Below are 241,256 nucleotides of genomic sequence, written 5' to 3' on the forward strand. Positions count from 1 at the left end.
GTGGCAGTTTTTTGTTAAGATACCAGAGGAGCCGAGCATGCGTATATGTAGAATCTGCGGACAGAAAGTGAAGCGTGGCCAGGGAGCTAATGTTGGCACCACAGTCCTGCATCAACACATGCAGCGTCACCATCCAATGACCTGGGAGAAATGTGGTACAGTTTCAGCAGCAACAGCAAAAGTAGCAACACCTAGTGGCACACATGCCATTTCAGCCAGTCAAGGCTCTAGCTCCTCTGCTGAAGGGAGCTGTTTGTCTTTGACATCAGCTCCTGGTCCAGATGCTCCTGCTCCTCGCTACGCATGATGCCAGCAGTTGCTGAGAGAGGCGATTGCAAATAGACAACTGTATGCGTCCAGCCATCCTAAGGTGCAGAAGCTGACTGTGCTCTTGTCCAAGTTGTTGGCACTACACCCTTCAGGGAACTGGTTGTGCCGAACTGAGGTGGAGAGTTCCAAGCTGCAATTTTTTTTCTGTAAAGGCACTGCCAGCCCTTCACAAATATCAGTTTCTTCCAAGGTGCACGGCATCACGGATGTGTGAAGCTGTAACTATGGTCAGGGCCTGTACATGTCCTTTACGGCCCACTGGATGAATGTGCTACCAGCCCAACCACACCAACAACTTGAACAAGAGATGTCACTTTCTCCTCCACGTTGTCAAACTGCTACTCCTGCGCCAATGTCTGCCTCCTCCTTCTCCACCATGACCTCAGCCTCCACAAGCCTAAGTGCTGCTCCATCATACCACATGTGCAGGGCACAGCGGTGTCACACAGTTCTACACCTGGTTTGCCTGGGCGAACAAAGTCACACAGGGGAGGAAGTGCTCCGCGTTATGCAACAAGAAATCAATCTGTGGCTTTCTCTGCGACAACTGAAAATCGGAACCATGGTGACAGACAATGGGAGGAACATTGCAGTGCAGTGTCCTTGCTGCACAAAGGAGGGATGACCCATGCACCCTGCATGGCGCTTGTGTTCAATCTGGTTGTCAAAAGGTTCCTCAAGTCTTCAACCCATCTGCAAGACATTCTAAGAATGGCCAAGAAACTGTGCATGCACTTCAGCCATTCTTAAAAAGCCAAGCACACCCTCCTCAAGTTGCAGCATCAGAACGGCCTCCCCCAACATAGTCTGATATGCGATGTTTCCACCTGTTGGAATTTCAGCCTCCATATGTTAGACCGCCTGTATGGACAGAGAAAAGCCATTAATGATTTTTTTTGATGATGCAAGCGGATCGGAATACTCCCCTGTGTAACTTTGATGTCAGCCACTGGCAGCTCATGCGTGACATCTGCCATTTACTCAGGCCCTTTGAAGAGGGCACGTTATTTGCCAGTGGCCAGGACTGTGGGATGAATAACATCATTACAATGCTTCATGTCCTGGAACTCATGTTGCAAAATCTGTCTGGCCAGGGCACTGGAGAAGTGGAGACTACATCTCATGGCCACATTAGTCCAGTGGGAGCTGAACGGGAGGAGGAGGACATTGGAACACAAGCAGAGTCTGGTGAAATTAGTGGATTTTTCACTTAGTTTACAAGAGAGGTGCAGGAGCATCCGGAGGAGGCATAAGATGAGGTAGATGACCCAGAAGCACCGTGGCAGCATACAGGGGAGGTGGAGGTCGGGAGTCCCTCAGAGTCGCTTGCTCAGATGGCCCGCAGCATCTGCCTAGCTAATGACAGCCGAATAGTCAACATCCGGCATAGGGAAGAATTTTGGCTCTCCACCCTCTTGGATCCTTGCTACTGGTCAAAAATAGGTGACATTTTTCCAGCTGCCGAGAGGGAGGAACAACTGGCGTACTATAGAGAAATACTGAAAGGACAGTTGGCTGCTGCCTTTGTGCATCATTGTCCATCCTCTGTCAGGTCCGACCAAGGGATTTCTGGCAGTGATCGCTCACGTACTACTGCCACGGCTGCCAAGGGGAGATGGGGGGGGAGTTAGGAGCAGTAGTAGCTCCATCAGCAGCAGCTTAAGTATCATAGTATATAAGGCTGGAAAAAGACGCAAGTCCATCAAGTCCAACCTTTAAGAATTAAATAAATGTTTTATCCCCATAACCCATGATATTTTTTCTCTCCAGAAAGGCATCCAGGCCTCTCTTGAACATGTACATAGAGTCTGCCATAACAACCTCCTGCGGCAGAGAGTTCCATAGTCTCACTGCTCTTACAGTACAGAACCTTTGTCTATGTTGATGGTAGAATCGATATAAAAAGATCTTTGGAGAGATCCTTGTACTGTCCGTTCAGGTATTTGTACATTATAATGAGGTCTCCCCTCAGTCGTCTTTTTTCTAAACTGAACAATCCCAAATTTTGTAATCTGTCATAGTATTCTAATCCCCCCATTCCCCTAATAATCTTGGTTGCTCTCCTCTGCACTTGTTCCAGCTCTACTATATCCTTTTTATACACTGGTGCCCAAAACTGTACACAATATTCCATGTGTGGTCTGACCAGGGATTTGTATAAGGGCAAAACTATGTCTTTATCATGAGAATCTATGCCTCTCTTGATACATCCCATAATTTTATTTGCTTTGGCAGCAGCCACCTGCCTCTGGTCACTAAAATTAAGTTTATCATCAACCAATACCCCAAGTCCTTTTCAGCTCCAGTTTTACCAAGTAATTGACTGTTTAGAACATAATTATACTTTTTGTTTCCATGGCCCAAGTGCATAACTTTACATTTATCTACATTAAACCTCATCAACCATTTCTCTGCCCACTCTTCAAGCTTCCACAAATCCCTCTGTAATGCTAAACTATCAGCCTCAGTATTTATTACTTTACACAGCTTAGTATCATCTGCAAATATTGAAACTTGACTGTGTAAACCCACTACAATGTCATTAATAAAAATATTAAAAAGAAGTGGCCCCAATACTGACCCCTGTGGGACTCCACTGGTAAGTCTGGAGTCCTTAATGAGCAACTTCCTACTCCCGCCTAGTGAGGAGGGTAACCGCCACCATCAGCAGCAGGAAATGGAGCAGACCCTGGACCAGCAGGTGGTGGCCTATTTGGACAGCATTTTACCACCCCAGGTAGAGGATCCCCTGGACTACTGGGCAGCCAAACTTGATGCAGGCCACAACTTGCGGAGTTTGCAGTAGAGAAGCTGACCTGCCCAGCCAGTAGTTTGGCATCAGAGCAGGTGTTAGGACCATCGTTAGCCCAAGGAGAACCCGCTTGTCCACCCATAATGTGGAGAGACTGACCTTTGTCAAGATTAATCAGGCGTTGATTGGCCCGGATTTCAACTCACCAATGCCCTAAGCATCAGATTAGATCAGCCATGACATCTGCCAAAAATGTTGAGAAATTAGTCTGGGTTCTAACCACCTGCCTAAGCCACTATTCTAATGCTGCCACCCGCCTGATGCCACACATCTGCTGCCAATTGCTCCATCTGCCTCCTACCATCTTTACCAGGGACTGGAATTGTCCGCCACCTCCACACTATATAATTGTGCCACTCTGTGGGCTCCTGCTGCTGCTGCCGCCAACTCCAGGCAGTATCATCGTGCCACTCTGTGGGCTCCTGCTGCTGCCTCCTCCATGCTGTATCATTGTGCCACTCTGTGGGCTCCTGCTGCTGATGCCACCTCCACACTGTATCAGTGTGCCACTCTGTGGCCTACCCGGTTGCTACCCCCTCCACACGTTGACATTGTGCCATTCTATGGGCTCCTGCTGCTGATGCCACCTCTACACTTTATTATTGTGCCACTCTGGGGGCTCCTGCTACTGCCACCTTCACGCTGTATTATTGTGCCACTCTGTGGGCTCCTGGTGCTGCTGACGCCACCTCCACACTGTATCATTGTGCCACTCTGTGGGCTCCTGCTGCTGCTGCTGACGCCACCTCCACACTGCATCATTGTGCCACTCTGTGGGCTCCTGCTGCTGCTGACGCCACCATCCACACTGTATCATTGTGCCACTCTGTGGGCTCCTGCTGCTGACGCCACCTCCACACTGTATCATTAGCCAAAAGCAGGAGTGGATACAGAACACAGAGGACATGCAAATATCCCATTTACTGGTCATCTCTGTTTTGGATCCACTCCTGTTTGTTTTTGGTTTTAGCAATACTGATGATGGATTATTGACCGAATTGAAAGCAGACACTGACAGATGAAATGAAGGGCTTAGATCAGTGACGTCAATGGAAAATTACTGCCGACACCCTCTGCACCTCTTTTGGGGGGTTTCTACATGTATCCGCGTTTAACCGAACAAGTTGTGTCGTAATCTATGGAATCATCTGATGTCAGTGTAAAAAGAGTGCACTCTTTGATGTTATAGTGGCATCTTGGCTCTCAGCTCAGTCCTTTTGAGCTGGCACAGACATTACCTTGTCAGGCTGCGTTCCCTCGTTGCTTATTTGGGGAAGTTGGCCTCTGTAAGTGCCCATGGATTTGAAAAGTGAAGCGATTCTAAGAGCGGCGGCTGTCATGTGCATGTCATACTAAAACACACCATTGTTTGAAGACCAAACCAAGGTCCCTATGCATATTTAAGCATGGTACAACGTTCTACAACACCCTACAGGCTCTCTGCAGCCAGGAAATACATGTTTTTTAACGCGATTCGTCATGATTCTATTTGGACCGAATCATTTTTTTTTTTTTTTAACAAATTCCCCCATCTCTAGTGTCTGCAATGAAGATTTCTTGTTAATCCTGGTTCTTATGACAATCCAACATGAAAATCCAATTGTCACAGAGTCAAAATAAAATTCTGGCTGGGGTTACAATTATAAAATATAAAGTTCCGACTTACATACAAATTCAACTTAAGAACAAACCTACATAACCTTGCTTGTACATAATCGGGGGACATCAGTGCTTTAAATACCATTGAATTATGCTGGTATTGCAAAATCATTTTCACCATAATTTTTGGCAAAATTGTTATAAAAAGTCAGCTTGAAAATATAGACCTTCTTTAACCGTGAAATGTTCCTAAGGGCAAAGTCGGGGTCAGAATCTGTCTTGTTATCAAGTTTTATAATACATTTAGTAAAAAAAGATGTGATTTCATGTCACCTCTCATTTCAAAAGAATTATATTACAATTTTTACACATAAGGCAGCACTGTCAATTCTGCTGATGTCCCAAAGTGACAATAATACAGGAAAAAAACCTTTATCATAAGTGACATGCCATAAAGTGTAGTCTAAATGGTAACAATGGAGAAAACCTACAGAAGAACATAAAAAAACTCCAAAACTATTTCTTCCTAAGGTTTTATATAAAATTGTGCTAAATCCCGTAGTAGAGGAAGGCGGTGACGCACCGAAAATGCGTATAGCCTTATGTGGCAAAATAAAGGCTTTAATGTTATACTGTTGCGACGCGTTTCAGCCCCGTACCGGGACTTTCATCAGGCATAAAGTTATAGGGTGGACATTCCAAATATATATACACATGCAAAGGGTACCGGGACCGGATGCTATGATGACATCACGACCAGGTGACCGGGGGGTCAAAGTTCATCTCTCCGGTAAACTGTGATGGTTAAAAACAATCTATAAAAATAAGGATGTATGTTAAATAATTTCATCAGCATATACAATGTTAAAATCGCGGGTAAAATAAAAGTATATACATAGATACACATTACATAAATTCTTATATATATATAAGTAGCTGGTGAGTATAATAAAATAGCTATATGTATTTAAACGTATATAAGAGTGAATAAAAAAATGTATATGTGTAACCCCGTTGTCGTGGTTTATTGTGGGGCCATCAAGAATAGGGTGCGCTCACATTCAAGAGACAAGGCTGTCAGAGGATGAGTCGCCGGGCAATAATGGGTCTACGGAAAGCGGGAAGGATCAAATGCAGAAAATCGAAGCGGCCCTAGCCGAGCGGACTGGATGCGATGGTGCGGACGCTGCGGGTGTTACAGCCCTTAGTGGGAGACAGCAAGCGGTGGGTGTTTAATGCATCATAGAAATGAGTATATTTTCTATATTTAGCCTATATGGTAGAGTGTACTTAGGTGGTTTCCCAATTTGTGATTATTTGGGCTGTGTCATTTATGGGTATAATATGGGATGTATCTGCTGCAAAGTTGTTAACTGTGACTAGTGGGACAGATAAGAGATAAATTCAGACTGATTCAATCACTTCATTCAAGCCGTTTGGGGACAATGGGGCAGATTTACTTACCCAGTCCGTTCGTGATCCAGCGGCGCGTTCTCTGCGCTGGATTCGGGTCCGGCCGGGATTCATCAAGGCAGTTCCTCCGACCTCCACCAGGTGGCGCTGCTGCGCTGAAGTTCCCTGAAATGCACTGAAGTTCACGATCCTATCCTGGATGAAGGTGAGTGCAAGCTCCGCGACACAATTTCCTTTTTTAAATGCATCGGTTTTTCCGAATCCGTCGGGTTTTCGTTCGGCCACGCCCCCGATTTCCGTCGCGTGCATGCCAGCGCTGATGCGCCACAATCCGATCGCGTGCGCCAAAATCCCGGGGTAATTCAGGTACAATCGACGCAAATCGTGAAATATTCGGGTAACACGTCGGGAAAACGCGAATCGGGCCCTTAGTAAATGACCCCCAATGTGTTTAATTTGTAGATCCAGTATGATTCCCTTCGATTCAAAGAACCCACTCTAACAGATGACTCTTTCTGAATTTGTTCTATAGGGGTGACTTTAATCGCATCAAAGTCACCACTATGATCCACTGTGAGAAGTTTTGAGAGGCTTTGCTTCAAGAAGCCGATTTTGGTTTTGAAGCGATGGCCATTAAACCTCATTTTTAATGTCTGGATGGTGCGACCTACATATTGTTGACCACACACACAATCCACCAGATATACCACAAAATCAGAGGAGCATGATAATTTGTTTCAAATTTTGAAGGTTTCTCTGGTGGTCCTGGAAATGAAGGTCTTAGCTCCATGGTTGATTATTGTACAACAGAGGCATCATTTGTGATAACATTTGGATACCCCTGAGACTGTATTAACGGGACCTATAAGGCTAGCAGCTTTCAATTTACTGGGAGCTATCATATTCTTGATTGTTGTTGATTTTCTATATGTTATTGCCGGTTGCTTTGGTAGTAGATTCTGGAGGAGAGAATCCTACATGAGGATATTCCAGTGTTTCGAAAGGATAGCTCTGATGTTATTGCTACCCCTATCGTAAGTAGGTAGTCATGAAGTTGAGTGATCTATCTCTAGATTCTTTTAGCTCCGATGGTTCTTTTTTCGGCTGCAAGCAGTCAAGCGGGGATGTCTGTAAATATTTTCTGTGGGCTTGCTCTATTAATTTGCCAGGGTATTTTTTCTCCTTGAACCTCTCTTTAAGGATGACAGATTGAAGTGCATAGTCTTCAGTAGTGGTACAATTCTTACGAACCCGATGGAATTGGCTGAAAGGTACATTTTTAAGCCATTTGGGATAGTGTTTTACAATAATAAATAAAGATATTTTGGTGGTAAAAAAAAGGATACTTAAATGGGTTGTCCTCTTTTAGCACATTACAGCAAATTATTTTATAATTAATAGTTTTTTGAGTAACAAAAATGTATTCATTTTTCCAATATAATTTTTGCATCAATTCTCACAGTTTTCAAGATCTCTGCTTGCTGTCTTTTTGCTATCATGCAATAAGAAGCTTCACTGTAGAATACTTCCTCTAGATCAGTGGTTCTCAACCTGTGGGTCGGGACCCCAGCGGGGGTCGAACAACCAAAACCGGGGGTCGCCTAAAGCCATCGGAGCCGCAATTTTACTGTGTTTTTACTGCGAGTTGCATTGTTTGGGGTCACCACAGCATGAGGAACTGTATTGCGGGGTCACAGCATTAGAAAGGTTGAGAACCACTGCTCTAGATAAACCCCGCCCTGTGGTCATGTGATGTCATACAGGTGGACATCTTGTTAGTATCACTCAGATTTGATTACACTGTGTGTTACAACAAGTCGCACACCTGTGTGATATCACATAACCATGGACCAGTGTTTATCCGCAGGAAGTAAACATTAAATCTTCTAATTGCATGACAGCAAGCAGAGATCTAGAAAACCACTAAGAATTGATACAGAAAGTATATTGAAAAATGTTATAACTTTTCTTTACTGCAAATAATTGATATAGTTTGTATAATGTGCTTGAAGTGGATAATTCCTTAAGTCAGGAAGTAAGACAATATATCTCTACAGTAGATAACTTCTAAACATTGGCTATTAGATAATAGGAGAACATTGATGCATCTTTTCTTAGAGATGGGCATCGCGATCCCGCGGTGCGTTGTCCGACGAGGGTTCGGGTCCGGCGCGATTCACTAGCATCGTGCGTCCGAGTTTCTGCATGTGTGGCTGCTGTGCCGAGGTCCACCGGAGTTCATCTGCTTCTTCCCGGTGCATGTGAGTGCCTGATCTTGCAACACAAATCCTTTTTTAAATTCCGTGGTTTGTCCGTATCCGTCAGGTTGTCCTACAGCCACGCCCCCGATTTCTGTCGAGTGAAAGGCCCCGCCAATGCGGCAAAATCTCATCACGTGGGCCAAAATCCCGGGGCAATTCGGCACTAAATGGAAATATTCGGAAAACCAACGAAAGTGCGGTGTTCGGACCCTTAGTAAATGAGCCCCACTGTCTGTTCTGATACACACACCTCAGCCCACGGACTGTCGGCTTCCCAGTATCCCAGTATAGGCTGCAGCTGACCTGTTCTGCTATCACTTGTGAAGCAGCTGCGGGTCACTGCCTCCCTCTTTGCTCCCTCCTCCTCACTGAACTTTAGCCCCGGAAGACAGAAGACGGCAGCCAGGAGTGCACAGCAGCAAGCTGACTGCTGATGAAGATAAGGGAATGTAGTCGCTCACAACAGGGAGGGGAAGCCAGGTACTCCATTGACTGCTCTCTGTGTAAGCAGGCAGCAGATAAAGTGTTAAATAATTGACTTTAGTGTTTTGTGCCCTACACCCCACAACACCCACTCTGCTCCAGTGAGATCTTGCTAAATAGGTTTCCCCATTCCCCTCAGTGCCCGCTAGTTTGTTTTTATTTTACTTGGACCTCATTTAGTCACCTATCTTGGCACATTCAGTCCCTGCCCCCGTTTCCCTCTCCCAGCGCTCACCCACAGTGCTGCTTTCACCTTCTAAATTTTAATATATTAAGGTCCCTTTCACACTTGCGAGTGTGATGCGCTGAACTTGCATGCGCTAGATTGACGGGGCCGTACGCTGCAAACCATAACTGAACGGACATGCTGAATTCAGTTCCAGTTTGCAGCGTTTGGACCTGCCGATCCAGGCAGCACATGCTGCGAGTTCAGCGCATCACACTCACAAGTGTGAAAGGGGCCTTAAACCTCAATTTTTGTAATTGAGATGATCACCACATGTTTGGCTTGTAATCAATGGAAAACTTGTGGTGCGAGTTCACGGATGCGATGGTGCAGTCAGACATCCGCATTGGTTAAGTTTAGAAACAGAATCAAAGTGCATGGGGCTAACCATGGCTCGATTTATATATGTGTTTCTATAGAATGCAATCTTGTTGAATGCAAGACACTGGGTGCTAGTTGGCGATCTAATGCACTTGCATAGAAATGCGTATATGATCGGACCCCCCCATTCTCTTTTAATGCTCTTTCTAAACAGAATGAAAGTGGCACATCTGATCGCACCCTCATTCAATCACAGTATGTGAACATGGCCTGAACTTCTGTTTTAATTGTATGTTACCTTTTTAGTTTGTTCACTAAATAACAGTCTTCCTCTTCAGTGAGAGTGGGAGTATAAGGCTGTGTTCACATAATGGGGCTCATTTACTTACCTGGTCCTGTCGCGATCCAGCAGCGCGTTCTCAGACGAGGATTCGGGTCTTCCGGCGATTCACTAAGGTCATGTGCCCTATGTCCACCAGGTGTCGCTGCTGCGCCGCGGTCCGCCGGAGTTCAACATTCCTGGTGCATGGAAGTGTGTGTCAAGCGACACTTTTTTTTTTTTTAAATAGCACGATTTTTCCGAATCTGTCGGGTTTTCCGACAGTCACATTCCCCCGTTTTCAACGCGTGCAAGCTGGCTTGCGATGCGACACAATCCGATCTCGTGCGCCAAAAACCCGGGGCGATTCGGCGCAAAGCGGTAAAATTCGGAAAACCCGGCGGAAAAACGCAATTCGGATCCTTAGTAAATGTGCCCCAATGAGTGTTGATAAGCATTATTAATGTTAAGAGCTGAAACAGGCTGCTGTAAAATTCTATGTTTGATGTTTTTCGCCCAGTGCATTTACAATGTATATCAAAATGAAATGCAAATGCATCATGTGCGTGTAGCCTTAGGATGTGGTCACACAGCGAGTTTTGGATCCGTTCTTGGTGCTCTTTTAAAACGCACTGAAAAAGCTGCCATTTTTACATGTTTCCCATGAGTTTTTCTGGTTTTAATCTGTTTTTCTTCATTAATGGAACTGTAAGCAGCTGTGTTAACGTTTTCAAAGATGCTTACACTTCCAGAAATGAAGAAAAATGGATTCAAACCAGCCAAAGGCCTGGTAAACGGGCAAAAATACATGTATTTAAAAACGCAACAAAAACGGAAGAGAAATGGAAAGAGCAATAAATATTAGAGGGGGCATAAAAACTCATTGGAAAAAGAAGAGGACTAATCCTAAGAGGAAGCAAGAAAGGGGATGCTAAAACTGGTGTAGCAGTAGCATTGGTGTCCTTTTTATATGATGCTGTATCTTCACTGTATGGTTATAAGTATTACTATATGGCGCCAATGTTCATCACTGGCATTAAAAGCAATTACTGTATGGCGGTAATGTTGGGCATGATGCCATTTATGTTGTTGTAATAGTGATGCTCATCATGTGGTAGTATTATTTGGCCTTTAAATACTGTTATTGTGGGTAATATTGGTAACATTTGCATTTACAAAACGCATTGTAAACGCAATGTCAACACATGCATTAACAACATGTTAACACATGTGTTTTGTTAACACATGTGTTAACATTGAGTTAACAACAGTAAACGGTAATGTAATTAGGCAAATCACCTCTCATCAGCTGTTGTAATGCATTTCAAACGCAATGAAAACGCGACCAGAACGCAATGTGTGAACGCACCCTTAGAATCGCTTCACTCTTCAATTCCATGGGCACTTACAGGGCCAACTTTGCCAAATAAGCAAAGCGGGAACACAGCCTGAAAAGGTAACGTCTGTGCCAGCTCGAAAGGACTGAGCTGAGGGCCAAGATCCCACTATAACATCAAAGAGTGCACTCTTTTTACATAGACATCAAATGATTCCATAGATTATAACAGAACCTATTCTGTTAAACACTGATACATGTAGAAACCCCCAAAAGAGTGGAGAGGGTGTCGGCAGTAATTTTGCATTGACGTCACTGATCATTTTGCCCTTCTTTTCATCCGTCAGTGGCACAATGATATAGTCTGGAGGTGGGTGACAATTCCAGTCCCTGGTAAAGATGGTGGGAATCAGATGGAGCAACTGGCAGCAGATGAGTGGCATCAGGTGGGTGGCAGCATCAGAATAGTGGCTGAGGCAGGTAGTTAGAACCCAGACTCATTTCTGAATGTGTGGGGGAGGCGTCATGGCTGATCTAATCTGATCCATAAGCCATTGGTGTGTTGAAATCCTGGCCGATCCAAGCCTCATTCATCTTGGCAAAGGTCAGTCTCTCCAAATTGCGGGTGGACAGGTGGGTTCTCCTTGGGGTAACGATGGCCCCTGCCATACTGAACACCCGCTCTGATGCCACACTACTGGCCGGGTAGGACAGCTTCTCTACTGCAAACTCTGCAAGTTGCGGCCACACATCAGGTTTGGCTGCCCAGTAGTCCATGGGATCCTCTACCTGGGGTGGTAAAGTGCTGTTTAAGTAGGCCACCACCTGCTAGTGCAGGGTCTGCTCCATTGGCTGCTGCTGCTGAAGGAAGCAGCTCATTAAGGTCTCCAGACTTAAGCTGCTGCTTATGGAGCTGCTACTGCTCCTAGCCCCCCATCTCCCCACAGAAGCGGTGGCAGTAGTACGTGAGCGATGACTTTCAGGAATCCCCCAGTCAGACCTGACGGAGGATGGACAATGTCGCACATAGGCAGCGGCCAACTGTGTGCACCGTATTTCTCTATAGTACGCCAGTTGTTACTCCCTCTAGACACCTGGAAAAATGTCACCCATTTTTGACCGGCAGTGAGGGTCCAAGCGGGTGGAGGATGTTGACTATTCGGCTGTCGCTAGTTAGGCAAAGCAGCATGCTGTGGGCCATCTGTACAAGTGACTCCGAGGGACTCCCGGCCTCCATCTCCACTGTATACTGCCACGGTGCTTCTGGGTCGTCTGCCTCGTCTTCTACCTCCTCCGGATGCTCCTGCTCCTCCCCTCTTGTCACCTGAGTGGAAAAACCACTGATTTCACCTGACTCTGCTTGTGCTCCAATGTCATCCTCCTCCTCCAGTTCAGCCCCCACCGGACTCATATGGCCCTGATTTGTATAAGGGCAAAACTATGTCCTTATCATGAGAATCTATTCCTCTCTTGATACATCTTAAACTCACAGGTCTGTAGTTTCCAGGATCACTTTTTGATCCTTTGTTTGTATATTGGCAACCAAATTTGCTGTGTGCCAGTTTTGCGGAACAAAACCCACACAGTGATGTAAAAATACAAGGATCATAAACACAGTGATGTCACAGCATTTGCATAATGACAAAGTGATGTTCGAATACATGGTTAATACAGTGATGTCACAGTGCAATGAAAATAAGCACAGTGCAGTCATAGTACAGGGATTATGCACATAGTGATGTCACACAAAAGGGATACCACAGTGATGTTGCAGGTTAATAAACTTTTACAGTACAGAGTATGTGACAGAGATGTCACCATGTTGCCATATATATTACCATATAATAGTAATAGTAAAAAGACAGTACCCATAGCATAGATTAGAAATAATGCAGAAAAATATTGTTGCTGCAGTGGACAGTTGATTCATACACACAGTTGTGTAGTAAAAGCTAAGTAAAATTTAGCATGACCTTTTCATTACTAACTGCTGTCTGTATCTGAGTTGTTATGGGCCTGCTAGGTTGATGGGCCCTATTGTGGCTTCTATGCCTACTACCCAGGTAGCTAGTAGTGTAGATTTGTACCGTGTTAGCCATGGAGAGCAGAAGAAGAGTGAAGAAATCAGGCGATACCTTTTTGAGGCTAACTGAGTATATTTGATGGTGAGCTTTCGAGAAGACTAGTTCTCTTCGTCAGACATGATGTTATGCATGAAACAGAAAATTCACAGCATTTTATACACACTAAACAGTGATCATCAAAGGATATTAAAAAAACCTCTAAAACAACAGATTAATAAAAACAGGGACATCTTATTTACAACAGGATGGCAATAAAAACATTAAAAACCTATGAGGCGAGACACAAGAGCCCTGGCTCTTATCTGCTTGTGGCCTCCAGGTCAGAGGTAGGAGGTCATGAAGCTGGCATGAATGTTAAGACCACTTTGCAAGGTGTTGAATCTCCTCATTAATTTATACTCCCATTCTTTCCTTTCCCTCTGTGTCTTAAAATGTCCCATTAAAATAGTAATCTGCAAATCCTCCATAGTGTGGTCCTCTCTGGAGAAATGTGCAGCCACTGGGAGATCTTTTCTTTCATTTTTAATGTCAGATCTGTGTGAATTCATACGTTGATGGAGTCTCTGACCTGTTTCCCCAACATAAAGGCCTGTGGTTGGACACTGCTGACACATGATAAGGTAGACCACATTAGAGGACCTGCAGGAAAAGGTCCCCTTGATCTGATGTACCTGCTGTGATTGAGGTACAGGTACCTGGTGACCCGTGTGAATGTGCTGGCACGTTTTACACCTGCTTTGCAGGCAGGGTGAGGTACCATTTTCTGATGGAGGTCTCAGGGCACTCCGGACAACCAGTTGTTTCAGGTTTGGTGGTTGCCGGAAGGACAGGAGAGGAGGGACTGGAAATATTTCTTTTAATCTTGTGTCTTTATGTAGAATCGGTTGGAGTTCCTTGGCAATGTGACGCAGGATCTCCAGTTGTGGGCTATAAGTGACTACTAGGGGTACTCTGGCCTCCTGTTGGGTCTCCTTATATTTGAGTAAATCATCTCTGTTGATGGCTGCTGCTTTACCTATTTGGTTCAGGAGCTCCAGAATATTATGGCCCCTACAAGTCTGGAATCACTTCCTACATCTGGTACTACAGCTCCAGGAGGTCAGGTCTGAATTTCTCCAGTTGGGCTACATGCCAAAAGTGACTGATAACCAAATAGGTAAAGCAGCAGCCATCAACAGAGATGATTTACTCAAATATAAGGAGACCCAACAGGAGGCCAGAGTACCCCTAGTAGTCACTTATAGCCCACAACTGGAGATCCTGCGTCACATTGCCAAGGAACTCCAACCGATTCTACATAAAGACACAAGATTAAAAGAAATATTTCCAGTCCCTCCTCTCCTGTCCTTCCGGCAACCACCAAACCTGAAACAACTGGTTGTCCGGAGTGCCCTGAGACCTCCATCAGAAAATGGTACCTCACCCTGCCTGCAAAGCAGGTGTAAAACGTGCCAGCACATTCACACGGGTCACCAGGTACCTGTACCTCAATCACAGCAGGTACATCAGATCAAGGGGACCTTTTCCTGCAGGTCCTCTAATGTGGTCTACCTTATCATGTGTCAGCAGTGTCCAACCACAGGCCTTTATGTTGGGGAAACAGGTCAGAGACTCCATCAACGTATGAATTCACACAGATCTGACATTAAAAATGAAAGAAAAGATCTCCCAGTGGCTGCACATTTCTCCAGAGAGGACCACACTATGGAGGATTTGCAGATTACTATTTTAATGGGACATTTTAAGACACAGAGGGAAAGGAAAGAATGGGAGTATAAATTAATGAGGAGATTCAACACCTTGCAAAGTGGTCTTAACATTCATGCCAGCTTCATGACCTCCTACCTCTGACCTGGAGGCCACAAGCAGATAAGAGCCAGGGCTCATGTGTCTCGCCTCATAGGTTTTTAATGTTTTTATTGCCATCCTGTTGTAAATAAGATGTCCCTGTTTTTATTAATCTGTTGTTTTAGAGGTTTTTTTAATATCCTTTGATGATCACTGTTTAGTGTGTATAAAATGCTGTGAATTTTCTGTTTCATGCATAACATCATGTCTGACGAAGAGAACTAGTCTTCTCGAAAGCTCACCATCAAATATACTCAGTTAGCCTCAAAAAGGTATCGCCTGATTTCTTCACTCTTCTTCTACTACCCAGGTAGTTACACCAATGTCTACTTCATAAACAAGAAGTCACAGCAGCAAAGGCTTTATAAAAGTAACAGAGCACATAGAACTGTCCCTTTATTGTATTTTGTTGCAATAAACCACAAAAGGTTCGCAAAAAGCACAACTTAAATGCATTTCTTTCAACCTTTTCAAAGTGTTTGATGAGAAGGTCAAACACTTATTGCTTTCAGCAATTGTTATTTTTCTCGCACAAATATTTCATACTTACTGGATTACTTTTAGTACATCTGTTGTGATTATGAGGTCTCACGCAGATGAAGAAAGGCTTTGCCGTCTTGTTTCAAACAGTGTAGTTAATGAAACACAGCTGTAATAAAGGGGCAGGATGCTTAACCCCTTAAGGACGGAGGGTTTTTCGGCTCATTTCTCGCTCTCTAACTTCAAAAATCCATAACTTTTTCATTTTTCCGTGTACAGACCTGTGTGAGGGCTTATTTTGTGCGTAACAAATTTTACTTTCCCGTAATGTTATTTATTTTAACATGCCGTGTACTGTGAAGCTGAAAAAAAATTCCAAATGTGGAAAAATTGAAAAAAACTACTTTATTCTTTGGTTCGGTGCGATTGCGGTGATACCAAATTTATACAGGTTTTATTTTGTTTTAATACATTTTCAAAAATTAAACGAATGTGTACAAAAAAGAAAAAAAATTTTTTGCCATTTTCTGACGCTAATAACTTTTTCATACTTTTGTGCACGGAGATGCGTGAGGGGTCATTTTTTGTGAAATGAGGCGACATTTTCATTGCTACCATTTTGAGGTCTGTGCGACATTTTGATCATTTTTAATTAAATTTTTTATGTTATGTAAAAAGGTGTAAAAGTCGCATTTCGGACATTTCGCGCCATTTCCCGCCTCGGAGGTCACCGCCGGCCGTAACCGTTTTTATATTTTGATAGATCGGGCATTTTGGGACGCTGCGATACCTAATATGTTTGTGATTTTTACTGTTTATTATGTTTTATATCAGTTCTAGGGAAAGGGGGGTGATTTGAATTTTTAATATTTCATTAATTTTTTTTATTTTTTTTAACTTTTTTTTTATATTTTTTTTCACTATTTTTTAGACCATTAACCATTAGGGTAAGGGTACGTCTTGCTGCGCTATGGGGTTAAATCAGGTAAATCATGTGAGAAAATAGCCAAACCAGTAGCCAGACTTTTCTAAAAGGAATAAACTCCCAACTGCAGACTGAACTGTTTCAATGTTGTTATATCTCATCAGTACAGTATAGTGAACTGGTTTGGCAAGGTGAGAGTCCACGGATGTATCCATTCTTCCTATGGATATTACCTTTGTATGCATGAAAAGGTGGCCTCCAAGGTCCATAAGTAGAGCGAATTCCTTCCTTACCCGTATAAGGCAAGTAATTCTAACTTCTCACAAGGTACTTCATACTGTTTTTTTTAAATTAAATAATTTCCTAATATTCAAGTCTAACTCTGATGATCATGCTTTTCTCCACCCTTAGCTTCTCTGAGTTACTTAGCTTATTACAATCCATGTGTGGGAAGTATTGGAATTAGCTAACAGTGAATTCCCATGTACTATCGGGTCATAATGTATAGCAGAAAAGATGTTCCTGGGGTGTAGCATATGTGTACCTATTCCTAAAAGAGCCTAGTAGGAAATGTTGATATGCAATACTATTACCATATTATTAGATCCTAATCAAAAACACTGCAGGTTTACTCATTTTGACTTGCATTAGGCTTTGGATGGTTCTTTTACCCCCTTGGTGTTATGAGCACAAATAGTTTTTGTTCTTTCTTTACACAATTGTGACACTGCCTTGATATTTTAATATCATTAGCTTGCTGATTCAATGGTTATGGCAGGTAAAGTGGTGCGCAGTATTGCCTCAGCAAATGTCACATTACTTTCAGTTTGCTTAATGAACCTTTAAATATCTCTCGTCTCCTGCAGTCCTCAGTAGTTCAATAAAATCCCTAGGAAAAAAAAAATCCGATAACACGCCAGTGCACTTCTTTTATTTGTTAGAAAGTTTATGTTACTATTTCTGAATTTAAAACCAATACAACAAGAACTTAGCGAATCTCTGGGGACTTGCTACTGTTTTCTTTTCTTTTTTTTATTTAACTGTTTATTTATTGAAAAATGTTAAAACATGTAACGGGCCTAATACATCAGGCTATTATCATCATACAGGGAGAGTACAAAGCCAATCATGGATTATGAGCTGAACATTACGTTTTGATACGCTGTTAGCCATGTGTTGCAATAGTCAACAATACAATAAAAAGTCATAGTAACTAATAACCTTACTCATAACAGTGACAGATGTCTGCAATCGAAGGCCTATTTACTTTAATGGGAGTAAACATAAACACGTAGGACAAACACACAAGGATTTTTCCCTACAGGATGAGTCCCACGGAGCCCACACCTTAGTAAAGAGATCTATTTAGTTGTTCATTGACGCTGTCAGTGATTCCGTGCTTCTAACCTTCCGCAGTCTTGCCAACAGAGATGCTCGGGAGGGCGGCACAGACCTCTTCCTATATTGTGCTATTAGGTATCTAGGCGCTGTGAGGATATGTAAGATTAATTTTGTGGTTCCCTTAGAAAGGGGTTGTGGTGACACATTGGGGCACATTTACTTACCCGTCCCGTCGCGATACGCGAGGTGCATTGTATGACGAGGATTTGGAGCTGCCGCGATTCACTAAGATTGTGCATCCAATTTCATGCATGTGTCGCTTACCCGCTGAGGTCCGCCGGAGTTCACCTTCTTCTTCCTGGTGTATGTGAGTGCATGTCTTGCGACACAATTTCGAATGTTAAATCCCGCACTTAGTCCGTATCAGTTGGGTAGTCCGATGCCCACGCCCACGATTTTGTGTTGCATGAAAGCCGGCGCCATTGTGCCAAAATCTGATTGCAAAATTCGACAAAAATGTAGTCCAGGGACCCAGGTAGCATTGAGGGTCTAGCGAGATAGACAATGCGATCAAATCCTTGAGCAAGTCCCTCACTACCTCCCAAAATAATTGCACAAGTGCACACAACCAAAAAATATGTTGAACTGTGCCCCCTGATTCTCCGCATCCCCAACAAACATCTGGCACATTTGGGAACAACTGGTGCTATTGGGCCAGCGTATGGCACCAGTGATACAGTAATATATATTGATTTTCCTTATAGGTTGTACATATCAATGTTTTGGCTGCATACTTCCATATACACTCACCGGCCACTTTATTAGGTACACCTGTCCAACTGCTCGTTAACACTTAATTTCTAATCAGCCAATCACATGGCGGCAACTCAGTGCATTTAGGCATGTAGACAAGGTCAAGACAATCTCCTGCAGTTCAAACCGAGCATCAGTATGGGGAAGAAAGGTGATTTGAGTGCCTTTGAACGTGGCATGGTTGTTGGTGCCAGAAGGGCTGGTCTGAGTATTTCAGAAACTGCTGATCTACTGGGATTTTAACGCACAACCATCTCTAGGGTTTACAGAGAATGGTCCAAAAAAGAAAAAACATCCAGTGAGTGGCAGTTCTGTGGGCGGAAATGCCTTGTTGATGCCAGAGGTCAGAGGAAAATGGGCAGACTGGTTCGAGCTGATAGAAAGGCAACAGTGACTCAAATCACCACCCATTACAACCAAGGTAGGCAGAAGAGCATCTCTGAACGCACAGTACGTCGAACTTTGAGGCAGATGGGCTACAGCAGCAGAAGACCACACCGGGTGCCACTCCTTTCAGCGAAGAACAAGAAACTGAGGCTACAATTTGCACAAGCTCCTCGAAATTGGACAGTAGAAGATTGGAAAAACGTTGCCTGGTCTGATGAGTCTCGATTTCTGCTGCGACATTTGGATGGTAGGGTCAGAATTTGGCGTCAACAACATGAAAGCATGGATCCATCCTGCCTTGTATCAACGGTTCAGGCTGGTGGTGGTGGTGTCATGGTGTGGGGAATATTTTCTTGGCCCTCTTTGGGCCCCTTGGTACCAATTGAGCATCGTTGCAACACCACAGCCTACCTGAGTATTGTTGCTGACCATGTCCATCCCTTTATGACCACAATGTACCCAACATCTGATGGCTACTTTCAGCATGATAATGCGCCATGTCATAAAGCTGGAATCATCTCAGACTGGTTTCTTGAACATGACAATGAGTTCACTGTACTCAAATGGCCTCCACAGTCACCAGATCTCAATCCAATAGAGCATCTTTGGGATGTGGTGGAACGGGAGATTCGCATCATGGATGTGCAGCCGACAAATCTGCGGCAACTGTGTGATGCCATCATGTCAATATGGACCAAAATCTCTGAGGAATGCTTCCAGCACCTTGTTGAATCTATGCCACGAAGAATTGAGGCAGTTCTGAAGGCAAAAGGGGGTCCAACCCGTTACTAGCATGGTGTACCTAATAAAGTGGCCGGTGAGTGTATGACCCCATGTCTCTTGAGATATGGGAAGACCTACAATGCCCTTCCATTCGGCCATATAGGAATGGCAGACCTGGGCTTTTGGATCTGGGTGCAGCAAAATGAAGGTAGATTTCAGAGATAAGGCCAGATGTGTGTGTGCTACAGAGGTATTCGAAGGGTGAAAGTTTATATGCTGTATCTCAGTTCCCCAAGGTTTGCCGGAGATGTCTGATCTGCAGGTAGTGATAGATAGAGGATTTCTGGATACCAAATTTTTCCTGTAGCCCCTGGAATGGCAGTACAGCTCGGGACACATGGTCCACTATGTCTGCATATCTCAATAGGCACTTGAAGTGCCAAAGTTTAATGGGTGTCCCCGTTAATGTGTGGGGCACATATGGTGTGTATAGGAACGATTGTACAGGGGAGTGCTGGGAGACCAGCAATAGGGCCCTGGGGTCCACAGAAAGGAATTGGGGTGATATGGCACCAACCATAGCTTTTCTCTTTCCATCCCTCTCAGATAAGCCCAGAAATTCGAATAAGAAGGTATATGTCTAAGGTGTGCAGCCCTTCAATATTTAATAAAGTCTGGCACCAATAATCCCCCCTTAGATTTATGGGAGAGCAGTATTGACTCTGCTATTCTATTTCTACTGTGGGCCGACACAAAGTGGAGAACAGTGCTTTGAAGCTAGCGTAAAGCCCTTAACCCCTTCCCGACGCGCGCCATACATAGCCGGTAAGTGTTTGCTGCATATCCCAGCAAAGGCTTACCGGTAACACCCGCGATCGGTGCTTTCACGCATGGGCGCCGCCATCTTGCCGCGGATCGTTGCTCCCCGATGACGTCACGGGGAGCAGCGATCCGTTGCCATGACAGCTTCGGGTCTCACGAAGGCCCGAAGCTGTTTCGTTTTAACCCATTCATTACAATGTGCTATCAGCACATTGTAATGAATGAGGAGTAAAACCCCCATATACTGCCATATTGCAGTATGGCATCATATGGTAGGATCGATCAGACAACCTAGGGTTAAATTACCCTAGGGAGTCTGAAAAATAGTGAAAGTAAAATTAAAAAAAAGTTAAAAAAAAATTATGATAAAAAAAACGAAAAATTCAAAACACCCCCCTTTCCCTAGAACTGATATTAATATTAATAAACAGTAAAAATCATAAACACATTAGGTATTGCCGCATCCGAAAATGCCCGATCTATCAAAATATAAAAACGGTTTTTCACTGCCACTAACCCTGTAACAGAAAATAGAGTCCAAAGTCGAAAATGACATTTTTTTGCCATTTTAAAAAATATTTAAAAATTAATAAAAAGTGATTACAAGGTTGCATAGTTCTAAAAATTATAGCAATGAAAACACCATCAAAAGTCGCCAATAATGACATCACACACAGCTCCGTACACCAAAGTATGAAAAGTTATTGGCGCCAGAAAATAGCAAAATCCCCCCAAAAATTTTTTGTACAGGAGGTTTTAATTTTTTTAAATGTATGAAACCATTATAAAACCTATACAAATTTGGTATCCACGCAATCGTAGCGACCCAAAGAATAAAGTAGATCTGTCATTTTGCACAGTGAAAGCTGTAAAATCCAAGCCCACAAGAATACGTCGCAAATGTGTTTTTTTCGCCATTTTCACTGCATTTGGAATTTTTTTCCTGCTTCCCAGTACACGACATGGAATATTAAATACTGTCACTACGAAGTGCAATTTGTTATGCAGAAAATAAGCCATCACACAGCTCTTTATGTGGAAACATAAAAAAACATAAAAAAGTTATAGATTTTTGAATGTGGTGAGTGAAAAATGGAAGTGAAAAAACTAAAAATGGCCAAGTCGTTAAGGAGTTAAAGGGCCAGGAATCGGCTGTTTCTAAAAAGATATATAAGTTTCGGAAGTATCGTCATTTTTCAGGAGGATAGCGGTTATAAAAATTATATTGGCCTAACGTTCCTTTTTTCCAGTAGGGATGCTGTTTTCTTTTCTACTTGCTACTATAATAACAACTTAAAGGGGATGACTTTACCTCATGTTTTTGTAATGTGTATGTATGTATGGGGGGTAGATAATTGGTCATTTACCAATATACATCTATTAAAATATCTGCTTAACCCTTTATGTGGACTAATCTTTGGTGGCTTCGGTGGTAAGGCCCTTTCTAATAAAATAATGATGAATTATGCGAGAGCTTAGTGGTATCACCTTATTACTGCAGGTACAACTGGGTCTTGAGTTATGGGGCCTACATGGTATTGTATAACACTTATTTTAAGCAATTTAAGCATCAGAAATCAAACCTATTATGTACACTGTGTCCTTTGGTGACTATTGACATTATAATGTCAAAAGTAGCTGTTGGTAAGCTTATAGTTTAATGACATGCTACAGAGAAATATGCAGCCACAATGGTTGAAATGTTTTATTCAATTTTCACTTAATTCAGGGAAGATATAAATAAATTTAACTGGAGCGTAATTACTTCTTACTACTAGAGATGAGCGAGATAGCTTTTTATGTTTGGTTTCAGGGATTGGGAACGTCTCGTGTGACCGAGACATATTGGCGGATTGGCAGCTGTGAAGCCAATCCGGAAAATTGATGCCCCTACGTTCTAGCCATGACTATGACTGGCCAGGGGATGCACCAGAACCTTAGACCAGAATCTAATGTTCGGGTCCACTGTTTCCTAAATCTCACCATTTATGACTGCTACAGATACAGTATTTTAGAGGCTTATACCTTACATTCAGTTGAGCTGCTGTGTCTAAGCCGCCCTGTTAAAAATGATATATTATTGATACCCTGCTGCCAAAATAGATTTTTGTAGGGGGTAAGGGAGAAAAGATAACTCTTGGCCTTTTCCCTAATATGTAGGACATTAACAATAATCCCACCAGTGGGTCCTATGAGCTGCTGAAAGGCAGTATTAGATGGAGGAAAAGGGCCCCAAATTGCACTTTTGCCCTATGACCCTTGAGTCTTTAGTTTCTCACCTACTTAGGAAATGCCATTCATTTTAAAGTCCCATAGAGAAATTTTTAAGATTTTCTTTTTTTTTAATTCTTAAATTGCATTCTTATTAAAGAAAATTTAACAAAGTGTGATCTAGTAAAAGCAATGTATATTGCATGTCGGTAGCTTGCTTCCTAATTAGTACTGTAAAATAAAAAAACTAAGCTACTAAATCATGTGGGAGTTACCGCTGATCAGAGAATGCTGGCTCTATAAGTTGTATGAGACGTAACCGAATAATCATAGGAAGTTGAAGTGTCTACGCACTTCACTGCTGGAGAGGAGCTGGTGTGGGGACCACAGCTATTACGATGATTAGCAGTATATTAGTATGCAAACACATCAGGGGGTTCCCTGCTGATGACACCGTAGTTCATTTTCAAAGTTTTAGTCTCTGGGTGAAATCTCATCCGGCACTCTGGTTCCATACATCACAGTCACTAGTAAGCCAACTACAACTGACAGCCTGCATAGGTTGCCTATTGAAATTCAATGGCAGTTGAACATTCCGTATACAGAAAATTCCAATAAACCTGTCTCAAGGCTTATAAGAAAATTTTGTTTCATATACAACCGTTTTGGCCTAAAAAAATATTTTGCTATACAGGTATAGTCAGATATGCACAGGCCACTTCTTTCCTGAAATCTTCTGTACACCATATTGTTGCCAACGCACCCTAATCCTTGTTTAGATCAGTCCATACATTTATTTCCACCTATATCTGTCTTGGATGCCCCATTTTTCTTAAATGTAGGGCACTACAGTAGACAAAGTAGGACACCTATGTCAGTATTGTGGACAGGGGCAACCTGTTTGGAATAAAAAGGGAACAATGTTCAAACCTTAATGGGGTTGTCCACTTTCAGCAAATAATTGATATTGTATGTGTAATGAAAAGTTTTATATAAATTTCCAACATACTTTCTGTATCAATTCCTCGTGGTTTTCTAGATCTCTGCTTGCTTCCCTTCTATAGAAGCTAGTATGTTTACTGTGCCTTGTCTTGTGATGGACAGGCAGGTGCACAAGTCATTATTATTTTCACAGGGAGTTGTATGGGCATGGAAGCTCCGCTGAGTCCAGCTTTTGGCCGGCAAAGATGGCAAGCCACGTCCACCAGCCCCCATTTCTTAGCTCATGATACAGGGCTCACCAAAGCTAAGTGTTTGGGACTTCAGGAGACACATAAAAGTTGAGCAACCTTGTCATTATGCTTCATACCCTTGTGGAAGTCTTATCAAGCAACGATACACAAGGGGAGTCTCCCACCCTGACCGAGGAATAGTGTTAGGTTTTGTATCGGTGCTTTTGTGTTACCCTGCTGCTGATTTAGGTGTTGCACAGTGCACGAACCTCAGCAGTTTCTGAGGTTCTTATTTAGGGACCGAAGTGACAGATATTATTCATAACTGGGTATTGACCCATGTATGTGTTGTCAACTCAACGTTTTTTCGCTATTGGTCAAGGGTGGTGGATAGAGTGGAGCCACCATTCCTACTCTGTCCTTTGTTTTTTGTACTTGTGTAATTTTTAATTGATTTTAAACATCATGTGTATTTCTATGTATTAATAAAGAGTATTTGTGATATTTTGGTCTTTTTCTAAGCAATTGTCACTGGTATATTTTAGTGTGTGGACCTGCTGTACATTTATGTACATAATATGGTTGTGCACTCCTCACAGTCTATACATTGGTGGTACAGTGCTGGGAATTTTGTTGGGTGGGCGTGCCCGACCACCTTGGCCACCTGGAAGCAGAACTTAGCATTTGCTTACATAGGCATGGAATGGAGATACAGCAGCATGGGACACTGGAAGGGACCTCAGAGGTAACTAAATGTTTATGTTTTTTCATGCAGCCCCTCCCGGCCACATATAATTTTTTAAATGTCTCTGACAACCCCCTTTATATTTTTTCTTCTCTCATCTGCCTTTGTGGTTTTCAGTCGTTGCACAATATTCTATGCTGTATAACATACCGTATTTTTTGGACTATAAGACTCACTTTATAGGAAGAAAAAAATCTTGCCAAAAAGTGCCTGTGTCTTATAGACCGAAGGTCAGGAGGATCCAGCACTGCCAGACCCTCCTGACCGCTGACATAGCGCTTCATCCGATCTCCCAGAGAGGAGAGACTCCGTACTGCTCTCTCCCTCTCCCCAGTGTCCCGACATAGCTATGCACTGCCTACAGGACCTGCAGTGATGCCAGAATCATGTGATTGATCACATGATTCTTACATCACAACAGGTCCGGATACTGCCAAGAATGGAGACATGCTGAGCTGGGACAGGGTAAGAAGCAGAAGGGGAGGAGAGATATGACTTCTTTGTACAGATGTTTAGTTAAGCTGCCATGTGTTAGACCCCCGCTATTCTGATATTATTGATCGTTTCCTCAAAGCTAGCCTAAAGGTAGCCCCTTAACATCAAGCATGACTTCTTCAAGAATTATCATGGCATGATGTGGGATTATAGCCAAACCAATATATCTAATAATAATGCACCAAGCAGATAACTCTACATCAGCCATGAAAAGCAGGTCAATAGACACGTTAGAGACCAGAAGCCATGACTAGTAGAATACTTCTTTTCAACCAGGGAATGTAATGAAGAAGCTCCAAATATCATTCAGAACACTGGAACAAGATAATAATAAATAATAAATCCGTGCCAATGCCATTTAGTTGTTTCATAAATAGAACTTCTGCTCATGTGCCTAATTAAATCATAGATAGGATATAGAGGGAGTTCCTCCATTTGGGACCCAACTTTTAGTAATTCAGCTAATTTAGTAATTAAGGAAAATGCAAAGTCTAGTACTTCCATTCATTAGATAGATAGTCATAATAATAACAATTCTTTATTTATATAGCGCAACCAGATTACGCAGCGCTGCACAGAGCTTGCCAAATCAGTCCTTGTCCCCAATGGGGCTCACAATTTAATCAACCTATGTTTTGGAGTGTGGGAGGAAACCGGAGCACCCGCAGGAAACCCATGCAAACATGTAGAGAATATACAAACTCTTTGCAGATGATGAAAGCAGTTGAAAGTTTGTTTACCTGGCTACAAAGTTAGAGTAAAAATACATTTTTAAATAGCTGAAATAAGGGGAATAATGAAATTAATCGAAAGAAACCAGAAGTCTAGAGAAACACATTTGAAACTTTAATGGAAATCTACCATCAAAATTAACATGGATAAACGAGGGATACTTCCTCATAGATCCAGGCACCGTTACTGTAGTAATCGTATATTCTTCTAAAATAAAGTATGCTAATGAGTCTTAGGAGCTCTGGTGTGTGTTTCCAGAGCCTCTCAGTACTGCAGCGTCACTGGTTACTCATTGTAACAACCTGTGAAAATACATCACTGGGGGACTCCCGAAACACCCACCAGAGCCCTTAGGCATATTAGCATACTTTTAAAAGTTTATTTTAGAACTAAGGAGGCTATAAATAACGAATGTAAGAAGATTACACCGGTCAGGGTGCATGGTTCTATGAGTAAGTGTCCCTGGTTTATCATGATGGATTTTGATGGTAGATTTTGTTTAACATAATTAACTCTTAAGGTCGTTGGGGCTATGGTCTATCATGGTTTACCTGCCTTTCCACAATGTACAGATATGTTTTTCATTACCTTTCAATTTTCCCAGACATTTAGAACATTCCTATTCTATGCGTTTCATTGTTTGGAGACAAAATGGGCCACATTTACTAAGAGCGCATTTTTTCCGGGTCTCCCGACGATTTCCATTTTGCGCCGCATTTAACGGGATTTTGGCACATGCAATCGGATTTTGGCGCATCTGCGCCAGCTTGAATGCGACACAGATCGGGGTGCAGGCCGTTGGACAAGCCAACAGATTCGGACTACATGCGGGATTTAACTTATCAAATTGTGTCGCAAGACACGCACTTACAAGCACCGGGAAGAAGAAGGTGAACTCCGGCGGACCTTGGCATGGAAGCGACGGATGCAGGAACTCGGGCACACTAGCTTCATGAATCGCGCCGGACTTCATCCTCGGCGGACAGTCCGGATCGGGGATCGCGACAGGACCGGGTAAGTAAATTTGCCCCATTGGATGTGTAGTACATTGTGGACTGCCAAGGTATTTAATAGTTATTTCCATATTATATATTTGGCTTCACAATAAATTCAACATAAAGACACATCTATAGACGTTCCGTTTTTCCTATAGCAGGTGATCAGAAGGAAATACCCAGCAGTTCCTTATACAGAATTTGTGCGTATTTCAAATGAATTTTAGACCTTATATTATATTCAGTTCTTAAACTCTTTGTTTTCACAAATCACATAAGTAATTCTGTAGCGTTTTGAAGGCAGGGGCAGCCAATCAAATCTGCATCTACTGTGAAAATTGCTCAGACACCTAGGGGAAATAAGGTCCATTGTATTGTCTGCTAAGAATCCAGCAGGCTTAGGCTTTATACTAGTGCTCTGAATGGAAATTTAAGTGCATTTTCTTTGGAGAAATTAAAAAAATTACACTACTAGTATTTTTAAAGCTATTTTAGAAGGGACAGGTAAAGGTCTAGTGTATATTTGAGACATTGCAGGATTATTTTAGTATTTTATAATCTTGTTTAATCCCTTAGCCAAGTAGTTTTGCTAAAAAAAATTGTATTAAATTCAGGACCCTGGGAAAGCTGGGTTGCATACAGCCTGAGCTTCCCAAACTGTCCAGACAGGACATATCAACCTGAGTTAGATGAAATATATAGCAGCTGGGTTATGGTGCAGCAATTGATTACTTCTGCCTGTCAGGTTCAACACAGTGAATACAGAGTTCTCTGAAGCAGTGAATAATTAGGGAAAGAAGAGAAGCGTGGAGCGACAGAGCCTCATTATCATAATTTTATAATTGTTTTTTTCAGCAAAACCACTCACTTCAGGAATAAGACAAGATATGTTTCTCAACATTCTCAAGGTATTTTGGTTCCCAATATGGGACGTAGTACTACGTCATGGGCGGCAAGGACTTGCTGCATCGTGACATAGTACTGCATCCAGCTTCTGGCACCAGAGCATCTCTTGTTCAAGCCAAGCTGTAAAATTTTTTTAAAAAGTTGAAAACACTTTATAAAACATTTTTTATAAAAAATAATTCATTAAATAAAGTGAAAATCCCCTAAACACAAACATTCCCTTTACATACCTAATAAATGACAAAAAACACAAAATCATGAAAAAAACCCCACATATTTGGTATTGCCACATCTGTAACAATTTGTACAATAAATCTCTAGCATTATTTGACCCGCTCGGTGAAAAAAACCAAAAAATTTACAAAATGTAAATTTTTCATAAAATCCATTCACAAAAATGTACCAAAAAGTGATCAAAAAAAGTTATGTGCTCCCAACTGGTATCACTGAAAAGGACAACTCAACATGTAAAAAAATAAGCCCTATACCAGCTCTGAAAACATGGCAATAAGAAAATAAGTCAGATATTCTCAATATTAGGTTTTCTTCAGTAAAATTGTAAAAACGTTTAAAAACTATAAAAATGAGGTATCACCGTAATTGTAGGGATCCATAGAATAAAGATGTTATTTTTATGGTACAGTGTATGGCCCCCAAAAAATACAAGAAGAAAGAAAAACTGAATTTACGATTTTCTTTCCCTACATACACTTAAGAGTTTATAAAATCTCATCAATAAGCCAATGACCAACTAAAATAAAGTATTTGTAAAGTGCATCTCATGTCGCTGAAAAAAAAGCCATTATTTGTCCAAATTGCCAAAAAAATAAAGATTTGTATAGCCAATAAAGAGTGACAATGCAAATCTGCTCTGTATGGCGCAGCTTCCCTTCAATGCCCTGGCGTGTGCCCATACAGCAGTCACCACCACATATGGGGTATTGTTAGACTCAGGAGGAATTGGGTATCAAATAGAGATGAGCGAACACTAAAATGCTCGGGTGCTCGTTATTCGAGACGAACTTTTCCCGATGCTCGAGTGCTCGTCTCGAATAACGAACCCCATTGAAGTCAATGGGAGACTCGAGCATTTTTCAAGGGGACCAAGGCTCTGCACAGGGAAGCTTGGCCAAACACCTGGAAACCTCAGAAAAGGATGGAAACACCACGGAAATGGACAGGAAACAGCAGGGGCAGCATGCATGGATGCCTCTGAGGCTGCTTAATCGCACCATTATGCCAAAATTATGGGCAACAGCATGGCCATGACAGAGTGACAGAATGAAGCTAGATAGCATCTAAAACATCCAATAATTGACCCTGACACTATAGGGGACGGCATGCAGAGGCAGCGGCAGCAGGCTAGAGAGTGGCATGGCGACATACCCTAATTGGACTCGGGCTTCAAACCAATGGGTGGCAGAGAGGAACCAAAGGAGGTGAGCAAGAAGCGCTCAAATAATATCGGTACATGATAAAAGTTTGCCAGTATATTTTGTGGATTACACAGCAGGGTGGCGACAAAGTTAACATGGAAGCCATGAAAACAACCCAAAATTCTGCCTGACACAGCTCGTTTGATAAGGGGACCATGTATGGAGGCAGTGAACTAGTAGTAGATTAAAGGTGCTGCAGTTAAAACTATGTTAGTTGGATCTTGGCATGGAGCTGGCGCTCCGCTGCCAGGCGAGCTTTCGCCAATCCAAGCCCCTGTCTCTAGGCTACTCCCCAAACAGCACTTCTAAGAACCTTTTGTATAAGATCAAGTGTAGTAGCGTTCTTATAAGTTTAGGATATGCCGGGTGAGGGGAATGTAAACAGCTGCGCAAGAAGCGCTGAAATAATATCCCTAAATGGTAAAAGTTTGCCAGTATATTTTGTGGATAACACAGCAGGGTGGCGACAAAGTTAACAACTTTGATGTGGAATCCATGAAAACAACCCAAATTTCTGCCTGACACACCTCGTTTGATAAAGGGACGATGTATGGAGGCAGCTATATGGACGACTTTTGGAGGTAGCAATGGAGACAACGTGTGGAGGCTGCTATGGAGACAATTTAATTTGGATAGTGCCTGTATGTGGCAGTCCCAAACATTTTTCAAACCAGAGGAGCAGGTAGGTGGCCCTCCAGTAAAATGGAATAGATTGAGTGCCTGTATGTGGCAGTCCCAAAAATGTTTCAAACCAGAGGAGCAGGTAGGTGGCCCTGCAGTAAAATGGAATAGATTGAGTGCCTGTATGTGGCAGTCCCAAACATTTTTCAAACCAGAGGAGCAGGTAGGTGGCCCTCCAGTAAAATGGAATAGATTGAGTGCCTGTATGTGGCAGTCCCACAAATTGTTCAAACCAGAGGAGCAGGTAGGTGGCCCTCCAGTAAAATGGAATAGATTGAGTGCCTGTATGTGGCAGTCCCAAAAATTGTTCAAACCAGAGGAGCAGGTAGGTGGCCCTCCAGTAAAATGGAATAGATTGAGTGCCTGTATGTGGCAGTCCCAAAAATGTTTCAAACCAGAGGAGCAGGTAGGTGGCCCTGCAGTAAAATGGAATAGATTGAGTGCCTGTATGTGGCAGTCCCAAACATTTTTCAAACCAGAGGAGCAGGTAGGTGGCCCTCCAGTAAAATGGAATAGATTGAGTGCCTGTATGTGGCAGTCCCACAAATTGTTCAAACCAGAGGAGCAGGTAGGTGGCCCTCCAGTAAAATGGAATAGATTGAGTGCCTGTATGTGGCAGTCCCAAAAATTGTTCAAACCAGAGGAGCAGGTAGGTGGCCCTCCAGTAAAATGGAATAGATTGAGTGCCTGTATGTGGCAGTCCCAAAAATGTTTCAAACCAGAGGAGCAGGTAGGTGGCCCTCCAGTAAAATGGAATAGATTGAGTGCCTGTATGTGGCAGTCCCAAACATTTTTCAAACCAGAGGAGCAGGTAGGTGGCCCTCCAGTAAAATGGAATAGATTGAGTGCCTGTATGTGGCAGTCCCAAAAATTGTTCAAACCAGAGGAGCAGGTAGGTGGCCCTCCAGTAAAATGGAATAGATTGAGTGCCTGTATGTGGCAGTCCCAAAAATGTTTCAAACCAGAGGAGCAGGTAGGTGGCCCTGCAGTAAAATGGAATAGATTGAGTGCCTGTATGTGGCAGTCCCAAACATTTTTCAAACCAGAGGAGCAGGTAGGTGGCCCTCCAGTAAAATGGAATAGATTGAGTGCCTGTATGTGGCAGTCCCACAAATTGTTCAAACCAGAGGAGCAGGTAGGTGGCCCTCCAGTAAAATGGAATAGATTGAGTGCCTGTATGTGGCAGTCCCAAAAATTGTTCAAACCAGAGGAGCAGGTAGGTGGCCCTCCAGTAAAATGGAATAGATTGAGTGCCTGTATGTGGCAGTCCCAAAAATGTTTCAAACCAGAGGAGCAGGTAGGTGGCCCTCCAGTAAAATGGAATAGATTGAGTGCCTGTATGTGGCAGTCCCAAACATTTTTCAAACCAGAGGAGCAGGTAGGTGGCCCTCCAGTAAAATGGAATAGATTGAGTGCCTGTATGTGGCAGTCCCAAAAATTGTTCAAACCAGAGGAGCAGGTAGGTGGCCCTGCAGTAAAATGGAATAGATTGAGTGCCTGTATGTGGCAGTCCCAAAAATTGTTCAAACCAGAGGAGCAGGTAGGTGGCCCTCCAGTAAAATGGAATAGATTGAGTGCCTGTATGTGGCAGTCCCAAAAAATTTTTAAAACAGAGGACCGGGTAGGTGGCCCTCCAGAAAAATGGAATAGATTGAGTGCCTGTATGTGGCACTCACAAAAATTGTTTCAAACAGAGGACCGGGTAGGTGGCCCTCCAGAAAAATTAAATGCATGAAGTACTATAGCAAGAGCCAGTGGGCCCTGTCAAAAAATAGCCATTTTCCTCTGCTTTACTGTACAAAGAGGAGGAGAAGGAGGAAAATGAGGAGGAGGAGGAGGAGTGGATCAATTATTCAGGTTGAGCTTCCTTCACCTGGTGGAGATTGGAAATTCTGAGAAATCCAGCCTTTATTCATTTTAATAAGCGTCAGCCTGTCAGCGCTGTCAGTCGACAGGCGTGTATGCTTATCGGTGATGATGCCACCAGCTGCACTGAAAACCCGCTCGGACAAGACGCTAGCGGCAGGGCAGGCAAGAACCTCCAAGGCGTACAGCGCCAGTTCGTGCCACATGTCCAGCTTTGAAACCCAGTAGTTGTAGGGAGCTGTGTGATCATTTAGGACGATGGTATGGTCAGCTACGTACTCCCTCACCATCTTTCTGTAAAGATCAGCCCTACTCTGCCGAGACTGGGGACAGGTGACAGTGTCTTGCTGGGGTGACATAAAGCTGGCAAAAGCCTTGTAAAGCGTACCCTTGCCAGTGCTGGACAAGCTGCCTGCTCGCCTACTCTCCCTCGCTACTTGTCCCGCAGAACTACGCACTCTGCCGCTAGCGCTGTCAGAAGGGAAATACTGTTTCAGCTTGTGCACCAGGGCCTGCTGGTATTCATGCATTCTCACACTCCTTTCCTCTGCAGGGATGAGAGTGGGAAGATTTTGCTTGTACCGTGGGTCCAGGAGAGTGAACACCCAGTAATCGGTGCTGGAATAAATTCTTTGAACGCGAGGGTCACGGGATAGGCAGCCTAGCATGAAATCTGCCATATGCGCCAGAGTACCAACGCGTAAGAATTCACTCCCCTCACTGGCCTGACTGTCCATTTCCTCCTCCTCCAACTCCTCTTCTTCTGCCCATACACGCTGAACAGTGAAGGTCTGAGCAATGCTCCCCTCTTGTGTCTCGCCAACATTCTCCTCCTCTTCCTCCTCATCCTCCTCCACCTCCACCTCCTCCGATATGCGCTGAGAAACAGACCTGAGGGTGCTTTGGCTATCAACAAGGGAATATTCTTCCCCTGTCTCTTGTGACGAGCGCAAAGCTTCCGACTTCATGCTGACCAGAGAGTTTTTCAACAGGCCAAGCAGCGGGATGGTGAGGCTGATGATGGCGGCATCGCCACTGACCATCTGTGTTGACTCCTCAAAGTTACTCAGCACCTGACAGATATCAGACATCCACGTCCACTCCTCATTGTAGACTTGAGGAAGCTGACTGACCTGACTACCAGTTCTGGTGGAAGTTGACATCTGGCAGTCTACAATCGCTCTGCGCTGCTGGTAAACTCTGGATAACATGGTCAGTGTTGAATTCCACCTCGTGGGCACGTCGCACAACAGTCGGTGAGCGGGCAGTTGGAGGCGGCGCTGCGCTGCCCTGAGAGTGGCAGCATCTGGGCTGGACTTCCTGAAATGCGCACAGATGCGGCGCACCTTCGTGAGCAAATCAGAAAGATTGGGGTATGTCTTGAGGAAACGCTGAACTATCAGATTTAACACATGGGCCAGGCATGGCACATGTGTCAGTCTGCCGAGTTGCAGAGCCGCCACCAGATTACGGCCGTTGTCACACACAACCATTCCCGGCTTGAGGTTCAGCGGTGCCAGCCACAGATCAGTCTGCGCCGTGATGCCCTGTAATAGCTCTTGGGCGGTGTGCCTTTTGTCGCCTAGGCTCAGCAGTTTGAGCACCGCCTGCTGTCGCTTAGCGACGGCACTGCTGCTGTGCCTAGAGCTACCGACTGATGGCGCCGTGCCCACGGATGGTAGTTCGGAGGAGGAGGTGGAGGAGGGGTGGGAGGAGGAGGAGGCATAGTAGGCCTGAAACACCTGGACCGAGGTAGGCCCCGCAATCCTCGGCGTCGGCAGTATATGAGCAGCCCCAGGGTCAGACTCGGTCCCAGCCTCCACCAAGTTAACCCAATGTGCCGTCAGCGACATATAGTGGCCCTGCCCGGCAGCACTCGTCCACGTGTCCGTGGTCAGGTGGACCTTGTCAGAAACGGCGTTGGTCAGGGCACGGATGATGTTGTCTGACACGTGCTGGTGCAGGGCTGGGACGGCACATCGGGAAAAGTAGTGGCGGCTGGGGACCGAATACCGAGGGGCGGCCGCCGCCATGAGGTTGCGAAAGGCCTCGGTCTCTACTAGCCTATAGGGCAGCATCTCCAGGCTAAGCAATCTGGAGATGTGCACATTAAGGGCTTGGGCGTGCGGGTGGGTTGCACTATATTTGCGTTTCCGCTCCAGCGTCTGGGGTATGGAGAGCTGAACACTGGTGGATGCTGTGGAGGATCGTGGAGGCGACGATGGGGTTTTTGTGGCAGGGTCCTGGGCAGGGGGCTGACTAGCAGCTGACACAGGGGAAGGAGCAGTGGTGTGCACGGCCGGAGGTGAACGGGCTTGTTGCCACTGAGTGGGGTGCTTAGCATTCATATGCCTGCGCATACTGGTGGTAGTTAAGCTAGTAGTGGTGGAACCCCTGCTGAGCCTGGTTTGGCAAATGTTGCACACCACAGTCCGTCGGTCATCCGGTGTTTCCTTAAAGAACCTCCAGACTTCTGAAGATCTAGCCCTCGCCGCAAGAGCCCTCGCCACGGGAGCTTCACTAGTTGACACATTTGGCGCTGATGCACCAGCTCTGGCCCTGCCTCTCCGTCTGGCCCCACCACTGCCTCTTCCAACCTGTTCTGGTCGAGGACTCTCCTCCGTCTCAGAAGCACTGTGTTCACCCGGCCTCTCAACCCAGCTTGGGTCTGTCACCTCATCATCCTCCGATCCCTCAGTCTGCTCCCCCCTCGGACTTCCTGCCCTGACAACAACTTCCCCACTGTCTGACAACCGTGTCTCCTCATCGTCGGACACCTCTTTACACGCTTCCACTACGTCAAGAAGGTCATCATCACCCACAGACTGTGACTGGTGGAAAACCTGGGCATCGGAAAATTGCTCAGCAGCAACCGGACAAGTGGTTTGTGACTGTGGGAAGGGTCCAGAAAACAGTTCCTCAGAGTATGCCGGTTCAAATGGCAAATTTTCCTGGGAGGGGGCAGACTGGGGGGGAGGAGGCTGAGGTGCAGGAGCTGGAGGAGTGGCGATTTCGGTGACATGGGTGGACTGCGTGGAAGACTGACTGGTGGTGGACAAATTGCTCGAAGCATTGTCAGCAATCCACGACATCACCTGTTCGCACTGTTCTGGCCTCAACAGTGCTCTACCACGAGTCCCAGTAACTTCAGACATGAACCTAGGGAGTGTAGCTCTGCGGCGTTCCCCTGCTCCCTCATCAGCAGGTGGTGTCTCACCCCGCCCAGGACCACGGCCTCTGACCCCTGCAGTAGTTGGACGCCCACGTCCCCGCCCTCGTCCTCTACCCCTAGCCCTCGGGTTAAACATTTTTAAAATGAGAGTTATAACTTTATTTTTTTTTTAACTTTTTTTTGTTTTTTTTTGAGTTTTTAAAACCAAACAATGCTATCCTATTGCTATGGCTATTTTCTAGCCAAGTATCAAAGCACACTACTATGCCAGATGAGATGACACTGAGTTAGTGCCTAATTGAAATCCAACCCCTACTAAATTTTCCCACTTCGGTCTTTGCTATGGATATGTGCGTCACTAAGCGCAGAACACAGCGGTCGCAAGTCTCACTACAAATTGCTCAGAATTGGCTAGTACATGCACTGCAGAAAGTACAGCCACCAGCAGATCAACCAGAAATCAAATATATAGAACGCTACTGTATGCGTAAGTAAGCTCTTTGTATTCTCCTATGGCTATTTTCTAGCCAAGTATCAAAGCACACTACTATGCCAGATGAGATGACACTGAGTTAGTGCCTAATTGAAATCCAACCCCTACTAAATTTTCCCACTTCGGTCTTTGCTATGGATATGTGCGTCACTAAGCGCAGAACACAGCGGTCGCAAGTCTCACTACAAATTGCTCAGAATTGGCTAGTACATGCACTGCAGAAAGTACAGCCACCAGCAGATCAACCAGAAATCAAATATATAGAACGCTACTGTACGCGTAAGTAAGCTCTTTGTATTCTCCTATGGCTATTTTCTAGCCAAGTATCAAAGCACACTACTATGCCAGATGAGATGACACTGAGTTAGTGCCTAATTGAAATCCAACCCCTACTAAATTTTCCCACTTCGGTCTTTGCTATGGATATGTGCGTCACTAAGCGCAGAACACAGCGGTCGCAAGTCTCACTACAAATTGCTCAGAATTGGCTAGTACATGCACTGCAGAAAGTACAGCCACCAGCAGATCAACCAGAAATCAAATATATAGAACGCTACTGTACGCGTAAGTAAGCTCTTTGTATTCTCCTATGGCTATTTTCTAGCCAAGTATCAAAGCACACTACTATGCCAGATGAGATGACACTGAGTTAGTGCCTAATTGAAATCCAACCCCTACTGAATTTTCCCACTTCGGTCTTTGCTATGGATATGTGTGCCACTAAGAGCTAAACACAACGGTAGCAAGTCCCCCTGCTAATTCCTCACAAAATGGTACTAGATGCAAATTAAAATAAAAAAAGTAGAACGTTATTGTAGCCCTAAGAAGGGCTGTTGGGTTCTTGGAGAATCACTCCTGCCTAACAGTAAGCTAATAGAACACCCTAACGCTTTCCCTGACCAGCAGCAGCTCTCTCCCTAGCGGCATCCAGACACAGAATGATCCGAGCAGCGCGGGCAGCGGCTAGTCTATCCCAGGGTCACCTGATCTGGCCAGCCAACCACTGCTATCGACGTGTAAGGGTACCACGTCATGCTGGGTGGAGTGCAGAGCCTCCTGGCTTGTGATTGGCTCTGTTTCTGGCCGCCAAAAAGCAAAACGGCGGGAGCTGCCATTTTCTCGAGCGGGCGAAGTATTCGTCCGAGCAACGAGCAGTTTCGAGTACCCTAATGCTCGACCGAGCATCAAGCTCGGACGAGCATGTTCGCTCATCTCTAGTATCAAACTTTGTGGAACATTTTGGTATTTTATCCACTGAAAATTTGTACATTTTTGAAAAACACATTCATTTAGCCAAAAAAAAGAAAATTTCAATATTGCACACAATTTTGTTTTATCCCCTGTAAAACAATTAAAGGGTTAAAAAAAACTTCATGAAAGTTGTTTTATACATACTATTGGCTTTAGTTTCTATAAAGGAGTAATTTATGGGGTTTCACTTTTATTTAAGCCTCTTAAAGTGACTTAAAATCTGAGCTGGTCCCTCAATAGCGCTATTTTGTGTTTTTTATGAAAATTTGAAAAATCGCACCTAAAGTTTAAAGCCCCATAACATCTTCCAAAAATGAGAGAAACCAAAAAAAAGCATGTGAATATAAACCAGACATTCTATTACTGTTAGTTATCAAGTTTTTGTTGCTGTTATGTATGTATTTATGTATGGAAAAAGTAGAACATTTTGAATTTCGAAAATCGAGAATTTTTCCAAATTTTCACCAAATATCCATTTTTTTCAGAAATAAACGCAAAACATACCACCAAACTAACTAAACGTTTTCAACTGACATGAACTACAAAGTGTCACAAGAAAAAAAAATTTAAATCACTTGGATATGTTAAAGCATTCCGAAGTTATAACCACTCATAGTGACACAGGGCAGATTTCAAAAGGTGGGCCGTGTCAGGAAGGGGAAAAGTGGCTTCAACGTTAAAAGGTTAAAGTTCAACTGTAAAGTATAAAAACATTTACCTAACTCTGCACTAACAAAAATAAGCAATTCTATAATTAACTATAATTAGCTTTCTGCAGGTATTTGACTGCTAGCAGAGGTTTTACCTTGCCCCTAGGCTAATCTCCATTTGCCATACTGTGGGACTGTAGCACTGTAAGACCTGTAGTGATGTCACAAGCATGTGCTTCATCACATGCTTCAGAACAGCCAACAAGATGGCCTGCATCATTTGAAAGTAATAACAATCTCCAAAAACAATTGAAGCAGAGGTAAAATGGTACCCCAAAATCCTCTCGGTTAAAATTTACAAGAAAACTAGAGATGAGCGAACATGCTCGTCCGAGCTTGATGCTCGGTCGAGCATTAGCGTACTCGAAACTGCTCGTTGCTCGGACGAATACTTCGCCCGCTCGAGAAAATGGCAGCTCCCGCCGTTTTGCTTTTTGGCGGCCAGAAATAGAGCCAATCACAAGCCAGGAGACTCTGCACTCCACCCAGCATGACGTGGTACCCTTACACGTCGATAGCAGTGGTTGGCTGGCCAGATCAGGTGACCCTGGGATAGACTAGCCGCTGCCCGCGCTGCTCGGATCATTCTGTGTCTGGATGCCGCTAGGGAGAGAGCTGCTGCTGGTCAGGGAAAGCGTTAGGGTGTTCTATTAGCTTACTGTTAGGCAGGAGTGATTCTCCAAGAACCCAACAGCCCTTCTTAGGGCTACAATAACGTTCTACTTTTTTTTTTTTTATTTGCATCTAGTACCATTTTGTGAGGAATTAGCAGGGGGACTTGCTACCGTTGTGTTTAGCTCTTAGTGGCACACATATTGTAGGGGTTGGATTTCAATTAGGCACTAACTCAGTGTCATCTCATCTGGCATAGTAGTGTGCTTTGATACTTGGCTAGAAAATAGCCATAGGAGAATACAAACAGCTTACTTACGCCTACAGTAGCGTTCTATATATTTGATTTCTGGTTGATCTGCTGGTGGCTGTACTTGCTGCAGTGCATGTACTAGCCAATTCTGAGCAATTTGTAGTGAGACTTGCGACCGCTGTGTTTTGCGCTTAGTGACGCACATATCCATAGCAAAGACCGAAGTGGGAAAATTTAGTAGGGGTTGGATTTCAATTAGGCACTAACTCAGTGTCATCTCATCTGGCATAGTAGTGTGCTTTGATACTTGGCTAGAAAATAGCCATAGGAGAATACAAACAGCTTACTTACGCCTACAGTAGCGTTCTATATATTTGATTTCTGGTTGATCTGCTGGTGGCTGTACTTGCTGCAGTGCATGTACTAGCCAATTCTGAGCAATTTGTAGTGAGACTTGCGACCGCTGTGTTTTGCGCTTAGTGACGCACATATCCATAGCAAAGACCGAAGTGGGAAAATTTAGTAGGGGTTGGATTTCAATTAGGCACTAACTCAGTGTCATCTCATCTGGCATAGTAGTGTGCTTTGATACTTGGCTAGAAAATAGCCATAGGAGAATCCAAACAGCTTACTTACGCCTACAGTAGCGTTCTATATATTTTGATTTCTGGTTGATCTGCTGGTGGCTGTACTTGCTGCAGTGCATGTACTAGCCAATTCTGAGCAATTTGTAGTGAGACTTGCGACCGCTGTGTTTTGCGCTTAGTGACGCACATATCCATAGCAAAGACCGAAGTGGGAAAATTTAGTAGGGGTTGGATTTCAATTAGGCACAGTCTGCCATTTGTCCTTTTTTATTTTACGTTTATTTTGTTTAATAACTCAGTGTCATCTCATCTGGCATAGTAGTGTGCTTTCATACTTGGCTAGAAAATAGCCATAGCAATAGGATAGCATCGTTTGGTTTTAAAAACTCAAAAACACAAAAAAAAAACAAAAAAAACAAAAAAAACAAAAAAACACAAAAAAACACAAAAAAAAACAAAAAAAAGTAAAAAAAAAAAAAAAGTTATAACTCTCATTTTAAAAATGTTTAACCCGAGGGCTAGGGGTAGAGGACGAGGGCGGGGACGTGGGCGTCCAACTACTGCAGGGGTCAGAGGCCGTGGTCCTGGGCGGGGTGAGACACCACCTGCTTATGAGGGAGCAGGGGAACGCCGCAGAGCTACACTCCCTAGGTTCATGTCTGAAGTTACTGGGACTCGTGGTAGAGCACTCTTGAGGCCAGAACAGTGCGAACAGGTGATGTCGTGGATTGCTGACAATGCTTCGAGCAATTTGTCCACCAGTCAGCCTTCCACGCAGTCCACCCATGTCACCGAAATCGCCACTCCTCCAGCTCCTGCACCTCAGCCTCCTCCCCCCCAGTCTGCCCCCTCCCAGGAAAATTTGGCATTTGAACCGGCATACTCTGAGGAACTGTTTTCTGGACCCTTCCCACAGTCACAAACCACTTGTCCGGTTGCTGCTGAGCAATTTTCCGATGCCCAGGTTTTCCACCAGTCGCAGTCTGTGGGTGATGATGACCTTCTTGACGTAGTGGAAGTGTGTAAAGAGGTGTCCGACGATGAGGAGACACGGTTGTCAGACAGTGGGGAAGTTGTTGTCAGGGCAGGAAGTCCGAGGGGGGAGCAGACTGAGGGATCGGAGGATGATGAGGTGACAGACCCAAGCTGGGTTGAGAGGCCGGGTGAACACAGTGCTTCTGAGACGGAGGAGAGTCCTCGACCAGAACAGGTTGGAAGAGGCAGTGGTGGGGCCAGACGGAGAGGCAGGGCCAGAGCTGGTGCATCAGCGCCAAATGTGTCAACTAGTGAAGCTCCCGTGGCGAGGGCTCTTGCGGCGAGGGCTAGATCTTCAGAAGTCTGGAGGTTCTTTAAGGAAACACCGGATGACCGACGGACTGTGGTGTGCAACATTTGCCAAACCAGGCTCAGCAGGGGTTCCACCACTACTAGCTTAACTACCACCAGTATGCGCAGGCATATGAATGCTAAACACCCCACTCAGTGGCAACAAGCCCGTTCACCTCCGGCCGTGCACACCACTGCTCCTTCCCCTGTGTCAGCTGCTAGTCAGCCCCCTGCCCAGGACCCTGCCACAAAAACCCCATCGTCGCCTCCACGATCCTCCACAGCATCCACCAGCGTTCAGCTCTCCATACCCCAGACGCTGGAGCGGAAACGCAAATATAGTGCAACCCACCCGCACGCCCAAGCCCTTAATGTGCACATCTCCAGATTGCTTAGCCTGGAGATGCTGCCCTATAGGCTAGTAGAGACCGAGGCCTTTCGCAACCTCATGGCGGCAGCCGCCCCTCGGTATTCGGTCCCCAGCCGCCACTACTTTTCCCGATGTGCCGTCCCAGCCCTGCACCAGCATGTGTCAGACAACATCACCCGTGCCCTGACCAACGCCGTTTCTGACAAGGTCCACCTGACCACGGACACGTGGACGAGTGCTGCCGGGCAGGGCCACTATATATCGCTGACGGCACATTGGGTTAACTTGGTGGAGGCTGGGACCGAGTCTGACCCTGGGGCTGGTCATATACTGCCGACGCCGAGGATTGCGGGGCCTACCTCGGTCCAGGTGTTTCAGGCCTACTATGCCTCCTCCTCCTCCCACCCCTCCTCCACCTCCTCCTCCGAACTACCATCCGTGGGCACGGCGCCATCAGTCGGTAGCTCTAGGCACAGCAGCAGTGCCGTCGCTAAGCGACAGCAGGCGGTGCTCAAACTGCTGAGCCTAGGCGACAAAAGGCACACCGCCCAAGAGCTATTACAGGGCATCACGGCGCAGACTGATCTGTGGCTGGCACCGCTGAACCTGAAGCCAGGCATGGTTGTGTGTGACAACGGCCGTAACCTGGTGGCGGCTCTGCAACTCGGCAGACTGACACATGTGCCATGCCTGGCCCATGTGTTAAATCTGATAGTTCAGCGTTTCCTCAAGACATACCCCAATCTGTCTGATTTGCTCACGAAGGTGCGCCGCATCTGTGCGCATTTCAGGAAGTCCAGCCCAGATGCTGCCACTCTCAGGGCAGCGCAGCGCCGCCTCCAACTGCCCGCTCACCGACTGTTGTGCGACGTGCCCACGAGGTGGAATTCAACACTGACCATGTTATCCAGAGTTTACCAGCAGCGCAGAGCGATTGTAGACTGCCAGATGTCAACTTCCACCAGAAGTGGTAGTCAGGTCAGTCAGCTTCCTCAAGTCTACAATGAGGAGTGGACGTGGATGTCTGATATCTGTCAGGTGCTGAGTAACTTTGAGGAGTCAACACAGATGGTCAGTGGCGATGCCGCCATCATCAGCCTCACCATCCCGCTGCTTGGCCTGTTGAAAAACTCTCTGATCAGCATGAAGTCGGAAGCTTTGCGCTCGTCACAAGAGACGGGGGAAGAAGATTCTCTTGTTGATAGCCAAAGCACCCTCAGGTCTGTTTCTCAGCGCATATCGGAGGAGGTGGAGGTGGAGGAGGATGAGGAGGAGGAGAATGTTGGCGAGACACAAGAGGGGACCATTGTTGAGTCCTTCACTGTTCAGCGTGTATGGGCAGAAGAAGAGGAGTTGGAGGAGGAGGAAATGGACAGTCAGGCCAGTGAGGGGAGTGAATTCTTACGCGTTGGTACTCTGGCGCATATGGCAGATTTCATGCTAGGCTGCCTATCCCGTGTCCCTCGCGTTCAAAGAATTTATTCCAGCACCGATTACTGGGTGTTCACTCTCCTGGACCCACGGTACAAGCAAAATCTTTCCACTCTCATCCCTGCAGAGGAAAGGAGTGTGAGAATGCATGAATACCAGCAGGCCCTGGTGCACAAGCTGAAACAGTATTTCCCTTCTGACAGCGCTAGCGGCAGAGTGCGTAGTTCTGCGGGACAAGTAGCGAGGGAGAGTAGGCGAGCAGGCAGCTTGTCCAGCACTGGCAAGGGTACGCTTTACAAGGCTTTTGCCAGCTTTATGTCACCCCAGCAAGACACTGTCACCTGTCCCCAGTCTCGGCAGAGTAGGGCTGATCTTTACAGAAAGATGGTGAGGGAGTACGTAGCTGACCATACCATCGTCCTAAATGATCACACAGCTCCCTACAACTACTGGGTTTCAAAGCTGGACATGTGGCACGAACTGGCGCTGTACGCCTTGGAGGTTCTTGCCTGCCCTGCCGCTAGCGTCTTGTCCGAGCGGGTTTTCAGTGCAGCTGGTGGCATCATCACCGATAAGCGTACACGCCTGTCGACTGACAGCGCTGACAGGCTGACGCTTATTAAGATGAATAAAGGCTGGATTTCTCAGAATTTCCAATCTCCACCAGGTGAAGGAAGCTCAACCTGAATAATTGATCCACTCCTCCTCCTCCTCATTTTCCTCCTTCTCCTCCTCTTTGTACAGTAAAGCAGAGGAAACTGGCTATTTTTTGACAGGGCCCACTGGCTCTTGCTATAGTACTTTATGCATTTAATTTTTCTGGAGGGCCACCTACCCGGTCCTCTGTTTTAAACAATTTTTGGGAGTGCCACATACAGGCACTCAATGTATTCCATTTTTCTGGAGGGCCACCTACCCGGTCCTCTGTTTTAAACAATTTTTGGGAGTGCCACATACAGGCACTCAATCTATTCCATTTTACTGGAGGGCCACCTACCTGCTCCTCTGGTTTGAAAATTTTTTGGGACTGCCACATACAGGCACTCAATCTATTCCATATTACTGGAGGGCCACCTACCTGCTCCTCTGGTTTGAAAACTTTTTGGGACTGCCACATACAGGCACTCAATCTATTCCATTTTTCTGGAGGGCCACCTACCTGCTCCTCTGGTTTGAAAAATTTTTGGGACTGCCACATACAGGCACTATCCAAATTAAATTGTCTCCATAGCAGCCTCCACACGTTGTCTCCATTGCTACCTCCAAAAGTCGTCCATATAGCTGCCTCCATACATCGTCCCTTTATCAAACGAGGTGTGTCAGGCACAAATTTGGGTTGTTTTCATGGATTCCACATCAAAGTTGTTAACTTTGTCGCCACCCTGCTGTGTAATCCACAAAATATACTGGCAAACTTTTATCATGTACCGATATTATTTGAGCGCTTCTTGCTCACCTCCTTTGGTTCCTCTCTGCCACCCATTGGTTTGAAGCCTGAGTCCATTTAGGGTATGTCGCCATGCCACTCTCTAGCCTGCTGCCGCTGCCTCTGCATGCCGTCCCCTATAGTGTCAGGGTCAATTATTGCATGTTTTAGATGCTATCTAGCTTCATTCTGTCACTCTGTCATGGCCATGCTGTTGCCCATAATTTTGGCATAATGGTGCGATTATGCAGCCTCAGAGGCATCCATGCATGCTGCCCCTGCTGTTTCCTGTCCATTTCCGTGGTGTTTCCATCCTTTTCTGAGGTTCCCAGGTGTTTGGCCAAGCTTCCCTGTGCAGAGCCTTGGTCCCCTTGAAAAATGCTCGAGTCTCCCATTGACTTCAATGGGGTTCGTTATTCGAGACGAGCACTGGGAAAAGTTCGTCTCGAATAACGAGTACCCGAGCATTTTAGTGTTCGCTCATCTCTAAAGAAAACCTGTTACTGGTACTGAAATGTACAAAACCTACTCAAAGAAAACCAGATTTGCACAGAAACTTATTGCTGTTAAGCATGAGAAAAACTTTATTGAGTGTATAAAAAATTCATGCACGGGATAAAATACACAGAACAGACATTTGCACATTGGGAGGAAGCTAGTTAGTGCTGGAAAGGAGGTCTAAAAACAACAAGGAGGCATGGACAATAACAAGGCATTTCATAGGTAGATAAGGTCAGTCTAAAGTGCCAGTGAAAACAGTAGTAAGGTAAAAGTACTAGTGGATGGTAGAATCCTGTATATTAATTACCTAGGCACCAGAGTTATGTGGCCTCCAAGGTAGATGAACACCCTTAGTTCGATGCAAAGGACCTCTAGTGATGTCACAGGCATGTGACTCATCACACGCTTCAGATCCGCCAATTGCAAACACGCTCCTCTTCTGGCTTCAGCTGTGAGCTGATGTCACAACCAGGAAGTGCCCACCCACATCAGAATTAGCTGAATCTGAATCCAATTTTATATATACCAGATATATCTCAAGCTAGGAAGAATGATGACGGTATTGATACAGGTATTGTTGGAAATTTTATCAAAGGCTCTCTCCAACTGTGCCAACACTATTTTTGTTCGTTACGTTACAGTTACGCTTTAAGAAAAGCTTGTTGTCAGTGTCCCACTTATAGATCAAATGATTTTCTTTAGTATAGAGCAAACAGTTGCTTATGTGACAAGAGACATTATGGTTTCTTAAGACTGCCTCTTAGATGTCTCTGACCACCAGATTTTCTAAAAGAATTGCAGCAATATATAGTCATTTTTTTCTGTATCTCCTAGTGTGCAATTGTTTGTGACCTATTTTATATAATATTATTTCGTGTTTGTCCTTGAGTGTTAACTTTTTTTGCAGAATTTTATTAAAGGTACTAAATTCCAAATGTTCACAAAATCTAGAGTATCTATCAGAGGGCTGTTTTGCATCTCAACAGAAAGATTTTTTATGAAGTTCAAGTTATTCTGTGTTGTGAACATGAAAGGTTACTAGAACATAGGAAATAAAAGGTACATAAAAAATTACTTGAAGGGTATATTTAACTTTTAACAGAATTTAACAATTTATAGGTACATTCTCAGCAGTGAAATCATAACACTTAGAAAGGAAAGTCATGGAATCCTGCGAAAAACACAAGACCCATAGATATGTTGTGATGTGCAAATTATGAAAAAATTTTAACATTCTAAATACTAAAACTTAAACTTCAGGATTGATAGCCAAAAGCAGGAGTGTATACAGAACACACAGGACATGCAAGTATCCCATTTACTGGTTATCTCTGTTTTGGATCCACTCCTGTTTGTTTTTGGCTTTAGCAATACTGATGATGGATTATTGACCGATTGAAAGCAGACACTGATGGATGAAATGAAGGGCAAAATGATCAGTGACGTCAATGCAGAATTACTGCTGACACCCTCTCCACTCTTTTGGGGGGTTTCTACATGTATCCGCATTTAACAGAACAGGTTCCGTCGTAATCTATGGAATCATCTGATGTCAGTGTAAAAAGAGTGCACTCTTTGATGTTATAGTGCAGTGGTGGCGAACCTATGGCACGGGTGCCAGAGGTGGCACTCGGAGCCCTGTCTATGGGCACCCTTACCATCACCCAAGTGCAGAGCTCAGCAGACAGGACTCAAGGCTTCTTGCAGTCCCAGGCAGCCCAGGACCCTAAAAGGAAGCTACAATGATAAGCCAAAATTCCTCTCATTCTTTCTAGTGCATTGGTGTCTTCAGGTGCCATTACAACTTAAACCTGTGAAAGATCAGGGAGTAATAAGTTACTGCTTAAATTGTTGCATTGGCACTTTGCAAAAAATACGTGGATTTTGGTTGTAGCTTGGGCACTCAGTGTCTAAAAGGTTTGCCATCACTGTTATAGTGGGATCTTGGCCCTCAGCTCGGTCCTTTTGAGCTGGCACAGACGTTACCTTGTCAGGCTGTGTTCCTGCTTTGCTTATTTGGTGAAGTTGGCCTCTGTAACTGCACATGGAAGTGAAGAGTGAAGCGATTCTAAGAGCGGCGGCTGTCTTGTGCGTGTCATACTAAAAGACAGCATTGTTTGAAGACCAAACCACGGTCCCTATGTATATTTAAGCATGGCACAACGTTCTACATCACCCTACAGGCTCTCTGCAGCCAGGAAATACATGTTTTTTACCATGATTTGATTCGGGTCAAATCGAACTTTGTCGGAAAATTCGGCGAACTTGGCAAATCAAATATTTGAAAAATTCACCCATCTTTAGTTATATGTATAACATTCTGACTAATGGGCATTTAAAACTCATCATCAAACAGGGGTTCCTTTTTCCTGATTGATGAAGCAGTTGGTAAATCATAATTTCAATTGCTCTATTTAGTAATGAAATAGTAATGAGGAAGTACAGCACTGGAGATAAATAATGCAGCATCACATTTTTGGCTACATCAATTAGGGAGAACAAACCCCTGTTCTCATGATCTTGGGGGTCTCAGATGATTTTGGAAACTGCTTTATCATAACTCAACAAATAACCCAACAAATAAGAAATAGGTTTGCGTGTGAACTTCTAAAATACTTAACACTCACCTCAATCAAATAGTCCATAAGATTAAAAACTAAAATAATAGCCGGTGAAAAACAGTTCCTTTTATTACATTATGCGGCTTCAGACTATGATGTACTGGAAGCTTCTATCATGTTGGTACAGTAAGAGTAGAATAAAGGACGCTAACTCTTATCTTCATGCAGTTATGATTACTTCTGGGCAGCATTTCACAATAAAAGTGGTCTTTGTCATACAATGGCTAAAATTATGCTGCTTCTATATCTTGTTTTAGCTGTGATAATATATATAATTTACTGCAAAAGTTAAAAGTGGTAGTTGTTCCATGAGTTTTATATCACCTGTTCCTTTTATCTGCAGTATATTATTTATCGTACAAAAGCTGTAGAAGGATAAAGCAGTGCAAACTAGCTTGCCAAAAAGGAATACTTTATCTTGAACCTGGGACACTTTGTGTATCAACCCCAATGTAACTTTGCCCTTCTTTCTCATAGGTGCATAGTGATCATAAACAATAAACACTTATATCCAGTTAAACGTTTAGCTATTGTTCATATCTCCAAATACGTTTTTATATATTATTGTTATTATTATACTAGGGTGCATTGTGGCTATTTAGGAAGACAAGAAATAATCATTATAATAGCTGACTAAAGCTTAACCTTCCAGTTGTAGCCATTTTGTAACTTATAGGGGTTGTCCACTTTCAGCAAATAATTGATATGGTTTGTGTAAGGAAAAGTTATACAGTTTTCCAATATAGTTTCTGTATCAATTCCTCACTGTTTTTGAGAGCTTTGCTTGCTTACTTGCTATTGAAAACTTCTATGTTTACTTCCAGTGGATCGAAATCTGTCCATGGTCACACAGGTGCACGGCTCGGATAGGATAACAGAGAGTAACCACAGCTGTGTGATATAACGAGCCGTGCACTTGTGTGGCCATGGAGAGATTTCTTCATTTTAGTGGTAAATTTTGGCCAATAAGTTTTGCATTTATTTATTAAATAAATGAAAACTAATAAATTTGTCCAAATATTTGCGATTTTCAAAATTCAAAATTGTCTAGTTTTTAGCCAGATAGTTTCACCGCCTAAATTAGTTGCTGTATAATATTTCCCATATGTTTGCTTTACATTTTCATAATTTTTGAAATGTCTTGATAAAAATAATTTTGATGTCACAGGGCTTACAAATGGAACATCGGTTTTCCGTATTACTTAGAAATTCAACTTAAGAACAAACCGGGTAAGTAAATGTGCGCCATGGTTTGAGAACCCTTTTTTAACCTGACAAGTGTATATTTTATGTTTGCACTGTACTTTTTGGTATATTAAATTTTACAACTTAGTAAGTCTCTTTCTGAAGAGTTTTACCTTACCATATTTCTTGTAGAATATCATATTTAATTATTACATGTTTTTGTGTGCGTTGTCTATGTGAATGAGGTGCCTACAGTCTTCTTAGTATAAATAAATTGTGGGTGGTGAGAGTGAGGGTGCTGAGAGTGCAAGGGGTAGATTTGGAGCAAATATGCCATTGGATAGACTGATGGGATTTGTGTTGTAAATTGGGCGGCCCCTTAGTATAATTGTAGCCTGTGATGGAATTCAAGAGTGGGGATTCATCACAATGATTATTACATATGCAAAAATATATAGACTATGTAGGAATTATAGACCATTTTCTTGTTTTTTCTTCTGCAAATAATACAAGAAACTAACGATTACAGGAAAAACAAGTACACAGTCTTTATAACTTTTGTTTCCAGTTATTTAAAGCTCAGAACACTGTAAAATGCATAGAATGTACAATAAATCTAAATTTCCACCAGAAATATTTATTTCATGTTGATGTGATTGATGCATAATGTTTCCACTTTCAGATGGATATAGTGAGCTTTAGCTCAGTAACAGCACTGACTTGATATATATTATTAAAAATTAGATTTGAAGCGAGGCATCCATCTCTAGAAGAATGTTCATCTCCGTACCCTATAAAAAGTGATCACTCCATAAAAGTTTACAAGATCTATGTAAATTGAGACATCTCAGTTGTCAAGTAGCTCTTTTTCTACTTTCAAAACCATAATTGCAAGCAAGGTAGCTTCAGCCATTTTGTCAAAAACATATTCCCTCTAAGTGAACAGCTTAAAAATGGATTAAAAAATAAAAAAGTCAAAAGTATATTTTGCATTCCAGTATTTTGTGCGCATAGAAAAGCACTTTTAAAAGTTCCAGAGCAAATGCAAAGTTTGTAACATTTATCAAGACTTAGAAAGTGACTGAATCTTTCCAAAAACAGCAGTGTGTTGCCCTATGTGTCCCTAAATGTCAGAACACTTGATATTTATTTTAATGAAACCTCAATCCTGAACTCTCATATACATGGGAGAAAAGATCCAAAAGCTAGGCACAAGTACAGAATAACTACAAAAGTTGTGTGAAACCATAATCAATATCACAGAGGGACTAAAGCATTGCCCTGGCTATGCCTTTTTACCTGCCATTTTGGTCATAAAATTGGCAGTCGTAACTGTTGTCTAGATTTATTCTGCACAGGATCTATGAGGGTGGTTCAATAAGTACCCATGTTAGAAATGAAGTCACCATTTAAAAAAAAAAAGGTTTATTTTTCAACACACAAAAGATACACTTCTCCCAAAGTTCCAGCCATTTTTTTTAACCCCTCCAAAAAATAGGATTTGTTGAACTCTCCAAAATACGCCTCTGTCTCAGTGATGACTTCCTTGTTTGAGGTAAAAAAAAATTTCCCGCAAGCCATTTCTTCATGTTAGGGAACAAGAAAAAGTTGCAGGGAGCCAGATCGGGTGAATACAGGGGATGGGGCATCAATTCATACAATAAATGCAGTTTGGCGGTGACAACTTTGGCTGAATGTGCTGGTATACCTTCTTTTTCGTCAAAAGCGTCCGCGTCTCCTTCAATTTTTTGTTGAAGGGGTCCAATAACTCACTGTATTATTGTCCAGTGATCATTTTTCTTTTGTCTAAAAAATCCATGAGGATGACACCGTTTGCATTCCAAAAAAACTTTGCCATGACCTTTCCGGCCGATGGAACTGTCCTCGCCTCCTTTGGAGCAGATTCCCTAGGAGAAATCATTATTTTGATTGTTGCTTATCAACGGTGACAACTCAACGCAAAAACTCCTTCAGATCTCACTTAAGTTGCTCCAAACACTGCTTTAAAATTAACAACATTATCCATTTGTTGTCCACCGTGACCAAACGCGACACCCATCAGGCCGACAATTTTTTCCTCACCAACTTATCATGTACAATTTTAATTGCCGTTACGGTCGACACACCTACGGTAGAACTTTTAGTAGATGTATATTGGTAAATGACCTAATATCCTTCCTCCTTATTAGACGCATATTACATATATATCACACAAACATTTGAATGCACACATAACATAAAACTTATCATAATCAATATAAGCCCTTAAACACAAAACATGGAGTAATGCCTATTACATACAGTTATCTCTTCTACATAGCTTTCACATTCTATCAAGAGAGTAGCCATGGTGAGCAAAGCTCATAGCTAACCTGACCTTAGGTTATACGCTGTAGTAATATGATTCAAGCAGCTTGGTTGGACAAAGGAGGGAAGGCTATGTGTCAAAAACAGGAATGAAATGCAAGCCTTAAACTTCCCCCAACCTCAATCCCTGCCTATTTGTAAGCCTACACTAAATCACAGGCAACATATTGGTGATGGTCCCTATCCTGGGTTCATGCACAGAACAGTTAGACAGAGAAATGGAGACACACAGATAGCAAGGTCAAGCAATTTCAGTAAAAACCGAGATGGCAGCAAGTAATGAAATCATAAGGCAGAAGAATAGTGAAAGGTGCAAGCAAAGGATCAGAAACATAGCAAAAGGACAGTAGTGTATACTGATAATCAGAGCCAAAAGACTTGTCTAACAGACACCTGCATATGGGTGAATACGGAATTTATGCTATGACTGGACTTGTCTCAGTAGCTGAATGGTGAAACTCATGGACCTGACCATTTTAAGGATAATTACTGTCCCCTTAATAAGTCATAGCAATCAGCTCCATGACACGCAGGAACCTCTCAGACTATTCCAAGTTGGACTTGTCACAACCTCTATAATGCCCTGCCAGAATAGACAGTAGTTTTGCAGTGTACTGTGTGAATGATCAGACTCCCTAAGGTTCAAACACTCAAAATTGTTGAAAAATAATATAGTTATTCCCCTTTTTCTGCAACAAAAATAAAATATTCACAAAAATAATCCTGAACACATTAATCATCCATCATTATGGAATTCTAACTCTACAATATAATTAAATTATTAAAATAATGGTGAATGATGCAACCGAAAAAAATGTCCCATAGACATTTTTCACCATTCTGTCACTCTGTGGAAGAATTTGCAGCCTTTTGATCACCTTTTATTCAAATTGCATTAGTGATCATGAAAGCTCATCCAACATAAATGCCACTTTTTATAGCTCCATACACAAGTATGTAAAGTGTCAGGATTATTGTTGAGCAGATCCTAACTGCACAGTTTCGGTCCGTACCAAATTTGGCTTTTCAGGACCCACAATCCCAGCGAATAAGCACTGCTGTTTGAGATCTCGGTCAGTGTTTGAAAAAAAGGGCCAAGCTGCTTGATTGACCACTGAAGCAGCCAATCAATCAGCTTAGTAACTTTATAAGTAGTAGATAGAGCTATTGCCCTTTTTATGGCACTTAGGTGTATAGAGGAGACTGTTGTTATTAAGGGCAAGTGCTCCTGCAACACAGGTTCTGGGTAGCAGGCACCACGTCTGGTACCACGCTGTAGCAAGTCTAACACATTCAGTGGCGAGCCCTGGTGATTACCGGGTACCATTTAGACTCTTCTCCCAGGTGCCGGCTTACATCATCGCCCACGGTGGTACAGTGGGTCCACTACCCCTGAATCAGTGGCGTAACTACCGCCGTAGCGGTTGCTACGGGGCCCGTGAGGTTCAGGGGCCCGGGGATGCACGGTCCCGCTCCCTGCAGACTAGTGCTTTGCCACGGCAGAGGGGGCTGCACTGCCGGGTGCCTGCCGTATCGTGCCCCCGGGCCCCTCCCACTGTATCCCGGCCACCACCCACATCTTTCCTGGATCTCCTGCCTCTCATCTCCCTGGCACGCCCGCTCATCTTAATAACCCGCCCGCTCATCTCAATGACCCGCCCGCTACCTCTCTGACCCGCCCGTTAATCTCCCTGCAGGGAAGCACTGCTTACACTCCGCCATATCTGGCTGCAAATTTGCTGCCGGATATACTTCTCCCATAAGCTTCTATACCGCCTGGGCTCGGTACGGTGAGCACAACGAGTACTCACTGTTTCGAGTAAAAGAGATAGAGCCTGCTCAATCTTTGGCTGTAAGAACGGCCATGCTGCTCTATTCTCTATGGAGAGGGGAGGGGTGAGCCGCGACCACCTCTTCTCCTCTCCAGTGCGCCAGACGTGTGCCTGCTATATATATATATATATATATATATATATATATATATATATATATATATATATATATATATATATATGGAAGGGGGGCCCCATGCAGAAATCTGCTATGGGGCCCAGCCTATCCTAGTTACGCCCCTGCCCTGAATCCTGACACTCTGCATTCGGCAACTTATAGGCGGCTATAGTACTGGGATATTTTTATTTATTTTGGAGGATTATACAACAATACGTGAAAAGACTAGATAGATATGTTATCATTTGTTGCATCATGCATTGGTCTGGGAGTCTCGATGCGGCTAGTGAAGCTGGAGTAGTACATCCTGGCTTCACTGCAAATGGTATGTAGCATATACTATGAAGCCATGGTGTTATTCCAGCTTCATTGAAGTAATGAGAGAGGAGACGCTGAGAGCTCAAGATGTGAGTCTGATGTTGCTTCATTGTCAGTGGCATAACTTGATTCCCCTTAAGGCCCCTTAAGCCTCATGGACCTGGTTGTGACCACACCCTGTATACCTCCTTAAGTTACACCACCTGTTCATTCTACTCATATCTAGCTAACTATAAACACCCCATAAGAACCTGTGAGTGGTTTATTGTCTCAAATCCACCTGACGTATTCTCTTTATCAAATCCAAGATGGAGCTGGTAGAAGTTAGAGGGAACAGGACATGTGTATGAGTACAGTGATGTCTATTTTAAGTCACTACGTTATATCATGTGATTATTAATAAGGACAACCAATATCTACCACCATATGTGGCAGGCCTTAAACAGTGGGGCAGATTTACTTACCCGGTCCTGTCGCATTCCCGCAGTGCGTTATCTGACGAGGATTCGGGTCTGCCGCGATTCACGGTTGCGTGTCCAATTTCCTGCATGTTTCGCTTCCGCACTGAGATCCGCCGGAGTTTACCTTCTTCTTCCTGGTGCATGTAAGTGCTTGATCTTGCGACACAATTTCGTTTTTAAATTCCGCGGTTTGTCTGAATCTGTCGGGTTGTCCGACGTCCACACCCCCGATTTCTGTAACATGCAAGCCAGCGCCGATCGTGTGCGCCAAAAACCCGATCGTGTGCGCCAAAAACCCAGGGCAATTTGGTGCAAAAAGGAAATATTCGGGAAACCTGACGGAATCGCGGTCCGTGGACCCTTACTAAATGAGCCCCTATATGGCCCACATTTTTTAAAGTGTTTTGCGCCAGTTTTCTGTCTGACTTTGCTTTGAAAAGAACGTGTATTTTTATTATGTCCGCGCCAGTATTGTATCACCTCTGTATTGTGTCAGACAAAACAGAAAAAAGTTGGAGTTTGCGCCACAGTTATCACTGATGTGAACCACAATTTCGAGTGCACCAAATTAATGAAGACTGTGCACTAGTTTTGATTAATCTGGTGCATTCTGCTCACTCCTCAGGCAGACAACACATTGGGGCACATTTACTAAGGGCCTGCACCAGTTTTCCGTCGGACTTTGCACATTCTTTTTAGTGCTTGCACATGTATTTAAGAAGTGCTTGCTCCACAATTGTGTCAAACTCGACCCTTTTGTGGTGCAGTTGCCACATAGGGGACGTTGCGGTGTTCGGCCAGACCGTGCGCCAGATTTATCATGCAAAGTCTGACAGAAGTGTGTCACATGCCCTGTATTAAAGGTGCACCAAAAAAAGTGATGCACTCTGTCGGGGCAGTGCAGGGGGCACCAGATTCATGAAGAACGGGTGCCAGAAATCCTGAATTTGGCACCCTCTGCACATTACAGAGGCAAAGATTTAGGGCAGTTTGCACTGTTGTTAGTAAATGTGCCCATTGGGGGTCATTCACTAAGGGCCCGATTCGCGTTTTCCCGACGTGTTACCCGAATATTTCCGATTTGTGGCCATTGTACCTGAATTGCCCCAGGATTTTGGCGCACGCGATCGGATTGTGGCGCATCGGCACCGACATGCACGCGATGGAAATCGGGGGGCGTGGCCGAACAAAAACCCGACGGATTCGGAAAAACCGCCGCATTTAAAAAAGGAAATTGTGTCCGGAGCTTGCACTCACCTTCATCCAGAATAGGATCGTGAACTTCAGTGCATTTCAGGGAACTTCAGCGCAGCAGCCCCACCTGGTGGACGTCGGAGGAACTACCTTGATGAATCCCGGCTGGACCCGAATCCAGCGCAGAGAACGCGCAGCTGGATCGCGAACGGACCGGGTAAGTAAATCTTCCCCATTGTGTTGATAAATTTGTGTGTGGCCCACTCTTACACTCCATAAAATATAAAAAGACTGGTATCCATAGGTATGGGTATGAGCTCATACATTTAAATGGGGATGTGTGTTAGCCACTGAACCATGTTAGCCATGTTTGCACACTTCCCCATTACAGTACAGGCGGCCCCCTACTTAAGGACACCCGACTTAGAGACAACCCATAGTTACAGACAAACCCCTCTGACCTCCGGTGAAGCTCTCTGGATGCTTTACTATAGTCCCAGATTGCAATGATCAGCTGTAAGGTGTCTGTAATGAAGCTTTATTTATAATCCTTGGTCCCATTACAGCAAAAAATGTTTAAACTCCAATTGTCATTGGGGCCAATTTTTTTTTTGTCTGGATCTACAATTATAAAATATACAGTTTCGGCTTGCATACAAATTCAACTTAAAAACAAATCTCCGGACTCTATCTTGTACGTAACCCGGGGACTGCCTGTATTGTACATTCCAGAGCATGAGTCCTCAGCATGGGATTATATGCCCTGATGATCAGGCCATCATCTGTGTTTGTTGATTCACTATTATATCTAGTTATTTATTTATTTTTCATTCAATTTTTCCGGTTTAGTTTTGGCTGAAGTAAAAGAATCCACAACAAGAAAGTTCAGAATAAAAGCCCATAACGAGCAGTTTCTCTGTGAATTTATTGAATTTGCTTAATTTAAATTCTTATTGGAAAGTGAGAGCACAAATTAAGTAATCAATCTGTGGTTAATCCCTCTACAGATAAACATGTGACCAACCTCACTCAACAGCCGATCCGGACTAAAATATCAAAGCTTATCTACCAGCAGGAGGTGTGATTAGCAAGTAATTGAGAGTTTAATGGTTTTCCTATTTAGTTTACCATTGATAAAAGTTATATTAAATGCATATGAATATATCTGGGTTCCCTAATGGATTACCAATTACATATTTCATTAGTTACTGTATAAATATTGAAACCGACTACAGATGTGTCGTTGAATCTAGTTCTAATTAATCAACGGTTTTCAAGTTCTGTTTTTGTGTGTGGTTTGGATTACTTTCAAAAACTTTTGTATGGCTGCTGAAAATATGACCAAAAATCTAAACATCTCAGAAATAGAGGCCTATGCTTCTGTGACAATTCCAGTTGTGTTCATAATATGAAAAAAAACTACATGGATATTCAAACCAATGAAATATGGGTATACAGGCAGTTCCCGATTTACATACAAGATAGGCTCTGAAGGTTTGTTCTTAAGTTGAATCTGTATGTAAATCGGAACTGTATACTTTATCATTGTAGACCAGGACTAAAGCATCCGCCAACTCCTGGGAGTCAACTCCTTCACAGGCTATGCAGGAGTTGGCAGATGCTTTAGTCTAGGCTTGGGAGGAGACTCTTAGGAGACCATCCGCAGCTTCATCACGAGCATGCCGAGGAAGTTGGATCTGTATGTAGTGTGTTTTTCCACTTTCATTTTGTATGTGACTCCAAATCCAGGCCTCCATTGGTTAATAAATTAGATTTTTAACTTTTTAATTTTTCCATTTAAAGAGCTATGCGAGGGCTTGTTTTTCACTTCATAGGGATGGTATTTAATATTCCATGCTGTGTACTGGGAAGCGGGAAAAAAATTTCAAATGCAGTGATTTGTGCCATTTTTATTTTGGCCTTGGATTTTTTTTATGGCTTTCACTGTGTTCCCCTTTTGACATGTCTCCTTTATTCTTTGGGTCTGTATGATCACAGGGATACCAAATTTATATAGGTTTTATAATGTTTTCATACTTTTACAAAAATTAAAACCTCCTGTACAAAAATAATCTTCATTTTGCCATCTTGTGCTAATAATTTTTTCATACTTCAGTGTACAGATTGGTGTGTGGTGTCATTTCTTCTTAGCTATGGTGATGCTTTCAATGCTTTTTTTATGCTGCAAAATGGCAAATACATTTCGACTTACTACAGTATGGCAATATATAGGGATTTTATTGATCATAAATTACAAGGTGCCACTGGAACATTATAACAAATGATAAACTCCCATACAGCCTCAGGTCTTACAAAGATCTGAGGCTGTCATAGCAACATATTGTTGCTTCCCGATGACATAAAGCGGAAAGACAATGGAAGCCAAGACCCAGATGGCGTTATTGTCTGTGTTACTGATCGTCTAGTGGCTGTTAGCATGTGTGGTGTCACAGAGGGCCAGTTAGTAATTTTAAGTAGGACTTGTCACCCTTAAAAAAGCACTAGGATCTGCTTACTAAAGTAGCTTACTAAAGTAATACTCATTCACTCAATCACTCACACTCCTCGTCTGTCTTTCTTCATGCATTTCAAATGCATTACAACAGCTAAGAAGACAAGATTTGCCTAATTACATTGCTATAAACATTTGTAAAAGCTGTGATCGGTTGCTTATTGCCACAGCGGACAATGGCTCCTGTATGTGGTGGTTATCATATTACTTCATATTACCTCACATATTACTTTATATCTTTCCTCACACCTAAGCTGTATATACTCTACTATTTGCCTATAGTAACCTGTTAAAGCTCAGAGCTCATATTAACGACCTGTGGCACAACAGCAGTTAATCACGGCTCAGCTTCCAACTACAACAGCAGGAGCGGACAATGGCTCCTGTATATGGTGGTTAATAAGTGCATTTCGGAAAGTGCAGGGTGAACATTTTGGTTCAATACCAAGTCTATGACGTTCCCTGAGTCACATAGTGCGGCTGTGCAAAATTTGGTGACTGTAAGTGTGACATACATACATACATACATACATACATACACCCATACACACACACTGTTTTATTAATTAGATTTTTATTTAAAAACAATTTTTTTCAAACTTTTTTATTACTTTCACCATGGAACATAAACAAGCAATCCTCTAATTGCTTGTTCATGATAATAGCCTTCAATACTGATGGCAGTGGATTTACCTTTAGAACATTGCAGTTAAAGGAAGATCAGTGTAAAGCATTGTTCACCCGACAGTTATTCACTTATTGGGTATAACATGAACAGTAATAAAGGCAGCCATTTGTGACAATTTTCCATTATATTGTTCCAACAATAGCATATATACTATAAAGGAAATATCCTTCTTAAATGTCTATTAAGAAATGAATCCAACTGGTAGGAGAAGGTTGAATAAATGTCTACAGTACGTATGTTCCTGTAATTTAGAGTAATAACAAGTAAAGGTCTTTGCAGCATCTTTGGGACTTTTCAACTGCTGCTTAGCATGATCTTCCACATACTTAGTTCTAGATTTGGCTGTACTTTATCTACTATTCTATAATACTTTATATTACATTTCTCTAAATTCTTTTCATTCCTATAAAGCAGTAGAGATCTTTGTACAAGATAGGTTCCATAGGTTTGTTCTTAAGTTGAATTTATATGTAATTCGAAACTGTATGTTTTATAATTGTGGATCCAGCCCAAAAAATTTGTTTTGCCCCAGTGGCAATTGTAATTTTAAAATTTTTTGCTGTAACTCCTTGTCACAGTGGGCAGAGGGGTCCGTCTTTAACTAGGGGTCATCTGTAAGTTGGGTGTCCTTAAGTAGGGGACCGCCTGTATTGTTCTCAGTTGGGGCACATATGGTGATACTTGGTACTACCGGTATGAATTTTTCAGAATTTTTCTTTCAGAGTGGGGAAGCGAAAGATGCAGGAAATTGGGCGAACGCTCTTTGTGAACTCTGTCGGCCGGGTAAGGAAATGTGCCCCATGGTTTTAGAGCCCTTTTTTAACCTGACAAGTGTATATTTTATGTTTGCACTGTACCTTTTGGTATATTAAATTTTACAAATTAGTAAGTCTCTTTCTGAAGAGTTTTACCTTACCATATTTCTTGTAGAATATCATATTTCATTATCACATGTTTTTGTGTGCATTGTCTGTGGGAATGAGGTGCCTACGGTCTTCTTAGTATAAGTAAATTGTGGGTGGTGGCAGCTTTTGTGAGGGTGCTGAGAGATTTAGAGCAAATATGCCATTGGATAGATGGATGGGATTTATGTTGTAAATTGGGTGGCACCCTAGTTTAATTGTACTCCGTGATGGAATTCAAGAGTGGGGGTTCATCGCAATGATTATTACATATGCAAAAATATGTATACTATGTAGGAATTATAGACCATTTTCTTGTTTTTTCTTCTGCAAATAATACAAGAAACTAACGATTACAGGAAAAACAAGTACACAGTCTTTATAACTTTTGTTTCCAGTTATTTAAAGCTCAGAACACTGTAAAATGCATAGAATGTACAATAAATCTAAATTTCCACCAGAAATATTTATTTCATGTTGATGTGATTGATGCATAATGTTTCCACTTTCAGATGGATATAGTGAGCTTTAGTTCAGTAACAGCACTGACTTGATATATATTATTAAAAATTTGATTTGAAGCTAGGCATCCATCTCTAGAAGAATGTTCATCTCCCTACCCTATAAAAAGTGATCACTCCATAAAAGTTTACAAGATCTATGTAAATTGAGACATCTCAGTTGTCAAGTAGCTCCTTTTCTACTTTCAAAACCATAATTGCAAGCAAGGGAGCTTCAGCCATTTTGACAAAAACATATTCCCTCTAAGTGAACAGCTTAAAAATGGATTAAAATATAAAAAAGTCAAAAGTACATTGCATTCCAGTATTTGGTGCGCATAGAAAAGCACTTTTAAAAGTTCCAGAACAAATGCAAAGTTTGTAACATTTATCAAGACTTAGAAAGGGACTGAATCTTTCCAAAAACAGCAGTGTGTTGCCCTATGTGTCCCTAAATGTCAGAACACTTGATATTTATTTTAATGAAACCTCAATCCTGAGCTCTCATATACATGGGAGAAAAGTTGCAAAAGCTAGGCACAAGTACAGAATAACTACAAAAGTTGTGTGAAACCATAATCAATATCACAGAGGGACTAAAGCATTGCCCTGGCTATGCCTTTTTACCTGCCATGTTTGGTCATAAAATTGGCAGTCGTAATTGTTGTCTAGATTTATTCTGCACAGGATCTATGAGGGTGTCGTAATTGTTGTCTAGATTTATTCTGCACAGGATCTATGAGGGTGGTTCAATAAGTACCCATGTTAGAAATGAAGTCACCATTTAAAAAAAAAAAAGGTTTTTTTCAACACACAAAAGATACACTTCTCCCAAAGTTCCAGCCATTTTTTTTTAAACCCTCCAAAAAATAGGATTTGTTGAACTCTCCAAAATACGCCTCTGTCTCAGTGATGACTTCCTTAATTGAGGTAAAAAAAAAATTTCCCGCCAGCCATTTCTTCATGTTCTTCAAGAAAAAGTTGCAGGGAGCCAGATCGGGTGAATACAGGGGATGGGGCATCAATTCATACAATAAATGCAGTTTGGCGGTGACAACTTTGGCTGAATGTGCTGGTATACCTTCTTTTTCGTCAAAAGCGTCCGCGTCTCCTTCAATTTTTTGTTGAAGGGGTCCAATAACTCACTGTAGTATTGTCCAGTGATCATTTTTCCTTTGTCTAAAAAATCCATGAGGATGACACCGTTTGCATTCCAAAAAAACTTTGCCATGACCTTTCCGGCCGATGGAACTGTCCTCGCCTCCTTTGGAGCAGATTCCCTGGGAGAAATCATTGTTTTGATTGTTGCTTATCAACGGTGACAACTCCTTCAGATCTCACTTAAATTGCTCCAAACACTGCTTTAAAATTAACAACATTATCCATTTGTTGTCCACTGTGACCAAACGCGACACCCATCAGGCCGACAATTTTTTCCTCACCAACTTATCATGTACAATTTTAATTGCCGTTACGGTCGACACACCTACGGTAGAACTTTTAGTAGATGTATATTGGTAAATGACCTAATATCCTTCCTCCTTATTAGACGCATATTACATATATATCACACAAACATTTGAATGCACACATAACATAAAACTTATCATAATCAATATAAGCCCTTAAACACAAAACATGGAGTAATGCCTATTACATACAGTTATCTCTTCTACATAGCTTTCACATTCTATCAAGAGAGTAGCCATGGTGAGCAAAGCTCATAGCTAACCTGACCTTAGGTTATACGCTGTAGTAATATGATTCAAGCAGCTTGGTTGGACAAAGGAGGGAAGGCTATGTGTCAAAAACAGGAATGAAATGCAAGCCTTAAACTTCCCCCAACCTCAATCCCTACCTATTTGTAAGCCTACACTAAATCACAGGCAACATATTGGTGATGGTCCCTATCCTGGGTTCATGCACAGAACAGTTAGACAGAGAAATGGAGACACACAGATAGCAAGGTCAAGCAATTTCAGTAAAAACCGAGATGGCAGCAAGTAATGAAATCATAAGGCAGAAGAATAGTGAAAGGTGCAAGCAAAGGATCAGAAACATAGCAAAAGGATAGTAGTGTATACTGATAATCAGAGCCAAAAGACTTGTCTAACAGACACCTGCATATGGGTGAATACGGAATTTATGCTATGACTGGACTTGTCTCAGTAGCTGAATGGTGAAACTCATGGACCTGACCATTTTAAGGATAATTACTGCCCCCTTAATATGTCATAGCAATCAGCTCCATGACACGCAGGAACCTCTCAGACTATTCCTAGTTGGACTTGTCACAACCTCTATAATGCCCTGCCAGAATAGACAGTAGTTTTGCAGTGTACTGTGTGAATGATCAGACTCCCTAGGGTTCAAACACTCAAAATTGTTGAAAAATAATATAGTTATTCCCCTTTTTCTGCAACAAAAATAAAATATTCACAAAAATAATCCTGAACACATTAATCATCCATCATTATGGAATTCTAACTCTACAATATAATTAAATTATTAAAATAATGGTGAATGATGCAACCGAAAAAAATGTCCCATAGACATTTTTCACCATTCTGTCACTCTGTGGAAGAATTTGCTGCCTTTTGATCACCTTTTATTCAAATTGCATTAGTGATCATGTAAGATCATCCAACATAAATGCCACTTTTTATAGCTCCATACACAAGTATGTAAAGTGTCAGGATTATTGTTGAGCAGATCCTAACTGCACAGTTTCGGTCCGTACCAAATTTGGCTTTTCAGGACCCACAATCCCAGCGAATAAGCACTGCTGTTTGAGATCTCGGTCAGTGTTTGAAAAAAAGGGCCAAGCTGCTTGATTGACCACTGAAGCAGCCAATCAATCAGCTTAGTAACTTTATAAGTAGTAGATAGAGCTATTGCCCTTTTTATGGCACTTAGGTGTATAGAGGAGACTGTTGTTATTAAGGACAGGTGAAAATCTGGGCAAGTGCTCCTGCAACACAGGTTCTGGGTAGCAGGCACCACGTCTGGTACCACGCTGTAGCAAGTCTAACACATTCAGTGGCGAGCCCTGGTGATTACCGGGTACCATTTAGACTCTTCTCCCAGGTGCCGGCTTACATCATTGCCCACGGTGGTACAGTGGGTCCACTACCCCTGAATCCTGACACTCTGCGTTCGGCAACTCATAGGCGGCTATAGTACTGGGATATTTTTATTTATTTTGGAGGATTATACAACAATACGTGGAAAGACTAGATAGATATGTTATCATTTGTTGCATCATGCATTGGTCTGGGAGTCTCGATGCGGCTAGTGAAGCTGGAGTAGTACATCCTGGCTTCACTGCAAATGGTATGTAGCATATACTATGAAGCCATGGTGTTATTCCAGCTTCATTGAAGTAATGAGAGAGGAGACGCTGAGAGCTCAAGATGTGAGTCTGATGTTGCTTCATTGGCAGTGGCATAACTTGATGCCCCTTAAGGCCCCTTAAGCCTCATGGACCTGGTTGTGACCACACCCTGTATACCTCCTTAAGTTACACCACCTGTTCATTCTACTCATATCTAGCTAACTATAAACACCCCATAAGAACCTGTGAGTGGTTTATTGTCTCAAATCCACCTGACGTATTCTCTTTATCAAGTCCAAGATGGAGCTGGTAGAAGTTAGAGGGAACAGGACATGTGTATGAGTACAATGATGTCTATTTTAAGTCACTACGTTATGTCATGTGATTATTAATAAGGACAACCAATATCTACCACCATATGTGGCAGGCCTTAAACAGTGGGGCAGATTTACTTACCCGGTCCTGTCGCATTCCCGCAGTGCGTTATCTGACGAGGATTCGGGTCTGCCACGATTCACGGTTGCGTGTCCAATTTCCTGCATGTTTCGCTTCTGCACTGAGATCCGCTCAGGCCGATGGAACTGTCCTCGCCTCCTTTGGAGCAGATTCCCTGGGAGAAATCATTGTTTTGATTGTTGCTTATCAACGGTGACAACTCCTTCAGATCTCACTTAAATTGCTCCAAACACTGCTTTAAAATTAACAACATTATCCATTTGTTGTCCACTGTGACCAAACGCGACACCCATCAGGCCGACAATTTTTTCTTCACCAACTTATCATGTACAATTTTAATTGCCGTTACGGTCGACACACCTACGGTAGAACTTTTAGTAGATGTATATTGGTAAATGACCTAATATCCTTCCTCCTTATTAGACGCATATTACATATATATCACACAAACATTTGAATGCACACATAACATAAAACTTATCATAATCAATATAAGCCCTTAAACACAAAACATGGAGTAATGCCTATTACATACAGTTATCTCTTCTACATAGCTTTCACATTCTATCAAGAGAGTAGCCATGGTGAGCAAAGCTCATAGTTCACCTGACCTTAGGTTATACGCTGTAGTAATATGATTCAAGCAGCTTGGTTGGACAAAGGAGGGAAGGCTATGTGTCAAAAACAGGAATGAAATGCAAGCCTTAAACTTCCCCCAACCTCAATCCCTACCTATTTGTAAGCCTACACTAAATCACAGGCAACATATTGGTGATGGTCCCTATCCTAGGTTCATGCACAGAACAGTTAGACAGAGAAATGGAGACACACAGATAGCAAGGTCAAGCAATTTCAGTAAAAACCGAGATGGCAGCAAGTAATGAAATCATAAGGCAGAAGAATAGTGAAAGGTGCAAGCAAAGGATCAGAAACATAGCAAAAGGATAGTAGTGTATACTGATAATCAGAGCCAAAAGACTTGTCTAACAGACACCTGCATATGGGTGAATACGGAATTTATGCTATGACTGGACTTGTCTCAGTAGCTGAATGGTGAAACTCATGGACCTGACCATTTTAAGGATAATTACTGCCCCCTTAATATGTCATAGCAATCAGCTCCATGACACGCAGGAACCTCTCAGACTATTCCTAGTTGGACTTGTCACAACCTCTATAATGCCCTGCCAGAATAGACAGTAGTTTTGCATTGTACTGTGTGAATGATCAGACTCCCTAGGGTTCAAACACTCAAAATTGTTGAAAAATAATATAGTTATTCCCCTTTTTCTGCAACAAAAATAAAATATTCACAAAAATAATCCTGAACACATTAATCATCCATCATTATGGAATTCTAACTCTACAATATAATTAAATTATTAAAATAATGGTGAATGATGCAACCGAAAAAAATGTCCCATAGACATTTTTCACCATTCTGTCACTCTGTGGAAGAATTTGCTGCCTTTTGATCACCTTTTATTCAAATTGCATTAGTGATCATGTAAGATCATCCAACATAAATGCCACTTTTTATAGCTCCATACACAAGTATGTAAAGTGTCAGGATTATTGTTGAGCAGATCCTAACTGCACAGTTTCGGTCCGTACCAAATTTGGCTTTTCAGGACCCACAATCCCAGCGAATAAGCACTGCTGTTTGAGATCTCGGTCAGTGTTTGAAAAAAAGGGCCAAGCTGCTTGATTGACCACTGAAGCAGCCAATCAATCAGCTTAGTAACTTTATAAGTAGTAGATAGAGCTATTGCCCTTTTTATGGCACTTAGGTGTATAGAGGAGACTGTTGTTATTAAGGACAGGTGAAAATCTGGGCAAGTGCTCCTGCAACACAGGTTCTGGGTAGCAGGCACCACGTCTGGTACCACGCTGTAGCAAGTCTAACACATTCAGTGGCGAGCCCTGGTGATTACCGGGTACCATTTAGACTCTTCTCCCAGGTGCCGGCTTACATCATTGCCCACGGTGGTACAGTGGGTCCACTACCCCTGAATCCTGACACTCTGCGTTCGGCAACTCATAGGCGGCTATAGTACTGGGATATTTTTATTTATTTTGGAGGATTATACAACAATACGTGGAAAGACTAGATAGATATGTTATCATTTGTTGCATCATGCATTGGTCTGGGAGTCTCGATGCGGCTAGTGAAGCTGGAGTAGTACATCCTGGCTTCACTGCAAATGGTATGTAGCATATACTATGAAGCCATGGTGTTATTCCAGCTTCATTGAAGTAATGAGAGAGGAGACGCTGAGAGCTCAAGATGTGAGTCTGATGTTGCTTCATTGGCAGTGGCATAACTTGATGCCCCTTAAGGCCCCTTAAGCCTCATGGACCTGGTTGTGACCACACCCTGTATACCTCCTTAAGTTACACCACCTGTTCATTCTACTCATATCTAGCTAACTATAAACACCCCATAAGAACCTGTGAGTGGTTTATTGTCTCAAATCCACCTGACGTATTCTCTTTATCAAGTCCAAGATGGAGCTGGTAGAAGTTAGAGGGAACAGGACATGTGTATGAGTACAATGATGTCTATTTTAAGTCACTACGTTATGTCATGTGATTATTAATAAGGACAACCAATATCTACCACCATATGTGGCAGGCCTTAAACAGTGGGGCAGATTTACTTACCCGGTCCTGTCGCATTCCCGCAGTGCGTTATCTGACGAGGATTCGGGTCTGCCACGATTCACGGTTGCGTGTCCAATTTCCTGCATGTTTCGCTTCTGCACTGAGATCCGCCGGAGTTTACCTTCTTCTTCCTGGTGCATGTAAGTGCTTGATCTTGCGACACAATTTCGTTTTTAAATTCTGCGGTTTGTCTGAATCTGTCGGGTTGTCCGACGTCCACACCCCCGATTTCTGTAACATGCAAGCCAGCGCCGATCGTGTGCGCCAAAAACCCGATCGTGTGCGCCAAAAACCCAGGGCAATTTGGTGCAAAAAGGAAATATTCGGGAAACCTGACGGAATCGCGGTCCGTGGACCCTTACTAAATGAGCCCCTATATGGCCCACATTTTTTAAAGTGTTTTGCGCCAGTTTTCTGTCTGACTTTGCTTTGAAAAGAACGTGTATTTTTATTATGTCCGCGCCAGTATTGTATCACCTCTGTATTGTGTCAGACAAAACAGAAAAAAGTTGGAGTTTGCGCCACAGTTATCACTGATGTGAACCACAATTTCGAGTGCACCAAATTAATGAAGACTGTGCACTAGTTTTGATTAATCTGGTGCATTCTGCTCACTCCTCAGGCAGACAACACATTGGGGCACATATTCTAAGGGCCTGCACCAGTTTTCCGTCGGACTTTGCACATTCTTTTTAGTGCTTGCACATGTATTTAAGAAGTGCTTGCTCCACAATTGTGTCAAACTCGACCCTTTTGTGGTGCAGTTGCCACATAGGGGACGTTGCGGTGTTCAGCCAGACCGTGCGCCAGATTTATCATGCAAAGTCTGACAGAAGTGTGTCACATGCCCTGTATTAAAGGTGCACCAAAAAAAGTGATGCACTCTGTCGGGGCAGTGCAGGGGGCACCAGATTCATGAAGAACGGGTGCCAGAAATCCTGAATTTGGCACCCTCTGCACATTACAGAGGCAAAGATTTAGGGCAGTTTGCACTGTTGTTAGTAAATGTGCCCATTGGGGGTCATTCACTAAGGGCCCGATTCGCGTTTTCCCGACGTGTTACCCGAATATTTCCGATTTGTGGCCATTGTACCTGAATTGCCCCAGGATTTTGGCACACGCGATCGGATTGTGGCGCATCGGCACCGACATGCACGCGATGGAAATCGGGGGGCGTGGCCGAACAAAAACCCGACGGATTCGGAAAAACCGCCGCATTTAAAAAAGGAAATTGTGTCCGGAGCTTGCACTCACCTTCATCCAGAATAGGATCGTGAACTTCAGTGCATTTCAGGGAACTTCAGCGCAGCAGCCCCACCTGGTGGACGTCGGAGGAACTACCTTGATGAATCCCGGCTGGACCCGAATCCAGCGCAGAGAACGCGCAGCTGGATCGCAAACGGACCGGGTAAGTAAATCTTCCCCATTGTGTTGATAAATTTGTGTGTGGCCCACTCTTACACTCCATAAAATATAAAAAGACTGGTATCCATAGGTATGGGTATGAGCTCATACATTTAAATGGGGATGTGTGTTAGCCACTGAACCATGTTAGCCATGTTTGCACACTTCCCCATTACAGTACAGGCGGCCCCCTACTTAAGGACACCCGACTTAGAGACAACCCATAGTTACAGACAAACCCCTCTGACCTCCGGTGAAGCTCTCTGGATGCTTTACTATAGTCCCAGACTGCAATGATCAGCTGTAAGGTGTCTGTAATGAAGCTTTATTGATAATCCTTGATCCCATTACAGCAAAAAAATGTTTAAACTCCAATTGTCACTGGGGCCAAATTTTTTTTTGTCTACAATTATAAAATATACAGTTTCGTCTTGCATACAAATTCAACTTAAAAACAAATCTCCGGACTCTATCTTGTACGTAACCCGGGGACTGCCTGTATTGTACATTCCAGAGCATGAGTCCTCAGCATGGGATTACATGGGATGATCAGGCCATCATCTGTGTTTGTTGCTTCACTATTATATCTAGTTATTTATTTATTTTTCATTCAATTTTTCCGGTTTTTTGGCTGAAGTAAAAGAATCCACAACAAGAAAGTTCAGAATAAAAGCCCATAACGAGCAGTTTCTCTGTGAATTTATTGAATTTGCTTCATTTAAATTCTTATTGGAAAGTGAGAGCACAAATTAAGTAATCAATCTGTGGTTAATCCCTCTACAGATAAACATGTGACCAACCTCACTCAACAGCCGATCCGGACTAAAATATCAAAGCTTATCTACCAGCAGGACGTGTGATTAGCAAGTAATTGAGAGTTTAATGGTTTTCCTATTTAGTTTACCATTGATAAAAGTTATATTAAATGCATATGAATATATCTGGGTTCCCTAATGGATTACCCATTACATATTTCATTAGTTACTGTATAAATATTGAAACCGACTACAGATGTGTCGTTGAATCTAGTTCTAATTAATCAACGGTTTTCAAGTTCTGTTTTTGTGTGTGGTTTGGATTACTTTCAAAAACTTTTGTATGGCTGCTGAAAATATGACCAAAAATCTAAACATCTCAGAAATAGAGGCCTATGCTTCTGTGACAATTCCAGTTGTGTTCATAATATGAAAAAAAACTACATGGATATTCAAACCAATGAAATATGGGTATACAGGCAGTTCCCGGGTTACATACAAGATAGGCTCTGAAGGTTTGTTCTTAAGTTGAATCTGTATGTAAATCGGAACTGTATACTTTATCATTGTAGCCCAGGACCAGGACTAAAGCATCCGCCAACTCCTGGGAGTCAACTCCTTCACAGGCTGTGCAGGAGTTGGCAGATGCTTTAGTCTAGGCTTGGGAGGAGACTCTTAGGAGATCATCCGCAGCTTCATCACGAGCATGCCGAGGAAGTTGGATCTGTATGTAGTGTGTTTTTCCACTTTAATTTTGTATGTGACTCCAAATCCAGGCCTCCATTGGTTAATAAATTAGATTTTTAACTTTTTCATTTTTCCATTTAAAGAGCTATGCGAGGGCTTGTTTTTCACTTCATAGGGACGGTATTTAATATTCCATGCTGTGTACTGGGAAGCGGGAAAAAAATTTCAAATGCAGTGATTTGTGCCATTTTATTTTGGCCTTGAATTTTTTTTATGGCTTTCACTTTGTTCCCCTTTTGACATGTCTCCTTTATTCTTTGGGTCTGTATGATCACAGGGATACCAAATTTATATAGGTTTTATAATGTTTTCATACTTTTACAAAAATTAAAACCTCCTGTACAAAAATAATCTTCATTTTGCCATCTTGTGCTAATAATTTTTTCATACTTCAGTGTACAGATTGGTGTGTGGTGTCATTTCTTCTTAGCTATGGTGATGCTTTCAATGCTTTTTTTATGCTGCAAAATGGCAAATACATTTCGACTTACTACAGTATGGCAATATATAGGGATTTTATTGATCATAAATTACAAGGTGCCACTGGAACATTATAACATATGATAAACTCACATACAGCCTCAGGTCTTACAAAGATCTGAGGCTGTCATAGCAACATATTGTTGCTTCCCGATGACATAAAGCGGAAAGACAATGGAAGCCAAGACCCGAGGCTATCATAGAAACAGATTGTTGCTCCCCAATAACGTTATGGGGAAAGATTCAATGCCAAGATGGTGTATGTTACCGGTGGGTGTTTGCTGCAATATGAAGCAAACACTCACCGGGTATAGAGAGGGTACAGCCGATGTGTGACCTATCTATAAGAGTTAAGGGGATAACTAAGAGAGTGGAACACTTTTAAATAACGTGGCGCAACTTGCACAAAGCAAGTGCTAAAAAATCTAAAGCACAATGCCCCAGTTTTTATATATATGGGTCATTACTAGAGATGAGCGAACATGCTCGTCCGAGCTTGATGCTCGGTCGAGCATTAGGGTACTCGAAACTGCTCGTTACTCGGACGAATACTTCGCCCGCTCGAGAAAATGGCAGCTCCCGCCGTTTTGCTTTTTGGCGGCCAGAAACAGAGCCAATCACAAGCCAGGAGACTCTGCACTCCACCCAGCATGACGTGGTACCCTTACACGTCGATAGCAGTGGTTGGCTGGCCAGATCAGGTGACCCTGGGATAGACTAGCCGCTGGCCGCGCTGCTCGGATCATTCTGTCTCTGGATGCCGCTAGGGAGAGAGCTGCTGCTGGTCAGGGAAAGCGTTAGGGTGTTCTATTAGCTTACTGTTAGGCAGGAGTGATTCTCAAAGAACCCAACAGCCCTTCTTAGGGCTACAATAACGTTCTACTTTTTTTATTTTAATTTGCATCTATTACCATTTTGTGAGGAATTAGCAGGGGGACTTGCTACCGTTGTGTTTAGCTCTTAGTGGCACACATATCCATAGCAAAGACCGAAGTGGGAAAATTCAGTAGGGGTTGGATTTCTATTAGGCAATAACTCAGTGTCATCTCATCTGGCATAGTAGTGTGCTTCCTTTGATACTTGGCTAGAAAATAGCCATAGGAGAATACAAACAGCTTCTTGAAGCCTACAGTAGCGTTCTATATATTTGATTTCTGGTTGATCTGCTGGTGGCTGTAGTTTCTGCAGTGCATGTACTTGCCAATTCTGAGCAATTTGTAGTGAGACTTGCGACCGCTGTGTTCTGCGCTTAGTGGCGCACATATCCATAGCAAAGGCCGAAGTGGCAAAATTCAGTAGGGGTTGGATTTCTATTAGGCAATAACTCAGTGTCATCTCATCTGGCATAGTAGTGTGCTTCCTTTGATACTTGGCTAGAAAATAGCCATAGGAGAATACAAACAGCTTCTTGAAGCCTACAGTAGCGTTCTATATATTTGATTTCTGGTTGATCTGCTGGTGGCTGTAGTTTCTGCAGTGCATGTACTTGCCAATTCTGAGCAATTTGTAGTGAGACTTGCGACCGCTGTGTTCTGCGCTTAGTGGCGCACATATCCATAGCAAAGGCCGAAGTGGCAAAATTCAGTAGGGGTTGGATTTCTATTAGGCAATAACTCAGTGTCATCTCATCTGGCATAGTAGTGTGCTTCCTTTGATACTTGGCTAGAAAATAGCCATAGGAGAATACAAACAGCTTCTTGAAGCCTACAGTAGCGTTCTATATATTTGATTTCTGGTTGATCTGCTGGTGGCTGTAGTTTCTGCAGTGCATGTACTTGCCAATTCTGAGCAATTTGTAGTGAGACTTGCGACCGCTGTGTTCTGCGCTTAGTGGCGCACATATCCATAGCAAAGGCCGAAGTGGGAAAATTCAGTAGGGGTTGGATTTCTATTAGGCAATAACTCAGCGTCATCTCATCTGGCATAGTAGTGTGCTTCCTTTGATACTTGGCTAGAAAATAGCCATAGGAGAATACAAACAGCTTCTTGAAGCCTACAGTAGCGTTCTATATATTTGATTTCTGGTTGATCTGCTGGTGGCTGTAGTTTCTGCAGTGCATGTACTTGCCAATTCTGAGCAATTTGTAGTGAGACTTGCGACCGCTGTGTTCTGCGCTTAGTGGCGCACATATCCATAGCAAAGGCCGAAGTGGGAAAATTCAGTAGGGGTTGGATTTCTATTAGGCAATAACTCAGTGTCATCTCATCTGGCATAGTAGTGTGCTTCCTTTGATACTTGGCTAGAAAATAGCCATAGGAGAATACAAACAGCTTCTTGAAGCCTACAGTAGCGTTCTATATATTTGATTTCTGGTTGATCTGCTGGTGGCTGTAGTTTCTGCAGTGCATGTACTTGCCAATTCTGAGCAATTTGTAGTGAGACTTGCGACCGCTGTGTTCTGCGCTTAGTGGCGCACATATCCATAGCAAAGGCCGAAGTGGGAAAATTCAGTAGGGGTTGGATTTCTATTAGGCAATAACTCAGTGTCATCTCATCTGGCATAGTAGTGTGCTTCCTTTGATACTTGGCTAGAAAATAGCCATAGGAGAATACAAACAGCTTCTTAAAGCCTACAGTAGCGTTCTATATATTTGATTTCTGGTTGATCTGCTGGTGGCTGTAGTTTCTGCAGTGCATGTACTTGCCAATTCTGAGCAATTTGTAGTGAGACTTGCGACCGCTGTGTTCTGCGCTTAGTGGCGCACATATCCATAGCAAAGGCCGAAGTGGGAAAATTCAGTAGGGGTTGGATTTCTATTAGGCAATAACTCAGTGTCATCTCATCTGGCATAGTAGTGTGCTTCCTTTGATACTTGGCTAGAAAATAGCCATAGGAGAATACAAACAGCTTCTTGAAGCCTACAGTAGCGTTCTATATATTTGATTTCTGGTTGATCTGCTGGTGGCTGTAGTTTCTGCAGTGCATGTACTTGCCAATTCTGAGCAATTTGTAGTGAGACTTGCGACCGCTGTGTTCTGCGCTTAGTGGCGCACATATCCATAGCAAAGGCCGAAGTGGCAAAATTCAGTAGGGGTTGGATTTCTATTAGGCACTAACTCAGTGTCATCTCATCTGGCATAGTAGTGTGCTTCCTTTGATACTTGGCTAGAAAATAGCCATAGCAATAGGATAGGATTGTTTGGTTTTAAAAACTCAAAAAAAAAACAAAAAACACAAAAAAAAAAAAAAAAACACAAAAAAACACAAAAAAAAACAAAAAGAAGTAAAAAAAAAAAAAAAGTTATAACTCTCATTTTAAAAATGTTTAACCCGAGGGCTAGGGGTAGAGGACGAGGGCGGGGACGTGGGCGTCCAACTACTGCAGGGGTCAGAGGCCGTGGTCCTGGGCGGGGTGAGACACCACCTGCTGATGAGGGAGCAGGGGAACGCCGCAGAGCTACACTCCCTAGGTTCATGTCTGAAGTTACTGGGACTCGTGGTAGAGCACTGTTGAGGCCAGAACAGTGCGAACAGGTGATGTCGTGGATTGCTGACAATGCTTCGAGCAATTTGTCCACCACCAGTCAGTCTTCCACGCAGTCCACCCATGTCACCGAAATCCCCACTCCTCCAGCTCCTGCACCTCAGCCTCCTCCCCCCCAGTCTGCCCCCTCCCAGGAAAATTTGCCATTTGAACCGGCATACTCTGAGGAACTGTTTTCTGGACCCTTCCCACAGTCACAAACCACTTGTCCGGTTGCTGCTGAGCAATTTTCCGATGCCCAGGTTTTCCACCAGTCACAGTCTGTGGGTGATGATGACCTTCTTGACGTAGTGGAAGTGTGTAAAGAGGTGTCCGACGATGAGGAGACAGTGGGGAAGTTGTTGTCAGGGCAGGAAGTCCGAGGGGGGAGCAGACTGAGGGATCGGAGGATGATGAGGTGACAGACCCAAGCTGGGTTGAGAGGCCGGGTGAACACAGTGCTTCTGAGACGGAGGAGAGTCCTCGACCTGAACAGGTTGGAAGAGGCAGTGGTGGGGCCAGACGGAGAGGCAGGGCCAGAGCTGGTGCATCAGCGCCACTGTCAACTAGTGAAGCTCCCGTGGTGAGGGCTCTTGCGGCGAGGGCTAGATCTTCAGAAGTGTGGAGGTTCTTTAAGGAAACACCGGATGACCGACGGACTGTGGTGTGCAACATTTGCCAAACCAGGCTCAGCAGGGGTTCCACCACTACTAGCTTAACTACCACCAGTATGCGCAGGCATATGAATGCTAAGCACCCCACTCAGTGGCAACAAGCCCGTTCACCTCCGGCCGTGCACACCACTGCTCCTTCCCCTGTGTCAGCTGCTAGTCAGCCCCCTGCCCAGGACCCTGGCACAAAAACCCCATCGTCGCCTCCACGATCCTCCACAGCATCCACCAGCGTTCAGCTCTCCATACCCCAGACGCTGGAGCGGAAACGCAAATATAGTGCAACCCACCCGCACGCCCAAGCCCTTAATGTGCACATCTCCAGATTGCTTAGCCTGGAGATGCTGCCCTATAGGCTAGTAGAGACCGAGGCCTTTCGCAACCTCATGGCGGCGGCCGCCCCTCGGTATTCGGTCCCCAGCCGCCACTACTTTTCCCGATGTGCCGTCCCAGCCCTGCACCAGCACGTGTCAGACAACATCATCCGTGCCCTGACCAACGCCGTTTCTGACAAGGTCCACCTGACCACGGACACGTGGACGAGTGCTGCCGGGCAGGGCCACTATATATCGCTGACGGCACATTGGGTTAACTTGGTGGAGGCTGGGACCGAGTCTGACCCTGGGGCTGCTCATATACTGCCGACGCCGAGGATTGCGGGGCCTACCTCGGTCCAGGTGTTTCAGGCCTACTATGCCTCCTCCTCCTCCCACCCCTCCTCCACCTCCTCCTCCGAACTACCATCCGTGGGCACGGCGCCATCAGTCGGTAGCTCTAGGCACAGCAGCAGTGCCGTCGCTAAGCGACAGCAGGCGGTGCTCAAACTGCTGAGCCTAGGCGACAAAAGGCACACCGCCCAAGAGCTATTACAGGGCATCACGGCGCAGACTGATCTGTGGCTGGCACCGCTGAACCTCAAGCCGGGAATGGTTGTGTGTGACAACGGCCGTAACCTGGTGGCGGCTCTGCAACTCGGCAGACTGACACATGTGCCATGCCTGGCCCATGTGTTAAATCTGATAGTGCAGCGTTTCCTCAAGACATACCCCAATCTGTCTGATTTGCTCACGAAGGTGCGCCGCATCTGTGCGCATTTCAGGAAGTCCAGCCCAGATGCTGCCACTCTCAGGGCAGCGCAGCGCCGCCTCCAACTGCCCGCTCACCGACTGTTGTGCGACGTGCCCACGAGGTGGAATTCAACACTGACCATGTTATCCAGAGTTTACCAGCAGCGCAGAGCGATTGTAGACTGCCAGATGTCAACTTCCACCAGAACTGGTAGTCAGGTCAGTCAGCTTCCTCAAGTCTACAATGAGGAGTGGACGTGGATGTCTGATATCTGTCAGGTGCTGAGTAACTTTGAGGAGTCAACACAGATGGTCAGTGGCGATGCCGCCATCATCAGCCTCACCATCCCGCTGCTTGGCCTGTTGAAAAACTCTCTGGTCAGCATGAAGTCGGAAGCTTTGCGCTCGTCACAAGAGACGGGGGAAGAATATTCCCTTGTTGATAGCCAAAGCACCCTGAGGTCTGTTTCTCAGCGCATATCGGAGGAGGTGGAGGTGGAGGAGGATGAGGAGGAAGAGGAGGAGAATGTTGGCGAGACACAAGAGGGGACCATTGTTGAGTCCTTCACTGTTCAGCGTGTATGGGCAGAAGAAGAGGAGTTGGAGGAGTTGGAGGAGGAGGAAATGGACAGTCAGGCCAGTGAGGGGAGTGAATTCTTACGCGTTGGTACTCTGGCGCATATGGCAGATTTCATGCTAGGCTGCCTATCCCGTGACCCTCGCGTTCAAAGAATTTATTCCAGCACCGATTACTGGGTGTTCACTCTCCTGGACCCACGGTACAAGCAAAATCTTTCCACTCTCATCCCTGCAGAGGAAAGGAGTGTGAGAATGCATGAATACCAGCAGGCCCTGGTGCACAAGCTGAAACAGTATTTCCCTTCTGACAGCGCTAGCGGCAGAGTGCGTAGTTCTGCGGGACAAGTAGCGAGGGAGAGTAGGCGAGCAGGCAGCTTGTCCAGCACTGGCAAGGGTACGCTTTACAAGGCTTTTGCCAGCTTTATGTCACCCCAGCAAGACACTGTCACCTGTCCCCAGTCTCGGCAGAGTAGGGCTGATCTTTACAGAAAGATGGTGAGGGAGTACGTAGCTGACCATACCATCGTCCTAAATGATCACACAGCTCCCTACAACTACTGGGTTTCAAAGCTGGACATGTGGCACGAACTGGCGCTGTACGCCTTGGAGGTTCTTGCCTGCCCTGCCGCTAGCGTCTTGTCCGAGCGGGTTTTCAGTGCAGCTGGTGGCATCATCACCGATAAGCGTACACGCCTGTCGACTGACAGCGCTGACAGGCTGACGCTTATTAAAATGAATAAAGGCTGGATTTCTCAGAATTTCCAATCTCCACCAGGTGAAGGAAGCTCAACCTGAATAATTGATCCACTCCTCCTCCTCCTCCTCATTTTCCTCCTTCTCCTCCTCTTTGTACAGTAAAGCAGAGGAAAATGGCTATTTTTTGACAGGGCCCACTGGCTCTTGCTATAGTACTTCATGCATTTAATTTTTCTGGAGGGCCACCTACCCGGTCCTCTGTTTGAAACAATTTTTGTGAGTGCCACATACAGGCACTCAATCTATTCCATTTTTCTGGAGGGCCACCTACCCGGTCCTCTGTTTTAAAAAATTTTTGGGACTGCCACATACAGGCACTCAATCTATTCCATTTTACTGGAGGGCCACCTACCTGCTCCTCTGGTTTGAAACATTTTTGGGACTGCCACATACAGGCACTCAATCTATTCCATTTTACTGCAGGGCCACCTACCTGCTCCTCTGGTTTGAACAATTTTTGGGACTGCCACATACAGGCACTCAATCTATTCCATTTTACTGGAGGGCCACCTACCTGCTCCTCTGGTTTGAAGAATTTTTGGGACTGCCACATACAGGCACTCAATCTATTCCATTTTACTGGAGGGCCACCTACCTGCTCCTCTGGTTTGAAACATTTTTGGGACTGCCACATACAGGCACTCAATCTATTCCATTTTACTGGAGGGCCACCTACCTGCTCCTCTGGTTTGAAAAATGTTTGGGACTGCCACATACAGGCACTATCCAAATTAAATTGTCTCCATAGCAGCCTCCACACGTTGTCTCCATTGCTACCTCCAAAAGTCGTCCATATAGCTGCCTCCATACATCGTCCCTTTATCAAACGAGGTGTGTCAGGCAGAAATTTGGGTTGTTTTCATGGATTCCACATCAAAGTTGTTAACTTTGTCGCCACCCTGCTGTGTTATCCACAAAATATACTGGCAAACTTTTACCATTTAGGGATATTATTTCAGCGCTTCTTGCGCATCTGTTTACATTCCCCTCACCCGGCATATCCTAAACTTATAAGAACGCTACTACACTTGATCTTATACAAAAGGTTCTTAGAAGTGCTGTTTGGGGAGTAGCCTAGAAACAGGGGCTTGGATTGGCGAAAGCTCGCCTGGCTGCAGAGCGCCAGCTCCATCACAAGATCCAACTAACATAGTTGCAGCACCTTTAATCTACTACTAGTTCACTGCCTCCATAATAATAATAATCTTTATTTATATAGCGTCATCATATTCTGCAGCGCTTTACAAATCATAGGAAACAAATACAAATGTAATGTAACAGAGCACAACATTTGTATGGAACAACAGGAGTGAGGTCCCTGCTCGCCAGAGCTTACGGTTTATGAAGATGATGGGGTAACACGAGGTAAAAGAATATTTAATGGTCAAGCCATTCTTCTTAGGGAATAGAAAAAAATATAATAAATGGAATTGCTGTCGCTTGAAACACTCAGCCGTCATCTTATATACCAGGTCCAGGGTGAATGGGACTGCAGAGAAGTCTGGTGCCTGTTGGTTGCTGGATAACAGATGGGAGGACGACACAGGACGGGTTAGTAGAAGAGTTAAAACTTCATGCAGTTAATGAGTGTTATAGGCTTGCCTAAAGAAATGGGTTTTAAGAGCACGTTTGAAACTTTGGAGGTTAGGTATTAGTCTGATAGTCCGGGGCAGAGCATTCCATAGAATTGGTGCAGCTCTAGAGAAGTCTTGGAGACGCGAGTGGGAGGTCCGCACTAGGGTAGAGGTTAATCTAAGATCACTGGCGGATCTAAGAGCACGGGTTGGGCGATAGACTGAGATAAGAGAGGAGAGGTAGGGGGGTGCAGCATTATACAGAGCTTTATGGATGAGGGTTATTATTATTTTAAACTATTCGAAAGGAGACTGGCAGCAAGTGCAGCGACTGGCATGAACTGTAAGCATACATGGTCCCCTTATCAAACGAGCTGTGTCAGGCAGAATTTGGGGTTGTTTTCATGGCTTCCATGTTAACTTTGTCGCCACCCTGCTGTGTAATCCACAAAATATACTGGCAAACTTTTATCATGTAGCGATATTATTTGAGCGCTTCTTGCTCACCTCCTTTGGTTCCTCTCTGCCACCCATTGGTTTGAAGCCTGAGTCCATTTAGGGTATGTCGCCATGCCACTCTCTAGCCTGCCGCTGCTGCCGCTGCCTCTGCATGCCGTCCCCTATAGTGTCAGGGTCAATTATTGGATGTTTTAGATGCTATCTAGCTTCATTCTGTCACTCTGTCATGGCCATGCTGTTGCCCATAATTTTGGCATAATGGTGCAATTAGGCAGCCTCAGAGGCATCCATGCATGCTGCCCCTGCTGTTTCCTGTCCATTTCCGTGGTGTTTCCATCCTTTTCTGAGGTTCCCAGGTGTTTGGCCAAGCTTCCCTGTGCAGAGCCTTGGTCCCCTTGAAAAATGCTCGAGTCTCCCATTGACTTCAATGGGGTTCGTTATTCGAGACGAGCACTCGAGCATCGGGAAAAGTTCGTCTCGAATAACGAGTACCCGAGCATTTTAGTGTTCGCTCATCTCTAGTCATTACCTTTTCTCTGTAGTAACTGTTCCTGATTTTTTAGATTACAAATACTGTTGCAAATTATTGACTAAAATACTAACATGGTGGTGGTGTATTTTCTGTATTAGTAAGGTCCTGGAAATCCATAATTTCTATTGGTGGAATGGTTTATGAACTGTGTTTATGAACTGTGGAATTGCAACATACTGAGGATTTTCACTCCTATACCTGACTGATGTGACTGACTGATGTATCTATCAACCCAAACCCTTTGGCCTACTTCATACTCCCTTAGAAGTGATTTACTTGCACTTTAGTTTTCCTTTTATTTCTTTCATGTCATTGCTTTTGATTTTTTTTTCCTGTTTTAAAGAAAGCCTTCTATGGCGAGTTTCAATGACCTTCTTTGAAGGGGCCTGGGTTGCCCTAGTAACTACTTTGTTTACTGAATCTGCATCTTGTTATTTATAAAAACAATTAAGTAAGTCTTAAGTAAAATAAAAATCCAGAATAATATAGGCTTACATGAATGCATGCAACATATTTATTCCGAGTGTCGGAGGTCGTTCGGGAGAGTGTTGAAGCTTGTTCTTAAATTGAGATGCTAAGGGAGCTCCTCTGAAACTATATTTAATATTTCAAAGGCATGACTATTTAAAATTTCCAGATTCACATTTTATGAATGTTAAGCAGCCTCCTAATCTAAAAGCTATCTAAGGTTAGAAGACATCTTGTAACATTTTCCTCTAACCAGTATAAAAACAACGTAAGAACTAAGTATCAGATCTCATTCATGGTCTTAAATGACATCTATGTGGCAGCACACAAATCCAGCGATCCGTATATATTCAGACTTACCGTTTCTCTTTTTACAGATCATGGTTTGTCAAAAACATAGAACAGAAAAAATGAAAAAAAATGTAATCTGTGTATTTGGACAAAATTTACGTATATAAGTACAGTAAATGGGGACATTAAAGGACGGATAGAAAGAGGGGCCACATTTTTCAAAGATATAAACTTCATTGAAAAGTTGCTCAAACTTCATGCTTTAATTTTAGATTTGGTCTATTTGTATGTGGTCATTGTGCCCAATTAGGCCCCTAAATTGATCAGATCAGAATTGGGATAAATTGTAGAATTTCAACTAGTGATGAAAAAAATCATAGATTCTAGTTTTCTAGATATCGCATGAATCGAACCCAAAATCAAATTCAAATGTTTTCAGATTCAGATATATATTTTCAAATGGCAGCTAGCAAATTATGTCATTTCTCCCAGAGCTGAGGGAGATTGAAGGCTGAGAAAAATATTAAAAAATCATAATAAATTAGAATTGTCCCCAAACTTTTTGGGAACAGAGACCAGCTGCATGAAAACATTTTTTTTTCAGGTAGAAGTGCAAGTGAGGGAGTTAAAATTTTGGTTAAAAAGTTTGCTTGCCCCACCCTTACCTCATCCATAACCCTAATCCCTTTTGTGTCCACAAAGTAAACCCCTGGCTTGCTGTCTACACGCTATATATATTTTCATATTTTCGGAAGCTGCTGTTTATAATAGCCACTTTTCTTCAGCAGTTCCCTATTTATTTTGCTCCTTTCCTCTACCTGCTGTCTGCTTATATTACACCCTTTCCTATATTACCACGGTTCCTGCAGAAGCTCCCTCCTGATTATATTGCTCCCTTTACTGCAGCAGTCCTCCGTTCTTATATCACCTCCTTCCCTGCAGTAGCCCTCATGCTCTGGTAATGCCTCCTTTCCTGCAGTAGCCCTCATGCTCTGGTAATGCCTCCTTTCCTGCAGCTGCCCTATTTTCCTTTTAGTCTTGAAAAAAAAATTACTCAATATTTCCCATCCCTGTGTCTTCTCTGCAGAGGTTGTGCATGGCTCTGTATGTATGTGATCACATGATCACACCTGCCGACTTTAGAACAGTGCGCAGACATTGAAGTGGCAAGAAGACAAAGAGAAAAGCTAGAGGGGACCAAGTAAAGTTGAGTATCATTTTTATTTTTACAGAGTTCTGCCACGGCCATGGATACATAGCCCAAGGCCCAGTCATTGCTTATGGCCTAGTGGTTGGGGACTGCTGTTTTAGAGCAAGAGATGGGGTTATTTACCATTTTCTAGGAAATATGGAGCAACATTGGTTAGAACTGATTCCATCGACCCAAACTGGATCTTTTGAAAAATTTTCCTAATTTGGAAATCTTGGAAATTTGCTCATCTCGAAGGCAAACAATTTGGAGTTTATGGCTGAAATTTGTCTTCCCGCTGGTTCTGATATACGTTTGGATCGTTAAAAAAATACTTTGGATTTATTGTACTTTGAATGCATCATCAAATGCTCTTTATTACTCGATGGATTCTTAAAGAGGAACTGGCACAATTCTGAAACCATTTTGCATCTGCTCATTTTCAATAATAATTGGGGATATCTAGTGATAAGTGTGCCATTCTGCAAACGTGGAAGAAAAATATAGATTACGCCTCTGTTGTCTGTGCAGCAGCTGCTTATACGGTTTGATGGCAAGACGCACACTGCTTGATGTGCATTATTCGCTCGAACATAATACAGCCAATTTTCTAAAACACAATGTATTATGGATATATAAAAACACTTTTATGGTAGAATTCAGTCTGTTTTAATTAAATCGAATGGGCTGTCGTTACATACCTCACACTAAGATTAAAAAATTAAATATGAGTTTTAGAGATGAGCGAACATGCTCGTCCGAGCTTGATGCTCGGTCGAGCATTAGGGTACTCGAGACGGCTCGTTGCTCGGACGAGTATTTCCCCTGCTCGAGATCGAGCATTTAATTAAAAAAAACACAGTGAAGAACAATGAAGAATAGAATAAAAACAGTGAACACAGGATCATTTAAGATAAAAACACAGTGCAGAACACAGTGCAGAATAGATTACAGATGTTCGGCACATCTGCTTACTTGTCGGGAGATACGCGCGGAACGGCGCGAACAAAATAGCATGTGAAGAACAATATATATGTGTGAAGAACACATTGCAGATGTATTTAAACATCTGCAATGTGTTCTTCACACACATATATATTGTTCTTCACATGCTATTTTGTTCGCGCCGTTCCGCGCGTATCTCCCGACAAGTAAGCAGATGTGCCGAACATCTGTAATCTATTCTGCACTGTGTTCTGCACTGTGTTTTTATCTTAAATGATCCTGTGTTCACTGTGTTCACTGTGTTCACTGTTTTTATTCTATTCTTCACTGTTCTTCACATCTGCTAACTTGTCGGGAGATAATATACGCGCGGAACAGTGAAGAATAGATCGCAGATGTTTGCAAATTATCAGAAGACATTATTTTTCAATTAAATAACACATTTTATTCCTGAACCATGGTCCCTTTGAAAAATGCTCGGGTCTCCCATTGACTTCAATGGGGCTCGTTACTCGAAACGAGCACTCGAGCATCTGGAAATGTTCGGCTCGAGTAACGAGCACCCGAGCATTTTAGTGCTCGCTCATCTCTAATGAGTTTGTTTGTCCTCTCTACGTAGCATGTGGGTCGGTGTGGATGCTAAAACGTTTCAATCGCCTTTTGTTACAAAGAAGGTATTGAATATACATATGGCAAGAAATTTTAATGAGACAGAAGACCATCTATGGGCAGATTTTATTATACTCTTTTGTGCAGCATCTTTAAAAGTCTATAATTAGATTTGATCATTAAGAAGCTGAAAATACTATGCCAACCTTTTTACATCCATTTCATGAAGTGTGTTGTTTCAATAGCCTCATAGGTCCCATATAAAGAGTTTTTATGACCTAGTGTCTCTTACAGTATAATATATGACCTAGAGCTTTATTATGTTCATATTTGTAACTGAGCTACACATTCTATATCATGCACTGAGAATGCTGCTATCTAACCTGTCTCGGGACTAACAGCTAAATCCCAACTGCATGTCTAGAATAAGAAATATTTGATATTCAAGGTATAATGCTCTTTATAGTGTCATTGCACAGATAAAAGTATAAAAATACTACAGGTAGATAATAAAGTTGGGGAAGCTATGCTTAGCATTGCAGAGAGGTATCATAGAACAAAACTATATGATCATATGGTGGCACCTGTAGCTACTAATGTTTAGATGTTCCAAGCTTCCCATGCACATGATTTAGTAGGTCCAAGTGGAGATCATTGCTGCTCAATAACAGAAGATGTGAGACAAGATTTGAAACTTGATGATTAGGTAGACGACACTGTTAATGTAATTGTCTGCAAAGTGAGGTAATTGGATTTGCACTCCATATTTAAAGGAAACCCACCACTTCCGATGGTGGTTATAAGCTGCAAATGCCGTGCACCAGCTCAGGGTGAGCTGGTGCCGGCATTTATTTCGTTATGTTTTTAAACCGATATAAAGCATCTAAATGCTTTATTAATCTTCATATAGGAAGTGGCTGCACCGCACTTAGTGCGCCTGAATAGGAAGTGGTCGCGTGCACGGTGCGCCGAGTGCGTACGAGGGTGCGGTGAAGGTACTTGTATATAAAGATTAATAAAGCGTTTAAATGCTTTATATCAGTTTAAAAACATAACAAAATAAGTGCCGGCACCAGCTCACCCTGAACTGGTGCACAGCATTTGCTGTTTATAACCACCATCGGAAGTGGTGGGTTTCCTTTAATATGAATTTGGTAAAAGCTGTAATATTGCATTGAAAGCCAGGTGTAGTATCCATGGGATATGTCATATATAGATGATAGATGTGGGTCCCACTCCTTGTATTTCGGAAACGGAGGTCCATTGATCAGGCTGAATTGAGAGAGTTGTATTCAGTTCAATGGGAGCCCCAAATGTAGACACTCAGCTATTGTGCAGCTCCCATGGAGTTGAATGGAGAAAGGTTGTGCATGCTCAGCACTGTCTCCATTCAACCAGGTTGCAGGAAGGTCAGTAGACCTCCTTCCCTAGATAGTTGTGGGCCCCAGAAACATGTATAATCTGTCTATGGCATATCCTAAGGATACAACTCATAAATATTTCATATATATATATATATATATATATATATATATTCCCATTTCGGCATTTAAATGTTATTGTTTGCACAATGAAAAGTTATACAGTCTTCCAAAATACTACATGTATCAATTCCTCATGGTTTTTTTTTGCATATACAGTACTTAAAGAGGACCTGTCAGCCCCCAAAAAGACCCCCACCAAATATGCCCCTTATAATCCTCTCCCCAGTCCTTACTATATCTACCAATTATTTTTTAAATTTATGTTTGGAAAGGTGGTTTTAACCGATCCAACCTCTTACCAAATAAGAGGTCGGATCCTCGTATCCTCTGCAGTTGAAGTCGACCTTATTCATGAAGGGGCCGGTCGAAACCCCCTCCAGCACGTCCCTGACAGCTAGGACCTATAGGAGACCGTGATGCCGCCGCGCCGCACTGTCAGTGGCTGTGGCCACGGGACCCTTTATACACAGCACAACCACGCCACACTGTCAGAGGCTGTGGTCGCAGAATTAATTTTACACAGCGAAACCGCGCTGCACTGAGAGTCCTCGTTCCCAGCGATAAATATATACAACATTCGGCCGGCACTGTGAATGAAGACCCCCGCGGCCACAGCCACTGACAGTGCAGCGCAGCGGCATCACGGTCTCCTATAGGTCCTAGCTGTCAGGGGCATGCTGGGGGGTGTGTCAGCCGGCCCTTTCATGAATAAGGCCTACTTCAACTGCAGAGGATATGAGGATAAGACCTCTTATTTGGTAAGAGGTCGGATCGGTTAAAACCACCTTTCCAAACATAAATTTAAAAAATAATTGGTAGATACAGTAAGGGCTGGGGATAGGATTATAAGGGGCATATTTGGTGGGGGTCCTTTTGGGGGCTGACAGGTCCTCTTTAAAGGCTTTAAAAAATTATACAAATGAGCCTTAGGGGCTCCAGGCTCCATTAACACCTATTGAGCCCATTAATTAAAATGAGGCATAACAAGCTAAGAGAAGATCAGAATCTGCCACAGGGGGCACACACCGGTATGTGAGTGTGCATGGCTTACAATCCTTGATCCTGTTGGTAGATGTCCTTTAAAGGGAAATCTACCATCAAAATCAAGCATGGATAAATCAGGCATACTTACGCATAGGTCCATGACTGTGGTAATCTTATATTTGTTATCCATGGCCTCCTTCCTTCTAAAATTAATGTTTTACGTGATGCTCAAAAGCCTGAAAGGTTTATCGGGGCAGTTCTTAGAGCCCCTCTGTGATTCAGATTAAACAGCATTTAAATTGTACAAGGAGAAGTTACATTAGGCAGAGGGAGTGCCAAGTAGGAGCAGAGGGGTAGGGGAGACAGTCTAACAACCTGTGAAGCTGAAGCACAGAGGGGCTTTAGAAACCACCCCAGTAGTCTTTTAGAATAATTAGCATAATTAAAAAAATTGATTTTAGAAGGAATGGGGCCATGGATAGCTAATATTCATAATCATAAAATGATTACCACAGTCACTGTACCAAGATCTATGAGTAAGTGTCCCTAGTTTTTCATGCTTGATTTTGATGTTAGATTTTCTTTAAGAAAAGATGGGCCTCAGACTATAATGGGGCCCAATCATAGCCTACTTGGTGTGGAGGTGGAGGTAACCTTTTCATGCTGAAATATACTGCAGCCTTATCACATTGAAGAGATTCTGCAGCAGTTTCATGCAAAAATCCAATGCAGTTTTTGCCCATCTTCAAAGACAATCCTTCGCATGTACTTGCGACGTAAAGGCTGGTGACACCGTCCGGCCCTTTACACTATGCAGCAGCCTGCAGGAAGACAGACATATAAATCAAAGTGCATAGAGAAAAGAAAAAATCCTTCGGCACCAGCATGAGATGAGTTGCAGTAAAAAACTTTCTCTTTATTAAAGATCCATTAAAATGTCCATAAAAATGCAGGAAAAAACAAGATAATGTGTACACAAACAAATAGAAGGTTACACGTTTCGGACCATGCTGTAGCGGTCCTTACTCATACCTATAATGAACACTGGAAGTATGCTGGAATTTATAGCAGGAAGGGCTCACATGACTCAAACGACCACCCACAGAGCCACATGACACAAACAGACCGCCCACAGGGCCACATGACTCAAACATACCGCCCACAGGACCACATGACTCAAACAGACCGCCCACAGGGCCACATAACTCAAACAGACCGCCCACAGAGCCACATGACACAAACAGACCGCCCACAGAGCCAAATGACACAAACAGACCGCCCACAGAGCCACATGGTACAAACAGACCGCCCATAGAGCCACATGGTACAAACAGACCACCCAGAGAGCTACATGGCACAAACAGACCGCCCTCAAGTCACATGGTACAAACAGACTGCCCTCAAGTCACATGACTAGAAAAGGGAGTGTGATAGGATGAGCCCAACACAAAATCAAATAAAGCAAAGGGAGGAGATGAAAAAGGGGGAGAAACAAATGAGAGAGAGACAAATGAAATGTTAGTAGACATATGTTAGATCATATTTCACATTTAGACCCAAGGGATTGCGAGTTTCCAAAGTAAGAATCCATTTGGCCTCTCTCATAAATAATTTTTTGGAGCGATCTCCCCCTCTCCTGTCAGCGGCAACATGATCTATGGCCATTACACGCATGTGTGAGGTGAGCCTGAGTGGCAGTCCCTAAAGTGTCTGGATGCACCGCTCAGATTCCGGGTGCTAGCAATTGTTTTGGGGTTCGCTCCAGTGATGTGTTCGGACACCCGATCTTTTAATTTACGGGCGGTGCATCCAACAAATCAAATCAAAGTGTACCCACATAATATCACATAATATCTTCAGGGTTTACATGCAGAGCTATTCGAACGACCAGAAAAATATGAGTTAAATTTCAAGGAAAAGAAGTGAAAGGAGATGAAGCAAAAGCTGTATCTTGGTTTCATAGCAACAGTGCATTTCTATACTAATCTGTCCTCAGCAGCGAGAAAGGTTTTTTTTTCCCTCTCTTTTTCTACAGTATCTGTGCTTTTTAATACATCAACCTTTAGTCTTTTTTCTCAGACATATAAGCAGATGTGGTCCTGGTTGTGGGCATGTATATTTCTTAGAAATGACAAACACATATTGAATGGTTTTCAATAGAACTGGATGTTACGTGAAAAAGAACACATGGAAATTGGACAGGCTTATAAACTCATGTTCAATAGACATGTTTCTTATTTATTTGACTACCTATTATATTTTTACTAAAATTTATTTTTACTGATTTGAATTTTTATACACTATAGAAAATATGTGGGCAAATAGCGGTACAACAACACAAACACAGGGAAAAAAAATCCAAATCTGTAACGCAGATAGGACAGATGACACAGGCAGTGGGCCCTAATGCTAAACATCCCAGCTGTCTCTTCCTATTGCCCGGCTCCCCCTAAGAAGGGGTTTGACAACTTGAAAAAATTTCTCATGTCAAAGTGCAACACAAAACAAGACAGATATCAGGCACCAGGGGTAGTGGACCCACTGGACCACTTCGGACAATGACGTAAGCGGACACCTGGGAGCGGAGTCTAAGTGGCATCCGGTTTTTACCAGAGCCCACTACAAAGGTGGACTTGCTGCGGCGTGGTACCACCAGGTCGCTCTACAGGTGCGACTTTGTCCGCGGTGGCGGCCAAGGCATAGTACAGAGTAATGAGTCAGAAACGTGGTTGGGGACAGGCAGAAGGTTGAGACAGGGAGCACAGGATTGGAGTCAGGGACGGAGTGGTAGGTCAGGATGGGCAGCACAGGATCAAAGTCAGGAACGAAATTGAGGTCACAACGGGAAATCAGGATAATCACAAAAGGCAAGGAATACAGCTTTTGCTTAGGCATAGAAGCACAAGAATCCAACAGGGGACACAGGAAGGTGCAGGAATTTATCAGGGCAGGCGGCCAGCCAGCGACAATTATAGGCGCCCTGGCCCATTAAAATTTACAGAGCTGTTGCGTGCCCTAGGAGATGGGAAAGTGCGCGCTGAGCCGCAGGGACTGCAGAGACTGACGCTGGAGCTGAGAGAGGTGAGTGATCGTGCAGGCATGCTTTGAGGGCACTGGGAGGCACACAGGTGCTCCTGCAACTTAGGATATGAGTCGGAGGGGCACCTGTGACAACACACAATACAAACAGAACAAATGTCAACCAGTCGAGTCACAACAGAGATAACAATGTAGAACCAAATCATAGAAGAAGAAGGGTAGTCTATGTTGTAATGTCAGAATTACTGTAAACAGCATCTCTCTCACAAGCAAGGAAGCAGGTCAAGATAACTAAAACTGGCACTGGTCTGAACACACCAGTACTGGTCTGAATGTGAACCTTTGCTCCAGGTGATTAAAGCAGAGCTCAGTCAGTTAACATTGATGGACCAGAGCAGACAGAAAATATCATTATATGTTCAAAAATTGTATTCTTTAGCTTTATTTTCTATCCACATAAAATAGAAATATAATCGGAAAAATTGAGACATTAGGATAAAGTGCATCAAAATACATAAATATGGTTATATCAAACCAGGGAATTCATGTCCACTCAACATAACTCTGAACTAAAAAATATTGTAAAAGTTAAATAGTGGCCTTATTTTACATTCTATTACATATTTGCCTTTGATGTATGGTACTTTCATGTAGGGAGACAAACAACTTGGTAAAACGTTTTTTAATTGCCTGATACTGTCCTTACAAGAATTTATTAACCAGAATAACATTTGATTTCCTCTTTGCTACTTTGAAGTAATACACATTATTTATGACACTCGTAAGTCTTATGCAAACATCTAACTATTTTCCCAACAGCCTTTTATTTTAACACTTCAACTGCTCAACACATGAGAAAGGTATTCTCAAATCTCTTCTAATCTTTTAATAAGGTAATCATTCTTAAAGCATTCGTTATGGATTATTTTTATTATTATTACTAATGGTACTTATTAGCTATTTACAGAACAGGTTATGAGACTGATTGTTGAAAATCGAACTGAAGGGACACAAGCAATCACCAAAACTGGCGTCATGTCCCCTGAAATGCCCATTGTGGATGGAGGACTGGTGCATTTTATTGAGCAGCTTAATATTTATGCCTACAGCTATTTTCCTCAGCCACATATATGTGAAAGTAATGTCAATTGAATATGAACACCATAAACATGAACTCTGATCATATTAAGTATTCATGGACACTGTGGGTCATAGCAGTCAGGCTTCCTATAGTAAGATCGTTATCCCCTATTCCATCATTTGTAAAACTTCTTATATGTTCACAAGCAACAACTTTGTTTCAAACTTTTCTGCAACTAAAAACATATCCCATACAGAACTTCTAAAAGAGATTCTTTTTTAAATTGGTAACTTTTAGTGCTCACACAGTACACACTAAACTAAGGCCAGATTCACACAAACGTATGGGGACAACCCCCATAGACGGCAATGGCCGCACGGAGCGATACCATACCGCTCCATGCATGGGGAAAAGATAGCACATGTCTTATCTTTCCCCCTATGTCCAGCCCATACCCCGTGCATTTCTATGGAGAGGGAAGGGGTCCCCCCTCCTCTTCTCCATCGCGGCGGACATTGGTCCGTCTTTTGACAACCCGGCCAGCATATGTTTGTGTAAATTCAGCCTGAGTGTAATAATTTCACTTCTGGCTTCTACTATGTATTATATGCTGCATGCTCCAATGCTGCCAGTCACTATATCGTCCTTTTATGTATGCACTATTCTGTTCTCATTGAATTCACTTGTTGGATTCTCACTTTATTTGCTGCTAACTTATTTGATGACAGAATACAAAGCATCATGGGAAGCGAGGACAGCTTACAATGTACTAAACTTTATGGCAGGAAGAGGGGGGCTTATGATTAGTGGCTACAGAACAGAAAACGAAAGGGGGAATAACAAAAGACAGTTTGGTAAAAAAAATAACTTACAAATTGGAATTACACTTTAACAAATTAACTTATAGGGCCTTCTCTGGCTCTAATTTTCTCTAATGATGAGTGGACGGGTTCCCGAGCCTAAACCCATACTTTAGCTAGAAGTTCAGGTTTGGTTATCAGCTCACCTCCTCACCAGAAACATTTGCTTTTCATGTTAATACTTATATTTCACGGAACTGCTATTCCCAGTGTGAATAATAAAAGACACATGCTAATCTTGTATCAGATTTTACAAAGCAGTCATCTCATTTACACCTGAAGCACAACACATGGTATAAGAATAGTAGATAACGCCTTCATAAAAAGCACTTGGTTGTCTCCACTGCTAATATTAGGTAAGGTGATAATGTCAATGAAAATTTACACATCCTATCTGCTCATGGCAGCACAAAACTCCTTATAGATCTAAACATGACTACCAAAAATTCTCACGGGTCAAGCTGCACTCTTTATTGTCTCTTTATTGATATTTTGTTGCAAAAGCTGTAGTGACAATTCAGGCGACACGTTTCAAACGACAAACTTCTTCTAAGTCATGACTGACAATGACGACTACCTATGTGCATGCCACAAGAGCTCAAGCAAAACAACTGTCAAAAACATGGATGGAAAATATGGGAAAGATGTAAAATCCCAAAATAAAACAATGTTTAAAAAAGTGATAGACTGTATTTTAACTGGTTAGAAATAAAATTGGTGGCACATTACCTTTAATTCCCACAGATCTCAATACTATCCATATGCTAATGACACCTAGATTTATATGTCTGGGCTGAACATCTCCTCTCTGGTATCCAGAGTCGCAGAGGTCCATATCTGCTATTTCCTAAAGTCCTCTGCATTAAACTTACATTCAGCCCTATCCTTTAATCTCCTATGAACGAACTGCCACTTTCACATTAAAAACATTGAATCTGCTCTTTCCTCAACCAGGAGTCTACAAAAATGGTAGCTCATACCATTATGATCACCCTTTTATATTACTGCAATAATCTACAATTTGGCCTCCCAGTTATTGTAACTCACTTACAATCTATCCTTAAATCTGCAAACCTACATGATCCATCTATCTCCTTGTCTCTCATCTGCCTCTGCACTCGGACCATGACAAAGTAAGCCATCTACAACCTGCCCCTTCTATACATCTCCGACCTAATGACCCAATACCTCCCCATATAAAATCTCTGATCCTCAAGAGCCCTTATATCTAATATGTTCCCTGCTCGCAACCATCCCCACACTTCTCTCTTGCTTGCATTGAACGATATTACCTGACACATCAGATTGTCCTCACAATCAAAACTCGAAAAGTGCACAGCTGTAGAAATGTCTATAGGGCTTAGTACCTAGTGTTGAGCAGACCCGAAGCACAAAATTCCAGTTCAAACCACACTTTGATCCCCTTGATCCAACCACGAAATTCATTACAAGTTAGGGCCCAGGTTCCCTTTTCACCGGCCATTATTGCCTGCTTTTGGTGACACAGATACAATTGTCGGAAAGTGGGCCTGGTTTTGGGTCTTGGTCCCTGATGGGAGCAGCTATTTTTCCCTTATAAAAGGAACGTTTGAATTAACATTTGCTAATATACAAATACTACACTGTATATGACCTTTAAATGATTTTAATGGTAAATCCAAAAGGAAGAGCAGTAATGACTTAATGGCATATCTTGATAAACAAGTACATTCTTAAGTAGATTCTTGAACTGGCAGCAGTAGATGTTTATGTACTTCAGGATAGTAAAAAATAGACTTTTCTTATTACCCAGAATAGTGATTTGTAAAGTAAAATGATGTTTATGTTGTACATTTTAAATTGTAAAAGCCACATATGATGGAAATGGTTGTAATGTTCTTACTGATGAAAACATATAATTATCCACTCTCTTTGTTCTATTTACCTAGTTAAGCCAGGTCTTTTCACAATCATTTTTCCTTCATATTATTAGACACATCATAACACATAATATGTTCTCTGAGCCCAAATATACTTGTTTATGTATTAGAAAATTGCTTTATATAGCATTTCCACCAAATCATGAAAATACTCAAAATCCACAAAGTCCGCTGATTGTTTTTCAATATTTTACAGATTTTATTTATTAGGTTCTTGTAAATGGGTTGCTATGACTTTCTCAACATGTCCTCTTAGCATTGCATGCTTTCAGAAATCCTATTAGTTTTCATTACTTAGGTGAGAGATATTTTATCTGTGACAGGTGACTATAAGTGACCTTGAGGATCTCTCAATGATCACTGGTGAAGCCCTGCACTTCTATCTGCAGCTAGATAAGGCGAGGAAGGGACAAATTAATCTACTTTTGGCACTTTTGGAAAAAAAAATATGTGCACAATTTTACATGAGCCTTATTTCAAAATATTATTTGTGACTTTTCGTCATTTTCCTACTTTCACTCCAAATTATTCTGGATATTTACTATGATCCGAGAGCAGGACATGGCAATGACTAAGGGTTGACTATAGACTGATACATTCACTAGGTTCCGTGCATATTCTCCTTCTCCCTTTTTGTAAGTTGAACCAGACACTTTCAGTCAAAGTTAAGTTATTTTTGTTATCCATGCCCTCCTTTTTTTTCTAAAATTGACTGTTATTATACTAATAAGCCTGAAGTACTCTAGGGGGAGTTAACAAAGCCCTTCTTTGCTATGACTTCACAGGCTTTTAAATTGTGCCGGAGCACTCCCACCTGTTTCTTTTTACCTATTAAAATTAGAATCTGAGGTAGAATCTGAAATTTAGACCTCATTCACACAAATATTAACCAATTTTTTTTTCTGGCTAACTCACAATCCCAAAACTTTCTATGGGGTCATGCCGGTAGCAGGACGCATGCCGGTTGCCCACACTGAAAAAGATAGGGCAGGTCCTATTGCTACCTGTGTTTTCTGCCCGAGCAGTCATGTTCTCCTGCCAATTTTAAGGCTGCGAAAAAAGATCATACGCATATGGCCTTAGAGGAAGATGAGTCATATATGAGTTATTTATAGTCTTACAACATTTGATTCTAATCCTTCGTTCTTCCTTGCAGATTGATATTTGCTGGACTGATCATTTGTTTATTTGAATACAAAGCATGATTTTAGAAAAAAAAATAAAAAAATTCCTGTTGACTGAACTCTACTTTAGTGATTGGGATAATCATTTCAGATGTGCTAAGATGAGCAGGCAAATATTTGAATAGTGAAATAAAAGGTTAAACTTGGCTGTTTGTTGAGCTATGAGACTGTGATAGACTTTTGTTTTGATAGCCTAAATATTACTTGCCAATAAGGTTTAGTGTTTATCTGTTCCTTCTTTCTGAAGATTTATATGTACAATAAATATTTCCTAACCTATTGCACTGTATTTTAATCAGGGATGTAGTGTCTACCGCTCGTGGGCCATACACTGTACAACCCACACCACTACTCGTTGTGGCCCAATCCCCTTTACATTGCAAATACCTTTGATTAGAACATCAGTGATTGATACAGGTGCCTAGGTATATCTAGAAAAGGTGTCATTGCCCAAAGTATCAAAGGAAAATCATTAACTAGTCACCTGCTTAATGCATTACAAGCTTGTATCCCACTCCCTGGAGATCTATAGATCACCCACTGGTGGTCCACTGGCTGCACACTGTCAATGACTTACATTGCACATGGACTCCCTGGATGAACTTTTTCTCCTCATCGAGATTTGGGGAAACTCCTTTTGTTTCACAAGTCTGACGTTCGTGCCATCCTTATCTGATGCATTTGTGTTTTATATATCTAGGAATAGTTCACTGCTCCTGGGTTCTTTCATTCTCCAAGCATTTTTCAGCACTTAAAGCTGACAGCAAAACTAAAGCAATGCAATAGTCAGCAAGTCTGGCACTAGGAGTGGAAGAAGAGGTGAGTTTTTATTTCTTATTTTGGACTCTACTCTAAAGTATCATTTATTATCTGATGCTTGTTTTTTTACCAATGTATCACATCTGGTTAATGGTTTTAGCAGTCATGATAACCAATGTTCCATGGGTGTCCCTGTGATACATGCCTCTCCATGCTCCTGCTCCCATCCAGTCTAGGCTGTGCGCTTCCTCGCTCCCTAGAGCGTGTGCTGGCATCTGGAGATTTAAAGGGCCAGCGCACCGCTGATTGGTGCTGGTCACTTCCGGGTTTTCCATGAAGACCGGCGGCTCCCATCATTCCCCACGGGATCTTTTAGCGTTTTCCCATACCTGTCTTGCCTTGATCTCCCGTTGCCTACTCCGAACCGGAACTCTGACCTCTACATCCTTGCCGCCTGCCTATGCCTTAGCAAGAGCCTGAACTTTAATTCTGTACTGCGACCTCGGCTGCCACTGTGGGCTAGTCACACCCATGGAACGACCTGGTGGCACCCTGCCACACCAAGACCAACCCACTTTGTGGCGGGCTCTGGTGAAGGCCAGGTGCCACTTAAATTCCGGTACCAGGTGTCGGCTAGTACCATCTCCCACGATGGTCCAGGGGGTTCACTGACCCCGAACCGTGACACAGTGCTACATCTGTACTTTGGTCTGTATATGATTATTTGCTTGCATGATAACTTTTCATGTTAGAACTCCAGTGCAGCATTCAACCTCCACCTTAATGATCTTGTGCAGCTGATCAATTTAAAAAGTGCTAATTGCAAGACTATCGTAGAGGCAAGTAAATGTATCCTATCAAATCAGATTGCTCCCAAACATAATAAATAAAGTACATATGTAGACCTGTCACCAGAATCTGACACCTCACACTAGTACCTGCTGTTGAAAGGTTAAGAGTTCTCCCCATATCACCGAAAATTATCTGCCACCAAGGCACTTCACTGTAATTAAAGTTGTCTAGACTATCCCCTTACATTCATGTTAGGTTAGGATCTTTTTCACATTGCCCCACCTGATGCCGCCGTGGATTTCATCGATGTCTCTGAAAATAAAATTCCAGAAAAAGCACAAAAAATGTTTTCACATAATTTAGGCCCCTTTCACACTTTTGTTTTTCACTTGCAAGTTCTACGCCTCATTTTGACGTTCCAAAGTCGCATTGCAATCTGTTCCATTGTTTTCAACAGGCTTCTTCTTATTTGCATTTTTTTTTTCCTTGCATCAAAATCGCAACATGCTCTACTTTTGCATTTAATGCACATTTTTCACGTCCCATTCCAGCCTATAGAGACGCATCAAAAACAATGCAATGCATTTTAAATGGATGGGTTGCTAGGTGCTGGCATGTGGGAACCAATTAAAGAATCATGCGCACCAAAAACGCAGTAAAAACACAAAAACACTAATGACTCCTAGCAAAAAACTGACCAAAAAACGCAGCCAAAAACATCAGTTTTACACGCATTGCACTATGACATGATCTGCAATGCAAGTACAAAAGAGGGTAAGGTGGTCCAAGGAACACAGTCCAACACTGATGGAGCCATATTCATGTGTACGAAGCCTGCAGAACGAGGGTCTGTGTGAATGAGGGTAACTTTATGCTGATCACTGTTTTCATTCCGTTTTAAAAACAAAACATAAATATGGATTTTTGCTGTTTTCCTCAGTAACAAGTGAAACGAGTGGTTCTGTGCTACATATTTGACATTTTCCAAACATACTAATAAGAATGAAAATAATAAGTACCCGTACTTAAGCCTTTTAAGAGAACATTGATTGACTTATTTCTGGAACAGTACAGAGGGATTGATCAATGTGAACAGGTGTTCAGGTTAATGTGCAATTTTCTAAATCAGCATTTTTTTACATATTACAACTTTTGCATTGAAAACAGGATGATGGTGAATGCAGAGCTGGTAAATTAAATCAGTGTACTGACATTTCCAACAACATTATAGAATCAATCCAAAGTGAAATGAAGTAGCTTCTTAAACTAAGTGGGAAATGAAGAAAAAATTATGTAGAACTTGTGTTCTAAAAGAACAGCACAGAACATATAGTAATTGGACAACTAAGGCTTTGTTCAGATTTGATTCTGTGTTCAGCATACATGTCACATTAGTTTCAAGCACATTTTATACATTTGTTTAAAATGAGTCCGTGATCCATGTGTGATTCAATGGGGCACATTTACTTACCCGTCCCATTAACGCCGCCGATCTGGAATGTCCGACGAGGATTCGGAGCTGCGCGATTCACTAGATCGTTAGTCCAATTTCCTACATGTGTTGCTTCCCAACTGAGGTCCACAAGAGTTCACCTTCTTCTTCCCGGTGCATGTGAGTGCTGATCTTGTGACCCAATTTGGTTTTTAAATTCTGAGGTTTGTCTGAATTAGTCAGGTAGTCCGACGTCCACACCCGATTTGTGTCATATGAAAGCCGGTGCCAATGCGCCACAATCAAATCACTTGCGCCAAAACCCCTGGGGCAAATAAGGGAAAATCGGAAAAAAAATGTGAAACCCGACGAAAATGCGTCCGACGGACCCTTAGTAAATGTGCCCCAGTATGTAATTATCCTGGCACCGGGACTACACTTGCAGCAATGCCTGAATACCTCAGTGTGTCTTTGAACAGTACTGTAGGGCATAGCCTTTTAGGTATCTTATGCCACTTTTTATTTCGCCTCTGTGATTCATTGAGAGGAACCTTTATTTGTCTAGGCTTCAAAACCCTATAACTAGGTGAAGCCATGACAAGAGGAGAACCGATACAACTAGAGTAAAAATTGTTAAACACCATCATAGAGAGGAATTCGTTACAGTAAGGTCAGCAATGAATTCCTGTGACCGTTGAATCATTCAACAGGTATAAAAGAAACCTGAATATAATAAGAATATACTCACACATAATGAGAAATATAATGAAAAAATAAATATAATATAATGAAAAAAATTATTTTTTATTATTTATGTATAGGGCATCATTAGTTCCATAGTGCTGTACAATCAGTAAGGGCTTCACATACATTACATTAAAACAACAATAAATGTAAGTACAAATACAAAACTACAGTGATCAGGAGTAGAGATGGGAGAATCGATTCTAACAGTGGACCGGTGCAGAGTCGGTCTAAAATTAATAAACCATGAAATCACCTTTCCAACGCTCCCCCGAAGCTCCGCTACTGGATGCAGACTATGATGTTGGACGTTTGTCAACGCCATATTCTGTGCGCAGCCAGCGCTCACGGATGTTTCACTGCCGGCTGGACTGTATCAAGTAGCAGAGCTTCGGGGGAGCGTTGGAAAGGTGAGTTCATTGTATATTTTAATGGGCTAGCTGTACACTGGGGGGGGGCTGGCTGTATAGGGTGGGGGGGTTGGCCGTATACTGGGGGGGTGGCTGTATACTGGGGGGGTTGGCTCTATACTGGGGGGCTGGCTGTATACTGCGAGGGCTGGCTGCATACTGTGGGGCTGGCTGTATACTAGGGAGCTGGCTGTATACTGGGGGGTTGGTTGTATACTAAGGAGTTGGCTGTATACTGGGGGGAGGCTTGCTATATACTGGGGGGGGCTGCCTATATACAGGGGACTGGCTGGGGACTGGCTGGCGGTGTTATATGGCATAGTAGCATTAGTAATAGAAGTTATATTCCTGAACATAGGGAAGTATTATAGTAGTTATATTCTTATACATAGGGGGCAGTACTATAGTAGTTATATTCTTGTACATAGGGGCAGTATTATAGTAGTTATATTATTATACATAGGGGGCAGTATTATAGTAGTTATATTCCTGTACATAGGGGGCAGTATTATAGTAGTTATATTCTTGTACAAAGGAGGCAGTATTAAAGTAGTTATATTCTTGTACATAGGGGGCAGTATTATAGTAGTTATATTCTTGTACATAGGGGGCAGTATTATAGTAGTTATATTCTTGTACATAGGGGCAGTATTATAGTAGTTATATTCTTGTACATAGGGGGCAGTATTATAGTAGTTATATTCTTGTACATAGGGGGCAGTACTATAGTAGTTATATTCTTGTACATAGGGGGCAGTATTATAGTAGTTATATTCTTGTACATAGGGGGCAGTACTATAGTAGTTATATTCTTGTACATAGGGGCAGTATTATAGTAGTTATATTATTATACATAGGGGGCAGTATTATAGTAGTTATATTCCTGTACATAGGGGGCAGTATTATAGTAGTTATATTCTTGTACAAAGGAGGCAGTATTAAAGTAGTTATATTCTTGTACATAGGGGGCAGTATTATAGTAGTTATATTCTTGTACATAGGGGGCAGTATTATAGTAGTTATATTCTTGTACATAGGGGGCAGTATTATAGTAGTTATATTCTTGTACATAGGGGGCAGTATTATAGGAGTTATATTCTTGTACATAGGGGGCAGTATTATAGGAGTTATATTCTTGTACATAGGGGGCAGTATTATAGGAGTTATTTTCTTGTTTATCGGAGCAGGTATTGTATTGTTGTGTTCTTTTAAAAAAAGAAGCTTTATTCCTGTATAAGGGAGGTAGTATGAGTCTCTTTCTATGCGCTGTACATATTGATTTAGTCCACAGTTTGTGTGGAATTTATTAACTCCACCCAGATTGCATGGTCACGCCTACTTTTTGACTCTGCCCACAAAACGGGGCCATTTTAAATTCCCAGTCTGCCCTGGTAGTGTTCCTCATTGTATGGCGGTAGTGTTCCTCACCGTATGCCCTGGTAGTGTTCCTCACTGTATTGGGGTAGTGTCCCTCACTGTATGGCGGTAGTGTCCCTTACTGTATGGCGGTATTGTCCCTCACTGTATGGCGGTAGTGTCCCTCACTGTATGGCGGTAGTGTCCCTCACTGTATGGCGGTAGTGTCCCTCACTGTATGGGGGTAGTGTCCGTCACTGTATGGTGGTAGTGTCCCTCACTGTATGGCGGTAGTGTCCCTCACTGTATGGCGGTAGTGTCCCTCACTGTATGGCGGTAGTGTCCCTTACTGTATGGCGGTATTGTCCCTCACTGTATGGCGGTAGTGTCCCTCACTGTATGGCGGTAGTGTCCCTTACTGTATGGCGGTAGTGTCCCTCACTGTATGGGGGTAGTGTCCCTCACTATATGGCGGTAGTATCCCTCACTGTATGGCGGTAGTGTCCCTCACTGAATGGCGGTTGTGTCCCTCACTGTACGGTGGTAGTGTTCCTCACTGTATGGCTGTAGTGTCCCTTGCTGTATGGGGGTAGTGTCCCTCAGTGTATGGGGCAGTGTTCCTCACTGTATGGCGGTAGTGTCCCTCACTGAATGGCGGTTGTGTCCCTCACTGTACGGTGGTAGTGTTCCTCACTGTATGGCTGTAGTGTCCCTTGCTGTATGGGGGTAGTGTCCCTCAGTGTATGGGGCAGTGTTCCTCACTGTATGGCGGTAGTGTCCCTCACTGAATGGCGGTTGTGTCCCTCACTGTACGGTGGTAGTGTTCCTCACTGTATGGCTGTAGTGTCCCTTGCTGTATGGGGGTAGTGTCCCTCAGTGTATGGGGCAGTGTTCCTCACTAAATGGTGGTTGTGTCCCTCACTGTACGGTGGTAGTGTTCCTCACTGTATGGCTGTAGTGTCCCTTGCTGTATGGGAGTAGTTTCCCTCAGTGTATGGGGCAGTGTTCCTTGCTGTCTGATGGAAGTGTACCTCGCTGTATGGCGGTAGTGTCACTCGCTGTATGGCGGTAGTGTCCCTCACTGTATGGCGGTAGTGTTCCACACTGTATGGCGGTAGTATCTCTCACTGTATGGAGGGAGAAGATAGGCTCCATAGGTTTGTTCATAAGTTGAATTTGTATGTATGTCAAAACTGTATTTTTTATAATTTTAGATCCAGGCAAAAAAAAAAATTTTGCCCCAGTGACCATTGGAGTTTCAAAATTTTTTGCTGTAATGGGACCAAAGGTTATCAATAAAACTTCATTACAGACACTTTACAACTGATCATTGCAGCGTGGGAGTAATGAAAGCATCCAGAGAGCTTCACCAGGGGTCACGGTGGGCAAAGGGGTCCGTCTGTAACTAGGGGTCGTCTGTAAGTCGGGTGTTTTTAAGTAGGAGACTGCCTGTATTTAAATTCTGTTTGATTTCTCTGTTTAAACAGGATCAACATTTGCAGGCTTCTCTGTTTGTTACATAACTCTAACTAGTTGAAAATGTAATTAAATTGATTCCAATAAAATAATTGTAATCTGTTAGGATTAGAGATGAGCGAGTATACTCGTCCGAGCTTGATGCTCGTTCGAGTATTAAGGTACTCGAAACGGCTCTTTGCTCGGACGAGTATTTCCCCTGCTCGAGGTCGAGCATTTAATTAAACAAACACAGTGAAGAACAATGAAGAATAGAATAAAAACAGTGAACACAGGATCATTTAAGTGAAAAACACAGTGAAGAACACAGTGAAGAATAGATTACAGATGTTCGGCACATCTGCTTACTTGTCGGAAGATACACGCGGAACGGGGAGACATCGCGCACCAGGGAGACATCGGGCGCAGCAGAGACACATCGGGCGCAGCAGAGACACATCGGGCGCAGCAGAGACACATCGCGCGCAGCAGGGAGACATCGCGCGCAGCAGGGAGACATCGCGCGCAGCAGGGAGACATCGCGCGCAACAGGGAGACATCGGGCACCAGGGAGACATCGGGCAGCAGGGAGACATCGGGGAGACTTCAGTGGAAGAAGAGGAGCGGATCCCAGGACAGCGTATCTCCTCTCCCGACAAGTAAGCAGATGTGCCGAACATCTGTAATCTATTCTTCACTGTGTTTTTCACTTAAATGATCCTGTGTTCACTGTTTTTATTCTATTCTTCACTGTTCTTCACATCTGCTAACTTGTCGGGAGATAATATACGCGCGGAACAGTGAAGAATAGATTGCAGATGTTTGCATACATCTGATCACTTATCAGAAGACATTCTTTTTCAATTAAATAACACATTTTATTCCCGAACCATGGTCCCTTTGAAAAATGCTCGAGTCTCCCATTGACTTCATTGGGGCTCGTTATTTGAGACGAGCACTCGAGCATCTGGAAAAGTTCGTCTCGAATAACTAGCACCCGAGCATTTTAGTGCTCGCTCATCTCTAGTTAGGATCTGTTGTGCTTCTATTTCAATATATTACATCCCCCCCAACCCTTTTCCCAGCTCGGACTTAAAACACACTCTACTTATTGTATGGTAAATTATCAATATGCTTTCATTACTGTGCTCCCGCAATCTATGTCGCGGATCGTGGGTACATCCGCTGTGTGGCGTGTCCCCGTCCGACTTCTCTGACTAGGCTGCATGCCGACTTCTCCGACTAGGTTGCATGCTCCCGCTGCTAGGGCGCGCGCGGCGGTCGTCCATTCTTAAAGGGCCCGCGTCCTCCGGATTGGTTCTGATAATCTGGCTTGCCTTTATAATCCAGCACCTTACTTCACTCTCTGCCGGATCTTCAAGTCTTTCAACTGAAGTGAAAGCCTCCATGTTCCCTGTGCGTTTCCAGACGCCTCTGTGTTTCCTGTGAGTTTCCAGACGCCTACGTGTTTCCTGTGCATTTCCAGATGCCTCTGTGTTTCCTGTGCATTTCCAGACGCTTCTGTGTTTCGCTTGTTCCTGTGGCATTCCCGTGTTCCTGTGGCTGTCCAGGGTTCCTGTGGCGGTCAAGTATCCCGGTGGTCATCCTGAGGTCCTGAAGGTCCTGCCTTCCCGAGGTCCTGCCTTCCCGAGGTCCTGCCATGTGACACATTGCCACAATTGGGAGTGTATTGTAGATGATAACTTTTGGAGGATGGGTGCATTGAGGCTGGTTGGGCCCAGGTCCAGGATTATTTCAAATATGAAGCTTAGGGTAGTTTCATACCGTGTTTGACTCTTTCTTTGGAGCTCTGAACACAAAGACAGTATTAAGAAAAAACTTCTTTTTTATTGTACTTATTTTCTTCTTTTTTTAGCTGCCCCAAAGTCATGTCAACTGAATTGTTAATTGACTATATTGCTTTTTAGTGAAATAGTACATATCAAGAGATGATTTCACTACTAAGTGTAACTGTGATTAATGATAATTAACATGCTATAGTAGATTAAATCACATTTTAGAAGTCTCTGGTATGTTTAGCACAGCAGGTCAAGAATATTCTTTATATTCAGAATAGTTAATTAGAAGTGATTGAAAAGTACTTTTTAATCATCAATGTAAATGGAAATAGAAAACGTAATTAAAACACAGATTCCGAAGTGAACTGTGTATACAAACCTCTTTACTACTGTAATTTTATAACTTGGAGAAATACCAAAAATAACACAATGCTCGGTAATATAGGTAATTACTATTTATAAAGTAGAAATCACTACTTTTCTATTCATTTGAAATTCATCCAAGCTAATAGTTTATGAACATTTGTCAGAACAAATAGTAACAATTGCATCATAACAATGAGATCACATAACAGCTAATTACTGTGCTTTGATAAGAAATATGTATGTTGCATTTCTGTATTTTGATCAAAAATATCTTTGGAATATGTTTTTTAAATGCAAAAAATGTGCTCACGTGAAAGTTTCTATAGCTGAAGATGAAAGAACACGGTTTATGCCAATGACTTAATTAAAGGCTATGAACAACTTTGAAAGGGCTCAAGCAGGTAGGAAAGCTCTCTCATTCCCCTCCCATCTCTCAGCAGACAGCTCAATTCTCTACATCTGTATACAGATAAAAACAACTCATTCTTGCTTCCTCCTCCATTGTACTTGGGTTGTACCAGGCTATTATCCTGGGATCCTAGGAGTAATATTCACAATCACCATCTTTTGTCTGTTGGACCTGAATACTTTCCTTTTTTCTTCTTCTCCCGGGTTATGGTGACACTTCCAAGCTTGGCCCACTGCAGGCAGAGAGCCAAGCCTCCATTAACTAGTGTCTGAAGCCCGAACGGACAGTCACAGCACTTCTGGTCTGCTACATGACACTCCTCCTACCTACATTCTCACTACTACTATAGGAAGGTGACTAAACATGTGTTGAACGCCAAAGGCAGCCTGTCCTCTGTCCAGTGCAGTATCTGTACTCTGCTAAATTGAGAGAATCTTTCCACTTGCCTCTTCCCTTTGATTCCATCTTACCTGGGCCATCCTGAAGCACTTCTGACCACTAGTAGACATCCATCAGGCCTTTGAGAAGACCCTGTTCCATACTTAAGCACCACTTATGCATCAGGACTGAAGTTCCTGGGTCACTAATACTTTAAAGGCAAAAGATCCATCATTTTCCTTCATTGGGGCAGCTTTACTTACCCGGTCCTGTCGCGATCCCAAGGTGCATTGTCCGATGAGGATTCGGGTCTGCCGCGATTCACTAAGATCGTGCGCCCGAGTTCCTGCATCCGTCACTTCTGCATCGAGGTCCGCCGGAGTTCACCTGCTTCTTCCTGGTGCATGTGAGTGCTTGATCTTGCGACATAATTCCTTTTTTAAATTCTGCGGTTTGTCTGAATTCGTCGGGTTGTCTGACGGCCACGCCCCCCCCCATCTCTGTCGCATGAAAGCTGGCTCCGATGTGCCACAATCCGATCGAGTGTGCCAAAAACCCGGGGCAATTCGCCGAAAAACAGAAATAATCGCGAAACTGGCCGAAAGTGCAGCGTTTGGACCGTTAACAAATGTGCCACTTTGTCTAGCACCTACTACAATCACATTCTAGCCTTCCTGCTGTGGTCGCAACTACCAACACAATGCCATTAGGTGGGTAGACCCAGAAAAATACTTCTCCCTTTAAACACAAGGGAAAAAGTGGCCTACTAGCTGGATGAGTAGCATCCAATTATACACCATTGTAAACTATGGCCTGTTAAATGGCAGCGACATCAGAAGCAGAAAGGTGTGGCAGAGACGAAACAAACAAATTTTTCGCTATACATTGGATCTCACATTGGTCCATATAACAGATCATTGAGAGAACTTTGAAACCAGTCATGAAAGGCTTTTCTGATATTCTATCGACTTTATCAAAGTTTGGATTCCCTTCTCACACATAAGACTATATTATGGCTTTGTACTCTGAACCTTCTCCAGCTGCATGGGTCAACGGCTCACTCTTCCTTTCTTTTAATATAACAGATGGTACAAGACAAGGTTGTCCTCTATTCCCTCTTCTTTTTGCTTTAATTATGGAAACTCTGATTTAATGAGTCAATGCATAAGACAGCACCCCCGAGATCCACTGTACTGCCACCATGAATTGCACAAATTTTATGGCTTGTATGTCTCTTTACAGGCATAAATGTTCCCCATAGACACAGATTAAGGTCCAAGGGTTAATAATAAGAAATTAAACAGGGGCTCAGGGAAGGGTGGGGAGCTACTTCAGCCTATGTGATTGTGTGCCCATGTCTCCTCTTGCATACTCTACTCCAAACCCCCCCCCCCCCTCCCTACCTGCTCAATGCATGTATCAGGAAGTAGGGAGAGTTAGGCCCCTTCCACACTTGCGTTGCAGATCACGTCAGAGTTTGATCAGGGTGCGATCAGTGTTTGGTCAGTGAAAAACGCACATTTTGCATCAGAGTGCAATCAGTTTTCAGTCAGAGTTTGTTCAGTGTCTCAGTTTTTCACGCACGTTTTCAATGCAATTTCAATGCGTTTTTCACGCACAGAAAATGCGCGTGAAATGGACTCAGGACTGAGCTCTATCTTTTCTATGGCAATTGATGCGTGAAAAACGCATTGCACTTGCAAGTGTCTCAGAGTGCAATGCGTTTTTGATGCATCTCCATAGACTTGTATGATGCGTTTTTCACATGCGTGACTTGCAAAAGTAGAGCATGTCGAGATTTAAACGCGCGTTAAAAAAAATGCGCGTGTGTGCATGAAGAAAAATGCAAGTCTGAAAAGACCCATTGGTTACAATGAGTCAGAGTGCAATGCAAGCTCTGCGCGTCAAAAACGCAAGTGTGAAAGGGGCCTTATGGAGTGGGATGAGTGGGATGGAGACTGACACAGGCACACACAGGCTGAAGATGCCCCTCCCCCCCCCCGCCGCCTCCTACCCCCAGTACTCCCCGCTTTCTGCAAGAGTCAGGTAATGTAAAATAAACTATTATAAACTACTGAAATGATTCAGGCATTTTTTAAGATCAGCATATCATAGGGAATTAGACCCTAGTAGATGGAATTTACAAGTGTAAAAAAGAGTGTAGATGCAGGTCTTTTGATTACCAGGGGCACTGAGGCTTATTGGGCATTGAAGCCAACATGACTTTTACTGTTACCATGGTTGACATTGTTACTATTCTTTTTTATGGAGAGTATAATAATTATTCAGTTCAGTTGATCCCTCCACATCAATTAAACATTAAGCAAGCAGTCATTCAAGCTCCATTGACAAACATTGGCATTTCTAATGGCCACAATGAAGACTTTGGCTTTCACCATGGCACACCATAGCCACAAGTAAGTTTATAAACTTTCTTACTACAACTACTTTGCTAAGCCAAATGTAAATACTACTGTTATAAAGTAGAAATCTGGTTTTATTTGGAGGAACTGGAATGCAGTTAAGCATCTTATCCAGCATATGACCTAACCTCACAAAAAATATACTGGATGAACAGGCACAATTTTTCTAGACGCCCTAAAATCTTCTGAAAAGTCATCCAAAAATATAAAAGGCAGTTACAGTCAGTATACAGTGCAGGTGACAATATACATTTGGCTATTTTTTATACAGTGACTGTGATACCAATTCTGTTGGAGGTTAAAGAATAACAAAAAATTTCAGTCGTTACTTTAAAAGTTTTTGAAAGGCCACAGAAACGTATAAACTTTAGTGTCGCTGGTTCAGTACGGAAGATTTTTCTGCATGATTTCACATCTGTTACCTTTTAATCAGAAACTATTGAATAAGATATAATGAGAGAGGTACTTCAAAATAAACACTCATTCTGTATCAGGAACTTTAACAATTTTCTAATGAGACTTGTGCATGATAGAAATCATGAAAATTCCTTTCACTGTGGATGCAGAACACAGATGCACAAACTGATGCACAGCCTCTGCTATTTCAGTAATTCTATATATTTGTTTAATTCATTAGGTATCCAATCAATGAAAATAATTGTATTAATATTTTTTTGCATAAATATATGGTACGTATAAAAATAATTTAACCCCTTAATTACCAGGCCCTTTTTCGTTTTTGCATTTTCATTGACACCCATGATTGGTGCTTCCACCGATCCTGGTTAATACCGGTGGGTGTTTGCTGTAATAGGCAGCAAACGCTCACTGGCTATGGAGAGGGCTGAGGCCGTGAACCCTCTCCAAACACTTGCAAATAGAGATGAGCGAGCACTAAAATGCTCGGGTACTCGTTATTCGAGACGAACTTTTCCCGATGCTCGAGTGCTCGTCTCGAATAACAAGCCCCATTGAAGTCAATGGGAGACTCGAGCATTTTTCAAGGGGACCAAGGATCTGCACAGGGAAGCTTGGCCAAGCACCTGGGAACCTCAGAAAAGGATGGAAACACCACATAAATGGACAGGAAACAGCAGGGGCAGCATGCATGGATGCCTCTGAGGCTGCTTAATCGCACCATTATGCCAAAAGTATGGGCAACAGCATGCCAATGACAGAGTGACCGAAGAGGCTAGATAGCATCTAAAACATCCAATAATTGACCCTGACACTATAGGGGACTATGCAGAGGCAGCGGCAGGCTAGAGAGTGTCTTGGCAACATACCCCAAATGGACTAGGGCTTAAAACCAATGGGTGGCAGAGAGGAACCAAAGGAGGTGAGCAAGAAGCGCTCAAATAATATCGGTAAATGATAAAAGTTTGCCAGTATATTTTGTGGATTACACAGCAGGGTGGCGACAAAGTTAACAAGTTTGATGAGGAAGCCATGAAAACAACCCAAAATTCTGCCTGACACAGCTCGTTTGATAAGGGGACCATGTATGGAGGCAGTGAACTAGTAGTAGATTAAAGGTGCTGCAGTTAAAACTATTTTAGTTGGATCTTGGGATGGAGCTGGCGCTCCGCTGCCAGGCGAGCTTTCCACAATCCAAGCCCCTGTCTCTAGGCTACTCCCCAAACAGCACTTCTAAGAACCATTTGTATAAGATCAAGTGTAGTAGCGTTCTTATAAGTTTGGGTTCTGGCGGGTGAGGGGAATGTAAACAGATGCGCAAGAAGCGCTGAAATAATATTGGTAAATGATAAAAGTTTGCCAGTATATTTTGTGGATTACACAGCAGGGTGGCGACAAAGTTAACATGGAAGCCATGAAAACAATCCAAAATTCTGCCTGACACAGCTCGTTTGATAAGGGGACCATGTATGGAGGCAGCTATATGGACTACTTTTGGAGGCAGCTATGGCGATGACGTGTGGAGGTAGCAATGGAGACAACGTGTGAAGGCAGCTAAAAAGACGACGTGTGGAGGCTGCTATGGAGACAATTTAATTTGGATAGTGCCTGTATGTGGCAGTCCAAAAAAGTTTTCAAACCAGAGGAGCAGGTAGCTGGTCCTCCAGAAAAATTACATAGATTGAGTGCCTGTATGTGGCACTCCCAGAAATTGTTTAAAACAGAGGACAGGGTAGTTGGCCCTCCAGAAAAAATAAATACATAGAGTACTATACCCAGAGCCAGTTGGCCCTGGCAAAAAAATAGCCAGTTTCCTCTGCTTTAGTGTACAAAGAGGAGGAGAAGGAGGACAATGAGGAGGAGGAGTGCATACATTATTCAGGTTCAGCTTCTTTCACCTGGTGGAGAATGGAAATGCGGAGAAATCCAGGCTTTATTCATCTTGATAAGCGTCAGCCTGTCAGCGCTGTCAGTCGACAGGCGTGTACGCTTATCGGTGATGATGCCACCAGCTGCACTGAAAACCCGCTCGGACAACACGCTAGCGGCAGGGCAGGCAAGAACCTCCAAGGCGTACAGCGCCAGTTCGTGCCACATGTCCAGCTTTGAAACCCAGTAGTTGTAGGGAGCTGTGTGATCATTTAGGACGATGGTATGGTCAGCTACGTACTCCCTCACCATCTTTCTGTAAAGATCAGCCCTACTCTGCCGAGACTGGGGACAGGTGACAGTGTCTTGCTGGAGCGACATAAAACTGGCAAAGGCCTTGTAAAGCGTACCCCTGCCAGTGCTGGACAAAGCTGCCTGGTCGCCTACTCTCCCTCGCTACTTGTCCCGCAGAAGTACGCCCTCTGCCGCTAGCGCTGTCAGAAGGGAAATACTGTTTCAGCTTGTGCACCAGGGCCTGCTGGTATTCATGCATTCTCACACTCCTTTCCTCTCCAGGGATGAGAGTGGAAAGATTTTGCTTGTACCGTGGGTCCAGGAGAGTGAATACCCAGTAATCGGTGCTGGAATAAATTCTTTGAACGCGAGGGTCACGGGATAGGCAGCTTAGCATGAAATGTGCCATATGCGCCAGAGTCCCAACGCGCAAGAATTCACTCCCCTCACTGGCCTGACTGTCCATTTCCTCCTCCTCCAACTCCTCTTCTTCTGCCCATACACGCTGAACAGTGAAGTACTGAACAATGGTCCCCTCTTCTGTCTCGCCAACATTCTCCTCTTCTTCCTCCTCATCCTCCTCCACCTCCTCCGATATGCGCTGAGAAACAGACCTAAGGGTGCTTTGGCTATCAACAAGGGAATCTTCTTCCCCCGTCTCTTGTGATGAGCGCAAAGCTTCCGACTTCATGCTGACCAGAGAGTTTTTCAACAGGCCAAGCAGCGGGATGGTGAGGCTGATGATGGCGGCATCACCACTGACCATCTGTGTTGACTCCTCAAAGTTACTCAGCACCTGACAGATATCAGACATCCACGTCCACTCCTCATTGTAGACTTGAGGAAGCTGACTGACCTGACTACCAGTTCTGGTGGAAGTTGACATCTGGCAGTCTACAATCACTCTGCGCTGCTGTTAAACTCTGGATAACATGGTTAGTGTTGAATTCCACCTCGTGGGCACGTCGCACAACAGTCGGTGAGCGGGCAGTTGGAGGCGACGCTGCGCTGCCCTGAGAGTGGCAGCATCTGTGCTGGACTTCCTGAAATGCGCACAGATGCGGCGCACCTTCGGGAGCAAATCAGACAGATTGGGGTATGTCTTGAGGAAACGCTGAACTATGAGATTTAACACATGGGCCAGGCATGGCTCATGTGTCAGTCTGCCGAGTTGCAGAGCTGCCACCAGGTTACGGTCGTTGTCACACACAACCATGCCTGGCTTCAGGTTCAGTGGTGCCAGCCACAGATCAGTCTGCGCCGTGATGCCCTGTTATAACTCTTGGGCGGTGTGCCTTTTATCGCCTAGGCTCAGCAGTTTGAGCACCGCCTGCTGTCGCTTAGCGATGGCACTGCTGCTGTGCCTAGAGCTACCGACTGATTGCGCCATGCCCACGGATGGTAATTCAGAGGAGGAGGTGGAGGAGGGGTGGGAGGAGGAGGAGGCATAGTAGGCCTTTGAGCCCTGGACCGAGGTAGGCCCCGCAATCCTCAGCGTCGGCAGTATATGACCAGCCCCAGGGTCAGACTCGGTCCCAGCCTCCACCAAGTTAACCCAATGTGCCGTCAGCAATATATAGTGGCCCTGCCCTGCAGCACTCGTCCACGTGTCTGTGGTCAGGTGGACCTTGTCAGAAACGGCTTTGGTCAGGTCACGGCACATCGGGAAAAGTAGTGGCGGCTGGGGACCGAATACCGAGGGGCGGCCGCCGCCTTGAGGTTTCGAAAGGCCTCGGTCTCTACCAGCCTATAGGGCAGCATCTCCAGGCTAAGCAACTTGGAGATGTGGACGTTGAGGGCTTGGGCGTGTGGGTGGGTTGCGCTATACCTCCTTTTGCGCTCCAGCGTCTGGGGTATGGAGAGCTGAACGCTGGTGGATGCTGTGGAGGATCGTGGAGGCGAAGATGGGGTTTTCGCACGGGAGGTGTTTGGGCCGGGGTCCTGGGCAGGGGGCTGACTAGCAGATGACACAGGGGAAGGAGCAGTGGTGTGCCCGGCCGGAGGTGAACGGGCTTGGTGCCATTGAGTGGGGTGTTTAGCATTCAGATGCCTGCGCATACTGGTGGTAGTTAAGCTAGTAGTGGTGGAACCCCTGCTGATCCTGGTTTGGCAAAGGTTGCACACCACAGTCCGTCGGTCATCCGGTGTTTCTTTAAAGAACCTCCAGACTTCTGAAAATCTAGCCCTCGCCACGGGAGCTTGACTATGGGCAACATTTGGCGCTGATGCACCAGCTCTGGCCCTGCCTCTCCGTCTGGCCCCACCACTGCCTCTTCCAACCTGTTCTGCTATAGGACTCGCCTCCGTCTCAGAAGCACTGTGTTCACCCGGCCTCTCAACCCAGCTTGGGTCTGTCACCTCATCATCCTCCGATCCCTCAGTCTGCTCCCCCCTCGGACTTCCTGCCCTGACAACAACTTCACCACTGTCTGACAACCGTGTCTCCTCATCGTCCGACACCTCTTTACACACTTCTTTTACTACGTGAATAATGTCATCATCACCCACAGACTGCGACTGGTGGAAAACCTGGGCATCGGAAAATTGCTCAGCAGCAACCGGACAAGTGGTTTGTGACTGTGGGAAGGGTCCAGAAAACAGTTCCTCAGAGTATGCCGGTTCAAATGCCAAATTTTGGTGGGAGGGGGCAGACTGGGGGGAAGGAGGCTGAGGTGGAGGAGTGCCGATTTCGGTGACATGGGTGGACTGCGTGGAAGACTGACTGGTGGACAAATGGCTAGAAGCATTGTCCGCAATTCATGACATCACCTATTCGCACTGTTCTGGCCTCAACAGTGCTCTACCACGAGTCCCAGTAACTTGAGACATGATGAACCTAGATAGTGTACCCCTGCTCTCACCCCGCCCAGGACCACGGCCTCTGACCCCTGCAGTAGTTGGACGCCCACGTCCACGCCCTCGTCCTCTACCCCTAGCCCTCGGGTTAAACATTTTCCAAATTAAAGTGTAAACTTGAAAAAAAAAAAATTTGTGTTTATTTTTTTTTATTGCTATGGCTAGTTTCTAACCTACACTGACAGCACACAACTAGATTTTGTGCTTTGCAAGATGAGTTTGAGCTATAAAATGAAATAAAGGTAAAAAAAAAAAAATCAGCAGACTACTGACTAATTCTACTCAAACCCCTAATAAATTGTCCCACTTCGGTGTTTGAGGGGGATATGCGTGTCACTAAGAGCTAAACACAACGGTCGCAGGTCTCCCAGCAAATTCCTCACAGTATGGTACTAGCTGCACTACTAGTGCCAGCAAGCCCAGCCACAAGCAAACAAACAAAAGGAAAATATAACGCTATTGTAGGCCTAAGTAAGCCGTTGGGGTTCTCCTATGGCTATTTTGTAGCCTACAATGAGAGCACACTGCTTTGCAAGATGAGTTTGAGCTATAAAATGAAATACAGCTAAAAAAAAAATAAATCAGCAGACTCTGCCTAATTCTACTCAAACCCCTAATAAATTGTCCCACTTCGGTGTTTGAGGTGGATATGTGTGTCACTAAGAGCTAAACACAACGGTAGCAAGTCCCCCTCCAAATTCCTCACAATATGGTACTAGCTGCACTACTAGTGCCAGCAAGCCCAGCCACAAGCAAATAAAAAAAAAAAAGTATAACGTTATTGTAGCCCTAAGAAGGGCTGTTGGGTTCTTGTAGAATCACTCCTGCCTAACACTATTCTAATAGAACACCCTAACGCTTTCCCTGACCAGCAGCAGCTCTCTCCCTAGCGGCATCCAGACACAGAATGATCCGAGCAGCGCAGGCAGGGGCTAGTCTATCCCAGGGTCACCTGATCTGGCCAGCCAACCACTGCTATCGACGTGTAAGGGTACCACGTCATGCTGGGTGGAGTGCAGAGTCTCTTGGCTTGTGATTGGCTCTGTTTCTGGCCGCCAAAAAGCAAAACGGCGGGAGATGCCATTTTCTCGAGCGGGCGAAGTATTCGTCCGAGCAACGAGCAGTTTCGAGTACGCTAATGCTCGACCGAGCATCAAGCTCGGACGAGCATGTTCGCTCATCTCTACTTGCAAACAGTTTTTGCCATATACATTGAAACCTATATTATATCAACCTTTAAAATGGTTTAAAATGGTTTAAAATATCACTTGACATATTTCAAGCCAATATTACACTGGGGGTCAAGTACGAGTTGTTATACAGAAGTATAAACAAAATTAATTAAAAAAATAAGTCGATTTATGAAAGGTTTTCATCCGTTTTCTTATTTGTCATCACATTTATCTGACATTTTTACAATTCGTCTTGGAGGAGAGAACATTATTTTGACAGATTCCTGGATTGAACACTTCAATGTTTTGAAGCTTCTGTTTTTTGTTTACATTTCTCTACTTGTTCAGCCGCACATTGATCTACAGCGGATTGTGACCTGAGCCTTTGGGCCCAACACAGTTTGGAAACTGACATAAAATTAATTTGCAGAGGTAAAATAGCTTGCCAATATAAATGCAAGTTTCAAGATAAAAGTGCTTGATTGTTCTAAATGAACTTTTCAACATCAAACCGGATGGTAAAATGCTATTTTATAGACTCTATATATGCCAATTGCAATAACTATTTATTTAAAGTCTTTCTCAGCAGGAAATTAAACATTTTAGATTTTGGCCTGAGCCTTGAAGCTTTACTGGCTTTTAACCTCTCATTGCCTGAGCAGTGTTGGAGCTTTTGTTTACCACTGGTCATGCTTTGCCAACTCTCAAGTGAAGACTTGCAAGACACCTTAAATTATGTATTACCACATAGGATTGCATTAGTGAAGCGACACCAGGGCCATTTCTGCGCCGATCAGGGTGGATGACTTGGGTGCCGGAGGAAGGGAGGCACCTTACAGAGGAGAATGAGGTTATATTATCATTAGAGATGAGCGAGCACTAAAATGCTCGGGTGCTCGTTATTCGAGATGAACTTTTCCAGATGCTCGAGTGCTCGCCTCGAATAACGAGCCCCATTGAAGTCAATGGGAGACCCGAGCATTTTTTTCTCTCCATAGTGTTCTTTCAATGTGTTCTGCACTTAAATGGTCCTGTGTTCACTGTTTCTAATGTTTTAATTCTATTCTTCACTTTGCAGATGTGCGCGCGTATCTCCGAACCTATCGGAAGACACGCGCGCACATCTGCAAAGTAAAGAATAGAATTAAAACATTAAAAACAGTGAATACAGGACCATTTAAGTGCAGAACACATTGAAAGAAAAATATTCTTCACGTTCCAGATGTTCCGAACATCTCCTAACTTAGCGGGAGACACCTGCAAAGTGAAGAATAGTGTTAGTTCAATGTGTTCTTACAAGTAAAACATCTGGAAACATGTGTAATATTTTTTTTTACAATAAAAATACTTTTATTCAATTTATTTTATTAATTTACTGCTCGATCTCGAGCCGGCGAGATACTCGTCCGAGTAACGAGCCGGTCCGAGTATGCTAATGCTCGACCGAGCAGTATACTCGGACGAGTATACTCGCTCATCTCCAATTATCATACATAGGGGGCAGTATTATAGTAGTTCTATTCTTGTACATAGGATGTAGTATTATTAAAGTTATATTCTTTTCCTAGGGGCAGTATTATAGAACTTAGTCCAAATGTAGGGTTCAGCTCACCAGACCAAACAGGATTTTGTGTGCTCAAAATCAGTCCAGAGATTAGAAACATATGCAGAAGAACAAAGAGGAATCCGGCATTTCAGATATCTACATAAAAACATCTTTTCATTATTCCAAATCCATAAACACAGGCAATTAAAGCAACAAACTTTAAGCATTCAACCAACGTGTTTCAGCTAGCAATTTTTGTCAAGGTCCTTTGATAGAGAAGATAGTTGAAATGTGTTGGTAGAATGTTTAAAGTTTATTTTTGGATTTCTGAAGTGCGGGATTCCCCTTTGTTCTTCTCAGTATTACATTCACATGAACATATGGGGGACGTATATAGTATATACGTCCCCCATACATCGCAATGGCCTCACTGCCTGTACAGGAGCGGTAGAAAGATAGGACATGTCTAGAGATGAGCGAACATGCTCGTCCGAGCTTGATGCTCGGTCGAGCATTAGGGTACTCGAAACTGCTCGTTGCTCGGACGAATACTTCGCCCGCTCGAGAAAATGGCAGCTCCCGCCGTTTTGCTTTTTGGCGGCCAGAAACAGAGCCAATCACAAGCCAGGAGACTCTGCACTCCACCCAGCATGACGTGGTACCCTTACACGTCGATAGCAGTGGTTGGCTGGCCAGATCAGGTGACCCTGGGATAGACTAGCCGCTGCCCGCGCTGCTCGGATCATTCTGTGTCTGGATGCCGCTAGGGAGAGAGCTGCTGCTGGTCAGGGAAAGCGTTAGGGTGTTCTATTAGCTTACTGTTAGGCAGGAGTGATTCTCAAAGAACCCAACAGCCCTTCTTAGGGCTACAATAACGTTCTACTTTTTTTATTTTAATTTGCATCTAGTACCATTTTGTGAGGAATTAGCAGGGGGACTTGCTACCGTTGTGTTTAGCTCTTAGTGGCACACATATCCATAGCAAAGACCGAAGTGGGAAAATTTAGTAGGGGTTGGATTTCAATTAGGCACTAACTCAGTGTCATCTCATCTGGCATATTAGTGTGCTTTGATACTTGGCTAGAAAATAGCCATAGGAGAATACAAACAGCTTACTTACGCCTACAGTAGCGTTCTATATATTTGATTTCTGGTTGATCTGCTGGTGGCTGTACTTTCTGCAGTGCATGTACTAGCCAATTCTGAGCAATTTGTAGTGAGACTTGCGACCGCTGTGTTCTGCGCTTAGTGACGCACATATCCATAGCAAAGACCGAAGTGGGAAAATTTAGTAGGGGTTGGATTTCAATTAGGCACTAACTCAGTGTCATCTCATCTGGCATAGTAGTGTGCTTTGATACTTGGCTAGAAAATAGCCATAGGAGAATACAAACAGCTTACTTACGCCTACAGTAGCGTTCTATATATTTGATTTCTGGTTGATCTGCTGGTGGCTGTACTTTCTGCAGTGCATGTACTAGCCAATTCTGAGCAATTTGTAGTGAGACTTGCGACCGCTGTGTTCTGCGCTTAGTGACGCACATATCCATAGCAAAGACCGAAGTGGGAAAATTTAGTAGGGGTTGGATTTCAATTAGGCACTAACTCAGTGTCATCTCATCTGGCATAGTAGTGTGCTTTGATACTTGGCTAGAAAATAGCCATAGGAGAATACAAACAGCTTACTTACGCCTACAGTAGCGTTCTATATATTTGATTTCTGGTTGATCTGCTGGTGGCTGTACTTTCTGCAGTGCATGTACTAGCCAATTCTGAGCAATTTGTAGTGAGACTTGCGACCGCTGTGTTCTGCGCTTAGTGACGCACATATCCATAGCAAAGACCGAAGTGGGAAAATTTAGTAGGGGTTGGATTTCAATTAGGCACTAACTCAGTGTCATCTCATCTGGCATAGTAGTGTGCTTTGATACTTGGCTAGAAAATAGCCATAGGAGAATACAAACAGCTTACTTACGCCTACAGTAGCGTTCTATATATTTGATTTCTGGTTGATCTGCTGGTGGCTGTACTTTCTGCAGTGCATGTACTAGCCAATTCTGAGCAATTTGTAGTGAGACTTGCGACCGCTGTGTTCTGCGCTTAGTGACGCACATATCCATAGCAAAGACCGAAGTGGGAAAATTTAGTAGGGGTTGGATTTCAATTAGGCACTAACTCAGTGTCATCTCATCTGGCATAGTAGTGTGCTTTGATACTTGGCTAGAAAATAGCCATAGCAATAGGATAGCATTGTTTGGTTTTAAAAACTCAAAAAAAAACAAAAAACACAAAAAAAAACAAAAAACACAAAAAAAAACAAAAAAAAGTTAAAAAAAAAATAAAGTTATAACTCTCATTTTAAAAATGTTTAACCCGAGGGCTAGGGGTAGAGGACGAGGGCGGGGACGTGGGCGTCCAACTACTGCAGGGGTCAGAGGCCGTGGTCCTGGGCGGGGTGAGACACCACCTGCTGATGAGGGAGCAGGGGAACGCCGCAGAGCTACACTCCCTAGGTTCATGTCTGAAGTTACTGGGACTCGTGGTAGAGCACTGTTGAGGCCAGAACAGTGCGAACAGGTGATGTCGTGGATTGCTGACAATGCTTCGAGCAATTTGTCCACCACCAGTCAGTCTTCCACGCAGTCCACCCATGTCACCGAAATCGCCACTCCTCCAGCTCCTGCACCTCAGCCTCCTCCCCCCCCAGTCTGCCCCCTCCCAGGAAAATTTGGCATTTGAACCGGCATACTCTGAGGAACTGTTTTCTGGACCCTTCCCACAGTCACAAACCACTTGTCCGGTTGCTGCTGAGCAATTTTCCGATGCCCAGGTTTTCCACCAGTCACAGTCTGTGGGTGATGATGACCTTCTTGACGTAGTGGAAGTGTGTAAAGAGGTGTCCGACGATGAGGAGACACGGTTGTCAGACAGTGGGGAAGTTGTTGTCAGGGCAGGAAGTCCGAGGGGGGAGCAGACTGAGGGATCGGAGGATGATGAGGTGACAGACCCAAGCTGGGTTGAGAGGCCGGGTGAACACAGTGCTTCTGAGACGGAGGAGAGTCCTCGACCAGAACAGGTTGGAAGAGGCAGTGGTGGGGCCAGACGGAGAGGCAGGGCCAGAGCTGGTGCATCAGCGCCAAATGTGTCAACGGCGGCGAGGGCTAGATCTTCAGAAGTCTGGAGGTTCTTTAAGGAAACACCGGATGACCGACGGACTGTGGTGTGCAACATTTGCCAAACCAGGCTCAGCAGGGGTTCCACCACTAGTAGCTTAACTACCACCAGTATGCGCAGGCATATGAATGCTAAACACCCCACTCAGTGGCAACAAGCCCGTTCACCTCCGGCCGTGCACACCACTGCTCCTTCCCCTGTGTCAGCTGATAGTCAGCCCCCTGCCCAGGACCCTGCCACAAAAACCCCATCGTCGCCTCCACGATCCTCCACAGCATCCACCAGTGTTCAGCTCTCCATACCCCAGACGCTGGAGCGGAAACGCAAATATAGTGCAACCCACCCGCACGCCCAAGCCCTTAATGTGCACATCTCCAGATTGCTTAGCCTGGAGATGCTGCCCTATAGGCTAGTAGAGACCGAGGCCTTTCGCAACCTCATGGCGACGGCCGCCCCTCGGTATTCGGTCCCCAGCCGCCACTACTTTTCCCGATGTGCCGTCCCAGCCCTGCACCAGCACGTGTCAGACAACATCATCCGTGCCCTGACCAACGCCGTTTCTGACAAGGTCCACCTGACCACGGACACGTGGACGAGTGCTGCCGGGCAGGGCCACTATATATCGCTGACGGCACATTGGGTTAACTTGGTGGAGGCTAGGACCGAGTCTGACCCTGGGGCTGCTCATATACTGCCGACGCCGAGGATTGCGGGGCCTACCTCGGTCCAGGTGTTTCAGGCCTACTATGCCTCCTCCTCCTCCCACCCCTCCTCCACCTCCTCCTCCGAACTACCATCCGTGGGCACGGCGCCATCAGTCGGTAGCTCTAGGCACAGCAGCAGTGCCGTCGCTAAGCGACAGCAGGCGGTGCTCAAACTGCTGAGCCTAGGCGACAAAAGGCACACCGCCCAAGAGCTATTACAGGGCATCACGGCGCAGACTGATCTGTGGCTGGCACCGCTGAACCTCAAGCCGGGAATGGTTGTGTGTGACAACGGCCGTAACCTGGTGGCGGCTCTGCAACTCGGCAGACTGACACATGTGCCATGCCTGGCCCATGTGTTAAATCTGATAGTTCAGCGTTTCCTCAAGACATACCCCAATCTGTCTGATTTGCTCCCGAAGGTGCGCCGCATCTGTGCGCATTTCAGGAAGTCCAGCCCAGATGCTGCCACTCTCAGGGCAGCGCAGCGCCGCCTCCAACTGCCCGCTCACCGACTGTTGTGCGACGTGCCCACGAGGTGGAATTCAACACTGACCATGTTATCCAGAGTTTACCAGCAGCGCAGAGCGATTGTAGACTGCCAGATGTCAACTTCCACCAGAACTGGTAGTCAGGTCAGTCAGCTTCCTCAAGTCTACAATGAGTGGACGTGGATGTCTGATATCTGTCAGGTGCTGAGTAACTTTGAGGAGTCAACACAGATGGTCAGTGGCGATGCCGCCATCATCAGCCTCACCATCCCGCTGCTTGGCCTGTTGAAAAACTCTCTGGTCAGCATGAAGTCGGAAGCTTTGCGCTCGTCACAAGAGACAGGGGAAGAATATTCCCTTGTTGATAGCCAAAGCACCCTCAGGTCTGTTTCTCAGCGCATATCGGAGGAGGTGGAGGTGGAGGAGGATGAGGAGGAAGAGGAGGAGAATGTTGGCGAGACACAAGAGGGGACCATTGTTGAGTCCTTCACTGTTCAGCGTGTATGGGCAGAAGAAGAGGAGTTGGAGGAGTTGGAGGAGGAGGAAATGGACAGTCAGGCCAGTGAGGGGAGTGAATTCTTACGCGTTGGTACTCTGGCGCATATGGCAGATTTCATGCTAGGCTGCCTATCCCGTGACCCTCGCGTTCAAAGAATTTATTCCAGCACCGATTACTGGGTGTTCACTCTCCTGGACCCACGGTACAAGCAAAATCTTCCCACTCTCATCCCTGCAGAGGAAAGGAGTGTGAGAATGCATGAATACCAGCAGGCCCTGGTGCACAAGCTGAAACAGTATTTCCCTTCTGACAGCGCTAGCGGCAGAGTGCGTAGTTCTGCGGGACAAGTAGCGAGGGAGAGTAGGCGAGCAGGCAGCTTGTCCAGCACTGGCAAGGGTACGCTTTACAAGGCTTTTGCCAGCTTTATGTCACCCCAGCAAGACACTGTCACCTGTCCCCAGTCTCGGCAGAGTAGGGCTGATCTTTACAGAAAGATGGTGAGGGAGTACGTAGCTGACCATACCATCGTCCTAAATGATCACACAGCTCCCTACAACTACTGGGTTTCAAAGCTGGACATGTGGCACGAACTGGCGCTGTACGCCTTGGAGGTTCTTGCCTGCCCTGCCGCTAGCGTCTTGTCCGAGCGGGTTTTCAGTGCAGCTGGTGGCATCATCACCGATAAGCGTACACGCCTGTCGACTGACAGCGCTGACAGGCTGACGCTTATTAAAATGAATAAAGGCTGGATTTCTCAGAATTTCCAATCTCCACCAGGTGAAGGAAGCTCAACCTGAATAATTGATCCACTCCTCCTCCTCCTCCTCATTTTCCTCCTTCTCCTCCTCTTTGTACAGTAAAGCAGAGGAAAATGGCTATTTTTTGACAGGGCCCACTGGCTCTTGCTATAGTACTTCATGCATTTAATTTTTCTGGAGGGCCACCTACCCGGTCCTCTGTTTGAAACAATTTTTGTGAGTGCCACATACAGGCACTCAATCTATTCCATTTTTCTGGAGGGCCACCTACCCGGTCCTCTGTTTTAAAAAATTTTTGGGACTGCCACATACAGGCACTCAATCTATTCCATTTTACTGGAGGGCCACCTACCTGCTCCTCTGGTTTGAAAAATGTTTGGGACTGCCACATACAGGCACTCAATCTATTCCATTTTACTGGAGGGCCACCTACCTGCTCCTCTGGTTTGAAAAATGTTTGGGACTGCCACATACAGGCACTCAATCTATTCCATTTTACTGCAGGGCCACCTACCTGCTCCTCTGGTTTGAAACATTTTTGGGACTGCCACATACAGGCACTCAATCTATTCCATTTTACTGGAGGGCCACCTACCTGCTCCTCTGGTTTGAAAAATGTTTGGGACTGCCACATACAGGCACTATCCAAATTAAATTGTCTCCATAGCAGCCTCCACACGTTGTCTCCATTGCTACCTCCAAAAGTCGTCCATATAGCTGCCTCCATACATCGTCCCTTTATCAAACGAGGTGTGTCAGGCAGAAATTTGGGTTGTTTTCATGGATTCCACATCAAAGTTGTTAACTTTGTCGCCACCCTGCTGTGTTATCCACAAAATATACTGGCAAACTTTTACCATTTTAGGGATATTATTTCAGCGCTTCTTGCGCATCTGTTTACATTCCCCTCACCCGGCATATCCTAAACTTATAAGAACGCTACTACACTTGATCTTATACAAAAGGTTCTTAGAAGTGCTGTTTGGGGAGTAGCCTAGAGACAGGGGCTTGGATTGGCGAAAGCTCGCCTGGCAGCGGAGCGCCAGCTCCATGCGCATCATGCGCTTCTTGCGCATCTGTTTACATTCCCCTCACCCGCCATATCCCAAACTTATAAGAACGCTACTACACTTAACTTGGTGCAGGCTGGGACCGAGTCTGACCCTGGGGCTGGTCATATACTGCCGACGCAGAGAATTGCGGGGCCTACCTCGGTCCAGGTCTCAAAGGCCTACTATACCTCCTCCCACCCCTCCTCCACCTCCTCCTCCTCCGAATTACCATCCGTGGGCATGGCGCCATCAGTCGGTAGCTCTAGGCACAGCAGCAGTGCCGTCGCTAAGCGACAGCAGGCGGTGCTGAAACTGCTGAGCCTAGGCGATAAAAGGCACACCGCCCAAGAGCTATTACAGGGCATTCCACATCAAAGTTGTTAACTTTGTCGCCACCCTACTGTGTAATCCACAAAATATACTTGCAAACTTTTACCATTTAGGGATATTATTTCAGCGCTTCTTGCGCATCTGTTTACATTCCCCTCACCCGCCATATCCTAAACTTATAAGAACGCTACTACACTTGATCTTATACAAAAGGTTCTTAGAAGTGCTGTTTGGGGAGTAGCCTAGAGACAGGGGCTTGGATTGGCGAAAGCTCGCCTGGCTGCAGAGCGCCAGCTCCATCCCAAGATCCAACTAACATAGTTGCAGCACCTTTAATCTACTACTAGTTCACTGCCTCCATAATAATAATAATAATAATAATCTTTATTTATATAGCGTCATCATATTCTGTAGCGCTTTACAAATCATAGGAAACAAATACAAATGTAATGTAACAGAGCACAACATTTGTATGGAACAACAGGAGTGAGGTCCCTGCTCGCCAGAGCTTACGGTTTATGAAGATGATGGGGTAACACGAGGTAAAAGAATATTTAATGGTCAAGCCATTCTTCTTAGGGAATAGAAAAAAATATAATAAATGGAATTGCTGTCGCTTGAACCACTCAGCCGTCATCTTATATACCAGGTCCAGGGTGAATGGGACTGCAGAGAAGTCTGGTGCCTGTTGGTTGCTGGATAACAGATGGGAGGACGACACAGGACGGGTTAGTAGAAGAGTTAAAACTTCATGCAGTTAATGAGTGTTATAGGCTTGCCTAAAGAAATGGGTTTTAAGAGCACGTTTGAAACTTTGGAGGTTAGGTATTAGTCTGATAGTCCGGGGCAGAGCATTCCATAGAATTGGTGCAGCTCTAGAGAAGTCTTGGAGACGCGAGTGGGAGGTCCGCACTAGGGTAGAGGTTAATCTAAGATCACTGGCGGATCTAAGAGCACGGGTTGGGCGATAGACTGAGATAAGAGAGGAGAGGTAGGGGGGTGCAGCATTATACAGAGCTTTATGGATGAGGGTTATTATTATTTTAAACTGTATTCGAAAGGAGACTGGCAGCCAGTGCAGCGACTGGCATGAACTGTAAGCATACATGGTCCCCTTATCAAACGAGCTGTGTCAGGCAGAATTTTGGGTTGTTTTCATGGCTTCCATGTTAACTTTGTCGCCACCCTGCTGTGTAATCCACAAAATATACTGGCAAACTTTTATCATGTACCGATATTATTTGAGCGCTTCCTGCTCACCTCCTTTGGTTCCTCTCTGACACCCATTGGTTTGAAGCCTGAGTCCAATTAGGGTATGTCGCCATGCCACTCTCTAGCCTGCTGCCGCTGCCTCTGCATGCCGTCCCCTATAGTGTCAGGGTCAATTATTGGATGTTTTAGATGCTATCTAGCTTCATTCTGTCACTCTGTCATGGCCATGCTGTTGCCCATAATTTTGGCATAATGGTGCAATTAGGCAGCCTCAGAGGCATCCATACATGCTGCCCCTGCTGTTTCCTGTCCATTTCCGTGGTGTTTCCATCCTTTTCTGAGGTTCCCAGGTGTTTGGCCAAGCTTCCCTGTGCAGAGCCTTGGTCCCCTTGAAAAATGCTCGAGTCTCCCATTGACTTCAATGGGGTTCGTTATTCGAGACGAGCACTCGAGCATCGGGAAAAGTTCGTCTCGAATAACGAGTACCCGAGCATTTTAGTGTTCGCTCATCTCTAGACATGTCCTATATTTCTATGGAACGTGGCGCTGTGCGCTGTGTATTTCAATGGAGAGGGGCGGGGATGAGCAGTGATCTCCCCCTTCTCCTCTCCCCCAGCGGCGATGTATACCCGCCGTACTACAGTACAGCAGGCATACACCTTGTGCATGTAGCCTTATAGTAGTTCAATTCTTGCACATAGGGGGCAGTATTATAGTAGTTCTATTCCTGTACATAGGGGCAGTATTATAATAGTTCTATTCCTGTACATAGGGGCAGTATTATAGTAGTTATATTCTTGTGCATAGGAGGCAGTATAATAGTAGTTATATTCTTGTACAAAGGAGGCAGTATTAAAGTAGTTATATTCTTGTACATAGGGGCAGTATAATAGTAGTTATATTCTTGTACATAGGGGACAGTATTATAGTAGTTATATTCTTGTACATAGGGGGCAGTATTATAGTAGTTATATTCTTGTACATAGGGGGCAGTATTATAGTAGTTATATTCTTGTACATAGGGGGCAGTATTATAGTAGTTATATTCTTGTACATAGGGGGCAGTATTATAGTAGTTATATTCTTGTACATAGGGGGCAGTATTATAGTAGTCATATTCTTGTGCATAGTGGGCAGTATTATAGTAGTCATATTCTTGTGCATAGTGGGCAGTATTATAGTAGTTATATTCTTGTACATGGGGCAGTAGTATAGTAGTTATATTCTTGTACACAGGGGGCAGTATTATAGTAGTTATATTCTTGTTTACATTGGGGCAGTATTATAGTAGTTATATTCTTGTTTACATTGGGGCAGTATTATAGTAGTTATATTCTTGTACATAAGACAAATACTACAGTAATCAAGAGAGGAGAAATGTTGTACCACAGCTGATTACTATTCAGGGGTTCTGAGATTTGCCCTGTCGACCAAATGACCTAGAAACTGCCCTTAGTGATACTATGAAATAAGTAGTAGTTGTAGGCTAATTGTTGGTTTCAGTAATAGTAAATCCAAAGGCTTTCTTTATTTCTGGTTAAGCATCCATAGAGCAAATATAGTGAGAGGGTTCTGATCAATGCGTTTCGACTACTAGCGTCTTAAAGAGTAACTGAAAAGGTTTTTAAATCAATAGCTCTTGGGATGTAAAACAACTTTGCCTATTACCTTTATTACCTACACTAACCGGCCACTTTATTAGGTACACCTGTCCAACTGCTCGTTAACACGTAATTTCTAATCAGCCAATCACATGGCGGCAACTCAGTGCATTTAGGCATGTAGACATGGTCAAGACAATCTCCTGCAGTTCAAACCGAGCATCAGTATGGGGAAGAAAGGTGATTTGAGTGCCTTTGAACGTGGCATGGTTGTTGGTGCCAGAAGGGCTGGTCTGAGTTTTTCAGAAACTGCAGATCTACTGGGATTTTCACGCACAACCATCTCTAGGGTTTACAGAGAATGGTCCGAAAAAGAAAAAACATCCAGTGAGCGGCAGTTCTGTGGACGGAAATGCCTTGTTGATGCCAGAGATCAGAGGAGAATGGGCAGACTGGTTCGAGCTGATAGAAAGGCAACAGTGACTCAAATCGCCACCAGTTACAACCAAGGTAGGCAGAAGAGCATCTCTGAACGCACAGTACGTTGAACTTTGAGGCAGATGGGCTACAGCAGCAGAAGACCACACCGGGTGCCACTCCTTTCAGCTAAGAACAGGAAACTGAAGCTACAATTTGCACAAGCTCATCAAAATTGGACAGTAGAAGATTGGAAAAACGTTGCCTGGTCTGATGAGTCTCGATTTCTGCTGCGAAATTCGGATGGTAGGGTCAGAATTTGGCGTCAACAACATGAAAGTATGGATCCATCCTGCCTTGTATCAACGGTTCAGGCTGGTGGTGGTGGTGTCATGGTGTGGGGAATATTTTCTTGGCACTCTTTGGGCCCCTTGGTACCAATTGAGCATCGTTGCAACGCCACAGGCTACCTGAGTATTGTTGCTGACCATGTCCATCCCTTTATGACCACAATGTACCCAACATCTGATGGCTACTTTCAGCAGGATAATGCGCCATGTCATAAAGCTGGAATCATCTCAGACTGGTTTCTTGAACATGACAATGAGTTCACTGTACTCAAATGGCCTCCACAGTCACCAGATCTCAATCCAATAGAGCATCTTTGGGATGTGGTGGAACGGGAGATTCGCATCATGGATGTGCAGCCGACAAATCTGCGGCAACTGTGTGATGCCATCATGTCAATATGGACCAAACTCTGAGGAATGCTTCCAGCACCTTGTTGAATCTATGCCACGAAGAATTGAGACAGTTCTGAAGGCAAAAGGGGGTCCAACCCGTTACTAGCATGGTGTACCTAATAAAGTGGCCGGTGAGTGTATATCCAGCCATTTCTTTGCTATCCCTCCTAGATTACCTCAGTGCTACAATGGCTGCTTCCTCTCCCTCTGCTGATAATCCCTGGAGTCTGTAGATTTGTTTATATGATGTTTCTCAGATGGATTTATGGGAGGAGAGGATCTGCTGCTCCTTGCTCACAGAGGATGAAGTCATGTGACAGTAAATATAGCAGTGCTGGATGTGTGAATGCAGATGTCTCCTGCACAGAATAGTGAGGTACAAGATCTCCCTGTTTTCTATCAGTTCCTCCATCCCAGTTTGTGATTCTACAGAACTTTCTTGTCTGTCTTTGCATCTCCTGCTGCTCCCCTTCCCCCACCTTGTCATTAGCATTATCATCTCTGTGCAGATAAGCACATTAGTGCTCACAAAGCACAGGCTATGGACTTCATGTAACTGGTGTATTTGGATTTCTTCCATTAATTACACGTTTCCTGCTCCCCCATGTGATGGAAGCTGGATAGCTGTCACTATACACAACCTGTATGTGCACTGTGCAGTGCTCAGTGGATTTACTTGTGGGAAACTAAATGAATTTAATTCTAAATTACTTTGAGAGAGAGCACAAGGCATCATGGGATCTGAGGGCAAGCTAGCTGGCCTCAGCTTGAGGGCAGAGACCAACAGACATTAGTCTCAGCCTACTTCATCTCTGATGAGAAAGATTTTTGTCAAACACTTTCAAAACAGAATATTCCATAACTTTGGAAAGAAAAGGACGAGCAGGAATTGTTCTGTTTGTTTTTAAAGGAGGAATCGTATAAAATAATTTGGTAAAATCACTAAAGTGATACATTTACAGTTTAATCATAATCTGTTGAAATGTTAGTTTAATCGCTATGTGTAGAGATTGCTCGAGTTGGATCTTAGAAAAAAAGGAACATTAGACAATTTCCAGATCACTACCACCCTAAAGCCATATAATGAAAGTCAACAGTGTTACAATCCACCCAATATAAATATATATTATTTACATACATTCACACACTCTAGTGAATGGTGTATAGGGCAGCCACAAGGAGCACAAACCTCCCTGGGATACACGGTTATCGAAACCATCCATTATTTTTTCTAGGAGGGATGGTGTGTGATGAAAGCCTCAACCCTGCTACCAATAGCATACAGATGGGAACCCTGAGGAAGGGTGAGTAGCACGAGGGAATTGGCAGAATGCACTAAAAGTTTTTTTTTTCCAAAGAAAGATACTTCACAAAAGTGATGCAAAATAGTGACCAATATTTATTCCAATTGCAAGCAGGTCTTCACTTTTGTTAGCTAAAATGTTTGAATGTCTAGTAAAGCCAATATTCTTTACTGGAAAGTGATGGTATAACCCTAGGAATTTCCACCCATCCTTGAACAGAATGGGCTCTAGTGCTGTTTTATTGTAGTGTCCTTTTCAAATAGTTCATTTATCTGTGTTGTTCCCAGCCATTGGTTGTATAGGCTGGTGGTCCCCAACAACCGGGCCGCGCTCCGAGACCGAGCCATGGAGCACCCGATCCCAGGCCGCGGCCAAAAAAAATTTAAATAAAGAACTGCATACTCGCCTTATTTTTAAGGGAGCTGTGATGGGGACATTTCTATTGCAGCCGAGGACATTATTATGGGGGCTGCCATGTGGACATTACTTGGGGAGCTGCCATGGGAACATTACTTTGGGGGGCTGCCTGGGGGACATTACTATGGGGGCTGCCATGGGAACATTACTATAGGGGCTGCCATGGGTACATAACTTTGGATGGCTGCAATGGGGACATTACTTTGGGGGGCTGTCACGGGGACATTACTTTGGCGGCGGGGCAGGGGACATTTCTATGGGGGCTGCAATAGGGACCTTACTATGACGGCTGCAATGGGGACATTACTTTGGGGGCCAGACAGGGGATATTTTTATGGGGGCTGCAGTGGGGACATTACTACGGGGGTTGTACTGGGGACATTACTGTGGAGGCTGTGATGTTGATATTACTGTGGGGGCTGTGATGGGGACATTACTATGGGGGCCGGGCAGGGGGCATTACTATTGGGGCTTTGCAGGTGACTTTACTAGGGGGTCTGGGCAAGGGATATTACTAGGGGGTTGGGCTGGGGACATTACCATGGGAGCTATTATGGGGACATTACTATGGGGTCTTGACATGGGACAATTGTATGGGAGCTGGGCAGGGGACATTTACATAATGAGGTCAAACATATCCTAGAAAAATACTGGCGAATCCTCAAACATGATGAGGATATTAGGGACCACATCTCAGAAACTGCCACGGTCACCTTTAGAAGGGGCAAGAACTTGAGGAACAGATTGGTTCACAGCCATCTGGAACCAATCCAATGCCCTCTGACCTGGCTAGGCAGGCCACGACCGTGTACCTTTAGCTGTGGTAGTTGTACCCCCTTATATCAACCGGGGATTGACCTTTCAGAGCATAAGCACAAGAATGAAATATGACATCAGGGACCAAGTTACATGCTTTCGGTCCTTGTGTTCAACCAGGGTTTCAGGTCTTATGGATCTCATGCCCTCTCCTACACCAGAGACACACACCATTACAGTGGTAAGATGAGGGTTTAGTTTTTGGGTTTCCCTCTTCCCATTACTCCATCTGCCACCTTATAACTCCCACCCCTTGACCGCTGCAAGGCAACCTACCTGACAGCGGGTGGTTCCCCACGACCCAGTTTCCCTGGTCTGTGGGAATGCAGCTGCCATCCCTGGGTACCTCCGCATTGCTGTCTGATAGTGGTGGGGGGTTACCATGCTGATGTGACGCGTTGACTCCGGCCCAATCACGTGACCGGAGTCGCATCATAGGCGGCGACCTTTGGCTGTCTCAGTGGGGGTGAGTGATGGGTCCTGGCCTGAGGGATGGATCTCCATGACAGGGCACTGTTCCATTGGGCACACAGACACTTAGGCACTCCCTAGGGGAGGAGACTCTACGTTAAATGCCGGGTATCTTTCATTCCTCCCTGCCGCTGATATCAATGCGACAGCGGGAGCCAACGCCACTCGGTCTAAAAATCACTGATTCCTGATGATAGGAGTACTAGAAACGCATTGGATCAAGAAATATATCCGCTGGTGTAGTTAATGAGAGCAGGGACGACTAGAACAATACACTTAGTTCAGCTAGCTGCCTTCAACGTATTAGTAGTCAGTCTAGGGAACTTTCAAGTGTGGGTCTGCTCCCCATCATTCTCTCTGAGGACACCCTGACACCATCTTATCCTAGGGTTTGGTTATGATTACCACACCGATCCTGGGCTATATTGTCTTGTTTTTAATTTTGTTTTCTGTGGATTTGTGGGAAATGTCATACCATATTTAGTTGGCTGGACCACCTTTTAGTCCTCATTTTAAAGCAACTGTGAATAAAAGCTATATTTTAGTTGTTATCCACAGCTAGATCCCTCTTAACACAATGGGGCACATTTACTTACCAGGTGCCTGCGCTATCCCCATTCTGGACTGTCCGACGAGGATGAAGATTGTGCGCCTTCTGCATGTGTTGCTTCCCCGATCAGGTCCGCCGGACTTCACCTTCTTCTTACTGGTCCATGCTTGTGACACAAATTTAAATGTTAAACTCTGCGCGTAAACCGAATCCGTCGGATCGTCTGACGGACCGCCCCCCCCCCCCCCCCGATTTGTGAAAGTCAGTGCGATTGCAACACAAAATGATTGCATGCAACACAATCTCCAGCACGATCCCCGAAAAGTGGGGAAAACCAACGAAAATGCGGTCGCGAGACCTTTAGTAAATAAACCTCAATCTGTAATGTCGGGTGATTCACTATTGGGGGATTTACATTTTTGAAAGGGCCCTGCTTTGGACATTTCATTTATGAGTAGCGGCTGCATTTCTTACACTAGGCTTATACTCAAGTCAATAAGTTTCCCAGTTTATTTCGTGGTAAAATAAGGTGCCTCGCCTTATACTCTTGCTGACTTATATTTGGGTATATGTTGTATAAAAAGGGGACCACAGTTCCGGTCCCTGGAAAAAATTTTTTGGGTGCAGCGTAAATACAAAAAGGTTGGGGAAAATTGGTATGGGCAACTGCAGAATGACCTTATTCTATACAGGGTTTTCAGAAGCTACTACTCCAGGTAAAAAGCAGGACTGCTATGCAGGACAACTAAAATAAATTGCAGTGTAAACGCAGTGCTGCTCGGAAAAATAACTTGAAAATTCTGAAAAAAACCTAACATTGTTGTTTTGATTACACAACAGAGGCAGGCAAACCTCCAGTGTGACTACAACCTTAATCCTGCTTGCATGATAATACTTTCCCTACCATAAAAGGCCTCCCAAGAGAAGTTTATTTCATGTTGTGTCAGCTCCCTGCTGAACATGCATATGGGAGTTTGCAATAAAAGGTTTGGGGCTAATTGGATTTCTCTTTTTTCTTGTTTAATTTCATTCACTTATTCCCGCTGTGTATTTACATGGACCTGAATTCTTGTCAATTACACAGCATTATTCCACAGTTAATGTCCAAAGAAAGAGCAGCCATTTTGTTACAAGTTACTGTGCTGGTAAAAGTTTTATCTGAAACATGTATCTGTAATGTAAAATAAAATGTTTTTGAACTTTCTAAATACATTTAACATAATCTACCGGTTTGTGCAAACAGCTCTTGAATTCCTGACTGCTGCTAAAATCTATTAAAAAATATACACAAATTGAAGTTGTGGTTGATTCTGTAATAGCAATAAAGTTATTTAAATTGAAGCATTTTACACATTTTCCATCATTCTGGCGAAGAAAGTAATTCTAGAAATTGTCTGGGGTCCTGATAGTTGTCCTTTTACTAAGGGCGGTGTTACTGCTTGGTCGGACCGTGTGCCATACTTCTATCCGATGTGCGCTGCCACGATTCTGCAGCATGAACAAAGTGCACTAAAAAGAAAATGGTGCACACTTCCAGAGCAGTGCAAGGGGCACAAGATTCATGAAAAATGTGCACCGCAATTTCATGAATCTGGCGCACCCTGCTAACTTCAGTTTTTGATAAATTATTCATACAGTGGTCCAAATTATCACGTGGGTGTTACCAAAGTATACCTAAACTCTTTGTGCATTTTGCAATACAGGGGGAGGAAACAGACAGTGGGCCCTGTGACTAAACCCCCTTTACAGCTGTCCCTACCTAATTTCCTTGCTTACCGTAAGCAGTATGGGACAACTGGTTGATGTCCGCTTCCTGTGCCTGTATAAACGTGGAGCGAAAGACAAAACAGAACAAAATCACTAGGCAAATGGATAGTCAGAGAATCAGGCATAAGGGTTAAAGATGACAAAATACACAAGACAGAATGAACATTAACTAGCTAAGTACAAGACTACAGCAGGGAAAGAGCAATAGTCTTTTATGAGATGCCAGAACTCCAATCCAGAAGATGATTTGATCAGTTCTCTGACATCAGACAGGGCAGCTATCACAGTGGCAAGTGATTCTGTCAATCACAGCAGAATTACTGTTCGTAAACCAGAAAAGAGTGCATAGGACACGGATATGATGGAAATCAATCAAGGTTGCTAGGAAAGTAGTATAGCGTTCAGACTAGCAAGAAAAGAATGGAACAAAATGGCCCATATCAGCACATTCTCAGACATACTTTACACACAGAGGATGACGCAGGCACAGATGTATCAAATCCACTATTTATTCATTTCTAGGAGAAACCAATGAAAAGTGCAACAGAAAGAAACAGATTTATTATTGTAGTTGTAACCTGACCATGGAGTAAATTGTGTCATACTCTGGTGAAACTTGAGATTTTTGAACATCTCATTTTAGACTAAATATTTCTAATTAGCTTGGAAATGTGTTCAAAGAAGAAGGTTGAGATGGGGAGATGTCCTAAATAAACCAACATTTTTGTGAAAAATTATGTGTTAAGCCATGGTCCATTGCCCCTGCTGTATTCGAGTAAGGAGCCAAAGAGTCAAAATTTTACTTTCATAGCTTAAGATTTCACTTTATATGGAAAGAGTAAAAAGAAAGTTGAAAAAGTTCGAATTAATACTGTATTATACTGTGTCGCTTTTAGCTCAAATACATTATTCAGCCATGACTCATGTATTCGGAGAAAGAGTGGCTGAACACTTTTATTATACCAGACTCAAGGTGTTAATGTCTTCCATCCAAAAAATATATACTGTACATCTTTACAGCCTGACCTACCTGTCTACATTAGGCCTAGGGGTAAACTAGTAATGGCTTAATGCTGGTGGAATCCAGGAAAGGAAAAATCAATGATATGGAACACTTGTTTACATAGAAAGGTTAATTGAGCCCTGGAATTATCAATATTCTTTCAACTCATTTGGATGTTAAAAAAAATGCCACTTTACATTAGCTCATCATGGAAATGTAATTTGAGGTCACATTTCCCTCCGGTTGTAATTAGTAATTGTAAACCATAAAAAGACTGAAAAAAAATCTTTTAATCAGAACTGATGATTTCACTAATTACTTTTATTTATGACACAAACATCTAAACCAATGCAAGCATTAATATATAGAAGAAATACAGCTGAACTGTTGTTTGGAATAAATTAGAATAATTGCTTAAGTAGGCGGTAGATGGGAGGTATGGATGTCATATGTGAGGGCAATTATGAGATCATTTATCTGATTTAGATGATTTATCCATCTACATATAGCATAATGACTTGTGTACAGTATAAATATGTTGTGCCTGCATGGATAAAAGCCAGAGGGATACTGTATATTTTGTCATAATGTAGACTTCCTAGGGTCAATGGTGGGCATGTAAATGAAGGACAGTTGGTAGTAACATTTCAGTGCTGGACTCTATTACTCGTCATTTCTGAGTAGGAAGGGACCTGGCAGGGTTGAGGTCTGCTCTAAGGCCTGTCCGCTAAACCTCATAAAAATTGTGCGGACTGGCATGGTGGAAGGGCACAATCTTAAAAAGTATTTTTTCTTTTTATACGTACCACAGTGAAATGTACAGATTTAACACTGTATTCTTCAAGAGTGTTAAGAACATATTGAGCTTGAATTCTGAACTACTTGATGCAATATACCGTCCCAACAGAAGTGACGTACATGTCAAGCCGTCAAACCGGAAGTGGGATGCGCGTGTTTTAGAGGCGTGCCCGCATACAGGTAGGTTTACTATACCTGTGTAGCGGTGATGTCGCTGGCTGTCTTGTTGTCAGTCCCCCTGTAGGCGGGTTGTTTTCCTTATTGGTAGAATCAACCTAGTTGCTCCTGTTTTGTCCACCTGCTTGTCAGTGGATTGGGCCAATGGGGGGGGGGGGCTCTAACCCATGGTCGTGGCATGATTCTTATTGGGCTCGAACCTTTAAATAGTTGCAGTTCAAGATAAGACGGCTGCTACAGGAGTGGGGTCACCACTGTGTCATCCACCTCTCAACCATTGTCATTGGTCTGTGGCAACACTATTCATCCCCCTGAGGAAGCGTCTACTTAATGTGGTCCTAGAAATGCGTTGGGCACACTTTTTTCATCCGCATTGGCAGGGTGTACAAGGGACTCAGGTTCCGAGACTGTCCTTTTTAGGATGGGAGCATGACTTTGGGGTGCAAGGGTGAGTTGGTTTTAGGGTTTACCAGGGGCAGTACTGACATCTTAATCCTGACATGGAGGAACCCTTCACACACCTCCCTTCCCCCTTCTTTTTCTGTTTTCTGGATGGGTAAGATCCAACCAGTTACTAAACTATAATTACACTGGTTCTTTGGCCTACTCTCCATCCATTCATGAGGTCTGCACCTTGCCATTTTGTGTGCTGAACTTACCATATATACTCAAGTATAAGTCGACCTGAGTATAAGCCGAGGCCCCTAATTTTGCCACAAATAACCTTAGACTGTCTCCCTTTAAAGTTCTCCATGGTCTAGGTTTTAGCAGTGTCCCCCGAGTTATCACCTGAATCCAGATGGGAAAGTAGCGATTTTATAAAAGTAGCAAATCAATGGCTACCCCTGACCAGACGTAGAAATTAGATTGGAACTGAATGTGACTTTTGAAGCCTTTTTGTGACTTTTGTTTTAAAAAGTCTCAAATTCACTAAACACCAAACACCACATGTTTCATTAAGGAAAAAATGCAGTAGGATGCTTTGGGCCCTGGTAGTAACTTTGGCACAGCCAGATGTGGTGGTAAGACTTAATATTTCAAACCCCACTAATAACCCAAGGTTTTAGTCATTGTGTAAAGGTGTTCTTGCTATTCCAAAGTGAACTGAATTTTGAATTGAGCTGTGTGAGTTTCAAATACGTTTACCCAAGATGTCACACAGCCTGCCAGGTACTGACAGGTTTTGTTTTCCATGTAACTATCTATATATAAAAATCATATCACTAAAAACTGTAACTAGAGCTCAGGTATGATGTCAGACTTCATGATCATTGAGAAATAATTCTCGAAAAAAAATAAATAAAAACAAATTATAAAGAAAATCAAAATCCACGGGGTCCTCAAGTAGCTCTCTTATGCCTATATCTGGATGATCTAAACAAAGTACCAGAGTTGCTAAAAAATGGAAATCTAGCCCCCCCCCCCCATTACTTAGGTAGGTTGTGTAGGGTATAATAATAATAATTCCTTTATTTATATAGCACACACAGATTACGCAGCGCTGCAGAGAGCTTGCCAAATCACTCCCTGTCAACAATGGGGCTCACAATCTAATCAACCTACCAGTATGTTTTGGAGTGTGGGAGGAGCCAGAGGACCCGGAGGAAACCAAACACGGAGAGAACATACAAACTCTCTGCAGATGTTGACCCTGGGACTTGGGTTTACAATTCAACGCAACTATGGAAAAACTTATTGCAACCAGAACGGGCTCATTACCTACATACAATCATACATGGGCCAAATGGCATGTATAGTACGCATCCAACCCTCCTTGGTAGATCAGACCTTAAACTTCACAAACCTCACTTAACTCACTCTCTTACATACTTTGCTGCTACGTATATGTTATCTATTGAATAATACCCCAGGAGAAACTGATCAATGTGTCCAACAGTGGAATAGCTAATGGGCGGAAGCATACAGGGAACATGTTTATGGTTATTGTTAACTGTTAATACTGTGGTTATTGCTACTGTTCCTCCTCTGATATGTACACTCTTCTCCTACTCTTCCCATTTCCATCCCTTCCCTCTTCCTAGCTCCCTTCCCCCTCACCCCCCCCCCCCCTTCCACTTGATATTTGTGTTACTGCATTGATTGCACCAGTGCAATTCAGTTACCCTGGGGGATCACCGGGATTATTAACTCCCTGTACCGTATAATTCTGTTTAAAAACCCAATAAAAAATTTATGTTAAAAAAAAATCAAATTGAACCAGCCTTAAAATAAAAACATTGCACAGGTAATTGCAAACTGTTGTTAAAATTTATAATGGAAACATTTAATAGCAAGACCTCACTACACTTTAGTGCTTCCCAGTCACATTAGATCTATGTTAATCTGAAAACAAAACACAATCATTTCATGTATAGACTTGTGAGCTCCATGGTTAAAATAAATACATTTATAAATGTCATTTACAACATCATCTCAATGGCGGGTGTGAGAATCTTAAGATATTGGTGGGATCTTTTGAGACCCCACTGACCTACTGCACGGCCTCTTAGTAGATATGGAGGTATCTACAACAGGTCAGACCAGTTTAAGCCAGATATGATCTAGTGGAAATTTTTCCTATGGTTTCTCACACATTTCTAGCAGAGACTGAAAAAAAAACCCATCATGTCTTCAGTTGCAAAGATGTGTGGTTTTTTTATTGTTTGAAGAACAAAAAAGTTCCGACATCTTATGGTAGATATTCTCTACAATAAATGATTCCCCTCTTTCCCCAATTATAAATTTGTTATCAGCGATAAGAAATAAAAAAAATGCAGCTAAACATGATAAATGTTTTGAAATTATATTCAAATGAAAAAAAAAACAACTTATTACCAAGAGTGTCAATCTTTTATTGCTTGGTGAACCTATCTATGCATCAACACTTCTCATTAATTATTGAACCACTTGTTCATTGTTTTTTCTTTTTAGTATTTCCAACAAAAAGTCCTGTTGTGCACGTGATTGTTTTCATACATTTGTATTTTGCAGTTCCAATATCTTAAATATACTCAGGATAACAAAATAACAAATTCTCCAATTCATTGTTATTAATTATTGCTTTTCACAGATATAATTCCAAGCTATCTCTATCAGTCCTGATATTTATATTTTGGTTGTCCCTGGATACGACCATAAACTACTTACTATGGTCAGGCCGATTCCTCTAGCTTCTCTTGTACTGTAGGTCAAGGCACTTCCTGTCCAGTGCAGTGCTACACAAAGTCTACAGACAAGATAAGTTCTTGATCTGAGTGGAGGGGGCAATGGAGTGCGGAGTGTGTGTTTTATTGATTAGGTGAGGTAGCAGAGTTGAGTGTGTCATTGGGGCTTTTTTACTAAGTGTCGCGGATCGCACTTTTGTCAGACTGTTCACCATTTTTAGGGATTGCACAGATGTCTGCGCCAGGATTGTGTCACACACAATTGGTTTTTGGCACAGCTGCACTGGCTTCTGTGCGACACAAATTGGAGCTTGTGACGTTGGACAATCCGACTGATTCGGACTGAGCACGGGATTTAACATTCAAATTGTGTTGCAAATTGTTCTTCTTACATGAAGAAGAAGGTGAACTCTGTTAGACCTGAGCGGGGAAGTGACACATGGGAGATATCGGGCGCACAATCTTAGTGAATCGCGCCAGAGTGCATTATCGTCAGAGAAAATGTGCCCCATTGGATACATGTATCCAATGGGGCACCGGAGAAAATGTGCCCCATTGTGTCTTCTATCCATCTCATGACTGTGATCTGTCTCATCTCTCTTTTTCTATGTGTCAGAAACTAGTAGAATCTTCAGAAGATAAGTAAAAGTGTAGATAAACCTGTATCCTGATAATCTAAGCACATTGTCAGCACACAATATCTCATATCACAGAGGGATCATGAAGTGTCTGCTCAGCTAGTGCCCACTAGAGGATTAACATGTAAAACTTTCTTTTATGGTCAAACCCCTTTAAGGATATGTTTAACATGTGGCAATAGGATTGTAAATTACTCATAGTGATTGTTTTAAAAATGTTAATATATGTACATCAAACAAAGGTGATGTTAAATATATACATGTCTCTCTTCCAGGAAATACATGTATCCAAAGGAAGATATCAATTGTGAAGTAGTTTTTAGAGCTATGCTATTTCTCATGGAAATAAGTCAAACACAGCAGCTATTAGTAAAGAGAGCTTAAAAGGGTACATTTTTCACCCACTACCAACTCCCATTTCCCATCCATTAATATGGATACTTCATTGAGTTGAAATTCCTTCTCTAAACCCCTACCATTCCTAGGCATCAGTTTTAGCACCCAATATGCTAATTATTCTTTCACCAGACTTTCCACTCTAGTGCAGGTCAGTCCATCAACCCGACAGTATAAAGCCTAATCAGCATACATAAAACCGACATTACTAATTGTTTGGGTATGGTGGGGGCAGAGGCAAAATTCCACCTACGCTAAAATCAGTGGAGCGACACCTATTAAAGGATGGAAGAAATTGAATTTAGAAGAGGTTGTGAAAGATCCTCTTGTAACATACCAGACCAATTAATTTTTTAATTGGCTTCCAAGTGCCTTAAAAAAGAACATTGAGACTTTAAAAATCTTTTATAATTTTGAATGATTTTGTAGTTAGCCACACTTTCACCTTCCTTCCTCCCTTAAAAATTGTGTATGTAGTATGTGTATCACTGAACCCAAACATAATTACTCTATCTTAATTGTTTTACCATTCAAGATCTACAAAGTACAGGCCGTCCCCTACTTAAGAACACCTGACTTACAGACGACCCCTAGATAAAGACAGACCCCTTTGCCCACTGTGACCTCTCTAAGTGCTTTACTATAGTCCCAGACTGCAATAATCAGCTGTAAAGTGTCTGTAATGAAGCTTTTTTGATAATCCTTGGTCCAATTACAGCAAAAAAATTGGAAACTCTATTTGCCACTGGGGATTTTTTTTTTTTTTGTCTGGAACTACAATTATAAAATATACAGTTTTGACATACAAATTCAACTTAAGAACAAACCTATGGAACCTATCTTGTACATAACCCGGGACTGCCTTACAGTTAATACCACAATTAAGCATGTCAACTAGACTCTTACATGGATAAAGTTACATACAGTCCTAATATTACAACCTGAATAACATAAAAATATAATCAAATAATAAGAATAACCCATAACAAAAAGGCAATTTTTAACTGGTGGTTCATGAGGTATATACGTTATCTCTAAGACGTACTTACACAATGCTTTTTAGCGATACAGCCATGAAGGTCATCTCCTATCTATACAATCTAAATAAATGAGTCCTCAAAAGAGGATAGAAAAAATGGAATCGGTGAGAAATAGCACTACAGAGTGCAAGGTTATCCTTGATGGTGGGAAAATAGTTTTAAAAAATTGAGGCAGTTCTAGTAACCTTTTTTAGTTGTGCTGCTCATCATCTGTGCATGTGGAAACCAATGGCTCTATCATATTATACCATTGGCAATGGTCCTTTGAAGGTAGTAGGGGTATTGTGTATGGAAAAAATATGGAATGGAAAAAAAAAAGTCAAGATGTTCCAGATAGTTGATCGAAATTTGTTTATTTGAAGGTTTTGCACCCTTACTCTGGGTCCTTCATCAGGTCTAGAGTTCGCTGTTGACGGGTTTATTGGGCCCCACAATTAACCCGTCAACACCGAACTCTTGACCTATAGACAGTAAGTGTGCAAAATGCGCAGTTACCTGCAAATAAACAAATTTCAATCAATTATCTGATTAGCTTTGCACCGGTGGAACATCTTTATTTTTTCAAAGGGTTCATTTTGACAACATGTCCCGCAAAAAGCAAGCCATCAAACAGCTCCGTAGCTAAAAAAGTAAAAATGTTATTCCACTTGGAAGACGACAATGCAAAAATGATTTATGATTTATTTGGCAAATTTAGTAAAATGTAAGAAAAAATGTTCAAGTCTGGTATCCCCATAATCGTATCGACCAATAGAATAAAGATAACATGATTATTAGGCTATACAGTGAACACCAAAGTAAAAAATCCAGTACAGAATTGATGCTTTTCTATGCCTTCCCTCAAAAAAAAAAGTTCCTATATTTTCAACAATAGGGGATACCAAACCCAAAATGGTAACATTGGAAAAAGCATATCATCCCGCAAAAAAAATGCCATTACATGGCCCCAATAATAAAAAACAAACATTTTATAGCCTACAAAGGGGGCCAATGAGGAAAGTAAAATCCTGGCAGCTGCAGGGAGCTCCTTCCCTTCTGCAACTCGCTGTTCGCCCATAAAACAAGTAACATTGACGTGTGTAGGGTCTCTGTACTCGGGAGAAATTGCATAACAAATTGTAAGGTGGGTTATCTCTTTTTATCTTTTGGAAATGTGTAAATTTTAAGGCAAAATGAATGTTTAACCGTCAAAATTTGACCATTCTAAATTCCCCCTCCATTTTGGTTCAATTACTATGAGGATCTCAAGGTGTTAACAATCTATCTAAAAGCTGTTTCTGATAGTTTGAGGGGTGCATATTTGAAAATGGGTTGGTTATATAGGGGGGTTTTGATGTTAAATATGTAAAATTTCATTCAAAACATCATTATCCCCAAAATAGTCAATTCTGAAAATCCGGAAAATCGATATTCGATTTGTAAGCCACGTGACATCAAAATAAGTTATCCAGACATTTCAAAAATTATGAAAAATGTAAAGTAGACATATTGGAAATGTTATACAGCAACTTATTTAGGTGGTAAATCTATCTGCCTGAAAAAGCAATGATTTCAAATTTCGAAAATGGCAAATTTAAAACAAAAAATTTTTTTGTAAATAAAAGCAAAACTTATCAGCCAACATTTACAACTAAAATGAAGTACAACATGTGGGGCAAAAACAATCTCAGAATTGCTTAGATAAGTGAAAGTGTTCAAAAGTTATAACTAGAGATGAGCGAGTATACTCGTCCGAGCTTGATGCTCGTTCGAGTATTAAGGTACTCGAGACGGCTCGTTGCTCGGACGAGTATTTCCCCTGCTCGAGATCGAGCATTTAATTAAAAAAACACAGTGAAGAACAATGAAGAATAGAATAAAAACAGTGAACACAGTGAACACAGGATCATTTAAGTGAAAAACACAGTGAAGAACACAGTGAAGAATAGATTACAGATGTTCGGCACATCTGCTTACTTGTCGGGAGATGCGCACGGAACGGTGCGCCCAAAATAGCATGTGAAGAACAATATATATGTGTGAAGAACACATTGAAGAACACGGTGAGCAGGACAGAGACAACGGGGAGCAGCACAGAGACACCCGGGAGCAGCACAGAGACATGGGGCAGCGGCAGCACGGAGACATGGGGCAGCGGCAGCACGGAGACATCGGGCAGCGGCAGCACGGAGACATCGGGCAGCGGCAGCACGGAGACATCGGGCAGCGGCAGCACGGAGACATCGGGCAGCGGCACGGAGACATCAGGGATCGGCACGGAGACATCAGGGATCGGCACGGAGACATCGGGGCACGGAGACATCGGGGCACGGAGACATCGGGGCACGGAGACATCGGGCAGCGGCACGGAGCGGCACGGAGACATCGGGGCACGGAGACATAGGGGCACGGAGACATCGGGGCACGGAGACATAGGGGCACGGAGACATCGGGGCACGGAGACATCGGGGCTCGGAGACATAGGGGCACGGAGACATAGGGGCACGGAGACATCGGGGCACGGAGACATCGGGGCACGGAGACATAGGGGCACGGAGACATCGGGGCACGGAGACATCGGGGAGACTTCAGTGGAAGAAGAGCAGCGGATCCCGGGACAGCGTATCTCCCGACAAGTAAGCAGATGTGCCGAACATCTGCAATCTATTCTTCACTGTGTTTTTCACTTAAATGATCCTGTGTTCAATGTTTTTATTCTATTCTTCACTGTTCTTCACATCTGTTAACTTGTCGGGAGATAATATACGCGCGGAACAGTGAAGAATAGATTGCAGATGTTTGCATACATCTGCTAACTTATCAGAAGACATTCTTTTTCAATTAATTAACACATTTTATTCCCGAACCATGGTCCCTTTGAAAAATGCTCGAGTCTCCCATTGACTTCAATGGGGCTCGTTATTCGAGACGAGCACTCGAGCATCTGGAAAAGTTCGTCTCGAATAACGAGCACTCGAGCATTTTAGTGCTCGCTCATCTCTAGTTATAACCATATAAAGTGACGCATGTCAGAATACAAAAAATGGGGCTGAGCAATAAACTGGCTGCATCCTTAAGGGGTTAATACCTAGTTTTGTGTTATTTTCTTTGCTTCTCCTGGTCATCATTTATATTGTAGTCATTTGTTTTCTTAAATGAAAATCTATTGTAAAAAAAACCCAAATAATTATGCAGCAAGAAAATAATGCAAAATAGCAAAGCATAGAATCAATGGTAACTGTGAAGTTATAATAAATTTAACAAATTATCATATTTGATTCCCCCTTTAAAAACAAACAGAGCAATGTCCATATGGTGTTACTCGTCATTTTCTTTCAAAAGTTATGGCATTTTCTGTTTGACAAAAATCTTTCTTACGAGAGGTAAAGTGGGTGGAGACTAACATCTTCATGTACTTGCTCTGAAGCGGAGTCCAATTAACTTTGCCCACAAATCCCATGATGCCTTGTGTTCTCCCTCAAAGTAATTTAGCATAAATTTAGATTTCCAAGTAAATACACTGAACACTGCACAGTGCACATAAAGGATGTATATGGTGACCAGCCTGACAGCATCCATCACATGGAGGAGCAAGGAACATATAATAAGTGGAAGAAATCATAAGTAAAACAGTTACATGAAGTATAACTATGTAAGCACTAAGGGTTAATAGCTTCTCCTCACATATTTTATAGTACCAAGTGCAATGTGGAGGAGAGTGAAGCAATAAGTGAAGAGAGAGACAGAGAAAGTTCTGTAGAAGTAGAGACTGGTATGGAGAAACCGATAGGGCACAGGTGAGATCTTGTACCTCCCTATGCTGTGTAGGTGACATCTGTATCCACAGTCCTGAATACACTGGGACAAATTTACTGAGAACAGTGCAAACTGCATCAAATGCAGTTTGTTTGTGTAGTATGCAGGGTGTGCCAAATTCAGGATTTCTGGCACCCGTTCTTTATGAATCTGGAGCTCCAACAGGATGCACCACTTTTTTTTTGATGCACCTTTAACATGGGGTGTGCAATACAATTCTGTCAGACTTGGCATGTTAAATCTGGTGCATGGTCTGACTGAGCAGCGGAACGCCCCCTTATTTGTGGTGCGGGCATTTCTTAAATACCTGTGCAAACAGTTGTCACTAGAAAGAAAGTCCGACAGAAAACTGGTGCACGAACCTTCGTAAATGTGCCCACTCTGAGCTCTGCTACATACACAGAGAGCACTGTTACATGACCTCCTCCTCTCTGAGCAGGAAGCAGCAGCCCCTCCTCCCCTGAGAGACTGTAGATATGTTGTAGATTTAAAAGGAGCTACTTCAGCATTGCTGGATATAAGTAACAAAGATAATTCTTCATCCCAAGAGCTATTGATTTGTGGGAGAAAAAAAAAGGCTTTATAGTTGTTCTTTAATGGACTTTAATATATTTTAGAAGGGGATATTTGGCTTAGAAACTATGAAAAATCATGATCTAGAGTCCATTTGCAGCTGAATAAAATGTAATCATAAATGGCATTTACTGAGCTGCTAATTCCTTATTTAAATAATCTTAAAATAATCCGATATAATTAATGTGTACTTAGAATATTTCCGACAAAAAGAATAATTGTTTCTTGGCTTTTACGCCATTCTTACTTTCAATAACTACCTTCAGCAGGAGCTTTGATTCAAACTACATTAAATGCAGACTGTATTAGTAATTGTATAAATGATGCTCTATGTAAATTCATTATACAGATAGGAATCCCTGCAGCATGGTAATTGTACTTACTGTCATAGCATGGCGCACCAAATCTACACTAATATTACAAAATGTAAATGAACATTGGCCATCTGTTAGCAGATTTCTAGAAATCATCTTGCAATGTAAATATATTATGAGAAGTAAAGGTCTCTTTAGTTAGAGGGTAACATTTTAGTTTTGTGCCTATAAAATCAAAATTTACAAAATAAATGTTGGTCACCTTGTGGTACCGGAAATGTTGTGAGGTCTGAAGTGGAGTGAGTCATGTTGTTACTTGGGAAATCAGAGTCTCCTCATCTTGAAAATTCTTACTCTTCAAAAATAACTTCATTGTTGAAAAGAGTTGAAAGTCCGATGATGCAAGGTTGGGAAAATAAGGGGGGTCCGGTAGAATTTCAAACCCACAGGAGCAGGGTTCCATTAGAACAACATGCGGCTTGCAGAAGGCGAACACCATTGGTAAGCATGCCACGTCTCTTGAATTTGGTGGCCTACCGCAATTTCCGTAGCAGTGAAGCATTATAGGGCCCCAATGACCCTTTGCTTGGAAATCTGTGAATACTACTTCTTGCTGGTCCCAAAATACTGAGAAGCAGAAGTATATAGAAAGGACGGCACTCACCGATATCCCGTTGTAAACCAATTCTTCTTTATTGTGGAAAAACAATACTCACACAAATAAGACAAGCAAGGGAGGGAGTGGGGTATGATGCTCACAGAATGGCAACGGACGTTTTGCGCTACTCGCGCTTCTTCCGGCCTCCGTGGATAGTGATTAAAACTTTAAGGGGGTTTTTATTGAAGCTTAACTTACTTACTAACTTACATGTAGTGGTTGCTGGTAGTGCTGTTATCACTTGTTCTTGCCCAAAATACTGAGAGCATGACCTTGCCTACCAAGGGCTGGACACGTGCCTTCTTTGGAGGGGTTAGTCATGAAGCTGCCATTGTATCAGCTATACTTTAATCTAAGGATCATAGTGATGGACCCAGCTTTCATTGTCTGTGATCATTCTGTTGAAAATATCCACCCGATTTCTTTGGCATCGCCTATAAAGTCTTAGAGCATTCGGCTCATTCCTGTTCCTGGAACGGTATGAGCAGACAGAGAACCCAGCAAGCTGATTCGTTATGCATGTTAAGGTAGTTTCAGATGATTTTTTTTTTCTATGGACCTCACACTAATCTTTACATTTTGGGGTAAGTGACGAATGGCTACACAGCGGTTTTTCCAAAATGGTGACCACTTGCTGGATTGTGTGTTCATCAATACCACATTTGAATTGATGATGACAGTTCTTGACTACATCATACAATGGGGAATCATCGACCATAAATCTTTTTCATCTCATTATAGTCTCGTTTAGTTTTGTGTTGCAATTTTTTTAAAGGTATTCAAGGATAACTAAATCTACTCTATTGTCCTGACCGAAACAATACAAGAGAATTGTAATTTAATTACCCCTGTTTTCCATAATCCAATGCTGTCACCATACAACAGTCTTACTAACAGCTTAATTTACATGGTTTTGCTGCAATCTTGCAGCTAAGCTACTTTTCTTCCTTTATTTCATTATTCCATTATCTTTTGTATTGTATGCAAATTTTGTAAATTGTTTGTTTTGCACTATACTGATATTACGTAATCCAAAAGTATTCATAAAATAATTGTAATACTGTAAAATATCATAGATTGAAAGTGATCATTAAATGTTTTTACCAAACGGAGTAAAATGCCATCCGTTAGTGCACAGTACTTGAGCGAGATTTTAGCTTTTAATATATATACCTTCATTATGGTTGATAGCACATTCTATTCTCCCAAACCATCTGTTGATAACAGTATAAGTAACATACATTTTGACTTGGGGAGGGGCTGAGAATAAAAATCTCCCTGACAACTATTCTCCAAGAATAATCCCACAGGTGATTTTCACATGTTCTGCTCAAAGGGCACTTGACAAGGTTATGTACTCCTTATGCTCACGGGTCATAAAATCAGCTGCTTAATTTTCATATAGATGGCATATGGATATCATTTTATTGATATTATTTTGTTTTCTACCAAGGTGTATTATGTGGAAAGGCAAGCTGTTAGTACTCGTACAAAATACTTTATTGACAACAAAATATATTTACATAATATTATAGGCAACCTGCATCTTGCTCATTATTCGACAAAACGGTCAATGAACAGCAAAGAACAATTTCCCATCTGTCATTTGATGTCTACAATTGAAAGTAGTCTTGAAAAAGAACCCTAGAATTTAGGTGTCCTTGTCGGCCAGTGTGGTTGAGACGGGGATGGAGGGGCGGGGGTGGTCAGTTCCGTTTCTTAAGTTTTAAAGGACATCTACCACCAGGATGAAAGACTGCATGCAAATGAGCCTGAGGGGCTTCAGGCTCCATTAACACCTATGGAGCCCCTCAGGCTCATTTGCATACAGTCCTTCATCCTTGTGGTAGATGTCCTTTATTGGACCTCAACTACGTGGACGGCAGTGTGGCCCATTTTTTGATAGAAAGCAACCATGTATTCCTAATCCTGGACATCCCCTTTAAGAGGATATCCAACATGTATTTAATAAATAAGAATCTGTTTTATACTCCCAAACATTGCCACACTTATACATGGTATTTATGCATCTAGTCTTGTAGTCTGCTGAATTGAAAAAAAGGAAACCTATTTCATTTAGAGACTTATTTTTTTCTTTAGAAAAGGTGGTCAGTGGTCACCAATTTCTCAATTTCTCAAATTAAATGACATTTTGCAATTAATTTACTTAAACATTTGTAAGGGTTTAAGCCTATTTCATTGAGCTCATATTGTGTTATTACAAAATTGATATGAATACAGTAATAAATTGTATGAAATGACCATATTGCCAAATAACCTTACTGTATATGGATCAGCCTATTAGCGGCTAATTGACTTTTCAATTCCTAAATATGTTTAAAGAAATGTATAATTCATATGTTTACATTATAATTAGGGATGCACTTTTGAGCACTGCTCATTTTGAAGGAAGAGTGACAATATAAAAATTAAGTTTATTTTTTGGCTTTCATCTATGTTTTATCACACATTTCTGGAACAGATCTTTTACCACTGAAGAAAGAATCCTAATATACACTCTAACCCAGGGCCGCCATAAGGGGAGTTTAGTGTGACTGTGTTCAGGGGCCTTGAGGAGGAGAAGGGGCCCCAAGTCACAGAAAACCCTCCTCCCTTCCCAGGTGCAGGGAACTCACTGTGCACACAGGGCCAGGGTATCATTCTGTAGGGAGCCCACAAAATTTGCCAGTCTGGGACCCCAACCTTTCTAGTGCACTGCACTAACCCATATCTAGGAAGTTTTAGGAAAGAAACTATAAGATACTGTTTAAGGTAATCCACAGTTTTTTTTCTGGTAGTGAAGGACAAATGTTGGTGTAAATGAGTGTATAAAAAAATAAACGTACATACTTGCTTTCCAATGTTCCACGATGGTCAGTGCGTCTCCTCTTGCTCCTCTTCCTCACTGGAAACAGAGAGGGCAGAGACGCGGCCATGCACTCTGCTCACCGGTGCACACTATGGCATCAGCTGCGACACCACCACAGAATAGTGTGTGCCGGTGGGCAGAGCACATGGCCACATCTCTGCCTGCTCTGTTTCCAGTGAAAATAAGGGATAAGCTATTTAAAGTCTGTGGGGATATAGAGGAGGCTCAAAAAGGTTGTCTGGTGACAGATTCCCTTTAATTTATCATGAAAGACCCTTCGGCCATAAAGAAAATGTAAAATTAACCCCTCCACAATCTTAAATCTCCAAGGACATTACTATAAATTATTTACATAGTTACATAGTTTATAAGGTTGAAAAAAGACACTTGTCCATCAAGTTTAACCAAGGAATGGAAGGGATTTGGTGAGGAAGGGATTTAGGGGAAACAAATCTATAATAACATAACCGTCATTGTAATTTAGGCTGTAAAAAGGCATCTAGACCCTTCCAGAAGCTCTCTGCTGTCCCTGCTGTGACCAGCGCCTGAGGCAGGCTATTCCACAGATTGCCAGTTCTCACAGTAAAGAAGTTCTGTCGCTTCTGGTGATTAAACCTTGTTTTCTCCAGACAGAGACAGTGCCCCCTTGTCTTTTGATTTGATTTAAACTGGAACAACTTTACACCATATTTTTTGTATGGACCATTCATATATTGATACAATTTAATCATGTCCCCTCTTTTGTCATCTATTTTCAAGACTAAATAAATCTGCTTGTTTAAATATTTCCCTGCATACCCCTTATCATTTCAGTGGCTCTTTGCTGTACTTCACTACCTACAGATTCTTACATGACAAAATAAACTGTCTAAATGTTTGCATATTGGAGTATTTTACTGTGGTTCAGTCTAAACCCCACTCCACTGCTCAGCTTATCTGACTTGTCCTGCATTCCTTCCTCCTTGGCCCTCTTTCTCCTCTGTGGATACTAGTTGCTAGATCCCAAGGCCGGTAGGCCATTAGGGTCAAGTAACAGCAACAATCCTACACGTTCTCGCACTTATCAGGACATTTTCTATTTGCATATATTTCATTCTCATAGGAGAATACAGAACTATCCAAATAATTTGTTGTCATACAAGAAGACGACCTAGGATTTATCCACCCAAAACAAACATTTAGGTAAAAGTAACATTACATTACTTCAGTTTGCCAAAGTGCCCTGTAATTACTGGAAACATTAAGGACACTGATTTGCTTTTTACATGTAGTATTTAGAAATGTTCAGCAGCATTTAGTTGCTACAATTTAGGAGTGAACTGTAATTTTATTAAGTACTAAAAGAAATAAAGACTCTGGGAAGAAGGTCAAATAAGGTAGGGGACTCATGTCACGTTCTGGATATAAGTTGCTAGATCCGTAGACCTTTAGGCCATTAAGACCGGGTAACACCAACAATACCACATGGTCTCAAACTTATCAGGGCATTTTCTATTTTAATGTATTACCTTCTCATAGGGGAATTCAGGAATTAGTCAAATTATTTGTTGCCATACAAGAAGTAGACGTTGGGTCCATCCACCCCAAAAAAATGGCCTTTTTTTTTTAGCTAGGAAAGGCATCTCCCTTCAGAGATTTTTAGTTTAACTGGGATAAAGGTCTTTCATGGAGGATTTATAAAATCATTTGGGGGAATTCATTGAGACTTAGATTTCAGCATTCTGGTGCAGGATATAGTAAATACAGAAGGCCAGGGAGTCCTAGCATATCCTAATGATATTAAATTGCATTTACAAATACCCCTTTAACAAACTACAAATGACTTTACCAAGCAGTCCTAGAGAACAATGGTATCAGAAGAGATCTGGTAAAAAGTAGATAAAACTTGCTTAATAAATAACAAAATATAAGGGTAATTGAGGTTTAAGTGATTACACAGAAACCCATTATCATTACTGTCTTTCTCAAAAGCCATAAAAATACATGTAGCTGAAAAAGCTTTTTACAAGCACATTTCTTTGAATGCATCTCTTCAAAGTACCGATCTTACAGAGATGGATATGGGTCAGAGAAAAATGTATTTCATTAATTTGCTTAGTGAGGAGTAATACAATGTTTTCTCTTTACACTGCTTCCCAAAATGTTGCTTTTGAGTAATTGATTTTAACACTTTACCATTAATAATATAATTTTTAATTCATTCATATAAAATGTTGAATAGTTTTGTAAATACAATACTCATACGGTAGAATGTTACATCATATATATTGTTTTCTCCATTAAAGGAGTTCACGACCTTTGAGAAAGTTTAACATTAAGCGGCTGAGCCTATTATGCTCACCCATATTATACTTACACTGTTAAACCTTTATTGAAGCCTCTCGTAGAAGTGTTGAGTGAACCAAAACCCCCAGCTTCCGGAAATCACGGCAGCTGGTTAATTGACTGTTGAGCAGTCAACCAACCGGCTTTCAGCCCCTTAGCAACCACAGCTTTGCCCAAATTGAGCATTGCTGTGATTGGCCAGGTGGAACATGTGACCCTGCTCTAATACAGAGAGGAGCCAACAAAGAGAAAATAGAGCTGACACATTTTTACCATTGCTCTTTCAAGGGCAGATAGAAGGCTGTAACCGACACTAATATTTGTCCTTTTCAGGGCAGTGTGAATGAATGAGAAGTGAAATAACTTTATTGCATCACCATCATCAATTAGAGAAATAGCAACACTCCTGTTGCAACAGTATATCCCTCAATTTTCCATGTTCACTGCATCCGTTTTTTTTCCTATATAGCAGTGTCCATGTTCAAGGATGTTATTTTATCTTTATAATATGGATCTAGTAGGGTGGCCACCCAGTAATCAGAATGGGTGGCTATTGGAAAAACTGGGCCCCTCCTCTCATCACCGTATGAGGCCCAATTGGATAAAACCAGACCTGTCCTTTCACTGCCATAAAAGATGCAATGGGAAAAACCAGGGCCTTCCTCTCACTGACATAAAAGATGCAATGGGAAAAAGCAGGCCCCTCTTCTCAGTGCCATTAAAGATACAATTGGTAATCATGTGCATTTTTGGTCCACTCATCACTAAACCCGTCAATTGCTCTGCAAAAATGGGTTGGGTAAAATAGCAACATAAAATTAAAAAAATGAAATAAATAAATAAGAAAAATAAAAACAAATAAAAGAAATTATTAATATTTTATAAGCATCACATGTCCAGGGGCAGAGGAGGAGTTGGAAGTGGATCTGAGGGTGTAAGTGGAAGAGGCAGAGAAAGAGGAGTAGGTAGCCAACACCTTAACCACTCACTCACTCATAGCCAAGTCCTGTGGGATCCACACCTGGTTCATCTTATGGAATGTAAGAATGTCCACATTGGCTTTGTATAGGCAGATCCTCTTTCTTGAGATGAAATCCCTGGCAGTGCTGAACACACACTCTGATAGGACACATGGTGGTGGGATCACAGGTGGCCTTTTAACTTGGGAGGCGGTGATAGAGGCTTAAACAAAGGAAGCAGCTGAGGGAGCCACAGATGTTTCCATTTTTTTTTGTTGTGTCAACTGCAACTCATGTTTTTTTAGGGGCCTGGCCATTTACACAGATTGTTGCTCACTTCAGGGCAGCACAGCGTACAAGTCACATTGCTGCTTTGAATGGGGGTAAGGTGAAGGGCTGTACCAGAGATGGAGCATTCCAGCGCGTTCTCTGCGGTGGATTCGGGTCTTCCGGCGATTCACTAAGGCAGTTCCTCCGACGTCCACCAGATGTCTCTGCTGCGCTGAAGTCCGCCGAGGCCCGCCGGAGTGCACGATCCTATACTTGGTGAAGGTAAGTGCGTGTCCCGCAACACTTTTTTTTAAAAATGCGGCGGTTTCTCCGAATCCGTCGGGTTTTCATACGGCCATCCCCGATTTCCGTTGCGTGCATGCCGGCGCCGATGCGCCACAATCCGATCGCGTGCGCCAAAAACCCGGGGCAATTCAGGGAAAAGCGGAAATATTCGGATAACATGTCGGGAAAACGTGAATCGGGCCCTTAGTAAATGACCCCCAATATGATGGAAGTTGAGGTACCCTTTGCTATGTAATTTACCATTGCCTCAACTTCTTTTGGCCTCTCTATTCTGAGGGGGTATTGTGTTTTACAAGAATGCAAAACCTGGGCTCGTTTGCACCAGAGGTAGTTGTAGCAAGCATGAATGTAAAATGTCCACTCCCTGTAGTACCAGCTCCATCTTCAGGAGCAGCAGCACTATGGACATGTCCCTGTCCCTTATTTGCTGCTTTCGTCATTTTAGCTTACTCGAAGCACTTGTCACTGTTCTATAACATGGTACTAGTATATATACGCACATTTCTTCATAATGCCTAATTAAGGCTAATTATTTACAATTACTAGCTTCCACTCACTGTTGTTCTAGCATCCTCCTCTTCTATGAAGAGTGAAGTACATGTCCACTCATCACTACCTATACCGTCTTCAAGCGCAGTGACATCAACAGGATTTTATTTGCTTTTAATTTTTTTTATTATTTCTTTGTATATTTATATTTCATATGTTTTTATTTGAAGTACTTTTCCAAGGCATTTTTGGAAGGGCACAGCCCTGTTATTACCCCTATTCCGCAGCCCTCTACCCCTTACTAGCTGATTTTACAGCCATAAAATCGGGTTTGTGTTTGGGTTCTAGTTCAGTATCAAGTCTGGATCAGCGGAGAAAGGACTTCCTGTTGGGTCCTATCTGCATGGCCCCTCCGTCACAACCATTCCCTTATGAATGAAGGCCAAAGACATCTGCACTCCTCTCAAACCACTTATAGGAGTGTGGTTATGATGAAAGGGGTTTGGAAATAGTAATGACTTCACGGCCCCCTTCATCACCCGAAAGCCAGCAGAGATGGGACATAGATAAGATATTATTGGTTATCCTATTGGTGTTACTTACCCTGTTAAACCTGCCTAAAGGAGGCCAACCACTTAATTCTCCTAATTCTTGAAGCTATAGCTTTCCGATTTTTCTGTCATCAGAGTTATTTGAGGACCTGTCTTTGAAGGATCTGTTGATTTGAAATACATTTTGTTTCCATTCTGATGACCCATGCACTGGATTGGTATGAGATTTACTTGAATGGGAACCAAGTTGCAAAGTCACAATGTAACATACAGAGCTTTCTGTTCTGTCCATTGAGGCGGCTCCAAAAGGTGATGAGTATAAGGCTTTGACCGGAGGATAACTACCGATTGCATGAAGAATGAAGAGCGGAAGACCATTGTCACTACCATTAATCGATCCCTTCCCTTATTGTCTCTGTTGACATTGTTAAGTTGTTGACAGGCTCTATGAGAAACCTTCAGTTTGTTAGGGCAACTTTATCCATGCCTAAAAATATCCCTAGGCATTGTTAAAGTAACCATGGGATGATTGGACTGGCAATGAACGTTTATTGATATAACATATAAAAAAATATTGCTGCAAATATTAACCTCTAGATTCTAAATTCAGAAGTACAGAAAGTTTAGACCTTTGTGAACATTGCTTTATCTTTTTCCTATGCAGTGTATAGAAAGATTAAACATATACACTATACCACTACACAAATATTGGGGAGAAGTCAGAGCTCCAATATATGATTAGAATCACATTCATGAACTTGCTATTGTAATTCCATTTTTTGTGATTGGAAACCAGAAGAAATCAACCATGTAATTGAAACAGAAGGCAATATTCCACAGAGTAGAGATTTATATACTAACAAATTTTAAAAAATCTGTCATGGAAGGAGTAGAAAAAAAGGACATTGTATAATATAATGCACAGACAGATCAGGCGTCATTTATCGTTAGACTGGCACATTGGGGGGATTTATATATGCACTTGCGCCACAATTCTGGTGGTTGTGCATCAAAAATACTGTGTAAAATGCCTTGCACCACAGTTATCAAAGGCTTCTTGAGATGGGCGTAGCCTCGTGAGAAAGGGGCATGGCTTATGGGAAATCATCCGTGCGCCCAAAATTCTGGCACACAGTTTAGACCAACTAAAAGTAGGTCTAAAGTAGGAACTGACATACTCTTATACTTATACTCTTATACTGGACAAAGAATTCATCATCAAAGTGATAAATTTGGCGCAGCAAAAGACTAGTGTTTTCCAGCTAGAAACTGGCGGAACCTGAGACACATTGGGGCGGATTTACTTACCCAGTCCGTTCGCGATCCAGCGGTGCGTTCTCTGCGGTGGATTCGGGTCCTGCCGGGATTCATCATGGAAGTTCCTCCGCCGTCCACCAGGTGGCGCTGCTGCGCTGAAAAGCATCCGGATGCCCTGAAATTCACCGAGCCGGACCAAGTGAAGGTAAGCGCGTCCCAAGCGACACTTTTATTGTTTTAAATGCGGCGGTTTTTCCAAATCCGTCGGGTTTTCGTTCAGCCACGCCCCCCATTTTCGTCGCGTGCATGCCAGCGCCGATGCGCCACAATCCGATCGCGTGCGCCAAAATCCCGGGGCAATACAGGGAAAATCGTCGCAAATCGGAAATATTCGGATAACACGTCGGGAAAACGCGAATCAGGCCCTTAGTAAATGACCCCCATTGTTATATCCCCCCCTCCCCTCCATTGGGACGGTCTATGTCTATTTTCGGAGCTCCAGTGCCCATCAAGTTAAAGTGGTTTGGCCCTTTAATAAATGCTCTTATGGTCTATTTTCTGTCTGGGATTTTTTCTTTTCAAAAAGTCCCAAAATGCCTAAAGAGTCTTAGCACATAGACCAGCAGGGGACTGGGGTGACCATGAGACTTTTATGAGACTTTTTGTAAAAGTATCAAGTTGCGAGTCTGGCTTTGTTGCACTAGCAGTAGTTCTATGTTTACGACAGATTAATAAAGAGGTGTATATAGTCTTTTTAGCAGTGAAAAATCCTCAATGCAGCCACTTTAGATACTTTTTTTATGCCAAAAATCACAGGAAAACTGTTAAAATATAAACTCATCATTTTTCAAATTACACAGTGGGGCAGATTTACTTACCCGGTCCATTCGCGATCCAGTGGCGCGTTCTCTGCGGTGGATTCGGCTCTTCCGGCTATTCACTAAGGCAGTTCCTCCGACGTCCACCAGGTGTCGCTGCTGAAGTCCGCCGAGGCCCGCCGGAGTACACAATGCTATACTTGGTGAAGGTAAGGGCAAGTCCAGCGACACTTTTTTTTCTAAAATGCGGCGGTTTCTCCGAATCCGTCGGGTTTTCATTCGGCCACGCCCTCAATTTCCATCGCATGCATGCCGACGCCGATGCGCCAAAAACCCTTACTTATCTATTAATTTGTCTATTTTACTGTGTGAAAGTTGAAGAAAACTTACTCGTAAATAGTTTAAAATAACAGTTTTGTATACAGTTTGGGTAGAATAGGATTGTACCCCTCTACAATGGAGAAAAGGTTAAGACAAGATGTGTACATCTTGAGAATGCACTAGACCTCAGGAGCTGAAGTGTTACAGTGGTCACTGCTTTACTTAACCCCTTAAGGATCAGGCTCTTTTTCGTTTTTTCATCTTTATTTTTCACTCCCCACCTTCAAAAATCTATTACATTTTTATTTTTCCATGTAAAGAGCTGTTTATGGGCTTGTTTTCTGCAAAACAAATTGCCCTTCATAGTGGTAGTATTTAAAATTCTTTGTCGTGTACTGGGAAGCGGTAAAATTCTGAATGCAGTGAAAATTAAAACCTCCTGTCCAAAAAAAAAAATGTCTTCATTTTGCCATCTTCTGGCAGTAAGAACTAACAACTAATAACTAGAGATGAGCGAACATGCTCGTCCGAGCTTGATGCTCGTTCGAGTATTAAGGTACTCGAGACGGCTCGTTGCTCGGACGAGTATTTCCCCTGCTCGAGATCGAGCATTTAATTAAAAAAACACAGTGAAGAACAATGAAGAATAGAATAAAAACAGTGAACACAGTGAACACAGGATCATTTAAGTGAAAAACACAGTGAAGAATAGATTACAGATGTTCGGCACATCTGCTTACTTGTCGGAAGATACGCGCGGAACGGTGCGAACAAAATAGTATGTGAAGAACAATATATATGTGTGAAGAACACATTGAAGAACACGGTGAGCAGGACAGAGACACCGGGGAGCAGCACAGAGACACCGGGGAGCAGCACAGAGACACCGGGGAGCAGCACGGAGACATCGGGCAGCGGCAGCACAGAGACATGGGGCAGCGGCAGCACAGAGACATGGGGCAGCGGCAGCACGGAGACATGGGGCAGCGGCAGCACGGAGACATGGGGCACGGAGACATGGGCACGGAGAGCAGCGGGGCACGGAGACATGGGGCACGGAGACATGGGCACGGAGAGCAGCGGGGCACGGAGACATGGGGCACGGAGACATGGGCACGGAGAGCAGCGGGGCACGAAGACATGGGGCACGGAGACATGGGCACGGAGAGCAGCGGGGCACGGAGAGCAGCGGGGCACGGAGACATGGGGCACGGAGACATGGGCACGGAGAGCAGCGGGGCACGGAGACATGGGGCACGGAGACATGGGCACGGAGAGCAGCGGGGCACGGAGAGCAGCGGGGCACGGAGAGCAGCGGGGCACGGAGAGCAGCGGGGCACGGAGAGCAGCGGGGCACGGAGACATGGGGCACGGAGACATGGGGCACGGAGACATGGGGCACGGAGACATGGGCACGGAGAGCAGCGTGGCACGGAGAGCAGCGGGGCACGGAGAGCAGCGGGGCACGGAGAGCAGCGGGGCACGGGACAGCGTATCTCCCGACAAGTAAGCAGATGTGCAGAACATCTGTAATCTATTCTTCACTGTGTTTTTCACTTAAATGATCTTGTGTTCACTGTTTTTATTCTATTCCTCACTGTTCTTCACATCTGTTAACTTGTCGGGAGATAATATACGCGCGGAACAGTGAAGAATAGATTGCAGATGTTTGCATACATCTGATCACTTATCAGAAGACATTCTTTTTCAATTAATTAACACATTTTATTCCCGAACCATGGTCCCTTTGAAAAATGCTCGAGTCTCCCATTGACTTCAATGGGGCTCGTTATTCGAGACGAGCACTCGAGCATCTGGAAAAGTTCGTCTCGAATAACGAGCACTCGAGCATTTTAGTGCTCGCTCATCTCTACTAATAACGTTTTCATACTTTGTGTGTACAGAGCTGTAGGGGTTGTCATTTTTTTCCGACTTTTGTTGACGTTTTCAATGCTTCTATTTTTAGCACTGTACGACCTTTTGATCACTTTTTATAGAATTTTTTATATTTTTTAAAATGACAAAAAAATGGCATTTGCGACTTTGGGCACTATTTTCTGTTATGGGGTTAAACACAGTGAAAAACCGTTATTATATTTTGATAGATCTGGCATTTTCGGATCTAATGCAATATCTAATGTGTTTATGATTTTTACTGTTTATTTGTATGACATCTAGGGAAAGGGGGGTCATTTGAATTTTTAGGTTTTTTAAATATATATATATATATATATATATATATATATATATATATTTTTTTTTTTTTACTATTGTTCAGGCGGTACTTTAACCCTAGGTTGGCTGATTCTACCATGTACTGCAATACTACAGTATGGCAGTATATGGGGATTTTGCACACCATCTATTATAATGTGCAAATCACACATAGTAATAGCCTAGATCATGATCTTTGTGTGAAAGGGGCTGTCATGGCAATAGATCACCACTCCCCGATGACGTCACAGGGAGCGTGCTGTCGGCTCGTTAATGCTAGCACCAATTTACTTTATTGTGAAGCAAACACCCAGTGAGTATGAAGAGGGCTCAGCCCGTGAGCCCTCTTCATACTTCCCCATGCGCAACAAGACATAAGGGTACGTCCTATTGTGCTATGGGGTTAAAGATACTGAATGTTTTTTTTTAAATCTTGTTCTGCCTTTTTCAATTTATTTTGTATTTATGCAGAGAGAGAGAGTGATATTTTTATGACAACTGATAGAGCATCAACTGTAAAATGTGACTTGCATATGCAACACCCTCGCCGATGCAAGGCAGAGGAGTGGTTGCGATTACGTCCTACAATGTAGCTTGCAGCCTGTGTAGGGTCTGATCAGCCCCACAGCATGTCACTACATAACCCTAGATAACACAGATAAACACTGCAGAGGTAGAACCTGCCTGGCAAGGCAGAAGTTAATTGTTTTGTGTGATGTCATATGTGTCAGCCAATCACATGTGTTACACTCTGTTTCTGTAAGCTGAGATGTAATTGGAGGAGTAGCCACCACCTGACCAGTGGGAGTAACAAAACCCCTGGTCAGGAAACTTCTAGAGCTCAGAAGGAGAAGAGAGTGCAGTGTGAGAAGAGAGTTCACTCTCTCAGATTAGAGACTCATATGAGTCTGTGCAGCCAGCACACCAGACAAGAGCAGGTGAGCCCAGCTCCCTGCCTGAGTGTAGTGAGTTAGTGAGTGAGGAAAGGGGTATCATCCTACCTTCAAGGGTGATACCTGAAGCAATCCAGGATAAAACTGAAGCATCTTATTAGGACACAGCTACCTCCCAGCCTGCCCTTTGCATCCAGGCTGATGATCCATCCTGTGGCTCCCTCCAACTACATCTCCAGCATTCTACCATTCTGTTAAGGCACGTTGCTACTGTTCCTGTTGGTTCCAATAAAGAACTGTAAGTTATTTTTGTTCAACGTCTGCCTCCGTCTGGTCCCTGCTACTACGGCTGTCACCATCACGGGCACCCTATCCACCACACAGACTAATACTCTAGACACCAAAGGGTTGCCCCAGAGAGAACCGCTATAGCAGCCTCTCCCTCATCATTTCTTGCCAACACCACCCTGCTGGAGACCTGCCAGGCTGTAGGACAGCCCTCCGGTTCCCCATACCAAGCACCGTGACACTAGCGTGCCTAGGCCGCAACCGCCAGCCACTCAGGTACTGCAGGCCCCGGCTGACTCCAAGCCCCAATACAAGTCTAGGCCCCGGTGGGGGATGTTGCACATATGTATATAGTTTACTGTATTTTAATAAACCTAAATTCAGTGGGGGACATGTATCTTCTATTTCTGCTAGTTTAATTGTCTCATTTTTGCAACTTTTGTGGTTTTTGCAACTTTTCATTGTGACTTTTGCTGTCCTTTTCCAAGTACACCTTGGTCTGCACCTTGTTCAGTGCCTCATGTATCTTTATTTTCCAGATGATCCGTGCAACTCTTCACATCCTGCCAGTGAACAGCACATGGTGAGGAAATAGAAGCTGCAAACTACAAGGAGATAAGTGATCCAGGGGAAGGGGGTGGCAGGCACATATCTGTGAGAACAGAGTTGTAGCAAATCTTCTGTCTGTCATGCCTCTGTGTAATAGGCATCTCATCATCTCTATTCTGTCTCATCTCTCCTTCTTTATGTCAGTGTGTTATTACAATGTCAGTAGCCAGATGGAAGTGCATATACACCTGTACTCTTATAATGTAACCACATTGTCACCCCAGAGAACTAGATGGATCTTAATTAGAGATGAGCGAGCACTAAAATGCTCGGGTACTCGTTATTCGAGACGAACTTTTCCCGATGCTCGAGTGCTCGTCTCGAATAACGAACCCCATTGAAGTCAATTGGAGACTCGAGCATTTTTCAAGGGGACCAAGGCTCTGCACAGGGAAGCTTGGCCAAACACCTGGGAACCTCAGAAAAGGATGGAAACACCACGGAAATGGACAGGAAACAGCAGGGGCAGCATGCATGGATGCCTCTGAGGCTGCTTAATCGCACCATTATGCCAAAATTATGGGCAACAGCATGGCCATGACAGAGTGACAGAATGAAGCTAGATAGCATCTAAAACATGCAATAATTGACCCTGACACTATAGGGGACGGCATGCAGAGGCAGCGGCAGCAGGCTAGAGAGTGGCATGGCGACATACCCTAAATGGACTCAGGCTTCAAACCAATGGGTGGCAGAGAGGAACCAAAGGAGGTGAGCAAGAAGCGCTCAAATAATATCGGTACATGATAAAAGTTTGCCAGTATATTTTGTGGATTACACAGCAGGGTGGCGACAAAGTTAACATGGAAGCCATGAAAACAACCCAAAATTCTGCCTGACACAGCTCGTTTGATAAGGGGACCATGTATGGAGGCAGTGAACTAGTAGTAGATTAAAGGTGCTGCAGTTAAAACTATGTTAGTTGGATCTTGGCATGGAGTTGGCGCTCCGCTGCCAGGCGAGCTTTCGCCAATCCAAGCCCCTGTCTCTAGGCTACTCCCCAAACAGCACTTCTAAGAACCTTTTGTATAAGATCAAGTGTAGTAGCGTTCTTATAAGTTTAGGATATGGCGGGTGAGGGGAATGTAAACAGATGCGCAAGAAGCGCTGAAATAATATTGGTAAATGATAAAAGTTTATTAGTATATTTTGTGGATAACACAGCTGGGTGGCGACAAAGTTAACAACTTTGATGTGGAATCCATGAAAACAACCCAAATTTCTGCCTGACACACCTCGTTTGATAAAGGGACGATGTATGGAGGCAGCTATATGGACGACTTTTGGAGGTAGCAATGGAGACAACGTGTGGAGGCTGCTATGGAGACAATTTAATTTGGATAGTGCCTGTATGTGGCAGTCCCAAAAATTTTTCAAACCAGAGGAGCAGGTAGGTGGCCCTCCAGAAAAATAGAATAGATTGAGTGCCTGTATGTGGCAGTCCCAAAAAGTTTTCAAACCAGAGGAGCAGGTAGGTGGCCCTCCAGAAAAATTGAATAGATTGAGTGCCTGTATGTGGCAGTCCCAAAAATTTTTCAAACCAGAGGAGCAGGTAGGTGGCCCTCCAGAAAAATAGAATAGATTGAGTGCCTGTATGTGGCAGTCCCAAAAAGTTTTCAAACCAGAGGAGCAGGTAGGTGGCCCTCCAGAAAAATTGAATAGATTGAGTGCCTGTATGTGGCAGTCCCAAAAATTTTTCAAACCAGAGGAGCAGGTAGGTGGCCCTCCAGAAAAATAGAATAGATTGAGTGCCTGTATGTGGCAGTCCCAAAAAGTTTTCAAACCAGAGGAGCAGGTAGGTGGCCCTCCAGAAAAATAGAATAGATTGAGTGCCTGTATGTGGCAGTCCCAAAAAGTTTTCAAACCAGAGGAGCAGGTCGGTGGCCCTCCAGAAAAATTGAATAGATTGAGTGCCTGTATGTGGCAGTCCCAAAAAGTTTTCAAACCAGAGGAGCAGGTAGGTGGCCCTCCAGAAAAATTGAATAGATTGAGTGCCTGTATGTGGCAGTCCCAAAAAGTTTTCAAACCAGAGGAGCAGGTAGGTGGCCCTCCAGAAAAATAGAATAGATTGAGTGCCTGTATGTGGCAGTCCCAAAAAGTTTTCAAACCAGAGGAGCAGGTAGGTGGCCCTCCAGAAAAATTGAATAGATTGAGTGCCTGTATGTGGCAGTCCCAAAAAGTTTTCAAACCAGAGGAGCAGGTAGGTGGCCCTCCAGAAAAATAGAATAGATTGAGTTCCTCTATGTGGCAGTCCCAAAAAGTTTTCAAACCAGAGGAGCAGGTAGGTGGCCCTCCAGAAAAATGGAATCGATTGAGTGCCTGTATGTGGCAGTCCCAAAAAGTTTTCAAACCAGAGGAGCAGGTAGGTGGCCCTCCAGAAAAATAGAATAGATTGAGTGCCTGTATGTGGCTTTCCCAAAAATTGTTTAAAACAGAGGAACGGGTCGGTGGCCCTCCAGAAAAATTGAATAGATTGAGTGCCTGTATGTGGCACTCCCAAAAATTGTTTAAAACAGAGGACCGGGTCGGTGGCCCTCCAGAAAAATTAAATGCATAAAGTACTATAGCAAGAGCCAGTGGGCCCTGTCAAAAAATAGTCAGTTTCCTCTGCTTTACTGTACAAAGAGGAAGAGAAGGAGGAAAATGAGGAGGAGGAGGAGTGGATCAATTATTCAGGTTGAGCTTCCTTCACCTGGTGGAGATTGGAAATTATGAGAAATCCAGGCTTTATTCATCTTAATAAGCGTCAGCCTGTCAGCGCTGTCAGTCGACAGGCGTGTGCGCTTATCGGTGATGATGCCACCAGCTGCACTGAAAACCCGCTCGGACAAGACGCTAGCGGCAGGGCAGGCAAGAACCTCCAAGGCGTACAGCGCCAGTTCGTGCCACATGTCCAGCTTTGAAACCCAGTAGTTGTAGGGAGCTGTGTGATCATTTAGGACGATGGTATGGTCAGCTACGTACTCCCTCACCATCTTTCTGTAAAGATCAGCCCTACTCTGCCAAGACTGGGGACAGGTGACAGTGTCTTGCTGGGGTGACATAAAGCTGGCAAAAGCCTTGTAAAGCGTACCCTTGCCAGTGCTGGACAAGCTGCCTGCTCGCCTACTCTCCCTCGCTACTTGTCCCGCAGAACTACGCACTCTGCCGCTAGCGCTGTCAGAAGGGAAATACTGTTTCAGCTTGTGCACCAGGGCCTGCTGGTATTCATGCATTCTCACACTCCTTTCCTCTGCAGGGATGAGAGTGGAAAGATTTTGCTTGTACCGTGGGTCCAGGAGAGTGAACACCCAGTAATCGGTGCTGGAATAAATTCTTTGAACGCGAGGGTCACGGGATAGGCAGCCTAGCATGAAATCTGCCATATGCGCCAGAGTACCAACGCGTAAGAATTCACTCCCCTCACTGGCCTGACTGTCCATTTCCTCCTCCTCCAACTCCTCCAACTCCTCTTCTTCTGCCCATACACGCTGAACAGTAAAGGACTCAACAATGGTCCCCTCTTGTGTCTCGCCAACATTCTCCTCCTCTTCCTCCTCATCCTCCTCCACCTCCACCTCCTCCGATATGCGCTGAGAAACAGACCTAAGGGTGCTTTGGCTATCAACAAGGGAATCTTCTTCCCCCGTCTCTTGTGACGAGCGCAAAGCTTCCGACTTCATGCTGATCAGAGAGTTTTTCAACAGGCCAAGCAGCGGGATGGTGAGGCTGATGATGGCGGCATCGCAACTGACCATCTGTGTTGACTCCTCAAAGTTACTCAGCACCTGACAGATATCAGACATCCACGTCCACTCCTCATTGTAGACTTGAGGAAGCTGACTGACCTGACTACCAGTTCTGGTGGAAGTTGACATCTGGCAGTCTACAATGGCTCGGCGCTGCTGGTAAACTCTGGATAACATGGTCAGTGTTGAATTCCACCTCGTGGGCACGTCGCACAACAGTCGGTGAGCGGGCAGCATCTGTGCTGGACTTCCTGAAATGCGCACAGATGCGGCGCACCTTCGTGAGCAAATCTGACAGATTGGGGTATGTCTTGAGGAAACGCTGAACTATCAGATTTAACACATGGGCCAGGCATGGCACATGTGTCAGTCTGCCGAGTTGCAGAGCCGCCACCAGGTTACGGCCGTTGTCACACACAACCATGCCTGGCTTCAGGTTCAGCGGTGCCAGCCACAGATCAGTCTGCGCCGTGATGCCCTGTAATAGCTCTTGGGCGGTGTGCCTTTTATCGCCTAGGCTCAGCAGTTTGAGCACCGCCTGTTGTCGCTTAGCAACGGCACTGCTGCTGTGCCTAGAGCTACCGACTGATGGCGCCGTGCCCACGGATGGTAGTTCGGAGGAGGAGGTGGAGGAGGGGTGGGAGGAGGAGGAGGCATAGTAGGCCTGAAACACCTGGACCGAGGTAGGCTCCGCAATCCTCGGCGTCGGCAGTATATGACCAGCCCCAGGGTCAGACTCGGTCCCAGCCTCCACCAAGTTAACCCAATGTGCCGTCAGCGATATATAGTGGCCCTGCCCGGCAGCACTCGTCCACGTGTCCGTGGTCAGGTGGACCTTGTCAGAAACGGCGTTGGTCAGGGCACGGGTGATGTTGTCTGACACGTGCTGGTGCAGGGCTGGGACGGCACATCGGGAAAAGTAGTGGCGGCTGGGGACCGAATACCGAGGGGCGGCCGCCGCCATGAGGTTGCGAAAGGCCTCGGTCTCTACTAGCCTATAGGGCAGCATCTCCAGGCTAAGCAATCTGGAGATGTGCACATTAAGGGCTTGGGCGTGCGGGTGGGTTGCACTATATTTGCGTTTCCGCTCCAGCGTCTGGGGTATGGAGAGCTGAACGCTGGTGGATGCTGTGGAGGATCGTGGAGGCGACGATGGGGTTTTTGTGGCAGGGTCCTGGGCAGGGGGCTGACTATCAGCTGACACAGGGGAAGGAGCAGTGGTGTGCACGGCCGGAGGTGAACGGGCTTGTTGCCACTGAGTGGGGTGTTTAGCATTCATATGCCTGCGCATACTGGTGGTAGTTAAGCAAGTAGTGGTGGAACCCCTGCTGAGCCTGGTTTGGCAAATGTTGCACACCACAGTCCGTCGGTCATCCGGTGTTTCCTTAAAGAACCTCCAGACTTCTGAAGATCTAGCCCTCGCCGCAAGAGCCCTCGCCACGGGAGCTTCACTAGTTGACACATTTGGCGCTGATGCACCAGCTCTGGCCCTGCCTCTCCGTCTGGCCCCACCACTGCCTCTTCCAACCTGTTCTGGTCGAGGACTCTCCTCCGTCTCAGAAGCACTGTGTTCACCCGGCCTCTCAACCCAGCTTGGGTCTGTCACCTCATCATCCTCCGATCCCTCAGTCTGCTCCCCCCTCGGACTTCCTGCCCTGACAACAACTTCCCCACTGTCTGACAACCGTGTCTCCTTATCGTCGGACACCTCTTTACACACTTCCACTACGTCAAGAAGGTCATCATCACCCACAGACTGTGACTGGTGGAAAACCTGGGCATCGGAAAATTGCTCAGCAGCAACCGGACAAGTGGTTTGTGACTGTGGGAAGGGTCCAGAAAACAGTTCCTCAGAGTATGCCGGTTCAAATGCCAAATTTTCCTGGGAGGGGGCAGACTGGGGGGGAGGAGGCTGAGGTGCAGGAGCTGGAGGAGTGGCGATTTCGGTGACATGGGTGGACTGCGTGGAAGACTGACTGGTGGACAAATTGCTCGAAGCATTGTCAGCAATCCACGACATCACCTGTTCGCACTGTTCTGGCCTCAACAGTGCTCTACCACGAGTCCCAGTAACTTCAGACATGAACCTAGGGAGTGTAGCTCTGCGGCGTTCCCCTGCTCCCTCATAAGCAGGTGGTGTCTCACCCCGGCCAGGACCACGGCCTCTGACCCCTGCAGTAGTTGGACGCCCACGTCCCCGCCCTCGTCCTCTACCCCTAGCCCTCGGGTTAAACATTTTTAAAATGAGAGTTATAGCTTTAATTTTTTTTTAACTTTTTTTTGTGTTTTTTTTTTTTTTTTGTGTTTTTGAGTTTTTAAAACCAAACAATGCTATCCTATTGCTATGGCTATTTTCTAGCCAAGTATGAAAGCACACTACTATGCCAGATGAGATGACGCTGAGTTATTAAACAAAATAAACGTAAAATAAAAAAGGACAAATGGCAGACTGTGCCTAATTGAAATCCAACCCCTACTAAATTTTCCCACTTCGGTCTTTGCAATGGATATGTGCGTCACTAAGCGCAAAACACAGCGGTCGCAAGTCTCACTACAAATTGCTCACAATTGGCTAGTAGATGCACTGCAGCAAGTACAGCCACCAGCAGATCAACCAGAAATCAAATATATAACGCTACTGTAGGCGTAAGCCGTTTGGATTCTCCTATGGCTATTTTCTAGCCAAGTATGAAAGCACACTACTATGCCAGATGAGATGACGCTGAGTTATTAAACAAAATAAACGCAAAATAAAAAAGGACAAATGGCAGACTGTGCCTAATTGAAATCCAACCCCTACTAAATTTTCCCACTTCGGTCTTTGCAATGGATATGTGCGTCACTAAGCGCAAAACACAGCGGTCGCAAGTCTCACTACAAATTGCTCACAATTGGCTAGTAGATGCACTGCAGCAAGTACAGCCACCAGCAGATCAACCAGAAATCAAATATATAACGCTACTGTAGGCGTAAGCCGTTTGGATTCTCCTATGGCTATTTTCTAGCCAAGTATGAAAGCACACTACTATGCCAGATGAGATGACGCTGAGTTATTAAACAAAATAAACGTAAAATAAAAAAGGACAAATGGCAGACTGTGCCTAATTGAAATCCAACCCCTACTAAATTTTCCCACTTCGGTCTTTGCAATGGATATGTGCGTCACTAAGCGCAAAACACAGCGGTCGCAAGTCTCACTACAAATTGCTCACAATTGGCTAGTAGATGCACTGCAGCAAGTACAGCCACCAGCAGATCAACCAGAAATCAAATATATAACGCTACTGTAGGCGTAAGCCGTTTGGATTCTCCTATGGCTATTTTCTAGCCAAGTATGAAAGCACACTACTTTGCCAGATGAGATGACGCTGAGTTATTAAACAAAATAAACGTAAAATAAAAAAGGACAAATGGCAGACTGTGCCTAATTGAAATCCAACCCCTACTAAATTTTCCCACTTCGGTCTTTGCAATGGATATGTGCGTCACTAAGCGCAAAACACAGCGGTCGCAAGTCTCACTACAAATTGCTCACAATTGGCTAGTAGATGCACTGCAGCAAGTACAGCCACCAGCAGATCAACCAGAAATCAAATATATAACGCTACTGTAGGCGTAAGCCGTTTGGATTCTCCTATGGCTATTTTCTAGCCAAGTATGAAAGCACACTACTATGCCAGATGAGATGACACTGAGTTATTAAACAAAATAAACGTAAAAATAAAAAAGGAAAAATGGCAGACTGTGCCTAATTGAAATCCAACCCCTACTAAATTTTCCCACTTTGGTGTTTGAGGTGGATATGTGTGCCACTAAGAGCTAAACACAACGGTAGCAAGATATTAAACAGAGTCCAACAGGTGGTTGAGTTACCATCTGAAGAGGAAGTGTCGGCACTACCAAACTCGCATGGGAATGTCTGGACAGCCTCGTGTCATGGCATCAGGTGGGGGATCAAAAACTTAGTACACGGGTGGTGCTCAACCAGGAAGATATATATATCCAAACAGAAAAGACGAAAAAGAAAAGAGGCGGCACTCACCCAACTAAGACAATCTTCTTTTATTCAACACCAAAACATAGTGCAGGGAGGTGCTACACGCTGTGCAGTCGGCAACGGGCCGTTTCGCGCTCGTTTGCGCTTCGTCTGGCCGTATGGGGGACGTAAGCGGATGTGGGTGTATATATCCCTCCGCTGACGTCACCCATTAGGGAGCGTCATTTGACATGGGAATCCCGGGGGTGTGTACATCCGTAGAGATGCCACGTGATCAATCGAGTCATGTGACCGAAATCACATACTCCGGACCAACGTGACCACGGATCTAAGGGTAAGTGGATACATCGTGTCGTGAACTCAAATTAACAAAACTATGTTAAAAACACTCCATATGAACATTGTGATCTTAAATGAAAGAATGAGTATTATTATCACATGTTATTATCGATAAAATCTTGAATCATAGAAATACTGCCATATCGTTTTTATCATTAAGGCCAATTGGGCCTTCTGCTTCTGTCTTTAAGATCCATCGTGCCTCACATCGCAACAATTCTCTATGTCTGTCTCCCCCATTACTGTTAATCAGGACCCGTTCAATCCCTGCAAAGGAAAGCACATCCGGATTGCCTGCATGTACCATTCTAATATGTTGTATAAGTCGTGGGGACCCTTTCCCTGTGTATATGGAACGATGATGTTCCCTAAACCTGACATGAAGCGGTCGAATGGTTTTTCCTACGTAAAAACGTTTGCAGGGACAAAAGATAACGTAAACTGTGTAATCTGTTTTACAACTAATAAATTGTTTTACTGTCGTAGTGATACTCCCAAGTTTAAGAATATTAGTGGTCAGGTGGAATCTACAAAACTTGCAATTGTGACATTGGAAATTACCCTTGGGAACCTCTTTATCCAACCAGGTTGTCGTGTTTTCCCCGAATCTACTTTTAACAAGTAAATTTTTCATAGTTGGGTTTCGTCTAAATGCCACTAAAGGTGCATTTCTAGTCACTTTCTCTAGGTCAGGGTCCCTCTCTAAAATCCTCCAATTTTTCCGTATTACCCTCCTAATATTTCCTTCATTGGGTCCAAAGTCAAAAGTGAATGTAAATCTGTCTTTTTTGTTCTCTCCCTGTGTTTTTCGTTTCCTAAATAATAGTTGTCTTCTGTCAAGTCGTAGGGCCCTCTCATATGCTGATCCGATAATGTCATCCGGATACCCTCTAGCTCTTAATCTGTCCCTCAACTCGAGAGCTTGTGTTTGGAAAGAATCATCAGTGTCGTTAATGCGTCTTAATCGGACAAATTGTCCGTACGGTACGGCTTTTTTAACATGGTCTGGATGTGCGCTATCAAAATGCAATAGCGCGTTGGTGGCTGTAGGTTTTCGATAGCCGCTGACTTGAATGTGGTCGTCAATAATGTCCACCTGGACATCTAGAAACTCGAGACGTTTGTTGCCGAACTTGCTCGTGAATCTCATGTTCATCTTGTTACCCTCATTTAAAAACTCAACAAAATCATGAAATTCAGTCTCAGATCCGGACCAGGCCATGAACACATCGTCGATGTACCTAAGATATGTATGTATATACTTTAAGTATGGATTGGTGGCGTTTAGAATAAATCTACTTTCGAAAACCGCCAAAAATAAGTTTGCAAAGGTACATGCGACTGGTGTGCCCATGGCCGTCCCCGTAATCTGATTGAACCAATGATTATTAAATAAAAAAGAATTATGGGTCAAGATGAACATGAGAGCTTCACGAACAAAGCCGATCAATGCCTCACTTTTACCTGCTTTTTGCAAGATCAGGCATATTGCTTCAACTCCCTCTGAATGCGGGATCCGCGTATAAAGGCTTTCAACGTCTATGGACGTCAGCTTAAGGTCTTCCCGCCAGGGAATATTCTCCATAGCCCTTAGAAAGGAATTAGTGTCCTTTAAATAGGAGGGTATATCTGTGAGGATAGGTCTCAGTAGCCAATCTAAAAATTGTGAAAGAGATTCAGTCACCGAGCCGATCCCGGCCACTATCGGGCGGCCCGGGGGTCGGCTCGGTGACTTATGAATCTTAGGGAGAAAATACCATGAAGGTTTTTTTGGAAACTTTGGGAGGAGTTTTTCGGCTGTCTTCTTTGACAATATATTCTTTTCTACGGCTCTTCTCAGGATGGTGCGTAACTGTGAAATGTATTTTGTAGTTGGATCTCCATTCAAACGTGCATATGTGGTGGGATCATTCAACTGCCTCTCGGCCTCCATTACATAATATTCTTTTTGCATAATCACAATATTGCCCCCCTTGTCGGCCGGCTTGATAACTATCGATTTCTCTTTTTTAAGATTTTGCAGGGCTTTCCATTCCTCCCTAGTTAAATTGGGATTATGATTGGGATAAATTAACGCCTTAATATCCCTACAAACCTGTTCGTAAAATATATCGATAGCTGAGCCGGCCGGCAAGGGGGGACAAAAGGTGGATCGATTCCCACCTCTAAAATCAGTTATAACTATATCCTCATGAGCTAATGTATCGGATTCGACACCGTCGTTATCTCTCAATAGTTGTTCCAAAGCGTCTAGACAAGTGAGGTCAGTCGTGTCAGGAGGGGTATCAATCTGGAAGCCTAAAGGGCCTATACATGGTGTCTCCCCTTCCAACCTATGATCGTTAAGGTTACCACTGGAAGAAGGAATCTTATCAAACATTTTTCTTAATGCTATATTTCTAATAGATTTGTATAAGTCCACTTGAAACTGTACAAAGTCAAAGTCTCTGGGGAAACTGAAATTAAGTCCTTTGGATAAAGCTGATAGACAAACATTGTCCAAAGTTACTGAGGACAAATTAATTACGTTAGATCCTGATAGTTCTTGCGGAGCAGGACTTATTGGAGTTATCGCCATGAAACCTTCTTTCTTTTCTGGCTCGATCTCCACCTTCCTTTTCCTTTTCCGGCACCTTCCCCTTCGGACTCTACTCGATTTATTCCCCCTAAAGGGATATTTACTGCTGCCGAGATGGATTCTTCTCTATTGATCGTCGTAGTAGGGCCTCTGTCTTCCGAGCTGCTAGAGTCAGATTCTGTGGTCCAGAAGTCAGTTGTTCGACGTTTATTTGGTTTATTGCGTTTAAATGGTCTCTTGGCTCGCCAAGTGAACACACGACCTGACTCAAAGTCGTTTTTATCTCGCATAAACTTATCACGTTTCTTCTCTTTGATTTCTGCTTGTAAAGGGATTAATCTTTTTTCCAGCTTTTTATGAAAGATCTCATTTTGTTTATCAGTTAAGCGTGTCCTTAGTTCGATCTTAGCTCTACACAGCTCTGAGGTGACATGTGCATATTCTTCCTCATTTTTGCTTAGAACCAATCTCATTAGTTCCATTGAGCAGGTCAATTGGATGGCATTCCATTTGGCAATGAACGCTGGATCTTCCTGATATTGGGATGCTTCTTTGTAAGGGCGTAAACCTCTGGGGGCCCGTTCATGTTCATTATATGTTTTTAAGGATTTGATGGTCCAAAAGGTAGCAAGTCCCCCTGCTAATTCCTCACAAAATGGTACTAGATGCAAATAAAAAAAAAAAAAAGTAGAACGTTATTGTAGCCCTAAGAAGGGCTGTTGGGTTCTTGGAGAATCACTCCTGCCTAACAGTAAGCTAATAGAACACCCTAACGCTTTCCCTGACCAGCAGCAGCTCTCTCCCTAGCGGCATCCAGACACAGAATGATCCGAGCAGCGCGGGCAGCGGCTAGTCTATCCCAGGGTCACCTGATCTGGCCAGCCAACCACTGCTATCGACGTGTAAGGGTACCACGTCATGCTGGGTGGAGTGCAGAGTCTCCTGGCTTGTGATTGGCTCTGTTTCTGGCCGCCAAAAAGCAAAACGGCGGGAGCTGCCATTTTCTCGAGCGGGCGAAGTATTCGTCCGAGCAACGCGCAGTTTCGAGTACGCTAATGCTCGAACGAGCATCAAGCTCGGACGAGCATGTTCGCTCATCTCTAATCTTAATGTGTCTGCTTAGAGAGTCCCCGCCCATACCCTTAGAGTTTCCACTGACCAGCCTAGGGAGTGATAGAAGCTAAAAAGGCAATAAAACTGGGTAAAATTGTAAAGCCAGAGGTTAAAAGGATCTTTATTGTGTAAACATCACTAGGGTATTGAGCTTTGAGAATTTTCTTTCATGTGAAAATCCCTTTAATACAGGTCTTTTGGCAAGGTATAAGGTGTTTAATATAGGACATTAGTGAACAAACCGCATAATGAAAAGCAAGGAACACAGCAGATGGATGAAGTTATGGCAAAGTGGTTTACAGTGCTAGGTTTAAAGAGGACCTGTCACCCAAATTTTCGGCACCAAGAGATGCTTACTAAAGTAAGCAGCTCCTAGTGCTTGAACAAACGCTGCAGTGTTAGAGTGATAGCGTTATCGGAAACCTCCGGTAATGCTATCAAACACTGTGGCAGGGTACAAAGTAATCATCGGACCGCTCGCAAAGCTGTCCGTTGTATTCATGAGGGGGCGGTCCAAGGTGCTGCCTCTTCCCAGGACCGCCCTGCTCGCTCCATAGGCTGGCCGTGATTGTCACGCGCCAGGCGACAGTCACCAGCCTCGCATCATACCCCCCCCCCCCCTCATGAATACGTCGGACCGCTTTGCGAGCGGTCCGAAAATTACACTGAACCCCGCCGCAGTCGAAAATTTGGGTGACAGGTCCTCTTTAAGAAAAAAAATCTCACAGACCACTACTCAATCCATATTCATATCAATCTCACACCACATGGAGTACTTGTGTGAAACCTCTGATCTCACAGAACATAGCGGAGCCCCAGTGTCCCCTTTCTCCTTTGCTATGAGCAAAAGCTGTAGCAGGCTTCCCCAGGGTTGAAACGAAGCAACCGGTACAATTTTACATGGTCAAAACTGATGATTGTTGCCCTTTAAACATAAATTGCATTAAACATTATACATCCTATAATCGATTATTAATATTACTTCAAGGACTACAATGCTGACTTAGCAGCCCAGATATACAAAAACTGTTGCAATTTACCTAGTTTTAGTTTGCACTTTCTTTGTGCAAGTTGTGGCGCGGTGCCCAGCATTTATTAAAGTGTTTGTGCCAGTTTTCTGCCTGATGTTACACTGTAAAGAACGTGAAAACTGCTTTCACGTGTATTTATATAGTGCCAGTAATGTGCTGCGGCTCCACTATGTCCACTGCGGAACCCAAATTCTGCAGCTAAAGGAGCGTTCAGGTCCTGATCCGGCTTGACAGAATTGTGTTATACGCTGTATGTTAAAGGTACACCAAAATAAGGTTGGTACGCACTTACCCAAGCAGTGCAGGGGGTGCCAGATTCATGAATAATCTGCACATAGCATAGCGCAGTTCACACTACTTTTGATAAATCTGGACTATTATTTAATATTTACACACACTCTTTGTAAATCTGGTCCATGTTCAGGATGTACAAACACAATACCAGCGTCTCTGATAAAACAGCTAGTAATAGTTGTGTATTATAGCGGATTGTTAAAAAGTTCAAAAAAATGATGTTGATGAAAGTATGTCCAAAATTAATACAGTTTGGCAACATACCTTTCTGTGAAACAGTGAAATTTTAATGTATCTTGCCTACAAACCTGACAGCCCCATATCATTTTTTACTTTTTCTTTGAAGCTTATGTGGACATTCGAATGACAATGTCCAAAGTAAGTCCAAATTTTCATAGAAATTCAAAATGAGCGCAATGTTAAAGAGATTTTTTCCTGTTAATAACTGATTTGTCATTAGAAGTATATTACACAACTAAGAAAAATAGACTTTATTGGAGTAATTTTTTGGTTATTTTTGCTACTTTTCTAGTCACCTCAGTTCCCTGCTGGGGTCACTAGCAAGTAGAGTATAAGAACATTTATTAAAGGACATCAACCACCAGGATGAAGGACTGTGTGCAAATGAGCCTGGGGGACTCCATAGGTGTTAATATAGCCTGGAGCCCCTCAGGCTAATTTGCATACAGTCTTTCATCTTGGTGGTGACAAATGTAGAACTGTCCTCAGGCACCGCCTAATGATAAGCAACCCATTATATCTGTATGTAGGTAGCTGAGTAATTAAGACAAATAATAAAGAAAAATATACAGCAGTGGGTCTTATTTTAAGATCCCGTCATTTATAGTAAGAACTCATTAAAAAGAGATATTGGGGCACATTTACTTACCCGGTCACTGCGTGATCCCCGATCCGGTATGTTCGACGAGGATGAAGTCTGCCAGCATGCACCCGATATCCTGCATGTGTCGCTTCCCCGCTCAGGTCTGCCTATCAGGTTCCCAATCCTCCTCCCGGTGTATGTGAGTGCTTGGCTTGCGAAAAAAAATTTAAAATGTTAAATCCCGCGGGTTGTGTGAATCTGTCAGATCATCCACCAGCCCGCCCCCTGATTTCTGTCGCATGAAAGCCGGTGTGATTGCGACACAATCCGATCGCGTGCAACGCAATCCCCGGCGCGATGCCCGAAAACGTTGGGAATCCTGATGGAAATGCGTCCGAAAGAGATGGAAAAAGGACTTAAAAGCACTTGCCAAAACAACCCTTCTCTAAAAGTGTTAGCAAATAGGAGTGTTAATTCTTTGGTACCCATCGACGTTAGGGTAAGTTCACATTCTTTTCTGCCCTCCATTGTAAGGAAATGTTGATATGATTCCAAACTGTTACAATGGAGGATAGTACTGTATCCCACTGTACTGGGATATCTCCTCTGGTTCATTTTCATCCACTGAAAGTAGGAGGAATGATGGTGAAGTAGGCTTTGATTTACCAGTACCAATATCCAGGGCTTCTCCCCACAAGCCACACCCATTTTCATAGCCCATGCTCTGCCATACTCAATCACAACCACTGCCATATCAGTGGTAAGGGGTGTGGTATTAAGAATCTCCAACCACTAGGCATAATTAATTTTATGAACAGAAGACGGAAGTGGGCATTGATTTCAGTAAGTCCTCCATACAAATTTACTCACATCTCCTTTGCTGTTCCCCAGCCAGTTTACCCCCTCTGTCTTTCAGCAGGGTATCACAGACATTATTCCTCTCCTGTACACAACTCCTCCCAGAAGCAGCTGTTCATCATTCCCTGTCTACAGGTGTTTCTTCTACTTGTATTGACATCTATTGTGCAATGAAGACTATGGGGCACATTTACTAAGGGTCCGAAACATCGCATTTCCGTCGGGTTTCCCGTCTATTTCCGATTTGCGACACATTTAACAGGGGGTTTTGGGGAACGCAATCAAATTTTCTTGTGTCATGCGACACAAATGGGGGGCGTGGCCAACAGGCGACCCGACTGATTCGGACAAAGCGCGGGATTTAAAATTCAAATTGTGTCGCAAGACATGCACTCACAAACACCGGCAAGAAGATATTGAACTCCGGCAGACCTCATCGGGGAAGCGACACATGCAGGATATCGGGCGCACGATCTTAGTGAATTGCGCTGGACTTCATCCTCGTCGGACATTGCACCTCAGGAATCGCTGCAGGACAGGGTAAGTGAATGTGCCCCTATGTGCCTGCACCTCTAAAACTGAAATGCTTCTCTCATATACCAACCTCTGCTTCCACTGACCTCAGTTACCTAAGTAGTTGCAATTAAAAAGTTATTTATTTTTAGTCTGTACAAAAGAGGGGGTTGTGCTTGTTTGAAAGTGATATATGTGGCATATGAGTCTGACATTTTTTGCAACTTTAAAAAAAAAGTTACACATAGGTTTAAAATTTTTGAGCAACCCCTCCTAATTTCTTTTTCCTACACCAGTATGGGAGTGGATTTTTTTGCACAAAAATGTTCGACTTTTTTCAGTGGTTGTGCAGAGTTTTGTGACTTTTTTAAATGTTAAAATCTGGATTTCAAAGATAAAACAGACTCAACACGGGAAAGCTGTTTCACAGGGATCATTGCCAGATGGGTGAAAAATTTGTAAATATTTGTGCAATGCGGTCAAAAAGTTTCAACTATAACAGAAAAAAGGGACAATTTTGTTTTGTGCATACAAATTCTCACTTCCAAAGAAACTGAGCCAGAAAAGATACATTAGTTCCTTTGCGTCTTTCATTTTATACAATAGCCCAATTTTTGGAAAACACATTTAAAGGACAGGAAGAAAGGCTGTATGAAAATGAGCCTTAGAGGCTCTGGGCTGTATTAACACCTATGGAGCCTGGAGCCCCTCAGGCTCATTTGCATATAGTCCTATATACCGGTGGTAGGTGCCCTTTAATTTCACCTCAGATATTACTGATACCAAGTTGTCACAATCCTAGTGCCAATATTTAAGTTTGGATTAATACTTCAAGAAAACGCCTGAACTTCATGTTGACTCAAAAGTTTTTCTTTTACTTACAATTAAACTACAGTTACTAATTATATATTATAACTAAAATGGCAGTGTGTGTTAAGTTTTAATGATTACCTGAAACACTTGACTAAAAAATGTAAATCACCTTTTTATTTGCCTTTGAAAAATACCGACTTACTGTAGAACTAATGCCGACATTCAATTCATTAGAAAAATTTAGCTCCGAAGGTCATTACAAGAAAAACTCTGTAATTAGACTTTATCTCCCATTTCAAGTCCTGCTATGCGGCATTAATCTAAAAACAAGTATTTCTCAATCATCTTTTATGAATTTGGTCCTTGGACATTTCTTTCATTTTATAAGCATTGCAGAATACATACAGTACTAAGAACTTGAAGAAGTATGAAATTGAAATAGTTTGAAGCAAAAGTTTCAAATAAGTTTTTCCAGATTTGAAATGTTAGGGTTCATTTTTGTTAAAAAAAAGTTGGAAAACTGTGACATCTGTGGCCAAGTCGTCCTCTGTCCATAATGTATGGATTGGGTCGTGTTTCATGAAGGCATTCCTAGTGTGAACACTGGTTTATGCTCTTGCACTAAACACAGTTAACCCACAGTAACCAACAGAATTCCTCTCCAATCACCTTCTGGATCAAGACTAGGATTTTCAGATAAGCTCTTCCTGGTCAGTACTCTGAACCTTCTGCAGACCCAATTTATTGTGAGCTCCTGGTATCCTGTTTTTCTGTATTCTGGTATTCTGACCCTTCAGTCTTCTTTGTTGTGACCTGATTCTAGAGACCAGTCAACTGTCCAAGACTGGGTCTAATAGGCAAACTGTCAGTAAATAACTGACAGATACAATATATTGTTAAAAAATTAAAAAATAAAACCCACCCCAGAAAATTGTTACCGTAATGGCCGTAGCTACCTTGGCCAAGCAGATATAACATTATTATACCTATATTGTGAAGGGTATAAAAAAAATGTAGGAAGTATTTTTGTGCTTCCTACCTCCCAAAAAAAGTAACCTTATAACCTTATAATAGCACCAATCTAACCGTTACCTTTTCAATAAACCACAAGCCCTAATAATCCTTTAGATTGAGGAATAAAACAATTATATCTTTCAGAATAAGTTGATACATGTGCAAAAAAGGTTTCCTTACAAAGGAGTAAAACATAAGAAAACCTGTAGCTATTGGCGTCTCCTTAATCGTACTAACTTACAGAACAATGGGGCAGATTTACGTACCCGGTCCATTCGCGATCCAGAGGTGCGTTCTCTGCGGAGGATTCGGGTCTTCCGGCAGTTCACTAAGTTAGTTCCCCCTGACGTCCACCAGGTGTCGCTGCTGCACTGAATTTCGTCGGAGTGCACTAAAGTTCACCAAGCCAGGCCGGGAGCGACACATTTGTTTTTTAAATACGGTGATTTCTCCGAAACCGACAGGTTTTCTGACGGCCACGCCCCCGATTTCCGTTGCGTGCATGCCGGCGCTGATGCGCCACAATCTGATCGCGTGTGCCAAAATCCATGGGGCAATTCATGGAAAATCGGCGCAAAACTGTAAAATTTGTGTAACCCGACGTAAAAACGCGATTCGGGCCCTTAGTAAATGACCCCCAATGTTTTCATGTATATGATACTGTACAGTGAACTGTATAAACATTTTATTTATTTAACAGTTAATTAATTTAAATCACCATACTATTTTCTCCATAAAAAATTAACCCATTGGAAAATTCAAATCTTACCTCAAAATAAAAACAAGCCGATTCTTGAAGATCTTGTGCCCGATTTCCTGCATGTGTCACTTTCCCGATCAGGTCTGCCGGAGTTCACCTTCTTCTTCCTGGTGCATACAAGTGCTTGGCTTGCACATAGTCTGAATCCGTCGAATCGTCTGATGGCCTGCCCCCCCCCCCCCAATTGTGTCCTGTGAAATCCGGTGCAATTGCGACACAAAACGATTGCGCGCGACACAATCCCCGAAAAGTCAGGAAAATGCGGCCGCAGGACTTTCAGTACTTAAGCCCCATAGACTGTATATATACTTGATAAAGGCTGTATGGAACAGCTGAAACATACTAGGATGCATACATGGATCCATATTTTTTTTTTTGCCATTGGAGTATGCATATTCCATTTGTTATTGGAGTATTGCCTGAGATAGGCAGCCTATCTTTACAATTTTTATTCCCACCACCCTTTTTAAAATATGGACCACAACACAGAGCACTAGTCGGTGAATAAATGAGGAAAAACATAAAGTAGCACAAATAACATCTGAAATATCAGTCAAGTGCAGAACCACTTGGAAATCAAGGCCACCCATCCCACTTCCCACCTCACTGCTCTTTATAGTCGTAGTTCTGCATCCCCCATTTGGGTGAGCAAATATATTTTCGTTGTATTACTGTATAATTGTAAGATCCTTGCTGCACAAAAACATTGAACTGTAAGGTGCCATTTCTTTTTTAATGTTAGTAGATTGATAAAGTTGAGGGCTTGTTAAATACATGCTGAGATAGCTAATCAGGACTTTAACAAACTATGGATCTAAATGAGGTTGAAAACTTCTAGTACTATACTTCCCTTCAATCTCCTAGCTTTTTATGTACAATATAAATGTCTTGTGGCATTAAGCAAGTCTTGGCTTGATTGGCTTGATCATCGATCTAATATTGAAAGATTTTAAAGATGTGGTAAAAAAAAGACTTAGAGGATTTGTTATAAACAGTCAGAAGTTGATGAATAAAAGGAATAACTTTTATCCACTGTGTTTTGTAGGTATTACATGCTGATTTATCGAATGGAGCGCTTATTTAGGAAGACAGATGTAATCACTGTCTAATCAATAAAGAACAAGGACACATTATGATAGTGGTGGATAGGAAGTTTTGATGCAGAAAGTTTAACGCTCCTCGGGAGTTCTCCAGATGATTTTCTTGATTATGTGTTTACACATTTAAATGTTTTTAATGACAAATAAAGTTGCCGAATTTATTGGCAGGTAAAATTGTAATTCTTTCTAAGATGAGGAGCGATGAAACATCTATTTTAAGACTACCTTTTGTCATAACGGTCAATATTTTTTTCAGTAATTTTCTGTTAGATATACTGTAGTTGTGGAAGTGCCGAGGGCTGGGTACACGATGCCACACAGATAAACAGCGCTTTAAATTTTCAGGATTATGTTCACCGGGTAACAAAAGGAACTGAGGAAATGTGCAACAATTTATATCAGAAAGGAATTACAGAGAAATATTGAACAGAGTTATACAACAAACACTATACCCCTAGTTCCCACAGTTACTTGAAGAACATGTCTTTTCTAGATCGGTCCCTTGTTGGGGTGCACCCTTCATATTGTGCAATGCTATAGGACAGATAAAAAGTAAAGGGGTGCTCCCTGGTGCAAATAAATGTGGATTTCCAAAGCCTATCAGAGTGTAGGAATATCTTGCCCACTTTTATTGGTTGTTAAAGCACAACACTGTCAGTTCGCGTGTCGTGTATATGGCACTCTCGAATCTGGTGTATGGAAGATTACCGTGTCTGGCAGATGGAGATTCACCCTATAGCTTCAGAGATTTCATTGAGGCCCTGACTCAATTACAGACTGAGGTTCTGTAATTTATACATCCAGTAAACTCTCCTACATAACGTCTGGTATCTATTAGTTATATTTTCATTAATGTGATCTCTAGGCCTAATAATCATTAGTTTTTCATTTTTCTGATGTTTTAAAGCAAAATGTTTTGACAACCTGTGTTTTAAAAAACTTTTTTTTTATATTTCCTCTGTGGCTTGTGTGCAGTTGTTGTGTTGTCCTACCAACATACTGCAGGCCGCATGGGCAATGGATAGATAAATGACATAGCTAGTTTGTCATGTCATTAAGTATTTGATCTGAAATAATTCTTGTGTTACATTTGACGTGATTTCAGTGGCGTTATTATTAATATTGGCACAGCATAAGCATAGCTTGTGGCCGCATTTTCTTATTTTCGGTGTAATTTTTGATGTTAAATTCTTTCCACTTTTTTCTTGATGCTGTTTAACCTGGCTCAGAGCCAGGAAGTTCTTGAGCGTAGAGGCTCTCCTAAACGTCACATGGGGTTTTTTGGAAGGCGTGTTTTCAGTAGGTGGTCTTTTTCTAATAGGTGCCAATTAGAGATGAGCGAACATGCTCGTCCGAGCTTGATGCTCGTTCGAGCATTAAGGTACTCGAGACGGCTCGTTGCTCGGACGAGTATTTCCCCTGCTCGAGATCGAGCATTTAATTAAAAAAACACAGTGAAGAACAATGAAGAATAGAATAAAAACAGTGAACACAGGATCATTTAAGTGAAAAACACAGTGAAGAACACAGTGAAGAATAGATTACAGATGTTCGGCACATCTGCTTACTTGTCGGAAGATACGCGCGGAACGGTGCGAACAAAATAGTATGTGAAGAACAATATATATGTGTGAAGAAGACATTGCAGAACACGGTGAGCAGGACAGAGACAACGGGGAGCAGCACAGAGACACCGGGGAGCAGCACAGAGACACCGGGGAGCAGCACAGAGACACCGGGGAGCAGCACAGAGACACCGGGGAGCAGCACAGAGACACCGGGGAGCAGCACAGAGACACCGGGGAGCAGCACAGAGACATCGGGCAGCGGCACGGAGACATCGGGGAGCGGCACGGAGACATCGGGGCACGGAGACATATGGGCACGGAGACATATGGGCACGGAGACATATGGGCACGGAGACATCGGGGCACGGAGACATCGGGGCACGGAGACATCGGGGCACGGAGACATATGGGCACGGAGACATCGGGGCACGGAGACATATGGGCACGGAGACATATGGGCACGGAGACATATGGGCACGGAGACATATGGGCACGGAGACATATGGGCACGGAGACATCGGGGCACGGAGACATATGGGCACGGAGACATATGGGCACGGAGACATATGGGCACGGAGACATATGGGCACGGAGACATATGGGCACGGAGACATAGGGGCACGGAGACATCGGGGCACGGAGACATATGGGCACGGAGACATATGGGCACGGAGACATATGGGCACGGAGACATCGGGGCACGGAGACATATGGGCACGGAGACATATGGGCACGGAGACATCGGGGCACGGAGACATCGGGGCACGGAGACATCGGGGCACGGAGACATATGGGCACGGAGACATATGGGCACGGAGACATATGGGCACGGAGACATATGGGCACGGAGACATATGGGCACGGAGACATATGGGCACGGAGACATCGGGGCACGGAGACATATGGGCACGGAGACATAGGGGCACGGAGACATCGGGGCACGGAGACATCGGGGAGACTTCAGTGGAAGAAGAGCAGCGGATCCCGGGACAGCGTATCTCCCGACAAGTAAGCAGATGTGCAGAACATCTGCAATCTATTCTTCACTGTGTTTTTCACTTAAATGATCATGTGGTCACTGTTTTTATTCTATTCTTCACTGTTCTTCACATCTGTTAACTTGTCGGGAGATAATATACGCGCGGAACAGTGAAGAATAGATTGCAGATGTTTGCATACATCTGATAACTTATCAGAAGACATTCTTTTTCAATTAATTAACACATTTTATTCCCGAACCATGGTCCCTTTGAAAAATGCTCGAGTCTCCCATTGACTTCAATGGGGCTCGTTATTCGAGACGAGCACTCGAGCATCTGGAAAAGTTCGTCTCGAATAACGAGCACTCGAGCATTTTAGTGCTCGCTCATCTCTAGTGCCAATGTTTTTTTAAAATATTGGTAATTTATTTTGGTTTGTTTGGTTTGTCGAGCAATGAAATTCAGGATATATCTTTCATTATTGTCATTCTAATCATGTTTTTTTTATGTATTTATTATTCGATAAACATTCCTGTTGGGGTAAGGGTTCAGGATTTTGGTAGGCATGTTTTAAGATGTGGGGCGGATAGCCTTTTTTTTTAAATTGATGCTTGTTTTTTAAAAACCAACAAATCTGTGCAATTTTTCCTTACTCTTTTGCTATAAGGAATGTTTCCTTCCTTTTTTAAAATGGGGGATTTCATAGTTAAGGTAACTATTGGTGTCTACTGGAGATGAGCGAGCACTAAAATGCTCGAGTGCTCGTTATTCGAGACGAACTTTTCCAGATGCTCGAGTGCTCGTCTCGAATAACGAGCCCCATTGAAGTCAATGGGAGACTCGAGCATTTTTCAAAGGGACCATGGTTCGGGAATAAAATGTGTTAATTAATTGAAAAAGAATGTCTTCTGAGAAGTTATCAGATGTATGCAAACATCTGCAATCTATTCTTCACTGTTCCGCGCGTATATTATCTCCCGACAAGTTAACAGATGTGAAGAACAGTGAAGAATAGAATAAAAACAGTGAACACAGGATCATTTAAGTGAAAAACACAGTGAAGAATAGATTGCAGATGTTCTGCACATCTGCTTACTTGTCGGGAGATACGCTGTCCCGGGATCCGCTGCTCTTCTTCCACTGAAGTCTCCCCGATGTCTCCGTGCCCCGATGTCTCCGTGCCCCTATGTCTCCGTGCCCATATGTCTCCGTGCCCATATGTCTCCGTGCCCCGATGTCTCCGTGCCCATATGTCTCCGTGCCCATATGTCTCCGTGCCCATATGTCTCCGTGCCCATATGTCTCCGTGCCCCGATGTCTCCGTGCCCATATGTCTCCGTGCCCATATGTCTCCGTGCCCATATGTCTCCGTGCCCATATGTCTCCGTGCCCATATGTCTCCGTGCCCATATGTCTCCGTGCCCATATGTCTCCGTGCCCATATGTCTCCGTGCCCCGATGTCTCCGTGCCCCGATGTCTCCGTGCCCCGATGTCTCCGTGCCCATATGTCTCCGTGCCCATATGTCTCCGTGCCCATATGTCTCCGTGCCCATATGTCTCCGTGCCCCGATGTCTCCGTGCCCCGATGTCTCCGTGCCGCTCCCCGATGTCTCCGTGCCGCTGCCCGATGTCTCCGTGCCGCTGCCCGGTGTCTCTGTGCTGCTCCCCGGTGTCTCCGTCCTGCTCACCGTGTTCTGCAATGTCTTCTTCACACATATATATTGTTCTTCACATACTATTTTGTTCGCACCGTTCCGCGCGTATCTTCCGGCAAGTAAGCAGATGTGCCGAACATCTGTAATCTATTCTTCACTGTGTTTTTCACTTAAATGATCCTGTGTTCACTGTTTTTATTCTATTCTTCATTGTTCTTCACTGTGTTTTTTTAATTAAATGCTCGATCTCGAGCAGGGGAAATACTCGTCCGAGCAACGAGCCGTCTCGAGTACCTTAATGCTCGAACGAGCATCAAGCTCGGACGAGCATGTTCGCTCATCTCTAGTGTCTACTTTTTTTTTTTTAAAAAATGGTGGACATAGATATAGAGCCTTCACTGATACATAATTTGAGATCTAAAAAAGTGATGGATTTCTCTTGGTACTCAGCTGTAAAAGTTAGTCCCCAGTCATTAGTATTGAGATACTCTGTAAAGGATTCTGCTTCTGTTTGTGTACTTGTCCATATAACGAACACGTCATTAATGTAGTGCCTATAGTAGTAAATGTGATCACTATACAGGTGACTAGACAGTATATGCTGGGCTTCAAAAATACCCATAAATAGTTGGCATAGGCAGGGGCTAGTCTTGTGGCACAGTTGTATGTTTGAGTACAGTGCATTTACGTCTAGTGTAGAGATGAGCGAGTATACTCATCCGAGCTTGATGCTCGTTCGAGTATTAAGGTACTCGAAACGGCTCGTTGCTCGGACGAGTATTTCCCCTGCTCGAGATCGAGCATTTAATTAAAAAAACACAGTGAAGAACAATGAAGAATAGAATAAAAACAGTGAACACAGGATCATTTAAGTGAAAAAGACAGTGAAGAACACAGTGAAGAATAGATTACAGATGTTCGGCACATCTGCTTACTTGTCGGAAGATACGCGCGGAACGGCAGCAGGGAGACATCAAGCAGCACGGGGAGACATCGGGCAGCACGGGGGAGACATCGGGCAGCACGGGGGAGACATCGGGCAGCACGGGGGAGACATCGGGCAGCACGGGGGAGACATCGGGCAGCACGGGGGAGACATCGGGCAGCACGGGGGAGACATCGGGCAGCACGGGGGAGACATCGGGCAGCACGGGGGAGACATCGGGCAGCACGGGGGAGACATCGGGCAGCACGGGGGAGACATCGGGCAGCACGGGGGAGACATCGGGCAGCACGGGGGAGACATCGGGCAGCACGGGGAGACTTCAGTGGAAGAAGAGGAGCGATCCCGGGACAGCGTATCACCCCGACAAGTAAGCAGATGTGCCGAACATCTGTAATCTATTCTTCACTGTGTTTTTCACTGCGTTTTTCACTTAAATGATCCTGTGTTCACTGTTTTTATTCTATTCTTCACTGTTCTTCACATCTGATAACTTGTCGGGAGATAATATACGCGCGGAACAGTGAAGAATAGATTGCAGATGTTTGCATACATCTGCTAACTAGAGATGAGCGAGTATAATCGTCCGAGCTTGATGCTCGTTCGAGTATTAAGGTACTCGAAATGGCTCGTTGCTCGGACGAGTATTTCCCCTGCTCGAGATCGAGCATTTAATTAAACAAACACAGTGAAGAACAATGAAGAATAGAATAAAAACAGTGAACACAGGATCATTTAAGTGAAAAACACAGTGAAGAATAGATTACAGATGTTCGGCACATCTGCTTACTTGTCGGAAGATACACGCGGAACGGGGAGACATCGCGCACCAGGGAGACATCGGGCGCAGCAGAGACACATCGGGCGCAGCAGAGACACATCAGGCGCAGCAGAGACACATCGGGTGCAGCAGGGAGACATCGCGCGCAGCAGGGAGACATCGGGGAGACTTCAGTGGAAGCAGAGGAGCGGATCCCGGGACAGCATATCTCCGACAAGTAAGCAGATGTGCTGAACATCTGTAATCTATTCTTCACTGTGTTTTTCACTTAAATGATCCTGTGTTCACTGTTTTTATTCTATTCTTCACTGTTCTTCACATCTGATAACTTGTCGGGAGATAATATACGCGCGGAACAGTGAGGAATAGATTGCAGATGTTTGCATACATCTGCTAACTTATCAGAAGACATTCTTTTTCAATTAAATAACACATTTTATTCCTGAACCATGGTCCCTTTGAAAAATGCTCGAGTCTCCCATTGACTTCAATGGGGCTCGTTATTCGAGACGAGCACTCGAGCATCTGGAAAAGTTCGTCTCGAATAACGAGCACCCGAGCATTTTAGTGCTCGCTCATCTCTAGTCTAGTGTTAAAAGGGAAAAAGAACTAGGTAGATCTATAGCTTTTAGTTTATTAGCTGGTCTGAATCCTTAAGAAAACTCAGAATTTTATAACATAGGGTTTTAAATAAAGGTCTACATAATGGGATATATTACTAGTGATAGATCCGATGCCAGATATAATCGCCATTTTTGGGAGAAAATAAAAAGGACATGGTGGGGAATGGAATTAAGAGGAATTTGGCCTCATCTTTAGTAATAGTTTTATTCTTCACAGCTGTATCTAATATTTTCTTTATGTATTTCTTTAGACCAGGGAAAGAGTTTTCTTTCATTCTAGTGTAATAGTAAGGGTCTGATAGTATATGCATGGATTCTTGTTCACAATAAGAATAGGACAAGATAACTAGACCTCCTCCCTCAGGGCCGATTGTAGCATATTTGCTGCCTGAGGCGAATATTAAAATGCTGCCCCCCCCGCTCCCTGTTAAGTAAATCCTTAAACTTTACTAACAATTAACAATCCTACAGACAGCGCACTGACACTGTGTGACTGACTACAGGATCTGAGAGGCATTAGTGGCATCTAGTACCTTATAGATGACAATCTCTTCCATCAGGAGGACTTTATTCCAGGTTCTCCAATCCATGACGTATCACTGCTGAGTTCATGGCCAGATATCTTCAGCTCCATGCAGCATCTCCACCCGGCGTCCCTAAAAATACCACAGTCACTTACAGTATAAAGTCTCCTGGATAACAACACTGCGCTCCTAAATAATATATACCACTCACAACGCAATGGACGTCACTCTCCCCACATATAAAACATCCCTTCACTATATATATATATATATATATATATATACATATATATATATATATATATATATATATATATATATATATATATTCTACTGGAATTATAGCATGCACAGCAGCAATCAATATACAACACCCCCAATTTATTAATACAGACCCCCCCCCCAACATTTGGTTTACACGATGCAAAGTTGTATCCTATTGTATCCTATAACTAATATATCCCACCATTTTACATAAGATTTTATATATATTTCAATGCACAGCACCCCCCCCCCCCCTTCCCAGATAAAAGGATTATGGCCCCATATAAAATGCACAGCACCCCCCCCCCCAGATAAAAGTATTATGGCCCCATATGATATTAATAGCATCCCCCCCCCCCAGATAAAAGGATTATGGCCCCATATAAAATGCACAGCACGCCCCCCCCCCCACCGGATAAAATGATTTTGGCCCCATATAAAATGCACAGCACCCCCCCCCACTTTCCAAGATAAAAGGATTATGGCCCCATATAATATTAATAGCATTCCCCCCCCCCCAGATAAAAGGATAATGGCCCCATATAAAATGAACAGCTCCCCCCCCCCCAGATAAAAGGATTATGGCCTCATATAAAATGAACAGCTCCCCCCCCCCAGATAAAAGGATTATGGCCCCATATAAAATGAACAGCTCCCCCCCCCCCAGATAAAAGGATTATGGCCCCATATAAAGTGAACAGCTCCCCCCCCCAGATAAAAGGAATATGGGCCGATATATATAAATATCTAGAAAAACCTCCCCACCCCTACACAGCTATATTAACTATATAATCCTATATCCCCCCTTATTGGCCACATTTAATTAGTAGAGGGACATCAAAAATAATAAAACTTATACTTACCTCCGGCAGGGTGCTTCCACGGAGCGCAGCTCCCATCTTCTCGCGGCTCTCCTGTCAGCCGCGGCTCTGATCAGAGACACAGGCGGGTGACGTCATCATCCGCCGCCTGTGTCTCTGCTTAGAACGTAGCGACGCAGCTGCCGGAAAGGCGTTGCGTCGCTCCGCTAATAAATCGCGCCTGTCTCTTAAAGAGACAGGCGCGTTTTATTTAGTTGGTGGGCAATTCGGGCGGCAGCGGGCGCCTGAATCACCCACATTAGAGCGGCGACTATCGCCGCCCTTTACAGGGACCCGCAATCTGCCGCCTGAAGCGAGATTTTCATCTCGCCTCATGGCAGATGCGGCCCTGTCCTCCCTTATCAGTGGCTCAAAAAACTAAGTCTCTGTTGTGTTAGAGTTTCTTTCTCTTAAAGAGACAGGCGCGTTTTATTTAGTTGGTGGGCAATTCGGGCGGCAGCGGGCGCCTGAATCACCCACATTAGAGCGGCGACTATCGCCGCCCTTTACAGGGACCCGCAATCTGCCGCCTGAAGCGAGATTTTCATCTCGCCTCATGGCAGATGCGGCCCTGTCCTCCCTTATCAGTGGCTCAAAAAACTAAGTCTCTGTTGTGTTAGAGTTTCTTTAAAGCTAAAGTTTCACCCTAAGTTAGATTTCTCTTAGAAAAGCTCTATTTAGTTTAAGTGAGGGCTCTGAAATCTTCTTTTACTAGATCAAAGAAGTGACCTTGTGTAGCGGATGGAACCTAGATTTGTTTTTTATGAGTACTGATATTTTTTTTTTTTGTTACAGCTAACAACCGGGGTGTGGTTGGTTTTGTTATTTATTTTTTCTGCTTTATCTTTTAAGGCAAAATGGCGTTTAATGGTCAATTTTTGTATGAATAAATTAATATCTAAAAAAAGCTAAAAATCATTGGATGATCGATTTGGGAAAAAATATAGGCCTTTAGATAATGATTTCTCGTCAGGTGAGAGAGTTCATAGTCTGTGAGATTAAAAATGTTTACTGTATCATTTTGTTCGGGGGGTTCTATTATGGAGGGTGCTTCTACCACGGTTTTTTTTATTGCCTCCTCGTGTTCCTCGTTTGGTTTTTTCTTTTTCTTTGTGGATGCAGAGGGTGAAGAAAAGTGTTAATTTTCTTAGTTTTTATAGTGTGAGGAGACTGTAAGTTAGTGTCAGCATGTGTACTGGTTAGAGAGTCTGTATCAGTGTCTGTCGTGTTAGCTTTGTTTGGATAGATGTTCCCATGTTGTGCAATACTATTTGTTATCCACAGGTAATTGTTGTCTTCTCCTTAGATCACAGACATAGGCCCCCGCTCAAGCCCTGACTTCATCTCAGGTCCTCTAACCTCTTAATAATAGCAAACTGTACCCCATGCATGTATTTGACCAAATGAAGTAACAGCTGCCTCCGTGGACTTCTATTCCTTTCCATCCGCCATGGAAGCTGATGTGATTTCATGAAATCACATTGTGTGCTGTTTTCTATTATGAGAAGGCTAAAGGACCTGCAATGATGTCACTCTGGTCATGAATGTAACACAAGGCACTGTGTAAAAAAATTGACACAATATTTCCCATCTGTAGCTAGAGCTTTATATGTCTGTAGTTGAATATTATCAGGAAGCCCCTAAGTGCAAGGAGGCAGAGCAGGGATTTGAAGAGACACAGAGCTGTCAGTCAGAATAATGGGGCGTGGTTCACTGCCAGCCTGAGAGAGAGAAGAGTCACAGATACCAGACATGAGTCGCAAAATCTAACTAAAATGTTTGGGTGCTCGTTACTCGAGCCGAACATTTCCCGATGCTCGAGTGCTCGTTTCGAGTAACGAGCCCCATTGAAATCAATGGGAGACCCAAGCATTTTTCAGTAAAATTAAAAACTGAACAAGCACTGTTCAGTGCAGATGTTTTCCCTGAAAGAACACTGCAGAACAGATTGCAGATGTTCGCGATGTTTCACTGTGTTCTTCAATTAAATGATTAAATTAAATAATTTAATTGTATTTTTTTACTGTTCTTCACTTTTTTTTTTTAATTAAATGCTCGTTATCGAGCAGGGCAAATACTCATCCGAGCAACGAGCCGGTCCGAGTATGCTAATACTTGACCGAGCATCAAGCTCGGACGAGTATACTCGCTCATCACTAGTGATGATGCAATATTTTATCTTCAATGCAGGACCTCAAAACTGCAATCTGAGAGCACTGCCAGCCTTGTAGGAGTCCAAAATGTCCCAGCAATTACCTAAAATAAGACTTTACAACTAAGAACAATATTTACATTTACATGTATTACTGTACTTAAGGGCAGTTGATTACTTTACGGCCACCCACTGTCCAAAGTTGGTTACTACAGAAATATTAGTATCCATTCTTACAGATAAGAAGGTATAACATCTACATTGAACTGAATGAGAAGTCACGCCTTAAAATATCCATGTTTTGGAGTTGAAAACCATTAAAATACTTTAAGTAAGATAAAATTATCATTGCTAAAATAATACTACAAAATCTGACATGGCTAATGATAAGTCTCCTTTACGGTTTTAATGCAGGAGGGAGAATTTAAAAAAGAGTAAAGATTTTCAAGTAATATAAGTAAATGTAGTTAGTGAAATGTAACTTCAAATCTTCAGTTCAATCTTCAAAACTTTTATTTATGTTTTTCATGATCAATTTGGATCAATTTGGCATCTGTTTTTCACAGATCCCAAAAAACTATGGCACAAATTATCTTAAAATTCCATGTGATGTACTGGGAAGCTGTAAAAAAATGCAGAAGCAGTGAAATTAACCCAAAATGCGGACACAAATGCAAATCCACTTTATTACAGGTTTTATTTCTAGGACTTTCTTTGTTTGGTTCATTTTTGAATCAATATGATCATGGCACTAATTTGAAACAGCATCTGAATCAAGCCTGGAAGCTTCTACCATATAATATATAGTAATAATAGTATATATAGCAATATAGTACAGCATGTTCACTTGTTATTACGATGTAATATCCTCATTCAACTATCCTTTATCCATTTTTTAATTGAGATGTAATATATCCTGCAGCTCCCTGTTGGCTTGTATAAGGTTACATTCACGCTGTCAAAATTGCATCAACACTCACAGGATGTAGTTATGATGGATATGACAGCTATGATTATATTATCATGTTGTAGCTGATCATTTTGACCTATTATGGGTGACAAGGTTGCGGATATGTTTCTATTTTCATTTTTCCTTTACAAAATAGAAAATTCTGATGGAAAGGGACTAGAGGTATAAAGGTAAACAAGAATCGATGTTTACTCAGATACTGTACAAATGGATATTAATGTTGAAAAGCTTAAAGGAAATCTACCAGTCATTTTGAATGGTTTGAAGCATTCATGCTGCGGGTTAGTGCCCCGCAGCATAAATATACAGGCAGTCCCCGGGTTACATACAAGATAGATTCTGTAGGTTTGTTCTTAAGTTGAATTTGTATGTAAGTCGGAACTGTATATTTTATCATTGTTACCCCAGCCAGAACTTTTTTGGTCTCTGTGACAATTGGATTTTAAAAATGTTGGGTTGTCATTAGAATCAGGATTAACACTAAAGCTTCATTGCAGACACCTTTGATAACTGTTACAGCTGTTTATTGTAGCCTGGGGCTAAAGCACAGTAAATTACCAACATCCAGAGGTCCGTTTGTAACTAGGGGTCGTATGTAAGTCGAGTGTTCTTAAGTAGGGGACCACCTGTAGTAACATGTTTATTAGGAGCACAGCATAAAGTTAAAAGGTACTTTTTAAACTTTATGAAAATGAGTACAAAAGCTCCAGGGGTTATTACCAGAGCTCCTTCTGGTTCTGGCTGTTACACGCCCCAAAAAACCCTTGTAAAACGTCCCACTGTTCCTATTTTTCTTTCCCCTTCCAATTGGCTGCCAAAAATATCACAGCAGCACAAAAATAATACTTCCTGCTGCCTCAATATTACAGCGGGCAGAGGAAGGGGAGCCAGAGGAGAAGGGGGTTGTATCGGATCCCTAACACTTCAAAGTTAAAAGTACATTTTTACCTTTTTTTATATTTATGCACTAAAAAAAAAATTATTGTATTCACACTGCTGGGAACTACCCAGAATGCTTCAAACCAGTCAAAATGAATGGCAGTTTTCCTTTAAATTTGCTTACTGCATCTCCATATCATTTATATGTACCCTTTTCAATTTTAATTTTTAAACATCTCAAAAAAACTAAAGTGAATTTACTTTTCTAATCAGCCTTCATTTAAAATTTCCCAACGTTTTGCCTTTAAAATTTCTTTTATGAATGCAGATATATGCTTTTCCATAGTAACAAATAACAGTAACTGTGCTGCAGTTATACTTATTCCATTTGTACCCTACTTCTTTGTAAGTGTGTTGTAGATTATCGTTTTCAAAGGTGTCCCCTGTACATGTATGTTTATGAATAGAAGCTTATCATGCTCCTTGCATGATAAAGCCCCTCCCCTTGCAGATACATTATAGGGCACATTTACTTACCAGTTCCGTTGACGCCGCCGATCTGGAATGTCCGACAAGGATTTGGACCTGCCGTGATTCACTAAGATCGTGCGTCCAATTTCCTGCATGTGTCGCTTCGCCCGCTGAGGTCCGCCGGAGTTCACCTTCTTCTTCCCAGTGCATATGAATGCTGATCTTGCGACACAATTTGAATTTTAAATTCTGCGGTTTGTCCGAATCAGTCGGGTTGCCGGACGGCCATGTCCCCCGATTTGTGTCGCATGCAAGCCGCCGCCGATGTGCCACAATTCGATCGCGTGCGCCCAAAACCCGGGCAATTCAGCGCAAAATGAAAACATTCGGAAAACCCGACAGAAATGCGTCCAACGGACCCTCAGAAAATGTGCCCCTATAATTTTTAGACCTCGTGATGTAACTGCCGGACATGCTGAGCTGGCAGACAAAACTACACCGAGCTCCACCTTGCATAGTTTTACATGATAACCTACAAACATTCAGGGATGAATGTCCATAGGTTTTTAGAAAGTGTCCAGACATGGGCAGGAATGTCCCATTGCTAGAGATGAATTTGATGTGAAATCTCAGGACTTCTCTAAGTTGTAGAGTAACTTCCAAATTATAAAAGGCACCAATGCTGATATATCAGGATGAGAGCCAGTGGCGTAACTTGAAGCTCATGGGCCCCAGTGCAAAGTTTGTGCCAGGGCCCCAACTATAATGTATGGTTTATAGTACTAGTCTTCTCATATGGGAAAGAGAGACCTTATGGGCCCCCAAAGCCTCTTTGGCCCAGTTGCGACCGCACCCTCTGCACCCCCTCAAGTTATGCCCCTGATGAGAGCAAGACACAGGCTCCAGTATCTTAGAAAAATCAGCTCATACTTTATTGTTAGTGTTACAAAGATTTATGCTTGGCTACTGTGAGAAGCATGGGCAAAGGTAAATAGGTAACCTCATTGGGTTCTGAAGAATAACTGACCAGCTAATTGGTCTCTGGTCCTCGGGCAGTTTCAATTATGTATTTCCGTCGGGTTTCACGTCTATTTCCGTTTTGCGCTGCATTTAACAGGGGATTTTTAATGCAACACAAATCGGGGGGCATGACCATCGGACAACCTGACTGATTCGGACAACGCGCAGGATTTGAAATTTAAATTGTGTCGCAAAACATGCACTCACATACACTGGGAAGAAGATGGTGAACTCCGGGGAAGTGACACATTCACATCTTGGTGAATCGCGCCGGACTTCATCCTCGCTGAAGTAAATGTGCCCCAATATCTTGCGGTAGGCAAGAATTCGGGATTGTTTCAGTATTTCTACCCCAGAAAACTGGTGTAAATGTCCCCCTTTGAATTTGCAAATCCTTAAATAAAGCAAACAGGTACTCTTTAAAGCAAATTTGGTATAATAGCCATTTTTAAATCATATTTTGGACATCTATTGCTTTTGGATGTCAATATTAGCACTGGAAGTTAACCCCTTAAAGGGGTTGGCCACATTATGTTTTTTATAATGTGTGTGTAAGTATGGGGGTAGATTATTAGGTAATACTAATATTTAGTATATTACCTAATACTCTAAGAATGAAATCAATTACATGTAGTAATCCATTTGGTAGGGGGCAACAGAACTTGAATTGAAAAAAAAAGAAAAATGTGTTTCTCGCCAAATGCTTAAAATGTGTAACTAAAAATCCTTAAAATAAATCTATAGTGGTAAGACATATCCAACACACAACTCAAAATCAAAAATGCATTGGCCATCAACAATTTTCAATAAAGCTGAGCGATAAATTCTACACAAAGTAGAGCAAAATGATTTGCTGCTGTAAGCAAAGTTATCAAGTGGAACATGTCCTTGAAACTTGGTTTTCTATTCTCTTGTGCTCTTATTATTTTAGGCAACTGAGAATTAAATCATTATGTTTTCTGACTACGACTCATGATTGGTTTTATCCATCTTTTGTTCATTCATTATTTTTAATTTCTTCTCTCCCCATAAAAGAGCAAATCAAGAAGTATGATCATATGCACAGCCTATCTCTAATTTAGGTACAAGAGACTTTTGCTCAAGGTTCATACAAAGTCACGCGATATGAGGATGGAGACCATAATTTACCGGTTTGAAGACAAGTTTTTTTTTTAAAGAAAAGTAAATTTTGCTTCTGACAGTCCCGGTTTAGGCAGGTGATAAGAAAAGCTGCTTGAATCGTTCACAGTCCTTTGTTTGTCAAGACAGTCAATCTTGTCCTCTAATTCAGATGGTATAGATTATTCTTGTTTTACATTTCTCTGCATAGCATCTATAGAGATCCAAACGCTGAAGTTTGGGTGATGATTGACTTCTACCAAACTTTTATTTAAACGTTCATAGCTTTATTGCACTGAGAGGAGTCCACTTACTGGACATCTACCACCATAATCAAGGATTGTAAATCAAGTACTCTGGCATACTGGTGTGTGCCCCCTCTGTAAGGTTCTGGTCTTCTTAAAGCTTCCTATGCCCTTATTTTTAAGAATAAAATAATGCAAAGGAGCCTGGGGCTCCAGATTCCATTAAAACCTATGTAGCCCCGAGCCCCTCAATTGCATATTTTTGAAAGCCTTAATTTTGTAAAAACCAGGACATAAGCAGCTAAAAGAAGAGCAGGAGGGCACACACACCAGTCTGCCAGTGTACATGGTTAACTATCCTTAATCTTGGTGGTAGATGTCCTTTAAAGGACAAATGCCACCACGATAAAATACTGCATGCAAATGAGCCTGAGGGGCTCCAGATTCAATTAACACCCGTGAAGCTTGGAGCTCCTCAGGCTCATTTGCATACAGTCCTTCATCTTGGTTGTAGATGCCCTTTAAAAGCCACATCTACAGAATGGCTTCTCACCTAGCAAGACCAATTCCCTATACTGTACTGGTGATGGGCAATGCATTAAACTATTGATGTCTACAGTTGGGTATCTTTTCCCTACAGATAATACTCATTGGTTTGGTTATGGCACTCACCCAGCCCCCACCCACATTACCCAAATCAAACAAAACTGGTGTCAAATGTTTGTGCTACATTTGTGCTGGTATGTGCATAGACAAGTATTCTGTCTCCATGTATCCTGGCAATCTCATGACTGAACATGTGTTCACCAGAACGCCAGTGCTAAGAGGATGCTACTGGGTCTATGTAGACCAAGCACAGCCCAGATAGTGTAAAATGTCACTGTAAAAGTTGTATTTTCTCCTGTAACTGGAGCTGCATATTCACATAAAAAAATATACCCCAAAAATGTATTCATGTCTCAAGCTACAAATGTCACTCTATACAACACCCTACACCTTTAAAGCAGACTTCTGATATATCAAAATTTGCAGTATAAAATGTCTGTCTGTTGTAGTCAGCAAAACATAGCTAAAATATAACAAAAATATATTTACTGTTTTATCAGCTGTTAAACTTAAAATTTAGTTTAAAAGTGAAAATTGGATATCTTCCACTGCACTGCCTTCACATTTCATTAAATTTTATTAGTTTAAATAGTTTTCTGAACCACGCATTTCAAGAGTGAACTGCTATCTTCATCAGGTTCAATGAATTTGAACGTGGTTCCAGATGAGAACAGAAACACCAATGGGTAGTTCCCTAATCCCTAATGAGTGCTACCTTCTACTGTTAGACTGGCACCATTACAAAAGCATGTGAAAAAAAAATGAAATTGTATCCTGATGTGGCACATTACCCTGGTCCTGAACTGGTTAAAGATGTTATCCAAGACTACCAATAAATTAGAAATAGGCTTTTCAAAATAAATAATTGTGTACTCACCTACTCCATCGCTGCTGATGTCCCGCGTCGCCATCCGTGTTTGTTTACAGGGGCACAGAAGCTGCACTAGGGGAGCTTCCAGCTGGCCCGGCCATTGCCATTCGTCACCAAATCCCAGTGCCTACAATGCTGCAAGACAGGTATGGATAGGAGTGGCCGGCCACCTCAGCCAGCCGGAAGGTCCCCGAGAACAGCTTACGTACTCCTATGAACAAACAGGGGCACAGATCAGACGGACAGCGGTGCGGGAAATCAGCAGCGATGGAGGAGGTGAGTACACGTTTATTTTTTTTAAAGCCCTCTCCACCCCATCCCTAATTTATTGGTGGTCTCATATAACCCTTTTAAATTAGTACCTACAGCTTGCTTTTCTTTTTCTCACCCAGGAAAACTTTTTGAAATATTCTTTACCTAGACACCACAACTGCCACCACTTTGGGATCACTGGGATCCATTTATGTCTGTCATCTGGATGCTCCACCTACCTATTGTAAGTCAATATAAAATATAAGTTCTTCTTCCTTCATTTGTGTTGCTTGTTAAGTTTTTTGCATTTAAAGATCTTTTACACACAATTGCGTAAATTTATTAAAAACGGTCTAGTGACAAACTGGCTGCAATGGATTGCCACCATTGGAATGGCAATAATTGACCCACATCCAGTCTATTACTCATTTGTATTTTTTCTATATAATCTAAAACATGCCAACTGCAGCTTCCTGCTTCTTATTCCCCTGTTTTACTGAAATAACATCTATATTCAGGCCACATGAGTATTTAATCTCTATGAAGTGTTGTATGATAGTAAGCTGAGAATAAAGTATCTTTCCATTGAGGCCCCCAGCAATAAACTGTAATCTGTGGGAAAACCTGACAGTAAATACTGAGTCCTTTTATAGTGTAATGGAAAAAAGCATGACCCAGTCCACCTAATAGTTGTCTCTGTTCTCCAAAGTAAGAGATGATCTTTTCTGCAAGTTCTGTCAAGGATATGATGATCATGAGAATTGGGCTTCAATCAGTCAATCTTAGAATCCCCAGGTGGAATTTATAAAAATTACTTTTTGAACTCTACTATCCACTTGACCACTGAAAAATGTGATACAACATTGCCCACTGAAAAATGTGATACATATAAAGGGCGCATTTATGTTTATAGGTATTTTTTTGTCTGGAAAAATATTGAACACTCTAATGGAATGTAGTATAAACCAAGAAGTGATTACATTTTATATAGTTCTACTCCTCAAATAAAATAAAAGGTGAGGGATCATAGACAAAGTTTTAGGCTGTTAGGCAAGTGCCGGGGCCCAGAGCTAATGGGGGGGCACATAAGGCTATACATAAGGAATCAATGGGGGTGTGGGGTGCTTATATAAAATAACCATGAGGGGGCTGTTTTGTATCATAAACTAGGGAATATTTTAGGGAACAGGAGACCATTTTTGTTACTGAATTTTCATTGCCACCGCATGAGTTCACTGCAAAGGGTCTTTAGCCCAGGGGCCTCCTGAAACCTGGGGTCGGCCGTGCTGTCTTTGACCAATAAGCATTGATTACTGAAAAGGAGAATGGCGCCGTAAAGAATGGGCATGATTTTAAGGGGTCGTTCAGGTGCAACATTTTTTTTCCTTTAATATTTGCCCCAAATAATCTAAAAATAAGGAAAAACTAATACCTAGAACCTTACTTTTTGTCCAGCTCGGCTTCTCCCATCCCCACCTGCTTCTGTTGATAGGCAGAGCCTTTGATGTGTATACATAGCATTCTACTCATATCATAACCGAGCCTTTAGGACTAAATTTACATTCTAAGACCTCATGCACACGACAGTATGGTCATTTCTGTTCTGCATGCACGGTTGCATTCTGACCATAAATACGCAACGTATTGCAACAGTATGGCAACGTCTTACACCGTATATGTACAGTTTCTGTATAAAATACGTTGGGCTGGCAGATGATGGATGACTGACTATTGGTTGGATGACAGAATGCTCCTCCCACTGGTTCTGGATACTGCACATTTATTTTTGTATTTTCTACGGCTCACTTACGGTACTGTGGACAATACGGCCATGTACATGGATGGCCGTATTGCCCATTGGAATGCATGGGGCCGTATTCTGGCTGTATAAATGGCTGTTTTTATATGGTCGTATGCGTGGGGCCTAAGTTTACATATAGTCACATCAAACTTGAATTCATAAGTGACATTCCCATAGTTTAATCTTCATTTAGCTTGTAAAAAGTCATTTTTTAATATTATCTCCATCTTCTCACATCCTTCTGTCTTATCTTTTACATCTCTCTCACATACTGTTTGATTTTATTTTTCACACGGATTATGATGGAATCACCTTTTTCTAATGGAACACATGCAGGCAGTTTATGTTTTTAATTTTTCATCTTTGCATGCAAATGCTACCCGGGAGATTTTATTCTCATTTTCTGTAATAATTATTCTAGTTTTGGGTAGGAGGAAACTAGCAGTGAAACAAACACAGTTTTCAGTCTTATTCCATATGTACTTGTACTATGTGCAAGAACAGTATATGAAAACTTTGAAATCTACTAACTGTCCTCTTATGTACCTTTGACAATCAACCATTAAGTGCAACCTATAACATTTATTAGCTCGGTAGATGTTATACAATCCATTTAGCATTTCTCACTAATGCAGTTTAAACACTTGTGATTGCAACTAGCATTTACACTAATAGCAACATTAAAGGAAACCTGTCACCAGGGACCTCATTTTTCACTAAAGACAGATTGTAAAAGCCCATGAGACCTGCAGTGCAAATATGCCTCTCTGCCTTTTCTAAGCATTTGCATTACAATATAATTGTGTGTTATAACTTACCTTGCACCCTGACAAAATCCTGGGGTAGTCACAGGGGTTGGGTTTTGGTTTGGATGCATTTCAAAAAACAACATGTGCCTTGTCTGTGTTACTCCCTCCTCAGAGCTTGGCCCCACCTTTGTGCTTCTGTACAGCTCCTCTTTCTGCTCCTTCTCAGAGGTCACAGCCGGGTGAGATGACATCAGTGGGGGAGAAAGGAGCTGTACAGGAGCACAAAGATGGAGGCAGCCTGCAGCACAGATTAATCACATATTGGGGCAGATTTATCAAGCTGTCTGAAAGTCAAAATATTTCTAGTTGCCCATGGCAACCAATCACAGCTTAGCTTTCATTTTACCAGTGCTCATGAATATTTTAAAGGGGAGCTGTGATTGGTTGCCATGGACAACTAGAAATATTCTGACTTTCAGACAGCTTGATAAATCTGCCCAATTGTTTTTTGAAATGCATCCAAACCAAAGTACAGGCCTGTGACTACCCCAGGATTTTGTCAGGGTACAAGAATAAGTTATAACACACAATTATATTTTGATGCAAATGCTTAGAAAAGGCAGACAGGCATTTTTGCACTGCAGGTGTCATGGGCTTTTACAATTTGTCTTTAGTGAAAAATGAGGTCCCTGGTGACAGGTTCCCTTTAACATGCTTTACAGCTGTGCTGCTAATGCTGCAAAAATAGAAGTGGATTTTCAATGGGTATTCCACATAAAGAAGGGCATTGCTTATTCTTTTCATACCCAAGGACTGATCCTTTAAGTATGATTCCTGAAAAGACCACTTCTAGATAATCCCTGAATGTTCATCATTCACTGCTTAAGTGATTCATCTTTCCTGCTACTTACTTTTGTACTGCGTGCAATCCCTCCACACTTCTTTCTTTTCATCTCTGAGCTCTGCTGAATAGGTGGACGCTGCAGCAGGAGAGGCATCCTGCTCCCTCTCGCTCTCTATCTCTGTCAGTGTGGACAAACAGTGATGAGAGAGAATGAGAGAAAGAGTGTTGTCCCATGGATGACCGGCAGCAGAGACAGAGATGGCAGCTGTGTGTCTATGGAGAGACCAGGGAAAGGAAAGAGCCAAACACAGGTATATATACATGCAGAGACATGTCTAAAAGAAGAGATTTACTGAAAAATGGCTTACCCCTTCAATTCCTCTTACTGTTGTTCAGTTTCAGACCAGAGATATAATTAAAATGTGTCCTCCTCTTCTCTGTACTGTGCATCCAAACAAGGCACCTTATCCAAACATTTCCATTCCTGCACTCAGTACACTGGGTCATGGCTAGGGCCCATGTTTGTCTTTCTGAATCTGCTATCTGCTGAATTAGGTTCTACCTCAAAAGTCCCTCTTGCACCATGAGTTTGACCAAATTTTTTTTTACCTGTCCCCTTTTTTTTACCAGATGGAAATTACAGTCTCATGGATGAAACTGGTGAAAAAGACTAAAAAACAGGTAAATCACTGTAAATTAGGGGACCTGACAGCAATTTAATGTTATAACATTGTAAATAGTGTTGAGGGGACCTGAACTCAAAGTTTGAGTTTGAACCGAAGTTTGAGGGTTCAGTCCCTTCTGTACCCACCCCTGAACTTCATTAGAGGTTAAAGTTTGTGTCTGGGTTCGGTTCAATACCCCCCTTCCCGGGCCACAATCGGTGCCTGCAGTTTTAATGGGTGCACTCACCAGCAACTTAAACAAGTGCTACAAGAGCTGGCAAGCAACCTCCATCTATTTCAATATATATCCCCTATGCACAACCATATGAACACTACCAAATAATGCATATTTTTACTATTGTTAGATTAGTATTTTTTGTGAAAAAAGCATCCGATGAAGAATGCTTATTTCCTCCTAACAACAATGCTCTAGTTTAACCCCTTTCTGACCAGGCCTTAAGGGGTTTTAATGATTTGAAAACTTATCCTAGCAGAAAAAAAGCTGACACCATCTACAATTTCCAGCAATCTAGACATGTGTGACACGGAGGCTCATCGGTGCAGCGTTATGCAGTATAAAAACAAGTAAAAATCCTCTAGCATGGCAGTTCTTCTCCTTTATTTTTGGAAAATATATTAAATATAAAACAAAGGATGTATTACAATTGATACGTTTAGAAATCTTGTAACTTTTTTCTGTAGAAAACGAATGGAATACTTTGGGTGTATCAACATAATCACAGGACTTACATATATTATGACCACATTTATATGAGCCTAGATGGTAAAGCCATGTTTGATTAGGCATAGATTCTACAAATAAATGAAGGTGCTTTTTTGGGAATATGTCTTGTGTTGGTTTTTAAAATATTGGCTAAAATGTCATCTTGCATAAGTAAGTGGCATGAAGGCCCTGAAGTAATCGCAAATGCTAGCCTATTGCTAACACTTGCGATTATGTGCCCCAATCGGCCACCTTCACATCAGTGGGGCGTGAATAGGGGGTGCGGCCGGCATTAATGTCCCTGAACCGGCGCACTCGCAGCTGCCAGCGACTTTTTAGGCAGGGCCTGGCTTAGAATAAAAGCTGCACAGCACCCTGCCCGATACATCAAGAGGCAGAAACCTCTTGATTTATCGTGCTGTGAAAATGCAGCGTGGGTTATCATACGTTGGTGTACGAGCGCCGGTATATGATAAATATCCCTCTATTTGTTTATATTCCTCACTGTATGTAGTAGTGAACGAAACAGGACTAAGTGTTGTCTCATTATTGTCTATTTGTGATTTGTTTTGCAACAATTAAATCCTGTTCACATTAAATAGATTTTTGTCTGCCTTCTGTATAGTCCATTTGGGATATCTTCTACTTAGAAGACGTTCCCCAATAGCCTTACATTTCCGTTTATAATCCTCTTCATTAAAGCAGTTCCTTTTTGCTTGAATAAATTCACCTTTAGGTAGGTTTTTTATAGAAGAGATGACAGAAATCTGCATGAAAGATAGAATTAACAGTGGTTGCCTTTCGATATGTAGAAGTGACTATTGTACTTTGAATTATTGTGAATGTCAGATCTAAAAGACAGTGGGGCTCATTTACTAAGGGTCTGAACGCCGCACTTATGTCTGGTTTCCTGAATATTCCTGTTTTGTGCCTAATTGCCCCTGGTTTTTGGCGCACACGAACGGATTGTGAATTGCTGGAAGACCCAAATCCTTGACAGAGAACGCGCCGCTGGATCGCGACAGGACCGGTTAAGTAAATCTGCCCCACTGTGATAGGTTCAATGGAAGCAGTAAACCGTAGGTTATATTAATTATTATCCATGTATGCTATGAGGTCATGGATGTCACATCGACAACTCCTCCCCCCCCAAATAAGGAGGAGGTCATCGATTTAACGGCTGTACCACACAACATCAGAGAAAAAAGGATTATGTTTAGTAAAAATGTACTGTTCTTCCCACCAAGTCATGAAGATATTGGCTAGAGAGGGAGAGAATTTAGCTCTCATACTCACTCCTCAAATTTGTAGGTAATAATTCCCATTTAAAAAGAAAATAGTTATGTTGGAGTAAATAACCAACCAAACTAAAAATTCTTATAGTATCAGCATAAAAGTGTATTTGTTCAAAAATCAGTAAGGGCTAAGTCCTTTGGAATGGAAGAATGGAATGCAGAGACATCTGCTGCAATCCAGCAATAATTATCCTGCTATTGTACATTTTCCGTAGCTTGAAGAACATGTTTTGAATCACTCAGGCAACAATTGGGTGCGTTGGAGGTAGAAAAATCCCTTTGTGAATTTTAGGAATGGAGTGCAAAACTGGGACAGTGGGTTTAGGTCTTAGAGTTGAAAACTCAGAGGTCTACACCATCTTCCAAAAGACGAGATATACCACAACTGAAGGATTATGTTGAGCCGGAGATTAATTATGTATATGTGGTTTCATTTAGGTTTTTATATAGATTAACATCTAGAACAACAATTGCTTCCCCCTTGTCCACTGATCTCACAGGACCTCTTGATTCCTCTGTAAATCAAGAAGAGTGTCAAGATCTGAGGTAGTGGATCCTCTGGACCACCTCGTACGATGACATAAACCAACACCTGGAACCAGAATCTAAGTGGTACCCGGTTTTCACCAGAGCCCTCCGCAAAGTGGGTTGGACTTGTTGGTACCACCAGGTAGTTCCACAGGCACGACTTTGTCCATGGTGGCAGCCAAGACAAAATACAGAATCGTCAGGCAAACTTGTGGTCAGGAACAGGCAGGAGATCTTTGCTCCTCAAAATTTAAACGAGTAAATATATTTACTGCATCTAATGGTTCTGAATCATTACAAGAAGCCCTCTCAGTTTTTAGGAAATGGCTCCTAACTGTAAGACCTCTGATAAATTTATTAATGTCTTTCATTGTAGAAAATAGGTCAAAATATCTTGTTATAGAGTAATTAAATCCTAACGATAAGACTTCTTCTTGATCAGCTGTCAAAGGTATAGCTGACAGATCCAGGACATCTATTCCTTTTGATGAGGATTCTTTTTGTTCTGACTTCTCAGTTTCCGATCTGGATTCAGATTGTCTTTCTTGTATTTTTTACTTCATTGTCATTGTCCATTTTTTGCTGAAGAATGTTTGTTTTTTGGTTTCTTAACCAGACATATTACTGGTGTGACCCACCCCCTCCATGTTACCTTCTGAAGTCTAAGTATGTCTCAGAGAAGCTAAAGTTAACCCTTTCTTTTCTAGTGCATTTTTTAGGGGAGCCTTTCTTCAAAATTGATATAGGAGTAGAAGCAACTTGGTCTCTCCTTCACCATTTATACACTTGGTTATTCTCATAGTCATAAAATCTCTGGAATTTTATTTTTTTTTGGTTTCCATTACTGCTTACAACTTTTTCAAAGTAGCCTTTATTCTTTAAGATATTTTCAACAATGCTGTAATACTAATTTTAGACTGCTCTGCAACTTTAATTACGTCAATATTCTGTTTCAGGTCGGTGAGCTTCTTTTCCTCATGTTCTATTGTCAGCTTCAACAAACAAAGTGAAAGAATCGAATTCCAACAAACTCATCCAAGTACACACATGAAGGTATCTTTCTGATTCTCAACCTCCGAGGAATCATCTCCTTTGTAGCATAATTTAGTGAAAGCTACATTGTTCCTGTAAATAATTATAAAGTTTATTGTCTCAATGGCACATAGCTTTGAGCTAAAACTCAACACACAGGGGGCCCTCCATATTCTAAACCTACCCAAAAAAATAAAATCAATACATTTGAAAGAATCAGTTGGATTATCCACTGGCACGCCCCCGATTCCCGTCACATGAAAGCCAGCACAGCTGCGCCAAAATCCGATCGCGTGCAACACAATCCCCCGTTAAATACCTGTCAAAGCAGGGCAAATCCTGAAAAGTCTGATGAAAGTGCGTAGGTGGACCCTTAGTAAATGTGACCCAATGTGTATCAATTAAAACATAGGCGCCTTACAGAAAAGGTAGTCCATGTCTTTAAAATATTTTCTATATGGCTGAGGGGGCTATAAAAATAATAAACACCTTGTACTTACCTTTCTCCCGACTTCCATTCGCTTAGGCCACTACTGGTTACAAAGTCAGTAGTACATCCCAACCACTGGCATACACCTGCTTCAGCCTGAAACTTATAGTGTAGGGGCGCAGTTGTGGTTGGCCACATGCTTTTTTTTACCCTCTTTCCCTGTCTGGATATTTTCTGGCTCCGACCAACTATTCCATGAACCACCACTGGCAGCAAATGCTAACATAACATCTTATGGCTTTGAATTTGAGAGTGTAGAAACAAAATAAAGTGTGTCCCCTACTTAAGGACACCCAACTTACAGACAACCCCTGGACCCATCACAGCAACATATTTTGAAAATCCAATAGTCACTGGGACAAAATAAAATTTTGTCTGGAACTACAATTATAAAATATACACTTTTGACTTAAAAACAAAGTAGTCTAAGTGCCTCCACAGATGTAAAATATCACGCAGCATTTCCATGTTATTATTTAATTACTGAGGATCCTTGTGCAGAGATAGGAGTTCCACCCCTGCCACGACATAATCAAGGCTAAAAATGCATCAAAAATTGAAAATGGGTTTATCATTCAATTGATAAGGATTCTTGTGTGGATACGGGTGCTTGGCCACCTGCCACTGCATATTCAAGGCTAAAAATGCAAAGCAAAATCAGATTATTTTGTCTGGTTTCTGATGCCTTAATTCCTTTATTTATATAGCACTGCACAGTAGTTTGCCAATTCCGTCTCTGTCCCCCAATGGGGCTCACAATCTAATCACCTAAAACCTACCAGTATGATTTGGAGTGTGGGAGGAAACCGAAGGACCCACAGGAAACCCTTAAGAATGTCTGTGGTGGACATATAGGGGCACATTTACTTACCCGTCCTGATGCGTTCCCCAAAAGTGCATTGTCTGACTGGAATGCACTCTGCTGCGATTCACTACAATCGTGAATGTGTCCCTTCCCCGCTCAGGTCCGCAGGAATTCAGCGTGCTGAAACGTGCGGCGGGGTCAGTGTGTGGCTCTTTTTATCATGGGTAAGGACACTTGTATCTTTTGGATATTTAATTATTTATAGCATTACATCTTTACCTGTATATCTGTATGCACTTATGTCCCTCTGTATTTTTTAAACTGTAAACTGATCTATATGGTTTTAGCCCACGCTGTTCAGTGCCGGGGTACATTTTCCCTATGTACAGGTGTCTAATAATAGTAGAATTCTGTATTTTAAAATATCTTTTCAATCTTTTCATTAATATTTGATTATTTGCATGGTGGAATAATTTTTTGGTTAGAGCACAATCTGATCACGTGCGATACAATCCCCAGTTAAATACCTGTCCCAGTGGTGCAAGTCCCGAAAACATTGGAAAATCCGACTAAAGTGCGGCCACAGACCCTTAGTAAATAAGCCCCATATTGTTGCTGTATTTATTGCTACGTAGAAAAGTCTATATAGTTACTTTCTAACTAACAAATTGTCACAAAAGCTTCACAATAATTATGAGAAACCCATTAGTTTCGAATTTCTTGTAGCAATTTTATTGCCGTCACGGTGACTTGCGAGCCACTTTCACTGCTATCACTTCCCTTTAAGGCCGTGCAACGTGACTTATGACTGAATGATCAGCGCCATAAGGAAAGTCACCAAGAAGCCCCAGTCTAAGAAACATTCATTTTCATTTTTTGTTTTCAACCACTGTATTTGAATAGTTTTCTTTTTCTCCAGCTACTGCATATACAGCAGAAAGAATGACATTATACCTTTTCAGCAAGCCCAGTGAGCGGATAAACCCACGGGAAGTAAGAGTCTCTTATCAAAGGCATGCTTCAATGATCTTCAGCTTCCTCTATTCACAGGGGAGAAAAGGTCAAAGCATTAGTCAACAGCACAATTCAGGACCCATTCTCCAGGTATAGAGCTGGAGCGCAGTTACATTTCACCCTGACTTGATATTTTAGTCTGGCGGCTCAGTATGTAACTGCAAATTCTCTTTAGAAATTATTCATCGGGAAGGAAAATGAAGCTTGGTAAGAAAGTCTGACCATTTCCATAAACAGAAGTAATTATATTGCGGAGGAAAGCTTTTTGCTTTAAAATGCCAAAGTTCCTTCCGACGTATGTGACTCCAGTAATTGCTTGTGCCGCTATTTCCTCCAGTGACTGTAACGGTGTTGACTTTGCAGGTTTTGACGGATGAGATCAGGTGGTTAATTTTTGCCCCAGCGCTACATTAAAAATGCCTTACAAGATTACGGCAAGTTGTAATGAATGAGGCCATGTTTATCTGATCAAATAGGCAAATCTCGGGTGATTTCTCCGATAACATGGTAGGGGCTAATGATGTATCATCATTTTAGCTGCCATGGAAACCCTCCGGCACACAAATGCTGCAGAAAATGGCAAACATACAAGTAAACCGATTTTAAAACTCATCAAATACATTTCACTTTTAAGTTTTTATTGACATGAATGTAAAGTGAAAGGAACAAAACTAATTTAACGTATTTCAACTCCTTATTCCTCTAGAAATCAAATTTTAGAAATCATACTTAACCCCTTAAGGACTCAGGGATTTTTAGCTAATTTTTTCGCTCACCACCTTCAAAAAAACCTTCAAAACCTTTTCTGTATACAGAGCGGAGGGCTTATTTTCTGCAAAACAAATTTTTATTTCTCATTGATGTTATTTATTATTCCATGCCGTGTACCGGGAAGCTGAAAAAAATTCTAAATCTGGTGACATTGGCAAAAAAACGCATTTGCGTCACTTTCTTATGGGCTCAGATTTTACGACTTTCACTGCTCCAAATAACACCTCTGCTTTATTTTTTGGTTAGGTATGATCACGGTGATAGCAAATTTATATAGGTTTTATTGTGTTTTCATACATTTTCAAAAATGAAAAGAATACTTTTGACATCTGATGCTTATAACTTTTTCATACTATATTTGCAAAATGAGCTAATACAGTTAGGGCCAGAAATATTTGGATAGTGACACAATTTTCGCGAGTTGGGCTCTGCATGCGACCACATTGGATTTGAAATGAAACCTCTACAACAGAATTCAAGTGCAGATTTTAACGTTTAATTTGAAGGGTTGAACAAAAATATCTGATAGAAAATGTAGGAATTGTACACATTTGTTTACAAACACTCCACATTTTAGGAACTCAAAAGTAATTGGACAAATAAACATAACCCAAACAAAATATTTTTATTTTCAATATTTTGTTGCGAATCCTTTGGAGGCAATCACTGCCTTAAGTCTGGAACCCATGGACATCACCAAACGCTGGGTTTCCTCCTTAATGTTTTGCCAGGCCTTTACAGCCGCAGCCTTAAGGTCTTGCTTGTTTGTGGGTCTTTCCGTCTTAAGTCTGGATTTGAGCAAGTGAAATACATGCTCAATTGGGTTAAGATCTGGTGATTGACTTGGCCATTGCAGAATGTTCCACTTTTTTGCACTCATGAACTCCTGGGTAGCTTTGGCTGTATGCTTGGGGTCATTGTCCATCTGTACTATGAAGCGCCGTCCGATCAACTTTGCAGCATTTGGCTGAATCTGGGCTGAAAGAATATCCCGGTACACTTCAGAATTCATCCGGCTACTCTTGTCTGCTGTTATGTCATCAATAAACACAAGTGACCCAGTGCCACTGAAAGCCATGCATGCCCATGCCATCACGTTGCCTCCACCATGTTTTACAGAGGATGTGGTGTGCCTTGGATCATGTGCCGTTCCCTTTCTTCTCCAAACTTTTTTCTTCCCATCATTCTGGTACAGGTTGATCTTTGTCTCATCTGTCCATAGAATACTTTTCCAGAACTGAGCTGGCTTCTTGAGGTGTTTTTGGCAAATTTAACTCTGGCCTGTCTATTTTTGGAATTGATGAATGGTTTGCATCTAGATGTGAACCCTTTGTATTTACTTTCATGGAGTCTTCTCTTTACTGTCACTTAGAGACAGATACACCTATTTCACTGAGAGTCTTCTGGACTTCAGTTGATGTTGTAAACGGGTTCTTCTTCACCAAAGAAAGTATGTGGCGATCATCCACCACTGTTGTCAGGCCTTTTTGAGTTCCCAAGCTCAACAGTCAATTCCTTTTTTCTCATAATGTACCCGACTATTGATTTTGCTACTTCAAGCATGTCTGCCATCTCTCTGATGGATTTTTTTCTTTTTTTTCAGCCTCAGGATGTTCTGCTTCACCTCAATTGAGAGTTCCTTCGACCGCATGTTGTCTGGTCACAGCAACAGCTTCCAAATGCAAAACCACACACCTGGAATCAGCCCCAGACCTTTTAACTACTTCATTGATTACAGGTTAACGAGGGAGACACCTTCAGAGTTAATTGCAGCCCTTAGAGTCCATTGTCCAATTACTTTTGGTCCCTTGAAAAAGAGGAGGCTATGCATTACAGAGCTATGATTCCTAAACCCTTTTTCCGATTTGGATGTGGAAACTCTCATATTGCAGCTGGGAGTGTGCACTTTCAGCCCATATTATATATATAATTGTATTTCTGAACATGTTTTTGTAAACAGCTAAAATAACAAAACTTGTGTCACTGTCCAAATATTTCTGGCCCTAACTGTATTTTCATTTATACCATTTGAGGACCATGTAATCTTTATTTCACTTTTTATTAAATTTTTTATGTGATGTACAATGGTGTAAAAGTTGTGTTTCGGACATTTTTCGTTATGGGGTTCACAGTTTTTATATTTTGATAGATCGGCATTTTGAGACGCGGCAATACCTAGCATGTTTGTGATTTTTTTTTTTACTTATTTAAACTTAATTTTTTACCTACTAGGGTATTCCAAGATGCTCTGATCATTCCTACCATACTATGCAAAACTACTGTAGCCACTGGCTCATTGTAACAAAACTGCAGAAACCAGACAGAGGCTGTCATAGCAACCAATCACCACGCTGCCGTCTTTTAAATGCCACCGGCATCTGAGGGTTGATGCTCGCGACCAGTGCTAGCACCGACCGTAGGTATTAGTGGTGGGTGTTTACTGCAATATGCAGTAAACCACACCCCTGTATGAAGAGGGTTCATTATAACAAAACTGCATATGCCATGCAGTCACGTGCTTGACGAAGAACCGTGGTTGTCATGGCAACTGATCACTACCCACCAATTGACGTTCCAGGGAGCAATGATTGGAACAAGGATGGCGGCGCCCACGAGCGAGTATTGGCGGTGGATGTTAGCTGCAAGATGCAGCAAACCCAACTTCTGTATGAAGAAGGCTCACCCCATGAGCCCTCTTCATAAAGTCTCTGCACCTCTGTGCCGTACATGAATGCCGCTGAGTGTGAAGGAGTTAATGAATCTTTCAACCATTATTTAAATGGAACATGGTAAAAATTCCAAAACATACACTAAACCAGAAGAAAACATGTTGTGAGAAAGTGAGAGGTGTAGTTTAGGCGGTCTGGTATCTGCTCTACAGGAAAATAAAGGGTGTTTGGTAGAAAGCCCTGGAATTGTCTGCAGTAACCTAAGGGTTAATGCAAACATGTAGTAAGCAGCAGTAGTCAATTGTTTTGTCAATGCTGACTTTATACCTTTGTAAAGTCCATAGTGGGCCTACTTATTATAGAGTAAGGGTTAGGCTGGTAGTGGAATGCCTATTCCATCTGGGTTTCAGTCCTGGTTTTTTGTAGCACCCACAGGTGCGGGTCACAGGACTCATTAGAGCCTGATATAGACACCAGTAGGTGAGGCCCCATCTGGAGAGCTGAATGTTGGACTTTGTTCATACAGGAAAGGTAACTTAGTGCCTCCATATATCTTGCTGGCCAAGAGCGTGTGCCTGGCAGCCAGGTGCACATATAGACAGGGATCTGTCATTGTGTTACTCAGTACTCAGACTAGTAGTAGTTTTTTTTAGTGTATGCCTATACTGAAGCTGAATTTAAGTTGTTTGATTGAAGTTTGTGAATGAAACACTTGACTTGGACTGTAACCTGTGTGTGTCCCTGCTTCCGGCACTACTACCAAGCGTCTGCCAGAGAGATTCCCTGCACATGCTGAATTGAAGGGGCCAAAAAGTGCAATGAAGTATATACCATTTGCCTTGTCAGGATGTCCACAGCACTGAAGCTGCAAGCCTCAGTAATGGAGGAGTTTATAAAGCATCCAGTCCAATTTGCAGCAGCAGGAAACAAGCAGTATTGAGAGTCCTGACAGCTGCTCAGCAAAAGACTGTTCCAGCAATGTCCGAACAGGATGCCAGTAACTCTTTCTGCAAAGATGTGACAAAAGTGACAGCAGAGGACAACGTGGAAGCCTACTTGATGGGGTTTAAGAGGGTGGCCACTCGTGAAAGGTTACCTCAGTAACATTGGGCAGAGGAGTTGGCACCCTTTTTCGTTGCTGAATCGCAGCAAGCATACTTTGACCTGTGCAAGCAGGATGCCTGGGACTACTCCTAGGTAAAGGCAGAGATCCTGGCCAGACTAGGAGTGGATCTGCTCAAAGATTGCATAGCTGGAGTTACCAGGAGATGCCACTACTGAGGGGACAGAGGCACCAATGTGTCCACCTATACTTCATGACATAGAACCCAGCCCAGATTGTTGAGCAAGTTGTTCTGGGTCGCTTCCTTAGGGCCTTTCTGTGTGAGATCAAATAATAGGTAAGATATGGAGATCCGTCTGATGACAATGCACTGGTGTGGTTGGTGGAGAAATACTGTGCTTCCCAGTCCCTGACAAAGGAAGCCCTCATACCATTGTAGCCCTAAGGCACAGTATAAATCCAGTATATAGAGCAACCACTTTTTCCCACTACTACATAGGATCCCTAAGTACGTTGGAACGTTACCTAATAACTTGATCTGCTAAAAGAAATGGAGCAGCCAGATCGAAACCAATATATAACTTATGTATGTATATAGAAAAACAGAACTTTAAATGGATGTCGAAATAGCAAACCAGATGTCCTACCCCCAACTTGAGACAGCTTGTCCAGTTTGTAACCAAGTTCCGCCAACCTCTACCTTGAGCTATAGCAGAGACACGTGCTACACACCCTGAATTCTCAGCCTTATAACTCCGGGAACATAAAGTTTCTGGATACAACCAGACGAGCCGTATGCTTCTTTATAAGAATCTCCATATTGTATAGTATCTACCAGGCTTAATATTTTGCCCTTATATATCTGTACTCTGTATTTTTGTTGCTAAAATGAAAACTTTTAATAAAAATGTAATGAGTGAGAATAGCAAAGCAGGTATGAATGACTTGGATTATTAATGGTTCGAAAAGTTGTACCGGCAGCGATCAACTGAGATACTAGATAAAGCAATATTTTAGAATATTAATAACTGCTGGGTCCATCTCTTATTGCTTGAGAGAAGGGCACTTCTCAGTGACTTTGAAGGCATTCTTATTTCTCCATTTTCTAAATTCTATAAAAAATCTACTGGGTTAAAGGAAATCATCAGCATCAAGCATGGATAAACCAGGTAGCGCTGGCACTAGGAATTTCAGGGCCTCTGACTGGCAAATTTTGCAACTCCTCCCCCCCCCCCCCATCTAATGTTAAACACCTCATCTGCTGCAGAAGATCACAATATGCACATCAGCTGCTGCAGAACCTCACAATACACACCTCGTCTGCTGCAGAACCTTAGAATATGCACCTTAGTTGTTGCATAATAAACATCTCATCTTGAAGTTGCTAAAGAACCTCATAATATACAACTCAGCTGTGGATTTATCACATATTTCAACTTTATAAAAACTATGAGTGTGGACCAGGCCCCTCTCTTGTTTGTGCCCCTTAACAGAGCCCTGCTAGCCACCCCTCCTCTCCCCCCAATTGTGGCAGGGACACTTACTGATAGACCCAGGCACTGTTATTGTGGTAAAATTGTTAGATTTTTTTTATCCATTGCATCCTTTGTTCTAAAATCAACTTTTAGAATTATGTCAATGAGACTGAAACTACTCCATGCTGTAGATTCTTAGGTTATTCTGTGTACAAGAAACACTTTCCCCTCCCATTGTGTGATGGAACTTCCTGAGCTGCAGTGAGATTACATCATGCAGAGGGAGGGCGAAGTGCTGAGGGAGCAGAGGTATTGGGTGAGACATTCTAACAGCTTGTGAATCTGCAACATGGAGGAGCTCTGCCCCAGTATATATCTATGAATATAATTAGCATAATTTTAAAATTTAATTTTAGAAGGAAGTAGGCCAAGGATAACAAATATCAAAAGATTAGCATAGATACGGAACCTGGATCTATGAGTAAGTGCCCCTGGATCTATGAGTAAGTGCCCCTATCCATGCTTGATATTGATGGTAGATTTCCTATAAGGAAATTGGAATTCAAGATGGAATACAATATTAAAGATAAAACAATAAGGTGTAAAGTAGAACACAAGAAATGTGACTGACGCCTACTGTAAGTGATACACTCAATCAGCAAAAAATTAGTACCAACATTGCAGGTATATAGTGATAACAATTTTTATTACATATCTGAATTTTGATTGCAAAAAAACGGTGCAAATTCTTTATGTGGATTACTACATCTGTATATTTTGTCCAATACATAGATTTATTTTGGTTGTTAGCTTCACTATGGTTTGTTGAAGAAAATGGAATAAGAAATGAAATTGTCCTCTGCAGGGAGTCTACCATAATTGGCATAAGAGAATACAACTATTACCAATCTGGAATGAGAGCAAATAAAATCAATAGACTTTGCATCTCAGGTTATGGAAATGCAGCTCGGGTATATATGCAATGCATTCATTAGTTTATTGATTGGAGAGTATAATTTAGGCAAAACTTTTACTTTTTTTATTGCCTCAGAGTTCTTTACTTTCACAAATCGTTTACACATTCTAATATCAACTCTGTGCACGTCACGGCCGTACCCGCGATCTTAGGTACGTATCGCAGGTACACCCGTGCCCTCCTACTTGGCGCAGTGTCCCCCGGCCCCTACTCACCTCTGCATTCTAATGGAACTTCCAAGGTTTCCACACCTCGCTCCCCAGAGCGGTTCCTGTTGAAATGATTGCCCATCAGAGTTTCCAGATACACCTGGTGTCTCCTGTCTCCAGCATTCCCATACGCTCCTGGTGTGTCCTGTCTTCCAGCGTTTCCAGACGCCTCCGTGTCTCCTGTCTCCAGCGTTTCCAGATGCCTCAGTGTCTCCTGTCTCCAGCGTTCCCAGACGCCTCCGTGTTCCTGTGTGTCTCCAACGTTCCCAGGCGCCTCCAGTGCGTACCAGCATTACCAGTTTTCCTCCATGTTCCTGCTGTCATCCCAGGCTCAGACTATTTCCTGCATATGTTTTTCCTTGCCCTATACCATCTCCCGCGGTGGTCCAGAGGGTCCACTGGTCCACAGACTCCTCCTTCCGGACTCTTCTCATAGAGACTTTCCTCCCTGGTGCTCCCAAGTACATTCAGTTTTCTGTGTGACCGTTACAGTGCACCCGCTGTGGAGTGCTATGGTGGTCTTACATGAAATTATTATAATCTGGACAATGCAGATATGGTAAGACCAAGGAAGAACATTAACACTACACAGGGTACTTGCCACTTTTAAACATCCCTGGCGGAATGGATCATATTCCGCTGCAGCCAGGCTTGTTTTTCTGACCAAATGCTACAAAGATGCCTCCTGTTCTTCGCAATTTTTTGATCAATCCATTACAATCTTTTTGACTACTCCAGCAGAGGAATGCTGTGTTTTTGCATAATCTATGATTCTTTGAAACTGTTGCAGAAATAATTGTGACGTTTTGCAAACTTTAACATCTAGATTACAGAGAACTTGGTTGGGGGTGGGTAAATATTAAATCACAGAAAGTTTAAAAATCCACAAATGCGCCAAATTGGTGTCATATAGTTTCAATATGGTTCCGGACATAAACTACATTTTGCTATTGAGGGATAAATGTTTAGAAGATTATTTTCCTTAAACATGACAAATGTTGACCAGATGTCCTTTACAAATTTTTTTCACAGTACATTTCTAAAGCTTCGAGAATGTGATATTAATTACTTCTGCGTATGATGAATGAAGCACCGTTTTATCCACAAAAACAGATGGCACATAATTTACGGGTAAAAACTGTACAATGGCGCTGCTTGTAGATAATTTTCTAAAATGCTAGGTCAACACATCTGTGTCTGAGCTGAAGTAATATGAATACAAAAAGTCAGTGATTTTCAAGTAATCATTCTTGAACATCGAAAGATTTGATTACAGTTCTGCAAGTGACTGTATATCCATAATTTCTTCTGCTTTGAACACATAATGAACCTTAAGAAAAAGGCAGTAGTCAAAAAGTTCCAGTTGAAAGGTCAACTGCTCCAAAGCCATATAATCTTGCTTAGGCTAGACTCACATCTCATTTTTGGTATACGCTTAGCGTTTATGTTGGGGGCCTTCCTGAGCGTACCCATCGACATATACTGCCAGACGGAGGCATAGTTGCTGACCAGTCTGACCAGTATACAGCGCATCTGCTGAAAAAGACAGGATTGAAAGACGTGCAAGCTATGTCTTACTATCCTCCCCACCCTAAAATGGCTTTATTTTGGCCTCTCCCTAGGATGAGGCCTTTTTATGGCATTGCCCTAGGGTTAAAGTGGAGAAGGTAGGTAAGGATTCTTCACATGTTTAAGATGGGTAGAGCCATGTGCTCAACCCCCCCTATGTTCTTGGACTAGTCTGCCAGCCAACGTCCACCCAAAATAGAGTATAAGAGGCTCCAATCTTCAAGGCCGTGCTTGAGATTGTTATCTTGGAGGTCATAGCATGCAGACACCATCCTGCATAGCTTCAGAATATGGAACGGAGTTATGTACATAACAAATATTTCGTGAATAACTTCATTCAAAATATTATCATATCCTTAACACCAACCGATCATAGTTTTATATCAGCCATTGATCACTGATTAAAAATGCAGTCTGATTTAGCATAAATGGGTAAATTTTATTTCATTTATTTTGGTCTACTCTATTATCACATTGCAGGTTCGCCAAAATGTGGAATTTGCCTATACCTTAAGTTTAGCCTAAAATCTACTTCCTAGCCATCTACTAAGGGATATTTTGTTACGCACAGCTAACAAGTTTACACCTTCTAGGCATTAAGAGATAACACTGAGGATTACCTTGAACTCTGCATGTAATACACCATGCTGTGTGATGCTAATATAACACAGAAAATGTGGCACCAATATTAAAAAGAAGGTCAAAAAGTTATCCTGGAAATGACAGATTGTAACATTGATTGTGATAAAAATATTTATGTGGTTTCTTAGAGATGCTATCCTCGAGTATGCCACCGATAATAACCTCATAATGCAGCATCAGCATGGATTGAAGAAAGATCGTCCCCTAACCTGAACAGCTTCTAAGAGGAGGTAAGTTGTATACGGGAGCTGGACACATGTGAACACAAAAATCTACTTAAATACACGTAAACATACAAAAGTATTACAACCAAGTTCCAAATTGCATTAGTGTAAAAGCACAGAGCATTCCAGCTAAGGCAATGCTAAGATGTATTTCAAAAACATTGTTATCCTTTGTACTTTGCAAGCTCAATAACTGGTAGTTTGGTCCTTCAATTCTTGTATGCCTTTCACTATGATAGTTTACGACCCAGTGAATCTCCTCTATCCCTGTAGTTAGACTATATGTGTTTTTAATACCTCCTGTGGCAATTTATGTATATTTAATAAATGATGTAATGTGCAACATGACTATATATCTACTGTGTATACTCAAGAAGAAGCCAAGTTTTTCAGCACCAAAAATGTGCTGAAAAAAACCTAACTTGGCTTATACTCGAGTCTATAAAAAAAATAACTATGTAATCACCTTTCTGACACCCTCTGCTGGTCCTCTTCTTGCTTCTGATGCTTCGGCTCCATGTTCGGGTCCCTAAACACTGCCGGAACAAACATTATAAAGTCAGGCGCACACGGAATGACGTCGGAATGCAGCGTGAAGATGGAGGACTGGAAGAGAGAAGAGGAAGGGCATCAGAAAGGCGAATTTAGAGTTCTTTTTTTTTTTATAGGCTTGGCAAACTCGGGGCAGTGTCTGCTGGCTATATACTAGGGCAGTGGTTCTCAACCTGTGGGTCGTGACCCCAGCAGGGGTCAAACGACAAAAATACAGGGGTTGCCTAAAGCCTTTGGAGCCGCAATTTTATTGTGTTTTAACTGCAAATTGCATAGTTTGGGGTCACCGCAACATGAGTAACTGTATTGCGGGGTCACAGCATTGCAAAGGTTGAGAACCACTGTACTAGGGGCTGCTGGATATATGCTAGGGGCAGCTGGGTATATACAAGGGGCAGGGGCTGCTGGCTATATACTAGGGGAAGGGGCTGCTGGCTATCTACTAGGGGCAGGGGCTACTGGCTATATACTAGGGGCAGGGTCTGCTGGCTATATACTGGGGGCAGGGGTCTGCCTAAATACTGGGGACAGGGGCTGCTGGCTATATACTTGGGCAGGGGTATAACTATATACTGGGGTAGGTGCTACTAGCAATTTACTGGGGGCAGGGGCTTCTAGCTATATACTGAGAGCAGAGCCTGCTGGCAATATACTGAGGCTGCTGTCTATATGCTGGGGGGTATGGAATGGCTATATACTGGGGCAGGGGTTGCTGGCTATATACTGGGGAGTATGGGCTGGCTAGCTGTATACTAAAGGGCATGGGCTGGCTGTATACAAGAGGTCAGTAGGCTGGCTAGCTATATACTGGCTGGAGGCTGTTACCAATGCAGTAATCACCCTAGGCTTATAGTCAAGTCAATAGGTTTTCCCTTTTTTTTTGTCAGGCACCTCAGATTATACTTGGGCCAGCTTATAATCAAGTATACACTCACCGGCCACACCTGTCCAACTGCTCGTTAACACTTAATTTCTAATCAGCCAATCACATGGCGGCAACTCAGCGCATTTAGGCATGTAGACATGGTCAAGACCATCTCCTGCAGTTCATACCGAGCATCAGTATGGGGAAGAAAGGTGATTTGAGGCCTTTGAACGTGGCATGGTTGTTGGTGCCAGAAGGGCTGGTCTGAGTATTTCAGAAACTGCTGATCTACTGGGATTTTCACGCACAACCATCTCTAGGGTTTACAGAGAATGGTCCGAAAAAGAAAAAACATCCAGTGAGCGGCAGTTCTGTGGGAGGAAATGCCTTGTTGATGCCAGAGGTCAGAGGAGAATGGGAAGACTGGTTCGAGCTGATAGAAAGGCAACAGTGACTCAAATCGCCACCCGTTACAATCAAGGTAGGCAGAAGAGCATCTCTGAATGCACAGTACGTCGAACTTTGAGGCAGATGGGCTACAGCAGCAGAAGACCACACCGGGTGCCACTCCTTTCAGCTAAGAACAGGAAACTGAGGCTGCAATTTGCACAAGCTGATCGAAATTGGACAGTAGAGGATTGGAAAAACATTGCCTGGTCTGATGAGTCTCTATTTCTACTGCGACATACGGATGGTAGGGTCAGAATTTGGATCCATCCTGCCTTGTATCAAGGGTTCAGGCTGGTGGTGGTGGTGTCATGGTGTGGGGAATATTTTCTTGGCACTCTTTGGGCCCCTTGGTACCAATTGAGCATCGTTGCAACGCCACAGCCTACCTGAGTATTGTTGCTGACCATGTCCATCCCTTTATGACCACAATGTACCCAACATCTGATGGCTACTTTCAGCAGGATAATGCGCCATGCCATAAAGCTGGAATGATCTCAGACTGGTTTCTTGAACATGTCACTGTACTCAAATGGCCTCCACAGTCACCAGATCTCAATCCAATAGAGCATCTTTGGGATGTGGTGGAACGGGAGATTCTCATCATGGATGTGCAGCCGACAAAACTGTGTGATGCCATCATGTCAATATGGACCAAAATCTCTGAGGAATGCTTCCAGCACCACGAAGAATTGAGGCAGTTCTGAAGGCAAATGGGGGTCCAACCCATTACTAGCATGGTGTACCTAATAAAGTGGCCGGTGAGTGTATATGGTATACATATGTATATGAATTTACTCTGCTTTGCCAGACACCAAGTACTTTCATAATGAGGTCAGTGATTGATATGTTTTGGGTGTAAAGGGGCTTGTGGCACACAATAAGAATCGGAAGGAGCTACCACCGGATCACAGGTAATATAGTTTTAGTTATTTTAATACACAGCTACATTAAAGCAGGTAATGACTTGTAACTGCTAAGGACAAGCTACAATAACATTCATGTATGACACATTCAATGAGACATTATTAAACATCTTCTGAGATTATCCTTAGAACATGATTTGTAATGAAAACATTTCTATAAGTGGTTTGGTTTTCCACAGCTGGAGTAATTTGCTTAAAGGAAACCTACCACTTCTGAAGGTAGGTATGAGATACAAACACCGGGCACCAGCTCAGGGTGAGCTGGTGCCGGTGCTTAGTCTCGTTAGTGTTAAAACCGCGGTATCGCGGTTTTAACACTTTTGAAACTTTCTAGCAGAAACTGCTTCGGCGCTTCGTGCACACGATCGTGCGCGCGCCTACATTGGAAACGCCGCAGGCGTTGCGCGCGCACGGTCGCGCGCAGCGCCGAAGCAGTTTCTGCTAGAAAGTTTCAAAAGTGTTAAAACCGCGATACCGCGGTTTTAACACTAACGAGACTAAGCACCGGCACCAGCTCACCCTGAGCTGGTGCCCGGTGTTTGTATCTCATACCTACCTTCAGAAGTGGTAGGTTTCCTTTAAGTGTTTAAAACCATGTAGTTAGGCCAAGTAAGAAGCCATTTAAGTGTACACGCACACATCTATGATAAAGCAGATGATGGATCTATTCTCAATTAGGTGTTAAGCCAAACTGCAACACTGGAATATTTGGAATATTGTTAGAGGCTAAAGCACCTAGTATGAGCATCTATGTGGAAAGGGTAATGCTTGAAGCATCTAGTAAATCTGCCTGGAATACAAAATGATAGCAGAGGAAGAGATGGCTGTTCTGTGTTACTGTTGTTTGTTAGCACAATGTCACAAATTCGGTAAAAGAAGAATATAGATCAACATTGGTGACAATGAAAATTGTGCTAAAAATTCTAGCCAATGACATTATTGAAAAGGGGTCACTTTTTAAAGCTCTTCTTTCTGATTAGACTAGACAATAGCCTCTGTGATTTGTCACTGGATAGTTTTTCATGTAGTCTGGGCAGAGGCGTAGTTGGGTATGTTTTGCCCCCCCCCCATTCATGCTGCACCCCTAAGTGGGTCCCCAACCCAGGTATAACAGTATTCCACATACAGTGACCATATAGGGGTAGATAATGGTTCTCCTTATTAATAATCACAGGAAATAATGCAGTGACTTACAGCAGACATCTTTGTACATCCACATTTTCTGTCTCTTCCGTCTGCTTTTTTTTTTACCCTCGCCGGCTTTGATTTGTTAAAGAGAATGTGGCAGGTGGATACACCCCTAATGGTGTGTTAATACTCATACTGCTTAGGAGAAGTAGTACTGAGTTTTGCCAATATATACAAGATAGGAGTAGTAGTATTGAGATGTGCCCATATATACAGTACGGGGATAGTAGTACTAGTGGTACTGTGCCCATATATAATGGATTAGAATAATAGTACTGTGTTGTGCCCATATATACAGAATGGAAGTAGTAGCGTGGTGCTCTGTCCATATATATATATGCAGTCACCAACTGCATGGCTAAACCCTGTGCACCATTTTAAAAATATTACAGAACATATTTCATTTGTTTGTTGTCTCTAAAATGAAATTTCATACAATGATCTTTGTTATTCAAAAGCCGGTTCAGATTTCATTCAAAATTAATGGTGACAGGCAACAGAATTGTGACCAGGAACTTGTATAACCCTTCACTAGAACCTGGTGAACCTGTTATTTTTTACAAAACACAAAAATGACAGGAGCAAGCATCTAGTGATGACCTCTTTGTTTATAACTTGGTCAAAATTAAAACTGGCAACTCACTTTCTCCCTTTTCCAAACTTTCAAATGCTGGACTTAAAGTAATTCTAAATTGGGAGTGAGCATTGGTTCCTCCACTGAGGAATATATTGATTTGATGCATAAATCATGTTTGCGTTGGTACTTAGTCTGTAGCTATTATATTAAACATTAAACATCAGTTGCACATCGGTATTCAAGAACATAATTATATGGACTTAGAGGGTTTTTGGGTAAATGGATGATTAGAAATAAGAACAGATACAATTAACTTGAAGATGTTTATAGAATATGCCTTAAGAATAGCTAATATATTCCCAATATTTTCTCAAGAACAGAGGTCACAACCTCAGGGCCACAGAGTTCTAAAAATAGCCAAGACTGCTTGCTCAGCTTTTTTGTAAACCTTTAGTCAGAAAGAAGAAGAAGAACCTTATTCTTTAGATTATATAGTTCATGATAAAGGTAAAAATAAGTAGTAACAAAAGTAGGCAACAGTATATTATTAATCACTAATATTATTATAACCATTGTCAGCTAAACCAGGGCTTTCACTGATTGGGTAATCTTTTTTAGTATACTTCTTATATTCAAAAGTGTCTCTCAAGCTAAAAAAGAGTTTCTGAAGACTTTTTGTAATGCTACATCCACCTGGCATGCGGTCATTGTGCCTTAGTGATGGAAGCCATGATGCCAGTAATGGGCGTGTAGAAATTTAGAGGACAAGAATTTCAGCACTTCAGAGAAGAAAAGCACATTTGGCTATCAATCCCATTGGCAGCATCAAGAAAGTTCCTGAAAGAAGATTATGGTTAAATTTAAAAAAGAGGTCCAGTCGACCAGTGAGACAGCTTTAATATAGTGGCAACATTTTGCCATATAGACCTAACATAAAGCCTGGAAGCACTTCTTAGACTAGACCGGACTTGTGTGGCCAGGAGTAGAAGGTGTTTTGGCATAAGATGTCTTAAAAAAAGGTTAGAGACATGGGGGCACATTTACTTACCCGGTCCAGTCGAGATCCATCGGCACGTTCTCCGATGAGGATTTGGGTTCTGCCGGGATTTACTAAGGTCCGTGCGCCCGATGTCCACCAGGTGTCCGGCGCCGATGCGACACAATCCGATCGCATGCGCCAAAAACCCGGGGCAATTCAGGGAAAAGCGGTGCAAATCGGTAATATTCGGGAAACCCCGCGATTTGGCCCCTTAGTAAATGAGTCAAAATGTTCAATAGATGCAGAGAAAGATATGTGAGAGGGTATGGTGACAAGTACCGTATTACAGAGCTGCTGGGGGGGCACATAAGGCTGGTTATAAGGAATCCATGGGGGTGAGGGGGCTGCATCTAATGAAGCCATATGTTGTTAGGGGGGTTTATATAAAATAACCATGAGGGGGCTGTTTGGTATGATAAACTTGGTGAATATTTTATGGAACAGGAGACTGTTTTAGTTTCAGAACTTTTAATTCTGCCACGTGAGTTCACATGGAGTTCCAGGACTCCGTCAACCAGGGACCTACTGAAACCTGGTGCGGCCCCTGCCCATAAGCCACATGTAACTATGAAAGGTTGGATGGAAACTTTGAAAAAAGCGAACTGTAAACAAGAGTTTTGATACAGTAAATCTTTATAACAGTCAGAACTTTTCCTAATGAACCATGCTCTTAATCCCCTGCATATATTTCGCAGGTAACATGCTGGCTGGCAGTCACCACTAGAGGGATCTTAAGAGCGCCCTGCCATCCATTCTACAGTACAATAAATGAAGGGATAAAACCAGTAAGCTCCTAAACTTCATCTGATACTAACTGCAGGTAGCTGACATTTTATCTTTTCAATCTCTAAATAAGTTGGAGATTAGAAGTTTTGTATCAGAAAAACAAACCTTTACCACCATTAGGATATATTTAGAAATGCATCTTAGAATTGTAAAACCATAACCTTTAAAAAGGGCATATTTTTATTTATTTCTCACCCAAATCATACTTAACAAATACTTATATTTTTTTTCTCCTTCTTTTTTCCACATAGAGTATGCTTTGTTATATTAAATGTTTCATTGTCTATGGTTACTATTGACAACATAAATTAAACTACATAGGTGATTTTATTGGAGAACTTGATTACTGAATAAATAATTCACTAGAAAAAGGATAAATGATCTCTCAAATTCCTAATGGTTTCAGCATAATTTATACCAAAATGGCTTACAATACAGAGATGAAAGGTTTCCACAGAGGTCTTCATCCCAACATTTTACCAGGCGAATCAACGAGTCCCAAGGGGTGTGTCTTCTGCCTCGATTCACTAAGATCGTGCGTCCAATTTCCTGCATGTGTCGTTTCCCCGCTGAGGTTCACCGGAGATCATCTTCTTCTTCCCGGTGCATGTGAATGCTGATCTTGCGACAAAATTTAGTTAGTAAATTCCGCGGTTTGTCCGAATCAATCGGGTTGTTCGACGTCCAAGCCGGTGCCGATATGCCAGAATCCGATCACATGCGCCGAAAACCCGGGGCAATTCAGGGCAAATCTGAAAAAAATTGCGAAACCCAATGAAAATACGGTGTTCGGACCCTCAGTAAATGTGCCCCCTTGGATGTGTGTGACTCATTGAAGAGATTTTCTTTGGGAGGGGGTAAATAGGGAGTTGAGAGATTGGCTGTGTGTGACAGTGTGAAGAGAAATTAGCTCCCTTAGCACCCCCTCCTTCATGATGAAGATGCAGCTGTGGAGGAGACTTACAAAAATGGCATACTTAGCATTGAGGAAGATGCAGATTGGACTCACATAGGGTGATTTGCATACATGGTGAGATAACTTTGGAAAAAAAATGTGAAATGAAGAGGAACAATTTAAGGATGGTTTCACTGCTTTCAAATATCAGTTTTTAAAAACATGTTTATTTAGGGGGATTGAATTTATTGACAGGTTCCCTTTAGGGGGGTATCATTTGAATAAACTTAGTTCATCCCACCTTATTACTTCTGTGAAGAAAGACTTGATGGATTGCTAAATCTGAGGTTTAATACATTTTTCCCAGTGACAAAAGTGATCCTGAGCAACTACTACAACCACACAGTTAGACATCAGCTGTCCTGTGAAACATGTTCCATATTGTAACGGTGCTGTGGTTCATTATGCTCCAAGCTATACTGCGGCTTCTACCACTCCCTAACAGCCAAACATCTCCTGGTCCATCAAGTACTATATTGTACTGGTGTTTTTACTACTACTTCCTCCACACAAAAAATATATATATATATATTTGGCATTACCCTTATGAAAACAACCCTAAGATATCAAGTTATATATACCGTATTTTTCGGACTATAAGGCGCACTAAAAATCCTTTGATTTTCTCAGAAATCAAAGGTGCGCCTTATAGTCCAGTGCTCCTTATATATGAACCGTACTTACAAACAACAGCTGCTTTGAACTGTGCACAGGTCTGCCACCTGCTGGTCATTCATCCTTATAATCAGGTGCGCCTTATACTCCGGTGCGCCTTATATATGAAACTAGACATTTTAGCAGGCATTTATTGATGGGGTGCCTTATACTCCGGTGCGCCTTATAGTCCAAAAAATACTGTACACTGTAGTGAACTCAAAATGAATAATGTGAAAAGCTATATTGCTTTTTTTTCCCGAGACATCCCAGAAAGAGGAAATAAAATGTAATCAAAAAGTTGCATGTACCCCAAAATGGTGCCTTTAAAATCTACACATCACCCTGCAAAATATAAGCTCTAACACACCTACATTGATGGGAGAAAACATTTAAAAAATGGCTTCAAGGTCAACAACTCAGAGGTTCATGCAAATCTTTTCCAAACAATTGGCATAATTAATAATGTAGACCCAGAGTAAATCTCCAAATTACAGTAACCTTAGTTATTGTTCAGGCACGACACTTATAACACGCCACAAATGGAGTTTGTAGGTAGTTTGAGCAGTTTTTGAGGTTCTGCTAAACTTCTAAAAGTTTCCTTGTTTCATATTTTCTATATCCATTGGGGCACAATTATTGGTGGCAATTAGAGATGAGCGAGTATACATCAAAATGGCTCGTTGCTCGGACGAGTATCTCGCCGGCTCGAGATTGAGCATTTAGTTAATGAAACACAGTGAAGAATACAATGAAAACAGTGAACACAGGATCATTTAAGTGAAGAACACATTGAAAGAACACAGTGAAGAACAAATTGTAGATGTTCTGAACATCTGGTAACTTATCCGAAGACACGCGTGCCGAACGGTGTTCTTCACAATAGTATGTGAAGAACAATATGTGTGAAGAACACATTGCAGATGTATGGAACATCTGCAATGTGTTCTTTACTGTGTTCTTTCAATGTGTTCTTTCAGTAAAAACATCTGCAATGTGTTCTGCGTTAGTGTTCTTCTTTCAATGTGTTCTTTCAGTGAAAAATGCTCGAGTCTCCCATTGACTTCAATGGGGTTCGTTATTCGATACGAGCACTCGAGCATCGGGAAAAGTTCCACCCGAGTAACGAGCACTTGAGCATTTTAGTGCTCGCTCATCTCTAGTGGCAATACAATTAAAACTAGTAAACATATATTGATATTTATGAAATTCAACAAAACTCTATGAAGAATACAGTATAACATATTTTATTTATTCTCACATAAGTTATAACATGACATTAAAGATGCTTATAAGTTGTACTTTTGTTATATTTGTATCCATTATAAATCATTACATATTTGAACCATATAAACCAGCACTTTCCATGTATTTCACTATTGTATCCAGTACAAATCATCGGATTTGCAAAATGATCCCTATGTAATACATACTAATTAAAGTTAATCACAGTTTACATATCTCATGGGAATAACAGTGAGACGCTGATTGATTAGACAAGACAAGCATGGTGGAAGATGATTGAATGTTTATGTAAAAATAAGTGAGTCAACGCAAGAATGATTGACAAGTTAATAACGGAGTATTTTTATTTCTTTGTATCTTGTGAATCCTGTTTTTATTAATTCCTGGTATTTGGTCTTTCTTTATGGACATGGGGTATTTACCTGAAATAGATACAAACTATTTGGGAAAAGGAAAAGTCAATTAACGGGGAACTTGTTACCACATTTTTCACAATTACAGCTAGTGACAGGTTCCTGTAGAATACTATTAACTTAACTTTTTATTATTAACTAACTTTCAGCTAAAAATTGCTTCCCTCACATCCCCATAAAATCAACTTTGTAATCTTACTTTGCATTTAGCCAGATCTAGAGTGATTTGAAAGGGGCATGGCCTCCTTCGCTAAAACCAGCAGCTCCTCCTTATGTCTCGTTTCAACATTCAATACTTTAAGTCATGAGGCCAGGGTGATGTCTTCTAAGGTCTTTTATCCCCTAACATTTGCAAAGTGTACCCCATGCATGTATCTGATCACATGAAATCACAGCATGCATCCATGGAGTAGAAGTCCATGGAGACATGCTGTGATTTCAAGTGATAAGACACATGCATGGGGTACAGTTTGCAAATATTAGGGATAAAGGAACCTTAAATGAAAATCATCCTGGTCCCATGACATTAAATTCTGAATTCTCTGAAGAGATGTAGGACATGGGTTGGAGCTGTTGGATTCAGCCATTGAGGTCATGCCCCCTTCGAGGTACTCTATATTTGTCTATATGCAAGGTAAGATTACAAAGTTGATTTTATAGGGATGATGAACTAAGAGACTCCTGTGTCCCACTTAGCAGTTTTACCAACTGAATTGCATAGCTCTCTAGATACCTCCTCTACTAAACCTTACCCAGTTCTCTGAACCTCCACTTCTCAGTTCTTTATCAGCTGATTTGCCTCACCCCTCCCTGATTGAACAACCTATTTAAAACCAGCCCTTCACTTCCTTTTTTGGAAGATTATTGTGTTCTTAGTCTGTAATTAAGCTTTCCTCTGCTTCTCTGCTGCTTGTATTGACATATATTGTGGAAACAACCACTGGCTTTCATCTGACTATGCTATCTGTCTGTTCCTCTAACACTAATATGTCCCACTGCTGGCTTCACTGACCAGCCTACAATTACCCTACAGTGAAAATATTCTAAAATCTGACCAGGACAATTGCTATAGAACTTTACCTATCTAGCTCAAATTATATGTATGGACACAGAACAGTTCTACTCCAATTCTGCCTATATGGCTACCATTACCCTGCATATATGGACACAGTACTACTGCTCATATCCTGCATAAATAGTCACTGCTGAGTCCTACTTATCTTTTCCTTCATTTATTGGCCTCTAAACAGGACTACAGTACTACTCTTATTCTATATATATATATGAACACTGCTGACAATAAATGTTTCTATCGAGCACATGTGAGCACTGCCCAATCTTGTACTACCAATTTTGATGTAATTGCATACAAAGAGCTTACAAAGCAAATTCCCTGTATTATATAAGGTAAGAGAAAGAACTTTATTCATCCATGATTGGGGAAATTGTAGTGCTGCCGACTATTACATAAACATGGACTCATGAGGAACAAACCAGCGTCTACCTATAACCAGTGGCGTAACTAGAAGCTGAAGGGCCCCAGTGCAAAGTCTGTGCCAGGCCCCTGACTATAATGTATGGTTTATAGTAATAGTCTTCTCATATGGGAAAGTGACACCATAAGGGCCCCCTAAATCTCTTGGGCCCTGGTGCGACCGCAAACTCTGCACCCCCTCAAGTTACGACCATGCCTATAACATTTAAACGCTGTTGCTGTTTTCCCAATCACAGCACTCCCACATTCAGCAACCTACAAGTGACTTATTGTACAAATCGATCCCACAGAAAGGAATGATTTCCTGAAATGCTCTCGGGGAGACCAGAACCATCAATTGCTAAAGTTGCTCTTTTGCCTTGAAATCACTGAAAGCAATGGGTGCTTTGTTTGTCTGGAGAAGTTTTCGTCCGTGTTATGCTGATCACTGGGTTTCCCTTCAATCATACCCCCTGAAGTCAGATATTCCATCTATTCTGTGCATGGAGACGAAGTGTCTGTTGGGGCAAAAACCTGTCCATAGTTATTTAACTATCCCTACTAATAGTAAGTTAAAGAGTAACCGTCATTTAAAAAAAAAATTTGATATGTTGTAGGGCAGGTAATTTTAAGCCCTTTTGCAATTGGATTAGTTACCAGAATCTTACTCCTTCCTCTTGTATTCTGTAGCCTTCCCCCTGATATCAATAATTCCTCCGATGGCTGTTGCTCGGCTCTTCCTGTCCGCACAGGGCTGACTACGGAGGGAGAATGTACATGTGAGATCCCCCCCCCCCCCCTCTCTCTCTCTCTCCACTCCCTGCACCTTAGCTGTTTACCTAGTGGCTCAGTGCTCCAGCCCTAACTAATGTAGTAACCAAAAAACTATACTCTTATCTGTCCCTCAGCTTTCCCTACACTTGTATATATACAAATAATCCACACAGACAGAAGCTGCAGCTCTCAAACATAGTCTACCATCCCCCATTCACTTTCCAAGTCATCAAGCTGTCCCATCATGTGCTGTGCTGAAGTTTTGGATAGATTGGCAGATAGATAATTGAGAAGATGGAAGGTGTGATAGATGGAGGGAAGGGGTGGGACATTTTGTTATTACACTCTTCTCTAGTTACACCACAAAAAAGGGGCAAAAAACTAAATGTAGAAAGTATAAAAAAAATCACTTTATTTGATCAATTTAAACAAATCTATTTAAAAAGACACAGAATGATGGTTACCCTTTAAGCTACTCATTAGCATATTTCCTAATTCAATAGTTTCCATGAAAGTATGCAAGTGACTGTCTGTTACGTGACTGGCCACCATGCTTCTTATATTTGTGTCTGTTTCTTGACTCTTCTAGAACTGTACCTTAGACCTATTTCAGCCTGACCCACTGGCACTTCACACTAGCAACATTTTTTTGTCTTGGTCACCTTTAAGTGTTAACATCCGGAGGCTCCTGACAAAGTGAAATCCAGGTTTTAAAGGTTGAATACCCAGGAGTCTATTCGTTTAATCCCCTTGGAATTGTTCCTAAAGCAAACCAGTTGGAGGGCAGAGTTTTTCCCCATCCTACTGTAACTTAGTCCTAGTCCTAAAAAGCAAAGTAAAAGAATACTCATATGTCTTTTTGTGTGCATGGATAGACCTATTTTTTACAAACTCCTGATGAAGCCAGTCCTCTGGCGAAACATGTTGGGGGCTAATTTTAGGATCAAAATCTTTTAATTAGCAGTGTGTCTACAGCTCCAGCTTCTCTGACATGATTGCAGCAGTAGTTTTAAGTGCTAGCTTCATGTGTGGGAAATATGGCTTGACAGTGCAGAGTCTGTGACAGCATTCACGAATCGACAGAGTGGGGCTCATTTACTAAGGGCCCGAATCGCTTTTTTCGTCGGGTTTCCCGAATTTTTCAGATTTGTGGCGAATTATCCCGGGTTTTTGGCGCATGTGATCAGATTGTGACGCATCAGCGCTGGCATGCACGTGACAGAAATCGGGGGCCGTGGCCATCGGAAAACCTGACGGATTCGTAAAGAACGCGGAATTAAAAAAAAAAAAAAGGGTCGCTTGACATGCGCTTACCTGCACCCAGCAACGGATGGTGAACTCCAGTGAACTCCGGCGGACTTAAGTGTAGCAGCGACACCTAGTGGACATCGGACGCACTACCTTAGTGAATCGCTGGAAGACCCAACTCCTCGACGGAGAACGTGCCGCTGGATCGCGACAGAACCGGGTAAGTAAATCTGCCCCTATATCTATTAGTTAGGTTAGAGGGTGAATTTATTAATCAGCATATTGGGTATACTCCACATAGGTGCGACAATAAATGTGCCTCTTAGGCCCCTTTCACACTTGCGTTTTTCACGCGCCTTTTCTGCGCGTGCTTTTGACATGCAGAACTTGCATTGCACTCTGACCCATTGTAATCAATGGGTCTTTTCAGACTTGCATTTTTTTTCACGCACACACGCGTGTGTTTTTTAATGCACGTTTAAATCTCGACATGCTCTACTTTTGCAAGTCACGTGCGTGAAAAACGCACCATACAAGTCTATGGAGATGCATCAAAAACGCATTGCACTCTGAGACACATGCAAGTGCAATGCGTTTTTCACGCATCAATTGCCATAGAAAAGATAGAGCTCAGTCCTGAGTCCTTTCACGCGCATTACCTGTGCGTGAAAAACGCATTGAAATTGCATTGAAAACGTGTGTGAAAAACGGAGACACTGAACAAACTCTGACTGAAAACTGATTGCCATTGCACATTGAAAAATGTGCGTTTTTCACGGACCAAACCCTGATCGCATCCTGATCAAACTCTGACGTGATCTGCAACGCAAGTGTGGAAGGGGCCTTAGAGTAATCACATCGCTTGCCTTTACACTGAACAATAGAAGCAATAGGCTGTTATGCCAATGAACAACCTATTTAGGGCATTAAGTCATACTATTCACATGAATCACGATAGAGGTTACAATAAGCACCTGAATTACGATTAGTGACAATTAGAGATGAGCGAACATGCTCGTCCGAGCTTGATGCTCGGTCGAGCATTAGGGTACTCGAAACTGCTCGTTGCTCGGACGAATACTTTGCCCGCTCGAGAAAATGGCAGCTCCCGCCGTTTTGCTTTTTGGCGGCCAGAAACAGAGCCAATCACAAGCCAGGAGACTCTGCACTCCACCCAGCATGACGTGGTACCCTTACACGTCGATAGCAGTGGTTGGCTGGCCAGATCAGGTGACCCTGGGATAGACTAGCCGCTGGCCGCGCTGCTCGGATCATTCTGTCTCTGGATGCCGCTAGGGAGAGAGCTGCTGCTGGTCAGGGAAAGCGTTAGGGTGTTCTATTAGCTTACTGTTAGGCAGGAGTGATTCTCAAAGAACCCAACAGCCCTTCTTAGGGCTACAATAACGTTCTACTTTTTTTATTTTAATTTGCATCTTTTACCATTTTGTGAGGAATTAGCAGGGGGACTTGCTACCGTTGTGTTTAGCTCTTAGTGGCACACATATCCATAGCAAAGACCGAAGTGGGAAAATTCAGTAGGGGTTGGATTTCTATTAGGCAATAACTCAGTGTCATCTCATCTGGCATAGTAGTGTGCTTCCTTTGATACTTGGCTAGAAAATAGCCATAGGAGAATACAAACAGCTTCTTGAAGCCTACAGTAGCGTTCTATATATTTGATTTCTGGTTGATCTGCTGGTGGCTTTAGTTTCTGCAGTGCATGTACTTGCCAATTCTGAGCAATTTGTAGTGAGACTTGCGACCGCTGTGTTCTGCGCTTAGTGACGCACATATCCATAGCAAAGGCTGAAGTGGGAAAATTCAGTAGGGGTTGGATTTCTATTAGGCACTAACTCAGTGTCATCTCATCTGGCATAGTAGTGTGCTTCCTTTGATACTTGGCTAGAAAATAGCCATAGGAGAATACAAATAGCTTCTTGAAGCCTACAGTAGCGTTCTATATATTTGATTTCTGGTTGATCTGCTGGTGGCTGTAGTTTCTGCAGTGCATGTACTTGCCAATTCTGAGCAATTTGTAGTGAGACTTGCGACCGCTGTGTTCTGCGCTTAGTGGCGCACATATCCATAGCAAAGGCTGAAGTGGGAAAATTCAGTAGGGGTTGGATTTCTATTAGGCACTAACTCAGTGTCATCTCATCTGGCATAGTAGTGTGCTTCCTTTGATACTTGGCTAGAAAATAGCCATAGGAGAATACAAATAGCTTCTTGAAGCCTACAGTAGCGTTCTATATATTTGATTTCTGGTTGATCTGCTGGTGGCTTTAGTTTCTGCAGTGCATGTACTTGCCAATTCTGAGCAATTTGTAGTGAGACTTGCGACCGCTGTGTTCTGCGCTTAGTGGCGCACATATCCATAGCAAAGGCTGAAGTGGGAAAATTCAGTAGGGGTTGGATTTCTATTAGGCAATAACTCAGTGTCATCTCATCTGGCATAGTAGTGTGCTTCCTTTGATACTTGGCTAGAAAATAGCCATAGGAGAATACAAATAGCTTCTTGAAGCCTACAGTAGCGTTCTATATATTTGATTTCTGGTTGATCTGCTGGTGGCTTTAGTTTCTGCAGTGCATGTACTTGCCAATTCTGAGCAATTTGTAGTGAGACTTGCGACCGCTGTGTTCTGCGCTTAGTGGCGCACATATCCATAGCAAAGGCTGAAGTGGCAAAATTCAGTAGGGGTTGGATTTCTATTAGGCAATAACTCAGTGTCATCTCATCTGGCATAGTAGTGTGCTTCCTTTGATACTTGGCTAGAAAATAGCCATAGCAATAGGATAGGATTGTTTGGTTCTAAAAACTCAAAAAAAAACAAAAAACACAAAAAAAAACAAAAAAACACAAAAAAACACAAAAAAAAAAAAAAAAAAGTAAAAAAAAAAAAAAAGTTATAACTCTCATTTTAAAAATGTTTAACCCCAGGGCTAGGGGTAGAGGACGAGGGCGGGGACGTGGGCGTCCAACTACTGCAGGGGTCAGAGGCCGTGGTCCTGGGCGGGGTGAGACACCACCTGCTGATGAGGGAGCAGGGGAACGCCGCAGAGCTACACTCCCTAGGTTCATGTCTGAAGTTACTGGGACTCGTGGTAGAGCACTGTTGAGGCCAGAACAGTGCGAACAGGTGATGTCGTGGATTGCTGACAATGCTTCGAGCAATTTGTCCACCACCAGTCAGTCTTCCACGCAGTCCACCCATGTCACCGAAATCCCCACTCCTCCAGCTCCTGCACCTCAGCCTCCTCCCCCCCAGTCTGCCCCCTCCCAGGAAAATTTGCCATTTGAACCGGCATACTCTGAGGAACTGTTTTCTGGACCCTTCCCACAGTCACAAACCACTTGTCCGGTTGCTGCTGAGCAATTTTCCGATGCCCAGGTTTTCCACCAGTCACAGTCTGTGGGTGATGATGACCTTCTTGACGTAGTGGAAGTGTGTAAAGAGGTGTCCGACGATGAGGAGACACGGTTGTCAGACAGTGGGGAAGTTGTTGTCAGGGCAGGAAGTCCGAGGGGGGAGCAGACTGAGGGATCGGAGGATGATGAGGTGACAGACCCAAGCTGGGTTGAGAGGCCGGGTGAACACAGTGCTTCTGAGACGGAGGAGAGTCCTCGACCTGAACAGGTTGGAAGAGGCAGTGGTGGGGCCAGACGGAGAGGCAGGGCCAGAGCTGGTGCATCAGCGCCACTGTCAACTAGTGAAGCTCCCGTGGTGAGGGCTCTTGCGGCGAGGGCTAGATCTTCAGAAGTGTGGAGGTTCTTTAAGGAAACACCGGATGACCGACGGACTGTGGTGTGCAACATTTGCCAAACCAGGCTCAGCAGGGGTTCCACCACTACTAGCTTAACTACCACCAGTATGCGCAGGCATATGAATGCTAAGCACCCCACTCAGTGGCAACAAGCCCGTTCACCTCCGGCCGTGCACACCACTGCTCCTTCCCCTGTGTCAGCTGCTAGTCAGCCCCCTGCCCAGGACCCTGCCACAAAAACCCCATCGTCGCCTCCACGATCCTCCACAGCATCCACCAGCGTTCAGCTCTCCATACCCCAGACGCTGGAGCGGAAACGCAAATATAGTGCAACCCACCCGCACGCCCAAGCCCTTAATGTGCACATCTCCAGATTGCTTAGCCTGGAGATGCTGCCCTATAGGCTAGTAGAGACCGAGGCCTTTCGCAACCTCATGGCGGCGGCCGCCCCTCGGTATTCGGTCCCCAGCCGCCACTACTTTTCCCGATGTGCCGTCCCAGCCCTGCACCAGCACGTGTCAGACAACATCATCCGTGCCCTGACCAACGCCGTTTCTGACAAGGTCCACCTGACCACGGACACGTGGACGAGTGCTGCCGGGCAGGGCCACTATATATCGCTGACGGCACATTGGGTTAACTTGGTGGAGGCTGGGACCGAGTCTGACCCTGGGGCTGCTCATATACTGCCGACGCCGAGGATTGCGGGGCCTACCTCGGTCCAGGTGTTTCAGGCCTACTATGCCTCCTCCTCCTCCCACCCCTCCTCCACCTCCTCCTCCGAACTACCATCCGTGGGCACGGCGCCATCAGTCGGTAGCTCTAGGCACAGCAGCAGTGCAGTCGCTAAGCGACAGCAGGCGGTGCTCAAACTGCTGAGCCTAGGCGACAAAAGGCACACCGCCCAAGAGCTATTACAGGGCATCACGGCGCAGACTGATCTGTGGCTGGCACCGCTGAACCTCAAGCCGGGAATGGTTGTGTGTGACAACGGCCGTAACCTGGTGGCGGCTCTGCAACTCGGCAGACTGACACATGTGCCATGCCTGGCCCATGTGTTAAATCTGATAGTGCAGCGTTTCCTCAAGACATACCCCAATCTGTCTGATTTGCTCACGAAGGTGCGCCGCATCTGTGCGCATTTCAGGAAGTCCAGCCCAGATGCTGCCACTCTCAGGGCAGCGCAGCGCCGCCTCCAACTGCCCGCTCACCGACTGTTGTGCGACGTGCCCACGAGGTGGAATTCAACACTGACCATGTTATCCAGAGTTTACCAGCAGCGCAGAGCGATTGTAGACTGCCAGATGTCAACTTCCACCAGAACTGGTAGTCAGGTCAGTCAGCTTCCTCAAGTCTACAATGAGGAGTGGACGTGGATGTCTGATATCTGTCAGGTGCTGAGTAACTTTGAGGAGTCAACACAGATGGTCAGTGGCGATGCCGCCATCATCAGCCTCACCATCCCGCTGCTTGGCCTGTTGAAAAACTCTCTGGTCAGCATGAAGTCGGAAGCTTTGCGCTCGTCACAAGAGACGGGGGAAGAATATTCCCTTGTTGATAGCCAAAGCACCCTGAGGTCTGTTTCTCAGCGCATATCGGAGGAGGTGGAGGAGGATGAGGAGGAAGAGGAGGAGAATGTTGGCGAGACACAAGAGGGGACCATTGTTGAGTCCTTCACTGTTCAGCGTGTATGGGCAGAAGAAGAGGAGTTGGAGGAGTTGGAGGAGGAGGAAATGGACAGTCAGGCCAGTGAGGGGAGTGAATTCTTACGCGTTGGTACTCTGGCGCATATGGCAGATTTCATGCTAGGCTGCCTATCCCGTGACCCTCGCGTTCAAAGAATTTATTCCAGCACCGATTACTGGGTGTTCACTCTCCTGGACCCACGGTACAAGCAAAATCTTGCCACTCTCATCCCTGCAGAGGAAAGGAGTGTGAGAATGCATGAATACCAGCAGGCCCTGGTGCACAAGCTGAAACAGTATTTCCCTTCTGACAGCGCTAGCGGCAGAGTGCGTAGTTCTGCGGGACAAGTAGCGAGGGAGAGTAGGCGAGCAGGCAGCTTGTCCAGCACTGGCAAGGGTACGCTTTACAAGGCTTTTGCCAGCTTTATGTCACCCCAGCAAGACACTGTCACCTGTCCCCAGTCTCGGCAGAGTAGGGCTGATCTTTACAGAAAGATGGTGAGGGAGTACGTAGCTGACCATACCATCGTCCTAAATGATCACACAGCTCCCTACAACTACTGGGTTTCAAAGCTGGACATGTGGCACGAACTGGCGCTGTACGCCTTGGAGGTTCTTGCCTGCCCTGCCGCTAGCGTCTTGTCCGAGCGGGTTTTCAGTGCAGCTGGTGGCATCATCACCGATAAGCGTACACGCCTGTCGACTGACAGCGCTGACAGGCTGACGCTTATTAAAATGAATAAAGGCTGGATTTCTCAGAATTTCCAATCTCCACCAGGTGAAGGAAGCTCAACCTGAATAATTGATCCACTCCTCCTCCTCCTCCTCATTTTCCTCCTTCTCCTCCTCTTTGTACAGTAAAGCAGAGGAAAATGGCTATTTTTTGACAGGGCCCACTGGCTCTTGCTATAGTACTTCATGCATTTAATTTTTCTGGAGGGCCACCTACCCGGTCCTCTGTTTGAAACAATTTTTGTGAGTGCCACATACAGGCACTCAATCTATTCCATTTTTCTGGAGGGCCACCTACCCGGTCCTCTGGTTTGAACAATTTTTGGGACTGCCACATACAGGCACTCAATCTATTCCATTTTACTGGAGGGCCACCTACCTGCTCCTCTGGTTTGAAGAATTTTTGGGACTGCCACATACAGGCACTCAATCTATTCCATTTTACTGGAGGGCCACCTACCTGCTCCTCTGGTTTGAAGAATTTTTGGGACTGCCACATACAGGCACTCAATCTATTCCATTTTACTGGAGGGCCACCTACCTGCTCCTCTGGTTTGAACAATTTTTGGGACTGCCACATACAGGCACTCAATCTATTCCATTTTACTGGAGGGCCACCTACCTGCTCCTCTGGTTTGAAGAATTTTTGGGACTGCCACATACAGGCACTCAATCTATTCCATTTTACTGGAGGGCCACCTACCTGCTCCTCTGGTTTGAAGAATTTTTGGGACTGCCACATACAGGCACTCAATCTATTCCATTTTACTGGAGGGCCACCTACCTGCTCCTCTGGTTTGAACAATTTTTGGGACTGCCACATACAGGCACTCAATCTATTCCATTTTACTGGAGGGCCACCTACCTGCTCCTCTGGTTTGAAGAATTTTTGGGACTGCCACATACAGGCACTCAATCTATTCCATTTTACTGGAGGGCCACCTACCTGCTCCTCTGGTTTGAACAATTTTTGGGACTGCCACATACAGGCACTCAATCTATTCCATTTTACTGGAGGGCCACCTACCTGCTCCTCTGGTTTGAACAATTTTTGGGACTGCCACATACAGGCACTCAATCTATTCCATTTTACTGGAGGGCCACCTACCTGCTCCTCTGGTTTGAAGAATTTTTGGGACTGCCACATACAGGCACTCAATCTATTCCATTTTACTGGAGGGCCACCTACCTGCTCCTCTGGTTTGAAAAATGTTTGGGACTGCCACATACAGGCACTATCCAAATTAAATTGTCTCCATAGCAGCCTCCACACGTTGTCTCCATTGCTACCTCCAAAAGTCGTCCATATAGCTGCCTCCATACATCGTCCCTTTATCAAACGAGGTGTGTCAGGCAGAAATTTGGGTTGTTTTCATGGATTCCACATCAAAGTTGTTAACTTTGTCGCCACCCTGCTGTGTTATCCACAAAATATACTGGCAAACTTTTACCATTTAGGGATATTATTTCAGCGCTTCTTGCGCATCTGTTTACATTCCCCTCACCCGGCATATCCTAAACTTATAAGAACGCTACTACACTTGATCTTATACAAAAGGTTCTTAGAAGTGCTGTTTGGGGAGTAGCCTAGAGACAGGGGCTTGGATTGGCGAAAGCTCGCCTGGCAGCGGAACGCCAGCTCCATGCGCATCATGCGCTTCTTGCGCATCTGTTTACATTCCCCTAACCCGCCATATCCCAAACTTATAAGAACGCTACTACACTTAACTTGGTGCAGGCTGGGACCGAGTCTGACCCTGGGGCTGGTCATATACTGCCGACGCAGAGAATTGCGGGGCCTACCTCGGTCCAGGTCTCAAAGGCCTACTATACCTCCTCCCACCCCTCCTCCACCTCCTCCTCCTCCGAATTACCATCCGTGGGCATGGCGCCATCAGTCGGTAGCTCTAGGCACAGCAGCAGTGCCGTCGCTAAGCGACAGCAGGCGGTGCTGAAACTGCTGAGCCTAGGCGATAAAAGGCACACCGCCCAAGAGCTATTACAGGGCATTCCACATCAAAGTTGTTAACTTTGTCGCCACCCTGCTGTGTAATCCACAAAATATACTTGCAAACTTTGACCATTTAGGGATATTATTTCAGCGCTTCTTGCGCATCTGTTTACATTCCCCTCACCCGCCATATCCTAAACTTATAAGAACGCTACTACACTTGATCTTATACAAAAGTGCTGTTTGGGGAGTAGCCTAGAGACAGGGGCTTGGATTTGCGAAAGCTCGCCTGGCAGCGGAGCGCCAGCTCCATGCGCATCATGCGCTTCTTGCGCATCTGTTTACATTCCCCTCACCCGGCATATCCTAAACTTATAAGAACGCTACTACACTTGATCTTATACAAAAGTGCTGTTTGGGGAGTAGCCTAGAGACAGGGGCTTGGATTGGCGAAAGCTCGTCTGGCAGCGGAGCGCCAGCTCCATGCCAAGATCCAACTAACATAGTTTTAACTGCAGCACCTTTAATCTACTACTAGTTCACTGCCTCCATACATGGTCCCCTTATCAAACGAGCTGTGTCAGGCAGAATTTTGGGTTGTTTTCATGGCTTCCATGTTAACTTTGTCGCCACCCTGCTGTGTAATCCACAAAATATACTGGCAAACTTTTATCATGTACCGATATTATTTGAGCACTTCTTGCTCACCTCCTTTGGTTCCTCTCTGCCACCCATTGGTTTGAAGCCTGAGTCCATTTAGAGTATGTCGCCATGCCACTCTCTAGCCTGCCGCTGCTGCCGCTGCCTCTGCATGCCGTCCCCTATAGTGTCAGGGTCAATTATTGGATGTTTTAGATGCTATCTAGCTTCATTCTGTCACTCTTTCATGGCCATGCTGTTGCCCATAATTTTGGCATAATGGTGCGTTTAAGCAGCCTCAGAGGCATCCATGCATGCTGCCCCTGCTGTTTCCTGTCCATTTCCGTGGTGTTTCCATCCTTTTCTGAGGTTCCCAGGTGTTTGGCCAAGCTTCCCTGTGCAGAGCCTTGGTCCCCTTGAAAAATGCTCGAGTCTCCCATTGACTTCAATGGGGTTCGTTATTCGAGACGAGCACTCGAGCATCGGGAAAAGTTCGTCTCGAATAACGAGTACCCGAGCATTTTAGTGTTCGCTCATCTCTAGTGACAATACCATTGTTGATTATCTTCTGTATCACTCTAAACTTAACCTGAGCGTGAGAATAAACGCCTCGCTTATAGCCCTCTCTCCACAACCCCACGTACTATACTACCCATAGTGGGGACACCTAGCACGCTTCAGTATAGAAAAATACTAAATTGGTCACTATAGGCCCAGAGAACAGTGTCACACTGGGGGTCATTTACTAAGGGCCCGATTCGCGTTTTCCCAACGTGTTACCCGAATATTTCCGATTTGCGGCGATTTTCCCTGTATTGCCCCTGGTCTTTGGCGCACGCGATCGGATTGTGACGCATCGGCGCCGGCATGCACGCGACGGAAATCAGGGGGACGTGGCCGAACGATAACCCGACGTATTCGGAAAAACCTCTGCATTAAAAAAAAAGGGACGCGCTTACCTTCACCATGTATAGGATGGTGCATTCCGGCGGACCTCGGGGAACTTCAGCGCAGCAGCGACATCTGGTGGACGTCGGGGGAACTGCCTTAGTGAATCTCCGGAAGACCCGACCCACCGCACAGAACGCGCCGCTGGATCGCGAATGGACCGGGTAAGTAAATCTGCCCCACTGTGTTTTTAAACCACATTTGTTTCTCATGGAGCACCTAGTAGCAATGCTACCACTATTTTAGATTATAATAATAAAAGTGACGTTTTATGATCTAGCTATTGTCCGGATATGGTTATTTTTTCTGCCAATGGCAGTTTTGCATGAATAAACCTAAGCTCTAACATCTGACAGATTGGATATAAATCCAAGGCAAAAAGAAAAGAAAAGCGGGTCACTCACCAAAACTGCAGTCTTAGGTAGAGATAAGGTAGAGAGGTGCCGGTCACGCCACAAACAACGGACCGTTTCATGCGTGGAGCTCTTTTTCAGGTATGTGACAGATTGGTCAAAACAGGAAGATTTAGTTCCTTACATTCAGCGCAAGATGTTTGGTATAGGTTCAATACTGTCTATACATAGGGAACAGACAGTGCTTGGATATGTAAAAAGAGGTACCGTATATACTCGAGTATAAGCCGATCCGAGTATAAGCCGAAGCCCCTAATTTTACCACAAAATACCGGGAAAACCTATTGACTCGAGTATAAGCCGAGGGTGGGAAATGCATAGGTCACAGTCGCCCCAGTGTATATAGCCTGCCAGCCCCTGCCCCAGTGTATATAGCCTGCCAGCCCCTGCCCCAGTGTATATAGCCTGGCAGCCCCTGCCCCAGTGTATATAGCCTGCCAGCCCCTGCCCCAGTGTATATAGCCTGCCGCCGCTGCCGGACAGATCGCACAGAAGATATACAGGGGTTGTCGGAAAGGTGAGTTTAGATATATTTATTTTTTTGACACAAGTATAAGCCAAGCTTGGGTTTTTCAGCACATTTTTTGTGCTGAAAAACTAGGCTTATACTCGAGTATATAAGGTAAGTCTTTTCAAGGAGCAAAGCTTAGGGGTTATGAAAATACTATACACAAAAGTCATAAAAAGTTTTTTGACCTATGCAGGTTATTATGCATTCAGTGGCTGCACTCATATCAGAACATTGCTTATGAGTAGTTCTTCTTTGATTGGAATTAATCAGAGATTTCCTGGGACTGAAGGTAAGTGCTGATTAATATCAATTGTACAGGAGCAGCTCTCAGCAAAGGTATGCTGGATGGCAAGATATGCAAAGAGCAGGAGGCCTAGGGAGCAGAGAACGGGAGGATTAACCTCGGTCATCATTAATAGACTATTTATTAGAATGCATAATTGTAGATATGATTTAAATACTAATGCATGTTCACCTACATATACTGTATACCTACACACAGCTATATAAACAAAAACTAAACACACTGGGGAATATTTATTATTTATGTGCTAAGACATAAAGTAAACCCCACCGGCTATATGCCTCCTCATGCATATGGTCGCCAGAAGATCCTACATTCAGGTTCCTGGTGGCTTGGTAAGCCACCTAAAGCCTGCACCATTAATGTGCTATTGCATGGTCTTTAGGGACCCTGACTTTGTGGTCGACACTAGCACTAGGCATACCTGGGCTAGTGCCAGACTGGGGGGCTCACATAAGGCTGTACATAATGAATCCATGGAGCTGAAGGGGCGGTATCTAATAAATCCACAGCAAAACGGCCTATTAAGGCTCTGTCGCCCAGGGGCCTAGTGAAGCCTGGAGCCATGCCTGATGTTATCCAGTTAATACAAACCTGATACAGAGTGCTCTGTTCTTCAGAAAGCCAACACCACTAGGCACACAGCTAAGACGGCATGGAGAAGCTTAGGTACAGCTGTGTTTGTCCTTGAATTTTTGAACCAGGACACTGACTTGCACCTAGTCTAGCATGGTGCTACTAGTTAAGGGTTTGTATATTTAGCTCAAGATATAAATTTCTTTCTATTGAATATATTCTCACATATTTATACAATTCTATTTTCAATATTTCTACATTATATTTTCATTAATTCTGTGTCATTATGGGACATTGAATGCAGAATTATGCGGGGAACAACTGATTTTTTTTTAAAAAATTGTATTTTAGCAAAGGCCACAGCAAAACAAAATATTAAAATGTAGAAGGGTCTGAAGACTTTTCAAATATAATACAAGGTTTAATTCATTGATGGACTTGAATTTATAATTACAATTTGTCTTTGACCTGGTTGTTTATGTTCAATCCCATTGTTGTTTTTTTTTAATTTATCAAGTGAGTCTATGTATGTTGTTTTTGTTTTTTTGTCTCATAATATTGGGTTTCTATTGCGTTTGTCGTGTTTTTCTTTTTGGCGCACATGTCCCTCTAAATAGCAATCGGTCTTGATAAATTTGGCAGTTGTCTTAGTCCCATTTCTATGCCAAGGGGTGATTTGAGTCATTTAGTGCCAAAACATGCGCCCAAAGAAAAATTTGCACCAAAACGCAAATCATTAATTTAGTTCGGTATTGTAAAAACGAGTCTATGCAAAATAAAGAATTTGACTGAAAGCAAAAACCGTATAATCCTCACTCAAAATACATATGAACAAGCAGAGTATGAACTCTAGAAGTGGTAGTAGTGCCCAAAATATAATGTTTCAAATGACATTAAAACCACACAAAGAACAATTGTGTAAAGATTGCTAATGGGTCCCTGTCCAATGACAGTACCCAGCAGTATTATACTAATCATAAAAATACCATAGTGCCACAACCTAACGATAGAGAATACATGCATACTTTACTGATATCTCTTACCGAGGTTCAGTGGCTAAATTTCAGAAGAGTACCTTCAGTCTCGTGACTGTCCCTTTTGTAGAAACTATGCCCACCATCCACACAGACTTCCACACAGGGATGGTGGGCATTGTTTCTACAATAGGAACAGTCACAGGACTTCCCATGTTAGGGCGGGGGATATTGGGGACTATTCAGGGACAATATACCAGTTGTGCATCCCCTACTCCTCTGAAATTTAGCCATTGAACGCCTGAACCATGGTAAGAGATATCAGTAAAGTATCATGCATTCTCTATCATCAAGTAGTGGCAGAATGGTATTTTTATGATTAGTATACTATTGCTGGGTACTCTCATATTTACAGGTCATTGGGCAGGGACCCATTAGCAATTACACATTTGTTCTTTACAAAATACGTAGCAAAAGATGACGGCACTCACTGGTTCCAAAAACGTGGAAAGCGTTCTTTATTGGTGGGGAGGCATGCAGGGGGGTAGGAAGACCGACTCCGGCAACGGGGCCGTTTCGCACACTATGGCGCTTTCTCAAGCCGATCTTTGTATGATTTTAATGTGATTTGAATAAACATTATGTTTTAGCCACTAATACCACTCAGAGTTGATACTCTGCTTGTTCAAATAACGAATTTGGCACAAGGAGGGTCTATTTTAAAGTGGCATGCCCTATGCTAATTTAGTTGCAAAACGACATTTGTACCCCAACTGCGCCAAAACAATGCCAACCATAAACAAAAAAAACCTAATGTATTTTGCTTTTTGAATCCTGTAGAATAAGAAGTTTGCTAATCACTGCACAGACTTGAGCCTTTGCTTTATGAATAGACTTACCTTGTTGACACTAAAATGTAAAGAAAGTTCTGATACTTTTTAGCATTGCACACATTCATTTCCATTTAAAATTCAGTTCCAATGCATCTGTATTCATACCCAAACAAAAACAAGAATATTTTATTGAAGGTAAAACATTGTTCTTATTCAGATGAATACAGGCTATTTTGTTTGCCTTGAAACAGGGTTATCGAATGGGTGTTTTTATTCCAATTAGAATAAAAATAAAACCTAATATGAGAACGTATAGAATGAACATTGCTTCTGTAGAGATGACAGGGGGAGATTTAGTCACTTTAAAACATGTGTAGACAGTTTTGTAGAAGTATTTGTTAGTATGGATAGATGGATACCTACTGTATATATACCTAAAAAAAATACTATAGACATTTTTCTAGCCTTTGACTAACCTAATAGAATATATTAGCAATCTGGTAATTATAAAAAAGGTGATTTGTAACTGATTGCTAGCACCTCCAGCAAAGATGTTGTATGGAAACTGTAAGCTGCCCTTATTGCACCCTGTGAGTGCTGCATTCACTTGTAAAAGCATGGAAATAAAAACATAGATCACGCTCCCATAGAGTAGGAAATTTTGGTCAAAAAAATTTACGTAGACTGAGATTATACGTTTCGTGACAGACCAGTATTTCCTACCCAGTCACCTGGAGCTTGGATCTAATGAAGTGGGACGTTCTACTTGAACTCATGTTATTCACTTTTAGGGATTTTTGGCAGATCACCATCCTGGCAGCCACATAAACTGTACTTATTAAACCTCATGTCATGCATTTCCACTGGAGCAATTTTTTGAAGGAGGACCATCATACCTGCATCGACTTGATAGTGTGAGTCCTAGCGGTCAGACCTCAGCAATAAAATACTTAAAGGGGTTGGTCACTTTACCTTATGTTTTTTCTAATGTGTGTGGGGGGGGGCAGTATATTAGGTAAATTTATCAAATTATCAATATACATCAAATAAGTTCATAAAAGTTTATTGATATGTAAATTAAAGTAAAATCAGTCAGACATTCCTGACCATTTAATTGGCCGCAGATGGGTGGTCATGGGATCTTTATCTACCCATTAACAATCACCCTGCCAGGACCTTCATCTTATGTTCAAGGACACTACCACTGGGTCTTGGCAGGGCAATCATTCATGGACAGACAGAGATCTCATGACGCTCCATCTGCCACCATTATGGTAAGCAATGACTGGCTGATGAGGTAAAAGAAAGGAGGCTTCAATACACAGGCAGTCCTCGAGTTACGTACGACATAGGGACTATAGGTTTGTACTTAAGTCGATTTTGTATGTAAGTCGGAACTGTATATCCTGTAAATGTACAGTAACTCCAGACACTTTTTTTTGTTTTGTATAACATAGGCTACTGTGGACAGCGTATAGATAGAGAGTAACACTGTGCTAGTTAGATCGCGCACGCGTCCTTGGATACCTGGGATTGCACATAGCAGCGGCTTTCACAAGCATAATGAAGATGCTGCAATGATTAACAGAGGCATCGTCTTGCAGAGGAATACAGAAGCAGCTGCACAAAGAAGTGACAGTACTGAGGGGCAATCTTTATAGCTTTTCTTTCATTAGCACAGACAGTGGCTTCAGCGCTGTATCTTCCTGCAAGCGATCGCGGGTATCCAAGGACGCCTGCGCTGGTAACATCATGTATACCCGCATCACGTATGGCAGCAGCTTGCAGGAGGATACAGTGCTGAAGCCGCTGCCTGCGCTAGAAGAAAGAAAAGCTATAAAGATTTTGTGGGTACCTTGGATATCTGCAATTTTTCCTGGCAGCCACCTGTAGCGTATTGCAGTCTGCGCTGGATGAGAGTCAAGCTGCATGAATGGGGATTTCACTTGCACAAGATTCCTGCAGACGTTCTGTGCTGGTGAGATCCCCATTCGCAACTACAGATTGTTCGCAAGTCGGAACGACGTAAGTCGGGGACTGCCTGTACAAATCAATAAAGAGTAGCATAACTTTTAATAGATCTATATTGGTAAAGTACCTAATATCCTGCCCCCTCACACTTACACACACATTATGAAAACCATGAGGCAAAGTGGCCAACCCTTATGATCATGCCAAGAGATCTTCAATGCATTAAAAATACACTACAGACGGTCCCTTACTTAAGAACACTCGACTTACATACGACCACTAGTTACAAACGGACCCCTGGATATTGGTAATTACTGTACTTTAGTCCTAGGCTACAATAAACAGCTGTAACAGTTATCACAGGTGTCTGTAATGAAGCTTTATTGTTAATCCTGATTCTTATGACAACCCAACATTTTTAAAATCCAATTGTCACAGAGACCAAAAACGTTCTGGCTGGGATTACAATGATAAAATATACAGTTCCGACTTACATACAAATTCAATTTAAGAACAAACCTACAGACTCTATCTTGTATGTAACCCGGGGACTGCCTGTATATCCAAAAAGTCAATAGAAAACATGTAAGTTTACACAGTATCATTCAATTCCATTACAGAAAGTTTAAAACAATCCAGTATCTAGCCATTCAGTCTACCTTTACAGACACATTATTGGTCCTTCTAGAGAGCTCACTGATTTCCAGGTTGATACTGTAATAGGATTTCCACAAAAAGTCAATAAATATTTTCTGTCTTAGGTATACAGGCGGTCCCCTACTTAAGAACACTCGACTTACATACGACCCCTAGTTAAAAACGGACCTCTGGATATTGGTAATTTATTGTACTTTAGTCCCAGGCAGCAATAATCAGCTGTAACAGTTATCACAGGTGTCTGTAATGAAGCTTTAGTGTTAATCCTGGTTCTTATGACAACCCAACATTTTTAAAATCCAATTGTCACAGAGACCAAAAAAGTTCTGGCTGGGATTACAATGATAAAATATACAGTTCCGACTTACATACAAATTCAACTTAAGAACAAACCTACAGACCCTATCTTGTATGTAACCCGGGGACTGCCTGTATTCAAGTTCCAGTTCTATGCATGGCACATACTGCTAATTTTTTCATTGTTCTGCTTCCTCAATATGAACAGTGTTAAAAACATCCTATGGCAGTGATGGCAAACCTTTTAGCGGCCGAGTGCCCAAACTGCAACTCAAACCCCCCTTATTTATCGTGAGGTGCCAACCAAAAATTTAAACAGTAAGTTATTGCTCCCTGTTCTTCAACAACTTTCAATCAGATTGGCCACCTGAGGACATCAACACAGTAGAAAGATGGAAAATTTGCATCACTTTAGCTTCTTTCCAGTGTCCCTGTGTACAGAGAATTCTCCAAAGATAATTCGGCCCTGTCTACTCATTCTCCCTATTCCTACAGTTCGAAGTAGAGAAGTAAGTATCAAAATATGTCTGAAAACAGCATCTTTTAAGTGGCTTGCAACTGCAGGAAGATTCTTTGAGTTCTGTCTGGTGTGCTGGGGTGATGGCCCGGGTGCCCACAGAAAGGGCTCTGAGTGCCTCCTCTGGCACCCGTGCCATAGGTTCGCCACCACTGTCCTATGGCATTAACAAAAGGAAAGTAACGGCACACTTCCATAAGCTTCAAAGCAAGGGTTGAGCAGCAGCATGCAAATCTAACTTCCTCCATTGGGCCTACACGTTGCTAAACTGGCATAAGGATTAGATGACTTGGAAAAAAAAGAAGACATACTTATGACCTTCCATTTTCTGAAATGTCGAGAGTGGGCATCGCTAAAACGCGGAAATCATCCACCCTCCTATCGATACTAGTAATCATCCAGACGGTAAACCCCAACAGTGTACTGGAACAGTTGGTAGCCACTAGAACACGTTCCTTGGTTATTTTTAATCACAACTGGGCTAAATGGCATTCCCTCAGGTCCTGACCTGGTTCAACACTTTATGATCTTAACACCGTTACTCTACTGTTATTCATTAACCAGTGTTTTCTTATTTTACCTTTGTTGGTATATCGTTGTTCCTTGTTGATATATATTATATTCTTTCTTGTTTGCTTCATTCGTTTGTACACTACATTGGGATATCTCTCCAGTAATCCAATATTCTCTTCTTTAATATATTTATTAAAGTGTTTAAAATCCAATAAAAAATTTATTTAAAAAAAATGCATTAATACTAAAGTCAGGGGAAGCATATAAAATTCTGATTCTATTTGTAGATGATACATTGTTTTACATGATTGTTCTGTTGGATAATATATGCAATTTGATCTCCTACAGATACATAAAAAATTGCGATGTAAAGCGAGATCATCCCTTTCAACGTTTTCTCATCAGCTTTGAAATGGTAATGTATTGTCAGGAAGACGAGAGGAT

General features: G+C 43.0%; 1 long non-coding RNA gene across 1 annotated transcript; it reads left to right on the forward strand.

The window, feature by feature from the left end:
- The first annotated feature begins 8,715 nt into the window (after positions 1–8,715).
- LOC140105419 (uncharacterized) lies at positions 8,716–155,071 on the forward strand. Its single transcript, XR_011850576.1, has 3 exons — positions 8,716–8,895; positions 47,684–47,745; positions 155,027–155,071. It is a non-coding gene; the product is annotated as an uncharacterized lncRNA (long non-coding RNA).
- The last annotated feature ends 86,185 nt before the right edge of the window (positions 155,072–241,256 follow it).

Source organism: Engystomops pustulosus, chromosome 11 (genome assembly GCF_040894005.1).
Source record: "Engystomops pustulosus chromosome 11, aEngPut4.maternal, whole genome shotgun sequence".
In the NCBI taxonomy this organism is placed as follows: domain Eukaryota; kingdom Metazoa; phylum Chordata; class Amphibia; order Anura; family Leptodactylidae; genus Engystomops; species Engystomops pustulosus.